Source organism: Pristiophorus japonicus, chromosome 18 (genome assembly GCF_044704955.1).
Source record: "Pristiophorus japonicus isolate sPriJap1 chromosome 18, sPriJap1.hap1, whole genome shotgun sequence".
NCBI lineage: Eukaryota > Metazoa > Chordata > Chondrichthyes > Pristiophoridae > Pristiophorus > Pristiophorus japonicus.
The window spans coordinates 22,993,149-23,281,506 of record NC_091994.1 but is presented as its reverse complement, the minus strand read 5'-3'; the positions used below and the strand labels follow the sequence as shown (position 1 = coordinate 23,281,506).

At 43.5% G+C, this 288,358-nt stretch overlaps 3 protein-coding genes, 1 long non-coding RNA gene and 2 pseudogenes across 11 annotated transcripts in view; 1 reads left to right on the top strand and 5 right to left on the bottom strand.

The window, feature by feature from the left end:
- Positions 1 to 6,823, bottom strand: part of rexo1 (REX1, RNA exonuclease 1 homolog) — a 113,648-nt gene extending 106,825 nt beyond the window's left edge. For both annotated transcript variants that reach the window (XM_070859761.1, XM_070859762.1), the window contains exon 1: positions 6,474 to 6,823. In XM_070859761.1, coding sequence (XP_070715862.1) covers positions 6,474 to 6,627 — 154 coding nt within the window. In that variant the 5' untranslated portion in view covers positions 6,628 to 6,823. The remainder of the gene's footprint in view (positions 1 to 6,473) is intronic.
- Positions 6,824 to 30,640: 23,817 nt separating this feature from the next.
- LOC139229161 (small ribosomal subunit protein uS8-like) lies at positions 30,641 to 31,032 on the bottom strand (annotated as a pseudogene).
- A 30,550-nt stretch (positions 31,033 to 61,582) lies between these two features.
- Positions 61,583 to 117,576, top strand: LOC139228597 (uncharacterized). Its single transcript, XR_011587585.1, has 3 exons — positions 61,583 to 61,612; positions 64,682 to 64,782; positions 117,360 to 117,576. It is a non-coding gene; the product is annotated as an uncharacterized lncRNA (long non-coding RNA).
- On the bottom strand, positions 84,909 to 182,780 carry LOC139228596 (GRAM domain-containing protein 2B). 7 transcript variants are annotated; one of them, XM_070859756.1, is made up of 13 exons: positions 182,707 to 182,780; positions 115,044 to 115,190; positions 112,733 to 112,811; positions 111,386 to 111,461; positions 110,974 to 111,074; positions 109,440 to 109,538; positions 107,862 to 107,933; positions 107,602 to 107,676; positions 106,659 to 106,749; positions 102,744 to 102,836; positions 100,188 to 100,287; positions 98,815 to 98,922; positions 84,909 to 89,654 (listed from the first exon to the last, which is right to left on the bottom strand). In XM_070859756.1, exons 1-13 carry the CDS (start codon positions 182,766 to 182,768, stop codon positions 89,639 to 89,641), a joined length of 1,119 nt encoding a protein of 372 aa, XP_070715857.1. In that variant the 5' UTR covers positions 182,769 to 182,780; the 3' UTR covers positions 84,909 to 89,638. The 7 variants fall into 7 exon arrangements, with proteins under 7 accessions (XP_070715857.1, XP_070715855.1, XP_070715858.1 ...); XM_070859754.1 differs by lacking the exon at positions 182,707 to 182,780 and adding an exon at positions 122,750 to 122,976; XM_070859757.1 differs by lacking the exon at positions 182,707 to 182,780 and adding an exon at positions 121,816 to 121,916.
- A 1,640-nt stretch (positions 182,781 to 184,420) lies between these two features.
- On the bottom strand, positions 184,421 to 184,585 carry LOC139229470 (U2 spliceosomal RNA; annotated as a pseudogene).
- Positions 184,586 to 219,886: 35,301 nt separating this feature from the next.
- LOC139229160 (major facilitator superfamily domain-containing protein 12-like) lies at positions 219,887 to 288,319 on the bottom strand. Its single transcript, XM_070860822.1, has 10 exons — positions 287,722 to 288,319; positions 266,110 to 266,320; positions 259,734 to 259,860; positions 249,063 to 249,254; positions 244,298 to 244,390; positions 243,370 to 243,462; positions 239,688 to 239,855; positions 234,457 to 234,551; positions 232,536 to 232,666; positions 219,887 to 221,064 (listed from the first exon to the last, which is right to left on the bottom strand). The coding sequence occupies exons 1-10, from the start codon at positions 287,987 to 287,989 to the stop codon at positions 220,988 to 220,990; spliced, it is 1,455 nt and encodes a 484-aa protein (XP_070716923.1). The 5' UTR covers positions 287,990 to 288,319; the 3' UTR covers positions 219,887 to 220,987.
- Positions 288,320 to 288,358: the final 39 nt, after the last annotated feature.

Genomic DNA, 288,358 nt, shown 5'->3' with positions numbered 1-288,358 from the left:
AGAGACCATAATCCGGGACGAAATTGTCACTTGGAAATGAATGGATTAATAAATATCAGCCAACATGAATTTGTTAAAGGCAAACCACGTCTGACAAATTTGATTGAATGCTTTCAAGGAAATACTGGAGAGGGTTGATGAAGGTAGTGTAGCTGATGTATATATGGCGTTTTGATAAGTGTGAAACATAATAGACGTTAGCAAAATTGAAGCTCATGGGATTAAAGGGGCAATTCAAATTGGCTAAGAGACAGAAAGCAGAGTATAGTGGTGAATGGTTATGTTTCAGATTGGATAGAAGTAAACAGTGGTGTCCCCTTGGGATGGTATTAGGACCATTGCTCTTTGATATATATTAATTAACCAGACTTGAGTATAGGGGACATCATTTCAAAGTTTGCTGATGACACAAAACTTCTAAATGTAGTTAACAGTGAAGAGGGTAGCAGCAGACTTCAGGGGGGACAAAGACTGAAAGGGGCAGACAGATGGCAGATGAAATTTAATGCAGAGAAGTATGAAGAGATGCAATATAAACTAAATGGTACAATTTTAAAGGGGGTGCAGGAACAGAGAGACCTGGGGTTCACATATACAAATCTTTGAAGGTAGCAGCTCATGTTGATAAGGCTGTTAAAAAAGCATACGGGATCCCGGGCTTTATAAACAGAGGCAGAGCACAAAAGCAAGAAAGTCATGTGAAACCTTTTTAAAAATCACAGATTGGGCCTCAATAGTGTGTCCAATTCTGGACATAGCACTTTAGGAAGGATGTCACGGCCTTGGAGAGAGTGCAAAGGAGATTTACTGGAACGGTACCAGAGATAAAAGATGAAAGCAGTGACAGGATCGGTCCAAGTCAGCATGGATTTATAAAAGGGAAATCATACATGACAAATCTTCTAGAATTTTTTGAGGATGTAACTAGTAGAGTGGACAGGGGAGAACCAGTGGATGTGGTGTATTTGGACTTTCAAAATGCTTTTGACAAGGTCCCACACAAGAGATTAGTGTGCAAAATTAAAGCACATGGTATTGACGTGGATAGAGAACTGGTTGGCAGACAGGAAGCAAAGAGTAGGAATAAACAGATCCTTTTCAGAATGGCAGGCAGTGACTAGTGGGGTGCCGCAAGGTTCAGTGCTGGGACCCCAGCTATTTACAAAAACATTAATGATTTAGACAAAGAAATTGAATGCAATATCTCCAAGTTTGCAGATGACATTAAACTGGGTGGCGGTGTGAGCTGTGAGGAGGATGCTAAGAGGCTGCAGGGTGACTTGGACAGGTTAGGTGAGTGGGCAAATGCATGGCAGATGCAGTATAATGTAGATAAATGTGAGGTTATCCACTTTGGTGGCAAAAACAGGGAGGCAGAATATTATCCGAATGGTGACAGATTAGTAAAAGGGGAGGTACAACGAGACCTGGATGTCATGGTACATTAGTCATTGAAATTTGGCATGCAGGTACAGCAGGCGGTGAAGGCAGCAAATGGCATGTAGGCCTTCATAGCTAGGGGATTTGAGTATAGGAGCAGGGAGGTCTTGCTGCAGTTGCACAGGGCCTTGGTGAGGCCACACCTTGAATATTGTGTACAGGTTTGGTCTCCTAATCTGAGGAAGGACATTCTTGCTATTGAGAGAGTGCAACGAAGGTTCATCAGACTGATTCCCAGGATGGCAGGAATGACATACGAAGAAAGACTGGATCGACTAGGCTTATACTCACTGGAATTTAGAAGAATGAGAGGAGATCTCAGAAACATAAAATTCTGATGGGATTGGACAGGTTAGATGCAGAAGAATGTTCCCGATGTTGGGGAAGTCCAAAACCAGGGGTCACAGTCTAAGTATAAGGGGTAAGTCATTTAGGACCGAGATGAGGAGAAACTTCTTCACTCAGAATCGTGAACCTGTGGAATTCTCCACCACAGAAAGTTGTTGAGGCCAGTTCAAAGGATATATTCAAAAGGGAGTTAGATGTGGCCCTTATGGCTACAGGGATCAAAGGGTATGGAGAGAAAGCAGGAATGGGGTACTAAAGTTGCATGATCAGCCATGATCATATTGAATGATGGTGCAGGCTCGATGGGCCGAAATGGCCTACTCCTGCACCTATTTTCTATGTTTCAGTTTATGTGGAGACAGTAAAGAAGCTGGGATTGTTCTTCGAGCAGAGAAGTTATGAGGCGATTTAATAAAAGGTGTGCAAAATGATGAGGTTTTGATAAGAGTACATAGGGAGAAACCATTTCCACTGGCTGGAAAATCAGTAAGCAAAGGATACAGATAAGATAAATGACAACAACAACTTGTATTTATATAGCACCTTTAACATAGTAAAACATCCCAAGGCACTTCACGACAGTGTTACAAGAAAAAACAAAAAAATTTGACACCGAGCCACACAAGAAGAAATTACGGCAGATGACCAAAAGCTTGGTCAAAGAGGTAGATTTTAAAGAGAGGTAGAGAGGCGGTGAGGTTTAGAGAGGGCATTCCAGAGCTTAAGGCCCAGGCAGCTGAAGGCACAGCCACCAATGGTTGAGCAGTTATAATCAGGGATGCTCAAGAGGGCAGAATTTGAGGAGCGCAGTCATCTCAGGAGGTTGTGAGGCTGAAGGAGATTACAGAGATAGGGAGGGGCGAAGCCATGGAGGGAATTGTAAACAAGGATGAGAATTTTGAAATCGAGGCATTGCTTAACCAGGAGCCAATGTAGGTCAGCGAGCACAGGGGTGATGGGTGAGCGGGACTTGATGCGAGTTAGGACATGGGCTGCCGAGTTTTGGATGACCCCAAGTTTATGTAGGGTAGAATGTGGGAGGCCAGCTAGGAGTACGCTGGAATAGTCAAGCCTAGCGATAACAAAGGCGTGGATGAGGGTGTCAGCAGAAAATGAGCTGATGCAGGTGAGAATGTGTAAAAGGGTTGCGAAAGTGGTAGATGACTAGAGAAGATGGCAAAAGGATGGAGATAGGGAATCATGGGAAAATAGCTAAAGAAATGGTCAAGATACAGACAACTGCAGAATCAACAGAAAAAAAAGGGGTTACCAAGAGTCGAAGTTGAGGTTAGACACGGGTTATGAGAAAGCCCAAGGCAGCACAAAGAAAGAAAGCAATTCTAGATAGGAAGGGAAAAGTAATAGCTTCTACTGATAAGGAGGAAGAGAAACTAATTGGGTTCTTTACTGATAAGGGAAGACAGTGTAGCAAAGCTATAACTAACCTACCTGACACCAGCCCTAATTGGGAGACTTTCTTGCCTGCCATTGGACATACTCGGGGGGGGGGGGGGGGGGGGGGGAAGACAGAAAGGGATTGGATAGACCAAGTGCTAATCAAATGTGTTCTGTTTTGAAAATGTATATCTACTGTGCTTTTCGCGCTGAAAAGGGGCTTGTCCAGGGGAAGGTAAACAGGCTCTGATTGAGAGTGTTCCTTTGTCTTGACAAGTCCCGGCCGGAGAATCTTCAATAAAGGTCTTTTACTGAAAAGGCAAGAGGTGTTCGCGTCAGTGTATTCGCTGAAACAGATTGAGGGAAAAAGAATCCGTATCAACACAGGGACAAAAGAACCAGGGGGAAATTGAAGAGAATGTTTTTTAAGCAGTGATTTATGATCTGGAATGTACTACCTGAAAGGGTGATGGAAGCAGATTTAATCATTAGCTTTCAAAAGGGAACTGGATATATACTTGAAAAAGGAAAAAAATTGCAGGGCTACAGAGAAAGAGTAGAGGATTGGGACTAAATGGATAGCTCTGTCGAAGTGACAGTGCAGGCACAATGGGCCAAATAACCTCTTTCTGTGCTGTATGATTCTATGAAGTGCATAAATAAAATGACTAAGATATTAAACAAATTCTGCAACATTCTACAACATTCAGATTCTGGCAATTTTGTGATCAAACACAGTTACTGTTTGTATTGCCAAATCTAGGTCAATTTAGCATGCAGGTTTTATTACAGGTGTTGCGATGTGTAACAGCTATTGTTACACATCGCAACACAAAGTACAGTTTCAGAAGGTCGTAGCCAAAGGAAGAAATTGCATTTATAGAGCGTCTTTTACAACCTCAAGACGTCCCCAAGCACTTCACAGCCAACGAAGCACAACAAGCTCCCACAAATAATAATAAAATTAATGACCAGACAATCTATTTTGGTGGTGGTTCAGAGATAAATATTGGCCAGGAGAATAGTGCCATTGGATGTTTCACATCCACCTGAAAAAGGGCAAACGGTGTCTCAGCTGAACATCGAATCTGAAAGACAGCACACTGCACTGAAGTGTCAGCCTATCTTAGGAGTTCGAGACTCTAGAATGGGGCTTGAACCCACAACCTTCTGACAGATGCAAGGGTGCTATCATTGAGCAATAACTGATAATTAACTAAGGCTTTCCCATTTCCTCTAAATTTTGACAAAATATTTTTTCATTTATTTCTCCTTGGAGTCCTTCAGTTCCAAGTACACACTTCAAATAAATGGAGGGGACCACTCTAATGTACCTTCACTGTTTACCATACCACAAGGTCACTGTGCTCAGCAGAGGACAAATGTCAGACAACGTGCCACAATTACATCCAGTGAGACAAGATACAATGCTCAGAAAATGGCAAAAAAAAATCGGAAGCAAAACATGTAATACAGGACTTCAGCGTCAGGTATTCCAGTGACTAACAGAAGAAAAATCTGAATTTAGCTTCAAGATAGAGAAATCATCAGACCCTCAATAGGCTAACCAAGAATAGCCAGCACAGATTTATTAATGGAAAGATTGCATTTGACAAAGTTAATAAAATTTCTTGAAGAAGTGACCAATTGGATAAGAGAATATAAGTAAATGTACTGCATTTGGATTTTCAGAGGCATTCCACAAGATGTCTAAGACTTGCTACAAAAATTCAGGAGTATGGTATATCAGGAAATGTAGCAAATAAATAAATGGACAGGAAATTTAGGGTCAAGAGGCTGCTTGGATTGGAAAGGTTGGAAGTGCCAAATCCTATGGATCAATATTACATTCACTTTTGTTCAAGATGACATTAGATGATTTAGATTGAAGCATTGGGAGCATAACATTTGCCAATGACACAAAAGTTTGGGAAAAGGCAAACAATAAGGTGGATTGTAAAATACTTCAGGAGGACATCAACAAATTAGAATGGGCAGACTGGTGGCAGATACAACTGAATGTGGAGAACTGAGAGAAATGTATTTATGGCAGGAAAGGAATGGCATTTATATAGCATCTTTCACAACCACCAAACATCTGAAAAGCACTTTACAGCTAATGAAGTACTTTTGGAGTGTAGTCACTGTTGTAATGTGGGAATGAGAATATACACGCAATTGAAAGATGCAGAAGGAAGTGAAGGAACAGAGACATAGCGATTCAAATACATAATTTCTTGAAATTGCAAGTAGGGGTAGATAAAGCTATAAAATATGCCATTAGCATTTATAAATAGGAGCAGAGAGTCACAGGCAGGAATTGAGGCAAAGCTCCTTACATTTTTTGAAGAGAAAAATAAATATTTGAAGCAAAGGAAGATTCAAGGCTATGGGGAGAGAAAAGGGCAATGGGGTTTGTTTTGAAATTCTGTGGCAAAGAGCTGAATAGTCCCCTTCTGAGCTCCAAACTTCTATGGCTGCAATATATTCAGGAAAGTGCATATATTTCCACTCGCTCTTTTCATTATTACTGCATGAAAATTTTAACCAAGCTTACTGTGTTGCATATCAAAGATAATATTTTCTTTAAACTTTGTCTAAATGTATTAATATTAATGCACCAATAACTGTAGATCAGTTCTCCAAGTGTTGCAAGAAAGCAGCGGACCACTGCTCACTTCTCAGATTCAAAACCCCAGTATCCCTTGTGAAGCACAATGCTGATCATACCAACTGTTTAGATCTCTACTGATTGATAAACTAAAATGTTAACCATGACAAAACCTTCACTATAAATGCACATTTGAAGTCAAGTTACACTCATACTTAATGTATTTTTGTTAGCAATGTGTCACATCTTTTTAATCCACTAATCAAAAGTCAGTTACACAAAACGTTAACAAAAACACAGGGATCTTATTCAATAAACCGTGACCTTTTATACACCTTATAATATCTACTCGTTGGACCAGTTGGCTGCATAGAAGCTCGCTGCCCTTGACACCTTAAGTATTGAAGCTATGACTAAACACAACCCAAACATGCACAAGGATGAAGGCCCTCCCACTTCGCCAGAAGAGAAATTCAGTTGCACGTTCTAATTTGAACACACACATACACAAAGTCACCCCACTCCCTCCCTCCCTCCCTCAAATAAAATGACCAGGCCATTGATAAGGTGACCAAGGGAGGAAGGTACACTGGAGACCCTAGGCAACCTAGGTCGACAGGACTTAATCCTCATTATTATAAACCACACCCTCCTCCTCCTCCTCCTCCTCACGACTCACCTCGGTCAGCTGTTAGAGGCTGTCCGTGGGCCGGCGGCTTCTCCCTCGGCTTCTGGCTGCGGTGCCTGAAGTGACAGTAGGGCCGGTTACACGAGCCGCCACCGCCGTAAAACGGACACTCGATGCTGCGGAAAAACTCGGTGGAACGCAGCATTCTGCACTCGGGCCCCGGCCTCGGCAACAAGGCATAATCCCCGAGAGAATAATGTGGGGAGGGGGGATAGGGGACAAAATAATAATAAAAGTACAATGGCGAGATGGAGGGGGACCACAAACCACAGCCTTCACTCCCCCGGGCTGACTTCCCTCTCTCCCCGCTCAGCGGCCGCCGCCATCTTGGCTCTTTAACTGGGCCCCTCTGACGTCAGGGAGCAGTCTCCTGCCACAAACACACATGACACACAGTGAAGGGAATGGCAAGCCAAGCCAGCAAATAAAGTCACATTCTTCTCTACAATCTGCAACTTTGTTCTTTTTCTTCTTTAAAAATGGATTTGTAATTGTCCTTCTGCATTCATACAATCCACAAAGCTGCCCCTGTCAACATCAAAGGGGATGTCACACAGGATGAAGAAATAAAAAACTTGCACTTATATAGCGCCTTTCACCACCATCGGGCGTCTCAACGCACTTTGCAGCCAATCAAGTACTTTTGGAGTGTAGTCACTGTTGTAATATGGGAAACGCGGCAGCCCACTGGCGCACAGCAAACTTCCACAAACAGCAATGTGATAATGACCAGATAATCTGTTTTTGCCATGTTGATTGAGGGATAAATATTGGCCAGGACACTGGGGATAACTCCCTTGCTCTTCTTCGAAGTAGTGCCATGGGATCTTTTACGTCCACCTGAGAGAGCAGATAGGGCTTCGGTTTAACGTCTCATCCGAGAAACTAAATATACAGCACAGCAACTGACCAACCAACCAATATTGCCGTTTATGCTCCATTCGAGCCTTCTCTCATTCCTCATCTAAATCTATCAACATAACCCTCTATTCCCTTCTCCCTCATATGCTTGTCTAGCCTCCCCTTAAATGCATCTATACTGTTTGCTTCAAACACTCTCTGTGGTAGCAAGTTCCACATTCTCACCACTCTTTGGGTAAAGAAGTTTCTTCTGAATTCCCTATTGGATTTCATGGTGACTATCTTATATTGATGGCCTCTAGTTATGCTTTTCCCCACAAATGGAAACATTCCCTCTCTATCTGGGCCACAGGCCACACAACACAATAAGCAAATGCTGGAAATCTGAAATAATAACAGAAAAGGCTGGATATACTCAGCAGGTCAGGCAGCATCTATGGAGAAAGAAACAGAGTTAACGTTTCAGGTCAGTGACCTGCTGAGTATTTCCAGCATTTTCTGTTTATAACAGGCCATTCGGCCCAATCAGTCAATTTTCCCCTCCTTACACTAGGGGTGCTAAGATGAATTGTAATGCACCATTGCTGACACAGCTACCTTAGGCTAACAGCACCTTACAACCCCACAATATCCAATAACAAGAAAATGAAGAGCAGCAAGATCATAAGAACACAAGAACACAAGAACACAGCAAAGAATGACTAAGAAAGCAATAAAGAAAGGAAAGATAGATTACGAAAGTAAACTTGCGCAAAACATAAAAACAGATAGTAAAAGCTTTTACCGATATATAAAATGGAAAAGAGTGACTAAAGTAAATGTTGGTCCCTTAGAAGATGAGAAGGGGGATTTAATAATGGGAAATGTGGAAATGGCTGAGACCTTAAACAATTATTTTGCTTCGGTCTTCACAGTGGAAGACACAAAAACCATGCCAAAAATTGCTGGTCACAGGAATGTGGGAAGGGAGGACCTTGAGACAATCACTGTCACTAGGGAGGTAGTGCTGGACAGGCTAATGGGACTCAAGGTAGACAAGTCCCCTGGTCCTGATGAAATGCATCCCAGGGTATTAAAAGAGATGGCGGCAGTTATAGCAGATGCATTCGTTATAATCTACCAAAATTCTCTGGACTCTGGGGAGGTACCAGTGGATTGGAAAGCAGCTAATGTAACGCCTCTGTTTAAAAAAGGGGGCAGACAAAAGGCAGGTAACTATAGGCCGGTTAGTTTAATATCTGTAGTGGGGAAAATGCTTGAAGCTATCATTAAGGAAGAGATAGCGGGACATCTAGATAGGAATAGTGTAATCAAGCAGACGCAACATGGATTCATGAAGGGGAAATCATGTTGAACTAATTTACTGGAATTCTTTGAGGATATAACGAGCATGGTGGATAGAGATGTATCGATGGATGTGGTGTATTTAGATTTCCAAAAGGCATTTGATAAGGTGCCACACAAAAGGTTACTGCAGAAGATAAAGGTACGCGGAGTCAGAGGAACTGTATTAGCATTGATCGAGAATTGGCTGGCTAACAGAAAACAGAGAGTCGGGATAAATGGGTCCTTTTCGGGTTGGAAATCGGTGGTTAGTGGTGTGCCACAGGGATCGGTGCTGGGACCACAACTGTTTACAATATACAAAGATGACCTGGAAGAGGGGACAGAGTGTAGTGTAACAAAATTTGCAGATGACACAAAGATTAGTGGGAAAGCGGGTTGTGTAGAGGACACAGAGAGGCTGCAAAGAGATTTAGATAGATTAAGCGAATGGGCTAAGGTTTGGCAGATGGAATACAATGTAAGAAAATGTGAGGTCATCCACATTGGAAAAAAAACAGTAAAAGGGAATATTATTGGAATGGGGAGAAATTACGACATGCTGCGGTGCAGAGGGACCTGGGGGTCCTTGTGCATGAATCCCAAAAAGTTAGTTTGCAGGTGCAGCAGGTAATCAGGAAGGCGAATGGAATGTTGGCCTTCATTGCGAGAGGGATGGAATACAAAAGCAGGGAGGTCCTGCTGCAACTGTGCAAGGTATTGGTGAGGCCGCACCTGGAGTACAGTTTTGGTCACCTTACTTAAGGAAGGATATACTAGCCTTGGAGGGGGTACAGAGACGATTCACTAGGCTGATTCCGGAGATGAGGGGGTTACCTTGTGATGATAGATTGAGTAGACTGGGTCTTTACTCGTTGGAGTTCAGAAGGATGAGGGGTGATCTTATAGAAACATTTAAAATAATGAAAGGGATAGACAAGATAGAGGCAGAGAGGTTGTTTCCACTGGTCGGGGAGACTAGAACTAAGGGGCACAGCCTCAAAATACGGGGGAGCCAATTTAAAACCGAGTTGAGAAGGAATTTCTTCTCCCAGAGGGTTGTGAATCTGTGGAATTCTCTGCCCAAGGAAGCAGTTGATGCTAGCTCATTGAATGTATTCAAATCACAGATAGATAGATTTTTAACCAATAAGGGAATTAAGGGTTATGGGGAGCGGGCGGGTAAGTGGAGCTGAGTCCACGGCCAGATCAGCCATGATCTTTTTGAATGGCGGAGCAGGCTCGAGGGGCTAGATGGCCTACTCCTGTTCCTAATTCTTATGTTCTTATGTAAGAGCATAAGAAATAGGAGCAGGAGTAGACATGGCTTATCTGATCATGGACTGAGCTCCATTTTCCTGCCCGCTCCCCATAATCCTTTATTCCGTTGTCACTCAAAAATCTGTCTATCTCCGTCTTAAATATATTCAATGACCCAGTCTCCACAGCTCTCCAGGGCAGAGAATTCCATAGATTCACAACCCTCTGAGAGAAGAAATTCCTCCTCATCTCAGTTTTAAATGGGCGGCCCCTTATTCTAAGACTATATCCTCTAGTTTTAGTTTCCCCTATGAGAGGAAATATCCTCTCTGCATCCACCTTGTCGAGCCCCCTCATTATCTTATATGTTTCAATAAGATCACCTCTAATTCTTCTGAACTCCAATGAGTATAGGCCCAACCTACTCAACCTATCTTCATAAGTCAACCCCCTCATCTTGGAATCAACCTAGTGAACCTTCTCTGAACAGTCTCCAATGCAAGTATATCCTTCCTTAAATACGGAGACCAAAACTGTAGACTCCTCACCAATACCCTGTACTGTTGTAGCAGGATATCTCTTCTTTTATACTCTAGCCCCCTTGCAATAAAGGCCAACATTCCATTTGCCTTCCTGATTACTTGCTGTATCTGCATACTTATTTTTTGTGTTTCATGTACAAAGACTCCGAAGTCCCTCTATACTGCAGCGCTTTGCAATTTTTCTCCATTTAAATTATAATTTGCTTCTCTATTTTTTCTGCCAAAGTGGATAACCTCTCATTTTCCCACATTATACTCCATCTGCCAAATCTTTGGCCACTCACTTAGCCTGTCTATATCCCTTTGCAGATTTTTTGTGTCCTCCTCACAATTTTCTTTCCCACACATCTTTGTATCATCAGCAAACTTGGCTACATTACACTTGGCCCCTTCATCCAAGTCATTAATATAGATTGTAAGTAGTTGAGGACCCAGTACCGATCCCTGCGGCACCCTAGTTACTGTTTGCCAACCGGAAAATGACCCATTTATCCTGACTCTCTGTTTTCTGTTAGTTAGCCAATCCTCTGTCCATGCTAATATATTACCCCTAACCCCGTGAACTTTTATCTTATACAGTAAACTTTTATGTGGCACCTTATCGAATGCCTTTTGGAAATCCAACTACACCACATCCACTGGTTCCCCCTTATTCACCCTGCTCATTACATCCTCAAAGAATTCCAACAAATTTGTCAAACATGATTTCCCTTTCATAAAACCATGCTGACTCTGCTTGATTGAATTGTGCTTTTCCAAATGTCCCGCTACTGCTTCCTTAATAATGGACTCCAGCATTTTCCCAACAACAGATGTTAGGCTAACTGGTCTATAGTTTCCTGCTTTTTGTCTGCCTTCTTTTTTAATGGGAATGTCATCACCTGCAAGTTAGCATCCAAGTAATATACCATCCTATCATGTTGTCGTCATCATCAATGAGCATTCCATTGTGGGAGCACCATCACCACAGAGAGTTACCAAATCTGGTCAGACATATTCCTTGAGGTTTCATCACATGACCTCCTACCAACCCAATAAACCAATAATTTTTCCTCAACTCCAAGATTTTTATAACTAATAAATAAAATTGTTGAAAGTAACTGAAGTAAACACACAATTTTATTTCACGTTCTTGTGGTTTTTCTCTCGGGTTGCTCAGTGCCGTGTCCTGGAGATTAACCTTTAATTCCTGGAGACTCCAGGAGGATTGGCAACCCTATCACCACAGGGATTGCAGCAGTTCAAGGACAAGGCCCACTGTCATCTTCCTAAGGCAGCTCAGGATAAGCAATGAATTCAATATTGCCAGCACTCCCAGAACCAAACGGGAATAAAAAACTAAGATCAGCTGATTCATTTCCAGTCCTGGAAGTTGCTGGTATGTGAAGAAATACTGCACCAGGAAGTGGCCCTATCTATTTGGCCAGCAGGGAATCTAAATGTAACATATTCCTTTTTAAAAAGAGATCTTCATGGATCGGCACTTTGTTGCAAATGCACTTTTCTTTTGTAAATTTTAAATGAGAAAGTGCAAAATAAATGTGAATTTGCAACATTAGTAAAAGCAGCAATTCTCATAAACATCTGATATTGCTTTCTTGAAACTAAATTATTGCCAGACTGGTAGGTCATGGGAACGTGGGAACATAGGAACAATAGGTCATTCAGCTCCTTGACCCTGTTCCATCATGCAATGAGATCATGGCTGATCTGTATCTTAACTCCATCTACCTGCCTTGATTTCATAGCCACTAGTACCCTAGCCTAATACAAATCCATCAATCTCAGACTTTAAATTTTCAATTGACCTAGCTTTTTGGGGGAGAGATTACCAGATTTCCACTACCCTTTGTGTGAAGAAGTGCTTTTGGACATCACCCCTGAATAGCCGAGCTCTAATTTTAAGGTTATTCCCCCAGGTCATCGAAGTCTTGGAGGAGCAAGAGTCTCTCACAAATGTTCTTGTTCTTACAAACAGTTTGTTTCTCTCTCTCTTCATACGTTCACATAATATATGCACCCAGTCTCACAATCACTGGCAACCAGCATTTCTCTTTTTAGAGGGAAGAGGAGGGAAAGGACCAAATATAAAAGCTTTCTAGTACATAATTTAAAAAGAAAGGGCACCTACCTTCAAAAGGGATATTCTTATAATATCCTTCCTTGAATATGTTTGCATATTTCCAAAAGCACATAATTTTACAACCACTGACATAATTTTTCCTGGCAACAGGTCTCTATATTAGGAAGGATTAAATAAAGTGAGTTTTTTGTCTTTTGTCTTCCTTTTCTTCAGAGAAAGTAAGCAGTTTAAATGGATTTGCTAAAAGAAATGTTTAATCATTTTATCAAGTATTTTATTTCATTTATTTCCATTTACTAACTAACATTACAACCCTGGTAAATAACAAAAACAATATAAAATATAGAAAGCTATGAGGGTTGAAGTTTTTTTTTTAAATCTCACATATTTTAGCAGGTCAGTGATGTAAATGAGCTGGCTTATTGCTTTCAAGCATGTTTGAACAGGCAGAGAAGAGGGTAAATAATAGTTTATGTTTGCTGGTGAGAGAGAGAGCCCTTCTCTGACTATGCTTAATGATATTTTAAATTGTACAGCAGTTTCCTGAGTCATGTTCCTGTGCCAATCACGTAGCTGATTTATTTGTTACTAAACTTTAGGTGAACGTGTAAGACTACACAACACTCACTTGATTCTGATTGGCGATAGAGCTTATATTTACACTCAGTCTGCTCTTTGAGTTGAATTTTGCCTAGCTCACACAACTCATCACAATAAAAAAATCAAAATTAGCCTCCCTTTCAGGCACGTGATTAAGAATGTCTAAATTATCACAATATATCATGTTTCAGAGGTAAATTTCTCTTACCACTATAAAAATAAAATAAACGTGAGTACTTTAACTTAGATTCATTAAACTAACAACTATTAGGATATTACAGAAAAAGTTATAGTTTCACATCAGTGTAAAAGAACAGCTGGTTCCTGTTTAATATAAAACTATATTACTGGTCAGGAACTTACACTCAGTTACTAGAATGCAATACAGTAAAATGGCTGATGATCCATGTATTACATTAGCCTGCAAGCATAGCTTATGATTTGAGACTTTTTATGAATAACATCTTATTTAATTTAGATTGAATCACAAACTAAAAGAGAAAATGGTTAACTGTATAAACTAATACAAAAGTAAAATATTGTGTGGATGCTGGAATCGGGAATAAAAACAGAAAATGCTAGAAATCTCAGCAGGTCAGGCAGCATCTGTGGAGAGGAAGCAGAGTTAACATTTCGGGTTGACGGCCCTTCGTCATAACTGGAAAATGTTCGGAAAGAACAGATTTTTAACAAGCACTGAAAAGGGGAGGGGAAGAAAGAACAAAAGGGAAGGTCTGTGATAGGTTGGAAGACAGGAGAGATCAGAGCGACAAAAGGGATGATGGCCCAAATTCAAATGGTAATGCCAGGAGCTAGAAAAACATTAGTCAAGATAGGGTGTATCGACTGTATAAACTAAACTGATATCCAGTCCAGCATGTAGAGTAGCATCACAAAGCATGATAAAATTGTAGCAAATTTATCCAGTGAATAGCTAGAATGTACAGACCAGGAAAGCCCCCAGTTCAATCTCTCATCTGTGCTGAGGTTAGGTGATTCCAGCTGGGGTGGCTCAGAAAACCTAGATTAGAGAGGGGGAAATCGGCTAGTGTTCCGGCTCCTGATTGCTTGCTAGAAACTTCTGGTGCAAGTGTACACATACGTTGGATGAGGATAGCATTAAACGATGATGTCTCCTGCAGTCGAATTGCTGACCAATATTCACTGTCAAAGTTCATACATAAAACCATGCTTGATTAAAAGCAGTAGTAACAGAAGCCTAGGAACAAGCTTGCCTTTCCCTCTCAGCTGGAGGAGCCTGAAGAATTTTTAGTCCTCCTTAGATATGCATGTTGTGCAGGGAGACTGGATGGTACCCAATATAACATTTCTGTTTAAGAAGTAAGAGGGGAATAAACCAGGTAACTATAGATCAGTTGGTCCTATGTCAGTTATGAGAAAATTCTTAGAATCCATAATTCAAGATCAAATTAGTCAGCACTTACAGCTTCATGAAATAATCAAAGACAGTCAGCATAGATCTGTTAAAGGCAAGTTATGTTTGATAAATCTCATTGAAGAAGTGACTGATTATATAAGTACAGTCGATGTACCATATATGGATTTTTAGAAGGTATTCAATAAGGATACTGGTTATAACAATTCAGGTTTACGATGTAAGGGGAAATGTAACAGCATGGATGGAAACAAAGGGTTAGGTTGAATAGTGATGGCTCAGATTGGAGATGAATTGGAAGTGGTCGGGGTCAGTGCTGGGCACACTTTTGTCCTCGATAGATATAGATGATTTGGATTTGGGCATAAGGAACAGAATATCAGAACTTGTTGATAATACTTAGGGATCAATTTTCCCCAGTTATCCGCACTGTTTTTTTGGTATGCGCCACTTTTTTTGGCGTAAATTAAAATATCCAAGTTTCCCCAAAGTTTCTGTGCCAGCGTAACTCAGTTAGTTACGATTTTTTTAGGTTAGTATTTTTTTGCATTATAGGGGGCATAACCTGATGTTTGTGCCAGTTTTTCACATTTATGCAACTTACATTTTTCCTAGGATGGTATATGTGATCACTCCCAAAAAACCTTCTGTGCACTTAAGAAAACCCAGCGCACGCTAAAAAATTGGCGCAGAAAGACGCCATTGTTTTTATACGAAGTTTTGGAGGGAGTCAAGTAGACAAAGAATATGCATCATGAAGCTTAATTTTTTTCAAACTCAAATGGAGAAAATAGAAGTCTAATGCAAGTGTTTAATTTTGGATTTTTTTTCAAAGTGCCACGCCACCACTGAACGTCTCCTCACCAGGCGGAGAGTCGGAGCATCGGCCGGCAGAATCACTCCCTCGCCCGGACACAGGGGCTCAGGGCTCGGCTTCAGAAGAAGCTTGGGAGTGTGGGGGTGGGGGGGGGTGGTGTGTGGAAGCCGAACTGAAGGGATGAGAAGCCTTACACTATACAGCAGCTTCAAAAGAAGCCCGGGGGTGGGGGGGAGGGGAGGGCGGGTGGGGGTGTGTTTGCCGAGCCGCTGTGTCCGGGCGAGGGAGCGATTCCACCGGCCGACCCTCGAGCCCGGTGAAGAGACGTTCGGTCGGTGGTGGGGTGGTAATTTGAAAAAAATCTAAAATTAAAGAATTGCATTAGACTTCATTGCCCCCAAATGTTCTCCTTGAATGTCTAGCAACCTGTTCAAAGCAAGCCTATTGCGTATACGCAGACGAGGGTGTGGTCCATACTAGGGCGTCAACCTAGGGGAAAGAGAGAGGAGAGAACCTTCAACTCCTTGTCCTGCTGTTTTGAGCTTCTTGCAAAAGTACAATTTAATTATGGGGCGGTCATCAGGAACTTTATGTAGTCATTCTTCCGGGCATATAGTGCAGCAGTCACCTGCCGAATACAGATATGTGTTGCATGTTGAGAAATGGGGCACACATCCCCAGTTGTGGCCTGGAATGATCCAGATGCATAAAATAAAAATGCAGCTGTAACCTTCACTTCAATTGTCAAAGCAGTCCTCCTGACGTTTCTAGGTTGCAGGTCTGCTTTTAGTACCTCACAGATCTCAGTTACAACTTCTTTGCGAAAACGCAGCCTTCTCACACAGTCTGCAACACTCAGGTGCAGGTCTGACCACCTGTCTCGATATACCCAATGTGGGTAAGGCCTCCTGCCCATCATCCTACGTGCTCTGAGGTTCCTCATGCGATGACGTTGAATCAATCATCTTGTCTGCAGCACCATCATGCAGAAGGCTTGTGCTGTGTATGCAATAACTCAATAGGCTGAATTCTATAAACTCCAAACAGGTACAAACCTGGCTCTACTTTATTAGGGTCCAAAGTGATTACATTACAAGATGGCTGGCCTTTTATATGCACAGCCCAATGACCTCCGACAGTGGCGCCACCTAGTGGCTAGTAAACCCAATCATACATACATGACAGCTTGCACGAGGTATGGCATTATCAATATTGCCCCCATAATTAAATTATACTTTTGCAAGAAGCTCAAAACAGCAGGACAAGGAGTTGAAGGTTCTCTCCTCTCTCTCTCCCCAAGGTTGATGCCCTAGTGTGGACCACACCCTGGTCTGCATATACGCAATAGGCTTGTTTAGAATGGGAAGAGTAGAATTATGAAGGAAACCCAGAATTTCCCAGACATGGCCCAAGATGTAGGGAGGGAGGGCAGATGACTCAATTGCTTCAGCCCACAGCAATTTAAAATGAAACTTAGAATGGGACAAAAACCCTGTGGAACTGGGTTCCACCACAAATTCCAGCTCCCATTAAACAATTTGCTCATTCTATGAATCAGGATTTCAGGGCCCATGGGCTAGATTTTACACATTTGTACAGATCACCCAAAAATGGGTGTTATTTCCGGCATGGGCAGTAAAAATGGGTTTTCAGATCGCTGGCTTGTCGCCCATTCTCAAAGCCCTTCGTCTCCATTTTTGAAATTGGGCGTTACCGCGAGCGATATGAAATGGGCGGTAGCGCTAAATCTCTCCGATCTTCTGCCATAAAGTGTCGCCATCTTTAGCAACGGCATGGCAACGCTCTATTCCCGCGATTCAGGACGTCAAGGGCCATCATGACATGCGCAAAAGAGGAGACAGAGAGAGAGGGAACTGAGAGGGACTGAAGGCATGTATGGCTGTGGTGTGTGCTTGTTTGACTGTTGTGGGAGGCACGAGGGAGATTCACCAGCAGCAAAAAGCCTACTAAGCACCAAGAACATAGTTTGCACTGAGTTTTTGTCCAACAAATAATATATAACATGGAAGGGATGGAGGAGACCCTGGAGCTGATAATCAGGAACACTGGTGGCAGAGGGCTCCCAGTGGTCCCGGAGCGCGGCACTGCATCCCAAGGTAGCCGCATCTCCATTGCCAACGACACATGAGAGCCAGGAGCAACATCTTGCTTCTGGCTGAGAGCACGTTCCCACCTCGGGACCGTCCTCTCCCGTATCCGTCCAAGCAGCACTTCAGCCGTCATCCCCTCCCCCCCCAATGAAGCATTGCCTGAGGAGCTCCTTGGCCAGGCGGTTTGGAGTCAGGAGGGGAAGGGGTAGAGGTGGGGAGGAGAAGCCGGGGGGAGTGGGGGTGGGGGGGGGGGGGTGGTGAAGGGTTGGTTTTTCAGAAATACTGATGATTTCACACAAATGTTCAGTTTAAATGTTTATAATTTATCAAAACCTTGTTACGCATTGGCTCAGATAGCTGCACCATTATACGCTGATGATTCCTTAACATCAAAGGGTATAATTACACTTAACTTCAATCAATTTAAACTTTAACTGGCACCAAGGTGATGACCACTATTGATGTATGACCTGCACACCCAGCAGTGTGTTAGCTTCGTAAATACCACCAACGTTCTTTCAAGCAAAGTGCTCATTGATGAGCTCCTGATGTAAGAGTCTTGCAGCTATCATGCCACCATGGGCCCTTTCATGCGGTCTTCAGGAAGGCAGAGGCATGGCTTCAGCGTCAGCCTGATTGTCTGGGCCGATGTCAGCGTCCACCTCCTCATCCTCCTCTTCCTCTCTCGGGTGAGGTGGACTGTCAGATGCTTCAGGCAATTCTTGTCCCCTCCTGATAGCCAAGTTGTGCAGCTTGGAGCACACCACCACAAATTGAGCTACCTGCTCAGGGTAGTATTGGAGCTCGCCTCCTGAGTGGTCCAGGCATCTAAAGCACTGCTTAAACACTCGAATGATTTTCTCCACGATATTGTGAATGGCTCTGTGGCTCTCATTGTATCGCCTCTCAGCTTCGGTGTGGGTATCACGCAGGGGGATCATCAGCCAGGTGACGAGGCCATATCCTTTGTCACCAAGCATCTAGCATTGACCTTGTGGCTGATTGTTAAACAAGTCAGATGCAGTGCTCTCATGCAGGATGTGAGCATCATGGATGCTGCTCAGAAATTTAGCATTCACTGCGATAATAATTTGCTGCTGGTCGACAACTAGTTGCACATTAAGGGAGTGGAGAGAAAGACGGCAAATGTTGCCAGCTGAGGCCTGAAAAGAACCCAACGTGTAGAACAACAGTGCCACGGTGACTTTGACCTCGACGGACAGTGCAGTACTGATGGTGCTGGCAGGCTGCAGATCTCCCCTTATGAGCCGGCATACCTCAGTGATAACCTCTTTGTGGAAGCGCAGTCTCCGAAGGCAAGTGGTATCGGGCAAGTTGAGGTAAGACTGCTTCTCCCTGTACTTGCGGGAGGTGTAACATCTGGTCCTCCTCATCAGTCTGGCACATCTTACATTGGGCACATAATGCTGTGGAGCGTACCTTCTGCTATCTCGAGTCTGCAGCATGTAATTGGTCATCAAGAGAGGGTGAGAAAGGACAGGCCCCATTGCAATAGCTATCTGTTTTCCACCGATTGGTCACAAAGAATGAATGTCCCGACGAAGACACCTATTAAATTCCAATCGTTCACAGTATGATAAAGATGTTTGTTCAGATGTTCACATCACCTCCAAAGACCTTCAGAGTACATCCGATCTCCTCTGAGGTTGATGAAGAGCAGCCTTTTAAATGATGCGACATGTGATTTAGAACATGGCGTCCATAACCCTGTGATTAGTTCCGGTTAGTTCCACTTTTTCCGGGCATTATTTTGGGCGAACGATATTGTGGGCGAAATGCTTGCAAGGTGGCGCAAGTGACACTGGGTGATCTCCTGGGTGTTAGTTTCGGCAAATGTGATCTTTACGACAAAATTAAATGGGTGTGTGGTATTATTGAATGTAGGCGTTAATTTCGTGCGGAAACTAACGCTGGGCGATATCATGGGCGTTGATTTTGCCCATTCTGATGATTCCGCCCGCAAAAAATGGGCGGGCGGCATTCTGTTTTCCCGGCATTACACACACGGGGGAAGTAACGCCCGACGATAAGCGTCCGAAAAATGCGCGTCAGTTTCCATTTTGTGGCTAAATGGGCGATATATGGGCATTATACGTCATTTCAGCGGTAAAATGGACGTTAAGTTGGCATTAAGCATGCAAAAAAAGTGGAAAATCTAGTCCCATATTTTTAACAACTAACAACTCACCTTAAGGTGGAGTTGAGAAGCTATACAGTCAAGACTAGGAAATAAATTGTACACTGCTCCAACAGATAAGAACGTTCTGAAGTTCTGTTCTTATCAAGTCAAAGAGAAACATAGTGAACTATCAAATTATCAGGTTGACCTTGGTCGGCCAATTAAAATTTAACATCACAGGTCCCTGACCCGTGTCTGTGCAGCATGACTGATACTTAAAAGTTGATAAATGAATCATCTTGGATGATCAACAAGAAATAGATAGGAAAAGGGGTCTAACTGAAATTATCTGTATCAAAGATTGAGCCTTTCACACCCAGAGCATTAAATTAAATGAAGCTACAGAAGAGTGAAGGGAGTAAAAAGAAGCCAGGAGATGTTGTGTGAAAGCTAATAGAGGTCAGATTAGCTTACATTGCTGAGAAAATGTTAACAGCGAGAATTCAAAAGTTTAAAAAGTTTTGTTAACCACAGGCAAATGTTTAGATGTGTATATAATAGTTCAAGTCTCTGGAAGAAACAACAGTTTACACTGTTACATATGTACACAAAACGGCTAGGCTAGATCTATCCTGAAAAGAAACAAATGGCAGAACAAGCGATATCACAGCTACTGATGGAGTTCAACCCCATGGAGTGATGACAGGGAGGCAGTTCTGTCCAACTCTGTTACAGCCAACTTGGAAAAACAAGTTTGTATAAAGTCCAAGAATAATATTGTCAGAGCTTGTAGCTCATCAGCCAAATGCTGAAATAGACTGTAAATTGACTTGGAAATACTCGTGCAAAGCTGCAAACCTGTCAGCGGTGTAACAAAACACCTTATCAAACTACATAATCTTGTACACTGACTGTACTCCAATGTTGTGTTAAGTAGAGCCCAGCTGAAGCTGAGTTATTATGTTACATTTAAACTGTGCTTTGAGTCTGTAACTATAAAATCTCTGTTATTAATACTTACTCAAATGTTTTATGTACTCCTTAATGTTTTATTTTACAGTGGTATTAATTCTGTTATCATACATGTTGTAACGTATTTGCTTCATGGGTTCTTTGCTTAAGAATTCATAGCAACACATTGCTATTAAGAACTAGTTCGTTTATTAGCAAAGGTTAAACAATCACACTACACATTACCAGTTCATCCACCAGCTCACAACCACCTGCCTTGTCGTGATCCCCTGAACCCAACTGGCTGGGGTTTTATTGAGTCTTGTGAACATCACATGACTGGCTAAGCCACTCCCAACTCAACAGCTCTACAACTATTTTGATATAACTTTATAAATCAAGTGCCCCCTTTTGGTAAGGGCACTAAAACCTACACATTTACAAATCAACTGGGAACTTTGCCAAATTAAATTAAAATACTTTTCCCGGAGATGATGATGCACTCCAGTCTCTCCGGTGCCCAACTCTCGCGGAAGGCTGCGAGCATACCGGTGGACGACGCATACTCCATCTCCAGGGACACCCTGGCGCGAGCTAAATCGTGGAAGAGAGGCAAGCAGTCAGGCTGAACGACTCCCTCGACTGCCCGCTGTCTGGACCGGTTAATGGCCACCTTGGCCAGGCTCAGGAGTAGTCCTACAGGGAGGCCCTCCGACCTGCCCGCTCCCCTCCGCATCAGATGCCCAAAGATGAGGAGCGTGGGACTGAAGTGCAGCCTGAATTTGCTTCATGGGTTCTCAAGGAAATCGAGGAGCAGCTCTTTCAAATAATGGGAGAGGGGCTGTAATCTCACACGCTAAACATACACATGGAACACAGACTCTTCCAGACTGCAGAAAATGCCGGCGGCCTGGGAGTCCGTAAACCGACTTAAAACTTATTGCACGGGACTGCTCCGTGCAACACCCTCCAGGTCAAGACCCCAATAGATAAAAGGAGGACTCCTGCGTAGAGGGCCCTCCATTGGGGACTCCCGCCTCCTCCGGGACAGCAAGATGGTGCGCCAAGGTGTGTCCCGACGGCAGACGAGTCAACAGCTCTACAAACCTGTGAGCATACTCACTGGTGCATACATTACACATATGTTCATGCATATTTGCATCTGATTTCAGTCATGTGGAGAGACTAGAGGTGTACAACATTGTGAAGTGTTTTGATAGAGGAGATAAGGAGAAACTATTTCTATTAGCACAAAGGTTGATAACCAGAGGACACAGAATATTGGTAATTGGCAAAGGAACCAGAGGGGTGCTGAGTTTTTTTTAATGCAGCAAGTTATTATGATCTGGAATGCACTGCCTGAAAGGTTGGTGGAAGCAGATTCAATAGTAACTTTCAAAAAGGAATTAGTTACATGCCTGAAAAAGAAAAATTCGCAGGGCAATGGGAAAAGAGCAGGGGAGAGGGAATAATTTGATAGCTCTTTCGGAGAGCCGGCACAGGTATGATGGGCTGAATGGCCTCCTTCTCAGTGCATGATTTTACGATTCTTCTGTGACTTCATTTTAGATGACTCTAGCTAGAGAGAGGTTAACTACTTCAGTCAATCATGTACTGTATACCTTAAGTAATGAACTTGGTTTATGTAATTGTCAATGTACTTTATTTAATATAATACAGCCAGAGGCGAGCTACAACTTTAGGTATCAATTCACCCTTCGACTCAGATGGTAAATTTCAGCCAAATTCACTTATATGGACTTCAGGTGAGAAGGGTTAAAGATTTGTCTGATATCTTTGATTATTATTCCTCACATGGTTAACTTATTTACCAGCCACTGCTTTATTAAATAGTACAGGTAGGTAAAGCCATAATAAAAGCCAATTTTGAGTTTTATAAATAGGGGCATTTTTTAAGTACTACGAGAACAAAGAGGTCATAAATTTGTACAAGGCAATGGTTAGCCCACAGCAGTTTTGAGCACCTTATTATACAAAAGACGCTAAAGCTATAGAGAGTGTGCAGTGTAAATTTATCAGGATGTTATCAGGGATGAGAACAAATGCTCAAGACTGTCAAAAGTGCAAAGTTCCCCATGAGAAACCTATTGTATTTATGTTTCCTGGAGAAAGAAGAGGAGGAGCGAAGGCGAGGTGCTCAGCAGACCAGGTTGTATAACTGGCACATTTAGCACATCACCAACTGCCCTCCAAGTCGCATTTTTACTTAGAAGGAAGTATAATGGGGACCAAGATCTGTGCATATGGTTATCTGCTGCAGATGTTTCTGGAGTTACCATCGGCTCTGGGGTGGATACAGAGAGGATATTTCCACTCATCGGGGAAACTAAAACTAGGGGGCATAGTCTCAGAATAAGAGTCTGCCTGTTTAAAACTGAGATGAGGAGGAATTTCTTCTCTCAGAGCGTTGAAAATCTGTAGAATTCTCTGCTCTAGAGAGCTGTGGAGGCTGGGTCAGTGAATATATTTAAGGCGGAGATAGTCAGATTTTTGAGCGATAAGGGAGTAAGGGGTTATGGGAAGCGGGCAGGAAAGTGGAGCTGAGACTGTGATCAGATCAGCCATGACCTTATTAAATGGCCTACTACTGCTCCTATTTCTTATGTTCTTATGTTCTTATGGATGGGCTGCAGAGCATTGAATGTTTCCATCATCTATATGCAATTGTGGCTTTTGAACTCCTACACAATGTCTTTCAGATGTTACAGTGTCTATTGACTGTTTCATGATTCGGTGACCAAAAAGCAATCTTCTTTCAAAGATGATCCTCTGCCGAAATTCCATTCCCACCATCTTTAGTTCATCCTCATGACTCCCATTACCACAAAACAATCTGAAGGACTGCATCCCTTGTCTTCTCAACTGTGGGAGGATACTAGCTGGACCTTCAGACTACCTCCTCCTCGGTCTCTTCAATTACTTTTCCTGTTCATATCTGCCTTATTAGCCACTGGGAGCACCCTCAGCACAGTCAATAAGCAAATCCCCCAAAGTGGATGAAGCTTAGCTGGTACTTGGGTGGGGTTGTCTACTGTAAAATGCTTGGGACACCTGGGCTGGTGCCCTGCTATTACCTTTATTGCACTTCTAGAGAAAGGTGAACACGAGAGTCCTGACCAAGAGAGCCCTATACAGCCAGCGCCTCACAGCCAATCTGGCGTGCCTTGATGACCCTGAGGTGCTGAATCCCCATAGCGCTTGGTCTGCCCTCCTGGCCTCTATAACCAATGCCTGTGAAGAGACACTTGGTCACTCAACCAGAAAATATCAGGACTGGTTTGATGAAAATGATCAGGAGATCGAAGAACTAATTGATCTCAAGTGCAAAGCATTTCTGAGCCTCGAACAACAACCCAACTCGGGAGCTGCAAAACAACATTACAGACGGCTCAAGGCTCAGGTCCAACAAAAAACCCAGGACCTAAAGAACAGGTGGTGGATGGAGAAAGCACAGGAGATACAACAACTGGCCGACAGCCACGATATGTGAGGTTTCTTCGCTGCAGTCAAGGCCACCTACGGTCCAAACTCCCAAGGCCCCACCCCACTCCTGGTCAAGAATGGGGAAACACTCATCAAGGCCACCGAGGCTGTCAGGGCCCGATGGAAAGAGCACTTTGAAGATCTCCTCAGTCGAGACTCTGCCTTTGACTCGAGTGTTCTCGACTCCATCCCGCAGCATGCAGCCCGGCACCAACTCAGTGAAACTCCAACGTTGCACGAGGTAGGCAAAGCCATAAAACAGCTTAAGAATAACAAGGCTACGGGTGCGGATAGAATCCCTGCTGAGGCGCTAAAATATAGCGGAGAGGCGCTGTTGGCGCGGATACATGACCTCATCTCTCTCATCTGGAGGGAGGAGAGCATGCTGGGAGATCTCAGAGATGCAGTGATTGTGACCATTTTTTTTAAAAGTGGAGAAGTCCGACTGCGGCAACTACAGAGGAATCTCCCTGCTATCAGCCACTGGGAAAGTTGTCGCTCGAGTTCTCCTCATTCGTCTTCTCCCTGTGGCCGAGGAGTTCCTCCCGGAATCACAATGCGGATTTCGTCCCCTACGGGGCACAACAGACATGATCTTTGCAGCGCAACAGTTGCAGGAAAAATGCAGGGAGCAGCGCCAGCCTTTATACATGGCCTTTTTCAATCTTACAAAGGCCTTTGACACTGTCAACCGTGAGGGTCTATGGAGCGTCCTCCTTCGTTTCAGATGCCTCCTGTCATGTATTTCACCATCTTGCATGACTATAAGTATGTAACTGCAACTCATGCATACTGTACCTGTACCCTTGTAATGCACACCCTGACCACAGGGAGTGAGCTCCTCACCTGGGCTTCCAGGTAGAAAAGGGGAGGTCCAACCCAGGATCAGCACTCTTCAGTCCTGGAAATAAAGTGAAGGTCACAGAGTGACCGTGTCTGATATATCCATGCCTCGTATGAGTTTGTAACAAGGTACAGAGACACTACACCCCCTAAAGTTTGTCAACATCCTTCGCCTGGTTCATGATGACATGCAGACCGGGATCCATTACAGGCCCAATCCACGTCCGGACCGGGGTCAAACGGGGCTGCGTTATCGCTCCAACCCTCTTCTCAATCTTCCTCGCCACCATGCTCCACCTCACAATCAACAAGCTCCTCGCTGGAGTGGAACTAAACTACAGAACCAGTGGGAAGCTGTTTAACCTACGCCGCCTCCAGGCCAGGTCCAAGATCACCCCAACCTCTGTCGTTGAGCTGCAGTATGCGGACGACGCCTGCGTCTGTGCACATTCAGAGGCTGAACTCCAGGATATAGACAATGTATTCACTGAGGCATATGAAAGCATGGGCCTTATGCTTAACATCCGTAAGACAAAGGTCCTCCACCAGCCTGTCACCGCCGCATAGCACTGCCCTCCAATCATCAAGATCCACGGCGCGGCCCTGGACAATGTGGACCATTTCCCATATCTCGGGAGCCTCTTATCAACAAAGGCAGACATTGATGCGGAGATTCAGCATCGCCTCCAGTACGCCAGCGCAGCCTTTGGCCGTCTGAGGAAAAGAGTGTTTGAAGACCAGGCCCTCAAATCTACCACCAAACTCATGGTCTACAGGGCTGTAGTAATACCCGCCTTCCTGTATGGATCAGAGACATGGACGATGTACAGAAGACACCTCAAGTCGCAGGAGATATATCACCAACGATGTCTCCGCAAGATCCTGCAAATCCCCTGGGAGGACAGGCGCACCAACATCAGTGTCCTCGACCAGGCTAACATCCTCAGTATTAAAGCACTGACCATACTCGATCAGCTCCGCTGGGCAGGCCACATAGTACACATGCCAGATACGAGACTCCCTAAGCAAATGCTTTATGCGGAGCTTCTTCATGGTAAACGAGCCAAAGGAGAACATCGGAAACGTTATAAGGACACCCTCAAAGCCTCCCTGGTAAAGTGCGACATCACCACTGACACCTGGGAGACCCTGGCTGCAGACCGCCCTAAGTGGAGAAAGTTCATCCGGGAGGGCGTTGAGCTCTTCAAGTCTCAACGCAAAGAGCACGAAGAGGCCAAGCGCAGACAACGGAAGGAGTGCGTGGCAAACCAGCCCCACTGACCCCTTCCCTCGACGAATGTCTGTCCCACCTGTAACAGGATCTGTGGCTGTCATATCGGACTGTTCAGCCATCAAAGAACTCACTTTGGGAGTGGAAGCAAGTCCTCCTCGATTCCGAGGGACTGCCTATGATGATGACTTCTAGAGAAAGGTGAACAGGAGAGTCCTGACTATTGGAGGTGTGTGAGTCTGTGTGTGTGAGTCTGTGTGTGTTAGTCTGTGTGCGTGAGTCTGTGTCTGTGAGTCTGTGTGTGTGCGTCTGTGTGTGTTAGTCTGTGTGTTAGTCTGTGTGTGTGTCTGTGTGTGTGTCTGTGTGTGTGGCGTGAATTGGCTAGAGTAGACTGGCAGATGATACCTAAAGGGTTGACGGTGGATAGGCAATGGCAAACATTTAAAGATCACATGGATGAACTTCAGCAATTGTACATCCCTGTCTGGAGTAAAAATAAAATGGGGAAAGTGGCTCAACCGTGGTTAACAAGGAAAATTAAGGATAGTGTTAAATCCAAGGAAGAGGCAAATAAATTGGCCAGAAAAAGCAGCAAACCTGAGGACTGGGAGAAATTTAGAATTCAGCAGAGGAAGACAAAGGGTTTAATAAAGAGGGGGAAAATAGAGTACGAGAAGAAGCTTGCCAGGAACATAAAAACTGACTGCAAAAGCTTCTACAGATATGTGAAGAGAAAAAGATTAGTGAAGACAAATGTAGGTCCCTTGCAGTCGGATTCAGGTGACTTTTTAATGTGGAATGAAGAAATGGCAGACCAATTGAACAAATATTTTGGTTCTGTCTTCACAAAGGAAAACACAAATAACCTTCCAAAAGTACTAGGGGACCGAGGGTCTAGTGAGAAGGAGGAACTGAGGGATATCGTTATTAGGCGGGAAATTGTGTTGGAGAAATTGATGGGATTGAAGGCCGATAAATCCCCGGGGCCTGATAGGCTGCATCCCAGAATCCTTAAGGAAGTGACCCTAGAAATAGTGGATGCATTGGTGATCATTTCCCAACAGTCTATCGACTCGGGATCAGTTCCTATGCACTAGGGGGTAGCTAATGTAACACCACTTTTTAAAAGGGGAGCGAGAGAGAAAGCGGGCAATTATAGACTGGTTAGCCTGACATCAGTAGTGGGGGAAATGTTGAAATCAATTATTAAGGATGAAAGAGCAGCGGATTTGGAAAGCAGTGACAGGATCAGTCCAAGTCAGCATAGATTTATGCTAAGATCATGCGTAACTGACCTGACAGGGGAGTAACCATGACCCCAAAGTGGTTCTCCCTGGATCAGGAAGGTGGTTCTCCTATGCTTTTTGGAAATAGGAGGTGGGTGGGGTGGCTTGACCCATCCACCTCCACGGAGGTGTGTGGGGGGCCTGACCCATCCACCTCCATGGCACGAACCTGGTATTGCAGTACTTCCAGGAACGGTGCAGTGGCTCTAGGCCTTTTGGCTAAGAGCATTGGCGCAGAGTGATCCTTGATGTGTGCAAGGTGACCTCTGGCGTTTGCGATTTGACAAAGAATTGGAAAGATTGGCTACGAATTTAAAAAAAAATAGATTTATGAAAGGGAAATCATGCTTGACAAATCTAGAATTTTTTGAAGATGTAACTAGTAGAGTGGACAAGGGAGACCCAGTGGATGTGGTGTATTTGGACTTTCAAAAGGCTTTTGACAAGGTCCCACACAAGAGATTGGTGTGCAAAATCAAAGCACATGGTATTGGGGGTAATATACTGACGTGGATAGAGAACTGGTTGGCAGACAGGAAGCAGAGAGTCGGGATAAACGGGTCCTTTTCAGAATGGCAGGCAGTGACTAGTGGAGTGCCGCAGGGCTCAGTGCTGGAACCCCAGCACTTTACAATATACATCAATGATTTGGATGAAGGAATTGAGTGTAATATCTCCAAGTTTGCAGATGACACTAAACTGGGTGGCGGTGTGAGCTGTGAGGGGGATGCTAAGAGGCTGCAGGGTGACTTAGACAAGTTAGGTGAGTGGGAAAATGCATGGCAGATGCAGTATAATGTGGATAAATGTGAGGTTATCCACTTTGGGGGCAAAAATGTGAAGACAGAATATTATCTGAATAGTGGCAGATTAGGAAAAGGGGAGGTGCAACGAGACCTGGGTGTCATGGTTCATCGGTCATTGAAAGTTGGCATACAGGTGCAGTAGGTGGTAAAGAAGGCAAATGGTATGTTGGCCTTCATAGCTAGGAGATTTGAGTATAGGAGCAGGGAGGTCTTACTGCAGTTGTACAGGGCCTTGGTGAGGCCTCACTTGGAATAGTGTGTTCAGTTTTGGTCTCCTAATCTGAGGAAGGACATTCTTGCTATTGAGGGAGTGCAGCGAAGGTTCACCAGACTGATTCCCAGGATGGCCGGACTGACATATGAGGAGAGACTGGATCAACTGGGCCTTTATACATTGGAGTTTAGAAGGATGAGGGGGGATCTCACAGAAACATGCAAGATTCTGACGGGACGGGACAGGTTAGATGCGGGTAGATTGTTCCCGATGTTGGGGAAGTCCAGAACCAGGGAACACAGTCTTAGGATAAGGGGTAGGCCATTTAGGACTGAAATGAGGAGAAACTTCTTCACTCAGAGAGTTGTTAACCTGTGGAATTCCCTGCCGCAGAGAGTTGTTGATGCCAGTTCATTGGATATATTCAAGAGGGAGTTAGATATGGCCCTTACACCAAAGGGATCAAGGGGTATAGAAACATAGACATAGAAACATAGAAAATAGGTGCAGGAGTAGGCCATTCGACCCTTCGAGCCTGCACCGCCATTCAATGAGTTCATGGCTGAACATGCAACTTCAGTACCCCATTCCTGCTTTGTCGCCATACCCCTTGATCCCCTTAGTAGTAAGGACTACATCTAACTCCTTTTTGAATATATTTAGTGAATTGGCCTCAACAACTTTTTGTGGTAGAGAATTCCACAGGTTCACCACTCTCTGGGTGAAGACGTTTCTCCTCATCTCGGTCCTAAATGGCTTACCCCTTATCCTTAGACTGTGACTCCTGGTTCTTCCTGCATCTAACCTGTCTAAACCCATCAGAATTTTAAATGTTTCTATGAGATCCCCTCTCATTCTTCTGAACTCCAGTGAATACAAGCCCAGTTGATCCAGACTTTCTTGATATGTCAGTCCTGCCATCTCGGGAATCAGTCTGGTGAACCTTCGCTGCACTCCCTTAATAGCAAGAATGTCCTTCCTCAAGTTGGGAGACCAAAACTGTACACAATACTCCAGGTGTGGCCTCACCAAAGCCCTGTACAACTGTAGCAACACCTCCCTGCCCCTGTACTCAAATCTCCTCGCTATGAAGGCCAACATGCCATTTGCTTTCTTAACTGCCTGCTGTACCTGCATGCCAACCTTCAATGACTGATGTACCATGACACCCAGGTCTTGTTGCACCTCCCCTTTTCCTAATCTGTCACCATTCAGATAATAGCCTGTCTCTCTGTTTTTACCACCAAAGTGGATAACCTCACATTTATCCACATTATACTTCATCTGCCATGCATTTGCCCACTCACCTAACCTATCCAAGTCACCCTGCAGCGTCATAGCATCCTCCTCGCAGCTCACACTGCCACCCAACTTAGTGTCATCCGCAAATTTGGAGATACTACATTTAATCCCCTCGTCTAAATCATTAATGTACAGTGTAAATAGCTGCGGTCCCAGCACAGAACCTTGCGGTACCCCACTAGTCACTGTTTGCCATTCTGAAAAGTACCCATTTACTCCTACTCTTTGCTTCCTGTCTGCCAACCAGTTCTCAATCCACGTCAGCACACTACCCCCAATCCCATGTGCTTTAACTTTGCACATTAATCTCTTGTGTGGGACCTTGTCGAAAGCCTTCTGAAAGTCCAAATACACCACATCAACTGGTTCTCCCTTGTCCACTCTACTGGAAACATCCTCAAAAAATAGAGAGAAAGCAGGAAAGGGGTACTGAGGGAATGATCAGCCATGATCTTATTGAATGGTGGTGCAGGCTTGAAGGGCCGACTGGCCTACTCCTGCACCTATTTTCTATATTTCTATGTTTCTATGTCTGCGCTTGCTTGGCTGGCAGCTGTTGCCCTCCTGTGTTGCCATACACAAGGTTTCTCAATGCTTATGCAGCGTGCAGAATGAGGGAGCAATGCTTTCTGACCAACCAGGGGGCTGGGGTTGGCACGGATATGGCGCAGAAGTGGTCAACAATGAATCACATGAAAATGCATTCCATTAGAATTTGGTATACCTTCTTGTGCTTGAGGGCATGTATTGGTGTCAGTGAGTGAATGAGTTGATAAAGTAAGAATTCGGAGGATGATAAAAAATGATACTAGCCCTCAGCTTGGGCGTGGACCCATCGATGGTTGGGGAGCAGGACAGGAGGATGTGGCTGGTGAAGTTTTGGATGAATTGAGTTTGAATGTTTTATTATAGGCTGGTTTCACATTTTAGAAAAAGAATCCTAGGATTTTTCCTGCTGTATGTTTTCGCTTGGCCTCTTCATGGTCGTTAGAACGAGGTACCCAAACTGACGGGGTTTTGCCACCTTTCGAGTTCCTTTACTTGAACTTCAAATCTGGGGCTAATGACACCGCACTTGTTCAGTCTGCCTGTGAGATTAACAACAATTTTCCCACCCTGTGGTCATCGATAATCTCAAATTCTCCAATGTAGCCATGCTTCATCATTACAGTCAGGAATCTCACAATCACTTTGGAGCATGGCCAGATGAGAACTTGACGTTTTCCGCGTTTCTCGGCATTGTTGATGCTTGTAAGGGCAAGAACGTTCATGCGCACCATAATGCCAGTTCGTCAATATGGGGGAGAAAAAAACCTCTGCCACAATTCCACTTCCATCATCTTTATTTCATCCTTCTGAATCCCATTGCCATAAAACAATCTGAAAGAAATATTTTTAAAAGTTAGCAAATTACTGCATTCTCATTCTGAACAATCTGCTGTGTTTTAGGCATATATCAATTTGCACTATTGTATTTTTTGCATCATTAGGAATATCACTACTTTTCCATTATTCAGTATATTTTTTTCTCTCGGCTATTTTCTACACCATTTTCTTACCTGAGTGTCCTCCTTGCTCAAGGTATTGATTCCTCAATGGGATACAGTTCCATGGGCATCTGGAGCATTCTGGTACTTTGTCCCATTGGCTATCATTCATGTGTGAGTCTTGACGGCCAGTGCTGGCATACTATTTGACTGCAGGATGCATCACACCCAATTCCGATCCTGTCCTCATCTAGCGTCCACACATGCACACTTCCAGCAAAGATCAATGTTACTAATCAGAAGTAGGAAGCCTGGCTAATTTTGCCCTCCCGAAGCTGAGGCCATTTGTAATGTCATGCTGTCGCCCGGGTAAGATCAGGTAATACGATAAAAAACAGCAATCAAAGCTGGAATCTTCCTTGGCAGGCTGATGCTCTCACTGGTCAAACTCACTGAGCCATGAAGACAGCTCATTCAATATATTGTATTTTGGGAGGAACTACATCATCGCAACCACTCTGGACTCTATTAATGCACTGTATGACTTTATGGCTTAGAAATGAGTCCAGGCTCGTTTCCAGCTAAATGTATAGCATATTTATTTAATTGTCTATAATGGGGCATAACAGGTGCAATTCAAAGAATGCTTCATGCACAGAAAAAGAGTCAAAACCTGAACTGAATAGTGAAAGCGGGCAACCAACACATCTGTGCAGATGCACGCATTCACACCCACTCTGCTGCACAGAAATCAACCACTTCCTCTGAGAGGTTGACAAGTCTGTCATCTACCCCATTAATTTGTGCCATTCTCTGTTTCAGAGTATCACGAGCACCCCTCCAGCGTATTATTAAGTCATTTATTTCCCTCTTGATGTCAGAGCAAACTTTTATGTGGTGGACATGTTTTCAAGGCTAGGTTGATTTCCAGAATTTTGCTCCTAGAGCAAAAGATTTGGCATCCTTCTTTGTAACTTTGGTATACTTCAATCATAGGATTTCCAAATTCTATTTGCCAAAATAAGTTTTTTTTCCTGCTTGAGGGCTGTTGCTTTCTTCGCCAGCCAATTGATTTGACTTGTGTTCCTGAGTCCTAGCATTAAGGGTACATGCTAAAGCATAAATACCTTGTAACATCATTTGAAGCCTATTTAAATTTTACGCAAGATTTGCAATTGTAAAAATACTTTGATGCAAAGTGCACTGAACCCAGAATAGAATAGCAAAAACACACCATAATGCGGTTGCAACATGCATCAACAATTAAACAGCTGTCTTATAGAAATTGGTTCTTAAAAATAGTAAAGATGGGTTTTGCAAATGTGCCAACATTTTCCAAAAAGTTGCAAATCGCAGCAATGGAGCGCAAACTGGTTACAATGTTAGGCATTGTGTCACAACAAGGTGATGCAAAGAGGATGTTCCCACTGGTGGGGGAGACTAGAACTAGAGGGCATTATCTTAGAATAAGCGGCCGCCCATTTAGAACTGAGATGAGGAGAAATTTCTTCTCTCAGAGGGTTGTGAATCTGTGGAATTCGCTGCCTCAGAGAACTGTGGAAGCTGGGACATTGAATAAATTTAAGACAGAGATAGACAGTTTCTTAAACGATAAGGGGATAAGGGGTTATGGGGAGCATGCGGGGAAGTGGAGCTGAGTCCATGATCAGATCAGCCATGATTTTATTGAATGGCGGAGCAGGCTCGAGGGGCCGTATGGCTTACTCCTGCTCCTATTTCTTATGTTCTTATGTTCTTCTGTAATGCTCAACAGGTTGAATGCCCGAGTGTTTGTTTTAAAAATAGATCAATATAATTTCATCAAAGTTCATTAAATTCTCTCCCTCTAATCGTCATTTTCATATATAAAAGAAAGACTTGGATTTATATAGCGCCTTTCATGACACCGGACATCTCAAAGCACTTTACAGCCAATGAAGTACTTTTGGAGTGTAGTCACTGTTGTAATGTAGGAAACACAGTAGTCAATTTTCACACAGCAAGCTCCTACAATGTGATAATTACCAGATAATCTGTTGTTTTGTTATGTTGATTAAGGGATAAATATTGGCCAGAAAACCAGGGATAATTTCCCTGCTCTTCTTCGAAATAGTGCCATGGAATCTTTTATGTCCACTTGAGAGAGTAGACGGGGCTTCGGTTTAACGTCTCATCCCAAAGACAGCACCTCCGACAGTGCAGCGCTCCTCCAAGACTACACTGGACTGTCCGCCTAGATTTTTTTTGTGCTCAAAACTTGAACCCACTACCTTCTGACTCAGAGGTGAGCGTGCTACCCACTGAGCCACAGCTGAAAATACCAAAACATTCTCAATATTATTGCCAGTCCCTCCCAACAATGGTCCTGAGTTTTTTGTAATTTTTTTACATTTCCGTCGGTATGCTTGAAGGGGAAACATTTACAAGACTACAAGGAAAGGGCAGGGCAATGAAATTAATTGGATACCTCTTTCAAAGAGCAGACACAGGCATGATGGACCAAATGGTCTCTTTCTGTGCAGTTTCATTCTCTGATTCTATGCTTCTGGCATGAGGCTAAGAGCAGAAGGAATCATTAATTTTATAATATTATAATCCATAGATCTACTTGCGAGAATGCTGTAAAGATTTTGCCATTAAGTGATGATACCAGTCTTTCTGCCCATATATTTGTCTTCCATTTATGATGGTTTTCTCACAATTTGAATCCTCTTAAGATGTCTTTCTTTATTCATCCCCCCTTCTTAAAATTTGGAAGAACTCAAAGAGGAAGTAAAGTCTAGTCTCATTAAACCTTCCTTTGCCCATCTCAGTGCACATCAGTGTCACTTCTCTTTTCCCCCCCGCCTTCTATCTTCACTCTCACACCTTAAGTGGGAACATAGATAAATGTGAGGTGATGCACTTCGGTCAGAAAAATAGAAACATCACCTACACCTTAGAAAATAAGAAACTAAATGGGGTGAAAGAGCAAAGGGATCTAGTGATGCAGGTGAACAAATCATTAAAAGTAGCATCACAGGTCACCAAAGAAAAACTTGCATTTATATAGCGCCTTTCTTGTCCACCAGTCATCTCCAAGCACTTTACAACCAATGAAGTACTTTTGGAGTGTAGTGACTGTGGTAATGTGGGAAATACAGCAACCAATTTGTGCACAGCAAGCTCCCACAAACAGCAATGTGATAATGATCCAGATAATCTGTTTTTGTTATGTTGATTAAGGGATAAATATTGGCCAGTACATCAGGGATAATTCCACTGCACTTCTTCTAAATAGTGCCATGGGATCTTTTACATCCACTTGAGAGAGTAGACAGGACATCAGTTTAACGTTTCACTGAAAGACAGTGCAGCACTCCCTCAGAACTGCACTGGAGTATCAGCCTAGACCTTTTGTGCTTAAGTCCCTGGAGTGGGAGTTGAACCCACAACCTTCTGACTCAGAGGCAAGTGTGCTAACCACTGAGCCACAGCTGACACTGTCATTAAAAATGGTAACAAAACATTGGGATTCATTTCTTGGGGTATAGAACTTAAAAGTAATAAAGTTATGTTAAATTTGTAAAGGATCCTGGTCAGGCCATACTGCACACAGTTCTGGTCTCCATACTATAAAAAAAGGACATAGAAGCACTAGAGAAAGTGCAGAAAAGATTTACAAGGATGGTACCAGAACCGACTATTAGAGCTATCAGGAAAGATTGAACAGTTTGGGGCTTTTTTCTTTAGAAAAGAGTTAGAGGTGACCTGATAGTGATCTTTAAAATTATGAATGGGATAGACACAGTAGATGTGGAGAGAATGTTTCCACTTGTGGGAGAATTCAAACCTAGGGCCCATAACTACAAGATAGTTACTAATAAATCCAATAGGGAAATGAGGAAAAATGTCTTTACTGAGAGAGTAGTGAGAACGTGGAACTCGCTGTCACAGGAAGTGGTTGAGGCAAATAGCTTAGATACTTTCAAAAGGAAACTAGATGAGTACATGAGAGAAAAGGGGATAGAAAGATAGGCTGAAATGCTGAGAATAGGCAGGTACAATGGGAGGAGACTCGTGTGGAGCATAAAGACCAGCACAGACTAGTTGGGCCAAATGGCCTGTTTCTGTACTGTATATTCTATGTCTATGTAACCTATGTATTCAAGTTTTTTTTTCAAAAATATACTTTATTCATATAAAATTTTCACAATACCTTGGAAAATAGTTCGGTACCTTGCGGTCAGCAATTCCATACAATTAGTTTGGATGCTGACAGCAGTTCCATACAATGCACTAGGTTGCATTTCATTTCAAGATACAGTTTAGTACAATCCGTAAATCACGTTACATGTAGTACTGTGCAAATAAGGGTATTACATGGAGCAGAAGAGAACAGGTTTACATTACATTCCAGGATACATTTCAATACCGATGACGAATCACGTTACATGTAGCACTATGCAGATGAAAGCAGTACACGGAACGGATGGGAATACATTTACATTTCTTTACAAGTTACTAAACAGTGCAGAGACTTTCATTATACATGGCACAACATGGAGTGTTTTTCAGTACATGGTGCTCTATGTATACAAGCAGATTAAAATGTACAGCCCGAGGGGGGTCTGATTCCATCCCCTGGGTTTACCGTGGCAGAAGGGCCTTAAACTGTGGCTCTTCCCCATCGTGCTTTGCGGCGACTGCACCAACCTTTAGTGTGTCCCTCAGCACGTACTCCTGGACCTTGGATTGCGCCAGTCTGCAACACTCGGCCGTGGACATCTCCTTGCTCTGGAAGACCAGCTTCCCTTCGCTGCCTCCTCCTTGCACTATGCCTCCTTGTGCTGGTGCCGCCCCTCCTTTTTTCAGCCTAATATATGTGGTGCACCTTTTCAGTCTCCAGGTTAAATACTTCAAACTGGTATGCACAGACCTTATCCTCCCTGTCTACGCACTTCAACTTCATGTTGCCAGACATGTCAAATCTAATTCTCTGTCAATGTCTTTTGCAGATTTTACTCCTTATAACTGCTACTTGCTTCTGATAATTTAAATATTAGACTGGCTGCTTAATCTGCAAATCACATTTATCCTATCACTGTCACTATTTGTTACAGTTTGAGTTTCTTCCCAGTATAAAGGTGTTTTCATAAGGTGTCTAAGCCTTCTATGATCTGAAATCGGCATCCTTATACATATCACGTAAGGTTAGGATACTCAGCTTTAGTAAGCACTGCACATCACGTGAGGTGTCCACAAGATGGAAAGTAGCACATTAACAGACCAATGCACATAGGTTAAAACTACTTGCTGAGACTTATTTACAGGTTAATTAATAGTCCATGAGGGGTTAAAATGCCCTTTTTAGACCATGGTTCTTACAAAGGCTCACGTGCAGCAGTATTAGTGGATGAAACAGTCCTTTGTAGACAACCATAATCCAATGTTGTATGTTGATGACATGGATTTCCAATTTATTCAGAGTTCAAATCTTTTGTCAGAACTAAAACTATGGGAGAATTGTGCAGCCCAAGGGATGCTGAAGTCAATTGTCCAACTGTCAATTATCCATGATTAAGGACATGTGATAGTAATAATTATTGCATAGAATACCAAAGGACAGGTGATTACATGTCTCTTAGGGTTTGAGTATCTGTTAATTCACTGTTAAGTAACTTGTAAAGAAATGTAAATGTATTCCCATCCGTTCCGTGTACTGCTTTCATCTGCATAGTGCTACATGTAATGTGATTCGTCATCGGTATTGAAATGTATCCTGGAATGTTAAGTAAACCTGTTCTCATCTGCTCCATGTAATACCCTTATTTGCACAGTACTACATGTAACGTGATTTACGGATTGTACTAAACTGTATCTTGAAATGAAATGCACGCTAGTGCATTGTATGGAACTGCTGTCCAAACGAATTGTATGGAATTGCTGACCGCAAAGTACTGAACTATTTTCCAATGTATGTGAAAATTTTATATGAATAAAGTATATTTTGGGGGGAAAAAAATCAATTAAATTAGCAAATGTAATTACAATTTAATTAGCAGCTAAGAAAAAGCCCCTATACCCTGTCTAATTTCCAGGTCAGTCAATGCAGTCTGGTCCTTTCGATCAGAGGCATCCAACCTATAGCTACACGTGTTCCCTGAGACTTGGGAATCTGGGCCACAATATCTAAGAGATGTATTTTTGCACATACAATTCTCACTTGCTGCTTTGTCCTGTTGAATTAGTGGATAAGACAGAACACTAAGATATGTTGTACCTGCAGCTTGAATATATGCAGATTAATAAGACCATTAATTTATGCTTTACAAGTGGCCCACGAGGCCCCATGGTATGCATCTAGGTGGCCCATGAAGACAAAGAGCCTGGACACTCCCATTGTACCTGCAACTTGTCTCCAGGCCTCATGTAGCAATTGGGAAACTTTTTTGACACCAGCTATTTAAAAATGTTATGAAATAAAATCAGGAATCTCCCTATTTTGTCATATCAGTTTCCCAATAGTGTTCCCTCACTTGGTATTACCTTGCAAAAGCAGTTTGGAGCAGTGCTGCATTACCAAGTCACATTACGAAACAAAGCGAGACACTGCAAGGTGTGAAGAGTAAAAGACAGCCTTGTCTTTGGGAAAGTGCCTCAGGTAGTGCCGATGCAGGTGGAACCTCCCTAATCAGGCACCCTCGGGACCTGGTCTGTGCCGAATCGCCATCAGATGCAGCTGCCTGGGGCATGTGGGCATCTGTTAAAGTCAAGCTCTGTTTAAAAAGAAGCACAGGTTGGACTTCCCGTATCCGGGACTCCCTTATCCGGCACCACCCCTCGTCCGTCATGATTCTAGTGGCCAGGGGTGCATGCGCAGAATGCAGCCGACCTCCACCCTGACTTTGGGGCCCGCCGACACTCGGCCCGCTGGGGCCGCACCGACATCCGACCCACTGGGGTTGCACCTACACCCGACCCGCTGAGACTGCACTGACACCCAGCCCGCTGGGACCGCACCGACACCCAGCCCGCTGGGGCCGCACCGACACGGCCCGCTGGGGCCGCACCGACACCCAGCCCGCTAGGACCGCACCGACACCCAGCCCGCTGGGGCCGCACCGACACGGCCCGCTGGGGCCGCACCGACACCCAGCCCGCTAGGGTCGCACCGACACTCGGCCCGCTGGGACCGCACCGACACCCGGCCCGCTGGGGCCGCACCGACACTCGGTCCACTGGGGCTGCACCGACACCCGGCCCGCTAGGGTCGCACCGACACTCGGCCCGCTGGGACCGCACCGACACCCAGCCCGCTGGGGCCGCACCGACACTCGGCCCGCTGGGACCGCACCGACACCCGGCCCGCTGGGACCGCACCGACACTCGGCCCGCTGAGACTGCACTGACACCCAGCCCGCTGGGACCGCACCGACACTCGGCCCGCTGAGACTGCACTGACACCCAGCCCGCTGGGACCGCACCGACACTCGGCCCGCTGGGGTCGCACCGACACCCAGCCCGCTGGGACCGCACCGACACTCGGCCCGCTAGGGTCGCACCGACACTCGGCCCACTGGGGTCGCACCGACACCCGGCCCGCTGGGGCTGCACCGACACTCGGCCCGCTGGGGCCACACCGACACCCAGCCCACTGGGGCCACACCGACACCCAGCCCACTGGGGCCACACCGACACCCAGCCCACTGGGGTTGCACCGACACTCGGCCCGCTGGGGCCGCACCGACACTCGGTCCACTGGGGCCGCACCGACACTCGGTCCACTGGGGCCGCACCGACACTCAGTCCACTGGGGTTGCACCGACACTCGGCCCGCTGGGGCCGCACCGACACTCGGTCCACTGGGGCCGCACCGACACTCAGTCCACTGGGGTTGCACCGACACTCGGTCCACTGGGGCCGCACCGACACTCAGTCCACTGGGGCCGCACCGACACTCGGCCCACTGGGGCCGCACCGACACTCGGTCCACTGGGGCCGCACCGACACTCAGTCCACTGGGGTTGCACCGACACTCGGTCCACTGGGGCCGCACCGACACTCGGTCCACTGGGGTTGCACCGACACTCGGTCCACTGGGGCCGCACCGACACTCAGTCCACTGGGGCCGCACCGACACTCGGCCCACTGGGGTTGCACCGACACTCGGCCCGCTGGGGCCGCACCGACACTCGGTCCACTGGGGCCGCACCGACACTCGGTCCACTGGGGCCGCACCGACACTCGGTCCACTGGGGCCGCACCGACACTCGGTCCACTGGGGTTGCACCGACACCGGACCCACTGGGGTTGCACCGACACCCGACCCACTGGGGTTGCACCGACACCCGACCCACTGGGGCCGCACCGACACCCGGCCCACTGGGGTTGCACCGACACCCGACCCACTGGGGCCGCACCGACACTCGGTCCACTGGGGTTGCACCGACACCCAGCCCACTGAGGCCGCACCGACACCCGGCCCACCAAGGGCCCGCCAACACTTTGGGCCTGCCCGGGGCGCCAACTCCCTCCCCCACCTCGGGCCGCTGACTTCCCTTTATCCGGCAAAATCCCTTATTCAGCACAGGGTAGGATAAGGGAAGTTCAACCTGCAATAACATTGCTGTTCCTTCATTGTTGCTGGACCGAAATCCTGGAACTCTTTACCGAACAGCATTGTGGGAGTGCATTCAACACACGGTCTGCAGCGGTTCAAGAAGAGGGCCCATCACCTTCTCAAAGGCAACAACAATAACAACTTGCATTTATGGCAACTAGGAATGGGCAAGAAATGTGGGTCTAGCTAGCGATGCCCGCATCCAGAGAATTAAAAAAAATCTATTCAGCGGTGAGTAAAGCCTGTTAGAATCTGGATTTCTTCACAACATAGTAGCGTGTGGTGCAAAATAATAAACTTGTGTTCCCCTTTGAGCTATTTTAAGCTCTTGTAATCACACTGCCTGTTTGTCATGCCCAATGAGATAATAGAGAAGCATTTGTCAACTGCTTAGTTCAACATTGAAGATCCTAATTAAGTATTTTTATACCCAGCTGTTGAATACATGCAAGACCCTTTTTTGTCCAATTAATAGAGATCTTCAATTATGCCCTTACCCAAAGGATTACAGTCCTCTGGTGAACCTTAATTGTAAGAGAACAGTTGGAACAGCCAACTCCTCACCTAATAAGGCACTTCTATATGAAGGTTCTGAATCCCAGAAGGTGCCACTCTTGTAATAGAACACATAACAACCTAACTGAGGTGCTTGATTTCCAAAGTAGCATCTCATGAAAAACTACTGAGGCAGTAAACAATGGAGCAGATGTATTTAACATCTCTGCACTAACATCTCAATCCCTATGCAGTTCAAAATCTAATCTGATAAAAGCCAGGGTAGAATCTCTGCCTGGGGGCTCCTCGAACTCCCCGAACTCCCCCACCCACCTCTCTCCATAGCTTCAGCAAGAATGAATGACGAGACTGTTTTTGATTAAAGTGTACAAGATTAATGACAAACAATAAAGAACAAGGGTTTCCATTCCTGATTGTGTGTGTAGGACTCTGGGATGGAGGTAAAGGACTGAGCTACTGAGCTTCAGTTACAACGCAGAGCACCACCACATCACCCAAACATGAACACGTTAGAAAATATACTGCCGTTGATTTAAAGAAAAAAGGTATGGTGTGAAAGTAATGAATGATATTGACATGAACACGAGAACTGGTTCAGAGGAATTCATTAACCCTAGATTAGCAACAGTAAGTGCTTTAGTGATTGGATTATTTCAACCATTATGTAAGATTAAGATTTAACAGGGAAAATAATGGAAAATATAGTTAGGTGGAGAGACTTCAGTAAGAGGAAGGATTTTCCAAATGTGAGCCATGTTTCTATTACTACCAGGATGTCAATAGATTCACCCAATATGAGAAGATGGTTATAAAGGCCCTTGCTCACAAGGGAGCAAAGATTTGGATGGAGGTGGCAGAAAGAATAAATGCTGTCTCACCTATGGCGCACCAAATCTGGAAGCAGGTGAGGAAGGAAATTTGCTGCACTTAGGAATCTTGCCAAGGCAAATGTGCTCACGATTTGCTTACTCTCCAAACGTTGCCTTACAATACATCTTAACAGCACTTCGCTGTAAGTTTAGGGCAGCGACACAGAGGTAGAATTTATAGGTCTCGGGCAGCTGTTCAGGTGCTTTCCAACTGCACAGTGCAAGGAGTCACTTAAGCACAAATCTTTAAATGTGGTTATGTAAATAGCACAGAGCACATTTAATGGTAACCGATAGCAATGATACAGCTTTACAGGGAAGCTAGATAAGCACAGGATGGAGAAAGGAATAGAAGGTTCTTCTGATAGGGTTAGATGAAGAGGGGTGGGAGGAGGTTCATGTGGAGCATAAGCATAGATCAGTTGGGCTGAATGGCCTGTTACTGTGCTGTAGACTCGATGTAACGCGATGTAAGTCAGCAATTGCTACGGCACTGCCTCCTGCCTTGCCCCACTAAACCCTCTGGGTTTCCCTTCTTTACCCAACTTTCCTTTCCCCTTTCCCAGGGTTGGGAGGAGTTACAGTCCACCTTCCCACACCCCATCCCTCAATTATGACCAACAGTTACTGCACCAACATTATTGTGCAAATACCTTCATCGGATTCCATCTATATTTTACAGCCCAAACTGTCATGTATCTTACATTATTATATATAACTGTATCCTAACATGCTATACGTGACTGTAATAAGATATGACCTGTAACCACCAGCATACCTTACCACCAGGGGTGCACTTGCAAGAGAGAGGTATATAAGGAGAGGTCTCAGGCAAGTGCAGCATTCCAGAGCTGTGAAATAAAGGTGCAGGTCCAGAGTGACCTTGACTTCACTACAATGCCTCGTGTGAATCTGTACTGAGGGGACAGGACTTTACACAAACGATATATAATTATCGTTGAAGTTATCTAATATCATAATTTATTAGTATACTTATCTTTCCATCTCCTGTTTTCAGCCCATTAAATTATTCCTACATTACAACAGTGACTACACTTCAAAAGATTGGCTGTAAAGCGCTTTGGGACATCCGGTGGTCGTGAAAGGCGCTAAGTAAATGCCACTCTTTCTTTCTTATATTCAGAATTGCAGCTGCAGCAATTAAATGTGTTCAAGTAATTCTGAGAACATCCACCACTGTTTTGAAGATATTTGTGGATATCTGTGCCATACATGTACATGCGTTGAAATATAACAGTTACCAAACATGCTACTCCTTCCAGGTAGCTGTTACTTGTAGTTATTTGTCGGATCAAAATTCGACTGAACGGAGTTCGATAATGAATAATTGTGTCACAGCGCCCCCAGGTGGCATTATTAGTAAACACAATGAATAATGTTACTGTTGCTAATTCCAATGGGTGGCTGAACACTTAACTGTTTGACATTCTTTTGCTAGTTATTTTAACCCCCACGGCACCCAGGTTAGGAAGGGGCAAAGCAGCTCGGGTTCGTTCCAATCCTGATTGTTTGCTGGTACACAGAGAGGGCAGAAAATTGTGGGAAAACCCCTAAAAATGTAAGACTTAAAAAAAATTATAGCCTAGAGGAAGGAAAAAAATGTATGAGTATTCTTTACGGAGTAACCATTTGTACTAAGTCTCCCTTCTGCACATACGTCTGGTAAAAGCGAGAGTTAGGACAAATATCACTGACTCCGCCCTCCCCACCCCCCCAGCGCAATTCCTACGCACCCTTTCCTGCGCATGCGTCCAACAGCACGTTGCCTCCGATCTATCCAGCAGCAGCCCCAAGGCCTGAGCAGCCGAACGCATCCTCTGAGCCCCCCATAGTGCCGAGTCCCGAGCGGGCTCCAAGCCCCCCGCAGCGCCTGCTTTGGGGGGGTGTGGGGAGAGAGAGAGAGTGGGGCGGCGAGAGAGAGCTTGGCAGGAGCTAGAGAGAGAGAGCTTGGGAGAGGGAGGAGAGAGAGCCTGGGCAGAGAGAGAGAGAGAGAGAGAATCTGGGGGCGGAGAGAGGGAGAGAGAGAGCCTGGGGCAGGAGTGAGAGAGAGAGAGGGAGAGCGAGCCTGGGGGGAGGGGAGGGGAGAGACAGAGCCTGTGGGGGGAGGAGAGAGAGAGAGTCTGGGGGGAGAGAGAAAGAGAGAGAGAGAGAGAGTCTGGGGGGGCGGTGGGGGAGGGGATGGGGAGAGAGAAAGCCAGGGAGAGAGAGCGCCTTGGGGGGGGGGGGGGGGCAGGGAGAAAGAGAGAGAGCTTGGGGGAAGAGAGAGAGCTTGGCGGGAAACAAAGAGAGAGAGCTTATTGGGGTGGGGGGGAGATCTTGGGGGAGGGAGGAAAGAGATCCTGGGTGGAGAGAGAGAGAACCTGGGAGAAGGGGGGGGGGCGGAAGAGAGAGAGCCTGGTGGGGGGGGGGGGGCAGAGAGAGATCCGAGGAGAGAGAAGAGAGAGACTTTGGGGGGAGGGTGCAGGGAGAGAGAGAGAGAGAGCTTGGGGGGGGGGGGGGGGGTGGGGTGGGATCGGAGGGGAGAGGGAACTCAGAGAAAACAAATCACATTCTTCCAACCCCCTGGTGCGTGCAAGCTCGGTGTGTGTGTTACAAGGGACATCGTTGGAGTGGATGAAATCCAAAAGTCACGACACTCACTATTCACTTCATACCCAATAAACCTATTAACAATCCGCACGCAATGCCCCATCTAATACCCTCATTTAGGTAAAGGACTTCGACTGAGGGAGGGATGCACTTGCGCTGGGGTAAGGGACTTCAGCTGGAACTTGGTGGCTTTTGGGGAGATCTATCCTCTGTGGCTTCTGAAGTCAAAATGGATCGAATTACAAATTGGAATGTCAGTCAGAACTTGGGCTGGGTGGTTCCATTTACACATTCCAGAGGAACTTCAGGGTGTGGCTTATCCTCCAAGGGGACCAATCAGCAATAAGTTATGTGAAAATGGAGAGCCAATCAGAAAAACTGCTGGCTTTCAGTTAGTACAAATAGACGCAGCCTATTCTTTATCTGGCAGTGCATTGATTCGGGTACTCCAACAATCCAGCTCCCATCTCAATAAAGTGATAGCTAATATCACTACTTATGAAGTAACACCTAATACAGTTACAGTGTAGATGGAGGATGTTATCTGGCCATTTTTACTGGAGATTGTGGCCATGAATCAAAACACAAAATCCTTAAGATGACAATCTGTAATGGTTTTGCATATCGCAATGGAGATGAAAGCTATTTGCAGCACAAATGCAAAACAGGGAGAAGACTGAAGTGCTTCTGCACTGAGGTTATTGTATGGATTGGTCGTCAATATCTACCCAAGACGATGCATCCTTTATGAAGTGGAGCTTCCACCATTTGTTCATTAACAAGTAGAGAATTCAGAGGAAACTCTGCCAATAAGGAGGAGAAACTTGTCCTGCTTTTGTCCAGAATTCAGAAGACAACCGACAATGAGAAATGAGTGTGCAATCTCAGCAATGGCAAGAACAAATAGATCTCCACCTATTAAGCCTATTCACAAGGGAAGAGGCTTCTGTATGAATGTCTTGGTACAGTCCTATAGAAAACCAGCAGCAAAAAACATGAAGAAAGAGCGCCAGCAAATGCTGGTGACTGATCAACACAATGAGAGCTTTGAGAGTGAGGGTGCAGCTGTTGGCATCAAGTGCCAGGACCACTTTGGTAACCTATAGGCATAGAAATTAGCCATTCAGCCCCTCGGGCCTGTTCCACCATTCAATTAGTTAATGGCTGATCTGTATCTCAACTCCATTTACCCCCTTACATCCTGTGAGCTGGAAGATTTTTCCAACTCAAACATCTTGTAGAAAACGACAGACAAGTCTACTATTGATATGGATAAAAGTTAAGGGCTCACTGGTTCTGTGATATGGGTGGATGGCACTACGTGCATCCAAGGATCGTTCCTGCCAGATTACAGATGCACATTTTGCCAATTGTTCTTAATCAATTCAATACAAATGGACAAAGGACGAAGATTTTACACGAATGCTGAACTTGATAAAGGCCGTGACTCTGATAGGTATATCTAAACATTCTAGTAGCAATTCTTTCAACTTTATCAGCAAAAATGAGCTGCTTACGTATATACAGAAACCTATCAAGGCTGAGTCAACAAAACTGCTACAGAAGGAAAGTCAGAAAGAAAGATCTTATCTGATTATCTGAATCCAGGCATGAGCTTTGAACAAATGAAGGTGGTACATTTGAATTAATTCAAACATGCTTAAACATGCCTTCAGCTTGTTGCCTTTCAAAACTGCAAAGGATAATGAGGACATAAATGTTTGCACAAACATAAAACGGGCACTTTAAACAGAAACTATGACTGTCCTGCATAGACTTCTGATTCAAATCTTCCATCAGGATTTGTCCCTCAGGTGCTTTAGGCCATAGTCAAGTGCATACAAGAAAATTATGAATGAGAATGAGCACTGTGCACTATTTCAAAGTTGCTGAAATTTTACGGGCTGAACGTTAGAAATGTACTGATATTCCAAAACTTATCGTCTTTGATTGCTTCTGTTGACGGTTCATTGGGCAGAACATTGATTACCACAGTATCAGCTATGGCTCAGTGGGTAGCACACTCACCTCTGAGTCAGAAGTTTATGGGTTCAAGTCCCATTCCAGAATCCTGAGCACATAAATCCAGGCTGACACTCCAATGCAGTGCAGAGGGGAGGGAGCTCTGCACTGTCGGAGGTGCCGTCTTTCAGATGAGACATTAAACCGAGACCCTGTCTGCTCTCTTAAGTGGATGTAAAAGATCCCATGGCACTATTTCGAAGAAGAGCAGGGGAGTTACCCCCGGTGTCCTGGCCAATATTTATCCCTCAATCAACATAACAAAAAAAATGATTATCTGGTCATTATCACATTGTTGTTTGTGGGAGCTTGCTGTACGCAAGTTGGCTGCCACGTTTCCCACGTTACAACCGTGACTGCACTTCAAAAATACTTCATTGGCTGTAGAGCGCTTTGAGATGTCCGGTGGTCATGAAAGATGCTATATAAATAAGTACAAGGCATTGTGGCAACACCCTCGCTCCAAGCATTGGCACCTGCTTGACTATATCATAGTTCGAGCAAGGGATCGCAAGGACGTGGGCATCACCCGTGCCATGACAGGAGCCGATGACTGCTGGACGGACCATCGCCCAATCCGTTCCGTCATCAATATTAATATAGAAACATAGAAACATAGAAAATAGGTGCAGGAGTAGGCCATTCGGCCCTTCGAGCCTGCACCGCCATTCAATGAGTTCATGGCTGAACATGCAACCTCAGTACCCCATTCCTGCTTTCTCGCCATACCCCTTGATTCCCCCTAGTAATAGATCCCCCCTAGTAATGGCCCCAAAGCGACGACGGCAACAGAAGCAAATGCAGCAGAAAAATCAACACCAGGGCACTCAAAGACCCAGCTAAGAGAGCCCTATGTAGCCAGCACCTCACTGCTAACCTGGTGACCCTTGATGACCCTGAGATGCAGAGTGCCCACAGCGCTTGGTCTGCCCTCCAGGCCACCATAACCAGCTCCTGTGAAGAGACGCTCGATCACTCAACCAGGAAACACCACGATTGGTTTGATGAGAATGACCAGGAGATCCAAGAGCTAATAAATCGCAAGCACAAGACATTTCTGAACCTAAAACAACAACCAACTTGGGAGCAGTAAAGCAGCTTTACATATAAAAATTCCAAGTATTTTTTTTACCATAAGGCAGATGGCCTTGGACAACTTATGCATGTTACTCTGTATTCGGTTATGTAATGAAGATTTTAATCCAGACAGAAAAAGATTCTCAGAACAATCAGGGAACGCTGCCATGTTGGCCCACTGTCAAACAGACTCTGGGATTGCAGATGACCACGTGGAAAACTTGTTCTTGAAATGTTGGTACATTCTTTTCTTCAAGACTGTTTGATAAATTACACATTGTAGCATTTGCTATGTTGTGGAATTTAGCCAAATATGGAAACGCATATTCATCTTACTTCTTAGAATCCCTTGGTTTGAACCTTGTCAGCCTGCTAGTATACCTTAATGAAAGGAGAAAGGAGATTGCCAAGCCTTGTAATTTAGCACTTTGTTTGGTTGCCTCATTTATTTGGTCAGGGAGCGGGGAGGGCGGACCCTAAACTACGAGGAACTGTTGAAGGAGATATCCGATCACATTCCCTAACAATATCAAGTTGTGTATATATATAATAGATCTTAAGTTCTTCCTCGAGTCATGTTTTCGCGCTTACGTTAAAAACAATCAAAAGGACATTCCCAACCTTTGCAGAGGGTTAAATGGCGACACATGTTATTCCGTTGTCCTGGAATCTGCAATCAATGAACAAACTCACCCGACCACTGACATAGATCCTTCTCCATCTGTCAAGCGGAGATGCTTCAAAGATAGTTCTATGGATCAAATCGCTGAAGTAATTCTGCACCACCTTTAAAATGAATGTATTTTATGTATTAACCTAAAATTCTTTTGCAACGAGGTAGTTATTTTTGGATCATAAAACAGCAGTAGAGCCTTACTGCTGTATTACCAAGAGTGCTGACACTGAAAATTGAAAAAATATCTTGATCCTCTGGGTCCAGGCCCCTTCTCTGGCTTGGTGCTCCTATCTCCATTCTCAGTGGGGCCCGTTTGCACCCTTCTGGAGGCCGGTATGCCTCATCTGACTAGTGGCCTTGAAATATCTGGGTTCCACTAGGGCTGGGGAAGTGGGAATTATCAGCTTAGGGCGACACCACTCCCAGCCCCCAGCCCCCAGCCTCACCCCTCTGCATTCAGTGAGCTTCTTTGGAACGGACAAAGGCTCCACTTGTAACAAGGCCACTGGAATCTCTTGCTTAAGGCCAGGACACAGTGTCCCCAGATCCCGTTGGAATTTCTGTTCCACTGGACTCCCAGTCCTATATTTATCCCTCTGGTGTTTGCAACAGTCCTGTTGAACTCTCCGAAAATGAAAAGAGTCAATGTTAATAAACATAAGTACTTTAGACAGCAGTTTGAGGAAATAGGATCTTACACAACCAGAGTTCATAGACCTAAGCATTCGAGGTCCCAAGTCCAGAGACAACATATAGATTACACTGTTGAAGAAAGATAAATCGACCAGTATGGACTCAAAGGAATGCCACTTTAATCTGGAGTGTGTGAGTTTGTTGTTATTTGTGTACAAGTAAACCGAGTTACCAACTACAAGCAAGTTGTTTTTTTGTCTTATAATTAAAATTGGTTCCTTATAATTCCTTAACATGTCCAATGAGATCATTGGCATATAAAAGTGAAACCTTGCAATAAGATGTATCACTCAGATTGGTCAGTTGAATAGTTGAGGAAGTAGATGTATAAAAGGTGGTGTTCGTAACACCCAAATAAATTGGATAATTTGAGGGGGAGAAATTACAGGAGTTCAGAGAAACTTGGATAAATTTGGAGAAAAGATCACAAGGTTAAATAAAGGGTTAGCATGTGATACGGATTAAGCTGAGAAAGCAAGATTGAGACTTCAAGTTTAGCAAGTCTAGCAAGATATAGATAGTCATTTAAAGTGTGTCACCTGTTGTATGTGTTATGTATTAATGCTTGAGAGTCACCAGACACCAGAGGGCGCCGCGGATGGAGGTCATCAGGCTGTATGCATGTGGCATGTGTGCTTGGTCACCTGTATATAAGCTGGGTGTCTTTGTCACGCAGGCACTCTCGGGCTGGAATAAAAATGGATCAGGTTGTATCTGAGTGAGGTTACTGTAACCAGACTCTTGAGTCATTACAATTGGCGATGAGGTAATTTAAGAACCTTCGCATGCACAATGGGCACGGTTGGAATCCTGGAGAGATTAGTGGAGGGCGAGGATTGGGTGGATTTTGTCGACCGCCTGGATCAGTATTTTGTGGCCAATGGCATGGAGGCAGAGGCCTAGGCAGTTAAGCACAGGGCAGTTCTCCTCACCGTTTGTGATCCAAAAATTTATGGCCTCATGAAGAATCTTCTCTCGCCTGTACGTCCAGCGGAAAAAAGGTATGAGGGATTGTGTACGTTGGTGGGTAACCATCTGAAGCCACAAGAGGGGATCATCATATCACGCTACCGTTCCTACACGCATGGTCGTGCTGAGGGCCAGGTCGTGTCAGGATTTGTTGCCAACCTGCGACGCCTTGCTGAGCCGTGTAAGTTCGGGAACATGCTGGAAGACATGCTGCGTGATGTCTTTGTGATAGGCATCAGTCATGATGCGATCCTCTGGAAGCTGTTGGCTGCAAAGACGCTGGATTTGAAAAAGGCCATCACAACTGCCCAGGCACGCATGACGAAGGGTGAGAATTTGAGGCAGATATCATCGACGAGTCGGAGTTCCACGGCAAGTACTGTAAACAAGATGACGTCGTTTTCGGGCGGAGCTGCTTACGCGAAACCTGCCGCCTCTCAGAGCCCGCCAACTGGTTAGAACCAGATTTCACCCTGTTGGCGTTGTGGGGGCAATCATCGGCCTCATCAGTGTCGGTTTAGACAATACTCATGCAATGGATGTTCGAAAATGGGACAGCTTCACAGGATGTGTCCACAACAGAGCAAGCGTGGTGCGGCTCACCGTGTGGTTGATGAGGACCAGTTCAGTGATGGCCTGGATACGCAACCCGAGGAAGAAGAGAATGGACTGTATTTGTTCCTGAGCAAGAGCCAGCCGATAGTCGTTAATGTGAAGCTGAATGGCGTGCCTGTATCAATGGAGCTGGACACGGGTGCAAGCCAGTCGATAATGAGCCAAAGGACATTCGACAAGCTGTGGGACACTCAGGCTGCAAAACCGAAGCTGAGTCCAGTCAATGCCAGGTTGCCTACTTACACTAAGGAACTCATACCGGTGCTTGGCAGTGTAGCAATTGAGATGTCATATGACGGTGTGGTTCATGAGCTACCATTATGGATCGTCCCAGGTAATGGTCCAATGCTGCTCGGCAGGAATTGGCTCGAGAAAATCAAGCTGAACTGGAATTATATCAAGATATTGTCCTCGGTGGATGATACTTCGTGTGCTCAAGTATTGAAAAAGTTTCCTTCTTTGTTTGAACCGGGCATTGGTAATTTTACGGGAGCCAAGGTGCAGATTCACCTGGACTCCAATGCAAGGCCTGTCTATCACAAAGCTCGATCTGTTTTGTACATGATGAGGGAGAAGGTTGAAATTGAGCTTGACAGACTCCAGCGTGAAGGGATCATATCACCGGTCGAGTTTAACGAGTGGGCTAGTCCCATTGTTCCTGTGTTGAAGAGTGATGGCACTGTCAGGATTTGTGGAGACTACAAGTTTACGATTAACCGATTTTCGAAACAGGATCCGTATCCGTTACCGAGGGTTGATGACCTGTTCGTCATGCTAGCTGGTGGAAAGTCGTTCACGAAACTGGATCTGACGTCGGCCTATATGACCCAGGAGCTTGTTGACACTTCGAAGAAACTCACCTGCATCAACACCCATAAAGGACTGTTCATCTACAACAGGTGTCCTTTTGGGATTCGTTCGGCTGCAGCAATATTTCAGAGGAAGATGGAGAGTTTACTGAAGTCTGTTCCTAGAACTGTCGTGTTTCAAGATGACATTCTTGTCACAGGTCGTGACACTGCTGAACATCTGAACAATTTTGAAGAAGTCCTACAGCGTCTAGACAAAGTGGGACTCAGGCTGAAACGCTTGAAGTGTGTAATCATGGCACCTGAAGTCGAATTCCTTGGGAGGAAGATTGCTGCTGATGGCATCAGGCCCACTGATCGAAAACCGAGGCCATCAAAAATGCACCCAGGCCTTAGAATGTGACGGAGCTGTGTTCGTTCCTTGGGCTACTCAACTACTTTGGTAATTTCTTACCCAGATTGAGCACTTTACTAGAGCCATTGCATCTGTTACTAAGAAAAGGCGACAATTGGGTTTGGGGTGCAGCTCAAGATAGTGCCTTTGAGAAAGCCAAGAATCTGGCATGTTCAAACAAGTTGCTTGTTCATTATGATCCATGTAAGCGCCTTGTATTGGCCTATGATGCTTCATCATATGGGGTTGGCTGCGTACTCCAAAAAGCAAATGAATCGGGCAAGCTACAGCCTGTTGCGTATGCTTCGAGAAGTCTGTCTAAAGCGGAAAGAGATAACAGTCTGGTAGAGAAAGAAGCTTTGGCCTGTGTGTATGGGGTAAAAAAAATGCATCAGTACCTGTTTGGTCTTCGTTTTGAACTAGAAATGGATCACAAGCCACTTATTTCATTGTTTGCGGAAAACAAAGGTATTAATACCAATGCATTGTCCCACATTCAAAGGTGTGTGCTGACATTTTCTGCCTATGATTACGTCATCCGTCATAGACCTGGTACCAAGAATTGTGCCGATGCACTGAGCAGTTCGGGAAATCGAGGCCCTGATAAAAGGGCGCGGAGTTCGGGAGGAGGAGCGGCAGTTTGGGAGATCGAGGCCGCAGGTAAAACAAAGAAGTAAAAAGAAATCAAAGTGTGATGTCACAGCCAAGAGATTAAGTGATTGGCTGGTTGATTGGTGAGTAGTTTTTCTTTTTTCTTTTTCTTTTTTGTATCAGTAAGAAACCTTTGGCATTGTTGCCAAATTAAGTTAATTTAAGGGTTAAGTCATGGCAGGAGAGCCCAGACCCATGTCATGCTCCCCCAGTGCTATGTGGGAAATCAGGGACAGTGTCTCTGACTACTATGCGTGCGGGAAGTGTATCCAGCTGCAGCTCCTGACAGACCGCATTGCGGCAGTGGAGCTGCGCATGGATTCACTCTGGAGCATCCGCGATGCTGAAGATGTCGTGAATAGCACGGTTAGTGAGTGGGTCACACCGCAGGTAAAGGTTACAAAGGCAGATAGGGAATGGGCGACCATCAGGCAGAGCAGGAGTAGGAAGGTAGTGCAGGGGTCTCCTGCGGTCATCTCCCTCCAAAACAGATACACCACTTTAGATACTGTTGGGGGAGATGGCTCATCAGGGGAAGGCAGCAGCAGCCAAGTTCATGGCACCATGGGTGGCTCTGCTGCATAGGAGAGCAAGAAAAAGAGTGGGAGAGCTATAGTGGTCAGGGATTCTATTGTAAGGGGAATAGATAGGCATTTCTGCGGCTGCAATCAAGACTCCAGGATGGTATGTTGCCTCGCTGGTGCAAGGGTCAAAGATGTCTCGGAGCAGCTGCAGGGCATTCTGGAGGGGGAAGATGAACAGCCAGTTGTCGTGATGCATATAGGTACCAATGATATAGTTTAAAAATGGGATGAGGTCCTACAAGCTGAATTTAGGGAGCTAGGAGTTAAATTAAAAAGTAGGACCTCAAAGGTAGTAATCTCAGGATTGCTACCAGTGCCACGTGCTAGACAGAGTAGAAATAGCAGGATAGTTAAGATGAATATGGGGCTTGAGGAATGGTGCAAGGGGGAGGGATTCAAATTCCTGGGACATTGGAACCGGTTCTGGGGGAGGTGGAACCAGTACAAACCAGACGGTCGGCATCTGGGCAAAATCGGAACTGATGTCTGAGGGGGAGTGTTTGCTAGTGCTGTTGGGGAGGGTTTAAACTAATATGGCAGGGGGATGGGAATCTATGCAGGGAGAGAGAGGGAAGTAAAATGGGGGCAGAAGCAAAAGGTAGAAAGGAGATAAGGAAAAGTGGAGGGCAGAGAAATCAAAGGCAAAAATCAAAAAGGGCCACATTACAACATAACTCTAAAAGGACAAAGAGTGTTACAAAAACAAGCCTGAAGGCTCTGTGTCTCAATGCGAGGAGCATTCGTAATATGGTGTATGAAGTAACTGTGCAGATAGCTGTTAACGGATATGATGTAATTGGGATTATGGAGACATGGCTCCAGGGTGACCAAGGCTGGGAACTCAACATCCAGGAAGGATAGACAGAAAGGAAAAGGAGATGGGGTAGCGTTACTGGTTAATGCAATAGTAAGGAAGGACATTAGCTTGGATGATGTGGAATCTGTATGAGTAGAGCTGCGAAACACCAAAGGGCAGAAAAAGCTAGTGGGAGTTGTGTACAGACCACCAAACAGTAGTAGTGAGGTTGGGGATGGCATCAAACAGGAAATTAGGGATGCGTACAATAAAGGTACAGCAGTTATCATGGGTGACTTTAATCTACATATAGATTGGGCTAACCAAACTGGTAGCAATACGGTGGAAGAGGATTTCCTGGAGTGTATAAGTGTGTAAGGGATAGTTTTCCATACCAATATGTCAAGGAACCAACTAAAGAGCTGGCCATCCTAGACTGGCTGTTGTGCAATGAGAAAGGATTAATTAGCAATCTTGTTGTGCGAGGCCCCTTGGGGAAGAGTGACCATAATATGGTAGAATTCTTCATTAAGATGGAGAGTGATACAGTTAATTCAGAGACTAGCGTCCTGAACTTAAAGAAAGGTAACTTCGATGCAATAAGATGTGAATTGGCTAGGATAGATTGGTGAATGATACTTAAAGGGTTGACAGTGAATAGACAATGACAGACATTTAAAGTTCACATAGATGAACTTCAGCAATTGTACATCCCTGTCTGATGTAAAAGTAAAACGGGAAAGGTGGCTCAACCATGGCTAACAAGGGAAATTAGGGATAGTGTTAAATCCAAGGAAGAGGCATATAAATTGGCCAGAAAAAGTAGCAAACCTGAGAACTGGGAGAAATTTAGAATTCAGTAGAGGAGGACAAAGGGTTTAATTAGGAGGGGGAAAATAGAATATGAGAGTTAGCTTGCCGGGAACATAAAAACTGACTGCAAAAGCTTCTCTAGATATGTGAAGAGAAAAAGATTAGTGAAGACAAATGTAGGTCCCTTGCAGTCAGAATCAGGTGAATTTATAATGGGGAACAAAGAAATTGCAGGCCAATTGAACAAATACTTTGGTTCTGTCTTCACTAAGGAAGACACAAATAACCTTCCGGAAATACTAGGGGACCGAGGGTCTAGCGAGAAGGGGGAACTGAAGAAAATCCTTATTAGTCAGGAAATTGTGTTCAGGAAATTGATGGGATTGAAGGCCGATAAATCTCCAGGGCCTGATAGTCTGCATTCCAGAGTACTTAAGGAAGTGGCCCTAGAAATAGTGGATGCATTGGTGGTCATTTTCCAACATTCTATAGACTCTGGATCAGTTCCTATGGATTGAAGGGTAGCTAATGTAACCCCACTTTAAAAAAAAGGAGGGACAGAGAAAACAGGGAATTATAGACCTGTTAGCCTGACATCGGTCTTGGGGAAAATGTTGGAATCAATTATTAAAGATGTAATAGCAGCGCATTTGGAAAGCAATGACAGGATCGGACCAAGTCAGTATGGATTTATGAAAGGGAAATCATGCTTGACAAATCTTCTAGAATTCTTTGAGGATGTAACTAGTAGAGTGGACAAGGGAGAACCAGTAGATGTGGTGTATTTGGACTTTCAAAAGGCTTTTGACAAGGTCCCACACAAGAGATTAGTGTGCAAAATTAAAGCACATGGTATTGGGGGTAATGTATTGACATGGATAGAAAACTGGTTGGCAGACAGGAAGCAAAGAGTCGGGATAAACGGGTCCTTTTCAGAAAGGCAGGCAGTGACTAGTGGGGTACTGCAAGGTTCAGCTATTTACAATATACATTAATGATTTAGACAAAGGAATTGAATGTAATATCTCCAAGTTTGCAGATGACACTAAGCTGGGTAGCAGTGTGAGCTGTGAGGAGGATGCTAAGAGGCTGCAGGGTGACTTGGACAGGTTAGATGAGTGGGCAAATGCATAGCAGATGCAGTATAATGCAGTTAAATGTGAGGTTATCCACCTTGGTGGCAAAAACAGGAAGGCAGAATATTATCTGAATGGTGACAGATTAGGAAAAGGGGAGGTGCAACGAGACCTGGGTGTCATAGTACATCATTCATTGAAAGTTGGCATGCAGGTACAGCAGGCAGTGAAGAAGGCAAGTGGCATGTTGGCCTTCATAGCGAGACGATTTGAGTATAGGAGCAGGGAGGTCTTACTCCAGTTTTACAGGGCTTTGGTGAGGCCACACCTTGAATATTGTGTACAGTTTTGGTCTTCTAATCTGAGGAAGGATATTCTTGCTATTGAGGGAGTGCAGCAAAGATTCACCAGACTGATTCCCGGGATGGCAGGACTGACATATAAAGAAAGACTGGATTGACTAGGCTTATATTCACTGGAATTTAGAAGAATGAGAGGGGATTTCATAGAACCATATACAATTCTGACGATATTGGACAGGTTAAATGCAGGAAGAATGTTCCTGATATTGGGGAAGTCCAGAACCAGGGGTCACAGTCTAAGGATAAGGGGTAAGCCATTTAGGACCGAGATGAGAAGAAACTTCTTCACTCAGAGAAATGTGAACCTGTGGAATCCTCGACCACCGAAAGTTATTGAGACCAGTTCGTTAGATATATTCAAAAGGGAGTTAGATGTGGCCCTTATTGCTAAAGGGAACAAGGGGTATGGAGAGATAGCAGGAATGGGGTACTGAAGTTGCATGATCAGTCATGATCATATTGAATGGTGGTGCAGGCTCGAAGGGCCGAATGGCCTACTCCTGCACCTATTTTCTATGTTTCTATGTCTGCCCTTACCCACAACTGAGATGGAGATGCCACAACCTGCAGATCTACTGTTAGTAATGGATGCTTTTTGGAGTGAAGGAACCCCTGTCACTGCTCAACAATGTTTGGATCTGGACCAGCCATGACCCTATTTTATCGGTTGTGAAACGGTGTGTACTCAGTGGTGATTGGTCTGCCATACCTATGGAGATGCGTGAGGAGACCAAACCTTACAACTGTCGCAAGGATGAGCTGTCCATTCAGTCAGACTGTTTACTGTAGGGTAATCGTGTAATCATGCCTAAGAAAGGTAGAGAAAAATTTGTATGTGAACTTCATAACACTCATCCTGGTATTGTCATGATGAAGTCCATTGCTAGGTTTCATGTATGGTGGCCTGGAATTGACTCTGATCTGGAATCATGCGTGCATCAGTGCAATACTTGCATGCAGCTAAGTAAAGTACCAGCGGAATCTCCGCTGAGTCTTTGTTCATGGTCATCCAAACCATGGTTGAGGATCCACATTGATTTTGCGGGCCCGTTCCTAGGAAAGATGTTTTTTGTCATAGTAGATGCATATTCTAAGTGGATAGAATGTGTAATTATGTCATCCAGCACATCTACAGCTACCACTGAGAGCCTTCGTATCATGTTTGCCACTTATGGTTTGCCTGACATTGTTGTGAGCGACAACGGTTCTTGCTTCACAAGACTTGAGTTCCAGGAGTTCATGAAACTCTGGCATCAGACATGTGAGATCAGCTCCATTCAAGCCTGCTTCTAATGGTCAAGCAGAGCGTGCTGTTCAAACGATCAAGCAAAGTATGAAACGTGTAACTCAGGGCTCACTGCAGAGACGGTTGTCATGTATATTGCTCAGTTACAGGTCACGACCTCATACGCTTACTGGGTTTCCTCCTGCTGAACTACTGATGAAGAGAAATCTCAAGACCAGGCTTTCTCTTGTTCATCCTGATTTGAATGATCATGTTGAAAAAAGACGTCAAAGTCAGCAATGGTGTCATGATCGTGTTGCTGTGTCACGTGACATCTCGGTCAACGATCTGGTTTATATATTGAACTATGGTCAAGGTCCAAAGTGAATCACCGGCACTGTTACAGCCAAGGAGGGTAACAGAGTGTTTATTGTCGTGTTCAAGAATGGGCTAAAATGCAGGAAACACCTTGACCAGGTTAAACTGCGGCACACAGATGAACTGGAACCGAGTGAGGAAGATGCAGTCAGTGACCAACCAACCATTGTTCACTCATCAGAGGACTCTGTTGACATTACTGACTCTGATCCTTCAGTCTCTGATGTGGTCATGACCACTCCCATCAGATTGGCTACTCAGCCCTCTGTCTCAACGGACTTAGAACGCTCGTCCAGAGCCAAAATTGAACTGAGACGATCAACTCGTGAGAGGAAAGCCCCAGACCGTCTTAATTTGTAAAAAAACTATTGTTAAGATTTTAAAAGGGGGATGTTGTTATGTATTTTAACATTTTTGTTGCCAATTTAAGTGTATCTAAGGGTTAAGTCATGGCAGGAGAGCTCGGTCGGGTGTTATGCTCCTCCTGTACCATGTGGGAACTCAGGGACGACTCCAGTGTCCCTGACGACTATGTGTGCAGGAAGTGTATCCACCTCCAGCTCCTGACGGTCCGCGTTGCGGAGTTGGAGCTGAGGGTGGATTCACTCTGGAGCATCCACGATGCTGAGAATGACGTGAGTATCACGTGTAGCGAGTTGGTCGTACCACAGGGAAAGGGTCCACAGCCAGATAGGGAATGGAAGACCAACAGGAAGAGCAGTGCAAGGAAGGTAGTGCAGGAGTCCCCTGTGGTCATCCCCCTGCAAAACAGATACACTGCTTTGGGTACTGTTGAGGGGGATGACTCATCAGGGGAGGGCAGCAGCAGCCAAGTTCATGGCACCGTGGCTGGCTCTGTTGCACAGGAGGGCAGGAAAAAGAGTGGGAGAGCGATAGTGATAGGGGATTCAATCATAAAGGGAATTGATAGGCGTTTCTGCGGCCGCAACCGAGACTCCAGGATGGTATGTTGCCTCCCTGGTGCAAGGGTCAAGGATGTCTCGGAGCGGGTGCAGGACATTCTAAAAAGGGAAGGAGATCAGCCAGTTGTCGTGGTGCACATTGGTACCAACGACATAGGTAAAAAAAAAGGGATGAGGTCCTGCGAAACGAATTTAAGGAGCTAGGAGATAAATTAAAAAGTAGGACCTCAAAAGTAGTAATCTCAGGATTGCTACCAGTGCCACGTGATAGTCAGAGTAGGAATCACAGGATAGCGCAGATGAATACGTGGCTTGAGCAGTGGTGCAGCAGGGAGGGATTCAAATTCCTGGGGCATTGGGACCGGTTCTGGGGGAGGTGGGACCAGTACAAACCGGACGGTCTGCACCTGGGCAGGACCGGAACCAATGTCCGAGGGGGAGTGTTTGCTAGTGCTGTTGGGGAGGAGTTAAACTAATATGGCAGGGGGATGGGAACCAATGCAGGGAGACAGAGGGAAACAAAAAGGAGGCAAAAGCAAAAGACAGAAAGGAGATGAGTAAAAGTGGAGGGCAGAGAAACCCAAGGCAAAGAACAAAAAGGGCCATTGTACAGCAAAATTCTAAAAGGACAAAGGGTGTTAAAAAAACAAGCCTGAAGGCTTTGTGTCTTAATGCAAGGAATATCCGCAATAAGGTGGATGAATTAACTGTGCAATAGATGTTAACAAATATGATGTGATTGGGATTACGGAGACGTGGCTCCAGGATGATCAGGGCTGGGAACTCAACATCCAGAGGTATTCAACATTCAGGAAAGATAGAATAAAAGGAAAAGGAGGTGGGGTAGCATTGCTGGTTAAGGAGGAAATTAAGTCAATGGTTCGGAAGGACATTAGCTTGGATGATGTGGAATCTATATGGGTCGAGCTGCAGAACACCAAAGGGCAAAAAACGTTAGTGGGAGTTGTGTACAGACCTCCAAACAGTAGTAGTGATGTTGGGGAGGGCATCAAACATGAAATTAAGGGTGCGTGCAATAAAGGTGCAGCAGTTATAATGGGTAACTTTAATATGCACATAGATTGGGCTAACCAAACTGGAAGCAATACGGTGGAGGAGGATTTCCTGGAGTGCATAAGGGATGGTTTTCTAGACCAATACGTCGAGGAACCAACTAGGGGGGAGGCCATCTTAGACTGGGTGTTGTGTAATGAGAGAGGATTAATTAGCAATTTCGTTGTGCGAGGCCCCTTGGGGAAGAGTGACCATAATATGGTGGAATTCTGCATTAGGATGGAGAATGAAACAGTTAATTCAGAAACCATGGTCCAGAACTTAAAGAAGGGTAACTTTGAAGGTATGAGGCGTGAATTGGCTAGGATAGATTGGCGAATGATACTGAAGGGGTTGACTGTGGATGGGCAATGGCAGACATTTAGAGACCGCATGGATGAACTACAACAATTGTACATTCCTGTCTGGTGTAAAAATAAAAAAGAGAAGGTGGCTCAACCATGGCTATCAAGGGAAATCAGGGATAGTATTAAAGCCAAGGAAGTGGCATACAAATTGGCCAGAAATAGCAGCGAATCCGGGGACTGGGAGAAATTTAGAGCTCAGCAGAGGAGGACAAAGGGTTTTATTAGGGCAGGGAAAATGGAGTACGAGAAGAAGCTTGCAGGGAACATTAAGACGGATTGCAAAAGTTTCTATAGATATGTAAAGAGAAAAAGGTTAGTAAAGACAAACGTAGGTCCCCTGCAGTCAGAATCAGGGGAAGTCATAACGGGGAACAAAGAAATGGCGGACCAATTGAACAAGTACTTTGGTTCGGTATTCACTAAGGAGGACACAAACAACCTTCCGGATATAAAAGGGGTCGGAGGGGCTAGTAAGGAGGAGGAACTGAGGGAAATCCTTATTAGTCGGGAAATTGTGTTGGGGAAATTGATGGGATTGAAGGCCGATAAATCCCCAGGGCCTGATGGACTGCATCCCAGAGTACTTAAGGAGGTGGCCTTGGAAATAGTGAATGCATTGACAGTCATTTTCCAACATCCCATTGACTCGGGATCAGTTCCTATGGAGTGGAGGGTAGCCAAAGTAACCCCACTTTTTAAAAAAGGAGGGAGCGAGATAACAGGGAATTATAGACCGGTCAGTCTGACATCGGTAGTGGATAAAATGATGGAATCAATTATTAAGGATGTCATAGCAGTGCATTTGGAAAGAGGTGATATGATAGGTCCAAGTCAGCATGGATTTGTGAAAGGCAAATCATGCTTGACAAATCTTCTGAAATTTTTTGAGGATGTTTCCAGTAGAGTGGACAAGGGAGAACCAGTTGATGTGGTATATTTGGACTTTCAGAAGGCTTTCGACAAGGTCCCACACAAATGATTAATGTGCAAAGTTAAAGCACATGGGATTGGGGGTAGTGTGCTGACATGGATTGAGAACTGGTTGTCAGACAGGAAGCAAAGAGTAGGAGTAAATGGGGACTTTTCAGAATGGCAGGCAGTGACTAGTGGGGTACCACAAGGTTCTGTGCTGGGGCCCCAGCTGTTTACACTGTACATTAATGATTTAGACGAGGGGATTAAATGTAGTATCTCCAAATTTGCGGATGACACTAAGTTGGGTGGCAGTGTGAGCTGCGAGGAGGATGCTATGAGGCTGCAGAGCGACTTGGATAGGTTAGGTGAGTGGGCAAATGCATGGCAGATGAAGTATAATGTGGATAAATGTGAGGTTATCCACTTTGGTGGTAAAAACAGAGAGACAGATTATTATCTGAATGGTGACAGATTAGGAAAAGGGGAGGTGCAAAGAGACCTGGGTGTCATGGTACATCAGTCATTGAAGGTTGGCATGCAGGTACAGCAGGCAGTTAAGAAAGCAAATGGCATGTTGGCCTTCATAGCGAGGGGATTTGAGTACAGGGGCAGGGAGGTGTTGCTACAGTTGTACAGGGCCTTGGTGAGGGCACACCTGGAGTATTGTGTACAGTTTTGGTCTCCTAACCTGAGGAAGGACATTCTTGCTATTGAGGGAGTGCAGCGAAGGTTCACCAGACTGATTCCCGGGATGGCGGGACTGACCTATCAAGAAAGACTAGATCAACTGGGCTTGTATTCACTGGAGTTCAGAAGAATGAGAGGGGACCTCATAGAAACGTTTAAAATTATGACGGGGTTAGACAGGTTAGATGCAGGAAGAATGTTCCCAATGTTGGGGAAGTCCAGAACCAGGGGACACAGTCTAAGGATAAGAGGTAAGCCATTTAGGACCGAGATGAGGAGAAATTTCTTCACCCAGAGAGTGGTGAACCTGTGGAATTCTCTACCACAGAAAGTTGTTGAGGCCAATTCACTAAATATATTCAAAAAGGAGTTAGATGAAGTCCTTGCTACTAGGGGGATCAAGGGGTATGGTGAGAAAGCAGGAATGGGGTACTGAAGTTGCATGTTCAGCCATGAACTAATTGAATGGCGGTGCAGGCTAGAAGGGCCGAATGGCCTACTCCTGCACCTATTTTCTATGTTTCTATGTTTCTATGTATTAATGCTTGGGGGTCACCAGACACCAGAGGGCGCCGTGTCCGGAGGTCATCGGGCTGTACGCATGTGGCATGTGTGCTTGTATATAAGCTGGGTGTCTTTGTCACGCCTGTACTCTCGGGCTGGAATAAAGATGGATCAGGTTGCACCTGAGTGAGTTTACAGTAACCAGAGTCTTGAATCATTACAATATGCAATAATTTAGCTTTCTTGAATACAAGGAAACAGAAATTGAAACTAGCTATAGTCAAGATATTTGTGGTCGGAAGCTTCCTGCGGGCGAATGCCTCCGAACTGCAATAAAAGTACGAATCTACCTGATGGCCCAGCACAAAGACCCGGGGTCCTGGGCCTGCAGGCGTACGCCTGCATAAAGGCCCACTTATCCCAGGGGCGCATGCAGTTCGCAAACATCCCTAGGATCACATGGGCCAGCACAATCAATGAGAAAGGTGTTCCCCGTTATGCTCATGGGGATTCCATTTACGTACGAAATCCCCATAAACTTAATAGGAATCACCTAAGAAACACAAATTTCACACAACTTAAATAAAAAAATGAATCATTACATGTTAAAAATTAATTAAATGCAATGTAATTAAACATTTAAAGCAAAAATTTATTTTTTGAAAAATAAATGTAAACATTTTTAAAGTGTCCAAAATAACCTGAACTAATTTAAATTTTTTTTTTAAAGTTTAAATGATTTAAAAAACATGTAATTTCATATTTCTCGAAACCCTTACACTGGTAAAAGAAGGCATGTGGTGGGCAGTATTTGGGCAAAAAGCCCAACTCTTCACCGGCGAATGGCCATTTCCCGGGGATTGGTATGAGCTGTGAAGCTGAAACTTGACAGATCGCAAGTTCCGGGTTTTCGTGCATGCGTATTGCATGTAGAAATCCGGAACTTGCGAGGCACTTACAGCTACCTCCGCTGTGCTTTCACTAACACAGGACCCGAAAAATCCAGGCCAATAACAGATGTGCAAATTTGGATGTGCCCATGTATAGACGGAGATTCATCACACTGATGTCCCCAGAGTGAATACGAGTGACCAGTGAGAGGCCAAACAGTCAACCCTACCAAACCAACTTGGATCAATGAGGTTCTATGAGGCTAAGGAATCATGGGAGCAAAATTGCCCGGCGAGATTGGAGATGGTAACTTGCTGAGGCCGGGACTTCCTGCCCCCATCCGACCAGTGAATTGGCCTTACCGTCCCTCAAAGGAAATGCAGCGCAATCTCGTGCGCTCCACTTCCTTTAGGGGTGGGATTAGCGGTGCTAATGGGACGAGTAGTGCAGCACTATGCGGATGCTCCTCATAGCGCTGACGCACTTCAACGCCCTGCCCCTTTGCTTCCCCTCCACAAGACCACCAGGGCAGCGTGGGACCAGGCCTGCAGCCAGGCACCCAATATGGAGTGCCAGGTTGCACGATGGCGGCCCGGACCACATGTAAATACAGTTAGGGAAGCCAACCCGACAGTCGGCAAAAAAAGTAAGATGGCGGCATGCGACGCTGGTGACCTCCCCTTTAACTTCCGCCCCGCGAACGAAAGCTCGTGCCAGCCTCGCGGGCTGCAGGGCAATTTCCCCCGCGGGTCGGTAAGGGGTCTACGCAGAGTTGAGGGCTCGCCGCGCACGCGATGGCGTTATCACCGGTTGCGTGCCGACCTGGGGCGCTACCTACGGGCCACTGCACCGCCATGGCAGTGCCTCCGCAAACTCCCAGGCAAGTTCCCGGGAGCTGGTAGTGCCCCCACCACCACCCCAACCCCCCCAGCCACAGATGTTAGGCTAACTGGTCTGTAGTTTCCTGCTTTTTGTCTGCCTCCTTTTTTAAATGGGGGCGTTACATTTGCGGTTTTGCAATCTGCTGGGACATCCCCAGTATCCATGGAATTTTGGTAAATTACAACCAATGCATCCACGATCCCTGACGCTATTTTTCCAGACCCGAGGATGCAAGACCCGGCAAAACTCCCCTTCTCCCCCCCCCCCCCATACATTCTTTCTCTCCCCACCCCCCATACACTCTTTCTCTCCCCACCCCCCATACACTCTTTCTCTCCCCGCCCCCTCCCCAAATGCTCCTCCTCCCCACATTCCCCAATCAAAACTCTCAAGCACAACCAATAAATAAAAAATAGAACCGAAGTCCTACCTCATCCGGGAACTCAACGGGCTGGCCGGGGATAGGATGCGGCGAGATCGGACGTCCCTTGGCCGGGGCTAGGGGCTGCGAGCATCGGGTCCTGCTCACAGCCCACAGGACGCACTGGGAGAGCAGGAGCATGCGCACAGCCCTCAGTGAGCATGCGCGCAGGTGCCGGCAGTGCTTTCTGTGCTGGCCTGTTGCTCCGTCCCCCTCTTAAGTCTGCACGCCACACCATGACTCCGGGGACTCCGAAGAACAGCCAGGATGGGGCCCCTTTTTTCTGGCGCCCTTTCCAGCGCGCTTCAGATCAGTGCGCCGAAAAAACGGCTTGGGCAATGTTGGGCCCATAATCACTAGTGTACCATGTGTCCTAAAAGGGGTATTTGGTCTGTGTAACTGTTAATATATTTTGGACTGGTTAATAGATAACAGTTCAAGCATGCTAAATTTTAGACATCACATGAATCCTACACATGCACATTAAACCTCCAGGCGATTCTTTTCTTTAATGACGAGTTAAGATAAAGGGGTTAAAGAATTGTCTGGCGCCCTTTGATTAATGTTCTTTACTAGGCTTATGTGTTACGGATCACAATGTTCTTGCTCAACCCATTCAACCAAAGGGTCAGGAATGTGGCCCTGAGCATTGTCAGTGGCAGACTGATCCGTCAAGTATTGGTTGACAGGACTTTCTGTTAAAAGCAGCCCTTGAGTCCTTACATAAACAGTCCTATGGTCCTCGCTGTATGCCATTCGCCACATACCAACATGCTGGGCAGAATCCCCTGCCTTCGCTACCAGTCCTACATGCTTACCCCCAACATTCATATGTTCCTTCTGGCAAAAAATACATCGGAAAGATTCAAAAGAAGGTGCAATCAGTTTATTTGCCTACTCCACATGTATGTCCCTTCATCAAAGTTTGCTTCCCCAAATGCTTGCCCTTGGTGAGAGTATAGGGTGTGGTAGGTATGGTGCAGATCATGAATAGGATACAGCAATATAAAGGTAAGTTTGTTTTAGTCACTTTCCAACCTGCTTTCTTCTGTTTTCCCCAGTGCTACCTCAGTGGGAAGAGCAACTGTGATGTCACACTGATGTTCTTCAATAGAGGCCCCAGGATGTAACCAAGGCCTCATTAGCAGAATACACAATGTTGGTGAGTAAAACAGCATCTGTGCTTGCAGTATTTGTCCTTGGCAGCTCTTCAACAGGTGGCCCTGGAGTTGCCATTTACTCAAAGCTGCTCTGCAGGTTCTCCAAACCCCCTTGCATGTCCTCGCAGATGTCAGAGCATCTGTCATATGTTCTGTGTCATTCTTTGCAAGGAGCTCTGACAATTCTCAGAGGACTGCACAAAGTGCTCCTGCTGATTAATCAATTCAGCTTGGTCTGTGACCTCTGTAAGGTATGAATCTCTGTGACCCATAGAAGTTGATAGGGAATTGGCCTGGAACGTGCCCCTGAAAATGAAATGATGGGTGGATGCAGTCAGTCAGACTCTTGTCCACCCTGTACGTAACTAGAACCTGCAGGTGATGTCGTGGATGTGGGAGGAGAGGGCACAATTGCATGAATTGCACTTCAGTTTACCTCTGAGCAATTGACTTTGTTTTTGGAGTGAGGGGAGGATGATGGCGGGGTGGGGGTGGGGAGGAAAATTCCTCTGTACTTTAAACTGTGAATTCAATTCCACGTGCTGAGGAGGAAGGGCCACACAGCTCTCAGAATATTTTCAATGCAGTTCTTTTATCTGATAAGTAAGTTCATGATAGAACTTCGATCTGGCATCAATTTTTTTCTTGGTGGGTTGGGGGGGAGGAGGGCGGCAGGGGAAGGGGATTCCAATCACAGTTAGTCAGGCATTCAACTTTCTTAGTAAGGTACAGCAGGTGGTGAAGAAGGCAAATGGCATATTGGTCTTCATAGCGAGAGGATTTGAGTATAGGAGCAGGGAGGTCTTACTGCAGTTGTACAAGGCCTTGGTGAGGCCACACCTTGAATAGTGTGTACAGTTTTGGTCTCCTAATCTGAGGAAGGACATTTTTGCTATTGAGGGAGTGCAGCAAAGGTTCACCAGGCTGATTCCCGGGGTGGCAGGACTGACATATGAAGAAAGACTGAATCGACTAGGCTTATATTCACTGGAATTTAGAAGAATGAGAGGGGATCTCATAGAAACATATAAAATTCTGACAGGATTGGACAGGTTAGATGTAGGTAGAATGTTCCCGATGTTGGGGAAGTCCAGAACCAGGGGTCACAGTCTTAGGATAAGCGGTAAGCCATTTAGGCTCGAGATGAGGAGAAGCTTCTTCACTCAGAGAATTGTAAACCTGTGGAATTCTCTACCACAGAAAGTTGTTGAGGCCAGTCCGTTAGATATATTCAAAAGGGAGTTAGAACATAAGAACATAAGAATTTGGAACAGAAGTAGGCCATCTAGCCCCTCGAGCCTGCTCCGCCATTCAACAAGATCATGGCTGATCTGGCCGTGGACTCAGCTCCACTTACCCGCCCGCTCCCCATAACCCTTAATTCCCTTATTGGTTAAAAATCTATCTATCTGTGATTTGAATACATTCAATGAGCTAGCCTCAACTGTTTCCCTGGGCAGAGAATTCCACAGATTCACAACCCTCTGGGAGAAGAAATTCCTTCTCAACTCGGTTTTAAATTGGCTCCCCCGTATTTTGAGGCTGTGCCCCCTAGTTCTAGTCTCCCCGACCAGTGGAAACAACCTCTCTGCCTCTATCTTGTCTATCCCTTTCATTATTTTAAATGTTTCTATAAGATCACCCCTCATCCTTCTGAACTCCAACGAGTAAAGACCCAGTCTACTCAATCTATCATCATAAGGTAACCCCCTCATCTCCGGAATCAGCCTAGTGAATCATCTCTGTACCCCCTCCAAAGCTAGTATATCCTTCCTTAAGTAAGGTGACCAAAACTGCACGCAGTACTCCAGGTACGGCCTCACCAAAACCCTGTACAGTTGCAGCAGGACCTCCCTGCTTTTGTACTCCATCCCTCTCGCAATGAAGGCCAATATTCCATTCGCCTTCCTGATTACCTGCTGCGCCTGCAAACTAACTTTTTGGGATTCATGCACAAGGACCCCCAGGTCCCTCTGCACCGCAGCATGTTGTAATTTCTCCCCATTCAAATAATATTCCCTTTTACTGTTTTTTTTCCCAAGGTGGATGACCTCACATTTTCCGACATTGCATCTACTCTGTCAAGCCCTGTAACAATTTTATGTTTCATAGAATGTTCCAAAGGCTCATAGAAACCTGAATCTGGGGAAAAATTGAAGAAAGCAGGTTGAGAAATGGCTAAAACAAACTTACCTTTATAATACTGTCCCTTTCACGATCTCCACCACACCTACCACTGGCTAACAAATCTGGACACCCATTTCAAATGGGTATCATTTATTTTGGACATCTTACATACTGGAATATCAAGAAATGCATGCAGGAATGGACATTTCTCCCCCACCCAATATATATTTAAATGAAACACCCAATTGTTTGAGGCAATCATTTCCATTGCCAATGTTCCTACCCACTGGAAATTACATCAATGCACAAAGTTTCTGATTTTCCACTGGGGCAGGGTGGGACTTCTGGCACTTTCTCCCCTCCCTATCTCTCTCATCTCCTTCAGCCCCACAATCCCCCGAGATGTCTGCGCTCCTCTAATTCTGCCCTCTTGAGTATCCCTGATTATAATTACTCAACCATTGGTGGCTGTGCCTTTGTTGCCTAGGCCCCAAGCTCTGGAAATCCCTGCCTAATCCTCTCCACCTCTCTACCTTTCTTTCTTCCTTCAAGACGTTCCTTAAAACCTGCCTCTTTGACCAAGGGTTTTGGTCACTTGCCCTATTTTCTCCTTATGTGGCTCGGTGTCAAAAATGTTTTTTTTGTCTCATAATACCCCTGTGAAGCGCCTTGGGATGTTTCACATGTTAAAGGCGCTATATAAATACAAGTTGTTGCTGTATCTGGTGTCAGCTGTGTGAGTATATCCTGGCAACCAGGCAGTAAGATGAGGAAAACCTAGGCTGCTGCCTATGTTGACTGACTGCACACTGCCAGTTCATGGGAGACTGAGATTCTAATACCTCACTGAACTGAAGATACAACCCAGTACACTTGCGGGACAGATAGGTAAGCTATTTACACCTCTTGCATGTTTCATCATTTCTGTTGAATTGCTGTTAAATTGTATCATTTAACAGAATATAATTGAAGTGTGTGCGATGACTGAAATTGATTATGACCATTTAGGCTTTTCCAATAGTTCAATACTGACCTAATTTAAAAAAAACATCTTGCATAATTTACTGATCCTTTGCTTTTTTCTTACTTTTTTTAACCCACATTGTTTCACCATTATTATGATTTTCCTTGTCCCACTACACTCAAGAGGGTAAGTTCACCAATTCAACACTCCTAAGGAGGCTAGGTGGTGAATTGGCAGTGGACTAGCCATACTATCTACCACCCCACCCTGCTCCCTTTGGACGTAGCTCCCTGCTGGAAGTGCAGGAGGAGTGTAAGAACCAAAGCTGTAAGAGTGACACTTTCAACAGGTGAAACCTTCTCCCACTACTACAGATGCTGAGCTGAAAATAAAAATGGTAGCCATATTCCCGGCAAGCTTACCGATCAGCTAAACATTACGGTTGGGATTTTCTGCATCAGCACTCCTGAAACACAAGAGAAACACATACGGGGAAATTCCACACCCCCAGCCCTTGCTTTTCCACTACTGATTCTAATGGTCAGAAAGCCACAGATGGGTGCGGAATTTTCCCATCCGTGCTTCCAGCATATGCCAGGAACACTGAAGTGGAAAGTCCCTGCCTACTTCTTAGTATAAGTAAGTGGAATTAAAAAAAGTTCTGGACCTATTAGCTGTAATGCATTTGCTTCATGGGTTTTTGCTTTCATAGCAACACATTGCTCTTAAGAACTAGTTGGTTTATTAACAAAGATTTAACAATCATAATACACATTACCAGTTCATCCACTAGGCTCACAACTGCATACCTCATCGTGGATGACCGAGACCCAACTGACTGGAGTTTTATTGAGTCCTGTGAACATCACATGACTAGCTAAGTTACTTACAATGCAACAGCTCTACAACTATTTTAAATATAACTTTAAATCAAGTGCCCCCTTTTGTAAGGGCACCAAAATCCACAAATTAACAAGCAAACATTAAAGGAAACCTTGTCAAATCAAATTAAAATTCAGTTCCCTGTTGAAATGATGCACTCCAGTCCCTCTGGTGCCCACCTCTCATGGAAGGCCGCGAGCGTACCGGTGGACATCGGGTGCTCCATCTCCAGGGGCACCCTGGCGCGAATGTAGCCGCGGAAGAGAGGCAAGCAGTCAGGCTGAACAACCCCCTTGACCGCCCGCTGCCTGGGCCTGGTAATGACCTCCTTGGCCAGGCCCAGGTGCAGTTCTACGAGGAGGCCTTCTGACCTGCCCGCTCCCCTCCGTACTGGGTGCCCAAAGGTCAGGAGCGGGTACTGAAGTGCAGGCAGAAATCGAGGAGCCACCCCTTCAAATAATGAAAAAGGGGGCTGCACCCTCACACATTGTACATAAACGTGGAACACTGACTCCACCAGACTGCAGAGAATGCAGGCGGCCTGGGAATCCGTGAACCGACTTAAAAACTATTTGCACGGGACTGCTCCGTGCAACACCCTCCAGGCCAAGTCCCCAATAGATAAAGGGAGGAGCAACAACTCTACAACTATTTTAAGGTAACATTCAATCAAGTACCCCCTTTTAGTAAGGGTACTAGAAACCACAAATTTCCAAGTAAAACTTTAAAGGAAACTTAAATCAAATAAAAATTTGGTTGCTGGGGGTAATGATGCACTCCAGTCCCTTTGGTGCCCACCTCTCGCGCAAGGCCGCGAGCGTACTGGTGGACACTGTGTGCTCCATCTCCAGGGACATCCTGACACGGACGTAGCCGCGGAAGAGCGGCAGGCAGTCGGGCTGAACGACCTCCTCGATCGTCCGCTGCCCGGACCGGTTAATGGCCACCTTGGCTACGCCCAGGAGCAGTCCTACCAGGAGGCCCTCGACCTGTCCACTCCCCTCTGTATCGGGGTACCCAATGATCAGAAGCGTGGGACAGAAGTCGAGGAGCAGCCCCTTCAAATAATGGAAGAAGGGCTGCAACCTCACACATTGTACATAAACGTGGAACATGGACTCCTCCAGACTGCTGAAAATGCAGGCGGCCTGGAAGTCCAAGAACCGATTTGAAAACTTATTGCACGGGACTGCCCCATGCAACACCCTCCAGGCCAAGTCCCCAATAACTAAAGGGAGGAGCAACAGCTCTAACCTGTAATGTGATTGGGATTACGGAGATGTGGCTCCAGGATGATCAGGGCTGGGAACTCAACATCCAGGGGTATTCAACATTCAGGAAGGATAGAATAAAAGGAAAAGGAGGTGGGGTAGCATTGCTGGTTAAAGAGGAGATTAATGCAATAGTTAGGAAAGACATTAGCTTGGATGATGTGGAATCTATATGGGTAGAGCTGCAGAACACTAAAGGGCAAAAATCGTTAGTGGGAGTTGTGTACAGACCTCCAAACAGTAGTAGTGATGTTGGGGAGGGCATCAAACAGGAAATTAGGAGTGCATGCAATAAAGGTGCAGCAGTTATAATGGGTGACTTTAATATGCACATAGATTGGGCTAACCAAACTGGAAGCAATACGGTGGAGGAGGATTTCCTGGAATGCATAAGGGATGGTTTTCTAGACCAATATGTCGAGGAACCAACTAGGGGGGAGGCCATCTTAGACTGGGTGTTGTGTAATGAGAGAGGATTAATTAGCAATCTCATTGTGCGAGGCCCCTTGGGGAAGAGTGACCATAATATGGTGGAATTCTGCATTAGGATGGAGAATGAAACAGTTAATTCAGAGACCATGGTCCAGAACTTAAAGAAGGGTAACTTTGAAGGTATGAGGCATGAATTGGCTAAGATAGATTGGCTAATGATACTTAAGGGGTTGACTGTGATTGGGCAATGGCAGACATTTAGAGACCGCATGGATGAATTACAACAATTGTATGTTCCTGTCTGGCGTAAAAATAAAAAAGGGAAGGTGGCTCAACCGTGGCTATCTAGGGAAATCAGGGATAGTATTAAAGCCAAGGAAATGGCATACAAATTGGCCAGAAATAGCAGCGAACCTGGGGACTGGGAGAAATTTAGAACTCAGCAGAGGAGGACAAAGGGTTTGATTAGGGCAGGGAAAATGGAGTACGAGAAGAAGCTTGCAGGGAACATTAAGGCGGATTGCAAAAGTTTCTATAGGTATGTAAAGAGAAAAAGGTTAGTAAAGACAAACGTAGGTCCTCTGCAGTCAGAATCAGGGGAAGTCATAACAGGGAACAAAGAAATGGCAGAACAATTGAACAAGTACTTTGGTTCAGTATTCACTAAGGAGGACACAAACAACCTTCCGGATATAAAAGTGGTCAGAGGGTCTATTAAGGAGGAGGAACTGAGGGAAATCTTTATTAGTCGGGAAATTGTGTTGGGGAAATTGATGGGATTGAAGGCCGATAAATCCTCAGGGCCTGATGGACTGCATCCCAGAGTACTTAAGGAGGTGGCCTTGGAAATAGCGGATGCATTGACAGTCATTTTCCAACATTCCATTGACTCTGGATCAGTTCCTATCGAGTGGAGGGTAGCCAATGTAACCCCACTTTTTAAAAAAGGAGGGAGAGAGAAAGCAGGGAATTATAGACCGGTCAGCCTGACCTCAGTAGTGGGTAAAATGATGGAATCAATTATTAAGGATGTCATAGCAGCGCATTTGGAAAATGGTGACATGATAGGTCCAAGTCAGCATGGATTTGTGAAAGGGAGATCATGCTTGACAAATCTTCTGGAATTTTTTGAGGATGTTTCCAATAAAGTGGACAAAGGAGTACCAGTTGATGTGGTATATTTGGACTTTCAGAAGGCTTTCGACAAGGTCCCACACAGGAGATTAATGTGCAAAGTTAAAGCACATGGGATTGGGGGTAGTGTGCTGACGTGGATTGAGAACTGGTTGTCAGACAGGAAGCAAAGAGTAGGAGTAAATGGGTACTTTTCGGAATGGCAGGCAGTGACTAGTGGGGTACCGCAGGGTTCTGTGTTGGGGCCCCAGCTGTTTACATTGTACATTAATGATTTAGACGAGGGGATTAAATGTAGTATCTCCAAATTTGCGGATGACACTAAGTTGGGTGGCAGTGTGAGCTGCGAGGAGGATGCTATGAGGCTACAGAGTGACTTGGATAGGTTAGGTGAGTGGGCAAATGCGTGGCAGATGAAGTATAATGTGGATAAATGTGCGGTTATCCACTTTGGTGGTAAAAACAGAGAGATAGACTATTATCTGAATGGTGACAGATTAGGAAAAGGGAAGGTGCAACGAGACCTGGGTGTCATGGTACATCAGTCATTGAAGGTTGGCATGCAGGTACAGCAGGCGGTTAAGAAAGCAAATGGCATGTTGGCCTTCATAGCGAGGGGATTTGAGTACAGGGGCAGGGAGGTGTTGCTACAGTTGTACAGGGCCTTGGTGAGGCCACACCTGGAGTATTGTGTACAGTTTTGGTCTCCTAACTTGAGGAAGGACATTCTTGCTATTGAGGGAGTGCAGCGAAGATTCACCAGACTGATTCCCGGGATGGTGGGACTGACCTATCAAGAAAGACTGGATCAACTGGGCTTGTATTCACTGGAGTTCAGAAGAGTGAGAGGGGACCTCATAGAAACGTTTAAAATTCTGACGGGTTTGGACAGGTTGGATGCAGGAAGAATGTTCCCAATGTTGGGGAAGTCCAGAACCAGGGGTCACAGTCTAAGGATAAGGGGTAAGCCATTTAGGACCGAGATAAGGAGAAACTTCTTCACCCAGAGAGTGGTGAACCTGTGGAATTCTCTACCACAGGAAGTAGTTGAGGCCAATTCACTAAATATATTCAAAAGGGAGTTAGATGAAGTCCTTACTACTCGGGGGATCAAGGGGTATGGCGTGAAAGCAGGAAGTGGGTACTGAAGTTTCATGTTCAGCCATGAACTCATTGAATGGCGGTGCAGGCTAGAAGGGCTGGATGGCCTGCTCCTGCACCTATTTTCTATGTTTTTCTATGTAAGCATACTCACAGGTGCATACATTACATTAGCCTTTAATTCCCAATTAACTAGACATTTAATTATAGTTGAAGGAATATCAGTGCCGCTTCTCCATCCCTATTTCACCTTTCGCACTTGTTTTATGGTTTACAGATTCTAAAGGGATAAAATCCCTTATCCCAGTAACAAACTAATGGGAGACATCTTGTTTCTGTAATTAATTGGAATGAATTCTTTGGAAGAGATAGGCCCAAATTCTCCCCCACTCCCCTACCCCCTTTCCACGTGGGCACAAGTCAGGTGCTGCACCTAACCTGACCTGATCTGAACCCTCTTGTATTTATGTGGCTTTGAAACGTGTCATTTCTTGAAATGCAAATTCTTTGGCGGGTCATTAATGATGGAGCAAAATGGGCGCGCTCCTGCTTTTTGCTTAAAAAGCAGTTTTACCCCTGAAATGCACCTTCGCCAGTGCCTCTATATCCATTTTTTATAAATTGGGGACGAGAACTGTGCTCAGTGCTCTAAGTGTGATCTAACCAAGGTTCAATACAGGTTTAACATAACTGCTAGCCCTCTAGAAATGAATCCCGTGCTGTGTTTGCTTTTCTTATGGCTTTATAACCCGTGTCGCTATTTTTAGGGATTTGTGTATCTGTACCCCTAAATCCCTTTGTTCTCTACCCCATTCAAACTCTTATTTTCCAAAGCTTATATGGCTTCCTTTATCAATGTTCCCATTAAGCTGCGTGGCCGCGCAGGCTGTTCAGCGGCTTTTAAATGGAAAAACTGCGCATGCACGGAAATTTGAATGGTCCGCGCAGCCCGTTAAAGGGACCGTGCACCCAAAAAAAAAATTTGTGGGAACATTGCTCCTTATTCTTCCTACCAAAATGCACATTTATCTATATTGTCATTAATTTGCCAATTGCATGCCCATTCTGCAAACTTATTGGCCCTGAAATTCCAGTTGGTGGCTTCCTTCGGACCAACGCCTCCAACCCAAAGTTTTTTTGGCGAAAGTACCTGGTGGTCTCGGAGGTACCTTCGATTCCAGTCGGTGGCCTTCTTTTCCCGCACATTGCAGCGTAGCCCCGTCTTCGAGGTACGGACCGAGAAGCTGGAGTCATGTGGGCCTGGACAACCAATCACGGCACAGTATTCTCATCGCTAGTAATGGGAACTCCGATTTTACGAGTTCTGATTACTATCAATGAGAATAACCCCCTAAAACACCCAAACACAACATAATAAATAAAAAAAAACTCCTCACATATTTTAAATTAATCGATATTAAAGTTAATTAAATGTTTTTTTAAATGTGTTTTAATAGGCTTTAAAATAAACTTAATGGACAGGATTTTTACTCTAAAAATGTGTGTTTAAATTTAATTTTTGTGTGTTTTAAAACTCTAGCGCCGGTAAAAGTAGGCTATGCGCCTGCTTTTACCAGGTGTAAAATTTTGAAGGACATTCGCTGGACAAGAGATGGGCAAATAGCCCAATCTCATCCGCGCGAATGTCCTGGCTGTGGGGATGCGGAAAATCTGCCAAGTGAAAATTTGACAGATTGGAAAAGCCGATTTTTGGCGCATGCGCATTGTGCTCCGAAAACCGGCTTTTGCGAGGCCTCGCCGGGTCCGTATACACTCCGTACCGACCCGGCAAGGCCGGGATTTTACACCCATTAATGTCTTCTTGTATTTTGCCGCATTCCTCCTCAGTATTAACTGTACCCTTCAATTTGGTGTCACCTGCAAATTTTAAAATTAGACTTCTAATTCCTGAGTCCAAATTATTTATGTAATTGGTGAGTGACAATGGTCCCAGTACCGATCCTTGTGGAACAACACTTCCCACCTTCTGCAAGTCTGCGTAACTACCCTTAACCCCGACATTCTTTTTTTAAATGAGCTTACTACCCATTCTGCTATTTGTCCTCTGACTCCACATGCTTTGTCATGTGGTGTCGACTATGTGGTGCTTTATTGCAAATTCAAATATATTACATGTACTGCATTATCCTGGTCTACTCTTTCTGTTACTTCTTCAAAGAATTCTATAAGGTTGGCCAAGAGGACTACTCTATTATATTTTCGGTTTCTAAATGTTTTTCTATTACATCTTTAAGTAAAGATTCCATTATCTTTCTTACCACCAACATTAAGGTAACTGGTCTATCAGCTCCCCTTGGATTTGCTTTAACTCCCTTGTTAAATATAGGAATCACAGTAGCTGTCCACCCGTCATCTGGCACTATTCCCCTTTCTAATTCATTTTTATGTATATGTAATAGTACCTCAGTTATCTGTTCCCCAATTTTTAATATGCGCAAATGAAAATCCATCCACATCCATCCTCTCTAAATTTGATTAGTTTATTAACCATCTCACCCTTTCTATCTTAACTGTCTCTATCTTTTTTGATCTCCACTTCTAATGTCATGTACTGATGCCAATTTTTTGTCACAAGGCCAGTTTAAAGTTGGCTGGCCTGTAATTTGGAGATTTGAAATCAATCAGAAAGACCAAGTTTTCCATAGCAAAATGTATAAGGGCTGCACATGTGAAACAGGATCCATTTTGTGCATATTTGATCTGTGCATCCTGAGCAAGACCAAATCCATTTATTTTTAGCTGCCAACTCAGTTTTCCACTGGGCAGATAGTGGTCACTCTAGGTATAGCAGGGTCAATTTGAAACCTACCCCCAGACATGTGGGAGATGGTTGAGGATGGGATGTCTTGGATGGCAGGGCAGGGGGGAAAAGAGATTATAGTGGTAAAAATATGAACCCCGACCCCAACCCACTGCAAACATGCCTACTTATGGTTTTATTGCGACCCTGGAGAGGCGGGTCAGTAATTTAAATATGTTAATGAGATGGCATTCCTCAGATTTTGGCAGCCGTTTAAATTTAATGTCTGCCGGCCGGGTTTCCCAGGGCCCTGGAAACCCGGCAGCTGAAAGGAGTCTGGAGCTGCCAGATTCAACAGGCAACTGATTTTCCAGCACTGCTTGTGGGCCAGGAGATGCAGGAGTGCTCCCCCCCCCCCCGCCCCCACAAGCAAACGAGATCGGCCAACCCACCCCGGGATCCCTTCTCCCCCCGACCAGATCTCTTCCCCCCCAGTGCAGCCCTGCCATCCGCCTTCCCAGTATTTGCAGGTTTACTGGCCTCTGACATGCACCCTGTTCTGTACGTAAATAAACAGACTAACTGAATCAGGAATAAAGTAATTTAACTGTGTCCTTTATAGCAACACCCAAAATGGTGTCCCAAAACAAGCATGAACCAGAATGTTTACAGCAACTGTGAATAGCTCCCGCAGGGTCCTAATGCCTGTCCAGTGTCTTGTAACAAGCAGAGTATGAACACAACATATTTCCCCCTTTTGTAAACACTGTCTATGAACAGACAAAGTCCTTGAGATAGCCAGGCCATGTTCTGATATGCTGAGACCGGCGTGGAACTTGCGGTATTTGATCGAGGGTTTCAGTTGGGAAACAGAACGGTGCCTCTGTTCCATCCTGCTGATCTGTTGGCCTGTGTGTTGGGATCAGTCTCGGAGCATTCCATCGAGTTCCATCATTGAGCTCGTAGGTGTGAGGGCTGAACTTTCGCCTGATCTGTTTTCGAAGGGAAAATGAAGATGCGAGCTTAACTACGGTTTGGGCGCTTAACTCTGACCCAATCTCCGTTCTTCAGTTGGGGCTTTGAAGCGCATTGTTTTGTGTCAAGTGTATGACTTCACTTTTCGTTGGCGTTCCGAAATCTGGGATGCGAGTGTGGTTATCGTCACGCTAGGTTTGGCTGGAGACTTGAGAATGTCCAGTAGCCAGCGAAGATTCCGCCCAATCTTGAGCTCAGCGGGTGTCTTCCCCGTTAGCGAGTGCTTTGTCAAACGGTATGTGCGGAGAATGGTTTGAACCACTTCGTCAAATGTTTGGCCTGCTGCGAGGTTGGCTTTCAAACCCTCTTTCATGACGCGGTTAAAACACTCAACACCTCCATTGCTTTGAGGATTGTACCGAGCGGTAAGGCGATGTTCGCTAGCATGATGAGTGAGGAAATCTGCAAACTGGTCAGATACAAACTGTGGTCCATTGTCAGTGATTATGACCTCTGGGAGGCCCCACTTCGTGAACATACGCTGCAGAATAGTGACGATCATTGATGAGGTCACTGAACTTCTTGTAGCGATTTTTGGCCATGCAGGTCACGAAGTCTGTGGAATGTTTTCAGCTCTTCCGGAATTTGCTTAGGCCACTCAGTCTGGAGGAAGTGGCTCACGTGCTGGAGCGTAGCATCACGCTGTGATTCGGTTTTGAGTTCGTCGCAGGAGACAAGGTTTCTGATGGACTGAGTGAAGATCAATGTAACATATGTGTTGTCATCTGTGAACAAGTCAGCACCAGAGTCTGAAGCAGGTGTCGAGTGGCTGAGCATGTCAGCTACGTGGTTGCGACTACCAGCGATATACTGTACATCAAAGTTAAACTGATGAAGGTGATCAGACCATCAGCTGACTCGTAGTGGTCTGTGCCCAGATCCAGTTGTAGCGGTAGCATAGTTAGCGCTTGGTGATCCGTATGGAGGGTAAATTTCCTGCCATAGAGGTAGATGTGCCAGTGTTCACAAGCGTAGATGCAAGTGAGTGCTTCGCGTTCCCCTGTAGAGTATTTACGTTCTGCAGACGAGAGGGTGCGAGAGGCGAAGGTTACTGGGTGTTCCAGGCCATCAATCCATTGTGAAGGCACAGCACCCATGGCGACATACATAGTGGCATTCGGATCAAAGTGCCTGAGGATAGGAGGGGATGTGATTTTCTCCTTAAGCGTGGTGAATGCCTGAACCTGGGAATCTGTCCATTCCCAAGAGATGTCCTTGCGCAGCAACTTACGAAGTGGTTCGGTAATGTACGCGTAGTGCGGGACGAACTTCAGTTAGAAGTTGCAAATGTCGAGGAATGATGAAAGTTCTTTGACGTTAGTAACCTCCTGCATTCACTGGATTGCGCCAATGTTGCGGCGGCTTGACACCTTGTGCTGTGACTCTGTAGCCAGAATGTTTATTTCTCCAACAGCGAATGTACACTTATCAGCGTTAAGTGTAATGTTATGTGTAGCAGTCTAGCCATAACTGCGTGAAATCGCTGGTCATTTTCTTCCATTGTCCGTCCGTGGACGACAATATCGTCAAGCAGATTGAGTGCTCCCTCTATGCCTGCTAGCATAGTAGTGACAATCTTCTGAAATGCACTTGGTGCAGAAGATAGTCTGCAGGGCATGCGCCGATACTGATACAGGCCATCATAGAAACATAGAAACATAGAAACATAGAAAATAGGTGCAGGAGTAGGCCATTCGGCCCTTCTAGCCTGCACCGCCATTCAATGAGTTCATGGCTGAACATTCAACTTCAGTACCCCATTCCTGCTTTCTCGCCATACCCCTTGATCCCCCTAGCAGTAAGGACCTCATCTAACTCCTTTTTGAATATATTTAGTGAATTGGCCTCAACAACTTTCTGTGGTAGAGAATTCCACAGGTTCACCACTCTCTGGGTGAAGAAGTTCCTCCGCATCTCGGTCCTAAATGGCTTACCCCTTATCCTTAGACTGTGACCCCTGGTTCTGGACTTCCCCAACATTGGGAACATTCTTCCTGCATCTAACCTGTCTAACCCCGTCAGAATTTTATATGTTTCTATGAGGTCCCCTCTCATTCTTCTGAACTCCAGTGAATACAAGCCCAGTTGATCCAGTCTTTCTTGATAGGTCAGTCCCGCCATCCCGGGAATCAGTCTGGTGAACCTTCGCTGCACTCCCTCAATAGCAAGAATGTCCTTCCTCAGGTTAGGAGACCAAAACTGTACACAATACTCCAGGTGTGGCCTCACCAATGCCCTGTACAACTGTAGCAACACCTCCCTGCCCCTGTACTCAAATCCCCTTGCTATGAAGGCCAACATGCCATTTGCTTTCTTAACCGCCTGCTGCACCTGCATGCCAACCTTCAATGACTGATGTACCATGACACCCAGGTCTCTTTGCACCTCCCCTTTTCCTAATCTGTCACCATTCAGATAATAGTCTGTCTCTCTGTTTTTACCACCAAAGTGGATAACCTCACATTTATCCACATTATACTTCATCTGCCATGCATTTGCCCACTCACCTAACCTATCCAAGTCGCTCTGCAGCCTCACAGCATCCTCCTCGCAGCTCACACTGCCACCCAACTTAGTGTCATCCGCAAATTTGGAGATACTACATTTAATCCCCTCATCTAAATCATTAATGTACAGTGTAAACAGCTGGGGCCCCAGCACAGAACCTTGCGGTACCCCACTAGTCACTGCCTGCCATTCTGAAAAGTACCCATTTACTCCTACTCTTTGCTTCCTGTCTGACAACCAGTTCTCAATCCATGTCAGTACACTACCCCCAATCCCATGTGCTCTAACTTTGCACATCAATCTCTTGTGTGGGACCTTGTCGAACGCCTTCTGAAAGTCCAAATATACCACATCAACTGGTTCTCCCTTATCCACTCTACTGGAAACATCCTCAAAAAATTCCAGAAGATTTGTCAAGCATGATTTCCCTTTCACAAATCCATGCTGACTTGGACCTATCATGTCACCTCTTTCCAAATGCACTGCTATGACATCCTTAATAATTGATTCCATCATTTTACCCACTACCGATGTCAGGCTGACCGGTCTATAATTCCCTGTTTTCTCTCTCCCTCCTTTTTTAAAAAGTGGGGTTACATTGGCTACCCTCCACTCCATAGGAACTGATCCAGAGTCAATGGAATGTTGGAAAATGACTGTCAACGCATCCACTATTTCCAAGGCCACCTCCTTAAGTACTCTGGGATGCAGTCCATCAGGCCCTGGGGATTTATCGGCCTTCAATCCCATCAATTTCCCCAACACAATTTCCCGGCTAATAAGGATTTCCCTCAGTTCCTCCTCCTTACTAGACCCCCCGACCCCTTTTATAACCGGAAGGTTGTTCGTGTCCTCCTTCGTGAATACCGAACCAAAGTACTTGTTCAATTGGTCCGCCATTTCTTTGTTCCCCGTTATGACTTCCCCTGATTCTGACTGCAGGGGACCTACATTTGTCTTTACTAACCTTTTTCTCTTTACATATCTATAGAAACTTTTGCAATCCGTCTTAATGTTCCCTGCAAGCTTCTTCTCATACTCCATTTTCCCTGCCCTAATCAAACCCTTTGTCCTCCTCTGCTGAGTTCTAAATTTCTCCCAGTCCCCAGGTTCGCTGCTATTTCTGGCCAATTTGTATGCCACTTCCTTGGCTTTAATACTATCCCTGATTTCCCTTGATAGCCACGGTTGAGCCACCTTCCCTTTTTTATTTCTATGCCAGACAGGAATGTACAATTGTTGTAGTTCATCCATGCGGTCTCTAAATGTCTGCCATTGAATCATGAGGTTGTGAATGCCGTGAGCGGTTTGCTGTCCTCCACTCGGGGTATTTGCAGGTAACTGCGGCGCATGTCGAGTTTCATAAAAACGAGCCGTGGAATTCTGAAGACAGTTTGTTGATGGTAGGAAGAGGATACTTGTCGGCGATGATGGTCTTGTTGACGTCTTTCAGGTCAGTGCATAGGCGGATCTCCCCATTTTTATGCCAAGCAATGACCAAGTTCGAGATCCAGGGTGAGGAGTCGATGCTCTCAACGACTCCCTGAGTCACGTTAATTCTGCGGATACTTGGTCGCGAACCGCGAATGGGAGACGGCGATGTCGCTGCGTAACTGGTTTGACGGAATGGTCAACGTGGGGACGATGGCAGAATTTTGTTGTCACTCCAAACCCTGTGAAGATTGAGGGATACTCCTTGTCAAAGTCCACCGTCTACACAGGTGTGCCAGTTGGGTCGTAAACTTTGAACCCAAGCTTGTCAAAAAAATCAACACCCATGAGGCTTCGTCCCTTCGCAACATGAAAGGAAAAGTTCTCCAATGTTATGTTCTTGTAGGTTATCGGGACAGATATGACCCCAAGTACCTCAATTTTGGAGTCGGAGTACGCATGTAGAATGGAAGTTGCAGGCTGCAGTTGACAGTGAGTGAAGTGGGTTTTGTACACAGCCTCGCTCAATATGGAGACTTTGGCTCTAAGGTCAATGAGGAGGCAGATGGGCGTGCCGTCAACGTTTACATCACAGTCCTTGAATTTGCCCGAACCAATGTGCGAAATGTCACCAACGGTGTAAACCAAACTGGGTTTATCACTATTGGAGTTGTCCACATGTCGAATATGCTGCGATGAACGACAGACACTAGCAAGATGGTTCATTTTACCACATGCAGAGCATTTCTTCCCACGTGCAGGGCAGTTAGGACTCTTTGCTGAAAGTGATTTGTCGTTAAAGCAGTGGAAGTTAGGCCCGCGATCCGTAGTGGGTGGCTTATTACTCACCCTGGGTCTCTGCTGTGATTTCCACTTTGGACGAACACCTTGCACATGGGCTGTAGCTGAAGTCTGCTGCAAAGGGGGAGCAGGGGATTTGATCGCTTTTGAATCGGGAAAGCTCGGATTCGATTTAGATGGCCAAATTAGTTGCTTTGTCCAATGTTAATTTGTCATCCTCCATTAGCAAACGTTCTCAAATGCGGCGGATCGTTGTTTTTTCAATAATTTGACCCCTGATCATTTCTCTGTGAGTGCTCCAAAGTTACACGTAGCGGCCAGTTCAGTTAATGAAATGATAAACTGTTTGATTGGATCACCATTCCCTTGCCCCCTTTGAAAAATTTGTCTCTCTCCATCATGATACTTTTCTTTGGCCCAAAATATTTCTCTAGGGCGCTTGCCACTTTGTCGTAGGACTCCGTGTCTTTGATTTGTCCAAAAATGCATTGGCCTTCGGTGGCAGTGGATCAATATTGCACAGCAGCAAGCTGGTGTTACATTGTTTCTGTCTAACCCACTCGTTGTGATGTACGAAGAAAACCTTTTATCCATCTCGGCCACAGGATTGGAGGGTCCCCAGGTGAGGAGAAGAAAGGCAGTGGGGGGGGAGCGGGGGGGCGGTTAGGGAGGTTAATTTGATTCCATCCTCATCACCAAATTATGTTGTGTACGTAAGTAAACAGACTAACTGAACCAGGAGGAAAGTAACTTAACTGTGTCCTTTATAGCAATACCCAAAATGGTGTCCCAAAACCAGCATGAACCAGAATGCTTACAGCAACTGTGAATAGCTCCCGCAGGGTCCTAATGGCTGTATAGTGTCCTGTTACAAACAAATAGAGTATGAACACAACACACCCCAGCTCCCTCCCCGTAAATAATCAGGGCCAACATGTCTATGGAGTTGTTATACAGATTGCAGCCAATGGGCATTCCAGCATTGTCTGAAATTCAGAGCAACCTTACTCGTGCATAGGTGCCTTACATGCCAATCTAGAAAAGCTGATTTTAAAACATTGACAAATCAAATAACAGTTAAGAATTTATTGTTTTATTGTTCATTTTTTAAGTTTACAAAAGGCCATTTCACAGAAATGGGATGTAAATTAGTGCAGATTTGATACAATAATTACAACACATTCGTTATAAACCTACACAAGAGCATATTCTTAAATCAAAAAATAGTGTTATAATGCAATATTTATTAAAATATGGACACTGTTTACTGTGCTATCATAAAAACATAAATATAATAGGGGCAATTTTCACGTTGGGAAACAAGCCAGTTTTACAAAGTGCAAATTACCTCCAACATCTCTCAGGACAGTTATTGGAATGATCAGAATACAGAGTTTGCATTACATGTTTGAAACTAGGTCAAATCAGTTAGGGGGAAATTTGAAAGTACTGTTCAATGTTTAATCTATTTTGAGTCAGTTTGGCCAGTAAAAACCACAAACAGCTGATGCAAATGGTCTGGATGGCCTTATTGTTTGGAGAACGATTTTGCACGATGACTCACATAAGGCCAGAAATATACCTCAGCCTTCACACAGAAGCTAGTCCTTAGGTCATCAGATTATTGCTAATCTGGAGTGGGAAATTGTGCCTATTACTCCTGAACATGGAACCTTCTACGTGTTGTCTTCTTTAGACTTGGCGTCCTTTTGAATCTCTAGCACATAAATTATTAAGAGTGTTCAAATCAGCCTGTGGAGATTTATTGGTTGTGGTGAGGACAATCCATGAACATAAGCACAATGTGGCCCTTCTGCAAACTCACTGAGGTAGCAAAGCATCTTAGTTGTGTTTTTAGAAAGCATGAGATGAATTTATAGTCACAAATTTTCACATTTGTGTATTTTTGTAAAAAGATTATTATGTCACGAGTCAGCTCATGGTAGTACTTTTTTCTTCTCACAAAACGTAATGCTGAGGCACTTCCAAAAGTCTACACAATATATTTTTCTTGCTTCTTGTTTATCCGTGGGAAGATGTAGAAAGATTAAATGATGTGTGGGAGTAAGTTAAATGGCTATAACACGAGAGGTTTAGATGACATCACCTCTGTGGAACGAAAATAATCTACAGCAATCTTTGACACCATGTTACTCCCCTAAACACCATCCCAGGCTTAGTTTCATTTTGGTAAAATGAAAACTTTGAATTCAGAAAACCTGTAATAAAAACTGAAAGTGTACAGCAAGTCAGCCTGCCTCTTGAGAAAGGTAGGTTAAAGTCATCATCAGAAGCTGAGTCCCTACTAAAATGTGAACCGATCCTTTTCTCTCAGATAAAGATTAACCTGCTGTATATTTCCACTAATTCCTGTTTTTAATACCTTGGCTTTGCACTACAGGTACAACGTCTCAAATCCGCCAACCTCGGGACCGAGACCGTGCCGATTTTATGATTTCGGACAAGAAAATCAAGACCGTACGTACGCTACTGAGACAGACAATGTACTAATGGTGGCGTGGGTCAGGTCGGGTCGGGCCGGGTCAAGGCTCATTCGCCAAGGCTCGGACCAATCGCACGCCATTTAAAACATAGCGGCGAAACCGATAACTAGTCCGGCCTGCCGGTTTTTGGACCATAATCCCGGATTTTATTTAACAGATTATCAAATGGGATTTTCTCAAAAATGTCCAGCTTCCGGACAATTCCGATTTTCGGACAGCTGGATTTGAGGCGTTGTACTTGTACGTTACAGCTTTCTGCTTGGGTTCTGTGACAGATTTAGATCTTGTATTGACAAAATGTTTTGATTATCATGATAGTGGGCAATCATGTGTCCTTGGTGTGACGGGGACTACTTGGACTTGGGGCAAAATGTTCAACTACTGCGGGCACAGAAAGTTGGTGGCAGCACATCAACAGCCACTTTACTCTCCAGCTGAAGTTGTAGGTTCATCCCTATGGCTATTCTATTGTCACCTCACAGGAAGAGGGGACCTACCATGCACCCATTTTACAGTGTTATTAACTGAGTATCATTATATATACACATACAATGGCCCAAAATTTGCGATCAGCGCCGAAGCAAAGGCATTTGCCACTGGCTCCGAAGTAAGCTTCGCAGAATGATCTCACGATCTCGGTGTTGAGATGTTCGAGTTGTCCAACGTGTAATTCAAATCAACGGAGCTTAGTGAGGATCCCCTAGTGCGAGCTGCTGTGATGTCAACAAGCTGGCTAAGCAGCCAATCAAAACGCAGAATTCTCACAGACTGCAAACAAGGAAGTGAGTGAGCTCTTAAAATTCTAACTTTTTAAAAAGTGTAAGAGAGTAAAAAACAAAGATTGGGTCTCTCGCATGGGAAAAAGAAAACGCTGAAATAAAGGTGAACAAAGTTTCAAAGGAGGATTGACGGCGAACGCTGCCAGTTCGCAGTCATCCATACAGCAAATTCCGGGTCATTCACTTCAGATTCATAGCTAGTGAATCTCCAGTGGCTTTACCCAGGGAAAGTCAGAATAAAGCAAACTTCCCTCAATAGCGCATTACTAATGCTGTGGATACTGATATGCGGATATCTGCAGCTTCTGGAGCTTATAAAGCTCCATCTGGTGGTAGAAGTGCAGAGTCACTGGCACGACTGTGTGCCAGAGAATAGTGATGCCTAAATAGGGAGTGTGCAATGTAAATAGCAAATTTAATATAGTATAGATTTATGGTACAACATAATGCACTTTAAAAAAAATAAATAAAAAATCCTGAATGGTGCTCTTAACTCACAAAAAAAGTTACATTATTTGTGATCATATTCCTGATTAAATACATTACTGCATATAAATACACTCATGCAGGAAGTGTTGGAGAAAAGTAACAGTTTCTTGTTTACATCTTTGCTGCAGTTTTTTGCTTCCAGTTACCACAGCTATTCACTTTTTTGCACTTCGTTCTATTTTCAGGAACAGCACTGCAAAGATACTGTCAAAACACGATCACTTCATATTGGAATAAAACTAATCCAGCTCTCATTACTGAAAACTGATTCTACTACCAAGCAAATATCCTTCTGCAGTCATTTACTTTAAGCTTCATGACCAACATACAGAATGCCTAGTGCTTACATATAAAAAGTAAAGCAAGAATTTAGCTCAGTAGGCTTGAATTTAAATAAAAGCTTTGAATGCTACCTCCGTACTTTGAATGCTACCAAGTTCATGGCACCGTGGCTGGCTCTGTTGCACAAGAGGGCAGGAAAAAGAGTGGGAGAGCGATAGTGATAGGGGATTCAATCATAAAGGGAATAGATAGGCGTTTCTGCGGCCGCAACTGAGACTCCAGGATGGTATGTTGCCTCCCTGGTGCAAGGGTCAAGGATGTCTCCAAGCGAGTGCAGGACATTCTAAAAAGGGAGGGAGAACAGCCAGTTGTCGTGGTGCACATTGGTACCAACGACATAGGTTAAAAAAAGGGATGAGGTCCTACGAGACGAATTTAAGGAGCTAGGAGCGAAATTAAAAAGTAGGACCTCAAAAGTAGTAATCTCGGGATTGCTACCAGTGCCACGTGCTAGTCAGAGTAGGAATTGCAGGATAGCACAGATGAATACGTGGCTTGAGCAGTGGTGCAACAGGGAGGGATTCAAATTCGTGGGGCATTGGAACAGGTTCTGGGGGAGGTGGGACCAGTACAAATTGGACGGTCTGCACTTAGTCAGGACCAGAACCAATGTTCTAGGGGGAGTGTTTGCTAGTGCTGTTGGGGAGGAGTTAAACTAATATGGCAGAGAGATGGGAACCAATACAGGGAGACAGAGGGAAACAAAAAGGAGACAAAAACAAAAGACAGAAAAGAGATGAGTAAAAGTGGAGGGCAGAGAAACCAAAGGCAAGAATCAAAAAGGGTCACTGAATATAAAAGAGCTGCAGGAGGGGTCAAAACTAAAAATCATGGTTTAAAAACTAGGATGAAAACACTACCTAAATGCACGCAGCATTCGAAATAAAGTAAATGAGCTGACGGCACAAATCATTACAAATGGGTATGATTTGGTGGCCATTACAGAAACATGGTTGCAGGGTGGCCAAGACTGGGAATTAAATATACAGGGGTATCTGACGATTCAGAAAGAGAGGCAAGAAGGGAAAGGAGGTGGGGTAGCTCTGTTAATAAAAGATGATATCAGGGCAGTTGTGAGGGATGATATTGGCTCCAATGAACAAAATGTTGAATCATTGTGGGTGGAGATTAGAGATAGTAAGGGGAAAAAGTCACTGGTCGGCGTAGTTTATAGGCCCCCAAATAATAACTTTACGGTGGGGCAGGTAATAATCAAGGGAATAATGGAGGCATGTGAAAAAGGAACGGCAGTAGTCATGGGGGATTTTAACCTACATATCGATTGGTCAAATCAAATCGCACGGGGTAGCCTGGAGGAGGAATTCATAGAATGCATACGGGATTGTTTCTTAGAACAGTATGTAACAGAGCCTACAAGGGAGCAAGCCATTTTGGATCTGGTCCTGTGTAATGAGACAGGAAAAATAAACGATCTCCTAGTAAAAGATCCTCTCGGAATGAGTGATCATAATATGGTTGAATTTGTAATACAGATTGAGGATGAGGAAGTTGTGTCAGAAACGAGCGTACTATGCTGAAACAAAGGGGACTACAGTGGGATGAGGGCAGAGTTGGCTAAAGTAGACTGGAAAGAAGGACTAAACGGTGGCACAATTGAGGAGCAGTGGAGAACTTTTAAGGAGCTCTTTCATAGTGCGCAACAAAAATATATTCCAGTGAAAAAGAAGGGCGGCAAGAGAAGGGATAACCAGCCGTGGATAACCAAGGAAAGTATCAAATCAAAGACCAATGTGTATAAGGTGGCCAAGGTTAGTGGGAAACTAGAGGATTAGGAATATTTTAAGCAACAGCAAAGAATGACTAAAAAAGCAATAAAGAAAGGGAAGATAGATTATGAAGGTAAACTTGTGCAAAACATAAAAACAGATAGTAAAAGCTTTTACAGATATATAAAACGGAAAAGAGTGACTAAAGTAAATGTTGGTCCCTTAGATGATGAAAAGGGGGATTTAATAATGGGAAATGTGGAAATGGCTGAGACCTTAAACAATTATTTTGCTTCCGTCTTCACAGTGGAAGACACAAAAACCATGCCAAAATTTGCAGGCCACAGGAATGTGGGAAGGGAGGACCTTGAGACAATCACTATCACTAGGGGGGTAGTGCTGGACAGGCTAATGGGACTGAAGGTAGAAAAGTCCCCTGGTCCTGATGAAATGCATCCCAGGGTATTAAAAGAGATGGCAGAAGTTATAGCAGATGCATTCGTTATAATCTACCAAAATTCTCTGGACTCTGGGGAGGTACCAGCGGATTGGAAAGCAGCTAATGTAACGCCTCTGTTTAAAAAAGGGGGCAGGCAAAAGGCAGGTAACTATAGGCCGGTTAGTTTAACATCTGTAGTGGGGAAAATGCTTGAAACTATCATTAAGGAAGAAATAGTGGGACATCTAGGTAGGAATAGTGCAATCAAGCAGACGCAGCATGGATTCATGAAAGGGAAATCATGTTTAACTAACTTACTGGAATTCTTTGAGGATATAACGAGCATGGTGGATAGAGGTGTACCGATGGATGTGGTGTATTTAGATTTCCAAAAGGCATTTGATAAGGTGCCACACAAAAGGTTACTGCAGAAGATAGAGGTACGTGGAGTCAGAGGAAATGTATTAGCATGGATAGAGAATTGGCTGGCGAACAGAAAGCAGAGAGTCGGGATAAATGGGTCCTTTTCCGGTTGGAAATCAGTGGTTAGTGTTGTGCCACAGGGATCAGTGCTGGGACCACAACTGTTTACAATATACATAGATGACCTAGAAGAGGGGACAGAGTGTAGTGCAACAAAATTTGCAGATGACACTAAGATTAGTGGGAAAGCGGGTTCTGTAGAGGACTCAGAGAGGCTGCAAGGAGATTTGGATAGGTTAAGCGAATGGGCTAAGGTTTGGCAGATGGAATACAATGTCGGAAAGTGTGAGGTCATCTACCTTGGAAAAAAAACGGTAAAAGGGAATATTATTTGAATGGGAGAAATTACAACATGCTGTGGTGCAGAGGGACCTGGGGGTCCTTGTGCATGAATCCCAAAAAGTTAGTTTGCAAGTGCAGCAGGTAATCAGGAAGGCGAATGGAATGTTGGCCTTCATTGCGAGAGGGATGGAGTACAAAAGCAGGGAGGTCTTGCTGCAACTGTATAAGGTATTGGTAAGGCCGCACCTGGAGTACTGCGTGCAGTTTTGGTCACCTTACTTAAGGAAGGATATACTGGCTTTGGAAGGGGTACAGAGACGATTCACTAGGCTGATTCCAGAAATGAGGGGGTTACCTTATGATGATAGATTGAGTAGACTGGGTCTTTACTCGTTGGAGTTCAGAAGGATGAGGGGTGATCTTATAGAAACATTTAGAATCATGAAAGGGATAGACAAGATAGAGGCAGAGAGGTTGTTTCCACTGGTAGGGGAGATTAGAACTAGGGGGCACAGCCTCAAAATACGGAGGAGCCAATTTAAAACCGAGTTGAGAAAGAATTTCTTCTCCCAGAGGGTTGTGAATCTGTGGAATTCTCTGCCCAAGGAAGCAGTTGAGGCTAGGTCATTGAATGTTTTCAAGTCAAAGATAGATAGATTTTTAACCAATAAGGGAATTAAGGGTTACGGGGAGCGGGCGGGTAAGTGGAGTTGAGTCCACGACCAGATCAGCCATGATCTTATTGAATGGCGGAGCAGGCTCGAGGGGCGAGATGGCCTACTCCTGTTCCTAATTCTTATGTTCTTATGTACTGCACCTTGACTAGTTGTGTAAGGCATAGGTCTGTCCTCAACTGCACTAACTGCATTGCATACAGTTATTATACAACAGCACGTCTAATCGTTTTTCACAGCATGACATTTTCAGGGTTGTGATTGGGAACTTCCCCCTCGAAAGGTTCAAGGTTCACAGTTATCTTCAGTAGTTCATAGTAGATCATCTTATAGTTAGCTGCTGGTCACCTGAGCAGCAAAACATGCTGACATCAGCCACCAATCCCATCAGGCAGGCTGGCGTATCTGAAAATTGTCACACCTTTTCTATTTTGCTTGAACCAGTGAACGGCATTTGCCACAAAATAATCGTCAATTTCTGACAAGCGCAAGGGGAGCCACCAGTAAAATGTTTGGGCTTAGAATATTCTTTTTTGACAGTCCACGAAAACCAGAATGTCCAGCGGTGCCCAGCGGTGGAGAAGCACTTGATGTGAACTGGTGGACATTGCGTGATCCTGCACCAGGGTCACCCGGGCACGTAAGAATCCTCGGACACGTGGATGGTTCTGTTCACAGTTCTTGCTCCATCTTCACATTTTTTTGTATCTACAATAAACACAAAGAAAGATACATGATAGTGGCCACTAAATATGGCATCCAATACTGGATCTCTTTAACCCGTTGATAAGCACCATAAGCTGTACATGGTACAGTACCTTAAAATATTTTTACAAAGCAAACGATACACCCTTTGAAGCTCTTTTCACAAAAAATATTTTTAGTGAGAAGAGCTTCAAAGGGTTTGTCATTTGCTTTTTAAAAATATTTTTTGAGATTATATTCCTGGTTAAAGACAATACTGCATATAAATTCACTCATGTAGGAAGCACTGGAGAAAAGCAATAGATGCTTGTTGATATCTTTGCTACAGAGTCTTTTGCTTCCAGTTATCACAGCTAGTCATTTTTTTCTGCTTCGTTCTATTTTCAGATAGAGCACTGCACAGATTGTACTGCCAAAACACGATCACTTCATAATGAAATAAAACTGAACCAGCTCTCATTACAGCAAACAAATTCCATCTACCAACCAATACCGCTCTGCAGTCATTTATTTTAAGCTTCATGAGATAGTCAGAGAACACCTAGTGCTTAAAAGTTATTTTTTTTTAGCACAGTAGGTAACAATTTAAATAAAAGCTTAGAATGCTATGTCCTGCTTTGTATTGCAGTGTGTGTGTGTGTGTCTGTCTGTGTGTATCATTATATATGTGTGTGATCAATATAACTGAATATAAAAGATTTCAATCTGCTCTGGATAGGGTTTTTAAAATTAACATTACAAAGAGTAAAAGGGGATGGGAAAGGAGAATTTCTATTACTGGGCTTCTAATTATGTAATGTTATATATTCTCAATACACTATTGGGACAGAATTTGCTATAGCAGGGCAGCTAACAGTGTTTGCCAATAGTTAGACTTGGCTCTGCACCCTTCAGCTCAAAAAATGTCTGTCCACAAAAGTTGCTAAAAGTGTAAGCTGATAACAGCGCAGCGAGGGAAACAGGGCATCTGGGACCTGAGTGAGCAGGTCAAGCATCAGGGTGTCTCCTTAACCAATCAGATTCAACGATTGGGATATAAACACAGGAAGGACTGAGCAGGAGGGTGAATTAAAGGGGATGAATTCAATGTCAAGTCTGGTACAGAAAGAGAAATAAAGATTGGATTAAGAGAAAGGAAAAAGAGAGAAAGGAAAAGTAAGAAAAAAAGATTTAAATTTAAAACGTAACATTTTTAAAATCTCCCCGAAAATTCAAAAACTGAAAGAATGGGACGCTACCCTTGTAAAGTTCATTTTCAGTGTCAGAGCGGTTTTTTGGCAGTAATTAACACTTGTCACGTTGTTAAAAGGGTACATGGGCTACTAATTACTAGCCCAAAATATCTACGGCGGGTTTAGGTTGTAACTACCGCACAAATACAGCAACTTCATGACATTCCATGCTTGGCAATTGTGAAGCAGACAGCCAAATGCCAGTTTCACAAAGCCAACGACAGAGTGGTACAACTCAGACAGCAATGTTGATATTCACATTTAACCATACATCTGCTCCTCGCCTGAACTCCATTTGCACATTCAAAAATGGTGAGCCCCATTAGCCTCACCGTTATTTTGACAGCAAATTCCACCCGGTTACCTTTTCACCTGCATCACGCCACCTTTCTCAAAAGAACATTTTACTCTACTTCACACAACTCAAGGGTGTCAGTCTAAGCTCAGTGGTAGCACTCCTGCCTCACCTCCGAGTTAAATAGTTGTGGTTTCAAGCCCTACTCCAGAGACTTGAGCATAAAAATCCAGGTTGATGCTCCGCTGCAGTACTGAGGGAGCGCTGCACTGTTGGAGGTGGCATCTTTTGAATGAGGCATTAAACTGAGGCCCCGTCTGCCCTTTCAGGTGGATGTAAAAGATTCCATAGCAGAATAGGGAGTTTGGGGGGGTGGTTCTGGTGACCTGGCCAACATGTAATATATGCACCTGTAAGCACGCTCACAGGCTTGTGGAGCTGTTGCACTTAGCCCATCACGAGATTCAATAAAATTCAATAAAACCCCAGTTATTTCAGTTCAGGCTCTCCACGATGAGGCATGCAGTTGTGAACCTGGTGGATGAACTGGTAGCATTCAGCTTGATTGTAAAAACTTTGCCCCAGCCCACATTTAGCAAATGTGTAGCTATGTATTCTTAAGCAAAGAATCCATGAAACAAATACACTGCAATCCCCCAACCAACAGATGATGTATTCATTAATCTAGTTGTTGTACATCCCCACCAACAGCTGGGAGTCCCTCCAAAGACCACCCTAAGTGGAGGAGGTGCATTCGGGAGGGCGCTGAGCACCTCGAGTCTCATCACCAAGAGCATGTAGAAACCAGGCACAGGCAGCGGAAGGAGTGTGCGGCAAACCAGTCCCACCCACCCTTTCCTTCAACGACTGTCTGTCCCACCCGTGACTGAGACTGTAATTCCCATATAGGATTGTTCAGTCACTTAAGAAGTCATTTTTAGAGTGGAAGCAAGACTTGCTCGATTTCGAGGGACCGCTGATAATGATTATGTTGTTTTCCAGGACCTGTGCACAAATCGGCTGCCGTGTTTCCCTACATAACAGCGGCCACACTGCCAAAACAAAAGTACTTCATTGGCTTAGAAGCATTTTGGGACATCCTGAGGTTATGAAAGGTGCTATATAAAGACAATTTTTTTCTTAGTTATTTAATTCAAATTATCTGATAATTCAACTTTTTTTTTTAAAAAAAGAACTAAATTCCTACTTTCCTATGTTATCTACACAGTCCACTTCAGATTAATGGATAAATCCAAAAAAGTTAGAGCAAGATACATCTTTGAATTAAGAGTTGGTTTATGAATTATACTTCGAGTGGACTGACCTGATAACTTATGAGTTAATCAATACCATGACTGGGCTACAAGCAGTTAGTGTGGTTTGGATGCAGTGCACTTACCAATTAAGGAACTATCATGTGTTGTGGGCTTAAACCATTCATGTTTTGAATATAATATTAATATTCCAAGGAAAAAGTTTCCTGTAATTGTCAGAAGATTCTGGGTTCAAGCCCCACTCCAGAGAGGTAAGCACAAAACCTAGGGTTACACTTCAGTCCAATACTGAGGGAGTGCTGCACTGTTGGAGGTGCCGTCTTTTGGATGAGGCGATAAACCTTTCAGGTGGATGGAAACGATTCCATGGTACCAAACTAAATTTTACATAGAATTCATACCATATATGGTGTAACTATCAGAAAAAGAAATGGTGAGATTGTAGTACTACTGTACTATAAAAACTATTTTTGGTTATGCCAGCTTGAGCTTTGTTTTTTTGGAACAAGGCCATCAGAATCGTTCAACTGAATTGCTGTTTTTCTGAAGGCACAAAGTACGTCAATTACAGGAAAATGAAACGATATTTGATCTAACAATAGGAGCTTATTTTACCTGCCTGTGTAAAGAGGAATAAGGACATAAAAGCCTCAAACCTAATTATCTTAACTTTTGCAATGAGAGATTTTCATTGCTTTATAAGTACTCTCGTTACAGTTAAGTGTTTAATGTACAGACCCTAAGAACAACTAAGTATTTTATCAGCCTTTTTGCCTGTATGCTGATTTCTTTCAGCAAGAAGAGAGAGTTGGTTCTATATATCAGCTAAAGTGACTTTGGACTTATAAGATAATCATGGATGAGAAATTTCATTTGGCCCATCTTAATTCGCCCATCTAGAAAGTCACTAAGGTACCCTCCTTGCAGGCAATTCTCGATTATCCGCACATGGATTCAACGGGAAGCCATTGTAGCGGGATTTAAAATTTCGGCCCGGGATGGCATCGGGTTTTAACTTTATAATGTCAATCGCTCGAACGGAGAAATCGTTTACTCGGCATAGCCCAATCCCCGAAGGACCCGGATAATTGAGAGTTGCCTGTAGTTTTTAAATGATTCCATTGCTTTTGCCTCTATCTGCAAGTCCATTCTGGACTTTGATCACTCTTTTTGTGGAGAAGAATTTCATGGTATCAGTTTCAAGTTTGTCCCCTTGTCCTACTCCTACAATTTAATAATCTGCATTTACTATTAACATATCCTTAACTATCATAAATCTCTAAGATCACCTCTCAAATGCTTCGTTTTATGGCTGAAAAGCCCAAGAGGGTGAAATTGCCCCTTTTTATAGCCCCGTTAGCACCTCCTGGGAGTGCAGTGAAGTTTTTGCCTAGGGGAAATTGTCCCAGAGGTTTGGGAGGTGCTGTCCCGGCAGCACCACGCCCTGACCCGCGTTTAGCACCTCACGCCGCACGCAATCAGCAATGACGCCATCGCCGTGCGCGCCGACCCCTTAATGCCCTGCGGGGGAAATTGCTCTGCGGGTTGCGAAGCTGGTGGACATCCGCTCCCGGGGCGCTGTTTAAAGGGGAGGCCTGCAGTACCCTGAGCCGCCAGCTTTGTTGGCCGGTTGACTCTTGGGTCGACCAGACTATGGCGGCCCTAGCGGGGACTGGGTTGCCATCGTGCAGTCCGGCACTTCATCTTGGGTGCCAGGCTGCTGGCCTGGTCTCACGCTGCCCAGGTGGCCCAGTGGCAGTCACCAAAGGGCCGTGCAGAGTGCACAGAGGCCCTCCCCTTTATTGGAAGGGGAGGGGCGTTATAGTGAGTCAGCGATTGCGGAGCATCCACATAGTTCCGGACTCAGCATCACACTATCTCCCCAGGAGCGCCCTTCAAAGGCAGAGACAGCGTTCCCCTTCCTTTGAGGGGCGTAAGGTCCAATTGCACGTTGGGGGCGGGACTTCCAGGCTGGGCAATAAAGGTTCTGGCTCTGGAAGGTTACCGCCCCTAATCGGGGCAATTTCAGACCTTAAGTTTCTCTAGTCTTGCTTCATAACTCAGACATTTGGCTCTATGCATCAGCCTTGTGACTCTTCGTACTGCCTCTTGTGCTTAGTGACCAGAAATGGACACAGTATTATGATGCAGTCTGCCCAAAGTACTGTACAGTTTGATCACAACTTCTTCGAACTTATTGTTTTGCTTATGTAGCTCAACATTCTATTAGTTTGGTTGATTGCTGCACCTCGTGGTTGGACATGTTGAATGTCAAGTCTACTAAAATTCTTAAATCTCTATGAACGTCATCCTAAGCTATTTCAACACCATTCATGTTGTTTGTGTGCTGCCTATTTCTCCTTCCTGCTTGTAGCATTTCACAATTTTCTGCCCAAATTCCAGCATCCATTGTTCTGCCCTCTTGCATATTTTGTTCAACTCATTCTGTAAATTCTCAGCAACGCCTCTGATTCCACTGCCTCCTCTAGTTCGGTATCATCTGCAAATCGAACCAGTTTGCATTGAGTTTCTGTGCAAATTAGAAACAGGAGTGGTCCCGACACTGAGCTGTGGAGCACCCACTCAGTGCTCCCCGCTGCACCCCAACCCTGACATAACTTTATGTTGTCAACTTCTTCGCCATTGCCAAGGTTAACCCCGAATCCCCACAGCGTTGAGTTTAACAAATAGCCTTTTGTGTGGCCTTTCTCCTTGTGTAATTAACAAAATGGTATCTCAAGATTTCTGAAATTATGCAATTGTAATGGACTAGAATTGAAAGTGATCACATAAAAATTGGGAAAATGAGTGTTTGGGCACTCCACAAATCAGTATCCGGCTTGGGCTTTAATGTCGATTAATCGGATTCCTTACAAAGCTTCTGCCTGTCATCAGTGTAATGTAAGTGCAAAGGAGTGCCCAAAAAATAATTCCCCACAGAGCTAAAGTTAAACGAGAATATTTCCTAACATATTTATGCAAATAAATTTTGCCCATCATTCGGGGCTGTTTTTTTGGCATACGATGCTTCTTTTTGGAGCAGACTAAATCTGCAAGTTTAGCCAAAGTTTCTGTGCCGCTCTAAAGTAGGTACGTCCGATTTTTTTAGTTCCCAATTTTTTGACGTCACTGGGGGCGGAGCCTGCCGGGTGCGCCACTTCTGGTCATTTAAGTGAGTTTGGCCAAGCACGATTTTTTTCTAAAACGGCGCACTACACCCTTCTGAAAAACCTTCCCTACACTTAAGGAAATCGGAGCAGAGAAGAGAAAATCGACAGAGAGAAGACACCATTGTTTCAGCGAGCTGAATACACAGCAGGTGGGCGGGATCCTTTCGGCCTGGGATGGCAGCGGCGTCAGTTTCCATTTCCAGCCCAGCCTCAGCCCTTCGTCAGCAGTTTCCAGCCTTAGTCCTTGGTCAGTTTCTGTTCCCAGCCTCACCCCTTCAGAGTGTCCCTCATTACTCTGGCAACATCAGTTTTTGGCACAGGCCTTAAGCTCCACCCACAGAGTTTAAAGCCAATGTGCGTTGCGCAAAATTCAAGTTAATGCCGGCGAAACTGGGAATTTTTTTCTGGCGCAGTTGGGCCACAAAAAAAAAAATCGGACGTACCTCTTCAACTGCACCAAAAATCGCCCATGTGGAAAATTGAGCCCAAAAAGCAATGGGGGTAGTATTCCCGACGTTCTGCAGCATTACAAGAGGATGGTAAATAATCGGATATGAAGAATTATTATTGCTTCTATTGGATGCGTAGGTTCTTTGCCATACTGCATTGAGCAATAGATCCTTCTAGGAGCAGCCTGGACTGTTTCAGCTGCACAAATGCTCCATGCAGCTGACAAGATGGCACAGGGCTTTTAAAAGGCCCGGTTTTAGTTGACATAGAAACATAGAAAATAGGTGCAGGAGTAGGCCATTCGGCCCTTCTAGCCTGCACCGCCATTCAATGAGTTCATGGCTGAACATGCAACTTCAGTACCCCATTCCTGCTTTCTCGCCATACCCCTTGATCCCCCTAGTAGTGAGGACTTCATCTAACTCCTTTTTGAATATATTTAGTGAATTGGCCTCAACAACTTTCTGTGGTAGAGAATTCCACAGGTTCACCACTCTCTGGGTGAAGAAGTTTCTCCTCATCTCGGTCCTAAATGGCTTATCCCTTATCCCTAGACTGTGACCCCTGGTTCTGGACTTCCCCAACATTGGGAACATTCTTCCTGCATCTAACCTGTCTGAACCCATCAGAATTTTAAACGTTTCTATGAGGTCCCCTCTCATTGTTCTGAACTCCAGTGAATACAAGCCCAGTTGATCCAGTCTTTCTTGAAAGGTCAGTCCCGGGAATCAGTCTGGTGAACCTTCGCTGCACTCCCTCAATAGCAAGAATGTCCTTCCTCAAGTTAGGAGACCAAAACTGTACATAATACTCCAGGTGCGGCCTCACCAAGGCCCTGTACAACTGTAGCAACACCTCCCTGCCCCTGTACTCAAATCCCCTCGCTATGAAGGCCAACATGCCATTTGCTTTCTTAACCGCCTGCTGTACCTGCATGCCAACCTTCAATGGCTGATGTACCATGACACCCAGGTCTCGTTGCACCTCCCCTTTTCCTAATCTGTCACCATTCAGATAATAGTCTGTCTCTCTGTTTTTACCACCAAAGTGGATAACCTCACATTTATCCACATTATACTTCATCTGCCATGCATTTGCCCACTCACCTAACCTATCCAAGTCACTCTGCAGCCTCATAGCATCCTCCTCGCAGCTCACACCGCCACCAAACTTAGTGTCATCCGCAAATTTGGAGGTACTACATTTAATCCCCTCGTCTAAATCATTAATGTACAGTGTAAACAGCTGGGGTCCCAGCACAGAACCTTGCGGCACCCCACTAGTCACTGCCTGCCATTCTGAAAAGTACCCATTTACTCCTACTCTTTGCTTCCTGTCTCCCAACCAGTTCTCAATCCATGTCAGCACACTACCCCCAATCCCATGTGCTTTAACTTTGCACATTAATCTCTTGTGTGAGACCTTGTCAAAAGCCTTCTGAAAGTCCAAATATACCACATCAACTGGTTCTCCCTTGTCCACTCTACTGGAAACATCCTCAAAAAATTCCAGAAGATTTGTCAAGCATGATTTCCCTTTCACAAATCCATGCTGACTTGGACCTATCATGTCACCTCTTTCCAAATGCGTTGCTATGACATCCTTAATAATTGATTCCATCATTTTACCCACTACTGAAGTCAGGCTGACCAGTCTATAATTCCCTGTTTTCTCTCTCCCTCCTTTTTTAAAAAGTGGGGTTACATCGGCTACCCTCCACTCGACAGGAACTGATCCAGTGTCAATGGAATGTTGGAAAATGACTGTCAATGCATCCGCTATTTCCAAGGCCACCTCCTTAAGTACTCTGGGATGCAGTCCATCAGGCCCTGGGGATTGATCGGCCTTCAATCCCATCAATTTCCCCAACACAATTTCCCAACTAATAAGGAATTCCCTCAGTTCCTCCTCCTTACTAGACCCTCTGACCCCTTTGTTCAATTGGTCTGCCATTTCTTTGTTCCCCATTATGACTTCCCCGGATTCTGACAGCAGGGGACCTACGTTTGTCTTTACTAACCTTTTTCTCTTTACATATCTATAGAAACTTTTGCAATCCGTCTTAATGTTCCCTGCAAGCTTCTTCTCGTACTCAATTTTCCCTGCCCTAATCAACCCCTTTGTCCTCCTCTGCTGAGCTCTAAATTTCTCCCAGTCCCCGGGTTCGCTGCTATTTCTGGCCAATTTGTATGCCACTTCCTTGGCTTTAATACTATCACTGATTTCCCTTGATAGCCACGGTTGAGCCACCTTCCCTTTTTTATTTTTACACCAGACAGGAATGTACAATTGTTGTAATTCATCCATACGGTCTCTAAATGTCTGCCATTGCCCATCCACAGTCAACCCCTTAAATATCATTCGCCAATCTATCCTAGCCAATTCACGCCTCATACCTTCAAAGTTACCCTTCTTTAAGTTCTGGACCATGGTCTCTGAATTAACTGTTTCATTCTCCATCCTAATGCAGAATTCCACCATATTATGGTCACTCTTCCCCAAGGGGCCTCGCACAACGAGATTGCTAATTAATCCTCTCTCATTACACAACACCCAGTCTAAGATGGCCTCCCCCCTAGTTGGTTCCTCGACATATTGGTCTAGAAAACCATCCCTTATGCACTCCAGGAAATCCTCCTCCAGCGTATTGCTTCCAGTTTGGTTAGCCCAATCTATGTACATATTAAAGTCACCCATTATAACTGCTGCACCTTTATTGCATTGACCAGTTAGTGCACTTACTGGCTGTGCGTATGGAGATCTGGTAAGGCTCCCATTGACATCAGCTGCTCCTCGAGAGCCACGATTCTGAAGCCAAGGTATCCGGAAGAAATCAGCAACAGAAGCACTCTGCAATTGAAAAATAAAACAGAGTAAAGGATCGGCATTGAAAGTGGACGGATTCCTGATAACTTGCAGATCATTTATTGAAACAATTTGCAGCCAAAACATCACAAATCATTAATCCTCTTTTCAAAGTGTCATTCCACATCAGAGGCATCGAACACATTGCTATTTGCACAATATATTCTGTAGTAATAGTAATTGTCATGTATCCTACATGGCTACTGTTGGTACTATCACAAGGTGTGCCACCAGAGGGCACAGCAGTTGGAGACTCGTAGGTTACCTGTATAGGTGTGCCTGACCTAACATAAAAGGCAGGCCACCAATTGTGATCCTCACTCTGGAGTTAGCAAATAAAGGACTACGGTCATTACAGTTCAAGTACAATAACTGCCTCGTGAAGTCATTACTAGTGCATCGAAGGACACTACAGTAACAGATGACACGTAATGATTTCCTGTCTATAGCTTGATGTCACAGTTTAGATAATGGTTATAAAACACTTAATGTTTGTCTATGCTCTATCACATCACCTGTACCTGTAAATTACTTCCACACATTCAGTCTTAATTTATTACCCCCTGAAAAAATGTTAGGTCAATTTAGAAATATGAGGCTAGTTTCTGTCTGTCAGGTAGTCAACTGACCACCCGGGAGTGCCAATGGGAGCCTGGTCTGTTTTAAGAGCCAGGTCTCATTACCATACTCCTTATTGACTAGAGCCAGAAAACGGGCACCTCAGAGTAGCCCACCAGCTGATGGACAGCACAATATTGGGCATCCCAGTCTGAAAAAAGGTTTGGTGGGGTGGTGGGAGGAGGGGGGGGGAAACACTCTGTGCAGGAGTACCCAAGATAATTTTTATACAGATCGGAGGAACACTCCTGCTCCCCCTGACTCCACAGAAATAAATAAAAATTTACCCTTGAGCCCCTTATTGATGGAACTGCCAATTCTATCCTAAAATGAAAATTGGGGCCCTGTATATGTCATAGGACCCCAAATTGCATACTAAAAGGGCCTACCACCTGAAACAGGCGGGCGTTTCGGCTGCCCACGGTAGGACCCTTTTGAAGATGGCAGCTGCTGGAGCATCTGCCATTTTGGGGCAGCTCCTCCATTTATGCTGGGAAGCCCAAATTAATATCTAAATCAAAGATTCTACTGGTTTTTATCTTTGTGATAACTACCCTATGAAAACTGTAGGATCACTTACACTTTACAAAGCCTATTAAGTGGTTCTAATTACTAAGATGTACAATACGTACAGCAGGACATAGATGATGATGAGTGTGTTAAAGGTGGTCGATTCATGAAATGTAGCAAACGATTTCACTTTCTTAGACATTTTCCTGAACCAGGAGTCACCTACAAGGGGAAAACAAAAATACAGCACAAAATGTGAAGGTTACTGCGAGCAAGGGCACCTAAAATAACATCAATCTTCACAAAGTAGCAATTTACCTAATTTTTTTGATAAACTTCCATTACAACAGTTTTGGTTGGAAACAGGGTTTTCGTTTGAAAATAGTGCTTCTTCCAAAAAATAAATGAACACTTAGAGGAAACCAATTTAATTCTCTTGGTGCTCAAAGGCGAGATATGTTTTAAAATCATTCAAAAAATGGAACATCCTCATTGCAATTCTGCCACATATAGCGAGAGCTTGTTTATAATGTATCGAACGCGGTATTTTTCTTCTTCTGCAGTGTGTGATGCAGCTCTGTAACAATACCCAATGGCTTCATACAGTGAAGAGTCACCATTTTGATTTGGAGCCCTATCAGAGTTCAGATTTTACTAACCTAGCTTGCTTATCCCTCGTGCAAACATGAGCTGTTGAAAATTCCCAAACAAGGCGTGAAACTGAGAGTTTACAATGTTTAGCTGTATGCAGCTGAATGATGAGACAACATAGTGTTAAGCATTGTATCTGGGGACTCTTTCATGAGGATCATTCTTCAAACATAAGAACATAAGAAATAGGGGCAGGAGTAGGCCATTCGGCTCCTTGAGCCTGCTATGCCATTCAACAAGATCATGGCTGATCTTCTACCTCAACTCCACCTTCCTGCACTATCCCCATATCCTTTAGTTCTCAAAAATTTATCGATCTCTGTCTTGAATATACTCAACTGAGCTTCCACAGCCCTCTGGGGTCGAGAATTCCAAAAATTCACAACCCTCTGTGTTATGTATGTAAACATTGTAACTGTGTAAGACTTGCCACCAGAGGGCGCAACTATTGGAGGCCCAAGGGTCACCTGCACACCTCGTGCAAGGGAGTATAAAAGGTTGTCTGCCATGCTGCTTAGGCACTCTGGAGTTGTATTAAAAAGACTAAGGTCACATCAGTTTTAGCTCACAGTACTCAGTCTTGTGGAGTTCTTCCATACTTAACACTCTGAACGAAGAAATTTCTCCTCATCTCAGTCCCAAATGGCCAACCCCTTATTCTGAGACTGTGACCCTGTGTTACCAGCGAGTTATTGAAGTTTTTTCACACACATTTTTTTCCTTGCTCAAAATGTAAATTTTTTTAACCCCTTGTTACACTTTCTCTTGCACTCGATTAGGATTTCCTCACAGAGAACACAACCTGCTCCCAAATCCTTTGTAACTGCAAGCAGGAGTGAAAGTGTGCCCAGCTGGATCTGCTCCTCTGGTTTTTTTCTTCATCGATCCTTGTGCAAAAACGCCCCTCTTGTTTGGTACCTTTGTTTGCCATGTGAGGAAGCTTCGGCATGAGGTTGCATGCTACTAATCTGTGATTCAGCATAGTAGGACATCAATGTGTGGTGCGACCCAGTATATATAACCCCACAAAAAGCCAATATGCAGCAGAGCAGTCCTGGGCCGATGTTTGTCCCTCAATCAACATTATATTTGTTTTCATTGTCTGATCGTTATCACATTGCTGTTTTGGGGGCTTGCTGTGCGCGGGTGGGCTGCCGCGTTTCTTACATTGCAACAGCGACTACATAGGTTTATATGTAACCATCAGGGCTGCTGACCGAGGGCCGTGTGGCTCTTTGTTGGCCGGCGCGGACACGATGGGCCGAAATGGCCTCCTTCTGCGCTGCACTGCCTATGATGATGAAATTTCTGTTTCTCTAAGTATGGGCAGTCTGATAATTAAACCTATATTTTTTTTTTTTGTTTCTTTAAAACAGCTTGCATGCTGAAGTTAACAAATAGAAATGATTATACTTTTGGGTTAAAAATGTTAGACAGGATTAACCAAAAGAAGGTCACGTTGTGGGTGGGAATTGTAACAGTGGCAGAGAGCACATTGTCACTGAAGGAAAAAGATGGTCTCTCAGGCAGAGATGGGATGTCATTTATCCCTGAACTGTCCAACATCCCAGTATACCTCGTGTTTTCTTTCACTCATAATGCCAGCTCATTTTATAGCAGTTTCTGTGCTGAAGTAATGCAGTAACATACATGAACCACTTATCCAGGTTCTTTAATTTATTTGAATTGAGGGGATGTGGTTGTTTGGATCAGTGGTACCTCACCGCAGATGACAATCAATTGACTTTAGCAGACTTTTCATACATTTTAAATGCATTGCACAGCTATTTCTCTCCAAAGCTGTTTGGAAATCATTCAGTTACTGTGTTGAATTATTTTCTCAGTCTCCTTAGGGTTCCACAGCTCATGCATCACTACGATTAAAAGAATGGGCAGGTGACTTGCTGCCAAGCTTCTGCCTACACCCACACATCAGTATGTGTGCTCACTTCATCCTGAATGCATTATAACAAGCAGGAGCGTCATTTTGCTACCGTTGTGCCAGCTATGCGGTAAGTGATCCTTACCACTGTAGTGTGAAGTTTCCTCATCGGGCTGACCTTCCTGTTCTTTGTTCTCTTTACACAGAAGAGTTCCATTTCTTGTTGCACCAGCAGCATCTGTGGGCGGCACATAATGAAAAGTTACATGGTCAGCGAGCGCTGATACGCGAGAGGCATTTCACTATAAAACCAGATAAGCATCAAAGTAACTGTTAAAAAAAACACACACAGAAAATGCTGGAAACACTCAGGTAGTCAGGCAGCGTCTGTAAAGAAAAGAAAAAACTTGCATTTATATAGCGCCTTTCATGACCACTCAATGTCTCCGAGCACTTTACAGCTAATGAAGTACTTTTGGAGTGCAGTCACTGTTGTAATGTCGGCAACGTGGCCGCCAATTTGTGCACAGCAAGCTCCCACAAACAGCACTGTGATAATGACCAGATAATCTGTTTTTTTTTGTTATGTTGATTGAGGGATAAATATTGGCCAGGACACCGGGGATAACTCCCCTGCTCTTCTTCGAAATAGTGCCATGGGGTCTTTTACGTCCACTTAAAAGAGCAGACAGGGCTTCGGTTTAACGTCTCATCCGAAAGGCGGCACCTCCGACAGTGCAGCACTCCCTCAGCACCGCACTGGAGTGGAACTTGAACCCACAACCTACTGACTCAGAGGCGAGAGTGCTACCCACTGAGCCACAGCCGACACTGGAGAAAGGAGAATATGAAAGTTTCAAGCATAGCCCATCAGCAGAAAGCAGGAGTCGGCTGGAGTGAGCGTGCATTTATCGAGTCCATAGTGATCACCAGGTTTGTGAATTGATTTCATAAACAATGACAATACTATTCCTAGTTTAAATAAAAATCTTGTGTGGAAAAGCACTATCAATGAGACACCCTCAACTGCAGACTCTCCCACAGAGCTTTATCGTGAGGAGACTTTTACATTCAGTAGTCCCTCAAGTGGAAGATTCCTCTAAAGAACAAGCGAGACCGGCATGTCATTACATGAAATGAAACAGATATGATCCATGAATGTCAGTGAATTGTGAAATTCAGTTTTATCCCCTAATTTTACTGTTATTTTCGGCCTTAGTTTTTAAGTCTCTGGCGTCTATCATTAACCTTAAATAGGAAGGCAGATATGAACACATAACCTTCTGACTTCACTGGGTGGGAGGTAATCTGGCAGAGCCGATTGTCCGTCCAATTTTAATTCCAATGAATTACCAAGTGATGAAGTCAAGAATTTACTCCACAATATCTGCAATATTCTCCAATTGTCTTGGAATGAAAAAGAATCCAATAAAATCTCCAATATATAAATGACGGAGTGACCAGATTTGAAATTTGTTCCACTGGATCCAAAATGTATCAGGCGCAGATCTCATAGGATAAAGAAAACAAGGGACTGGTTTTCCCCCCCATCTGGTGCAAGTCATATCTAAAGGGTTAAGAACTGGTGCTAATTCTGCCTGAGTGGTAATGTGCAAATAGCACTCAAATTTCCTGGGTCAGCTCATTTGATTCATTATTTACAGATCCAGCTGCAGAGCAGATCATGTGTAAAGTGCACATTAGAGGTGGGAGGGGAAATTTGTAAATAAATGAAATTTAAAGGGACAGAGACAAACGGAAGTGTCACAATGGGGGGGGACAAATATTCTGAAAGCGTTTAGAAAAAAACTCAAGCAACATACGTTGTCAATGCTTAAAAGGCAGGAGATTACGAAGTGACGGCCAAAAATGGAGAGAAAAATACGGTTGGAATCTTGGCAGGAGCGGCTAATCATGCTTTGCTGTCAGATAGTTGCCCTGCCACACCTTCATTCATACAGTACCATGTAACACATGAAGTGCTAAGTTTAGCGTGCTTCCAAAGAACCAGTTAGTCAGGTCTTCATGCTTATCATTTTTCAGGTGCCATCTTTCAGATGAGACGTTAAACCAAGGCCCCGTCTGCTCTATCAAGTGGATGTAAAAGATCCCATGGTACTATTTCGAAGAAGAGCAGGGGAGCAAGCCCTGGTGTCCTGGCCAATATTTATCCATCAGTCAACATCACAAAAAAACCCAGATTATCTAATCATTATCGCATTGCTGTTTGTGGGAGCTTGCTGTGTGCAAATTGGCAGCCGTGTTTCCTACATTACAACAGTGACTACGCTCCAAAAGTGCTTCATTGGCTGTAAAGCGCTTTGAGACATCCGGTGGTCGTGAAAGGCGCTATATAATTGCAAGTCTTTCTTTTTTTTTTTAAGGGTGCAGCTGACAAGATCTGTGCCAATCCGATGGTCCACGTCAAGAGCATGTGACTGCTGACCCAGACTCTGAAGACAGTTCCCTACCAATGTGGCCAGGCATCTGCAACAATCCCTGCGAATACAGGAGGAATCTTGGCAGGAGCGGCAAACAATGCTTTGCTGTCTGATAATCACCCTGCCATGCCTTCATTCATACAATACCATGTAACGCATGAAGTGTTAGGTTTAAGGTTAGTCAGGTCTTTACGGTTATCAGTGCCATTTTGCCTGCTGCCACAGCCAGCCTGGAGTTGGAACCCCTGCATGCACCAATTGCCTGGCAAAGAGAGGTGTGACCACCTCTGTCTGCAGACACAGGTTGGCCGATATTAGCAGATGGACACAGAGCACCTCTTGCACATCCCAAAATGTCTGCCATCCTTTCGGTGGTCCTCCATTTCTCCCCAGCACCTCACACCTCAGGGGAGTCCTATTAGGAAACCCATTGATGGCTGAGATCGTGCTGAAGAAAAGAAACACAATTGGTACAAAGGCTCATGACAACCCTTATGCATTTACAACTTGCATTTAAATAGTGCCTGTAATGTAGTAAAACGTCTCAAGGTGCTGCACTGAAGCGATTCTCGAACAAAATTTGACACCAAGCCACATAAAGCTATATTACAACAGGTGAGGTCAAAAAGATAGGATTTAAGGAGTGTCTTAAAGGAGACAGAGAGTCGGAGAGATTTAGGGAGGGACTTCTAGAGCTTAAGGCCTTGGCAGCTAAACATTAAACAAAGACCGCAAACTTACTGATCCAATAGCGTAATCTTTCTAGATTATGAAAGTAGTAAACAATTTATTGCCACACTATAATGGAGTTTACAATACAATAAATACAACTAAGAGCCGATGTTACAAATGCATGCTCCCACCGGAGAGCCTCACCCACTGGAATGACATTTTGGGAAATGGTGGGCATGCTGCCATTAAAATGAATGGATGAAGAATTACGGGAAGCGTGTGCAATTTCCTGATTTGCATTCCCAGCAGGCAAGGCTCCCCACTGGGAGTGTGCACTCTCAATTTATCAATTCATCAAAACCAGATGTTTCACACCTCCACATGATGCCATTTCTGAAACCATGGCTCTGAAGCGTAAGCCATTTTTCCTGTTTCCGTACAAGTGCCCTCAACCCCTCGCACAGAAGTGTCAAGTTCGGAGTTCTTTGAACTGGAAGCTGGCTAGCTCAAGCAAAAGAAGGACTGGACTTCTGATCAGATGGCCCTGTCTTCCAGTTCTAGTGTCGCCACTCGCTACTGGTTTGCTTCAATAGCTGGACTGACTGATGACTATTGCACAGAAAAATGAGAATCAGGGAGGGGCTGGGAAAAGAATGGTATTGACGTGAACATTTCCCACTGCTCTAAAGCGGCGTCAAAAGTGGGAGACATGACTGCAGCCGAGACATGCTGCCCATTCTGGCTGAAGGAGGCTGGGTGGTGATAATTGGATACATAAAATTGCATTAAAACATTACATCACACAAGGAAGCTCTCCTGTTACAGCTACCAAGCTCTCCAGATCATACAGTGCTTTACAGAGATAATCTACTTCACCAAATCTTCATCCGTTTTGGATAAATAATTCTTTGGTCGCTGCATTACTAATACATTTTAAGCTTGCTAACCTGTGCTTGGTATTGGCTCTGGGGAAGCTTGCTGGCAATCGATGGTGTCCAGATCTTGGCTCTGTTGTTCCAAGCTGGAATGACTCAACTCCTGGAAAAGGAAATGTCTGTATTATAGGTAATATAGAGAGTATGTGGTGTCAGCTGCGGCTCAGTGGGTCTGAGTCAGAAGGTTCAAGTCCCACTCCAGAGCTCATAAATCTAGGCTGACCCTCAACACTGCACTGGAGTGGGTGCTGCACTGTCGGAGGTGCCGTCTTTTGGATGAGACGTTAAACCGAGGCCCCATCTGCCCTCTCAGGTGAACGTAAAAAATCCCACTGTACTATTTCAAAAAGGAGTTAGATGAGGTCCTTACTACTAGGGGGATCAAGGGGTATGGCGAGAAAGCAGGAATGGGGTACTGAAGTTGAATGTTCAGCCATGAACTCATTGAATGGCGGTGCAGGCTAGAAGGGCCGAATGGCCTACTCCTGCACCTATTTTCTATGTTTCTATGTTTCTAAAAGCAGGGGAGTTCTCCCCGGTGACTTGGCCAATATTTATCCCTCAATCAACATAACAAAAAAGATTATCTGGTCATTATCACATTGCTGTTGTGGGAGCTTGCTGTGCGCAAATTGGCTGCCGCGTTTCCCACATTACAACAGTGACTACAATCCAAAAGTACTTCACTGGCTATAAAGCGCTTTGAGACGTATGGTGATCGTGAAAGGCGCTATGTAAATGCAAGTCTTTCTTTCTTCTAATGATCAGCCTAGTATTATTAATTGGAATTTAATATTTGAATCTGGCTTTACTGTCAATCTTAAACTGCAGGACGAGATTGCAAAATTGTAGAACAAAGCCAATAATTGCATTTGGGTACTTTACATCATACTACGAGTGGGAACCAGGGTTACTGAAATAATTTTAATTAAGTAGATGCACTAAAGTTTCTTACCAGTGATTTTTTGGATTCAGTACTGAAGCTGCTTTCAAGTGATGAAACCCGAGGGCTATTAGTGGGACTTCCATTCTGAAAAGCACATTTCATAATTAACATTAAATTTATAAAATACAATGCAATTCAGTTGTTAGGTCTTGCTGCAGTGCTGACATGACAATGGAAATGACACAGTGTAAACACATGCACAGTAGGTCTCCGAAACAAAAGCTTGATTTTTATATTTATAATAAATCAGTGGTGATTGAAAAAGCTACCTCGAGATGGGTACAAATGGCCTTCAGGATTTTAAAAGTCATGTCTCTTGATCGCAATGATCCAAACAGGTGCTGCAAGAAGTCAAAACAAAATTAGTTTTCAGGAAACAATCGTTTGCTATACCAACTTTAACGTTGATTTAAATAAAACTGCTTGAATGATGCAATCTGCAACTTGAAACAGATTTCAGTCATAAAATGTTCTAAATAAACAAGGCAATGACCAAAACATGGTTTTGTCAGTGTTATAATACTCTCTCCCATTCTATAGATATGAGTTGTTAATTCTGTATCATTGATCATTTTGAGAATTTGAATTCAGTTTACATAAAAAGCTGGTATCAGTAAATATGACCATGAAGCTGTCAGATTATCATTAAAAATTCAGCTGGTTCATTAATGACCTTTAGAGAAGGCAACCTGCCATTCTTACCTGGTCTGGCCTTTATGTGACTGCAGTCACACAACAATGTGGCCGACTGTTAACTACCCTGTGAAGTGGCCAAGCATGCCACTCAGTTGTAACAAACTGCCAACAGCACTGTGGGAGCATCTTCATCACACGGACTGCAGCTGTTCGAGAAGACGGCTCTCCTCTCCACCACCTTCTCCGGGATCTCTGAATGGGCAATAAATGCCGGCCTTGCCAGCGACACCCACTTCCCGAGAATCAATATTAAAATGAAATGACATCTCACTCTGACTTCAGACCAGACCCCGACCTCAGACTGAGGCGGCAGTATTGGTGTGAAGCAAACTATTTCTCACTAATGCTACTGCTGTGGTGTAAAGGCACCGTCAAAATGTTAGAAATGCACAATTAATTCATCTATTTCAAAATTCTCATCCTTGTTTAAAAATCCCTCCATGACCTCCTCCCTCCCTATCTCTGTAATCTCCTCCAGCCCCACAACTCCACCCCCCAACCCCCCCCCACTCCCACCGAGATGTCTGCGCTCCTCTAATTCTGCCCTCTTGAGCATCCCTGATTATAATCGCTCAACCATCGGTGGCCGTGCTTTCTGTTGTCTAGGCCCTAAGCTCTGGAATTCTCCGCCTCTCTACCTCTCTTTCCTCCTTCAAGACGCTTCTTAAAACCTACTTCTTTCCTGTCTTATTTTCTCTTTATGTGGATCGGTGTCAAATTGTGTGTCTCATGATACTCCTGTGAAGCGCCTTGGGATGTTTCACTACGTTATAAGGTGCTATATAATTACAAGTTGTTGTTATATCCAAAACAGAAATACAGGTTAATATCTCACTGTTCTTTTCATCAGAACCGGAAACATTTTGCTGTCTTTCTCTTTCAGATGCAGACAGGTTTTAATTCAGATTTCGAGCATGTGCAGATTTTTTTTTTTAAACCCATAAATCAACAGACTTCTGAGCTAGGAGAAATGACCAAAAGAAACTTATCTCAAGCTCACCTTTATACAAGAATAAAGTTTGATATTTAAACATCATCTTCAAAGAAGATTCTGTAGAGAGTTGGGAAATTTCTTTCAAACTTTGTTCTTTTCAACATTACTCCCTCCGCTCAAAGAAGTATGAATGAATGGAATCAGAAATGAAACTTGCCTTCTCTCCTTCCGTGGTCTTGATACACAGGGCATTGGGGACAAGAAAGGCTGTGTTTTGCTTCTTCAACACAGCCACTGACTGGACAGGAACAACAAGCTGAACATAGACACAGAAGGAGAAACAATGAGCCTTATTCTGCTACTTTACCCACTTTACATAAGAACATAAGAAATAGGAGCAGGAGTAGGTCATTTGGCCCCTCGAGCCTGCTCTGCCATTCAATAAAGTCATGGCTGATCTGATCATGGACTCAGCTCCACTTCCCTGCCCGCTCCCCATAACCCTTTACTCCCTTAGCGCTCAAAAATCTGTCAATCTCCGCCTTAAATATATTCAATGACCCGGCCTCCACAGCTCTCTGGGACAGAGAATTCCATAGATTTACAAACCACTGAGAGAAGAAATTCCTCCTCATCTCAGTTTTAAATGGGCAGCCCCTTATTCTGAGACTATGTCTCCTTGTTTTAGTTTCCCCTATGAGTGGAAATATCCTCTCTGCATCCACCTTGTCGAGCCCCCTCGGTATCTTATATGTTTTAATAAGATCACCTCTCATTCTTCTGAACTCCAATGTGTATAGGCCCAACCTATCCTCATAAGTCAACCCCCTCATCTCCAGAATCAACCTAGTGAACCTTCTCTGAACAGCCTCCAATGCAAATATATCCTTCCTTAAATACAGAGACCAAAACTTTATGTCATTCTTCATCAGATGTAGTTCTTCTTTAGCACACTATCGTGCTTCTATGTATCCTTCCTTCAAAGGAGGAGTGAACAAAGGGATCAGGGAATCTCATTCACTAATTCAGCAAATGCCGATGGAGTAGAAACTTCCCCTTCTCCCACAAAAGTTGAATGCTCTTGTCCCATGAGGCATCGCTCTTAAAGCCTAACTCTCGCCTCCGAGTCGGAAAGTTGTGGGTTCAAGTCCCGCTCCAGGGATTTGAGCAAAAAAATAATCTAGGCTGACACTCCAGTGCTGTGCTGAGGGAGTGCTGCACTGTCGGAGGTGCCGTCTCTCGGATGAAACATTAAACCGAGGCCTCATCTGCTCTCTCAAGTGGACATAAAAGATCCCATGGCACTATTTCAAAGAAGAGCAGGGGAGTTATCCCCGGCGTCCTGGCCAATATTTATCCCTCAATCAACATAACAAAAAAAAAATTATCTGGTCATGATCACATTGCTGTTTGTGGGAGCTTACTTTGTGCAAATTGGCTGCTACGGTTTCTACATTACAACAGTGACTACACTCCAAAAGTACTTCATTGGCTGCAAAGCGCTTTGAAATGTTAGGTGGACGTGAAAGACGCTATATAAATCCAAGTCTTTCTTTTTTTACTAAGAATGAAGATAGGTTAAATAGGTTGGGCCTATACAGAATGAGAGGTGATCTTACTAAAATACAAATAGATATCAGATCCAACTGATGTTGCAACCATGATCAAGATATTTGTTCCCCATTGCTATGGCCATAATTTATTTCAGGGCACTGTATAGTAAAACATTTTGCTTTTAAAAACATTCATACCTTGGTTTCTTTTAAAATACTGCTGTAGAAACAAATATAGTTATCCGACACATACATCTTGCCATGGTATGGAACTTCCTTATGCAAGGCGCATTTGAAACCTATTGGGAAATAGAGTCTGGTTACATAATGAAACAAGTTAAAGACCTTCAGAATCTCGAGTGCAAAGATCATCGATGCTACATCTTGATCGGAGAACATTATATTTAATTTCATCTCAATTTTAATAACGTCCATATTAGTACAATTCAAATACAAACAGTTCAAGAAAAAATCTTTCCATTTCCCATTATCGGAAATGATCTTCCTACAAAGCTAGCAGACAGATATTACAGAACATTAACAACAGCATGCTGACACATAGTCACCTTGGAATCCCCTGCCTCTATCCACCCCTGATATAGAAACTTACTGTCAATCACATTCTCATTTTCATTCTCAGCAATGTCTTTAAACTGTTTGTGGAACGTGGCATTTGACTTCATAATCTAAAAAAAAAACACAATCTTAGTTAGATCAGAGATTATTTTATTTGACGTGTCCCAGAACCAGATGTTTAGAAGTACTATGCGTAACTATTGTAAATTGTGGATAAGACGTAGTTGGCTGCGAATTTGGTGCAAAAACTCTAATCTGGGTGGGCAGGGGCAGAAATGGGGGTGACACCATGTACTTTTCCCTATTTCCGCCAGTTAGGATTTCATGACATTTAGGGGCAGCCAGATAATACTCCGGCCCACATATGGCCAGATGTATTATGAGGCCCAGCAAGATTTACCTCCATTTGTGCCCCAGCTATGCTGTTTGCAGGGAATGCAGAGCAATCAATTGCAGAATGGAAACTGGCCTATTTTAACATGGGTGCTTAAAACATTGTTTTAAATGTTTTTTTAATTGATCATGTGGTACAGCCAATGTCTTACACCGGGACAAGATACTTCAGCGGGTTCCCAACGCCCTCCTGAGGTGGGCGCTCCAGTGGCACGGTAAATGGTGCTGGCACACACCTCAAATATGTAAATAACTTTCATCCCATGAAAGTGGGACACGTCCAGAGCACATCCATGCAGCAGGCAGAGGCTCCAGCCTCAAATGGACTCCAATTTCTGCCCCTTGAATTTAAAATGGTAAATTGCAAAAGGTTGTCTCAAAAGATTTATCCATTGACAAAGCTGAAATAAATAATGTTTAACATCCGGGCTCTGGAGATGCAGTTGGGCATGCAAACGGAGATTAAAGATTTGTTTTGTAACTCCTCAGATGCTACACTATATGTGATGGGCTGAATGGCCTCCTATGGTGCTGTATGATTCGATGATCAGATGAATGAAACTAACTTATGAAAAGAACTGCAGATACCATCAAAGATGCAGCCAAAATTAAAATTTTCTTAGATGAGAAATATATACAGAAATCCCATGTAAGGTTTCCACAGATATTTAATTTATATACTATTAGATTCTACTTAGAATATGACGTTGGCAATTTTCAACAGGCCTGTCACCCAGAAGGAGGTTTGACTTCGTTAACAGAGGTGGATTTGCCTGATATTCTTCGAGCAAAATGATTTTATGTCGATATCTCGCACTTACAGATCCATTTCTGACTGTAAATAACCAAGGGCATTCTCTATCTTTCTGTGCATTTGTGGCTTTCTCTCGGTAACTCTGTGTATCTGTGACTAGTCTCGTGTTCCATTATTTTAGAAGTACAGTACGTGATAGTATGGAACACAGTGTAATATGAATTAGTTCCTTACTGAAGCAGAGGATGATCTTTTTCTTCCAACGTTTGGTTCGTCTTCATTTTTTAAACCAGCTAAATCTATGGCTTGTGACCTGAATAAAGCAATAATTGCATCACATCAGCAGACAGTCTGCATTTCTAAATTCAACATCCCCACACGTTGCTAGCACTGAGCTACGCTTAAAAGGAAACGCGAATTAGAGTGCGTTAGGACACGGTAACCCCTAATCCTATGACCTGGGCTGCATCTTCCACCCTCCAAGATATAGTTCAGGACCTGGAATATTAGGTCCTTCATTGAAACACCTGTGAACTCATTCCTTTTTGGCATGGAAGCAAGTCATCCTCGCTTCAAAGGACTGCCTATGATGATGATGATGATGAAGATGATGATGCAGTGTGTAGAATTTACGCCCAACATCAGCTTAACTTCTATAGAGACTGACACTGACACAGCAGAACTTGACTCCTAAGTATTGACTGGGTTCCTTAAAAAGCAAATATAATGGTAGGGTTTGGAGAGGATTGAGGAAAGAGACTCATAACTATGGAAGGTACAGTCATCCAGAACATTTGAATGCACCCATGTATGCTATAGGCCAACTTCATTGGCAACCGATTTTGTGCAAAAATCAGAAGAAAAAAATATTGCTGTTAACTAGGTTGAAATGCAAGTCTTTATCTCTCAGAAAACTGCAGACATATAAAATATATTTTTCTCATTACAGCACTGTATTTATTATATTAGTGCTTTGCCACCAAAAATAATATTTGTCACAAAGTGTTTTGACCAGTGTACACTGAAGACTATTTTCGTGGCTTTATTCCATTTTAAAATGTTCAGAATGAGGGTTTTGGGCTCGGCTTAGTTCCTGGAGAGTTCTATTCAAATTGAATCAGCAAATGGTGCAGCACAGAAGCAGACCATTTCAGCCCATTGTACCGCTATCCAATTAGTCCCACTCAACTGCTCTTTCGCCATAGCCCTGCAATTTTTTCCTTTTCAAGTGTATCTCAAATTCCCTTTTGAAAGTTACTATTGATCTGCTTCCATCATCCTTTTAGACAGCACATTCCAGATCATATCAATTTGCTGCCTTATTGGCTCCAGTGCACTCTATCATATACATTTGAAATATGATTTTTCCAACTACTTCGTGACATACACAACAACAACTTGTATTTATATAATGACTTTAACGTCGTGAAACGTCCCAAGGCGCTTCACACGAGATAAAAAAATTTGACTCCGAGCTGCAAAAGTAGAAATTAGGGCAGGTGACCAAAAGCTTGGTCAAAGAGGGAGGTTTTAAGGAGTGCCTTGAAGAAGGAAAGAGAGGTAGAGAGGCGGAGAGATTTAGGCAGGGAGTTCCAGAGCTTAGGGCCCAGGCAACAGAAGGCATGGCCACCAATGGCTGAGCGATTGTAATCAGGGATGCTCCAGAGGGCAGAATTAGAGGAGCGCAGACATCTCGGGGGGTTGGGGGGGGGGGGGGGATGACAGAGATAGGGAGGGGCGAGGCCAAGAAGAGATTTGAAAATAAGGATGAGAATTTTGAAATCGAGGCGTTGCTTAACCGGAAGCCAATGTAAGCAAGCACAGGGATGATGAGTGAGTGTGACTTGGTGAGGGTTAGGACTCGGGCAGCTGAGTTTTGGATCACCTCTAGTTTGCGTAGGGGAGAATGTGGGAGGCCAGCCTGGAGTGCATTGGAATAGTCAAGACTAGAGGTAACAAAGATATGGATGAGGGTTTCAGCAGCGAATGAGCTGAGGCAAGGGCGATGTTATGGAGGTGGAAATAGGCGGTCTTAGTTATGATTATAAACGTTTGTTATTACAATGGAATTACTACATCTCCAATCATGTCGTTGCAAAAAATAAAATGGTAAAATGTCCTGCAATGTGTTTAGCTTGTTCACAAAGAGAAGTCCTACATATTTATACTGGATCAGTTAAAAGCATTTAAACTATTTTGCAGACAACAACTACTTATATTTATATAGTGCTATTAAAGTAATAAAATGTCCCAAGGCGCTTCACAGGAGCGTTATCAAAAAATATTGACACCGAACCACATAAGGAGATGTTGGGCCAGATGACCAACAGCTTGGTCAAAGAGGTAGGTTTTAAGGAGCATCTTAAAGGAGGAAAAAGTGGCGAGGCAGAGAAATTTATTAATTAATTTAAAAAAAGACAACAAATTATTAGTCTTATATTTCTTACAAAAATTCACAAAATGTGCAAATTAAGCAATATTCACTTTGTAATGTTTAAAAAAAAAAAGAGATATACACAGAGGCAAGTGAAGCCCTGCACGTTACCTTGTGAGTGGCGGCACTTTCTCCTTCTGCGGGATCTCAGGCAATGTGGAGTTGGTTTCCAAGCTGAATACCTTAGATTGTGCCTGCAACAACTTTTTGCTCTTCTTCGGTTTATCCGCCATCAGTCCAATCTCATTTGGACAGTTGCTGTAAAATGACAAAACCTCAAATCAATAAATACAGACAACTGTCTCCAGAGATTTACCAACAGTACACCCCCAGTCTGTGGCAGGTTTGTAAAACAAATATGTAACAAATAAGCAAGAGCAGTTGGTTGGGTACATAATGGTGCAATAGCGTAGTCATTTTGATCTTTGCCTTCGCTGTTCCATGGGGCCCTTTCCTAGACCCGCCATGAAGTTTGCTCTCTAACATTCACTAAACTTCGCTGGAATGGAAAGACAATCGTTATCTTTACAGCTCTTTGTGGAAGGAGGATGTGTCTTTGTAAATTAATGCTTAAGGTCCCCAGCCCGAGTTTATATCAGAAACACATAGTAGCCTAGGACAAATAACCGATAATCTCTAATCATCGCACTCACATTCATAGTAAGACATGTCAGTAAAAGGCAGAATCTTTAAGAGGTATTTAGAACGAAGGCGGCTTAATTAGATGTACGTTCTGCCCTCCTGAAAAGAAGGCTAGCACCCGGGATTTATCATTCTGGCACCTCACTACTTACCACAGTCGTCAGTCAAGGATGGGAAACTCAAAAAACAAATAATAGTAAAACATCTTTGACTACAGCAGTTAGGAGGTTAAGGTTATCCCCTGCAAGTTCCATAAACTAATCTGACGTTTTTATAATTGTATTCAACCATTTGTAGCAATTTCTAACTGAACATGTTTTAAGAAGCACAGGCACGTTAAAACATTACAGATTTGATTCAAACATTACACACGCTAACCAAAAGGGTTAACCACTTCCTGCTAAAGTTTGCCCAAATAGATGAGGATTAGAAGAGTGACATTGCGACTTGTACTTCACTTTGTTTGTGGCAGATGCTAACAAACAGTGGCTGGGAAATTCAACAATGACTAAAAACGGGCAGGGGCATTGTGACGCGAGATATGTTGGCGCCCCTTCAAAAAATGCGGCAGGATGTCAACTTTGTGCTGGCTGCTAATTATCAGGATTGTAGCGTACAGCCTAGCACTGACAGGCTGTGCACTCAACAGGAGGCCAACATTCGCGCTGCAGGAGTGAGGCTGGCTTTACTTAAAGCTAGCTTGCTCCTCTGAAAGGCAGTCTGCAGCTCTTAAGGACGAGCTGCCTTCTGCAGATTTTTTTTTTATTGCTTCAGCACTAGGCAGTCTGCTCCTCTTAAAGGCAGTCTGCACAGCTCTTAAAGATGAGCTGCCTTCTGCAGATAAAAAAAATAAAATTGCTTCAGCACTAGGCAGTCTGCACTCTTAAAGGTGAGCTGCCATCTGCTGATCAAAAATGGTTAAAGTGCTTCAGCGCTAACACAAATGGTTCAACAGGCCAGGGAAAGGACACCCAAGGTCTGAGACATAGCATTCGAGCTTTGTGTGGGGGGTGTAATACTGGAAGAGAAGGTCCTCTACCCACAGGGGCTCAGCGCGCTCTCCGGAAAGAGGACTGTGGGACAGATCCCCAAGGCGGTCACTGCCAGTAGAGTCACCCCCACCACCTGGCTGCAGTGCCCAAAGAAGCTTCATCACCACAGACAAGTGGTCAAGGTCAGTGAATGCATCTTCAAAAACCGTCTCCTACCACCTGCGCCACTAGCCGCACAAACGGCTCATGCACGACCTGCCAATCCCATCACTCACCTACCAACAACCTCTATCAAACACGAGGCACAGCTCACATTCCTAGCTTCACTTCACCCCCTTGGAGGAGACGGTGCTGGTCATTCTTGGCAGGGGCATGGCTGAGCCCTTGGCCAGCGGCAGGGCTGAAAGAATACAAGATGCCAGTATCCTCCTACGTTATCCTGCTTCTCACATTGCATTTCCCCCTCATCCCACAATCTCTTCTGATTTACAAGCTGCACATGGTGTTATGTTCAGAGTAACTCCACAAGACTGTATACTTTAAGCTCAAACTGATGTGACCTTAGTCTCTTTAATAAACTCCAGAGTGCCAAAGCAGCATGGCAGACAACCTTTTATACTTGCTTGCATGAGGTGTGCAGGTGACCCTTGGGCCTCCAACAGTTGCGCCCTCTGCTGGCAAGTCTTACACAGTTACAATGTTTACATACATAACACATGGGGTAAGCAAGCAGCTCTTGTCCTTCCCCACCACCCCTCACCACAACCCTACACTTGTGCCTTTATCATTTCAGACACCCAAGAAATCCAGCCTGCCCAGCCAGTGGGTCAAGAAGAGGGAGGAAAGTGAAAAAAGAAGAAACACTGTCATGCGATTTCACACTCCCAGCCATCAGCTCCTCGAGGTCGTCTTGCAAGGCCATCTGCAGTGTCCCCCACTGAAAGTCAGCAGCCTTCCACCAGCCTTGCTGCAGCCGCTGGGGTAGCACTACTGGGGTAACAGCACTAGGACAGGCAAAGTCATATGCAAGACAGTCACTAAGGGAATGCACAAGGTTGATTGGTTGATTTTTGGATGTAATATTGGATGCATATATGGAAAAAGTTGAATTGGAAAATTTGCTTTGTGGTGGCTTTTATTTCAACATTGTGGGCAAGAGGACACTGTGATAGTCAGTAACAGAGGGAAGGTAAGGTGTAGGACAATTGGTGTTCACTGGCACCGCAGTTGGATGATTCGCTCCCAGATATCCCGGCCAGGAAGGGCCAGTCTGGGTTGCCTCCTTCCTTCCGCTTCCTCCTCTTGCTGCGAGCATCTTGTCCCCTTCGCTGCCTCTGCTCCATCCCAATGTCGTGCTGCAGCCCAAAGGGGACTGCAACTAGAACCCCCAGGCCTGGGAGCAGGAGGTATTCTCAGAGGCCTTCCTTTAAAACCCAAGCATTGCAAATGTCCAGCAGAACTCCCTGCACACTTTAACAATTTTTAAAATGTCTGGCACCAAGTCACTACTCCGGTGGTGTCGCATTGGAGGAGTGAAGGGGCGAAGGGGTTGTGACACAGGAGCGGCACAGTGTATAACAACAGCGGGGTCAGGGCCCAGGGATGGCGCAGCAGAGCTTGGCCTCCAGTCGTCTTGGTTAATGCTTGCCACTGGACCACAGTCTTGCTCTGTCAAGCCCGTGTGGTGGCTGGTGTGCAATGGCCACTCCACATTAAAAGAATTCACGCACAGACATCTTCCACCCTTCAAGACGTAGCTCGGGATCGAGAATGTCAGGTCCCTCATTGAAACATCTGTGAACTCATCTTCTTTTGGTGTGGAAGCGGGTCATCCTTGACACGAGGGACGGCCTAATACTATACTATACTCCAATAAAATGTAAATAAACCAGGATAAAAGCAAAAATCTAAATTTACCTGAAAGTTGTGCATGTCCCCTTAAGAAGCTCTGGCAGCGGCTCTGTTCTATTGCTGCATGCACGTCCTGCCGTGCGTGGTTTGGAGAGGGCGTTATTAAGAACCACGATGTCTAAAATCCTAGATTGTGCATCAATTCAGCGCTGCACCCCAGTTGACGTCACAATCTGAAGTAACCGCAGGCAACGGCAGCGCTGCCAACCTGCTCAAAATGGCCACCTCCCCGTTCTGCACCAGAAGCGGGCGGAAGCAAGGGGGCCGCCATTTTTTTTTCCCCAAACCGGCCTTAACGGCCGGAGGCAACAGTTCCAATTTCCCAGCCAGTATATTTTCCTTTTTTGGGTATATGTCAACCGATGGTCCAAGAAATTGGCCTCCTTAGCGCCTCCAGTTATCATCTCCGGGGTGCGATGATGGGGCGCTAAACAGGTACCGACTCCCGCCATATTCAGTGGGAGGTTGCAGTCTGATCGCTATCTCTCAGAGATTGTGACGTTATCACCGTGTCCATCGCCCCGGACCTGAACTTGTGTTCCACCCCCTGCTGCATTGCCGGGCGATAACACCAGCAGCCGCGGGAGGTGTCCATCAGGAAGCCGGGCGCTTCGAGCTGGCCGAGGCAAGTTAAAAAAAAATTTAACCGCTCTCTTTCAGATTTGTTGCTGCTCTTCTTTACCCGCGATCGATCAGCCCGGCACTCTCCTTCAGTGCATCGGGCGGCTGCTGTCGGAGAGAAGGTAAGTTTTTATTTTGCAGAGCCTGCAGCGATGGCCCTTCCCTTTAAGGGAGGGAAGGAGCCTCTCAATGCGGCAGCGCTGCACGGCCCAGTGTGTAACGCTGCTGAACTCACCGCCCCGCCTGCTGCCTCTTGCGCTCCAGGAAGGAAATGGAGCGCCTGATTTAGCGCTCCATTTTTTTCCTGGAACGCTACCCCTGAATTTGTTTTTTTAAAGTAGGAAAAGAGAAGTGTATTGCGCTAATTGTTTCTACTTTTAAAAATTATTGAATTTCTCCCCTCCCCATGGTCTCTTAATCACTGGCATCACGCATGGGGTGCATGCATCAGTGCCTGGTATAGATTCTGTTTTCCCCCATGCACAAATGATGCTACCTACTAGACGGGAAAAAAAACCTCTTTGGCACAAGACATATCTCATTGCTGACCTACACTAGCTCCCCTCCCGCACCATCACCGCACCACCTGCGCATTAAGTCATCTTCAAATCCCTTCACTGCGATATGTGTGCACACTAGGTCCGTGCAGCAGAGCTGGTCTCCGGTCGTCTTGGTTAACCCTTGCCACTGGACCAAGACCTAGCTCTGTCAAGCCCGTGCGGTGGCTGGTGTGCAAAAAAAAAAAATCCACGCACAGGCATCTTCCACCCTTCAGGATGTAGTTCGGGACATGGAATATCAAGTCCTTCATTGAAACACCTGTGAACTCATCCCTTTTTGGTGTGGAAGCAAGTCATCCTTGATACGAGGGATCGCCTCAGAAGACTAGTCTTGATTAAAAAGTCAAAGCTGCTGCCAAAAAAATTCAGAGGGGAAATTGCAATCTTATACCAAACACCCGTCTGAATAGATTCTTTCTGAACAAATGAATCAGGAGTGGTATTTAGAGCGATTAGTCACCTCCTTTGGCCGAGGCCACAGGGTACAGTCAGCGTTAAGAGGAGAAAATGAAACTTGAAAAATGTTCCGGTTTTGTTACTAACTGATTGAAGCAGCTCAGATATCAGTCTGCAGTCAGGAGCAATCAATAGCTCACGTTAAGTAATGTCGACCTGAGCTAAGTGCGATTGTTTTCTTTTATTTTTTTTGTGTGATTTATATTGCGGTGACATGAGCTATGTAGTGGGAATATTTTTGGTGTTTTGCCCCCCCCCCACCAGGCCTCTGTTATGGCGCTCTGAGGCCAGCTCTTTAGCTCGGGATTTTCCCTTGCTCAGCCGGCCTAGCACCCTAAAAGTGGCATGCAACACCTCCCTTAGTGCCCCGCTCCAAACGCCGGGCCCAGCTGATGAATTTTGTGCAGCGGGCGCAAATCTTTTGCCGGTGCAAAATGTACCGCTCCGCCCGGGACACCGACCCAACTGAGGCATGACCGAATTTTCACCCCTTAATGTACTACTATGACATTCCTTTCTCTGAAGATTTAAGGGGGCGACCTACCGTTAAAATAGCAGTCAAAGGAATGTCATGGAACATGTTAAGCATTTATACCCAAGAATCACAAACAGAAATTTCTGGGCATCAATTGCCAAATGGCAAGATTTCATTTTATCTGCTTAAAGTAGCTTTTAGCATCATATTTATCGATAGGAAACAATCAATCAATCAAGCATGATACACTGAATGGTACTCTTCAAATGGACAAAAGAGCAACTAATTTGGAAATCCCAGAAAGTCAAAAAATGTATCCACAGACTTAACTTATGTTGAAAAATACTGCCAAACTATTTTTCAATTCAAAACTTTGCAGTAAACCATCGACTGCGTAAAAAGAGGGTTATGTGACGATTTCTTCTACATTGTTCACAAGTGAAATACTTGTTGACAAAAAAATATCTGGGAGCTCCGTGCAAACAGCTATGCTTATTCAGAGCAGGATTCAAATCATAAAATTTACTTTCGAAAAAAAGTCTTGATCCTTGAAACAATGAACAACTGGCTTCTCGTTGTTGCAAGTGCCTTATGCTCACTTTCACTGTTCATTTGGAAGCGATGTTGACACGAAGAAGCAAAGCTCAACCATGGGTACTTTTACATATCCGTGTTCGCTAAACAAACAGGACTATATCCCCAAAAAAAGTTCAGACAGGGTATTTAACAAGCAGCTTAAAAAGAACTTAAACCAACAAAAGCTATTTTGCATAACCAAGAATGGTCACAGGGCAGGATAGACTGTGGAGCAAATCGATGGAGACAGTGGCTGAGGCAATAAATGTAAAAGACTTACAGAAGTTGGCATCTCAAGATAGAAATGTTTTTAAATGAAGAAAGACTTGCATTTATGTAGTACCTTTTATGACCTCAGGATGACCCAAAGCTCTTTACATCCAATGAAATAATTCCCTGTTGTAATGCAGGAAACGTGGCAGCCAATGTGCGCACAGCAAGGTCCTACAAACAGCAACGTGATCATGAAGAGAAAGTCTGGTATCTTAAAGTGTTGATTGAGGGCACCGGACAGAACCCCTCTGCTTTTTCCGAAAAGTAACGTAGAAGAAAGTAACGTAAATTAGATAAGGAGGGAGTAACAAGGATATAGCCATTGAGGGATTCAAGTTTTGTCATAAACCGCAAGAGCAGCATGTAAACCTACTTACACATATACTTCACACAGGTGTCACTGGTCAGTGGTCAAGAAAGAAGAAAGGACTTGCATTTATATAGCGCCTTTCACGACCACCGGATGCCTCAAAGCGCTTTGCAGCCAATGAAGTACTTTTGAAGTGTAGACATTGTTGTAATGTGGGAAATGCGGCAGCCAATTTGCGCACAAGCAAGCGCCCACAAACAGCAATGTGATAATGATCAGATAATCTGTTTCGATGTTGATGGAGGGATAAATATTGGCCAGGACACCGGGAATAGCTCCCCTGCTATTCTTCAAAATAGTGCCATGGGATCTTTTACTTCCACCCGAGAGAGCAGGCAGGGCCTCGGTTTGTCGTCTCATCCAAAAAGACTGCACCTCCGACAGTGCAGCACTCCCTCGGCATTGCACTGGTGGATCAGCCTAGGTTTATGTGCTCAAGTCCCTGGAGGGGACTTGAACCCCCAACCTTCTGACTCAGAGGTGAGTGTGCTACTCACTGAGCCACAGGCAGATCTCCTGGCTAATTTTTCCCACGTTAACCTGGGAGGCTAGGCCAGTTGTAGCCCCCTTATTGCTGCCCTGGGTGAGGACCGAGCAAACCACAGACCGCCTGCCTGGTGGCAGGTTAAAATTGCTGAGCCACCACAGGAATGAGAGTGGATGGCATTGCTGACAATTTTTTTAAAGAATCACTGGGAAGCAGTCAAGTACTTTTGGATAGTAATAGCATAACCAAGAACATGCAACATAGTTTATTACGCTGCAAATATCTGGTTTATATTAGCAACTTGGGGAAAATGGTCTTGCTTACATTATAGGGCAAAGAGTTACAATCCCGTTAAATACATCTGTAACAATAAACATTAATACTGCTAGAACAGACTATAGCACTTTGTAAACCACAATACATCTCAAAATCTTTATAAACAGGTGGGTTTTACCTCAGAAGCTCTGGCAGATGGACCTTTTTCCCGATTAACTTCATACACTTGCCTGCAGAAGGGAAGCTCTCTTTTAACATAGCTACAGAAGTTATTTGGAATGCCTTTGATCAGGGTCGGCAGAGCGAATTGGAGTGTTCTGTTCATCCGCCAGAGAAAAGCTTATATAAGAGCCTACTGTCATAAGTCACGCAACATCAACCTGCTTTACACTAGTCCAATCAGGTTAGAGGCACAATGGATCAAGGTCTGTCAAATTGTACCCTCCTCCCCACTTGAAAACTGGCCAGACAGGATTCTCTCCACAAAATAATTTACAGTAACTCCTTGCTGAATGATGTCTGGGGCTATATGAACTTTGAAACTGGTTGACAAAGTACAATTAAAGTCCTGTCAAAGCAGAAGGCATGCAAACCATTTTACTTTAAAAAAAAAATCCACTTTAATAAATGAAGTTCAGTTAAACTAGTTCTAAAAGAAGCTATTAAGAAAGGAAAAATACATCTCAACACTAAATTCATTACCGTACAGGCCCGGTCATGTAAAATTCCAAAAGGCTGAAAGATTAATTTTGTGAAAGGGAAAGCGTAAAACAATTATGCTGCAAAAATTAATACTTTGAAAACTGAACAATTTCTAATTTAAATTAAATTGAAGAGAAATAATGTTTGTGCTTGCATGTTTGAAAGGGATTCTTCGCATAGTAGTCACTCTGCCAGTTCACGACAAGGCGGCTTAGTAAGGGACTAGGTCTGATGAACTTCTACAACAACAACAACTTGTATTTAGATAGCATCTTTAATGTAGTGAAACGTCCCAAGGCGCTTCACAGGAGTATTATGCGACAAAAATGACACTGAGCCGCATAAGTAGAAATTAGAGCAGGTGACCAAAAGCTTGGTCAAAGAGATGGTTTAAAGAGCATCCTAAAGGAGGGAAGAGAGGTAGAGAGGCGGAGAGGCTTAGACAGGGCATTCCAAAGCTTGGGGCCTAGGCAACAGAAGGCACGGCCACTAATGGTTGAGCGATTATAATCAGGGATGCTCAAGAGGGCAGAATTAGGCGAGCGCAGACATCTCGGGGGGGTTGTGGGGCTGGAGGAGATTACAGAGATAGGGAGGGGTGAAGCCATGGAGGGATTTGAAAATAAGGATGAGAATTTTGAAATTTAATGAAGAATGCACACCCAGTACATCGAAACCCCTCTTTTCTCTTTACAGATGCTGATGGATCTGCTGTGTAATTGCAGCAGTTGCAGTTTTTAAATTTATATAAATAGCGATTAGGGTATCACGTAAATGAGACTAGTGGATCTCCCATGGCCCTGCTGACAGTGAGGCAGGAATAGCAACATAGAAACAGAAGGAGGCCATTCAGGCCCACAAGCCTTTTCCACCATTCACTTCGATCATGGTTGATCTTTATCTCAGATCTATTCACCCACCTTTTCCCCGTATTCCCTTGGTGTTTCTAAAACAAGGGACCCCCAAATAGCAACTAGAAGTCACAATTACGCTCAGCATTCATCGAGAGAAAAGCCATCAGACTAAACAATTCATTTGCGGGTCAGAAGGAAAATACAGTCTTCTGTGGTCTCCACGCATCCCACTTCCAACAACTCATCAAATCAGGACCGGTAGTTTGAACAAGTTGTGTTAACTTGTGTAAACGATCCCACAGCACTATCCGAAGAAGGTAGGGAATTCTCCTGGTGTCCTGGTCAATATTTATCCTTCAACCAGCACCACTAAAAGAGTTTAATTGGTCATTTATCTCATTGCTTATTGTGGGAGCTTGCTGTGCACAAATTGACTGCTGCATTTCCTACATGACAACAGTGACTGCATTTCAAAAGTACTTCATTAGCTCTGATGCTTTGGAATAGCTCGAGGTCATGAAAGGCACCATATAAATGCAAGTTGATAAGTGTAATGGCTCCTATTTGTTATGTGATTGGTTGAACTGAATTGATATCATATGGTTTCCGATCATAAAATCAAGCAGAACTTTTTTTTTCCCCCAAATGTAATTCTTGGGATGTGGGTACTGCTAGCAGGCTGGTATTTATTCCTCGGTAACTGATGGTGGGCCAGTTGACCCAGAGTAGGTGTTGGTGGGCTTTCTTCTTGAACCGCTGCAATTCATGTGCTGAACATGTGCCCACAGTGCTGTTAGGGAGAGAGTTCCAGGATTTTGACCCAGCGACGACGGAGGAACAGCATTACATGTCCAAATCAGGGCCATTGGCAGGAAACTTGGAGGCACCTGCTGCCCATACTTCTAGGTGATGGAGGTCAATAATGGCACTACTGTTAATAATGCTAGTTGACCTCCTGTGGTGTTGCTTGTGTGTAGTCTGGGTTCTGGAGCATGATTGCGATGTTTAACAGCTAAAATAGAACTATGATTGACACCAGAGGAACCACGCAAGGAATTGTGTTTTCTCCACTATCAAAATAATAAACATTAGGCCAGTTATATTTACAAGTACAGTTGATTGAGGTAGAACTGCCTGTCTGTGATCTAAACTAAAATTTTTTTCAATATGCAGATAAAGTTGTTAAACTAGAGGCACCAATCATTGTGATACTCTGTGATTCACAAAGTCCTGCCGATTCCAGAATGATGGAAATAAATATAAAACCTGCAGGATTCTGCACGTGGGGAAGGGGGTCACCTAAAGTTCAAGGGTTCCGGCAGGGGAGGAAAGTGTTTCAGGTTTACAATATCTTGTGAAGAAATACTTCCTGCCATCACCCCTGAACGGCATAGCTCTAATTTTAAGGGTTTGCCCCATGTTCTTGAATTCCCCCACTGGAGGAAAGTTTCTTACCATCTACCTTATCAAATCCTTTAATCATCTTAAACTCTTCAATTAGACCTTCCCTTAATCTTCTGTACTCCAGGGAGCAGAAGCACAAGCTATGCAACCTGTCCTCATAACTTAGCCCTTTTAGCTGCTGCTTTCTGCCTGTTCAGGTCGGGCAGCTGACTGGCAGCCTGCACAGGAGCTCCTAAAGTTAAAAGATGCTGAGCTTGGAAATTGGGTCAGCAAGTGAAATCCATTCGATTGGTGATTTGCTACAGACCACAATAAGACTGACTTGTCACTTTATGATGTGATTGACAGGATAAGCAAGAAAAGGCATAGGTGACTTCCATTGGACAATGTTAATTAGGAGCGATGAAGTGGACGGAGAACTCGGCCCTTCGTCAGCTTATTACACGCCTGCCTCTGAACTGAGTACATCAGGGAGTTAATGGAAGGCTGTTCTCCCCTAGATATACACACCGACCGAGAAAGAGCACTAACTGACAGAGACCGCTATACACTGACCGAGAGGGAGCGATAAACTGAGCCAGAGAGACAGAGTTAAATTCCAACGGAGGTGCCTTTACCCAGTCAACCGCAGAGGCCAGACTCATTAAATGAAAGGACAGCTGCTTAATTTGCAAGCATTGCTTTGTTGATCCAGTGAAATTTTGCACCTGTGGGCTGTCAGTTGGTTAATTAGACATTATAACATTTTATTGCAACATTAAGGTACTGAGTGTCATGATTTTCGACCCATTCGATACAAGGCAGCTGCAGCTGGGAGGTCCTCTGTTTACAACTAGGACATGTTTCTTCTCATTTCTGCCATGTCCAGGTAACTCAAATTCCTGGTGTCCATTCACATGTGCATCATGGCTGCTGATCAGAACCTTCTCTCCCACCTTCCTATTTCCCCAGTAATGCTACCTTTCATTTCTCCTCTTGGGTACTTTGCCCCCGCACCAATCTTTCACGATTCCTCTACTTTCTTATTCTCCTGTTGCCGTCTCGGGCTTAATTCCCCTTTGGATAAACCCAGACTCTTCCCATGATCTTGGGCTGAACCACACTGCTCACAATCTCAGTGTCTTATTTGACAGCCAAGCTGACCTGACACCATATGCCTCCATCACAAAGAATTCTCATTTCCACCTCCCTAACATCCCTTCTGCTCATCTACCCTCATGAGTGTCTTTTGCCACCTCCAGGCTCGACTATTTCAATGTTCTCCTGGCTGGTCTCCCATCCTACTCTCTACATAAACTTCAGCTCATCAAAATTGCTACTCTCATCCTATCCCACATCACCCCTGTCCTTGATGACCCACACCAACTCCCAGTCCCCCAATTTAAAATTCTCATTCTAATGTTTAAATCTCTTCAAGGCCCAACACTTCCCTATCGCTACAACTGCCACTAGGCCTATAACCCCCGCCTCCCTCCAAACTCTTAACTCCTCTGATTCTGGTCTTTTATCCTTCCTCCCCCGACCTACACACCAACATTATGCTGCTGTGAAGCGCTTTGGGACATTTATTTGACGTTAATGGCACTGTATAAATGCAAACCATTGTTGTGCACAATCATTTTAAACGAAGCAGCCCAGTTGGATACCGATGGGATGGAATCCACCGCCTGGTTTCCACTCAACGCCAATGGAAAGTTAAATTAGGACAGGATGCAAAATGGCGGCTGATCCCATCCCATTGGAAGATTAGGTTAAATTTATCCCCGTTGCTGTTTTTGAGTATCCCAGACACTATTCTAGATTAGAAATAGTTGAAGTGTGCAATAATAATGTAAATTAGCAGATTAGGAAAATGATGTGAGCAAATAGGAAAATAGGATTAAACTTAGTTTCCCATGAGCCACCGACATAGATTTGCTGGCACTGTTTGTGTACTGGAATATTCCATCATACAATGCATAGAACCAAACCCTAGAATGCCACATTAGGAGTATGATGGGCAAGCTTGACCATTTCGACTGGGAGCAGCAATTGTGGATACAGTTTCTGAAAAGGAACATCCTTCAGAACGATTATGTGGGTCTTTACATTGAACAAGAACGTGAAGTTATACAGCAGCTTCAGTGTAGAAAACAATCCCTCGATGCTTCACAAGGGCAGGAAGAAGTCAGTTGGAGATTTGAGGAAAGTGACCGTAAACATGGTCAAAGTCGTGATTTTTGAAGATCAGGGAGAGAGCGAAAGAGGAAAGAACTTGCATTTATATAGCGCCAGCCATATTCTCAAGACCAATGTTCCCTGTAAATGTGTGTGTGTGTGGCCGGTATCTTGGAGGGAAGAGCTTGTGAGCGGCCTGTGTGGTACCTTCCCCATTGCTGTGTGGCCGCCCATACACGCAGCCAGAGGGAACATTGCTCGAGGCATCCCAAAGCGCCTCACAGCCAATGAGGTACTTTTGAAATGTAGTCACTGCTGTAATGTAGGGAAATAACTAGCGCTATGTTGCCTCACCTAAATGAGTCAATGTAGCACTAGTTATGTGAGCTGGTTATTCTGCACGCCATGTCAAAAACAGCTGTTACCCACCTTTTTTTGTTTGTGACTAACAGAATGGAAACCATTTTGTTGGACCAGAGAATAGGGGAATCCAAAACAAGGGGGCATAATCTTTGAGCTCAACTATGTAAAAGTGAAATCAGGAAGCGCTTTTTCCTCAAAGGGTAATGGTAATCTGGAATGTTCTTTCCCAAAAGGCTGGAGATGTTTGTTCAATTGAAATATCAAGACTGAGATCGATAGATTTTTGTTATGGAAGGGTACCAAGGGATTATGCTGCATAGGTCGGTAAATGGAGTTGAGGTACAAATGGCGGAACAGGCTTGAAAGGCTAAATGGCCTACTCCTGTTCCTATGATCAGATAATCTGTTTATTCGTGATATTGATTGAAGGATAATTGTTAGCCAGGAACCGGCAGAACAATCCTGCTTTTTCCAAGAGAGCAAATGGATCTTTTACATACAAGTGAAATGGCAGATGGGGCTTCAGCTGAGCACAATCAATCAGATGGTGTATGCTGGGTTGTAGAGTAGGAAGAAGTTACTGGGATAAAATGGAATGTGGACATGGAAAGTTTTTCAAAACAATAACTAACATTTCAAAATCAAAAGTTACAATACATAAAGTATTGGAAGGATTTTTGGTGTTTGTCAGGAAGGAACTCTAAACCAAGGGAACCACTGGAGTTGAAAATGAGGATGAATAGGAGATAGTAAAAGATAAAGAGACTTGCATTTATATTACGCCTTTCACGACCACCGGGCGTCTCAAAGCGCTTTACAACCAATGAAGTACTTTTGGAGTGTAGTCACAGTTGTAATGTGGGAAACGCAGCAGCCAATTATAACCCTTTTCCCCACCTATCACACATTCTTGTGTATTTGGGGTGGGCCCATAATAAACCCACTCACAAATTAACATAGAAACATAGAAAATAGGTGCAGGAGTAGGCCATTTGGCCCTTCGAGCCTGCACCGCCATTCAATGAGTTCATGGCTGAACATGCAACTTCAGTACCCCATTCCTGCTTTCTCGCCATACCCCTTGATCCCCCTAGTAGTAAGGACTACATCTAACTCCTTTTTGAATATATTTAGTGAATTGGCCTCAACAACTTTCTGTGGTAGAGAATTCCACAGGTTCACCACTCTCTGGGTGAAGAAGTTTCTCCTCATCTCGGTCCTAAATGGCTTACCCCTTATCCTTAGACTGTGATCCCTGGTTCTGGACTTCACCAACATTGGGAACATTCTTCCTGCATCTAACCTGTCTAAACCCATCAGAATTTTAAACGTTTCTATGAGATCCCCTCTCATTCTTCTGAACTCCAGTGAATACAAGCCCAGTTGATCCAGTCTTTCTTGATAGGTCAGTCCCGCCATCCCAGGAATCAGTCTGGTGAACCTTCGCTGCACACCCTCAATAGTAAGAATGTCCTTCCTCAAGTTAGGAGACCAAAACTGTACACAATACTCCAGGTGTGGCCTCACCAAGGCCCTGTACAACTGTAGCAACACCTCCCTGCCCCTGTACTCAAATCCCCTCGCTATGAAGGCCAACATGCCATTTGCTTTCTTAACCGCCTGCTGTACCTGCATGCCAACCTTCAATGACTGATGTACCATGACACCCAGGTCTCGTTGCACCTCCCCTTTTCCTAATCTGTCACCATTCAGATAATAGTCTGCCTCTCTGTTTTTACCACCAAAGTGGATAACCTCACATTTATCCACATTATACTTCATCTGTCATGCATTTGCCCACTCACCTAACCTATCCAAGTCACTGCAGCCTCATAGCATCTTCCTCACAGCTCACACTGCCACCCAACTTAGTGTCATCCGCAAATTTGGAGATACTACATTTAATCCCCTCGTCCAAATCATTAATGTACAATGTAATCAGCTAGGGCCCCAGCACATAACCTTGCGGAACCCCACTAGTCACTGCCTGCCATTCTGAAAAGTACCCATTTACTCCTACTCTTTGCTTCCTGTCTGACAACCAGTTCTCAATCCATGTCAGCACACTACCCCCAATCCCATGTGCTTTAAATTTGCACATTAATCTCTTGTGTGGGACCTTGTCGAAAGCCTTCTGAAAGTCCAAATATACCACATCAACTGGTTCTCCCTTGTCCACTCTACTGGAAACATCCTCAAAAAATTCCAGAAGATTTGTCAAGCATGATTTCCCTTTCACAAATCCATGTTGACTTGGACCTATCATGTCACCTCTTTCCAAATGCGCTGCTATGACATCTTTAATAATTGATTCCATCATTTTACCCACTACCGATGTCAGGCTGACCGGTCTATAATTCCCTGTTTTCTCTCTCCCTCCTTTTTTAAAAAGTGGACTTACATTGGATCAGTTCCTATGAAGTGGAGGGTAGCCAGAGTCTATGGAATGTTGGAAAATGACTGTCAATGCATCCGCTATTTCCAAGGCCACCTCCTTAAGTACTCTGGGATGCAGTCCATCAGGCCCTGGGGATTTATCGGCCTTCAATCCCATCAATTTCCCCAACATAATTTCTCGACTAATAAGGATTTCCCTCAGTTCCTCCTTCTTACTAGATCCTCTGACCCCTTTTATATCCGGAAGGTTGTTTGTGTCCTCCTTAGTGAATACCAAACCAAAGTACTTGTTCAATTGGTCTGCCATTTCTTTGATCCCCGTTATGACTTCCCCTGATTCTGACTGCAGGGGACCTACATTTGTCTTTACTAACCTTTTTCTCTTTACATATCTATAGAAATTACATTATGCCTGTGCGTACCCAGCCTCCAGTGTTGCTGAGGGACTGGGAGAGGGGATTTAAACTTTAAAGGTCAGTCCCCCAAAAGCTCCACTTAAAATTGCATCCCACACCTCCTCCAGTTTGCAAATGCTTTCAATCACAGTTGTTAAAATGTATGAAGTGGACATTCTATTTCCCCAGGCTCTAATAACATGAAATAAAAAGGTGGAGGATGTATGATGCCAGGTCTCCAGCCTCTACATGTAGGCCCTATAAAATATTTCTACAATGTCCCTAGAGGGAAACTTGTGTCAGTAATATTCATCACATTGTCATGTAAATGAGGCAGGGGAAAGCATTCACACCCTTCCTGCCTCATTTACCTCAAGTTTTGCTGGTGAGCACACAGAGGAAGCAGGCCTAAAAATCTTGCTCTCAGCCCTTTGACCTTTTTTTAATTTTACTGACATCAGGCATCAGTTGGAGGCCCTTTAACAGTTGTTGGATGGCAGCCCGAAGGCTCTGACCACGGCAGCCATAACCACCTCTCGGGTCTGTGTGAGAAATCATGGATTGGAAGAAAGAGTAGTCTGTTCGGGGTTTCTTAACTCAGCAATTTGCCCAAGTTGAGGACACAGAAGATTCCAGTCATGGCAGGATGAGAGTTGTACAGAGAGCAGAGTAGCGAGGTCAGAACAGAAAAACGGCCTTCAAGGCATAACGAAACCGATGGGTAACTAAACGGAAGGTCGCAAGGAGCCGTGGAATAAACAACTGTCTATGAGGGGGCAACAAGGCATCTAGAACAGAGATAAGGAAGATGACCTCATGGAAATGGGAGGGGACTATCATAGGTTCTCACTCCTCCTGTAATTGGACAACTGAATGGGTAAAAATGATCGACGCGATGTAACCACTGGCCCATCTAAATAAGGTATATAAACAGGCAGACTGTGGACAGAGTTTCCTTCGAGGTGGACCTCACGCTGACTTCGGCCCAACACCTCCACCAGCCCGGGAAACGACCGCTGCCACAGGCTGCAGAGACCACCGTTCTGCATCAACGACCATCCATCTATCTGTTCTGCTCCGGGGCCATAAATCGTTCTCATCGGTCATGGGTTGTATGTCTACTATATCTCTCAATCACATGTTGTATCTTATCATGCTTATAACCGCCGCTTCTTAAGAACACACTTTCGAATTTTCAAAATCTTTGGATAATGTGTGTGTGACCTGTGATCCTAATCTTGCAGCCTCAACAGTGGCCAACTTTCTTACCTCACTTCCAGGTGAACCTGGAAACAGCAAGTCATCTATAGAAAGTTTGATCCACATAAATTGCAGATTTCGAAATGATATCCCATAACTGATGCAATAACATTTACTGTTTATGACTCACTAGGAGTGGCAATCATTCATTTTGACATCCATCATTCTATGTTAGAAATTGACAGACATTTTCAGATGTGTTTTGTAATATTCATTTGAACAGAAATATTACTCGACTATTTCCTCTACATCAAGACCTTTGAATATTTATATATAAATGATTGGCATATTCCATTTACTTGGGCTCCATGGGTAGCATATCCTGCCAACAACTATAGAGTCTATCAAAGCAATGTAAAGCGCCAAGCAATATTAGCAACGGTGTTGTGTAACATGAAGAAGTGTTTAACGGTTTCAAAACAGATGCACATTTCCATATGGACAAAATGTTCTTTAACGTTCCATACATGTGCTTATGGTACATTGTTGAGGGTCTTTGCGGCCCTATACAATATCGTCAATACCTTCACCGGGGCTTACGAGAGCATGGGTCTTACACTAAACATCCTTAAGACAAAGGTCCTCGACCAACCTGCCCCCACCACACAGCACTACCCCCCCCAATTGTCAAAATCCCACGACGAGGCCTTGGACAACGTGGACCATTTTCCATACCTCGGGAGTCAACAAGGGCAGACATCGATGACTAGGTCCAACACCGTCTTCAGTGTGCCAGTGCTGTGTTTGGTCACTTGGAGAGTGTTTGAAGACCAGGACCTCAAACTCGGTCAACAGAGCAGTGGTGATACCCGCCCTCCTATATGGCTCAGAGGCATGGACTATGTACAGCAGACACCTAAAAACACTGAAGTACCACCAATGCTGCCTCTGCAAAATCCTGCAAATCCATTGGCAGGATAGGTGCACCAACATCAGTGTTCTCACTCAGGCCAACATCCCCAGCATCGAAGCACTGACCACGCGCGATCAGCTCTGCTGGATAGGCCACATCGTCCGCATGCCTGACACGAAACTCCCAAAACAAGCGCTCTTCTCGAAGCTCCGACACAGCAAGCGAGCTCCAGGTGGGCAGAGGAAATGCTTCAAGGACACCCTCAAAGTCTCCTTGAAAAAATGTAACATCCCCACCTGGGAATCCCTGGCCCAAGACCGCCCAAAGTGAAGGAAAAGCATTCGAGAAGGCGCTGAGCACCAAGTTTCTTTGTCGAAAGCAAGCTGAAGCCAAGCATCGAGAGCGGAAGGAGCGTGCAGCAACCGAGGCACCCCACATACCCATTCCTTCAACCACCGTTTGACAGAGACTGTAGATCCTGCATCGGACTCTTCAGTCACCTGAGAACTCACTTTTAGTGTGGAAGCAAGTCATCCTCGACTCCGAGGGACTGCCTATGTTACAATGGCCTAGAAATTCCTCTGGGGGTCTTCCCACGGGCAATTGCCTCCTCGCTGGATATTTTTTAACTAATTTACCTGGTGGTCTAGGAGGCGCCCTGATTTCCGATGGGGAGGCCTTCTCCTCCCGCGCTGCAAAGCGTGCTTCCATGCAGAGGGTCCCGACGCAGAAGGTGCAGTCATGTGTGACTGCTCAGCCAATCAGGTAAGTATTTCACAGGTTCCCATTAATAGCACTGAGACGCGCGTATCTACGAGTTCTCAGTGCTATTAATGGGAACAAAAGCAATCGCACAAAATTTAAAAAAACAGACCACACATATTTAAAATTAATTGAAATTAAAGTTATGTCTTAAAAATAAAATTTTCCTGATTTTTAAAAATGTTTTTTTAATTATTGTTAAAAAATAAACTTACTAGTGGGGAGGGTTTTTAAGAATAAAATGTGTTTTTATAACTATTTTAAAATGATTTTATTTTTAAACACTTGCGTCTGTAAAAGTAGGCTATACGCCTGCTTTTTTAGGCGCAAGATTTTTGAGGAAATTTGCTGGGCAAGATATCCGTAAATATCTCAAATCTTGCCCTGCAAATGTCCTCGCTCCTGATCTGCGGATGATCAGTCAAGCCAGAAACTTGACAGATCAGAAAAGTCGGTTTTCAGCGCATGCGCATTGCACGCTGAAAACCGGCTTTTCCGATGCCTTCCCGGGTCCGTAGAAACTTCGTACGGACTCGGGACATCGGAATTCCAGCACCAATATCATCATCATCACAGATCGAGGATGACTTGCTTCCAAGTCAAAAAGTTCACAGGTGTTTCAAGGAAGGACCTAAAATTCCAGGTCACGAACTAAATCTTGAAGGGTGGAAGATGCCTGTGCATGGATTGTTAAAAAAAATGTGTGTTGGCCATTGCACACCAGCTACCACACGGGCTTGACAGAGCTAGGTCTTGGTCCGGTAGCAAGGATTAACCAAGACGACCGGAGACCTGCTCTGCTGCACGGACCTAGTGCGCACACATATCGCGGTGTGGGCTGGCCCATGCTGCCCCTGGGCCCTCGCCGCTCCTGGGCCCCGATCACATCCCTCTACAATCGCTTGTCGCTCCTTCGCCCCTCCTGCTGTACCTGCCCAATCACCGACCTGGACCTTGGTGACGTCCCTTTTCACTACCGTTGCTCTCCTGCTCCAGCACGTGCTGCTCCCTGGAGTGGTATGCCGCCACACTGCTCCTTCCGCTCCCCGGCCTGTTCTCATGATGCTTGCAGGCCGGGGGCCGCTCAGCCTGCTGGGCCAGGCCGCCACACTGCTCCTTCAGCTCCCTGGCCTGCTCTGATGAACTATACCCCAGCAAGAGCTGGCATTTGTATCACTCATAACGGAATACATGCTGTAACATTCGTTTAACATTTTGACTGAAATGCTTTTATTGCCCAAGTTATGGAAAAAAACATACCCTCCACTCAATCTAAATTCAGGAGAGGAAAAGATGAGGGAGGGGTCAGGGGACAGACAGTGCACAAGCCTGACATGTGCCTCCCTTTCACTTGGGGCATGCTGAGTGTTACGCTCATAATAAATGGTTGGACTGAGTACTGAATGCTATGAGCAAGTGTGACCTTAGCTCCTTTATTAAGGTTCCAGAGTGCAAGTACCTCGTGGGTGACCTGCTTATATACTGTGCTCCCAAGGGATGCTGGGATCCCTTGGGACTCCAACAGCGAGGCCCTCTGGTGGTCAGGTGTGATGCAGGTTACAAGGGGTTAAATACATAACACTGAGCATGCAAGGTCAGTTGCAAAATCGCTGATACAGGTACTGCAATTCCAATCTGCCTATTAAAATACGCAAGATACAGAAGTTGTAATTTTAACTCTATGCACACCCTGCCTCCATGTCTTTGTCAACATTTATCCTTTACACACCCATTCCAAATTTCTAGCCTTGGTGTATTCAGTATTTGATTTTTCTCACCGGATCAAGTTATTGGGAATCCAAGGCTGCGGATTTCCTGAGGGTTTTCGGTGAACGAGGGAACTAATTGGGTTGGGCGAGGGCAGAACCCAGCAATGCTTAATCTCCATCTGTTCGACCTGCACCAGCGATCTCTTTAGGTAGTGCAGAAACCAGACGTCAAAAGGAAAAGAGACCGACGGAATAGCATCACCCATCGGAATTCCCACCAGTCCTGCCTCTGATACTCCCAATGCACCAGATGCCTGTATGAGGCAGGTCTACAGTCAAAAAGAAAGAAAAAGATTTGCATTTATAAAGCGCCTTTCACGACCACCGGACGTCTCAAAGCGCTTTACTACCAAAGAAGTACTATGAGTGTAGTCACTGTTGTAATGTGGGAAAAGCGGCAGCCAATTTGTGCACAGCAAGCTCCCACATAATGAGCAGATAATCTGTTTTTGTTATGCTGATTGAAGGATAAATATTGGCCAGGACACCGGGGATAATTCGCCTGCTCTTCTTTGAAATAGTGCCATGGGATCTTTTACGTCCACCTGAGAGAGACGGAGCCTGTGTTTGTCTCAGCCAAAAGTGCTGTAATCAGGCGAATGGGAGGCCCAGCAAAGTGGGAAAAGCAAGCTTTCCGGACAGCAGCTGGTCTCAGGGCAAGGCGTCTGCTGCAAGAAAAGTGGCCTATCTTGGGAAAAAAGGCCCATTTTTCATCCAAGCATTGTTCTTCAGCTGAACTTGCTGAGACTGAGGTACAGCACTTAGCAATTGCCATAGGTGACCCAGCTGCGCCAATACTGCCATGAGCACCCATCCACCTTATTCTTATTACGTGCCCATCCAACGGGGGTCAGGTGTGCAAGTGCCCAGTGTATTCCTGATCTGCCATTCCTTACAGAGCGGAATGGGATTACGGACTTTAGGCTGCCAGCAGACTTGTTATCGAGAAATTTCCCCAAGTGTCCTATGCCCTATCAAATGATTTCCGAACCCCTTTAGCCTCATACTAAACTTGGGGAAGCTGTATTTTAATCCGTTCCAAAGAGAGAGAGGGGAAGCGCCAAATTAGTAGCTTAAGCTTTCAGCAGAGGCATTCTCCCCGCACCGTGACCACTCCCAGCACAGGCATTTTATAGTATTTTGTTTTCGGGAAGTCAATGCCTGGAATTTCCTGCTCACGGCGGCTGCTGTAACTTTGCTGGGAGAGCGACGGGAACCCCATGGCGAAGCAGGAGCCTTGTCGAGTCCATCAGCCAGAGAATGGCACAGGAAACAACTGTACCTCCTCACAGGGGAATGCGTGACCGACTTTAGCCCATAGTCAAAGATGGTGGGGTTTGGGGTATTTAGCTCCTTGCATTGCTGGTTACCGCTGGAGAGTGCGTTATGTTGAAGGTACAATATTATGCGGGAACATTGTAGGAGGCAGGTGTATTAACGCAAATGTTTTCCTGTAGCTGTAACTCTGGGTCTGGGAATAGGTTGTTTGTACAGGAGCCTTGAGCTCAGCTACTGGCACAAACTGTAAAATTATATTTCTCAGTTTCGTTTCCAAAGCCAGATTTAAGGAACTGAAGTCAGAAGGCCATGAAACACACCCTCTTTTCTTTCTACACAACCTGTAGAACAACAATCCAGAACCAATTGATGCAATCAGTTAATTGAAATGAAGTTTATTTCAGGGATCAATGTTACAATTTGTTTTTTTGTGCAGTTTGCTGACCTGAGAACTCAGCTAAACTGACTGAGAACCAGAGATGATGCAACCTGAACCAAGCAACATTGTGGATGGTTGCCCACAATAGCAGGCGCTGTATTTAAGTCGATGCCACAAGTGTGACCGTCTAGTCAGTGAGAAATTTATAAGGGAAACATGGGAAGATGCTTTAGCCAATAATTATATACTGTCTCACTAGCCTGATCATGCAACCTGTCATTAGTCTGTTGAATGTGCTTGTAAACCGCATAACGTTCTTGTATAATTCTTGAGGTTTGCCACTGATCACCTTGCAGCACTAATTTAATTGCCAAGAAATTGCTTTCAATTTAATGAAACCCTAATCTAAAACAATAAATGATAATGGAAAGGGATTAAACAGTAAGATTGTAATTGAGAGATATGGGGCAGAAATGAGAGAGCAACAGGCACATCAGTCACCTGTTACATGCAGCGCCTGATATCAGTTCTACTAAGTCTTTGGAGCTGAATATTGGGCCGGGGTTGCGTATTACAAGCGGCCGATGCCATACCACCAGTTTTGCACTAATGCCCAAGCCAAATTTCTACCCCTGTATTTCTGGATTATCCTGACTGCTTAGGATTGGGGACGAGGGGAATTGCTGTACTTTTGACTCACGTGGTGGCTAAGCTCATCAAGGGTGCTCCCATTTTTGATGTAGTCTCCGAGTGTGACACTGGATTCCACCCCCCACCCCACCACACATGATTGGTTCCCAGTTTTTCCCTGCAGTTTTATTCAAAAGTAGTTTGTTTGGAGTGTAAAGTTTGGGAAGCAAGAACAATCCCCTGTCTGTCTCACTTGTTGTGAGGATCAAAGATAGTTAATGGTGAAGATGCTGTAGTGATCCCATGCCCCTCTTCCCACTCCAATTTTCTCCTTCCCTCACCTAAAGACACAGATGGGCAGGGGGGTGTGATTGAAGTGATGGATACTGTAATATATGCACCCGAGGATGCCAACCAGTTTGTAGAGCTGTTGAGTTGTGAGTGGCTTAGCGTGATGTTTGCAAGACTCAATAAAACCCCAACCAGTTGGGTTCAGGGGATCCACGATGAGGCAGGTGGTTGTGAGCATAGTGGATGAACTAGTAATGTGTAGTGTGATTATTAAACCTTTGCTATTAAGAACCAGTTGGTTTATTAGCAATGTGTTGCTATGAATTCTTAAGCAAAAAACCCATGAAGCAAACACATTACAGGTACCCTTGTTATCTTGCCTAATAGGTGTCCTTACAGGAGCTTGAGTGAATATCGGTTGTCTGTATGTGCAGGTACAGAACATGAATAGTGACCAAGAGCAGAAACTCTCCCTTTTCCCCTGGTTGCTGGGACCGACCGGTTTATGAATGCCCAATAGCCCTAGCCGAGAGTAGATTACCACAAAAACAGAATCAGACCTGAAATCTTGTCCATATGGCCAACATGTTACCTGATGGTGCACTTACCCATGAAGCCAACAGGTAAGTGAGTGACTTTTTAAGTTCTATACGGGAAGTACTGAAGTATTTTTTCTCAACAAATACTTTAAGTGCACAAACATCTTTGTGTATTTCTTTGTTTGAAGTTTCAAATGACATGACAGAGACGGGACCAATGTTTTCGTGAGTGGTTTGGATAGTGCGGTTGGGAGGGCTTTAAACTAGCTTGGCAGGGGGAATGGGAACCCAGGAGAGGGCTCTGAACTAGTTAGAGTGAGTGAGAGCTCAGATGAACAGAACTCCAAGAAAGAATGCCAAAGGCAGGAGGCAACAGAGCAGAGTAGCACTAGGGTAAGTGTAAACCACAAGGTGATAGGAAGGGACAATATGTATGAATATAAAGGGGCTGCAGGAGGGGTCAAAACTATAAAATCATGGTTTAAAAACTAGTATTAAAACACTTTACCTAAACGCACGTAGCATTCGAAATAAAGTAAATGAGTCGACGGCACAAATCATTACAAATGGGTATGATTTGGTGGACATTACTCAAACGTGGTTGCAGGGTGGCCAAAACTGGGAATTAAACATACAGTGGTATCTGACAATTCGGAAAGATAGACAAGAAGGGAAAGGAGGTGGGGTAGCTCTGTTAATAAAGGATGATATCAGGGCAGTTGTGAGAGACAATATTGGCTCTAATGAACAAAATGTTGAATCATTGTGGGTGAAGATTATAGATAGTAAGGGGAAAAAGTCACTGGTGGGCGTAGTTTATAGGCCCGCAAATAATAACTTCACGGTGGGGCGGACAATAATCAAGGGAATAATGGAGGCATGTGAAAAAGGAACGGCAGTAATCATGGGGGATTTTAACCTATATATCGATTAGTCAAATCAAAATCGCACGGGGTAGCCTGGAGGAGGAATTCATAGAATGCATACGGGATTGTTTCTTAGAACAGTATGTTACAGAAGCTAAAAGGGAGCAAGCTATCTTAGATCTGGTCCTATGTAATGAGACAGGAATAATAAACGATCTCCCAGTAAAAGATCCTCTCGGAATGAGTGATCACAGTATGGTTGAATTTGTAATACAGATTGAGGGTGAGGAAGTAGTGTCTCAAACGAGCGTACTATGCTTAAACAAAGGGGACTACAGTGGGATGAGGGCAGAGTTGGCTAAAGTAGACTGGGAACAGAGACTAAACGGTGGCACAATTGAGGAACAGTGGAGGACTTTTAAGGAGCTCTTTCATAGTGCTCAACAAAAATATATTCCTGTGGAAAAAGAAGGGCGGTAAGAGAAGGGATAACCAGCCATGGATAACCAAGGAAATAAAGGAGAGTATCAAATTAAAAACCATGCGTATAAGGTGGCCAAGGTTAGTGGGAAACTAGAAGATTGGGAAAATTTTAAACGACAGCAAAGAATGACTAAGAAAGCAATAAAGAAAGGAAAGATAGATTATGAAAGTAAACTTGCGCAAAATATAAAAACAGATAGTAAAAGCTTTTACTGATATATAAAATGGAAAAGAGTGACTAAAGCAAATGTTGGTCCCTTAGAAGATGAGAAGGAGGATTTAATAATGGAAAATGTGGAAATGGCTGAGACCTTAAACAATAATTTTGCTTCAGTCTTCACAGTGGAAGACACAAAAACCATGCCAAAAATTGCTGGTCACGGGAATGTGGAAAGGAAGGATCTTGAGACAATCACTATCACTAGGGGGGGGTAGTGCTGGACAGGCTAATGGGACTGAAGGTAGACAAGTCCCCTGGTCCTGATGAAATGCATCCCAGGGTATTAAAAGAAATGGCGGAAGTTATAGCAGATGCATTCGTTATAATCTACCAAAATTCTCTGGACTCTGGGGAGGTACCATCGGATTGGAAAGCAGCTAATGTAACGCCTCTGTTTAAAAAAGGGGGCAGACAAAAAGCAGGTTAGTTTAACATCTGTAGTGGGGAAAATGCTTGAAGCTATCATTAAGGAAGAAATAGCGGGACATCTCGATAGAAATGGTGCAATCAAGCAGACGCAACATGGATTCATGAAGGGGAAATCATGTTTAACTAATTTACTGGAATTCTTTGAGGATATAACGAGCATGGTGGATAGAGGTGTACCGATGGATGTGGTGTATTTGGATTTCCAAAAGGCATTCGATAAGGTGCCACACACACACAAACGGTTACTGCAGAAGATAAAAGGTACGCGGAGTCAGAGGAAATGTATTAGCATGGATAGAGAATTGGTTAACTAACAGAAAGCAGAGAGTCGGGATAAATGGGTCCTTTTCAGGTTGCAAATCGGTGGTTAGTGGTGTGCCACAGGGATCGGTGCTGGGACCACAACTGTTTACAATATGCATAGACGACCTGGAAGAGGGGACAGAGTGTAGTGTAACAAAATTTGCAGATGACACAAAGATTAGTGGGAAAGCGGGTTGTGTAGAGGACACAGAGAGGCTGCAAAGAAATTTAGATAGGTTAAGTGAATGGGTTAAGGTTTGGCAGATGGAATACAATGACAGAAAATGTGAGGTCATCCACCTTGGAAAAAAAAACAGTAAAAGGGAATATTATTTGAATGGGGAGCAATTACAACATGCTGCGGTGCAGAGGGACCTGGGGGTCCTTGTGCATGAATCCCAAAAAGTTAGTTTGCAGGTGCAGCAGGTAATCAGGAAGGCGAATGGAATGTTGGCCTTCATTGCGAGAGGGATGGAGTACAAAAGCAGGGAGGTCCTGCTGCAACTGTACAGGATATTGGTGTGGCTGCACCTGGAGTACTGCGTGCAGTTTTTGTCACCTTACTTATGAAAGGATATACTGGCTTTGGAAGGGGTACAGAGACGATTCACGAGGCTGATTCTGGAGATGAGGTGGTTACCTTATGATGATAGATTGAGTAGACTGGGTCTTTACTCGGAGTTCAGAAGGATGAGGGGTGATCTTATAGAAACATTTAAAATAATAAAAGGGATAGACAAGATAGAGGCAGAGAGATTGTTTCCACTGGTCGGGGAGACTAGAACCAAGGGGTACAGCCTCAAAATACGGAGTAGCCAATTTAAAACCGAGTTGAGAAGGAATTTCTTCTCCCAGAGGGTTGTGTATCTGTGGAGTTCTCTGCCCAAGGAAGCAGTTGAGGCTAGCTCATTGAATGCATTCAAATCACAGATCGATAGATTTTTAACCAATAAGGCAATTAAGGATTACGGGGAGCGGGTGGGTAAGTGGAGCTGAGTCCACGGCCAGATCAGCCATGATCTTGTTGAATGGCGGAGCAGGCTCGAGGGGCTAGATGGCCTACTCCTGTTCCTAATTCTTATGTTCTTATGTTCTTATGACTCACTGAACCCCTGGACAAATAACTTTTTAATAGTTTATCTCAGCCATCAATTACATGTCCAATAAATTGAGGTATTTCTGCTTTCTGGTGCAATGGCACCCCCATTTTACACACTATTGGCTGCCAGTATTTTTATTTGCAGCTTAATCTCCTTTCCATTTCACAAAGTTGAATGATCACATACTTGTTTTAGCCAATAGGTTATTGTTTCTTTCCAGACTAAATGGCTACTTTACAATGTTTTCCTGTAAAGTCATAATCCACAAATGTGACAGCACATTGGATGGAATGAATACAATGCCCAAAACTGTACTCAGAACAGACTCCGTATCGAGGAGTAAAGTGCCCTTGAACTGCTGCCTCCAAATAATTAATACTGAAGACTTTTAGTACTTTTGGGTTTGGCATCAGTTTATTGCTGCCGTATTTTGAAACGTGCTTATAATGGAAATCACATCAATATACATATTTCTCAAATGTCCCACTTGATTGATATACCATAATATTAAACAAGGTTGCTGAGAAAAACAGCAAGGAAATGCAGTACTCCCAAAGAAAACAAAATGACTAATTCACCAGTTGGACAAAAATCAGTCCGAAACACGGGCTTGAATTCACTCTTTCAAAAGATTGCAGGTTGCAAGCCATGCCAATTATGCAAACTACATTTGGGAGAGAAAAGAATGTGAAAGTAAATGTCATTTCCTCAAACTCTGACCATTTCCCTTCTCATCCCTAACTGCAGTATTTTTCTCTCCAATGTGGAAAATGTTTCAAAATTAAAAATTTAACTTCATTAAATTTAAAGAGTTCAATAAACATTTGTTGGTATCGCATGTTAATCATTTCATCCCCCCGCCCCCATTTGCTCTCAGGATGTGGGAGATGCATTTATTGCCCACTCCTAGTGAAAGAAGGAACTTGCTTGTATATAGTGCATTTTATAACCTCGGCACATCCCAAAGTGCATCACCAGTTTGCCACCTCATTCTAAGGCATGTGGCACTGTGGAAATTCACTGGGAAAACCTTACTGTATGGTCGATAGCAATATTTCAAAAACGTAAAAATCAGTCATCTCCAACCCACGTGTGCAACAGCATTGTTAAATTTCAAGAAAATGTGCCGTAAAATGCAGATTCATTGCAGTTATTGCAGATTAGCTTATGAATTGCACTATATAGTTCATTGTCGAGAGATTGTGACAAAATTCACCCCCGTCCGAAATGGGTCGCACCTACCGATCCTGAAGTGTTTTCCCCGCCGTGTCAGACGAGGTTGCCTCCTTCGCGAAATTCAGCTCTTTGGCCTTTTTTTGTTATTTTTTTTAAAAAAGCGGACGGAAGTCAGTCATAATGATGGCGGAGGCGGGGGGGGGGAGGGGGGGGGGAAGTGGGGTGGTAAGCAGCAGATCGCCAACAAGAGGGCCGGAAGTGGAGACGGGACGGAGTCACCGCTGCTGTCAATCATCAGCGGAGCGGTGATGATGTCATTCCGCGTGTGCGTCACCACGTCTCTCCCCTCCACTTAAAAGGAAGGGCCGCTGCGAGCTCTGCGATTAGTTTAGTTAGGTCCACCAGTGAGGGTGTGCCAGGCTGCCTGTTGGCGGCCCGGCCGAAACCAGGGGCATATTTGGCTGGCCGATCTGGAAGTCGACCGGCAAAAAAAACAACATGGCAGCCGCGGCAGCGGGCTCTCGCCTTTAATGGCTGCCGCGCAGCCAAGTCCTACACACAGACAACGAGGTGCACTGATGGAAAAAGCTGTCGGGGGCACTGCTCGGCAGATTGTGAATTTTTGAAGCTGAATTTGGCTGGAGGTGCGGGAGATCAGCGGTGCGCCCTTTGATGACGCACCTAGGACAGCAGCAGGGCGGAAGTGGGAACCGCCGGAAAATCCATCAAGATGAATTTCACTAGTGGCCATTCCACTGGAGTCCACTGCTTGGCCGCCGTTTTCTGGCGGTAAGAGGCCTTTATGGGAGGCTGAATTTCAGCCCCTAACTCTGGATAACTAACACACACACACACACAAAGTAACTGCAATTTTTTTTAAATGACCATTAGAAACCAGGTTATAAAAAAAAAACCTTTGTTGGAGAGGAGCTATTATTTCTCCTTGACCACTTCCCTGCCATAGTATCCCCCAGAGAAGTAATCAAAAGGCCAGAGAGCAGTTCCTGGGCCACTGACCATCTGACTTTATAGCCAGCCGTTAAGAGATGGCCATCCAATTTCTGGCTCAATCTTTAGGGAAATGGCGGGCCTCTGCTAAGCATCTTCCCCCATGGTGACATGGTTCAGATAGGTAACTCTAAGAATGCCTCCAACCAGAGTTGGCAACCCTATGTGGGACTGGAGACACATGTAGGCTAGGCCGGGCAAGGACAGCAATTTTCCTTCCCTAGAAAAAAAACATCAGTGAACCAGTTGAATTTTTAGGACAATCCAACAACTTCATGGTCACTTTTACCGATACCAGTTTATAAAAAACAAAATTCAAATTCTCAAACTGCTATGATGGGATCTGAACTCTAATTTTCTGGATTACTACCCCAGGTCACTGGATTACTAGTCCAGTAACATAACCACTATTTATGACTGCAGACAATACCAAATGAAAGCATAAACAGCACAAAAGAAGGGCATTCGGTCCATCAGGTCTGTGCCGGTCGAAAAAGAGCTACCCAGCCCAATCCCACTTTCCAGCTCCTGGTCCATAGTCTTACAGGTTACAGGACTTCAAGCGCATATCCAGTACGTTGAGGGTTTCTGCCTCAACTACCTTTTCTAGGCAGTGAGTTCCAGACCCCCGCTACACTCTGGGTGAAAACATTTCTCCTCCACTCGCCTTTAATCCTTCGACAATTACTTTTAATCTATGCCCCCTGGTTATTGACCTCTGCTAAGGGAAATAGGTACTTTCTAGCCACTAGGGTCTTCAATTTTATACTCCTCAATTAAGTCTCCCCTCAGCCTCCTCTGTTCTAAAGAAAACAACCCCACTCTTTCCTCATAGCTAGAATTCTCCAGTCCTGGCAACATCCTCAAATTACCTCTGTACCCTCTCTAGTGCAATCACATCTGTCCTGTAATGTGATGACCAGAACTGTACGCCGTATGCTAGCTGTGGCCGAACTAGTGTTTTATACACTTCTAGCATAACCTCTCTGCTCTTATATTCTATGCCTCGGCAAATAACGGAAAGTATTCTGTATGCCTTCTTAACCACCTTCTCCACCTGTCCTGCTCCCTTCAGGGATCAGTGGACAAGCACTCCAATGTCCCCCTGTTCCTCTACATTTCTCAGTATCCTGCCATTTATTGCCCTTACCTTGTTAGCGTTCCCCAAATGCATTACCGCACTTCTTCGCATTGAATTCTATTTCATAAATAGAATGATTTGTAAGAACTTGCAAATCTATTCTGCCTTTAAAGCACTTTGAGATTTTCAACGTTCAAGAATGAACTTGCATTTATATAACCTCAAGCTTCACAGCTAATTACTTACTTTTGTTATGTAGCAACTGCAGCAGCCAATTTGCACACACACACACACACACACACGCACACACATTAAATAAACAACCAATTAATCTGCTTTGGTGGTGTTGGTTGGGGAATAAATGTTGTCCAGAACGACAAGAACTCCCCACTCTTCGTGAAGGAAGTGCCATAGAATCTTTTACTGAACAGGCAGATTGGACCTCAGTTTAACGTCTCGTCCAAAAGAAGAAACCTCCAACAACACACTCCCTCAGTACTGTACTGCGGGGTCAGCTTAGATTTTGTGCTGAAGTCCGAAAGTGGGACTGAAACCAAGACCTTCTGACTCAGCAGCAAATGCTACCTCTGAACCATGATTATAGGTTGGGGGGTGTTGGTTGGAGGAATGGGAGAATGCATGTTGACCCATGGTGTGAACATTGAGGGGTGATCAAAAGCTAGGTCAAAAAGATGGATTTTGAGAAGTATTGAAGTTGGAGGAGATGTGGACAGGCTTGTGATTTGGGAGGAAATTTCAGAGAATAAGATTGATGACTGAAGACTGCCACTAATGGTGAGATGGAAAAGAAGATGTACAAAAGGCTAGGGTCAAAATACAGAGGTTTGTGGTAGAAGGTTGCAGAGGTAGGGTGGGATAAGGCCATGGAAGGATTTGAAGACAAGGATGGGGATTGTAAATGAATTGAGTTGAGGAACAATCAGCTCGGATGGGAGGAATGAAGAGCAATCTGCATAGGATACAGGCTGCTGAGCTTTGAACAAGTTGGGGTTTATGGAAGATGCTGGATGTGAAGCGGACAAGGAGCCCATCTAGAGACAATATAATTGTGGATGAGTGTTTCAGCAGCATTGTGGGCGAGGTACAGGCAAAGGTTGGCACTATTGCAGAGGCAGAAACAAATAGTCTTGGTGATGGCTGGAATGTGGCGTTTGAGCTCATCTCTGGGTCAAATGGTTTGCATGGTCCTTTCGACCTGAGAAAATTGCCAGGGAGGAGATGCAGTCAGTAGCAAAGGAATGGAGAATCTGAAAACAATGGATTCAACCTTCCTAATGTAAATCGGAAGACATTTTTGACTCCATGTCAGACAGGCAATCCGACAATACTGAAGTCAGTCATGGGGTCGAGGGATCTGGTGGTGTGTTAGAGTTGGGTTCATTGGTTTACACATGGAAGCTGGCTCTTTATCTGCAGATGATAGCACCAAGGATCAGTATGCAAATGAGGAAGAGAAGGGGGCCATTGCTGGAGTGATGGTGTGGAGCTAGAAGAGAGTCGTTGCTGGAGATGTGTTGGCTTTTGTTCGGACAGGCAAGAGTGAAACCACATGAGGACAATGGAGGAGAGGCGATGGAGGAGGATGATGTGGTCAACTTCATCAAATGTTGCAGATAGATTAAGGTCGGTCAAGGAAGGATATGTAAGTCAGGGGATGTATGTGTGATTTTGACCAGGATGGTCTTGGTACTGTGAGCAAGGAGAACACCAACCTCGAGGGATCATAGAGATATTGGAGATAGATTGGCATGAATGTGGGAGGTGACTACTCATTCAAGAATCTTGGGGAAGAAATAATGTTGAGGGATGGGGCAGTTGTCAGAGAGGACAGAAGGGTTCTTGATGCAAAATGCGACTTGAAAAGTTCAATTAAATAGAATGCTAGATTATGCATGATGTGCAGAAAGAAAAGCGAAACAGTTTCCTGGTTACTAATGCTCATACTTTTGAACCTGCATTGTAAACGTTTTGAATCTGTATAGCTCAGGAAGCTGTAAAAAGTACAAGAGGTCATCAAAGGTTTGAATCTCACAGGTGTCTCGGGTATGCACAAGTGAAAAGCGATTGCCATTTGGCCCAGGATCACTAACCTCATCAAGCTGATGCAAATGAGCCAACTCTGCCATTTACCATGCACCTGGTGAACAGAATTGTTGCAAAAAAATGAACTCCGCGAACTTCTCCCATTTTTCAGACCAGCAAACAATGATATAGTATTTACAGCACAGAAACAGACCATCGGCCCAACAGATCCATACTCCACATGAGCCTCCTCCCATCCTCCATCTAACCCCATCAACAGATCCTTTCATTCCTTTCTCCCTCGTGTTTGCCTAACTTCCCCTTTAATGCATCTATGCTAGTCGCCTCAACTACTCCTTGTGATAGCAAGTTCCACAAATTAGTCTCATCTTATATTGCCACATGCTACTGGAGCAATCCAATTAGAATCAAAGGCAATTTTAGTTCACAACAGTTCCTTTCACTCACAATGTTATTTTTTTCAAATGAAAAACTAGCCACATGGAGGTTCCTCCAATGGCTCAGTGGAAAAAGGTATTACTGAGGTACACAAACCATCTTTGCCATTCCTTGGTCTGTGTGTGAAGTGAGCAGGCTTGAACCAGAGCAGCGGTGGAGACATTACAATTGGCCACAGTATTGCCAGAATTCCTGCATTACCATCCAGTATCACAGAATCATACAACAGAGAGCGGCCATTCGGCCCATTTGTCTGTGCTGGCTCTTTGAATGAGCTATCTAATTAGTCCCCATCCCCTGCTCTTTCCTATAGCCAATTTCTCCTTTTCAAGTATTTATCCAATTCCCTTTTGAAAGTTACTATTGAATCTGCTTCCATCAACCCTGTCAGGCAGTGCATTCCAGATCATAAAAGTTCTTATTATCCCGCCCTGGATTTGGGGGAATTATCTTCAGTGTCCTCTGGTTACCGACTCTCCTGCCAGTGGAAACAGTTTCTCCCTGTCTACTTGATCAAAACCCCACAATTTTGAACAACTCTATTAAATCTCCCCTTAACCTTGGGTGGGTCTTGATGACAAGTCCAAGCGTGGAGGTCAACGGAGGATACTGTTTGAAGATAGACTGCCCGAGTCAAATAGGCTGCTGTAACTCATTGTCGAGGCTCACCTATAAACAATATACTCAAGCAAGATACCAAATAGCTGATGGCACCTGAGGAAACATACCTCAGCATAGGTTATGATTTTCACGAGGGGGTGGGGGGAGCAAACAGGAGCAGACTCTTATTTCCAAAATCTCAGCATAATGTTTATTCTGAGCTCCTTAAAAATGGATTGTGGGATTTTAATCCATACCAGTAATGTCAGCTATATTCTGGGAGACTAGACCCAGTCTGCTTCCTGACCCCATCTCCTGCTTTTGTTTCCAATGCTCAATGAAAGTAAGTGGTGATAGGGTGGTTTTCAGGTCTACAACTAATTCAAAACTAATTTCTTCTTACAACAGCTGTTCTATTTGACCAACACTTATCTTCAGACAGGTAAAACATACAAAAGTGATAAAGAAGCTGCCACATTATTTGCAGTTTTATATGGTGTTGAAACCTCAACAGCAAGTCTCCAGTGGGAATGTATATTTTACTCATAATAGGAGCTGGAGTCGGCCATTTGGCCCTTCGAGCCTGCTTCACCATTCATTATCATGGCTAATCTTTGACCTCAACTCCATCTTGAAGCCTTGTTGCACCACAACCTTTCGAAAGTCTTTTTGCCCATGATGGACTGGCTCGCGTCCGTGTCCTGCTCCATTGACACCGGGAGTCCATTTGGTTCAACATTCAGCATTATCGGGGGACAATTCGTGGTGAATGTGTGCACCCCATGTACCTCTGCCTCCTCTATCTGAGGCTCTGGTTCGTCATGATCCTCCATGGATCTGTCCTCCTCTGCAACATGGTGGTTTGCAGGTTTAACAGGCTTAGCAGCTCACCTGCACACTCTGAGGTGTCCCATTGTTCCACAACCCTTGCAAACGTACTCTTTGAATCGACATGAATGGAAACAATGATCATCCCTGCAGCGCCAACAAAGTGTTAATGGCCTTGCATTCATCACCCTTGATGGTGGACTCAGACATCTGCGGACGTGTAGCTGCAGGTATGTGACCTGCCCTGTACGTTACAATTCGAAAAAACATCACTTTGTTCACAGTACTTGTAGCAGCACTTGTGTTCTGAGATTTGCTTCGTATTGTCACTGGTGGCAATGAACGCCTGGGCTATCGCTATGGCCTTACTCAAGGTTGGGATCTCTACAGTCAAAAGTTTGCGAAGTATGGTTTCGTGGCCAATGCCAAGTACGAAAAGGTCTGAGCATGTGCTCCAAATGTCCTTCAAATTAACAATGTCCTGCAAGGCGTCTTAGCTCGGTGACATAACTCGCCACTTCCTGGCCTTTAGACCTTTTGTAGATCCGTTACCTCGCCATCAGAACGCTTTCCTTCAGGTTCAAATGCTCTAGGACCAATGTGCACAAATCATCGTACGATTTCTCTGTGAGTTTCGCTGGAGTGAGCAGATTCTTCATGAGGCCATACGTTGGTGCCCCACAGACGGTAAGAGGATCGCCCTTCATTTGGCAGCGCTCTCTTCCCCATCTAGCTCGTTGTCCACGAAGTATTGGTCGAGTCGCTAGACAAAAGTTTCCCAATCATCTCCCTCCAAAAAATTCTTCAGGATGCCCACTGTTCTCTGCATCTTTGGGTTCACTATCTGTATCTCGTCGCCAGTTGTTGTGTATGGAGAAAGAGTCAGACTGAACACGGAGCTCAAAGTAAAGTGTGACCTTAGTCTTTTATTGCAGGTCTCCAGAGTGCCTCTCTAACCTGTAAAGCCTCCTTAGATACCTGTGCTCCCAAGGGATTAGGGGATCCTTTGGGACTCCAGGGGATGAGCCTCTGGTGGCTGTACAGAGTAAATACAAGTCCACATATATAACAGTATCGACCTCTGTCTTGAATATGTTCAATGACCAAGCATCCACAACTTTCAGGGGTAGAGAATTCCAAAGATTCACATCCCTTTGAGCGAAGAAATTTCTGCTTATCTCAGTCCTAAATGGCCGACCCCTTATCCTGAGACTGTGACCCCGTGTTCTAGATTCCCCAGCCAGGGGAAACATCGTAGTATTAACCCCGTCAAGCCCCTTAAGAATTTTACATGTTTCAATATATTTTCTGTTGTTATTGTTCATAGCGTTGAAAGGAAAATCAGAGGCAACCATCTTCTGGCAATTTTAGCACTATTCCAAGTTTTCTGCTCTTTGAAAAGGAATTTAATTAAATGTTTGCCATTCAATAATTCCAACAAGAGCTTGTTAATGGTTCACAATACTGTTTGTTGCTGCTTTTCTTTGGGTTCAAACACCACCTGAGGACTTGAACACATGATCTAGGCAGAGGGATGGGATGTTACACAAAGCGTGGCTGGTCAGGTAGGTGTTAAAGTTCCTATGGCACGCATTTGAAAATGAGCAGGGACTTCTCCCCGTGTGCTCAACAACATTCCTCTCAACCAGCACCAGCACAAAAACAGATCAGTTGACAACTGATGGTAGGAACCAGCGTAAAACAGCTGGTGCATATGACTACACAACCTGACTACACTTCAAAAGTAATTGTAATGTAATAAAGCCAGTTATATAAATACAGGGGTTTTCAAAAAGTCAGAATTAACCAGATTTTCTAGCATTAAAACTATTGCCAAAGTGGTAAACGATCGCTCCCAGCGGGAAAAAAAACATATCAGAATGTCAGTGTTAATAACTCAGGGAATTAATCATCAGGCACAAAAGCAGAGAACATTCCCAAGTCAATAAACTTGGAAATTCATGAACAGGTGCTTGGTGTTTAAAAAAAACAATTTCCCGTTTAGATGGTGAATAACCATAATAGCCCCAGTAAGGAACAATGTAGAACACAGTACAAGTGAAGAATCTACACAGGCTGGTAATACAAAGAGTGTGTAAGCCCCATTTGAACTGGATGATTCTAGTTAGACCTCAAAAATATTACTAATTGTTGGTCTGCGAAGATACTTTTGTTATTTACATTGAATATACTCAAGATTTAACAAAAGGAAAACAGAGGTAATCTGGTTAATTGTAGCCCAGGTAATCTGATATAGGTAGTCTCAAATCAAGAATAAAATTACCACATTTTTAGATAAAGAAAAAATAAATAATTTCAAAAAATAAATGATTGTCTTTGACGAAGTAGTAGAATTCTTTGAGAAGGTGATGGACATGGTAGATGAGAGTGGATATAGAATGTATAAACACTGGAAAGTCTTCTCTGGTAATCTCAGGTGCCATGCCTGAGATTACCAGAGAAGAGTAATTAGGGGGTGGGGGAATAGCAAACTGGATTAAAAATTGCTTAGAAAGAAGAAAACACAAGAGTAGGAGTTAAGGACAGTTTACAGAGTGGTTGGAAATAAGTAGTGGTGTGCCACAGGGTTCAATTCCGGGGTCACCTGTTTACTGTGTATATCAATCCAAGAGGGAGTGATATCAACATGTGCAGAGGCTGGAAAATTAGAAAATAGGTGCAGGAATAGGCCATTCGGCCCTTTGAGCCTGCACCACCATTCAATATGATCATGGCTGATCATTCACCTCAGTACCCCTTTCCTGCTTTCTCTCCATACCCCTTGATCCCTTTAGCCATAAGGGCCACATCGAGCTCCCTTTTGAATATATCTAATGAACTGGCCTCAACAACTATCTGTGGTAGAGAATTCCACAGGTTCACAATTCTCTGAGTGAAGGTGTTTCTCCTCATCTCGGTCCTAAATGGCTTACTCCTTATCCTTAGGCTGCGACCCCTAGTTCTGGACTTCTCAAACATTGGGAACATTCTTCCTGCATCTAACCTGTCCAATCCCGTCAGAATTTTATATATTTCTATGAGATCCCCTCTCATTCTTCTAAATTCCAGTGAATATAAGCCTAGTCAATCCAGTCTTTCTTCATAGGTCAGTCCTGCCATCCCAGGAATCAGTCTGGTGAACCTTCGCTGCATTCCCTCAATAGCAAGAATGTCCTTCCTCAGATTAGGAGACCAAAATTGTACACAATGTTCAAGGTGTGGCCTCACCAAGGCCCTGTACAACTGCAGTAAGACCTCCCTGCTCCTATACTCACATCCTCTCGCTATGAAAGGAATTCAGGCTACTAAAATAGGAAGCATAGTTAATTCTTTAGAAAACCAAAGAGAAGCTGCAAAGGGATATTGACAAGATGGGAGAATGGGCTAAGAATTGGTAGGTCTAATTCAGTGTTGATAAGTGAGATGATACATTCTGGTTTAAAGAAACAGCAGTCATTATACTGTGCACAGAGCTTGGTGCTGTGATGGAGCAGAAGCTAACAGGACATCAAGGGCTGCACCTCAAGTTGATAAGGCTATTAAAAAAAAATAGAATGCTAGGTTTTATCACAAGATGCATAAAATATAAACAGGTACTTCGAGCCGGTATAAAACCTTAAGACTTCAGTTAGAGTAATTGGGCTCCAAACAATAAGGTGGCTTTTGAGGCTTTAATGGGACTACATGCAGATGTATTGGGGTGCTGCCTGGTATGAGGAAATACAAATACAAAAAGACTTGAACTATTTGGAGCCTTTTTCCCCATGGAGAACAGTGTAGATTACGGGGTGATATAATCAAAGTGTTTAAAATTATGAAAGTATGGGACAGGGTAGATAGAAAGAAACGGTTTCTAATAGTTGCGGGATCTAGGATGAGGAAGAACAGATACAAGAGGAAATGCAAGAGATTTAGAGCAGAGAGCAAGAGAAACTTCTTTACACAGAATTCTGAAGCTGTGGCATTCATTTCCAGGGTTAATAGCCTAGGCAGAAATGACGACAACATTCAAGATTTGCCTGCAGAGAGCAAGTGTTGCCATGGACTTATGTCGAATAGTACTATGCATTTCAAGTCTCATAACTAAGCCCATTTCACATAGGCTGGCATAATCCATTTAATGGAAATTTTGACTCAATTTTTTTTCCTGGCCACTCCTTTCTGGCATGCTCACCCAGTGTTGTGCAATATGTTAGCCACTAACTATATTTGAATAATTGGGAATCCAGATGTGGAAAATTTGCGATTGGTAACTGTAAATTGAGTAATAGATGCTTTTCCATAGATTTGTCACATGGGTTCAATACTCATGACATATGCATGACCTGGGGGTGTATGCATACAAATGTTTCAAGGTGGCAGAACAAGTTGAGCAGGCCATTAAAAAAAAGCATATGGAATCCTTGGCTTTATTAATAGAGGAAGAGTGTACAAAAACAAGGAAATTATGCTAAACCTTTAAAAAAAACATTGGTTAAGCCTCAGCTGGAATATTGTGTTCAATTCTGGACAGCACACTTTAGGACAGATGTCAAAACCTTAGAGAGGATGCAGAAGAGATTCACTAGAATGGTACACATCCACATTATTCGCATGCCAGACACAAGACTCCCAAAACAAGCGCTCTACTCGGAACTCCTTCACGGCAAACGAGCCAAAGGTAGGCAGAGAAAACGTTACAAGGACACCCTCAAAGCCTCCTTGATAAACTGCAACATCCCCACTGACACCTGGGAGTCCCTGGCCAAAGACCGCCCTAAGCGAAGGAAGTGCATCTGGGCTGAGCATCTCGAGTCTCATCAGTGAGAGCATGCAGAAATCAAGCGCAGGCAGTGGAAAAAGCATGCGGCAAACAAGTCCCACCCACCCTTTCCCTCAACGACTATCTGTCCCACCTGTGACAGGGACTGTGGCTCTCGTATTGGATTATTCAGCCACCTACGGACTCATTTTTAAGAGTGGAAGCAAGTCTTCCTCGATTCCGATGGACTGCCTGATGATGACCAGGGCTGAGGGACTTCAGTTATGTGGAGAGACAGGAAAAGCTGGGGTTCTGCTTAGAGCAGAGACAGGCAAGAGAAGATTTGACAGAAGTGTTCAAAATCATGAATGGTTTTGATGAATAAATAGGGAGAAATTGTTTCCAGTGGCAGAAGGGTCGGTAACAAGAGGACACAGATTTAAAGGCGATTGGCAAAAGGAGGAAAATGTGTTTTTTTTTATAAACACAGCGAGTTTGTGTGATGTGGAATGCACTGCCTGGGTTTTGGAAGCAGATTCAAGAGTAGCACTTGAAAATTGGATAAATACGTGAAGGCAAATGTTTACAGAGCTATAGGGAAAGAGCCGGGGAGTGGGACTAATTGGATATCTACCAGAGAGTCGAGACAAGCCTGATGTGCTGTATCATTCTATGATTCTTCGAGATCTTTAACCAGTTATGCATTTCTTGGTAAAATGGTAAGGCAAAAAGCAGAGTGAGAGTGCGTTTATTGATCATTGAGTGCTTTACCTCCTTGCTTAGTGAACGGTGGTGCAGGTTTGTAAATAAATATACATGCAAAAGTACATTTAGCTGTATTGTGCAAGTATACTCAAGACATATTCAAGTAAATTAGCGCACTTGCCTAAAATGGTGTCGCTGTGGCCATACCTGTGGTTAGTCAACAATTTCTATTGGGCAACACTGCTAGCCCAAAATGAACACCACCATTAAAAGCACAGTTTGTAGGAAACTTAAACATCAAATTGTTGTAAAAATATGCTTCACAATATGAATTAGAATACATTGTGGACTATTAACAAAAGACAGTTGGTGCCGTACCAAGGTTGGGTCACAGAGTTCCGATCACCTTTTCCAAAGAAATAGAAACAAAAAGTAAAAATTGTTTTCCACCTGAACATTCAGGTTGAACAACATTCAAAAAAAGATACACAAAATACCAACGAGGTTCATTCATACCAGAGTTACACAACCCTGACGTAAACATTTTATGCACAATTAGTTTTTTATAAACTATGACATTGGATTAACTATTGTAGGTTTTGCTCATTCTGTAAAAGGCAACATCAGAGGGTTAAGCTGTAGCAACAATTTGCTTTGGATGGGACAACTGTCGAAGACACTGGCCTTAATTGTTTGAAGTGGCGCAGGATCTCCACCAGACCTACCAAAAGGCTGTTGCAGCTTGTCCTGCTTTTAAAAAATAACAAAGCTTAACAGGGTAGATAAAGGGGAGCCAGTGGATGTGGTGTATTTGGATTTCCAGAAGGCATTCAATAAGGTGCTGCATAAAAGGTTACTGAACAAGATGAAAGTTCATCGGGTTGGGGGTAATACATTACCATGGATAGAGGATTGGTTAACTAACAGAACACAGAGCGTCAGGATAAATGGGTCATTTTCCAGTTGGCAAACAGTAACTAGTGGGGTGCCGCAGGGATCGGTACTGGGGCCTCAACTATTTACAATCTATATTAACGACTTGGATGAAGCGACTGAATGCAATATAACCAAGTTTGCTGATGATACAAAAATGGGTGGGAAAACAAATTGTGAGGAGGACACAAAAAATCTGCAAAGGGATATAGTCAGGCTCAGTGAGTGGGCAAAAATTTGGCAGATGGAGTATAATGTTGGAAAATGTGAGATTATGCACTTTGGCAGAAAAAAAATGGAAGAGCAAGTTATTATTTAAATAGAGAAAAATTGCTAAGTGCTGTAGCACAGAGGGACCTGGGGGTCCTGGTGCATGAAACACAAAACGTGAGTATGCAGGTACAGCAAATAATCAGGAAGGCAAATGGAATATTGGCCTTTATTGCAAGGGGGATAGAGTATAAAAGCAGAGAAGTCCTGCTACAACTGTACAGGGTATCGGTGGGGTCACACCTGGAGTACTGTGTACAGTTTTGGTCTCCGTATTTAAAGGAAGGATATATTTGCATCGGAGGCTGTTCAGAGAAGGTTCACAAGGTTGATTCCAGTGATGAGGAGGTTGACTTATGAAGATAGGTCGAGGAGGTTGACTTATGAAGATAGGTCGAGTAGGTTAGGCCTAAACATTGGAGTTCAGAAGAATAAGAGGTGATCTTATCAAAACATATAAGATAACGAGGGGGCTTGACAAGGTAGCTGCAGAGAGGATATTTCCACAGGGGAAACTAAAATTAGGGGACATAGTCTCAGATAAGGGGCCGCCCATTTAAAACGGAGATGGAGGAGGAATTTCTTCTCAGAGGGTTGTAAATCTATGGAATTCTCTGCCCCAGAGTGCGGTGGAGGCTGGGTCATTGAAAATATTTATGACAGAGATACAGATTTTTGAGTGTTAAGGGAATAAAGGGTTATGGGGAGCAGGCAGGGAAGTGGAGCTGAGTCCATGAATAGATCAGCCATGATCATATTAAATGGCAGAGCAGGCTCGAGGGGCCAGGTGGCCTACTCCTGCTCCTATTTCTTATGTTCTTAATGGAGACCAACTCCAAGTGAATCTGGAGAACTTTAAAAAAAATAAAAACAGCAGCAAATCTCAACAAGCCATTCTTTACATGGCCTTGGCAGATGTAATGCGAGACCAGGACTTCCTCAGCCAAGAGGCAAACTAGGCCCGGACTTCCTCAGGAAAGAAAGAAGGAAAGAAGGAAAGATGATTAAGCAACTCCGCCAATATGTCACAACAGCCACAGAAAAAAAAAATCCATGCTTCCTGCCTCCTCCTCTTTAGACTGTTACAGCATTCGAAAAACACCTCAAAACCAGTGTGTTGCTCGGTCTGTGAATAGTAAAGATAAAACAGACAGAATGCTGCAAGTCAGTCAGGATAAGAGAAGGATTGAGCACAGAAGAGAATAGTCAGAAATTATTTTCATTGTTTTAAAGTCTAGTAACGACAACATTGTGGGGAAGAGTGATGTGTTCTTTATTTTGTATTATTACATAAAGATGCTGATTGAATTAATTAAAAACTGGTGTTCTGCATAAGAACATAAAAATTAGGAGCCAGAGTAGGCCATTCGGCCCCTTGAGCTTGATCTGCCATTCAATGAGAGCATGGTTGATCTTCTACCTCAACTCCACTTTCCTGCACTATCTCCATAATCCCTTGATTCCCAAAATATATCAACCTCTGTCTTGAATATACTCAAAGACTGAGCCTCCACAGCCCTCTGGGGTAGAGAAATCCAGAGATTCACCACCCTCTGAGTGAAGAAGTTTCTCCTCATCTCAATCCTAAAATGGCCGACTCCTTATTCTGAGACTGTGACCCCAGGTTCTAGACTCCTCACTTTACTATGATGTAAAACAGCTTATCAACCAGAGATTTAAACTTGTCTGTACAGTTCTTCCTGCTTAGGACAAGGAAAATGATTGACATCAGCTACCAATCAACCTCATCTTATCAAGTGTTTGTTTAGTCCACCTTCAGATTGAACAAGTACGTGTGAGAAAGACAAAAGTATCTAGTTCAGATCACAAAGGGATATTACCAATATGCCCTTGGGTTACACCATCATACAAGTAGAGATTGAGCATAGGGAGTCGAGTCCTATCAAAGTACTGTGATAGTGCTCAGGCCGTTTAAGGGAGTGATTAATGCTCTTGAATTCGAGAAGGTATCGACAACAGGCCCAAATTTGTAACATTTAACACTTCAAAGGATCAACATTCTGCAAACATACAAAGCAAGCAAAGTTATATTTGAAGAATGAAATACATTAAAATGGAGCTATATTTATGGCACCAATCAACCCAAATAGACCACAGTTTGCTGATAACCATTTCCCTTGTATTAAGCAACACAAACTGTACAGACAAGATATTTGAATCACTTATAGATAATTAAAGTTGCTTCAAAATCCCCAGTAAGTCTACAGGGCACTACAACAATCCAACCACAAGAGCACCAATAGCAGGTATACCAGGAAATTAAGTGATAAATAAATTTGAATTTTGATTTAGGTTCAAGACTTGCAAGTGATCGGTATAACCTCTCAGTTCTGGTATCAGTCAATTAAATATTTCTTGCACCTTCTCCAGTGCCTCTATGTCCTTTTTTATAATATGGAGACCAAAACTGTCCACAGTACTCTGTGGTCTTACCAAGGATTATGCTGTATGCAGGATTTTGCCATGTGTAAAATGAATGTTTTTGCCTACATGATAACAGTTATTGCACTTCAAAGTATTTCATGGTTTGTGAAGCACAGACATTTCAGAAAAAGGTATTACAGGGTGAATGTTCCTTTCCCCATGGAAAAATGACTTGCAGGTGACATCACTAAGCTACTCCACAATCAATATAAATTGCACATAAAATTAACAATACACAGCCTACATGGCGAAGAGTCATGGGAGAGAAACCATCGCTACTAAATTATTAGGTCAACCACTTGAGGAATCTAAATTTTACACCACAGCCTCTCAGTAAAAATAGCAGGCGCACAATCATATATATATGTTTTATGAACATAGGAACACAAATAAGCCATCTCAGCCTCTTTTGCCATTCAATTAGATAATGGATGATATGTATTTTTATTCCATCTACCCACCTTGGTTCCGTCATCTTTAATACCCTTGTCTAACAAAAATCCATCTCCATTTTGACATTTTCAATTGACCGAGCCCAACAGCTTTTTGGGGGAGGGAGTTCCAGATTTCCACTACCCTTCGTGTGAAGAAGTATTTTCTGACATCACTCCTGAATGATCTGGCTCCAATTTTAAAAAGGCAATGTCCCCTTGTTCCACCTGAGGAAATCACTTCTCCCTACCTACTCAATCAAATCCTTTAATCATCTTAAACACCTCAATTAGATCACCCATCGCAATACAAGCCTAGTCTATGACGCACTCTGAACTTTCTTTTAAAAACAGTCAGTGAAAATATTCAAGTTTGTTTTACTATATAAATAGATTGGTAAAAGGATGTTGCCTTTTCAGTGTGGTTCGTTCTGAAGTAGTCTATTTAGGACGTCAGAAGGGGACATATGGCTTTGAGATTGCTCCCTTGCAATACGTATGCTTCTATGCTTTTAAAAAGTCTTGGAAACAAGTCTTACCTTTTTGTCACAGTCTCATTTATTCTTCTCTTCAACAGCAAGAACCAGGAGCTCCGTTGTGATTTGTTCAGTGCAGAACAGCAGAACCACACTTACTGAGGGCTTGCGTGGCACAGAACAGCTAACAACCTAAACAGTTCAAAAGTCACACCTGCTGCACACAGTACCTCACAGATAGCAAATTTCAATAACGCATTGCTCAGCAAAAAGCTTATCAATGACGGGGTGTCATTTATTCCATCATTAGGTTTAAAAGCCCTTTCTCCAAGACTTGCTATACCAACATCAGATATTCAGGAAGGATCATTAAATCATGATGGTCCTCACAGCCCCATTGAAATCTTTGGACTTTCTCGGCAGTCTGTGACAACATTTATTGCCTAATTTACCACTCAAAATTAAAGTTTGGCAGATCAGGCATCGAAACAGTGTACTCTAGCATGTAAATAAATATATAAAATATCTGATTTTGTAATTGAACACTCATGTATCATGACATCGGGTGAGGAAACTTTTAATATTGCAATATTCATAATATTACAGGCAGTTTTGAAAATGTGTCTCACTGCTTTCTATGTTATAAAGAAATTATAAAAGTGGATACCAAAATAGAGTTGCAATCATTAATTGACACGTAGTAGTGTGAATATAATGTGTGCCAAAGTATACAGATAAGCATTTGCAAAGTTTTGGACTTTAAGCGAGTTCGAATGGTCACAGTAAATCAAGGCACTAAAAATGATGCAAGTGCTTCTGACCATCTTTGGGGGTGGGGCAAAAATCAAAAAAAGAGTCACGTACAGAAATGTCTGCAGCCTGGAATGCCCAGCTCTCCCAACTGAAAATAGAGGGGGGGGAAAGTTATACAAACATTACATTTTCCGTTCTCAAATTTTCACCCAATGTTTTGCCATCGAGTCCATAAATCTCAGTCAGTAGAAGCCTGAGTGAGCAAGTCAGTCATGTTGTTGGAGGAAATAGATGACTTAAGTCAACCGTTCACCTTGTAGGCAATACTTCACCAATGTTACCTCCACCAACTGGTTCACTACTGTTCTTTAGGGAGGGAAATGAACGGTCCTTACCCAGTCTGACTTTGAGAGAGAGAGAGAGAGAGAAAAAAAAGAGAGAGAGAGAAAGAGAAAGAGAGAGAGAAAGAGAGAGAGAGAGAAAGAGAAAGAGAAAGAGAGAGAAGAGAAAGAGAGAGAGAAAGAGAAAGAGAGAGAGAAAGAGAGAGAGAAGAGAGAAGAGAAGAGAGAGAGAAAGAGAGAGAGAGAGAGAGAGAAAGAGAGAGAGAAAGAGAGAGAGAAAGAGAGAGAGAAAGAGAGAGAGAAAGAGAGAGAGAAAGAGAGAGGAAAGAGAGAGAGAAAAAGAGAGAGAAAAGAGAGAAAGAGAGAGAAGAGAGAGAAAAAGAGAGAGAAAAAGAGAGAGAAAAAGAGAGAGAAAAAGAGAGAGAGAAAAAGAGAGAGAAAAAAAAGAGAGAGAGAAAGAGAGAGAAAAAGAGAGAGAAAAAGAGAGAAGAAAAAGAGAGAGAAAAAGAGAGAGAGAAAGAAGAGAGAGAGAAAAAAGAGAGGAGAAAAGAGAGAGAGAAAAGAGGAGAAGAGAAGAGAGAGAGAAAGAGGAGAAAGAAGAGAGAGAGAAGAGGAGAAGAGAGAGAGAAAGAGAGAAAGAGAGAGAGAAAAGAGGAGAAGAAGAGAGAAAAGAGAGAGAAGAGAAGAGAGAGAGAAGAGAGAAGAGAGAGAGAAAAGAGGAGGAAGAGAGAGAGAAAAGAGGAGAAGAGAGAGAGAAAAGAGGAGAAGAGAGAGAGAAAAGGAGAGAAAGAGAGAGAGAGAGAGAAAAGAAGAGAGAGAGAGAGAGAGAGAAAGAGAGAGAGAGAGAGAGAGAGAGAGAGAGAGAAGAGAGAGAGAGAGAGAGAGAGAGAGAGAGAGAGAGAGAAAAGGAGAGAGAGAGAGAGAGAAAAGGGAGAGAGAGAGAAAGAGAGAGAGAAGAGAGAGAAAGAGAGAGAGAGAGAGAAGAGAGAAAAGGGAGAGAGAGAGAGAGAGAGAGAGAAAGAGAGAGAGAGAGAGAGAGAGAGAAAAGAAGAGAGAGAGAGAGAGAGAGAGGAGAGAGAGAGAGAGAGAGAAAGAGAGAGAGACACAATAGTACACCACATGACTCAACTGCCCTGCCCTGAAGTGGCCTAAGCAAGCCACTCAGTTGCATCAAGCACTGCAAAGATGAGCACCTTCAGCACACGGACTGAAGTGTTTTAAGGAGGCGGCCCACCACCATCTTCTCTAAGGACAGGCGATAAATAGCGGTCTTGCCAGCGATGGCCACATCCCATGAATTTAAAAAAAAAACATAACTGAGACTAAGAATGGAGACAACCGGGCACAGCTGTTAGACCAGAGGTGAAGCGAGAATCACTGTTTCACTAGGCCATAATATTTATTTAATTATATCAGCCTGTGGCTCAGTGGGTAGCAGTCTCGCCTCGGAGTCAGAAGGTTGTGGATTCACAGTCCCACTCCAGAGGCTTGAGCACAAAAATCTAGGCTGACACATCAGTGCAGTATTGAGGGAGTGCTGCACTGTCTTTCAGATGAGAGTTAAACCGAGGCCCCGTATACCCTCTCAGGAGGGCGTAAAAGATCCCATGGCACTATTTCGAAGACGAGCAGGGGAGTTATCCCCGGTGTCCTGGACAATATTTATCCCTCAATCAACATAACAAAAACAGATTATCTGGCTATTATCACACTGCTGTTTGTCGGAGCTTGCTGTGTGCAAATTGGCTGTCATGTTTCCTACATTACAACACTTCAAAAGTATTTTATTGGCTGTAAAGTACTTTGTGACATCCTGGAGATGTGAAAGGCGCTATATGAATGCAAGTCTTTCTTTCGTACATGTCTACTTGCTCAATCGTTCAGCTAAAGGTGGCTAAGCAGATGCAACAACTCTTGAAGTGGAAATAAAAGTGGTAAAGCTGGATGGTATTGAAAATTAGAGAGCAAGTATTAGAAAGCAAGGCTCCTGCAGTATCGAAACTGATTAATTGGACCACAGTCAAGGAATGGTACCTGATCGAGAGAGGCAAATCACTTAAAAAAAAAAAAGGATAGCATGGTAACCAATTATGCCTCGATGAATAGTGATGGGACACAGCTTCAGGCCCCCCACTTCACATCACAATTGGGAAATATAGATTGGAGACCAAAAAGGAAGTGAGAAACAAAAGGGAAAGCGATTCCATTTTCAGATAGTCAATTACTAGAGATGGCAAGTGTTTAGTCCAGCTGTGGCTCAGTGGGTAGCACACTCACCTCGGAGTCAGAAGGTTGGGTTCAAGTCCCAATCCAGGAACATGAGCACATAAATCTAGGCTGACACTGCAGTGCAGTGCTGAGGGAGTGCTGCACTTTCAGAGGAGACGTTAAACCAAGGCCCCATCTGCCCTCTCAGGTGAACGTAAAAGATCCCATGGCACTATTTCGAAGAAGAGCAGGGGTGTTATCCCCAGTATCCTGACTAATATTTATCCCTCAATCAACATAACAAACACAGATTATCTGGTTATTATCACATCGCTGTTTGTGGGAGTTTGCTGTGCGCAAGTGGGCACATTACAATAGTGACTATACTCCAAAAAGTACTTCATTGGCTGTAAAGCGTTTCAAGACATCCGGTGTTCATGAAAGGCACTGTATAAATGCAAGTCTTTCTTTCTTTAGCTCTATTATGAATCCCAGGTACATATTTTAATACAACACATTTTAACAAGAATGTCACTGGCGAGTTTGGTTTTATTTTTCTTCTATTGCCCCAACTGGTCTGACTATGAGAGGAGAAAAGGTGGCTTAGGCAGATGACACAGATATCAACATTAGAAAGCACATGCATTCCAATGGGATCTTCTTGGCCAGCAATGTAGTTTCCTCATTTGATTGCTGAAGTGAAAAACAGAAGGAGGAATCCTGTGGGCATTTGAATTTCCTGGCTAGGATATGTCCTGATCAGAAATAATGTCACTCACTAACATGAAGTCAACAGAGCAGCGGTAGGCTGAGTAGGTCCTGAAATTGAAAATCCTGAATGAGGGGAGCAAAAACATTACAAAATAATTTTTTAATTAAGTATAAAAAGGGGAAAGGGGGAGGGGAGGGGATGTACTTCAACTGGAAGTACCTTCTGCTCCTCTCTACCCTACTTTAGAATTAATTTAAAATTAAATACCAAAGACCCACTGAGTTACCTTCCCCTTTAAAAATTCAGACAGTCAAGATTATGAACATACATTGGAAACATTAACTGGTTTCTCTACTTTCTGACAGTCCAATTACAATAGAAATTGACATATTCTTCGCATCACATAGCTTTTTTGTATTTAAAAATCTTGCAATTATAAAGAAAAGAAAGCTTGTGTGTCAGCAATTCGACTTAACTGCAGGAGAGCAGTCACAATCGGGAGAACAGTAAAAAAAAATAAATGAGGTTTTAAAAATGCTATTAAATATATTCACAAGCCAAAATGTGTTCTGCTGGGGAAGGGAAAGAAAAAAAATACAAAACTACAAATAACTGCTTGGTCTTTCAGCTCAATGTCTCAGCAGTGAAATTGTGGTAATTGCAAATTGTATATCCTGTGAATTTTGAATATCGATTATTGAGCCATGTCCAATTTCCATATATTTTTTTTAAAACTCAGGATGCTCTCGTCAGAGAAAATATACCAATTTACCAGACAAACTAAGCGACATCCTCCGCATGTCAGCTGTCTCCTTGGCCCCAAGTTTCCACATGATTTGCTCCTGATTTTTTTTAGGAGCAACTGGTGTAGAACGGAGTATCTTAGAAATCAGAATTCTCCACATTTAGTTTTCTGCAGTTCTAGTCAGGTAGAACAGTTTCACTTTGGAACAGAATTTATTTTTCAAAAGGGGGCGTGTCCGGCCACTGACGCCTGATTTGAAAGTTTCCACAGTGAAAATGTTCTCCAAACTAACTTAGAATGGAGCAAGTGAAGATTTTTGTACACTTGAAAAAACCTTGTCTACACTTTAAAAAAATCAGGCGCAGGTTACAAATTAGGCATAGGGAACGAGGTGGGGGGGGGGGGGGGGAGGGGGGGGGGAAGGGAAGTCATAAAATTCTAGAATCAATCCTTTGTTATACTTATACAAATATTATACAAATAAATCCAACCTGAATAAAAATTTATAAGCAAAGAAAAGATTAAATAAACCATGTTCCTACCTGTGTGAAAGTGCTTCAGGCAGGCCTTTCAGGCAGCGGTGTGGCGTCAGTGTCTCAACGGCAGGGGCAGGCAGCAAGCAGCCTTCGAGCTAAGCTGCGGTGCTTGAGGCAGGCCTTCATTCCCCGCGATGATGCAGCACCCGGACGGACTTGAGGCCATTCGGCCATGGGATTGCAGCGGCATCAGTGGCTGGTCGGGAGCAGCAGCCTTCGAGCTGAGGGGGACTGACTGAGGCCATTTGGACAGGGAGAGGCAGCCACATCGACATCTTTATATTTAAATTTGCAGAATGGGTGCACCACATATTATGCAATGGTTTGCTTCCTCATGCAAGAAATTCTTTGTTCTTGGTGGAAGTTGATCCACTGCAAAGTTGAATTGGCACTTTTATTTCTCCAAACACACAGTCCTTAATTTGCAGGCACCGGTTCTGCAAGTTTAGCAGTGAAAAGCTGAACTCACTGATTTCAGCAGGTGATTTATTCAGCAGTGCTGCTAAAAGCACTCCCTCACACACAGAAATATCAAGAAAATTAAAATGCAAGCCTTTGCAGGGGTCCAAGAAACAAATCTTCACTTTTTCTGCAGCACTTTTAAAAATGGCCGAGTGCCAATGTTTACTTCAGACTGCGCGTGCGTGAACGCTCCAACGCGCACGCGCAGGGTTGCCGGCACCAAGAAGCCTCATTTCAATTGTACCCGCCCCCTCCTACTTACAAAATCGGCACGAGTGGTAGGCTCCGCCCCCTGTGCACCGCGCCAAGCAGACATCGAGCTCCAAGGAGCTTGAGAATACAGGCGCCCAGCTCTGAGGTGCGCCTTTTTCGCCGCGTGTGGAAACTTGGGGCCCTTGTGTGGTATTAGGAGTGGTGGGGGTGGGGGGGGGGGGGGGCGGGGGAGAAATAGGGGAAGAATTTGTTTTATAGATTGCAGTTTCCTTTTGGCTGCAACATCAAATGGAGTTGATATTATTGATTATAAACCCAGAGTATATGTAACATTTTAAAAACAGGGGCTTATCCCTAGCAATGGAAAATATTTACAGTACAAATACTGTAATATCAGTTTACATCAATAAGATGCCGTTAGTGCACAAGTATTGTTTCGAAGAATGACCATAGACCAACAGTCAGCCTTAAGAATTGAAATAAACAGTCCACAAATTGCGGAACCAAAATACTACAAGCAAATCATATGCAAATTAAAAAATCCAATTCATTGAATGCATGCAAGTCTGTGGTCGGTAATCAAATCTATTTTTACTAAAGAAAACAGCAAAGTTACATGTATAAAACCAGCTGGTACTAGGCAACACTTAAGTTGTACCTATAGGGAACGTGTCATTCTCAACCATTTATCCATATGAAGCAGATGTCCTGCGACTGAAAACAAGGCTCAGAAACCACTATGACAGTGGTTCTACAATATTGCCTGTAGGATCGGTGGAAACTGCCTTGTTTAGATTGCGAGACAGATTTCCCACTGGAACAAAAGAAGCAAAAGTCTCACACTAGCTTCTACATATCCAGTTGTTATTAAGCCACAACTTGGAACTTGTTTTCTGGCTGTCAGCCCTTACCTAAATGACTATGGACCATAAATATCAGCAAATAAAGAATTACACTTCCTGGCATATGGTCAGCCTGCCAGCCCTTACCTAAAATCAGAAAATCATTACAGCACAGTGGGAAACGTAGCAACAGGAAGCAAGGTTTTGCAAATGGAAATTGCATGAAGTCATAACATTTTTAATAGATTGTAGATTCTGTACATGGTCCAGTGTAGCCCCATTCAGCTTCACCTACCTCCCACCAGATCAGCGATCGTGATGTGTAACAGTGAGTGCCAGTCACTGCTGCTGGCAGTGTCTGGGAAATGTCATCAGCCTGCAAGGCCCTCAAAACTGTCACCAAGCTCATGGTCTACAGGGCTGTAGTAATACCACTCTCCTGTATGGCTCAGAGACATGGACCATGTAAAGTAGACACCTCAAATTGCTGGAGAAATACCACCAACGATGTCTCCGCAAGATCCTACAAATCCCCCGGAAGACAGACGCACCAACATAGCATCCTCGACCAGGCCAACATCCCCAGCATTGAAGCACTGACCACACTTGATCAGCTCCGCTGGGCAGGCCACATTGTTCGTATGCCTGACACGAGACTCCCAAATCAAGCGCTCTACTCGGAACTCCTTCACGGCAAGCGAGCCAAAGGTGGGCAGCGGAAACGTTACAAAGACACCCTCAAGGCTTCCTTGATAAAGTGCAACATCCCCACTGACACCTGGGAGTCCCTGGCCAAAGGCCACCCTAAGTGGAGGAAGTGCATCTGGGAGGGCGCTGAGCACCTCGAGTCTCATCGCCGAGAGCATGCAGAAATCAAGCGCAGGCAGCGGAAAGAGCGTGCGGCAAACCTGTCCCACCCACCCTTTCCCTCAACGTCTGTCTGTCCCACCTGTAACAGGGACTGTGGTTCTCGTATTGGACTGTTCAGCCACCTAAGGACTCTGACTGGAAGCAAGTCTTCCTCGATTCTGAGGGATTGCCTATGATGATGGGTGAGAATTGACTGCGACTCCGCTCATCAACAACAAAGTCTTTTCACACATTTTAAAGTGTGTTTTATTTGGCAGAGTTGATGGAAGAATTGCAATGTCAATGCTGCTCATTAATAACACAATCAACATAAGAACATAAGAAATAGGAGCAGGAATAGGCTATTTGGCCCCTCGAGTCTGCTCCACCATTTAATATCATGGCTGATCTGATCATGGACTCAGTTCCACTTCTCTGCCCGTAACTCATAACCCTTTATTCCCTTAACACTCAAAAATCTGCCTATCTCCACCATAAATATATTCAATGACCCAGCCTCCACAGCTCTCTGGGGCAAAGACTTCCATAGATTTACAACCCTCAGAAGAAATTCCTCCTCATCTCAATCAAAACATTTGTTTCCTTTAAGAGAACGGTCTTTAAAATGTCAGTTGTGGGCGAACTTCTAGAATCCATAATTGGAGATAAAATTACTAAGCATTTCAAAATATATGGGGTCATTAAGTACATCAAGTTCAACAGAGTTGTTAAAGGAAAAACCGATTTGACAATTTAAAAGGGGATTTTTTTTTGTGGCAGCGCATCATTGGAGATATAAAAGAAATACAGTAAATCATAGAATGGATACAGTACAGAAGGAGACCATTTGGGCCCATCGAGCCTGTGCCAGCTCTCTGCCCACTCCCCCGCCCTTTCCCCATAGCACAGCAATTTTTTTCCTTCAGGTACTTATCCAATTCCCTTTTGAAAGCCACAATTGAATCTGCCTCCACCACCCTTTCAGGCAGTGCATTCCAGATCCTAACCACTCGCTGCGTAAAAAAAGTTTTTCCTCATGTCGCCTTTGGTTCTTCTGCCAATCACCTTAAAATCTGTGTCCTCTGGCTCTTGACCCTTCCACCAATGGGAACAGTTTATCTATCTACTCTCTCTAGACCCCTCATGATTTTGAATACCTCCATCAAATTTCCTCTGCTCCAAGGAGAACAGCCCTAGTCTCTCCAGTCTATTCACGTAACTGAAGTCCCTCATCCCTAAAACCATCTCGTAAATCTTTTCTGCACTCTCTCTAAAGACCTTCACATCCTTCCAAAAGTGCAGTGTGCAGAATTGGACACAATACTCCAGTTGTGGCCAAAGTGTTTTATAAAAGGTTCTTCATAACTTCCATGCTTTTGTTCTCTATGCCTCTATTTATAATGCCTAGGATCCCGCATGCTTTTTAAAAAAGAAACGCTTTCTCAACCTGCCCTGCCACCCTCAATGATTTATTAACATAGACCGCCCCCCCCACCAAGTCTCTCTTCTTGCACCTACTTTAGAATTGTACCTTTTAATTTATTTTGCCTCTCCTCGTCCTTCCTACCAAAATGCATCACTTTGCACTTTTCTGCGTTAAACGTCATCTCCCACGTGTCCGCCCATTCCACCAGCCTGTCTATGTCCTCTTGTAGTCTATCCTTATCCTCCTCACTGTTCATTATACTTCCAAGTTTTGTGTCGTCCGCAAATTTTGAAATAGTACCCTGTACACTCAAGTCCAACTCATTAATATATGTATCAAGAAAATCAGTTATCCTAGTACCAACCCCCGAGGACCACCACTGTATACCTTCTCCAGCCTGAAAAAGAACCGTTCACCACTACTCTGGTTCCTATCACTTACCCAATTTCATATCCATGCTGCCACTGTCCGTTTTATTCCGTGGGCTTCAACTTTGTTGGCAAGCCTATTACGTGGAACTTTATCAAATGCCTTTTGGAGGTTCATATACACCACATCAACCACATTGCCCTCATAAAAAAACTCAAATCAAGTTAGTTAAACACGATTTGCCTTTAACAAATCTGTGCTGGCATCCCTTAATTAATCCATACTTGTCCAAGTGACTGTTAGTCCAGGACAAAATTATCGTTTCCAAAAGCTTCCTCACCACCGAAGATAAACTGACTAGCCTGTAATTGCCAGGTTTATCCTTGCACCCTTTTTTGAACAAGGGTGTAACAGTTGCAATTTTCTAGTCCTCTGGCACCACTCCCATATACAAGGAGGATTGGAAGATCATGGCTAGTTCCTCTGCAATTTCCACCTTTACTTGCCTCAACATCCTAGGATGCATTCCATCCAGTTCTGGTGACATATCTACTTTAAGCACAGCCAGCCTTTCTAGTATTTCCTCTATCAATTTTTATCCCATCCAATATCTCAACTACCTCCTCTTTCACTATGACTTTGGCAGCATCTTCTTCCTTGGTAAAGACAGATGCAAAACACTCATTTAGTACCTCAGCTTCCATGCGCAACACTCCTTTTCGGTCCCTACCCTCCTATTACTACCCGTTTATTTATTTTTATATATATATGCCTAAAGACGACTTTTGGATTTCCTTTTATGTTAGCTGCCAATCTATTCTCATTTTCTCTTTGCCCCTCTTATTTCCTTTTTCAGTTCCCCTCTGAGCTTTCTGTATTCAGCCTTGTTCTCACTGGTATTCTCTACTGGACATCTGTCATATGCCCCTTTTTTCTGCTTTATCTTACTCTCTCTCTCTCTTTTGTCATCCAGGGAGCTCTGGGTTTAATTGACTTACCTTTCTCCCTCATGGGAATGCCCCTTGACTGTACCCAAACCATCTCTTTATAGACTGTCCATTGTTCAATTACATTTTTGAGTGACAATCTGATTCCTGTTTACCCGGGCCAGGTCCATTCTCAACCCACTGCCATTGGCCCTCCTCCAATTAATTATTTTGACTCTAGATTGCTCTTTTTCCTTTTCCATAGCTAACCTAAACCTGGATACCATGATCACCATTCCCCAAGTGTTCCCCTACTGAAACTTGATTCACCTGACCCACCTCATTACCCAGAACCAGATGCAGCAATGCCTCCTTCCTCGTTGGGCTGGAAACGTACTGATCAAGAAAGTTCTCCTGAACACACTTCAGACATTCTTCTCCCTCTCTGCCCTTTACACTATTACTATCCCAGTCTAAATTGGGATAATTGAAGCCCATTATCTTGCACCCCTCTAATTTCCCTGGAAATTTGCTCCTCTACATCCTCATGACTATGGCCCATAAATATCAGCAAGTAAAGAATTTATCTTACCAACATCTTGGAAAAAGTAGCAAGATTCAGGGGTAATCCCTACTCATTGTACTCTCGCTTACTGGAATACATCCCAGAGTACTTAAGGAAGTGGCCCTAGAAATAGTGGATGCATTGGGGATCATTTTCCAACAGTCTATCGACTCTGGATCAGTTCCTAAGGACTGTAATGTAACACCAATTTTTAAAAAAGGAGGGAGAGGAAGCAAGTAATTATAGATCGGTTAGCCTGACATCAGTAGAGGGGAAAATGCTGTGGAATCAATCATTAAGGATGAAATAGCAGCACATTTGGAAAGCAGTGACAGGATTGGTCCAAGTCAGCATGGATTTATGAAAGGGAAATCATACTTGCCGAATCTTCTGGAACTTTTTGAGGATGTAACTAGCAGAGTGGACAAAGGAGAATCAGTGGATGTGGTGTATTTTGACTTTCAAAAGGCTTTTGACAAGGTCCCGCACAAGAGATTGGTGTGCAAAATCAAAGCACATAGTATTGGGGGTAATGTACTGACGTGGATAGAGAACTGGTTGGCAGACAGGAAGCAGAGAGTCGGGATAAACGGGTCCTTTTCAAAATGGAAGGCAGTGACTAGTGGAGTGCCGCAGGGCTCAGTGCTGGGACCCCAGCTCTTTACAATATCCATTAACGATTTGAATGAAGGAATTGAGTGTAACATCTCCAAGTTCGCAGATGACACTAAACTGGATGGCGGTGTGAGCTGTGAGGGGGACGCTAAGAGGCTGCAGGGTGACTTGGACAGGTTAGGTGAGTGGGCAAATGCATGGCAGATGCAGTATAATGTGGCTAAATGTGAGGTTATCCATTTTGGGGGCAAAAACACAAAGGCAGAATATTATCTGAATGGTGGCAGATTAGGAAAAGGGGAGGTGCAACGAGACCTGGGTGTCATGGTTCATCAGTCATTGAAGGTTGGCATGCAGGTACAGCAGGCAGTGAAGAAGGCAAATGGTATGTTGGCCTTCATAGCTAGGAGATTTGAGTATAGGAGCAGGGAGGTCTTACTGCAGTTGTACAGGGCCTTGGTGAGGCCTCACCTGGAATATTGTGTTCAGTTTTGTTCTCCTAATCTGAGGAAGGACGTTCTTGCTATTGAGGGAGTGCAGCGAAGATTCACCAGACTGATTCCAGGAATGGCTGGACTATCATATGAGGAGCGACTGGATCAACTGGGCCTTTTATTCACTGGAGTTTAGAAGGATGAGAGGGGATCTCATAGAAACATATACAATTTTGACGGGACTGGACAGGTTAGATGCAGGAAGAATGTTCCCGATGTTGGGGAAGTCCAGAACCAGGGGACACAGTCTTAGGATAAGGGGTAGGCCATTTAGGACTGAGATGAGGAGAAACTTCTTCACTCAGATTTGTTAACCTGTGGAATTCCCTGCCGCAGAGTGTTGTTGATGCCAGTTCATTGGATATATTCAAGAGGGAGTTAGACATGGCTCTTACGGCTAAGGGGATCAAGAGGTATGGAGAGAAAGCAGGAAAGGAGTACTGAGGGAATAATCAGCCATGATCTTATTGAATGGCGGTGCAGGTCCAAAGGGCTGAATGGCCTACTCCTGCACCTATTTTCTATGTTTCTATGTTAAATCTCTATCTCCGTCAGAACCTTGCTGTCTCTTGCTGTTTTATCACCACTGCTCTGATCATTGCACCTCTGAACTCTCTCTCTTTGGTTGCCTGAAGAGAATGCAAGAAAAAACTGATCAGTGACTGATGCTCCTAATCTTAGCTGTAGCCTCCAATCCCTCTCTCCATTATAACCTTTCTTGACTTGTCTGTGTCATAGATGCTACAGTGATCAGTTCTCTGGGCACTCTCCTCGTGTTCCCTCTAACATGCTTCCAAGCTCTGTCGTGTTCTTCCTCCTTGTGTTGAAGTCGAGAGACAGCACACCATCTTCTCCAACTTGCTCTTCCCCAAGACTTTAAAACCTCTCTTTTTTTTCTTTGTCAGACAACCTGTTGGCTTTTAACACCAAGCTTGGTGTCACCTGAACACTATTTCTTGATTTGCCGATTCTTCTCCTGCCTTGACCTCCCCTCTATGTTTTGCAATTATCATTTTTTTTTTAAATCAGAGGAAAAATCATAGATGGGAAAAGGCCATTCGGCCCTTCAAAGCTCATCTCGCGTATGGTTAATCATGTAACTGGTCATACTCTGCTGGTTCAATACTATAGAGAAAACAACATATTGAGAAAAGGTATAAATTAGAACATGAACAAAAAAACGAAACCATGGAGTAGGGGAAAGAAATCGAGACAATTCATGGGGTAGAGGAAATGCTCTTTCCACTTCTATTGTACATCCCCAGGATCTATCAGACAAGTTTTGAGTATTGTGACCTAATTTTGCTTGGCACTGAAGCTAAAGTTCTTGGGCTTTAAATCCAGAGTGAGGGTCCAACCTGCCTCGAGTGCAGCAGAATCAACTGTTTTCTTTGGAACAAAGGAGGCTGAGGGGAGACCTTTTTAGAGGTGTATAAAATTATGAGGGGCCTGGATAAAGTGGATAGGAAGGACCTGTTTCCCTTGGCAGAGGGGTCAACAACCAGGGGGGCATAAATTTAAAGTAATTGGGTGTAGGTTTAGAGGAGAAATTCCTTCACCCAGAGGGTAGTGGGGGTCTGGAACTCACTGCCTGAAAGGGTGGTAGAAGCAGTAACCCTCACCACATTTAAAAAAAAATACATGGATGTGCACTTAAAGTGCCGTATACAGGGCTATGGGCCAAGAGCTGGAAAATGGGATTAGGCTGGATAGCTCTTTGCCGGCGCGGACACGATGGGCCAAAATGGCCTCTTTCCGTGCTGTAAATTTCTATGATTGGATTCCCTCCTCCAGGTCGGGTCTGCACTCTGGACTTGTCCTGTCGTTGCGGTGTTCATTTTCTCTAGTGAGCTATACCCATAGTCGCTGCCTTTCATAAAACCAGTCTTATTAAGCTTAAAAACAAGATACCATGCTCTTGAAGTTATTTATAACAAAACTAAACCCCTCTACTAGGAAACTGAAGCTATGGTTTCAGTCAGAGTTTCAAGGTTAAAGATATTTCAATAAACTCCAAGGCAAGGATGAGGTCTAATCACCGATATTGACGTATATTTAGGTTTCCTGTGGTTTGTACAGCTGCAGCTGAGTGAGGGTTTCCCAGAGTGTGAACTGGGCTGAGAGGAGAAGGGGATTTCAGATCATTGTACCTTTTCATTAACTGAAATAACAAAATATTCTATTGATAGAGTTCTAGTTAAAGCAATAGCATCCATCAAATGTATATAATGGGGTAGAATATTTTAACTAGCCAGCTAGTTGGAGCAGAGATTTCAAGCTCAACTCAAAGAAAAATAAAAGTCACCAGGTTACAAGTAACACTGATCTATTTATTCGTCCAGTTTGAATTTCTCTGCTTTATGTATCCGGTCTTGTTGAGCTGTTCCTGCTTCACTGATATTTGAAAATTGTACGTGTTAGGACAATTTCCTTTAGCTAACGTCAACTAACTCTTTTTGTAAAGAGCAAAATTGGTTCAGGTGAGATTACATAATGTTTACAGCACAGAGACAAGCCATTCGGCCCCAGGTCCATGTCGGTGTATATGCTCCACATGAGATGTCAGTAACAAGTAACAAAATTCTTTATCCCAGTGCTGGTGTGTTCTTTATTTATAGAATTGTTAAAACCACTCTCTTTGCTCCACTTCTGTATAGGACTGGTTGTTAAGTGTAGAGGAAAAGTCACTAATAAACTTCTGTATATTTGTTACTCTTTCTTGGGCAGCCAGAGATGTTTATTTTATGCTTATCGGAATACAAATGCATGTTGACTGAGGCACGAGGGATTGCACAGGCTGAAAAGCAATCAAAGGGTTCAGATGATCTCATAACCCAGGAAACCCATAGTTGGGGATGAGCAATAAATGCTGGCTTTGCCAGCGATGCCCACTTACCAGGAACAAATAAAAGAAAAAAAATCCAAAGCTCAAGCAATCGCTGCTGCTTATCTGAACCCAAAAGTGTGATAATGTTTAATAGCTAGTTTTCAAAGAATGTTTAAGTATGAACTCTATGTGGATGTCAACAAGAAAGTAGGTCTGGATTTGTTGCCAACTTACTGGAGCCTATGGACGGATGGAGGGACAGACGGGTGGGTGGGGGATGATGCAGTGGGGCAACAAAATTAATTGGAAGGATACCAGCTTGCCATCAATTGACCTGAAGCAGGTGAGATGTCTGGGTCCCATAAGGATTTTTTTGGTTCCTGCATTGTGGTGAATATTTCACTATGTACACTGTGGGTGATGGTCATTAGTACAAGTGGTGATGCAATTAATTGCATTGTAAGCCTTGAGATGGAAGTAAATGGGGACATCACCACAGAGAGATATCCGCTTTATTCTCTCCCTGCTTAACAAGCCAGTTTTTGCAAGGTATGTTGCTTTTGGATGTGGTTCCTTGATGCAGTTATAAATTGTTTTGCAAAAATTAAAGCATCTCTCATCTCTCTTCCTGCTCCTAGCCTGTCACCATCACCATCCACTCTGGTGGGAAAACACTCTCCTTGCTCCCTCACTGATACACTTTCAACTCTCTCTTCTCTGGCCTACCACCCGCCCCATAATACTTTTCACATTGTTAACCTTCTCCATGATGAACCTCGTCCTCAAGCCTCTTTTCTCTAACTCCTCTACTCTTCTCGCCTCTGTTGTTCAACTCCATAGGAATAAAACCATGTGAGGGAATTCCTATCTCCAACCACAGCCAGCGCAACTCTGGCTTATCTTCCTGCCCCCATACCATTAACTCTGGAGGCACTCCATGATCTATCTTTGTCTTCCTCCATTTCCTCATCTACATACCATTTATGTTTTTGGGTTTTAAATATTCTCCTTGCATTCAGCATCACAGTTCACTTCTGTAAGCACACCTTGTGTCACTATGAATCAGAGTATGCCTTTATCTTACTAGACCTCCTCAAATTCAATGAATCACCAGACAATCTTATTTAGCATTAAACAAGTAAATGGACGCTATGCAGATCAACCATATACTTGCAGTACATACGAATTGTATTACACTCCTCAAAATGTCTCATTAGTTTCTCCTGGGCTAAACCTCGACATATAATTGATCCTTGAAATGGAATTGTTCACTTTTTCCATGGCAAACACTACTATGGAGCTTGTATCTGCGCTGGCTTCAGACTGACTGGACTAGGAGAAAGACAAACAGAAAATGCTGCAAATCTCAGGAGGTCAGGCAGTGCCTCTGGAGAGCAATGTCAATGTTTTGCATTCATTTATTGCATTGCAATTCTGCCTGCTTTCCTGCAGCTCTGTCTTACTATATGTATAGTATTTCCCATCATGCTCCTCCAGTAACCAACCTAAGCTAAAAGAGATCAGCCTGGCTTCTCTGCCAGCTGCCAATGGCTCCTAGGAAATACAGATACCCACTGATTTTCATCAGGCTAATGAGGATGGATTCGCATACATTTCCAATCATGTATATGTCCTGAAACGAAAGTGGGGGAACCAACCCCTCCATTCTGCTGGAAGGATGTTTATAGTTCCCTTCCTTTTAATCTATCTCGAATCTTCACCTCTCTACGTATATACATATATTTTTTTTAAAGTGTTTTTTGTGCTACTTGGCCATTAATACCCATACAGAGGGGGACTAATGGGATTTGAAAAATGGTTTCACACACGATCGACTGAAGATTTTTTTTAAAAAAGGAAAGCCTTTGAACTGAAAGCCATGGCTCAGTGGGTAGCACACTCGCCTCTGAGCCACAAGGTTGTGGGTTCAAGTCCCGCTCCAGAGTCTTGAGCACACAAATCTAGGCCGACATTCCAGTACAGTGCTGAGGGAGTGCTGCACTGGCAGAGATGCCGTCATTCAGATGAGACGTTTAACCAAGGCCCCATCTGCCTCCTCGGGTGGATGTAAAAGATCCCATGGCATTATTTTGAAGAGCAGGGAAGTTTTCTCCAGTGTCCTGTCAACATCACTCAAATAAAAATGACTTGGTTATTATCATATATTGCTGTCTGTGGGACCTTATGTGCAAATTGGCTGCTGTGTTTCCTACATTACATCAGTGACTACACTTTTTTTTTTTAAAGTACCTAATTGGCTGTGAAGTGCTTTTGGTACATCCTGAGTTTGTGAAAGGTGTTATATAAATGCAAGTCTTTTTTGAAATAGTGCAAATTTGAAAAAAAATCCAATCTAACTTACTCATATTTTTATTATTGATATTTAACTCCATTTGGTTGAAATATTTAAACACAAGTTACTTTTTGGCATTTTTATTTTTAAATTTCAAATGGACAAGACCCCCTTGTGGTAAGCATGAAAAACACAATTTCAGTAGTTTTCCTGGAAACTCCACCTAGGACTTCCAGTATTATAAAGCATCACTCTACCGGTAAATGTCAAAAGGCAGGTGGGAATAATAGCTAGCATATCTTTATCAATTTGATATCATTTTATAATTGGGCTTTGTTTGCCAGGTTCCTGTCTTGTTCAATAGCTTACAAAGGTCTGAGAACTGACCTTGAAACTGTCACGATATGTATTGTGAAAGTAGATATGAACTGACTTTAGTATGCCTCAAATTGCCAATGACACCACCCATTGTCACTTGACAGTAGTGCAGGACCTGTTCTAACTTGCACTACTTGCCTTTTGCTGATAATTGAAGCTGATGCTTTTCCAAAAATGTTAGATTCAAGCTTTTGAGTGCTAAATGCTTTCCATTTGCTTTCTGTTTATAGTTTAAGGTCTGTGCTTAAGAGTAGGGATCAATTTATGTCCCATGATAAATTGTGATAGAAGTAGGATGAACAAGCTACTAATTTCAAAACTCTGTTTTATTGTGATGTGGACAGTTTGTATTGGGCCTTGGATTTTATAAACCATCATTGACTGTATGTGATGTGATCAGATCCTTTATCGTTGTATTGCACCTGCAAGTTGGTCTCAAACTGGTATGCAGTGGATATACAAGGGACCTTCAGTTTTTCATTTTCAACAAGTGATTTCAGCTCTCATTTATCCTGCCGCTATTAAAGTGGTCAATTGTATGGCTCTTCAGAGTGTGGGGAAAACTAAAGAAAATTTTAAAGAATCTGTGGGGAAAATGTAGCTGTTTACAGGAAAAATGGTTTCACAAGATGGGAGCCCTGAGCATAAGATACTAAAAATTTCTTCAGGGCTGCAGTATTCCTCCAGCAACACAACCATGTAAGCTCCATGTTAGCCATCTGAGGGCACTCAAACTCACCCAGACATTGGACCCATTAGTTTCAATTGATTGCTTTCAGGACACAGCAAGCAGTGTGCATTAAGTGGTTGCTTTGCAATGAAAATGTATTTGCTTGGGAATAGTTTAAAGTGGCACGACGCATACCAGACAGTAATTTGTATTCTCTTCATTATATGGAAAACAAGTTCACAGACACAAGCAAAGGAAGTATTCTTTCCAACCATGCAGTCACCAAATTTGAAGTGAATAACCACATCTCATAAATAGATGCTAAATAAATTGGACTTCATCAGTTGATTTGTGACAGAATTCCTCTCCATCATATTTGCATCCTTTTAATCTGCATGAACTAACCTGCTTATATCTACATTATTTCGGTCTTTTAGAATTTAAAAAACCTGGACCATGTGACTTTTCAATCTTTTTCCAATGAGAAATTAAATTCTTTAAGATTCATCCCAGATGATTCATGTTCTTCAGAAAGATTTCTCCAATCCATCAATATCCTTTTGAAGGCAAGGTAGCCAAAATGCACGCAAATATAGCCTTTCTAATAAATTGTTAAAATAGCCTGTTTCTGTAGCATCACACTGACTGGATCATTTCATTGAGTTATTGATCGTTTTCCTTTTCCATCTCTGCCAAAAATAAACTCAATCGAATCATTCTATGTATCCAACACCAGATGCATTTCAAATGCTAGCCTCCTGTTTCTCGCCTGAAAAATAGGTGACCAGTAATTGAAAATCTGAGGGGATGGGGGGGCCGCTGTGGCTGACCCTTGGTGCCCAAGGCTCATCTACAAATCATCTTGGCATGCTTTCAATTTTTGGTGGGCCTCCATTTTAAAAATTGCGGCCTTCTGTAGTCCCCCGCAAAGCCCAAACTGTCAGCTGGTTCAGCGTGGGTCGACCAGAACTGGGCACAGTACTTAATGTGTGGCCTGACCAGAGCAATTTGATTATGACTCTTCTTGACTTGTAGAATTTTACGGTATCGACTATGTAGTTCAGCATTGTGTTGGTTTTGGTGAAGGTGTTGCTCTGCTATGGTTGGACAGGTTGGGTGTTGAGCCCATTAAAACTCTAAGGTATCTTGCAATTTCATCAGCTATTTCAACACCATTAATGGAGTGGGTATTTTGGCCATTTATTTAAATGCTGTCAACCTGTTGCGCTAGTCGCCTAGCTACATAACTTGTGATCATCATGTAAATGCATTCAAATTTGATATTGATGAATCACCTTAGGCTTTTGCTGCAATGATGAATTGAATGGAAAAACTACTTTCTCTCCTTGGGTGTCATTAAGTGTAGTTAAGGTGTGGAATGAATCTATGCACAATTTAACAAACCTTGTGAAGGTAAACATCTCATGCTTGATTTTGAAAATTCAAGTAACACACACAACACTTCTACTTTTGTAGTAACACCCTGATCTCGATGTTTTATACAAGTTAGTGCCAGATTAATTGCCGAATGTTTTAAAATTATATTAAATGTTTTGACGCAATTGCAAAGCTAATTAATATTGGCTTCATTGATCAGCGTGGATTCCAAGATGATGTTGTTTAAGTTTACTGTACAGATTTTGAGGCCAGTTGTTTTACCGAATTCTTGACTTTACCAATAAATACCGAATCTAGGTTGGCACTAAACCAACATTCATCTGTCAAACATGATGAACTAACTAGCATAACAGGAATATCCAAAATCCACCTACTGTTTCATGAAAGGGATATTCATACAGAAACTTTTACATTAATGGGAGTGGGAGGTGGCTTTTGCTGGCCTCCACTCAGAAGGTCCTGGCAGTTTTTCAGTACCAATTTAAGATGGCATGTAGGGCACTGTTGGATGAAATAAAAGAAGTTGAATTGTAGGTTATTAATCAGCACAGCTGGGCAACATGCCATCTGAAAGTATTCTCAACTATGCACATAACATAATTGCAGGCCGTACTTGGCAATCTGCTAAGTAAAGAAACTTGGGTCAAACAAACCCTTCTGTTTCATACACAGTGACGTAAATTCAATTACAGCCTGCAAAATGCTACACATTACTAAATCAAAAGGTGTTTTTGAATTGCAGCGGTGATTTAAAGCGAACACTGGTCGGTAGGCACAGCGCTGCCATGTATACATTCCCACCTATTCTCCAGCTGGGACTGGGGCAGAAGCACAGCTGGCGATTTCTGCCAGCTCAAGACTTCCATAAAGAAATGGGTCTCTACTGCTGCCAGAGCAAAGTAAGGCTGATTGTATTTCGAACTGCAGTTGATGACAAGGAGACTGCACACTTTCTGTCTGTTGCAGTTTTGTGTTTTAAGAAACAGGCAAGGAAAGACATCAGGATTGAACCTTCTGCAGATTTCAACAACTTGCACTGTCAACTCCACCCAGCCCATTCAGTCTGCGTAGGGACACAATTGGAAATGTAATGATTCCCTGACCAGCAATCCGACTCGAGTTGTGATGGTAAAAGCAGTGAACCCTAACTACTAGACCACCAGCAAATATTTACCGAGACGCACATTACAATTTGTAACATCCATTCTTCATTAGAACCTGGGTGTAAAATTTCCGTGGGATTCTCTCCATCTCTCGCTGTAACTTCAGAGGAAGATTGGCAGAAACCCCCAGAAGAATGATGTAAACTCCTGTTTATACTTTCTCTCTGGTTTCCACTGATTTCCAATCTTGGATACAGTGGAGGATTGTGTGGAATCTCCCAAGTACATGAGAAAGAGATGCTCCTGTCTAATTATACCAACTAAACTATTTTGCAAGTTGCCAGTTTAAAACTTCTTCAAGCCTGCTCTTCTAAAACTTGGTAACCGCCTACAAGTTTTCTGTAAGGTAAAACCTTAGTGGAGCTGGGTATTCAGAAAAAAAGCTATTGCTGGTAGTAGCTCTGGTGTCTCAACTTCAGAAACTAACACTGGTGCCTCTGGAAGCTCTGTGACCCAGTTATAGAGACATTTTGCCAGCATCTTCGGCAACATTATGAACTGATTATTGACCAGCTAAGTGATTCAGGCTGTCCATATTAGGCCCCAGGGATTTATCAGCCTTCAATCCCATCAATTTCCCTAACACAATTTCCCGCCTAATAAGAATATCCTTCAGTTCCTCCTTCTCACTAGACCCACTGTCCCCTCGTACATTCAGAAGGATATTTGTGTCTTCCTTTGTGAAGACAGAACCAAAGTATTTGTTCAATTGGTCTGCCATTTCTTTGTTCCCCATTATAAATTCACCAGAATCCGGCTGCAAGGGACCTACATTTGTCTTCACTAATCTTTTTCTTTTCACATTTATAGAAGCTTTTGCAGTCAGATTTTATGTTCCCTGCAAGCTTCCTTTCGTACCCTATTTTCCCTCTCTTAATTAAACCCTTAGTCCTCCTCCGTCAAATTCTAAATTTCTCCCAGTCCTCAGGTTTGTTACTTTTTCTAGCCAATTTATATGCCTCTTCCTTGGTTTTAACACTATCCTTAATTTCCCTTGTTAACCAAGGTTGCGCCACCTTCCCAGTTTTATTTTTTACTCCAGACAAGGTTGTACAATCGCTGAAGTTCATCCATGTGATCTTTAAAATGTTTGCCATTGCTTATCCACCATCAACCCTTTAAGTATCCTTTGCTAGTGTATTCTAGCCAATTCACATCTCATACTGTCGAAGTTACCTTTCCTTAAGTTCAGGACCCTAGTTTCCGAATTAACTGTCACTCTCCATCTTAATAAAGAATTCTACCATATTATGGTCACTCTTCCCCAAGGGGCCTCGCACAACAAGATTGCTAATTAGTCCCTTCTCATTACACATCACCCAGTCTAGGATGGCCAGCTCTCTAGTTGGTTCCTCGACATATTAGTCGAGAAAACCATCCCTAATACACTCCAGGAAATCCTCCTCCACCGCATTGCTACCAGTTTGGTTAGCCCAATCAATATGTAGATTAAAGTCACCCATGATAACTGCTGTACCTTTATTGCACACATCCCTTATTTCTTGTTTGATGCTGTCCCCAACCTCACTACTACTGTTTGGTGGTCTGTACACAACTCCCACTAACGTTTCCTGCCCTTTGGTATTCCGCAGCTCCACCCATACCGATTCCACATCATCCAAGCTAATGTCCCTCCTTACTATTGCATTAATTTCCTCTTTAACCAGCAACGCCACACCGCCTCCTTTTCCTCTCTGCCTATCCTTCCCAAATGTTGAATACTCCTGGATGTGGAGTTCCCAGCCTTGGTCACCCTGGAGCCATGTCTCCATGATGCCAATTACTGCTGTCTGCGCAGTTCATTCGTCCACCTTATTCTGAATACTCCTCGCATTGAGGCACAGTGCCTTCAGGCTTGTCTTTTTAAACACACTTTGCCCCTTTCGAATTTTGCTGTAATGTGGCCCTTTTTATTTTTTGCCTTGGGTTTCTCTGCCCTCCACTTTTACTATTCTCCTTTCTATCTTTTGCTTCTGCCTCCATTTTATTTCCCTCTGTCTCCCTGCATAGGTTCCCATCCCCCTGCCATGTTAGTTTAACTCCTCCACAACAGCACTCGCAAACACTTCCCCGAGGACATTGGTTCCGGTCCTGCCCAGGTGCAGACCGTCTGGTTTGGGACTTATGATCAGTGAAGGATTACTCATCAGACAAACTTTTTCTTACTCACTATTATAATGTTAAAGCGAAATGCAACGTTATGACATTAGCTGGGCTCAGACAGCCTGGCACTGTGGATGACGAGCAATAAAGCTGGAAGGTGAGGGGGCACCACTGAGTTTGTGGTCCTCCCCTCCCCTCAGGAAGGTAGACAAGTTGTATCAAGTTCGGTTGTAATGTCCAAGTGCATAATACATCATCATCATCATAATAGGCAGTCCCTCGGAATCGAGGAAGACTTGCTTCCACTCCCAAAGTGAGTTCTCTGATGGCTGAACAGTCCAACACGAGAGTCCAATACATAGCGCTAAGCGCAAGTGAAGTTATATAGTCTCAATTATTGGGTTAAAATTGATGAACAATTCCCCAGCTCTACCATTTATGCGCTGACATTATAAACTCGGATGTACCTCTGAATCGGGTGAAACTATGAAAGATGTACTGCATGGTCACACACTGACAAGTTTATCAAATCGCCCATGAAGTTGTCCAATCAATCATTTAAGACTAACCAAACCTTTACACATCTTACCTAAAGGATAAGGAACGCTCCACCTTACCTTTTGCTCTGATGCCGTTTCCAGAAGCCTGCTTTAAGCGAGTGCTTGGTGCTGTCTAACATCACTCACCTACAATAGCTGGTTGATGTATAAGCGGCTCGCTTTCCGGCCGGCTTCTCGCTATTTGTGGGCGGGAAACCTTGAAGGAGTTTGACCAATGAAGGGATCGGGATCCTTGACACAAACCCGGACCATGCAAATTTCAGGTCGGTTACAGGTGCTGTCACTCACCTGGCCTGGCCCAGCCCCAACTATTAACCACATGGGAAAGACTGTGGTGCTTTAACCAAACCAGCACTAAAACCAACTATACAATCGACTTAATATGCAATTTTTTTTCCGACAAAAGCAAAATATTGCAGGATGCTGGAAATGTGAAATAAACAGAAAATACAGCTGCGGAGAGAGAAAAACAGGGTTAACGTTTCAGGTGGCTGAGCGTTTGCAGCATTTGCTGGTTTGGGCTCTCCAGTAACGGGTCCAGTTGTAGACTTTGCACTGTTAAAACCAGTAAATGCAGCAATTTCTTGAAGCTCTCATCATCATCATAAGCACTCCCTCGAAATCGAGGAAGACTTGCTTCCACTCAAAGAGAGTTCTTAGGTGACTGTACAGTCCAATACGGGAATTACAGTCTCTGTCACAGGTGGGACAGACAGTGGTTGAAGGAAAGGGTGGGTGGGGAGTCTGGTTTGCCACACACTCCTTTCACTGCCTGCGCTTGTTTTCTGCATGCTCTTGGCCACGAGACTCGAAGTGCTCAGCGCCCTCCCCGATGCTCTTCCTCCACTTAGGGCGTCCTTTGGCCTCTATGAGGTTGATGGCGAGCTCCCGCTTTGGCAAGGCTAACGGCTTGAATCTTCCAACTAATTGTGGGGATTTGTAACGACCTGGTATCTCTGCCTCGACACAAATTGCTGGGTTATTTGCAAAATAACTGCATGTACAAAATAAAATGTGCCTTTATTTTCCCAGTAAATTCTGGGCTATTACCACCATAGAACTATAAAGAATACAGCACAGAAGGAGGCCATTGTGAAAATGGCAGCTCTTTGCTGGAGCAAAACGGGAGCGCTGCACTGTCAGAGGTTCCGTCTTTCGGATGAGGCGTTAAACCAAGTCTGCCCTCTCAGGTGGACGTAAAAGATCCCATGGTACTATTTTGAAGAGAAGGGAAGTTATACCCGGTGTCCTGACCAATATTTATCCCTCAATCAGCATCAATGAAAAACAGATTATTTTGTCATTATCACATTGCTGTTTGTGGGACCTTGCTATGTGCAAATTGGCTGCTGCTTTTCCTACATTACAACAGTGACTGCACTTCAAAAATACTTCATTGGCTGTAAAGCGCATTGGGACGTCCAGTGGTCGTGAAAGGCGCTGTATAAATGCAAGTCTTTCTTTTTCAAACTCAAACTAATCCTGCTCACACACTCTCCCCATAGCCCTGCATCTTGTGCTGCTTCAAATATTTAGACAATTTGCCCTTAAAAGATGCAATGGTCCCTCCCACAACCATTCCATAGCAAAGCCCTTCATGATTTCAGCTAGCACCACTGTCTTAAATCTCTCTTCTGAACTAAACTTGCATTTATACAGCGTCTTTAATGGATTTTTTTGATTTTTTTATCCAATTTCGTTCCAGATCAACTCTAACGCCAAAGATCACTTTGCGCCAATGTGTTTGATCTTAGGCCAAAAGGCCGAGAGGCGAAGTTGCACCGTTCCTGGAAATATTGCAATACCAGGTCGGTGCATGGAGTGGACGGGGCATGCCCCTGATCCAGCTCCCTGTCCAAAAATCTATTCAATATCATGTCCCCATAGGGGATATTAAACTGATAAGACAGCATCTTTAATGGATTCCCAAAGTGCTTCAGAGGCATGTTTAAAATAAAATGGCCGTCAATTCAAAGGAGACATTAGATGGGGTAACCAAAAGCTTAGGTGGGTCCAGGTGGCTGAAAACATGGCTGCCACTGGTGGGGCAGAGGTGGGAGAACATGACACACAAGAGGCCAGAGTTAGAGGAATGGAGGGTTGGTGAGGTTGTAAGGCTGGAGGTTTGAGAGTTAGGGAGGTGGTGAGGCCATGAAGGAATTTAAATATAATTCAAATTTCCATCCCTTGCATCATCCTGATAAATCTCTGCTGCGCGCACTCTTATGGTTTTAAAGTCCTCTCTATAATGGAACATCAAAACTGGACACACTTCAATTATGGTATAACTCATTTTATCAGGACTTCTTTACTTGATCTTGCTATTTATAAAACCCAAAATGTCATTAGCGTTTTTAACTGCGCTCTCAGGAAACAGTTTTCTCTGCTCAGACCTATACCGTATCAACAACTTCAGTTAGTAAGTCGATTTCCATTCTAATGGGCTAATGAGATCAATATAATTACGTATTATCTTATTTGAAACTTTGTTATATAATTGGAATTACAATTTAAGAACCACATTTCCCTATTTAACAAAAGCTAAAATTTATTACTACAATATATACAAATCAACAGCTGTATTACATTAGCACACTTCGTCATTCTGATTAGTCACTCTTTTCTTATACTTAAGTTTATGAAACAAGCCTGTGAGATTCATCTTATTGAAAGCCTCCTGAAAATTAATATACACTACATTTTGAGGAAGGAGGCGTTGCTGGATCTAGTGTTGGAGAATGAGCTGGGTCAAGTAGAGCAAGTGTCAGTAGGGGAACACTTAGGGAACAGTGATCACAGTCATCATCATAGGCGGTCCCTCAAACGAGGATGACTTGCTGCCACATAAGTTCACAGATGTTTCAATGAAGGACCCGATGTTCCAGGTCCTGAACTCCAATTGAGGGGGTGGAAGATGCCTATGCATGGATTTATTTAACGTGTGTATCATAAGGATTAGACCAGCTGTGGAAAAAGACAGAGCATTCTAGAGTAAAAATACATAATTGGAGGAAAGTCAATTTCAGTGGGTTGAGAACAGATCTGGTAAATTGGAATCAAAGATTGGCAGACAAAACTGTAATCAAACAATGAGCTGCCATTAAAGGGGAGATGGTTCAGGTACAGTTGAGGTACTTTCCCACGAGGGCGAAAGGTAGGGCAACCAAAGCCAGAGCTCCCTAGATAACGAAAGAGATAGAGAGCAAGATGAAGCATATTCTCAGGTTGAGAATACCAGTGAGAACCAGGCTGAATATAAAAAGTTCAGACGGGAAGTGAAAAAGGAAATAAGAGGGGTAGAGAGATTATAATAATAGATTGGCAGCTAACATAAAAGAAAATCCCAAAAAGTCTTCTAGAGGCATATAAATAGTCAATGGGTAGTAAGAGAAGGGGTGGAGCCAATTAGGGACCAAAATGGAGACCTACACACGGAAGCAGAGGTACTAAATAAGTATTTTTGCATCTGCCTTTACCAAGGAAGAAGATACTGCCAAAGTCAGTGAAAGAGGAGGTAGTTGAGATATTGGATGGGATAATAAATTGATGAGGAGGAGGTACTAGAAAGGCTGGCTGTACTTAAAGTAGATGCGTCACCCAGACCGAATGGGGTGCATCCTAGGACGCTGACGGAAGTAAAGGTGGAAATGGCAGAGATACTGGCCATAATCTTCCAATCCTCCTTGAATACAGGGCTGGTGTCAGAGGACTGGAGAACTGCAAATGTTACACCCTAGTTCAAAAATGGGTGCAAGGATAATCCCAGCAGTTAACTTAACCTTGGTGGTGGGGAAGCTTTTGGAAACGATAATCCAGAACAAAATTAAGTCACTTGGACAAGTATGGATTAATTAAGGGAAGCCAGCACTGATTTGTTGAAGGCAAATAGTGTTTAACTAACTTGATTTAGTTTTTTGATGAGCGCAATGTGGTTGATGTGGTGTACATGGACTTGCAAAAGGCATTTGATAAAGTTCCACATAATAGGCTTGACAGCAAAGTTGAAGTCGACGGAATATAAGGGACAGTGGCAGCATGGATATGAAATGGCTAGGTGACAGGAAACAGGGTAGTGGTGAACGGTTGTTTATCAAACTGGAAGGCGTACAGTGGTGTTCCCCAAGGGTTGGTACTAGGACCACTGCTTTTATTGATATATATTAATGACTTAGATTTGGGTGTACAGGGTACAATTTCAAAATTTGCAGATGACACAAAACTTGGAAGTATAGTGAACAGTGAGGAAGATAGTGATAGACTTCAAGAAGACAGACAGGCTGGTGGAATGGGCGGACATGTGGCAGATGAAATTTAATGCAGAAAAGTGCAAAGTGATACATTTTGGTAGGAAGAGCAATATAAACTAATGGGTACAATTCTAAAGAGGGTGCAGGAACAGAGATATCAAGGTGGCAGCGCAGGTTGAGGAAGTGATTAAAAAAGCAAATGGGTCCTGGGGTTCATAGAGTACAAAAGCAAGGAAGTTATGAAGAACCATTATAAAACTGGTTTGCCCTCAACTGGAGTATTGTTTCCAATTCTGGAACACCGCACTTTAGGAAGAATGTGAAGGCCTTAGACAGGATACAGAAAAAATGTACAATGATTCCAGGGATGAGGGACTTCAGTTACGTGGATAGACTGGAGAAGCTGGGCTTCTTCTCCTTAGTGCAGAAAAGGTTGAGGGGAGATTTGATAGAGGTGTTCAAAATCATGAGGGGTCTAGAGAGAGTAGAGAGAGAGAGAAACTGTTCCCATTGGCAGGAAGGTCAAGAACCAGGGGACACAGATTTAAGGCGATTGGCAGAAGAACCAAAGGCGACATGAGGAAAAACATTTTTTAAGCAGCGAGTGGTTAGGCTCTGGAATTAACTTCCTGAAAAAGGTGGTGGGGGCAGACTCAATCGTGGCTTTCTAAAAAGGGAATTGGATAAGTACCTGAAAGAAAAAAATTTGCAGGACTACAGGGAAAGGGTCGGGGAGTGGGGCTTGCTGAAACATAGAAAATAGGTGCAGGAGTAGGCCATTCGGCCCTTCGAACCTGCACCACCATTCAATAAGATCATGGCTGATCATTCACCTCAGTACCCCTTTCCTGCTTTCTCTCCATACCCCTTGATCCCTTTAGCCATAAGGGCCATATCTAACTCCCTCTTGAATATAGCCAATGAGCTGACATTAACAACTCTCTGCAGTAGGGAATTCCACAGGTTAACAACTCTGAGTGAAGAAGTTTCTTCTCATCTCAGTCCTCAATGGCTTAGCCCTTATCCTTAGACTGTGACCCCTGGTTCTGGACTTCCCCAACATTGGGAACATTCTTCCTGCATCTAACCTGTCCAGTCCCTTGCTCTTGCAGAGAGCAGGCACGGACTCAATGGGCCAAATGGCCTCCTTCTGTGCTGTAACCATTCTATGATTCTGTTGTATGATTTACTGCATTCCTTTTACATCTCCAATGACTCGCTTCAATAAAACAAACCCTTTAAAACTTGTCAAACAGGTTTTTCCTTTAACAAATCTGTGCTGGCTGTACTTGATGATCCCATATATTTTGAAATGCTTAGTAATTTTATCTCAAATTATGGATTCTAGAAGTTTGTCCTCAACTGACATTTTAAATTTTAAACATTTTCTTAAAGGAAACAAAATGGTATGTTTTGATTGTTTTATTAATAAGCAGCATTAATATTGCAATTCTTCCATCAACTCTACCAAATAAAATACATTTTAAAATATGTGAAAAAGCTGTGTCATTGACGAGCAGACTCACAGTAAATTCTCACCCACTTGCAGGCTGATGACATTTCCCAGGCCGCCAGCAACAGTGACTGGTACTCACTGTTACACATCACGCTCGCTGATCTGGTGGGAGGCAGGTGAAGCTGAATGGGGCTACACTGGACCACGTTCAGAATCCACAATCTATCAAAAATGTTGTGTCTTCATGCAATTCCTGTCTGCAAAATCTTACTTCCTGTTGCCACATTTTTATCAACCATTATAATTTCTTATGTCGCTGCCTATGTAAATGTGTCACATTGTAATGACACCCTCGGAAGTTAGGGTCCTGAACTTAAGGAAAGGTAACTTCGACGGTATGAGGCGTGAATTGGCTAGAATAGACTGGCAAACGATACTAAAAGGGTTGACGGTGGATAAGCAATGGCAAACATTTAAAGATCACATGGATGAACTTCAGCAAATGTACATCCCTGTCTGGAGTAAAAATAAAACTGGAAGGTGGTTCAACCATGGCTAACAAAGGAAATTAAGGATAGTGTTAAAGCCAAGGAAGAGGCATATAAATTGGCTAGAAAAAGCAACAAACCTGAGGACTGGGAGAAATTTAGAATTCAACAGAGGAAGACTAAGGGTTTAATTAATAGGGGGAAAATAGAGTACGAGAGGAAGCTTGCAGGGAATATAAAAACTGACTGCAAAAGCTTCTATAAATATGTGAAGAGAAAAAGATTAGTAAAGACAAATGAAGGTCCCTTGCAGTCAGATTCAGGTGAAATTATAATGGGGAACAAAGAAATGGCAGACCAATTGAACCAATACTTCAGTTCTGTCTTCACGAAGGAAGATACAAATAACCTTCCGAAGGTACGAGGGGACCAAGGGTCCAGTGAGAAGGAGGAACTGAAGGATATCCTTATTAGGCGGGAAATTGTGTTAGGGAAATTGATGGGATTGAAGGCCGATAAATCCCCGGGGCGTGATAATCTGCATCCCAGAGTGCTCAAGGAAGTGGCCCTAGAAATAGTGGATGCATTGGTGATCATTTTCCAATAGTCTATCGACTCTGAATCAGTTCAAATGGACTGGAGGGTAGCTAATGTAACACCACTTTTTAAAAAAGGAGGGAGAGAGAAAACGGGTAATTATAGACCGGTTAGCTTGACATCAGTAGTGGGGAAAATGTTGGAATCGATCATGAAGGACGAAATAGCAGCGCATTTGGAAAGCAGTGACAGGATCGGGCCAAGTCAGCATGGATTTATGAAAGGGAAATCATGCTTAACGAACCTTCTGGAATTTTTTGAGGATGTAACTAGCAGAGTGGACAAGGGAGAACCAGTGGATGTGGTGTATTTGGACTTCCAGAAGGCTTTTGACAAGGTCCCGCACAAGAGATCGGTGTGCAAAATCAAAGCACATGATATTGGGTGTAATATACTGACGTGGATAGAGAACTGGTTGACAGACAGGAAGCAGAGAGTCGGGATAAACGGGTCCTTTTCAAAATGGCAGGCAGTGACTAGTGGAGTGCCGCAGGGCTCAGTGCTGGGACCCCAGCTCTTTACAATATACATTAACGATTTAGATGAAGGAATTGAGTGTAATATCTCCAAGTTTGCAGATGACACTAAACTGGGTGACGGTGTGAGCTGTGAGGAGGACGCTAAGAGGCTGCAGGGTGACTTGGATTGGTTAGGTGAGTGGGCAAATGCATGGCAGATGCAGTATAATGTGGATAAATGTGAGGTTATCCATTTTGGGGGCAAAAACACAAAGGCAGAATATTATCTGAATGGCGGCAGACTAGGAAAAGGGGAGGTGCAACGAGACCTGGGTGTCATGGTTCATCAGTCACAAAGTGGGCACGCAGGTACAGCAGGCGGTAAAGGCGGCAAATGGTATGTTGACCTTCATAGCGAGGGGATTTGAATATAGAAGCGGGGATGTCTTACTGCAGTTGTACAGGGCCTTGGTGAGGCCTCACCTGGAATATTGTGTTCAGTTTTGGTCTCCTAATCTGAGGAAGGACGTTCTTGGTATTGAGGGAGTGCAGTGAAGGTTCACCAGGCTGATTCCAGGGATGGCTGGGCTGTCATATGAGGAGAAACTGGATCAACTGGGCCTTTATTCATGAGTTTCGAAGGATTAGATGGGATCTCATAGAAACATATAAGATTCTGACGGGACTGGACAGGTTAGATGTGAGAAGAATGTTCCCGATGTTGAGGAAGTCCAGAACCAGGGGACATAGTCTTAGGATAAGGGGTAGGCCATTTAGGACTGAGATAAGGAGAAACTTCTTCACTCAGAGTTGTAAACCTGTGGAATTCCCTACCGCAGAGAGTTGTTGATGCCAGTTCACTGGATATATTCATGAGGGAGTTAGATATGGCTCTTATGGTTAAGGGGATCAAGGGGTATGGAGAAAAAGCAGGAAAGGGGTACTGAACGAATGATCAGCCAAGATCTTATTGAATGGCGGTGCAGGCTCGAAGGGCCGAATGGCCTACTCCTGCATCTACTTTTCTATGTTTCTATGTCGTGATGGTGGTGCTGTAGCCTCAGTTTCTGGTCTTGCAGCTTCTCAGCCTGTTCTGCAGAGAAACCTCTGCTGCACCCAGCTTTTTACTCTGCTTTCCAAATTAGTTTTACTATTTAACTATAAAATATAAAATGAAAGTGGTACATAAAAACCAAAACTAAATTTAAAATGGGAACTGAGCTATAGTCCCCACCACTTACACCATTCTCAACTTATCATCTATATCAGCACCATTTAAAACTTATCACACTGGCTATTTCAGGCAGTTTAATCTCCTGTACATATCGATTTAGTAACAAACTTCTTGCTTTTCCTTATAATCGCAGCAAAGCAACCCTTTTACATTTTCTAAAGTTACATTGATAGAGGTTCCTGCAAGGATTGGTGCTTGGGCCCCAGCTATTCACAATCTATAGCAATGATTGGGATGACCAAATGTAATATATCCAAGTTTGCTGATGGTACAAAGCTAAGTGGGAATGCAAGTTGCGAGTAAGATGCAAAGAGGGGATATAAACAGGTTAACTGAGCGGTCAAGAACATGGCAAATTGAATATAATGGGGAGAAGTGTGAAGTTATCCAATTTGATCGGAAAAATAGAAAAGCAGGAAAAATAGGAAAGCAGAGTATTTTTTCAAATTGTGACGATTGGGAAATGTTGGTGTTCAGAGGGACCTGGGTGTCCTGGTACACGAATCATTGAAAGTTAACATGCAGATACAGCAAGCAATTAAGAAAACAAATAGCATGTTGGCCTTTATTACAAGAGGATTTGAGTACAAGAGTAAAGACATCTTACTGCAATTGTGTAGGGCCCTGGCGAGACCACAACAGAGTATTGTGAAAAGTGTTGGTCCCTTGCCCAAGGAAGGATGTACTTGCCATAGATGGAGTGCAATGAAGGTTCACCAGACTGATTCCTGGGATGGGAGGATTATCCTATGAGGAAAGATTGAGTAGACTAGACCTATATTCTCTAGAGTTTAGAAGAGTAAGAGGTGATCTCATTGAAACATACAAAATTCTTACAGGGCTTGACAAGGTAGATGCAAGGAGGATGTTTCACCTGGCTGGGGAGTCTAGAATCAGGGGTCACAGTCTCAGAATAATGGGTCGGTCATTTAGGACTGAGGAGGAGAAATTTCTTCACTCAGTGGGTGGTGAATCTTTGGAATTCTCTACCCCAAAGGACTGTGGAGACTCAGTCGTGGAGTACATTCAAACAGAGATCGATAGATTTTTGGCTATTAATAGAATCAAGGGATATGGAGATAGTGCAAACAAGTGGAGTGAAGGTAGAAGATCAGCCATGAATGGCCTACTCCTGCTCCTATTTCTTATGTTCATTCAAAGATCCTCAGTATGATGGATGCAAGTCCTGCAGCCTGGGGCTGCTTTTGTTTAATAGTGTGCGAGAAGGTCATTAGGTACAGGCAGAAACCAGAGCTTCACATTATGGCATGGGTAGCCCAGTTTTGCCCAACGCTGAAATGAAACCTGTGTGGGGGGCCTCAGATGACAGTGTCCTGGATCAGACAGCGGGGCTCTGCTGTACTGTTTTACCCTCAGTGTCTGGGGCTAATGTTTCATTCAGCCAACCTTTGATGGTTTTACTGTTCATCGCTTACAGCGGACGAATTGAGTCAACACCCCGCTACGTGGCGGGGACCGTACAGCAATGTGCTCTGGTCCCATTATCCCCTACCCTCTAATGCTACTTCACCTGAAGCCTATAGTTGGTCTTCACTGCCAAGGGAGGAGAACTAATAATTCTAATTGAAAAATAGAATACAGAGCAAATAAAAGGGCCTCCAAATGGTATAAATTTCTCTTAAAATAAGGCTTAAAAAAAAGGTAGTTTAATTTAGATATAAAAATTTACATTTAAGAACATAAGAGATAAGAACATAACATAATAGGAGCAGGAGTAGGCCATACGGCCCCTCGAGCCTGCTCCGCCATTCCCTGCCTGCTTCTCATAACCCCTTATCGTTTAAGAAACTGTCTATTTCTGTCTTAAATTTATTCAATGTCCCAGCTTCCACAGCTCTCTCAGGCAGCGAATTCCACAGATTTACAACCCTCGGAAGAATTTCCTCCTCATCAGTTTTAAATGGGCGGCCCCTTATTCTAAGGTTATGCCTCCTAGTTCTCGTCTCCCCTCTCAGTGGAGACATCCTCTTTGCATCCATCTCATCAAGCTCCTTCATAATCTTATATGTTTCGATAAGATCACCTCTCATTCTTCTGAACTCCAATGAGTAGAGGCCCAAGCTATTCAACCTTTTCTCATAAGTCAACCCCCTCATCCCCGGAATCAACCTAATGAACCTTCTCTGAACTGCCTCTAAAGCAAGTATATCCTTTCGTAAATATGGAAACCAAAACTGTACGCAGTATTCCAGGTGTTGCCTCACCAATACCCTGTATAGCTGTAGCTAGACTTCCCTGCTTTTATACTCCATCCCCTTTGCAATAAAAGGCCAAGATTCTATTGGCCTTCCTGATCACTTGCTATACCTGCATACTATCCTTTTGTGTTTCATGCACAAGTACCCCCAGGTCCCACTGTACTGCAGCACTTTACAATCTTTCTCCATTTAAATAACTTGTTCTGATTTTTTTCTGCCAAAGTACATGACCTCACACTTTCCATTATACTCCATCTGCCAAATTTTTGCCCACTCACTTAGCCTGTCTGTGTCCTTTTGCAGATTATGTGTGTCCTCCTCACACATTGCTTTTCCTCCCATCTTTGTATCGTCAGCAAACTTGGCTATGTTACACTCAGTTCCTTCTTCCAAGTTGTTAATATAAATTGTAAAGAGTTGGGGTCCCAGCACTGATCCCTGTGGCACCCCACTAGTTACTGATTGCCAACCAGAGAATGAACCATTTATCCCGACTCTCTGTTAGTTAGCCAATCCTCTATCCATGCTAATATATTACCCCCAACCCCATGAACTTTTATCTTTTGCAGTAACCTTTTATGTGGCACCTTGTCAAATGCCTTCTGGAAGTCCAAATACACCACATCCACTGGTTCACCTTTATCCACCCTGTTTGTTACATCCTCAAAGAATTCCAGTAACTTTGTCAAACATGACTTCCCCTTCATAAAACCATGCTGATTTTGCCTGACTGAATTTTGCTTTTCCAAATGTCCTGTTACTTTAATAATGGACTCCAACATTTTCCCAACCACAGATGTTAGGCTAACTGGTCTATAGTTTCCTGCTTTTTGTCTGCCTCCTTTTAAAAAAAAATAGGGGCGTTACATTTGCAGTATTTCAATCTGCTGGGACCTCTCCAGAATCCAGGGAATTTTGGTAAATTATAACCAATGCATCCACAATCCCTGCCGTTACTTCTCTTAAGACCCTAGGATGTATGCCAGGGGATTTATCTGCCTTTAGTCCCATTATCTTACTGAGTACTACCTCTTTAGTGATTGTGTTAAGTTCCTCCCCCCCCCCCCCGCCCCTATAGCCTCTTGACTATCCATTGTTGTAAAGACTGATACAAAATATTTGTTCAGAATTTCTGCCATCTCCATTTTCCCTATTACTAATAGAAACAGGAGTCAGCCATTTCGCCCCTCGAGCCTGCTCGGTCATTCAATAAGATCATGGCTGATCTGATTTTGGCCTCAACTCCACTTTCCTGCCTGTTCCCCATATCCCTGGACTCTCCTGTAGTTCAAAAGTCTGTCTATCTCCATCTTGAATATATTCAACGACTCTACCCCAGAGAACTGTGGTTGTGAATTCCAAAAATTCACAACCCTAAGAAAATCCTCCTCATCTCTGACTTAAATGGGCGACCCCTTACTGTTTGCACAGTTAAGGAGACCAGAATTCAAAGACAAGACACAAGAAGGACTAAATCGTGCATTTAGTTAACACATTCAGGCACCAAGTACCCTTTACGAATGATTCAGTGTCTTGAGGCACTTATGCTACAAATATGTCCCTTTTCAACAAATCTTTCTTTGTTTCAAGAATTCAAATGGTTTTACATTCATGGAGTAAACGATTTGTTCAATCAGTTGCTCAGAGCAGTGCTAGGGCAGGTATGGTAACATTACAGGGCAACTGGACATGCGCTTACACCCACCATTCTCCATATGGTGAAAATGACAGCTAATTAAATGCTGTGTGGAACAGGGTGGCTTCCGGAGCTATTTCAAGGTCATAAGGTTGTGCAAAGGCAGCAATTAATCTAGGATGTAGGTGGGATGCAAGATTAGATCCATATTCTGATAGTGCACTTTTAATTACCTATAAGAATAGTTGCAGCATTTATAGATGTATCTGAAAAATAGGTTGGGTCGAGTCCAAATTACAGAGGGTTGTATATGGTCTATGAAAGAGAGAGGCTTCTTGGATCAAATATTATGGACGAGCTCCTGAAGTCAGCAGAGCCAGCTGGGAAAAAGTAGTAAAAAAAAACAGAGCGAGCTATTGCTGCCTACTATTGTTAATTTCCTGGCACCGGATCAAAAGGTAAGTGTACTCCGAGAAGCTCCAGTAACTCAAAATTGGGAAAATGAAAGTGATCATTTGTCTAGTGGCAGAAATGGATATGGGTATCCAAGATCCTTGCCCTGAATTGTCAGAAGTTCTGCGATCTTCGGTGGAAATCACCCACGGTAAGATCCATCCGATCTGGGACCAGATCCACCTTTGCCAGAGGACTGCCCTGCCAAGCGCCTTCCATTCACTGGATCAGAAGGCGTGCGGCAGGGTGGACCACGATTATTTATTCGGGACCCTGTGGGCTTTTGGATTTGGGTAATTTTCCATCGCATGCATCCAACTTCTGGACGCTGCCGCAGTGTGTCCAATTAAAGTCAACGGGCCTTTGACGGTGCTCTTTCACTTTGGTAGAGGAGCGAGTCATGAATTCTCCATGTTCGGCCAATTATATACAACTAGCGTAGAGCTTTTCCTATGCCTCTTGTAAAAAAGATTGTTGGATCTGCACGAGCTGAGCTGGAGGTCGTCGTTTCACGTAATGCCGAAGAATTTTTTTTTTTAAACCACCACAACCTGCTCACTAAATCAACAAAGTCAATCTCTAACCATTTGACCAAACTTGCAGATGGAGGAGTTGGAGACTAATGATGTCTCAAATGCCATTCATAAAAACAGCAACAAATCACAGATGGCGAACTTTAAAAAAAAATTAAAGGCAATCATTTCCTGGTTTTTTTCCTAATCTTGAAGATGTGGCCTCTTCTCAACAGCAGGAGTCAGCAATTTACATGCAGCTGCCAATACATAGAAATGTCCCTCCAGAATTACTAAAACGTGCATTTATATAGTGCCTTTAACATAGAAAAATAAATCCCAGGATCTTGCAGAGGTGTAATGACAAACATCAACTCGGTGGAGATTCTAGAAGTGGTGACCAAAGGCTTGGTCAAATAAGTGGGTTTTAAGGAGGGTTTTAAAAAAGAAGAAAAGGGGAATGGCGAGGCAGAGAGATTCACGGAGGGAATTCCAGAGTGTGGGCCTAGATGGATGAAGGCACGGCTGCTAATTGTGTGGCTAAGGGTGGAGGAAATGTACAAGAGGCCAGAGTTGGTGGAATGCAGAGTCCTTGGAGGTTGTAAGCTTGGAGGTTAGAGATGAGAAAGGGCAAGGCCATGGAGGGATTTAAACAGACAGATGTGTATTTTAAATGCGAGGCATTGGAGGACCGGAAGCTAATGTAGGTCAGCGAGCACAGGGGTGAAGAGCAACTGAGATTTGATGCAGGATAGGATATGGGTCAATGTTTGGATGAGCTGATGTTTATGGAGGATGGAGGACCGGTCAGGAGAGCATTGGAAGAGTCAAGTCTTGAGGTGACAAGGCAGTTGTTATATATGTAAACTTGTATTTACTCTGTACAGCCACCAAAGGGCTCATTCCCTGGAGTCCCAAGGGATCCCAAAATCTCTTGGGAGCACAGGTATTTAAGGAGGCTTCACAGGTTGGAGGTGCACTCTGGAGACCTGCAATAAAAGACTATAGTCACACTTTACTTTGAGCTCAGTGTTCAGTCTGACTCTTTCTCCATACACAACAGCATTAATGAGGGTTTCAGTGGCAGATGCACCGGGGAGGAGGTGGGGAATATTACAGAAGTAAATCTAGGTGGTGTTTGTGATGATTTCAGGATATGCCCAATTAGATAACTTCCCGCTAGTGAGTAGTTAAGCACTGATCTTAAAAAGCAGAGTTCATTTAAAATAGTACCATTTTGGTCACAAAATATTACAACTGCCGGAGTAATACCACAGGATATTAAACATATTACATCATACTTCTAGAATATCCCCCCCCTCCCCAAGTTTTCTTCCACGAAATACAAGACACTGTCAGTAGCCTTCTGTGAACAAGGGAGCTTCCAGGTTTGGTTTCGAGATGATTTTATAAAGAAAACATTTTTAAATGTATCTCTCCAAATGCATAAAGGTCAAGATCAAAGTGCAAATTTCAAAATATTCTGCAATGCATGGACAGCTATGACCAGAAGGTGAGGCAGAATGATAATGGTGATGGCAGAAGCCTCGTGGTCAGCAGGCAGGCACATGAACCAAAGTCGAATCTCGACACTGGAGGCAGACGTGGGAGGGTTTGAAAAGTATGTAGGCAACAGTGACACCTATCTTTGTAGAGGGCTTAAATCAGAAGTAAAATCAAAGAATAGCAGAACAGATGTAACTGACAGTAAAAACCGTGAAAGGGGAAAAAAGTGTTACAGGAAGCGCGTGCAGTTGCACAACTTTAACACATTAATCACGGGATCTGCAGTTGTGTGGCTGATGGGAAGTCTGAAGAAATGTGCCGAAAATTCCATCCTCACCGGGTGCGTACGATGTCCGCACAGACCCGGCGAGGCCTCGCAAGCGTCAGTTTTCGGGGCGAGATGCACGTGCCGAAAATTGGCTTTTGCGATCGGTCAAGATTTCTCTCGACAGTTCCTCCGCATCCCCGGGAGAAGGACATTTGCGCGGGAGAGATTGGGCTATTTGCCCAACTCATGCCCAGCGAATGTCGTTCAAACTTTTACGCCTGGTAAAAGCAGGCACATGGTTTACTTTTGCCAGAGTAAGAGTTTTAAAAAATAAAAATTAAACATCATTGTTAAAAACCTTGTCCATTAAGGCAAGTTTATTTTTTAATCCTATTAAAACATTTAAAAAATTCCCCAAAATATTTTTTCTTCCAAAACATTCGATTTCAATTAATTTTAAATGAGTTTAAAAAAAAATGATGCTGTGGTTCTTGTTTTAGTAGGGTTTTCTCGTTGAGAGTAACGGGATCTCGCACAAATGAAGATTCCATTTTTATCAATGAGAATACTACCCAGTGATTGGTGGTCCAGGCCCACGTGACTCCAGCATTTCCCTATGTACAGGAAAGTCACCTCCCCACACGCTGCTCCTCAAATGAAGGCCTCCGACCGCAATGGAAGGCACCTCCGTGACCTTTGCAAAAACTTTTGGCTTGGCGGCGTTCATCCGAAGGAAGCTTCTGTAAGGGGAAACTGGAAGGCTTCTCCTCCCACGAGCGGGCCCCCTGATATGGATGGTCGACACTCGCCCCAACCCGCGTAGCAGTTCTCGAAGTTAGCAGAGACGGATGGCAAGGTACAACGATCTTTAATTATGAACACCTCTCATCACAGCCACCTGTGAGTGGAGATGCTCCCCGAACAACACAATCATACAACTTTTATATATTTCAGAAATCCCTCCGTTCCCTGGTGTGACCGCCCTCGATCTCTAATTGGACTACCTTATCAATAATACTTTGGATTGACAGACCCAAAGGCAGCCTCAGACCCTACTAAGTTGACTTCAGCAGGTTAGAATTTGCTGATTCTCCTTGGTGCCCGTGAGTCTGCCTCGAGCCTCTTCGCAAGGTCTTATCAATGTCTGTTTAGGTTCTCAATTCGTATCCTGTCGGAATATAATCTAATGTCCTGCTACATATTGAATTAATAACTTCTGGAGCCTTGGTACTGGAATGTACAAGGCCAAAAAGAGGCCTTTTACCTCCTTATGGGTCGGTGCAGGAACCAGCATTTTAACCCTTGTCCCGCTGGTATCCCTAATGCCAAATTTTTCTCTTACACCTCCGACCGCAATGTTCCCCCCCAATGTTTTATTCAGATTTACATGTGGCGTGGTGCAGGCGACAGAAAGCGAGTGTATTTCATAGATCATAGAAATTTACGGCACAGAAGGAGGCCATTCGGCCCATTGTGTCTGTGCCGTCCACAAGAGCTATCCAGCCTAATCCCACTTTCCAGCTCTTGGTCCACAGCCTTACAGGTTACGGCACTTCAAGTGTATATGGAAGTATTTTTTAAATGCGAGGAGGGTTTCTGCCTCAATCACCCTTTCAGGCAGTGAGTTCTAGAACCCCTCCCCCCCTGGCTGAAAATATTTGTCTAAACCTCCTACCACTTACTTTAAATCTATGCCCCCTGATTATTGAACCCTCTGCTAAGGGGAATAGATCCTTCCTATCCACTATCGAGGCCCCTCATTATTTTTATACACCTCAATTAGATCTCTCCTCGGTTCCAAAGAAAACAAACCCAGCCTATCCACTCTTTCCTCATAACTAAAATTCTCCAGTCCAGGTAGCATCCTCGTAAATCTCATCTGTACCCTCTAGTGCAACCACATATTTCCTTAATGTGGTGACCAGTACTGTATGCAGTACCCCAGTTGTGGCCTAATGTTTTATAGAGCTCTAGCATAAGCTCCCTGCTCTTGTAATCTGTGCCTCAGCTAATAAAGGTAGGTATTCAATATGCCTTCTTAACCACCTTATCTACCAGTCCTGCTACCTCCAGGAACCTGTGGACATGCACTCCAAGGTCCCTCTGTTCCTCTACACTTCTCAGCATCCTACCATTTATTGTGTATACCCTCTTGTGGTTCTCATGCTGTTCCCAAATTTATTTAATACCAATTTACATGAATAATGTGATTGAGGACTGTTGCAATCAAAGCTGTATGGAATGGATTTAGTGGGCATTTATTTAGTTTATCCATCTGTAACACTTACTCCCATCAAAGCCCAATTGTATTGAGAGCAATTTATTTAATTCATTGTGCACGCTCCCCCTAAAGACCCATTGCACTGTTGAGCAGATCTACTGAATGTGTTAATGGCTGGGTAGCGTGTTTCCTCGGGAACCTGATCAAAGACATGGAGGGCAGAGTTACTTATTTAATTCTTGGCTGCTGCACTCCCAATATATTTCAGCAGTTTTTGGGGAAGACAGACTGATTTATTAACCCAATTCTTGACTGGCGCGCTTCCCCGGAAACCTGCTTGTTTTTTTTTTTAAAAGCCGCATTTATTCATTTCATTCACCCTGAAGCCTGATGGAATGGTTACAGGCAGCAATTATTGACTTAATTGCCAGCTGCACCATTCCCCCACGTGCAATTACAATTGTTGTAAATTGATAAGCTTCATTATACTCATGTTTTGAAACAATAGCAATGTTATATATTTTTACATACACAATTGCCACTCGGGGCAAGGAAGAAGGGGAGGGGTCAGAGGATATTTGGGCTGGAAACCCGGAAGTATGGGTTTCTTGGATATCCTGCAGAAATGAACTACAGGACATCTTACATTTTTTTTTTCCCCCAACAGGTTTTCCGCACATCAGCCAGCCATACAGACGGGCTGGATGACTGTCGGATGGGCAAGCAGGGGATCACAGGCAAGTCCGACATCGCTCGGGAGGTTTGCGGAGGTCCAATGATGATGTCTGTACTGTACCTATGAATGACTCCATGAGGCAATGTGTTGTACTCAAATCTGCAGTGACCATGGTCCTTTATTCCAAACTCCAAAATGAGGCAGCTGCATGGTGGCTCCCCTTTTATACAGGGTCCTGCCACCAGGGCAGGAAACTCTGATCTCCACCAGTTGCACCCTCTACTGGTGCCAGCACATATATACACAGTGTAAACCTTATTGATAGTACATCAGGTAAACAAGTCTCCATCTTATGCAACTATACAGTGACTACACAGTAAGTATATCTATAGTCTGCATAAATAGCACCAATCATGTGGAGGTAAGCTGGTTAAGCCTGGGGGGGGGGAAGCACTCCTTGTTGCCCACAAGCAGTGCAATAAAAGGCAATTACCTCATGGATCCAGCTCTTCTCGCCTCCTTTTCCCTGCCAGGATTCCGGAGAATCCCAGGCTCCATGAGCTATTAAGAACGCATGCAGCCTCCTTAAAAGATTTCAGTGACCGACTCTCCTCCTGAGAGTGGGATGGTCACCCCGCCCTCTGACCTGCCTCCATTAAAACCAGAGGCGGGTGCATTGGAGGTGGGTTTGCGAATGTTTTAAATTTTTGCCTTCCTGCCTGCCCCCAACCTACCTGTCCTTGGGGAGGGTTAAAATTCCCCCCAATATGGCATCTGAATTTCTTGCCCAATGTCATTCAAAAAATAAAAGACAGCCATTTAATATGGGAGCCAGAACGTCTGTCACCTCGGAATGACTCTACAAATCCTATTTTTTTTTAAAAAAGAAAACAAGGCAGGGTTATGATCATTGGCTTCAGCAACAATTAAACTCTCAGTTCACCTAGTGTTTACTTAACAGCAATTAGACTATCAAATTTGGAGTCTAGCATGTTTGTCACATTTATACATTTTTATAAAGTGTAAAGCAATCTGCGTTTTAAAATGCCAGATATTTCATTCGCTTTTGGTTCTGATCTAAGGCTTTGAACTTTAAATGATCTCGAATTCACAAACAGCTACCATTATGTGGATTCCAACAGAGAGTACTTGAATAGTGGGTTTGAGAGAGCCAGTCAAGTTAGCAGCTAAGCACCACAGCAAATAGTCCAGGTCATCAGTTGGCCGTGCTATGGCAACCTGCTCATTCATTTACTTCCAATGGCAGGTTACAAACTCCACCAGTTTGTAGATGTAATAGCCCTTGCTGTTTATGAAAACATTTCAAATTAAAAAAAGATGTGTTATATATACAGACTATAGATATACTCTGTGTAGTCACTGTATAGTTGCATAAGATGGAGATGTATTGTCAATAAGGTTTACGCTGTATGTACTATGCTGGCACCACTAGAGGGTGCAACTGGTGGAGACCAGGTTTTCCTGCCCTGGTGGCAGGGGTTATATAAAAGGGGAGCCACCATACGGCTGCCTCACTCTGAAGTTACGAATAAAGGACCACGGTCACTACAGTTTGAATACAACACATTGACTTGTGGAGCCATTCTTAAATGGACATAAGATGGATTTAAGCACTAAGCAAAATACTGCAGATGCTCGAAATCTGAAACAATGACAGAAAATTCTGGCAACAAGTGTACAGACCAGTTGATGTCTCAGGTTTAGACCTGGTCAAAAATGGAAGATACTGATTAACAGCTTTAAAAAAAAAAAAGGGACCGATTCTGAGGAGGCTTGACAGGGTCGATGCAGAAACGATGTTTCCTCTCGTGGGAGAGTCTAGAACTAGGGGGCATAGTCTCAGAATAAGGGATCACCCATTTAAAATGGAAAAGAGGAGGAATTTCCTCTGAGGGTCGTGAATCTTTGGAATTCTCTACCCCAGAGAGCAGTGGAGGCTGGGTCATTGAATATAGTTAAGTTGGAGATAGTCAGATTTTTGAGCGATAAGGGAGTAAAGGGTTATGGGGAGCGGGCAGGCAAGTGGACCTGAGTCCGAGTTCATAATTGGATCAGCCACGATCTTATTAAATAGCGGAGCAGGCTCGAGGAGCCAGATGGCCTACTACTGCTCCCATTTCTTATGTTCTTATGACAGTGCAAAGAAATAGAATGACCTGTAACGTGTATAAGTGGTAAACAGGCAACAGGAGTCACAATGAGGGAAATTTAAAAAGTCATACATGAGACAGGGAACATGTGAATAGCTTAATGATTTACAAAAATGGAGGCAGACAGAAAGCGAAACATGAAAAACTGGCAGAAAAAAGTGAAAAAGTAATAAAGCAGGTGTCGACCAAGGATGCAGTTGATCTTTGTTCCGATAAAGGGACCCACCCCAAGCATCAATCCATCCCATCCGGGAAATATCACTACACCCATCCTGCATTGCCTACATTACAGCCAGATAAAGCAGGAGAAATTACTCAACTCTGCTTACCTGGCCACTGGACTTCAACTAAATCTACAAGCTTTCTGATAATTCTCTTAATACCAAACTTGGCACATTATTAACTGTAAGCCACGGGTGTCTCAGTGCAAGAAAACTTGCAAAGCAATGACCACAGGCAGGCGAGACGGCTTGCCACCGATTTCCCCTGTCATTCGTCTTCAGAAACAGATTGATGCTTAAATTAGATAACTATTTACAAGCACAAGGTCTTGATAGCAAACCCTTGTAAAAGCTGCTTGTGAAAGTATGACGAGTAATGGTCGGCAGTATTTCACAAATGTGGCATATTGCTGGCATCGTGCCATAACCATCTTGCAACCGCCTCGGATTTACACACAATTCAATTAGACAGATTAGATATTGAAGTCGTTACCAAAAATATTAAACATATTGCAACTTGTGTGTTAAAATGAAAATTTTAATAAATCAGCACAAACAGAAAGTTTGAGGAAAGGAGATCAACGTTCTCTAAACGGACCCCTTTGGATAGTGTCACCACTCCACTCCAAGGAAACATAGGTAGGGCTGTGTGGAGCAAACCATTGAGAAAGTTTTAAAAACTGAAACAGTACACAAAATCTTACTTTTTAATGTTCCATATCGTTTGAGTGTACAGTGTTAGTTCAGGATGATGTGCTTGAGCTGCAAGAAGCCAATGAAAGTAGGCAAGGCCAGGAAGTATGGGGTTTAGCTTAAACAGGAGTGATTGGGGCATATCTAAAAGGATGGTCAGAGGAGCGGTGTAGTTGGACCATCAAGGATGCTACTCAGCGCCGAGCTTGCGGCCAACATCTTGCTATAGGCTACTAGGCCCATATAGCAGTGCCTGGTCTCGTGTCATCTTGGACCCCCTTGCCACTGGACCAAGACCTTGCTCAGCTAAGCTGGTAGCTGGTGTGCAACGACCATCCCACATTAAAAGAACTCACGCACAGGCATCTTCCACTCCGTTACAGGGACTGTGGTTCTCGTATTGGACTGTTCAGCCACCCAAGAACTCACATTTAGAGTGGAAGCAAGTCTTCCTCGATTCCGAGGGACTACCTATGATGATGATGATGGAGCTGATTAGGATCCAAAATAGAGATCTAGTGGTGGAGACAGCAGGCATGGCTGAGTACTTTGCATCGGTGTTTACCAAGGAAGAGAACTTTGCCAAAGCTATGGTAAATGAGGAGGATGCTGGGATACTGGATTTAAAAAAAAAAAATAGATAAAGGGGAGGTACTAGACAAGTTGGTGGTAATTCAAGTGGATAAGTCACCCATTTTGGATAAGATGCATCCTAAGTTGCTGAGGGAAGTAAGGGGAGAAATTGCAGAGGTGCTGGTCACAATCTTCCAATCCTCCCTAGGTACAAGGTTGGGGTGCCAAAGGACTGGAGGATTGTAAATGTTGCACCCTTGCTCAAAAAAGGGGATAAGGATAAACCTGGCCATTACAGGCCAGTCAGTTTAACATAGTGAGCGGGAAAAACAATAATCCGAGAGAAAATTAAAAGCCACTTGGAAAAGCATGGACTAATAAAGGAGATTTGTTGAGGGCAAATAGTGTTTGACTTTTTGATGAAGTAACAGAGAGGGTGGATGAGGATAGTACAGTTGGTGTGTATATGGGTTCAAAAGGCATTTGATAAAGTACCACATAGCAGGTTTATTAGCAAAATCGAAGCCCATGGGATAAAAGGGGCAGCAGCAAAATAGGTACAAAATTGGCTAAGGGATAGAAAATCATCATCATCATCGGCAGTGTCTCGGAGTCGAGGATGACTTGCTTCTACTCTTTAAAAAAAAAAAGGGAGTGCTCAGGTGACTGAAGAGTCCGATGTGGAACCTACAGTCTCGGTCACAGGTGGGGCAGACAGTGGTCGAAGGAAAGGGCGGGTGGGGAGCCTGCGTTGGTGAAAACAGAGTTGTGGTGAATGGCTGTTTTTCAGACTGGAGGGAGTTATACAGTAGCGTTCCCCAGGTAGAGTACTAGGACCACTGCTGTTTTTGAGATACATTATTGATTTGTACTTGGGTGTAGAGGGCACAATTTCGAAAGCTGCAGATGACAAAACATGGAAGTGTAATAAACAAACAAAGTGAGGAAGATAGTAATAGACTTCAAGAAGACAAGACAGGCTGGTGGAATGGGCAGACACACAGCAGATGAAATTCAACGTAGAGAAGTGTGGGGCGATACAGTTTAGTAGGAAGAATGAGTGGAAACCATACACACTAAATGGTATAATTTTTAAAGGGGGTGCTTGTGCATAAATTTTTGAAGGTGACAGGACATGTCAACAACGCAGTTGATAAAACATGAGACACCCGGAGCTTTATAAATAGACGCAGAGAGTACAAAAGCCTGGAAGTTATGCTCAACAACAACTTACATAGCATCTTGAACGCAGTGAAGCATCCCAAGGTGTTTCACAGGAGTATTATAAGACAAAAAATTACACTTCAAGCCACATAATGAGAAATTAGGACAGGTGACCAAAAGCTTGGTCAAATAGGTAGGTATTAAGGAGTGTCTTAAAAAGGAGGAAAGGGAGGCAAAAAAAGGTTTAGGCCGGGAATTCCAGAGCTTAGAGTTAAGGCAAAAGAAGGTACGGGCATCAATGGTTGAGCGATTATAATCAGGGATGTACAAGGCGGCAGAATTAGAAGAACGCAGATATCTCAGGATGTGATTGTGCGACTGAGGAGATTACAGGGATGGGGGGGGGGGGGGGAGGGGGGCGAGGCCATGGAGCGATTTGAAAACAGGATGAGAATTTTGAAATTGGGGCATTGCTTAACTGGAAGCCAAAGTAAGTCAGCGAGCACAAGGGTGATGGGTGAGCGGGACTTGGTGCGAATTAGGACACGGGCGGTAGAATGTAGGAGGCCAGCCAGGTGTGCGTTGGTAACAAAGGCATGGATGAGGGTTTCAGCAACGGCTGAGCGGAGGCAAATTATGCTGCAGATGTGATCAAAAGCTCATTTCAGATCAAATATGGCACCAAGGTTGCGAACAGTCTGGTTCAGCATCAGACAGAAGTTTTGGAGTGGGATGGAGTCAGTGGCTAGGGAATGGAGTTTGTGGCGGGGACCGAAAACAATGGCTTCGGTCTTCCCAATATTTAATTGGAGAAAATTTCTGCTCATCCAGAACTAGATTCGACAAATCAAATTGGTCAGGGTAGCCTTGTGGAAGAGTTCGAGTGCATAAGGGACGGGTTCCATGAGCAGTATGTAATAGAACCAACCAGGGGGCACGCTATCCTACATAAGAACATAATTAGGAACAGGAGTAGGCCATCTAGCCCCTCGAGCCTGCTCCGCCATTCAACAAGATCATGGCTGATCTGGCCATGGACTCAGCTCCACTTACCCACCCGCTCCCAGTAACCCTCAATTCCCTGATTGAATGTATTCAAATCACAGATTTTTAACCAATGAGCTAGCCTCAACTGCTTCCTTGGACAGATTCACAACCCTCTGGGAGAAGAAATTCCTTCTCAACTCGGTTTTAAATTGGCTCCCCCGTATTTTGAGGCGGTGCCCCCTAGTTCCAGTCTCCCCGACCAGTGGAAACAACCTCTCTGCCTCTATCTTTTATTTTTATTTTAAATGTTTCTATAAGATCACCCCTCATCCTTCTGAACTCCAACGAGTAAAGACCCAGTCTACTCAATCTATCATCATCAGGTAACCCCCTCATCTCCGGAATCAGCCTCGTGAATAGTTTCTGTACTCCCTCCAAAGCTAGTATATCCTTCCTTAAGTAAGGTGACAAAAACTGCACACAGTACTCCAGGTGCGGCCTCACCAATACCCTGTACAGTTGCAGCAGGACCTTCCTGCTTTTGTACTCCATCCCTCACGCAATGAAGGCCAACATTCCATTTGCCTTCCTGATTACCTGCTGCACCTACAAACTAACTTTTTGGGATTCATGCACAAGGACCCCCAGGTCCCTCTGCACCGCAGCATGTTGTAATTTCTCCCCATTCAAATAATATTTCCTTTTACTGTTTCCCCCCCCCCCCCCCCCACAAGGTGGATCACTTCACACTTTCCGACATTGTATTCCATCTGCCAAACCTTAGCCCATTCGCTTAACCTATCTAAATCTCTTTGCAGCCTCGGTGTCCTCTACACAACCCGCTTTCCCACTAATCTGTCTCATCTGCAAATTTTGTTACACTACACTCTGTCCCCTCTTCCAGGTCATCTATGTATATTGTAAACAGTTGTGGTCCCAGCACCGATCCCTGTGGCACACCACTAACCACCGATTTCCAACCCGAAAAGGACCCATTTATCCCGACTCTCTGCTTTCTGTTAGCCAGCCAATTCTCTATCCATGCAAATACATTTCCTCTGACTCCACATACCTTTATCTTCTGCAGTAACCTTTTGTGTGGCACCTTATCAAATGCCTTATGGAACTCTAAATACACCACATCCATCGGTACACCTCTATCCACCATGCTCGTTATATCCTCAAAGAATTCCAGTAAATTAGTTACACATGATTTCCCCTTCATGAATCCATGTTGCGTCTGCTTGATTGCACTATTCCTATCTAGATGTCCCGCTATTTCTTCCTTAATGATAGCTTCAAGCATTTTCCCCACTACAGATGTTAAACTAACCAGCCTATAGTTACCTGCCTTTTTTTTTTAAAAACAGAGGCGTTACATTAGCTGCTTTCCAATCCGCTAGTACCTCCCCAGAGTCCAGAGAATTTTGGTAGATTATAACGAATGCATCTGCTATAATTTCCGCCATCTCTTTTAATACCCTGAGATGCATTTCATCAGGACCAGGGGACTTGTCTACCTTCAGTCCCATTAGCCTGTCCAGCACTACCCCCGCTAGTGATCGTGATTGTCTCAAGTTCCTCCCTTCCCACATTCCTGTGACCAGCAATTTTTGGCATGGTTTTTGTGTCTTCCACTGTGAAGACCGAAGCAAAATAATTGTTTAAGGTCTCAGCCATTTCCACATTTCCCATTATTAAAGCCCCCTTCTCATCTTCTAAGGGACCAACATTTACTTTAGTCACTCTTCCGTTTTATATATCTGTAAAAGCTTTCACTATCTGCTTTTATGTTTTGCGCACGTTTACTTTCGTAATCTATCTTTCCTTTCTTTATTGCTTTCTTAGTCATTCTTTGCTGTCGTTTAAAATTTTCCCAATCTTCTAGTTTCCCACTAACCTTGGCCACCTTATACGCATTGGTTTTTCATTTGATACTCCTTTATTTCCTTGGTTATCCCTTCTCTTACCGCCCTCCTTTTTCACTGGAATATATTTTTGTTGAGCGCTATGAAAGAGCTCCTTAAAAGTCCTCCACTGTTCCTCAAATTGTGCCACCATTTAGTCTGTGTTCCCAGTCTACTTTAGCCAACTCTGCCCTCATCCCACTGTAGTCCCCTTTGTTTAAGCATAGTATGCTCGTTTGAGACACTACTTCCTTGCCCTCAATCTGTATTACAAATTCAACCATACTGTGATCACTCATTCCCAGAGGATCTTTTACTAGGAGATCATTTATTATTCCTGTCTCATTACACAGGACCAGATCTAAAATTGCTTGCTCCCTTATAGGTTCTGTAACATACTTTTCTAAGAAACAATCCCGTATGCATTCTATGAATTCCTCCTCAAGGCTACCCCGTGCGATTTGATTTGACCACTCGATATGTAGGTTAATATCCCCCATGATTACTGCTGTTCTTTTTTCACATGCCTCCATTATTCCCTTGATTATTGCCCGCCCCACCGTGAAGTTATTATTTGGGGGCCTATAAACTACGCCCACCAGTGACTTTTTCCCCTTACTATCTCTAATCTCTACCCACAATGATTCAACGTTTTGTTCATTAGAGCCAATATCTCCTCTCACAACTGCCCTGATATCTTCCTTTATTAACAGAGCTACCCCACCTCCTTTCCCTTCTTGTCTATCTTTCCAAATTGTCAGATACCCCTGCATGTTTAATTTCCAGTCTTGGCCACCCTGCAACCGCGTTTCTGTAATGGCCACCAAATCATACCCATTTGTAATGATTTGTGCCGTCAACTCATTTACTTTATTTTGAATGCTGCGTGTGTTTAGGTAGAGTGTTTTAATACTAGTTTTTAAACCATGATTTTTAGTTTTGACCCCTTCTGCAGCCCCTTTATATTCATACATATTGTCCCTTCCTATTACCTTGTGGTTTACACTTACCCCAGTGCTACTCTGCTCTGTTGCCTCCTGCCTTTTACATTCTTTCTTGGGATCCTGTTCATCTGAGCTCTCACCCACTCTAACGAGCTCAGAGCCCTCTCCTGGGTTCCGAATACTCCTTGCATTGAGGCACCGAGCTTTCATGCTTGCCTTTTTATTACACTTTGACCCTTTAGAATTTTGCTGTACAGTGGCCCTTTGTTTTTTGCCTTGGGTTTCTCTGCCCTCCACTTTTACTCATCTCCTTTCTGTCTTTTGCTTTTGTCTCCGTCTCCCTGCATTGGTTCACATCCCCCTGCCATTAGTTTAACTCCTCCCCAACAGCACTAGCAAACACTCTTTTTAGGACATTGGTTCCGGTCCTGCCCAGGTGCAGACCGTCCGGTTTGTACTGGTCCCACCTCCCCCAGAACCGGTTCCAATGCCCCAGGAATTTGAATCCCTCCCTGCTGCACCACTGCTCAAGCCACATATTCATCTGAGCTATCCTGCGATTCCTACTCTGACTAGCACGTGGCAATGGTAGCAATCCCGAGATTACTACTTTTGAGGTCCTAAATTTTAATTTAGCTCCTAGCTCCTTAAATTTGTCTCGTAGGATCTCATGCTTTTTTTTTTTAAAAACTATATCGTTGGTACCAATGTGCACCACGACAACTGGCTGTTCACCCTCCCTTTTCAGAATGTCCTGCACCCGCACCGAGACATCCTTGACCCTTGCACCAGGGAGGCAACATACCATCCTGGAGTCTTGGTTGCGGCCGCAGAAATGCCTATCTATTCCCCTTACAATTGAATCTCCTATCACTCGCTCTCCCACTCTTTTTCCTGCCCTCCTGTGCAGCAGAGCCAGCCACGGTGCCATGAACTTGGCTGTTGCTGCCCTCCCCTGATGAGTCATCCCCCTCAACAGTACTCAAAGCAGTGTATCTGTTTTGCAGGGGGATGACCACAGGGGACCCCTGCACTACCTTCCTTGCACTGCTCTTCCTGCTGGTCTTCCATTCCCTATCTGGCTGTAGACCCTTCGCCTGCGGTAAGACCAATTTGCTATACGTGCTACTCATGTCATTCTCAGCATCGTGGATGCTCCAGAGTAAATCCTAGATCTGGTCCTGTGTAATGAGACAGGATTAATAAATAATCTCCTAGCAAAGGATCCCCTTGGAATGAGTGATCATAGCATGATTGAGTTTCCAATCCAGATGGAGGGTGAGAAAGTTGGATCTCTAACCTGCGTACTAAGCTTAAATAAAGGAGACTATGAAGGTATGAAGGCAGAGTTGGCTAAAGTGGACTGGGAAAACAGATTAAAGTGATGGGACAGTTGATGAACAGTGGTGTACATTGAGATATAATTCACAACAAGAAAAATATATTCCAGTAAAGAGGAAAGGGTGCAAGAGAAAAGAAAGCCATCCGTGGCTATATAAAGAACAGTATCCGATTAAAATCAAGGGTATACAAAGTGGCCAAAACTAGTGGGAGGACAGAAGATTGGGAAGCTTTTAAAAGCCAGCAAAGAAGGACTAAAAAAAAAATTGATTAAGAAAGGAAAGATAGACTATGAAGGTAAACTAGCACAAAATATAAAAAACAGATAAGAGTTTCTATAGGTATATAAAAAGAAAAAAAAAAGGGTAGCTAAAGTAGATGTTGGTCCCTTAGAGGAAGAGACCAGAGAATTAGTACTGAGGAACATGGAGATGGCAGAAACTCTATAAACAAGTATTTTGTATCAATTTTTACAGTAGAGGAAACAAACAATATTCCGACAGCAGATAGTCAAGGGGCTATGGGGGTGGGGGGGGGGGGGGGGTGGAGTGGAGGAGGAACTTAATACAATCACCTAAAGAGATGGTGCTCAGTAAGATAATGGGTCTAAAAGGCAGATAAATCCCCTGGACCCAATGGCTTGCATCCTAGGGTCTTCCGAGTAGCAGCAGGGATTGTGGATGCATTGGTTGTAATTTACCAAAATTTCCTGGATTCTGGAGAGGTCCCAGCAGATTAGAAAACTGCAAATGTAATGCCCCTATTCAAAAAAGGAGGCAGACAAAAAGCAGGAAACTATAGACCAGTTAGCCTAACGTCTGCGGTTGGGAAAATGTTGAAGTCCATTATTAAAGAAGCAGTAGCAGGACATTTGGAAAAGCAAAATTTGGTCAGGCATTGTCAACATGGATTTATGAAGGGGAAGTCATGTTTGACAAATTTACTGGAATTCTTTGAGGATGTAACGAACAGGGTGGATAAAGAGGAACGAGTGGATGTGGTGTATTTGGATTTCTAGAAGGCATTTGACAAGGTACCACACTAAAAGGTTACTGCAAAAGATAACATTTCATGGGGTTGGGGGTAATATATTAGCATGGATAGAAGATTGGCTGACAAACAGAACAGAGAGTCGGGATAAATGGTTCATTCTCTGGTTGGCAATTAGTAACAAGTGGGGTGCCGCAGGGATCAGTGCTGGGACCTCAACTATTTACAATCTATATTAACGACTTGGAAGAGGGGACTGAGTGTAACGTAGCCAAGTTTACTGATGATACAAAGATTGGAGGAAGGGCAATGTGTGAGGAGGACATAAAAAGGCTGCAGGAGGACATAGACAGGCTAAGTGAGTGGGCAAGAATTTGGCAGATGGAGTATAATGTTGGAAAGTGTGAGGTCATGCACTTTGGCAGAAAAAAAATCAAAGAGCAAGTTGGTATTTAAATGGAGAAAGATTGCAAAGTGCTGCAGTACAGCAGGACCTTGGGGTATTTTTGCACAAAACACAAAAGGATAGTATGCAGGTACAGCAAGTGATCAGGAAGGCCAATGGAATCTTGGCCTTTATTGCAAAGGGGATGGAGTATAAAAGCAGGGAAGTCTTATTACAGCTGTACAGAGTGTTGGTGAGGCCACACCTGGAATACTGCATGCAGTTTTGGCTTCCATATTTACGAAAGGATATACTTGCTTTGGAGGCAGTTCAGAGAAGGTTCACTAGGTTGATTTCGGGGATGAGGGGATTGACTTATGAGGAAAAGTTGAGTAGGTTGGGCCTCTACTCATTAGAATTCAGAAGAATGAGAGGTGATCTTATAGAAAAGTATAAGATTATGAGGGAGCTTGACAAGGTGGATGCAGAGAAGATGTTTCCGCTGATGGGGGAGGTTAGAACTAGATGGCACGATCTTAGAATAAGGGGCTGCCCATTTAGAACTGAGATGAGGAGAAATTTCTTCTCCCAGACGGTTGTGATCTGTGGAATTCGCTGCCTCAGAGCTGTGGAAGCTGGGACATTCGATAAATTTATCAAATATAGAGTTTCTTGAGTGATGGACGCGGGGGGGGGTGACGTGGATGAGGGGCTGGCAGGGAAGTGGAGCTGAGTCCATGATGGATAAATGGCGGACGAATTGAACAAGTACTTTGGTTCGGTATTCATTAAGGAGGACACTAACAACATTCCGGATATAAGAAGGGTCAGAGGGTCTAGTAAGGAGGAGGAACTGAGGGAAATCCTTTAGTCGGGAAATTGTGTTGGGGAAATTGATGGGATTGAAGGCCGATAAATCTCCAGGGCCTGATGGACCGCATCCCAGAGTACTTAAGGGGGTGGCCTTGGAAATAGCGGATGCATTGACAGTCATTTTCCAACATTCCATTGACTCTGGATCAGTTCCTATCGAGTGGAGGGTAGCCAATGTAACCCCACTTTTTAAAAAAGAGGGAGAGAGAAAACAGGAAATTATAGACCGGTCAGCCTGACATCGGTAGTGGGTAAGATGATGGAATCAATTATTAAGGATGTCATAGCAGCGCATTTGGAAAGAGGTGACATGATAGGTCCAAGTCAGCATGGATTTGTGAAAGGGAAATCATGCTTGACAAATCTTCTGGAATTTTTTGAGGATGTTTCCAGTAGAGTGGACAAGGGAGAACCATTTGATGTGGTATATTTGGACTTGCAGAAGGCTTTCGACAAGGTTCCACACAAGAGATTAATGTGCAAAGTTAAAGCACATGGGATTGGGGGTAGTGTGCTGACATGGATTGAGAACTGGTTGTCAGACAGGAAGCAAAGAGTAGGAGTAAATGGGTACTTTTCAGAATGGCAGGCGGTGAGTAGTGGGGTACCGCAATGTTCTGTGCTGGGGCCCCAGCTGTTTACACTGTACATTAATGATTTAGACGAGGGGATTAAATGTAGTATCTCCAAATTTGCGGATGACACTAAGTTAGGTGGCAGTGTGAGCTGCGAGGAGGATGCTATGAGGCCGCAGAGTGACTTGGATAGGTTAGGTGAGTGGGCAAATGCATGGCAGATGAAGTATAATGTGGATAAATGTGAGGTTGTCCACTTTGGTGGTAAAAAGAGAGAGACAGACTATTATCTGAATGGTGACAGATTAGGAAAAGGGGAGGTGCAACGAGACCTGGGTGTCATGGTACATCAGTCATTGAAGGTTGGCATGCAGGTACAGCAGGCGGTTAAGAAAGCAAATGGCATGTTAGCCTTCATAGCGAGGGGATTTGATTACAGGGGCAGGGAGGTGTTGCTACAGTTGTACAGGGCTTTGGTGAGGCCACACCTGGAGTATTGTGTACAGTTTTGGTCTCCTAACCTGAGGAAGGACATGGTTATTGAGGGAGTGCAGCAAAGGTTCACCAGACTGATTCCCGGGATGGCGGGACTGACCTATCAAGAAAGACTAAATCAACTGGGCTTGTATTCACTGGAGTTCAGAAGAATGAGAGGGGACCTTATAGAAACGTTTAAAATTCTGATGGGTTCAGACAGGTTAGATGCAGGAAGAATGTTCACAATGTTGGGGAAGTCCAGAACCAGGGTTCACAGTCTAAGGATAAGGGGTAAGCCATTTAGGACCGAGATGAGGAGAAACTTCTTCACCCAGAGAGTGGTGAACCTGTGGAATTCTCTACCACAAAAAGTTGTTGAGGCCAATTCACTAAATATATTCAAAAAGGAGTTAGATGTAGTCCTTACTACTAGGGGGATCAAGGGGTATGGCAAGAAAGCAGGAATGGGGTACTGAAGTTGCATGTTCAGCCATGAGCTCATTGAATGGCGGTGCAGGCTAGAAGGGCTGAATGGCCTACTCCTGCACCTATTTTCTATGTTTCTATGATCAGATCAGCCATGATCTTATTGAATGGCAGAGCAGGCTCGAGGGGCCCGATGGCCTACTCCTGCTCTTATTCTTACGTTCTTATGTAGACGTCGTACAAGTAGTCTGACAATTTAGAAACCACGGAAGGCTCGCGAGAAGTTGTAGTGAGGTCGAGTTGGGTGTCGTCAGCGTACATGTGTAAACAGACACTGTTTTTGGATGATATCGCCAATGGGCAACATGTAGATGAGAAATAGGAGGGGCCAAGGATGGATCCTTGGGGGACACCAGAGGCAACGATGCAGGAGTGGGAAGAGAAGCTGTTGCAGGTGATTCTCTGACTACGATTAAATAGATAAGAATGGAACCATTCCCATCCAGCTGGACGATGGTGGAGAGGCATTGGAGAGGATGGTGGTCAACCGTGTCAAATGCTGCAGACAAGTTAAGAAGGATGAGGAGAAATAGTTTGCCTTTATCACAGTCACAAAGGATGTAATTTGTGACTTAGCCATTTCAGTACTGTGGCAGGCACGGAAACCAGAATGGAGGGATTCAAACATGGAGTTGTGAGAAAGATGGGCAGAGATTAGGGAGACGACAACATGTTCAAAAGACATTGGAGCGGAAAGGGAGGTTGGAGATGGGGCAGTAGTTTGCAAGGACGGAGGGGTCGATGGGTGTCCGCGTCCCCCCACCCCTCCGAGAAGAGCGGCAATGACGGCAGATTTAAGGGAAGGGGGGGGGGGGGAAACCAGAAACCTATATAAGATACTAATTTGACCCCAACTGGAGTTTTGTGTCCAATTCTGGGCATTGTACCTTTGGAATGACAGGAAGGTTTTGGAGAGGGTGCAGAAGAAAATGATTGCAAGGATGAGGGATTACAGTTACATTGATTGACTACAGAAGCCGGGGTTGTTCTCCTTGGAGCAGAGAATGCCAAGAAGAGATTTGAAAGGTGTTTAAAATCATGAAGAGCTTAGTTGGAGAAAGTAAAGAGAAACGGTTTCCAATGCAACGAGTGGTTACAGATTCAATAATAGCCTTCAAGAAAGGAATTAGATAAATACTTGGAGAAAAAAATTGCAGGGATGTTTGGAAAGAGCAGGGAGTGGGACTAACTGGATTGCTCTGTGAAAGAGCTGGCGCAGACTCGAATGGTCTATGATTCTATGTACTAAAAATGTTCACATTCATTTGACTATACAGACGTTTAATTTACTTCATTTTAGCTGTTCAGTACTAGGAGTAGTTTAAATGTGGTGCGGTGCCTCAACAATTTTTTAAAAATCAATTGGGAAGTATAAAATTAAACAGTTTAACACAAGTTGCAATATACTAAATATTTTTAGTGACTGCTTTAATATCTAATCTGTTTAAGTGAAATATGTGCAAATCAGAGTGCGATCAAGATGCTGATGGAACGATGCCAGCAATACTACAATTACTAGTCATACTTTCGCAATTAGTTTTTACAAGTGTTTGCTTTCAAGATCTTGCACTTGTAAATAGTTACCCAAGTTCAGTTTGAGCTGATAAAACAAACGTTCATTAAATGGCCACATGATTATTCTGGATCTTCAGGAATTAATTTCCGGGACACTGCTGCAAGATGAAGGCCAAGGCAAAGAATGCCAGTATTAACCAAAAGGTTTGGAGGAGTGTACCTGTGAAAGGGTGGAGGGAGGGGATTGAGTGGCATACAGCATCTATTCTACATCCAAACCCCTGCCTCAGTTTGCAGAGAGAGATTGTTAAGGTTATTTTTGGCAAGTGATAGTTTAACTGGGCTGTTGAAAATCCAAATGTTAATTTATAAAGAGGAAAAACAAAGTAATACACAAATTGTGGAATATAAAATTAACCATTGTGCAAATAATTACCATAAAATTCAATATTTACTACAGGAAGCAATCCCTGGACCCCCACCAGAAATGCACCAAGTCTGTGTCTTTGCATTCCCTCTTCAGATTTCTACATACTTGTGTTTCCTCCCCCGCCACACACAATTGGTAGAATGTTGGGTATACCTAGTTAAAACGTAATGACTTGTTTACACGTCGTACACTTAAAATCAAGGCTGTTTGAGGGTTTTTTTTTTAAATAAAGTGATTGGCATGTACAATGAGACATGTAAAATCCATCTCCACTTCCCTTGCTAGTCATTCATTTTCCCCATAAGCACCAATTGGTGAACAAAATGGATCTGCTACCATCAATTGATAAGGTGGCTCAAGCACTTCAACATCAGCGGATCCAAAATTTCCCACCTTCAGCAATTTTATTTACATCCTACTTTGAGTCAACATTCATTCAGAGATTAAACCAACACTGCGTCAGGATCGGTTTAAATTATATTAAGCCTGAAAGTTTGCAATACATCTAAAATGTCAAGCCAACAATGGTGCTTTCTTCACATTGAATTTTGAATCAACCCTGGTACAGGAAACACAAAAGACAGACCTCGTCACAGGCTTTTTGGATTGTACTTGAAGCATCTCGTAATGACAACTCGCAGCTCAAACAATTTCAGCACCCATTTCAGTCAGAATTTAGCTGTGGCTAATTGAAGTATTACTTCCATGAATATTTGATGGTTGAATAAAACATTAGACACTCCGGGCTCAAAAATATAAAGCCACAAATCTTGGTCTGCACCAAGAGTAATCAGGCCACTGCAATCACATTTACAGTCAGCCGGTTAAGTCAACTGATGCAGATCTCTTGTGCTCCATGGGACCCCAAGGAGCAGAGATTTAAATCCAGTGATTTTAATTGTCCCGCTCTTCTATGGCATCTCTCACACTGCCACAGAAGCGCGGGCAATTCCTCAAAAGCTTCACATCCAACTGGTCCCTTGCAGTCGGATTCAGGTGAATTTATAATGGGGAACAAAGAAATGGCAGACCAATTGAACAAATACTTTGGTTCTGTCTTCACGAAGGAAGACACAAATAACCTTCCAGAAGTACTAGGGGACAGAGGGTCTAGAGAGAAGGAGGAACTGAAGGATATCCATATTAGGCGGGAAATTGTGTTAGGGAAATTGATGGGATTGAAGGCTGATAAATCCCCGGGGCCCGATAGGCTGCATCCTAGAGTACTTAAGGAAGTGGCCCTAGAAATAGTGGATGCATTGGTGATCATTTTCCAACAGTCTATCAACTCTGGATCAGTTCCTATGGACTGGAGGGCAGCTAATGTAACACCACTTTTTTAAAAAAGGGAGGGAAAAGAGAAAACGGGTAATTATAGACCGGTTTAGTCTGACATCAGTAGTGGGGAAAATGTTGGAATCAATTATTAAAAGGATGAAATAGCAGCGCATTTGTAAAGCAGTGACAGGATCAGTCCAAGTCAACATGGATTTATAAAAGGGAAATCATGCTGGACAAATCTTCTGGAATTTTGTGAGGATGTAACTAGTCGAGTGGACAAGGGAGAACCAGTGGATGTGGTGTATTTGGACTTTCAAAAAGGCTTTTGACAAGCTCCCACACAAAAGAGATTGGTGTGCAAAATCAAAGCACATGGTATTCAGGGTAATATACTGATGCAGATTGAGAACTGGTTGGCAGACAGGAAGCAGAAAGTCAGGATAAACGGGTCGTTTTCAGAATGGCAGGCAGTGACTAGTGGAGTGCTGCAGGGCTCAGTGCTGGGACCCCAGCTTTTTACAATATACATCAATGATTTGGATGAAAGAATTGAGTGTAATATCTCCAAGTTTGCAGATGACACTAAACTGGGTGGCAGTGTGAAATGTGAGGGGAACGCTAGGAGGCTGCAGGGTGACTTGGACAGGTTAGATGAGTGGGCAAATGCATGGCAGATGCAGTATAATGTGGATAAATGTGAGATTATCCACTTTGAGGGCAAAAACACAAAGGCAGAATATTATCTGAATGGCAGAAGATTAGAAAATGGGAGGTGCAACGAGACCTGGGTGTCATGGTTCATCAGTCATTGAAAGTTGGCATACAGGTACAGCAGGCAGTTAAGAAAGCAAATGGCATGTTGGCCTTCATAGCTAAGGGATTTGAGTATAGGAGCAGGGAGGTCTTACTGCAGTTGTACAGGCCCTTGGTGAGGCCTCACCTGGAATACTGTGTTCAGGTTTGGTCTCCTAATCTGAGGAAGGACATTCTTGCTATTGAGAGAGTGCAGCGAAGGTTCACCAGACTGATTCCCGGGATGGCAAGACTGACCTATGAGGAGAGACTGGATCAACTGGGCCTTTATACATTGGAGTTTAGAAGGACGAGAAGGGATCTCATAGAAACACAAGATTCTGACGGGACTGGACAGGTTAGATGCGGGTTGAATGTTCCCGATGTTGGGGAAGTCCAGAACCAGGGGACACAGTCTTTGGATAAGTGGTAGAACATTTAGGACTGAGATGAGGAGAAACTTCTTCACTCAGAGTTGTTAACCTGTGGAATTCCCTGCCGCAGAGTGTTGTTGATGGCAGTTCATTGGATATATTCAAGAGGGAGTTAGATATGGCCCTTACGGCTAAGGGGATCAAGGGGTATAGAGAGAAAGCAGGAAAGGGGTATTGAGGGAATGATCAGCCATGATCTTACTGAATGGTGGTGCAGGTTCGAAGGGCTGAATGGCCTACTCCTGCACGTATTTTCTAGGTTTCTGTTTCTTGGAAGATCAAAGAGCAAATGCTAGGCCTAGCTCATCTCCATTTAGAATGCAATGCAATGGCCAAGCGTTAACGTACTCGTAGGGCTCTGCTAATGCCATTAATAGGCTAGGAGTAGCAAAAGCTTTTTTTAATATTGGGATAGTGGCTGGCAGCTCCTGATGCACTGGACTTGCACAGCCAAGAATAGCAGAAAATTTGCCAAGGACACAGCTGGGAGATTCAGTTTTAAAATAAGTCTCCCCAGCCTAGTGGTTTAAAAAAAAATTGTATATACACAATCCTTGGAATCAAGTGCAGCACTCAAGAATCTTCTTGGTCACTTTGTTTTTAATTTAAATATTTTAAATTTATTTATTTTAATGCCACGATTACTTCTGTAGTGCTCTCTGGTCTGGGCTGGAATCAAATTCATGTCCCAGAGGGGAAAGGACACATTCAAACCAAATACATTCTACTGTGTCATTTCATTATGCATAGCAAAGTATTGGATTTAGGTCATTGGAAAAGAAAAGAGCCGTCATACTATAGCACAGTTGAAATCGAAATTGGAAGGACAAAGTTGATATTGGCAAAAGCCTAGTGCTATTGGACTTCATGAGGAGAAAAACTAGGTCAGGTCAGTCGTGTTGACACTTGCCCACAATTACATCAAACATGACTTGTTCATTGCCAGGCCCTATATTCTTTTTTCAAGAAGCCCTTTTTCATTAAATGCTTAGCAAATACCATTGTGTAATTAATGCAAATCTGTTCGTTTATTAGTTAAGAGGTCGGCCAATATAAACATTGTATTTTAAAGTCACCAGTCCACATTAATCATATTATTGTGAATATAAAACAGTTACATACACAAACAAAATTTGTTCTTGGTCCAAAAGTCTAGTATATATGTACTCATCCATACAGATGTAGTCCTGTCAAAGAGCATTAAAAATTGTGGAGGATTCATTACGTACTTAACAGAGGCATAACGAAGGTCAAGATATACATTATTCAAGGAGTTTCTTATTTTGACTGAGGATTAATAATCGCATACATGACACCAGAGTGCACCAATACTCCTTCACTGTTAACATTGTTTAAAAAAAAGTGCAGCTATAAAAGGCTTATCCCATAAATTGGGTAGTTTAATGGTACCAAAGTAGTATTTTACATCTGGTGACTGACCTTGGGAGTTCTGTTGATCATCTTGTGTGACTATGGGGTGTGAAATGGATGGTCCACTTCAGAGATATTTGGATGGTCAAAAATAGAGATTTCAGACCATGTTTCATTGGTGTTTGTGCAAAGTAAATTTCCCCTTTTCACTGATTTCTGTAGTCTAAATCACGATGTGTAGCTTCTGCTGTGCAAAGTGAACTCACCCATATGCTTATGCACTTACTCCACCTTAAAAGCAGATTTTGGAATATGCTGCTCATACGCAAGAAGAGATGACCTAAACCGTGAGTTCCCCCAATAAAAGTGCATGAAGCCACTGCCAGTTCACTGATGGGTAAAAGTGCAAAAGGCATTAAAATATGACCAGAATACGCAATTCCAAATCGTTATTACTGCTCTAAATTCTATAATCATGTGGTTTACCTTTTACACAGAAATCGACAGACTTTTACCATTCAAACATTTCTACATTCAAAATGGTCATGAGCGCACTTAAAATCAACCCTGCACTGGTGCACACTGAATGGTTCCCACAGCTGACTGAAGGAGGTAGATTCAAAACCAGCACCAAAACATGAAATATCAGCCTAAAGCAATGAACTTCAACAATGTTGAGGTGTGTTGTACAAGGTTATTGGTGTCTCATTCTTGTGCATTCGTATATATTTTAGTGTGTGGCACACAGGTAGGTCCATCAGTTAATTGCTCCATAGTCACTGGAATCAGTGCTCTTCTCAGTTGAAGATGATCCTATTAATCCAGTATCATAACCTACAGGTGCAACAAAAAAAAGACACCAGTTAGCAAATAAATCAAAAATACAACCTACTAACAAGTTTAAAATTGAAAATGGGAGCAAGACTGGAAGTGGTGTATTTCACTCTAATTCCTGGCACAAGAGCTTGGTGGAGCCTAAGTGCTCATTACAAACTAGCAAATAAACTGCACCTGATTTTCGCTTCATTAAAATTTGTAAAAAATCTGAGCTCAACCAAAAACAAAGCCACATGGATTGAACCAGTCAAGTTTGCAAAAGGTCTTTGTAAAAATAACCGAGCAGAGTGTGTGGCCTGAAGTTTGAGGGTTGAAGCTTGCACCAAGGCCCACTAGACTTTCTAGCCTCTTAAAATTATTTTAAAGGAGTACCACTAACGAGGGAGGAACGAGTGTTAGTGTGTAGCACTGGCTCACTGGTTATATTAAAAAGACTAAACAATATTTGCTTAAAGCCACAGGAAAATGGATCTGACACCAATGTCCCTCACTCAACACATTATTAAAGCCGTTAAGAGACCAATCTTCTGGCAGACTTTCCATCACGTTTAACATCAAGACAGACCATAAGCACTTTAAGATGGTATCTTGTGTTCCATCATGAAAATGGCAAACTGTTAATGAAATTCTGGTTTTGTTTTTAACAATTGAGATATATCTGTAGTCGTCAAGAGCCAGAATCCCTACTCCTAAAAGGATAACAAGATGCTTAAATGTACTAAAGGAACTAATGTACTATTACAGTTTAATATAGGACAGCAAAACAAAGGCATATGAAGCCAAAGTGGATTCATATCGGATTGCTTAATCCCAAGGGGCACTCATTTCCATTTTAGGCATTAAGAACATTTTTGCACAATAATTTGGATCTCTGCAATACACAAGATTAAATGGGCAGCTCTTACAATCCCCATTTCCTATAGGATTCGTTAATGCATTTCAGTATAGTCTTGAGGTCTTGTAGCTCCATCACCTCGAATGATATTACACACTGGAAGACCATAGCTCCCCCCCCTTCAGGTCTACCTCTGCTACAACAGAGACTGGACAAATCATTCTAATTGAAAACAGATCCTTATGAAGAAATCCAAAGAAAGATTGACAGACCAAGCAGACAGGGGCCTAAACTTGGACGGCTGACTCAGCACAGCATCATCATAAGCGGTCCTTCGAACACGGATGACTTGCTTCCACACCAAAAGGGATGAGTTCACTGAAGGACCAGATATTCCAGTCCTGAACTCCAGGGGTGGAAGATGCCTGTGCGTGGATTTAAAAAAAAAAAACAACGTGTGGTGGCCGTTGCACATCAGCCACCACACGGGCTTGACAGAGCTAGGTCTTGGTCCAGTGGCAAGAGTAAACCAGGATGACTGGAGACCTGCTCTGCTCAGCACAACCACCCTGGCATACCCCACCACCAATCACCTCCCAAGACCACATAAATTACTTCAACCCATGTCAATCCCAGTGCAAAGACAACCATGTCAAGAAATCTTAATGTATTCCTGTATTCCTCCTGCAAGCAACACCAATTCTATAATGACTTCATAAATATGTATACTCTTGAAAATATAGTATCCAACAGCTGCCCAGTTAACTCTGCGTACTGTAGAGACCCATGTTATCGTGCAAGAATATTCTTGCGGTTTAATGGGAAAAAGAACGAATAGATCATTGAACGTACTTGAACGAGGGCAAGCTCAGTTAATTCTGTGGTTGGTTCTCCACGATGGACGGAATGGATTAGATTAAAACCTAACTACGCAGATGACATGAGCAGTGAGCCAGACAAAGAAAACCCAAATTCTGTAACACATGAGAATCTGCTCTACGAATGTGAACTACACACAAGACATTAAAAAAATTATTATGCATTACCAATCTGCTTCTACTCTAGTTGGTCTTCAACTGAAATATAGAATAGACCTGGGAAAGGAATTCGTAGCGAGAAGTGCACTGTCCTATTTAAATTTGCAATGTTTAAAGAATTTAGATGCCAACATTGATCATTTGTAATTAACAAAAATACAGTTTTTCTTTGGATTTCTTAAAAATATATATTCTTTTCCATCTCCCTCTGATCTACCAGACCTCTAAGTTACCTAGCTACCAGATCAAGATAAGAAAAAAAAAAGTTGCAGCTGCAGGGCAGAACCAGTAATCGTCTGGTAAATACTTGCCCTCTAGGGGAAGAACAGTGCAAATGTCAGAGACTGGATTTGGAACCTGGAGTGCAATCATAAAGCATTGAAACCACAAAGCCACTTCTCAAGTGGCTGCTTTCAGACTGTTCACTTTAAAATTAGAATCACTCTCGCATCCAAAATACACAGTTGGAACAAGAAAGTTTATATATAAAGAAAAAAGAGAGAGAGAGAGAGAGAGAGAGAGAGAGAGAGAGGGGGGGGGGGAAGGGAGAGAGAATTAATTTTTTTTTTAAAGTTTGAATTGTAGAAAATGATTCAGAAAGAGAAAAAAACAAACAGGACAAGGTCAGATGAAGTGCTTCTTTTTTTTAAAAAAAAGTATTTCTATGCATCATGGTGTTTTAGGTTCTTAGTTTAATGGTTCCAGGTTAGCAATAAATTGATTGCAAATGTTACTGTAATCATTTACTGTAGCATTGCAGCTCATTGCCAAAATAAAACCGGTGGCGACAGGCATGTTTCCCTGAACTCTGGCAGTCTAAGAATGAAAGAAAATGATCCAATTATCAGCAATGTAATGAAATACATCTGAAAACCAGATGACCAAATCACCAACACAAAAGCTTAACAGCTGGAATTGGTGAGCCTCTTGATTATGTTCCTTCCGGGTTTAAAGATTGTTTTAAAAACACCTCTGCTCCTGGTACACATGCTGTGCTCTCCCATACATTCAGTGTTAGGGGAGATTAATGAAGGTGAACTGGTTTAAAATCTAATCTGACGATTGGCTTCAAATCGTTCAAAACAGTTCAGAAGTGGGAAAGTGACTGCATTCTTGCTTTGAATGCGTGGCTCGAGATTCATTTTAAAAATGTCCATTCGAACTGCTGTAATGTACAATAAAAAAACATTTTACATGAATCAGATTAGTAGCTTTTCACACTCCACAAATAAAATGGCAGTTAATCTCAATTTCCCATTAAATCAATCTTTTCTTTTTAATCAAATTGATTTTTAAAAAATATTCTACTTCGAGTCTTCAATTTTACTTATGAAATAAATTATGCAGATTTTAATAGGACTATTAAACAGCAATATGTTTCATGGTAAATGTGCATTTTTAAAAAAAAAAGTATTTACACATTTTAAGAGTTGGTTCAGGAGGTGAATTTTAGTACATTATTTAACAAAGTACTTGTAGATAGTTCAGATAAGCTTTAAAAAAAATTGACGTGTCTGGATTAAACTGTATTTTTCATTGCACTGTTACATTGTACGTATAGAATTGATGGTATGTACAGACCAAAACTAATGTAATAGCTGAAGTCAGCTTATTTAAAATTTGCATCAAAGTGGCATTACACAATATAGGAAACCTCATCACATTGTCCTAAAATGTAACAGATATGCATTAATGCTGTAAATTTATGTAAAGGATATTGCTAGGAGATTGTTTCACAATATTTAATAAGGTCAAAAAAACAGAATTATTTTGCTATATTGATACATATCTGCACGAGATTTTACTACTCTTCACATTAAATATTTAGCAGCAATTTTAAAACTAGTTATATATTCATATAAACAGTAAATCCTTAGAAACTGCAAACAATTGGCCAGAATACACCATCTTTGGATCAATTGCAATTTTATAACTAGTTATATATTAATATAAACTATTTAATATCTAATTATATATTCATATAAACAGTAAATTCTTACAAAACTGCAACCATTTGGATGACATACCCTATTTTTGGATCAAATGCAATGGGAATAAAGTGACAACTTGCTAAAATTAAATGGGTGCTTTATTATTTGAACTGAAATGGATCAGGAGAAATGCCAAAGGTTAGCATGAGTCACGTATATAGTTAAATGGCCACTATTCATGGCTATAACTGAAGAGTGTCCAGTCAGTGAACACCGGGCCAATTGCAATAACTGGATGTGAAAATATTGAGGGCAGTTGGTAGTGAAAATGGACTAAAAGCATAGTTAGTCAATTATTAAAGGTCTATCCATTCCAAGTTTTTAATGCCAATACAAGATGCCATTTTTTTTATTAAATGGAGAGTAGACACCGCTATATAACATTATACATGTTTAATGACAAAAAAAGCAATAATTTTAGCTTTATACATCCTTTTCATTAACTATTCAGGCTAACTGTGACTCCAAAACAGAGAGCTTTTCTTCACAATCCGCCTTGCAGTTGGAATATTATTGCCTCTGGCAACGTGCTAGTATATTTTAAAGTGACATAAATGATAAGTGAGGTTCATTGAATTTCAAAACCATGTTGTTCCCAGAATAACCTGAGCAAGGCAAGGCGGAAAGGATTGGCATTTATCCACAACATATTTCACTATCTCAGGATGTCGCAAAGCATTTAACAATGAACTACTGTTTTGTCACTTATGTTGACACACTCAGCACACAATTTGCACACAGCAAGGTCCCACAAACTGCCATGAGATACGTGGGCAGATATAATCAGGTTTTATTAGTGATACTGGTTGAGCGATAAATATCGGCTAGGATACCAGGAGAAATCTGCTCTTCTTGCAGAGGATAGATAGGTAGTGGTCACGTTACTGGACTAATAATCTAGAGACGGGAGTTCAAATCCCACAACGGCAGGTAGGATTAAATTAATCTGGAATTTTTTTTTTTTTTTTAAAAAGCTAGCATGATACTACTGGATTGTCGGAAAAACCCAACTGGTTCACTAATGCCCTTTAGGGAAGGGACTCCAGACCCACAGCGATGTGGTTAACTCCTAACTGCCCTCTGAAATGGCCCAGCAAGCCATTCAGTTGTATCAAACCACTACAAGTGTCAGCACTGAGAGAGTACCTTTACCACACGGACTGCAGCAGTTCAAGAAGGCAGCTTGCCAGCGATGCCCACATCCTGGGAACGAATAAATGTTAAAAATGGGGCCTTGCTTTAACATCTCATCTGAAAGTTAGCGCCTCTGACAATGCAACGTTCCTTTAACTGAGTAAAGTGTCAGTAAGTTGAGATCACCAAGTTAAACAGGCAAATAAAACAGAACAGCTGTTGTTCCGAGCTCTTGTAGAACAGTTGACTGGGATTTGCAGACCTCCTGGATGTAACAATCTTCCTAACCTACCAACATTTCGCTCAGCTATGGGACTGAAATGGCATTATAAATACTGCACAGAAGGTAGCTACTCAACCCATCGTGCCTGTACCAACTCTTTGAAAGAGCTATACATTCCACCCTGCCCTTTCCCCAAAGCCCTGCTAATTTCTCCCCTTCAAGTATTTATCGAATTCCCTTTTGAAAGTTAATATTGAATCTGCTTCCACCATCTGATCATAAATCGCTGCGTTAAAAAAAATTCTCATCTCACCTCTCGTCCTTTTGCCAATTACCTTAAATCGGTGTCTTCTGGTCACTGACCCTGCTGCAACTCAAAACAGTTTCTCCTGATTTACTCTATCAAAACCGTTCCTGATTTTGAACGTCCCTATCAAATCTCCCCTTAACCTTCTCGGCTCATCGTTTCTCCATGTAACTGAAGTCTCGCATCCTTCGTACCATTCTAGGAAATCTCTCTGCACCTTCTCGAAGGCCTGGACATCCTTCCTAAATTGTGGTACCCAAAATTGGACACAATACTCCAGCTGGGGCCTAACCAATGATTTATAAAGGTTTAGTATAACTGTCTTGCTTTTGTACTCTATGCCTCCGTTTATAAAACCAAGTATCCCAAATAATTTTTATCCCCCACTATCATTCATTACTCTCTGCTTTTGGTCTTAGTCAATTTCACATCCACGCTGCCACTGCCCCTTTAATCCCATGGGCTTTAATTTTGGAGTGTATTATGTGGTACTTTATCAAATGCCTTTTGAAAGTCCATGTACAGAACATCAACAGTAATAACTTCATCAACCCTCTCAGTTACTTCAAAAGAACGCCATCAAATTAGTTAAACACAATTTGCCTTTAATAAATCCACGCAAATTTTTCCAAGTAACAATTAATTTTGTCTCAGATTATTGTCTCAATGTTGCCCCACCACTGACATTAGGCTGACTGGCCTGTAGTTGCTGGGTTTATCCCTCCTTTTTTGAACAGGGGTGTAACATTTGCAATTCTCCAGTCCTCTGGCAGCGCTCCCATAGAGTAGATGGAGAAGATAATTAAATCTGGGAGGTGCGCAGTCAGCCGTGGAAGCTTTGCTCTACAAACAAACAAACACAGACTCAACAGCAGTCATCTAGCCTAATCAGACAGATAGAATGGAGACATCCTGAGAGTCCATAGGAATATATTAAAGGGAAATTGCCTACTAATGGGTCATCCCTATAAAGCACACATTACTCTTATCCACTTCTCACTACGAGTGAATTGGGACTCAGTAATAGAGTACACAGCTAAGTAGCGTAGAGTGTCAGCTTTAGAATAGCAGCCCTGGCTCGATGGTAGCACTCTTGCCTCAGAGTCCAGAAGTCCTGGGTTCAACCCCACTCTCGAGACTTGAGCATATAATCTAGACTGACACTTGAGGGAGATGCTGTCTTTTGGATGAGACATTAAACCAAGGTCTGCCCCCCAGGTAGGCACAAAATATCCAAGATCATTATTTGAAGATGAGCAGAGGAAGTTCTCCCAGTGGTCTCAACCAACATTAACAGATGATCAGATCATTCATCTTATTGCTGTGCACAAATTGGCATTACAAGGGATGAGCAGTAATTCATTGGCTGTGAAGCAATTTGGGACTTGCGGACTTATAAATGCAAGTTCTTTCTTTGATTAAAATTGGAGCTGCAGTGGATATCAACATGAAGATTAGTGCTTCCAGTATAATTTAACTATTTTTATTTCTCATTTTAAAAATAATGAATTTGGATCAGCAAGTTAAAAATTTAAGAGCAGATATGATGGGTTAGGTTTATCTTGGAGCTTGTGGTTTTTTTTTTCTTGTTTAGGAAATGCTACGAGTTGTTTCATGTTGTAAATTTCAGTCTCCTATTTAAGTGTAGGTACTGGTATTCCAATTCTGGCTTTCAAGATTTTTACCATCTTCTTTGCGCCCTGAAATACAGATAGTGGAAACTTTTTTTTGGTCACGAGAAATGGGACAAAAACCACACCAATTGCAGCATAATTTAAACGCACTCTCATCAGCCATGCCAACAAACAGGGCAGAAATAGAAGCTCAGCGGCCGGTTTAGTCTAAAGCCAACAGCTCTGCAATCAAGACAGCCATTTTCCTCAAGGAAATACTTTGAGTCTTTTCACACATGCATTGACATGACCCAACAGAAAATGAAACACTTCCCACTGGATAGCCAGTGACCTATCGTAAGCACTTTCACTGAGCCAGGAATCATGCAGAACAGCAATGCTGGGTTAATATTATGTTGCCTTCACCACCCAAATGCCAGCTGTCAAAAAAGCAACTTAATATGCACAACACTTGTCGGCACTTTCATTTTCTGGTTTCTCAAAAAATGCAGGAGAGATTAATTCCTTCCCTTTATATGCTTTAATGCTAGGCAGCCAGATCTAACCTGTGATTTTTGGATTTGAAAAAACAAAAGCTGTACATGTGAGGGAGGGAGTGTAAAAACTGAAGTGCTGGACTGGCGATGCTCATTCAGCTGCACATTTAAAGCACAACAGACCAGGAACATTTTAGGAACATTATGGATCTAAAGATTATCTTGGATTAGCATTTCTAGATGTTAGGCGGGACTGAAAGGTGCTGGAATTCTGAGCTTGAAAGCATGTTCTAATCTTGTATGGCACCAATTGTTGTGAAACCAATTTTCAGAGCTTCCCAACTAATCGCATTGCAGCATTACGAAGCTAGCAACCTAAAACACACCGTCATTTGTCCTTCCAGTTTGGATGAGTTGGATCTACAGCAGCTTTTATTAAATCATCCTTTAAGCACTAAAGTCAGACACAATCTATATAATTAAAAGTTTTGCATCTAATACTTGGGAAAGTGTCTATCCCACATGCAAAGTGTGGGGCAAGAAAATCCTGACAGGCCAATGAACATCCAGCAAAACGCTGCCTATAAACCAACGAGCACCACAAAACCAAGTCGCTTAAAATACTGCTTTCAGTGGCCATCTTAATTCTTGGCTGACCTTTGGACCCATTTCCAAAAAAAAACATAAAGCACTTCTAACCTACAAAATACATATATATCACACACCAAAAATTAAATCTATTCATAAAGTTGCATTTGCACAACGGCCTGCCTCCTTCTCTGGACCTGGGACCTCTGTTCTGCTCTATTCCCAGAGTTTGCATTGTATATTTAGGGCCCCCTGGGAGGCTGATGTGGTATCCAATGGACATGGGGCAGGGTTTTACAAACTGGAAGTTCCGGTATGCTCTGAATTAAAAAACATTTGGGGTGGGTTTAGTCACCAGGATTAAAAACAGATCAAAGACTCTCAGGATTTGTAAGGCCCATTATGTTCAGCTTGAAAAAGGAACCTCTTATCACTACAGACATGTGCTTAAAACCCAGGAAAATGATAAAGGTGCTTTTTAAATTCAAGTTAACATCCCAAGGTGCGTCAAAGTAGTATTGTGTGATAAAAATTTGACACTGAGCCGCACAAGTACAATTCAGCACAGGTGACCAAAAGCTTGGTCAAAGAGGTATGTTTTAAAGGAGCCTCTTGAAAGAGGAAAGAGAGGCGGAGAGGTTTAGGCAGGGAGTTCCAGAGCTTAGGGCCTAGGCAAAAGGCACAGCCACCAATGGTTGAGTGATTATAATCAGGGATGCTGAGGAGGGCAGAATTAGAGAAACACAGACATCTCCTGGGGAGCGGGGGGTTGTGGGCAGGAGCAGATTAGAGATAGGGAGGGGCGAGGTCATGGAGGGATTAGAAAATAAGGATAAGCATTTTGAAATCGAGGCATTGCTTAACCGGAAGCCAATGTAGGTCAGCGAGCACAGGCGTGATGGGCGAGCGGGACTTGGAGAGAGTTAGGACATGGGCAGCTGAGTTTTGTATCACCTCTAGTTTACATCGGGCAGAATGTGAGGCCAGCCAGGAGTGTGTTGGAATAGTAAAATCTAGAAGTAACAAAGGCATGGATGAGGGCTTCAACAACAGATGAGCTGAGGCCAGGGCGTAGATGGGCGATGTTCCGGAGGTGCAGATATGTGGTCGAAAGCTCAGGGTCAAATGTGACACCAAGGTGGCAAAGTCTGGTTCAGCTTCAGACAGGTGTTGGGGAGAGGGATGGAGTTAGTGGCTAGGGAACAGAGTTTGTGCGGTGGGGACTGAAAACAATGGCTTCGGTCTTCCCAATATTCAATTGGAGAAAATTTCTGCTTATCCAGAACTGGATGTCGGACAAGCAATCTGACAATTTAGAGACTGTGGAGAGGTTGAGAGAAGTGGTAGTGAGGTAAAGCTGGGTGCCATCAGCATACATGTGGAAACTGATGTGTTTCCGAATGATGTCGCTAAGGGGCAACATGTAGATGAGAAATAGGAGGGGGCCAAAGATAGATTCTTGGGGGACACTAGAGGTAATGATGCAGGGGTGGGAAGAGAAGCCATTGCAGGTGATTCTCTGGCTATGATGAGATAGATAAGAATGGAACCAGGCGAGTGCTGTCCCACCCAGCTGGACAACGGTGAAGAGGCATTGGAGAAGGATAGAGTGGTTAACCGTCAAAGGCTGCAGTTAAGTCAAGAAGGAGGAGGAGAGATAGTTTGCCTTTATCACAGTCACAAAGGATGTTGTTGGTGACTTTGACAAGAGCCATTTTGGTACTGTGGCAGGCGCGGAAACCGGATTGGAGGGATTTGAACATGGAATTGCAGGAAAGATTTGGAAGACGACAACACATTCAAGGACTTGAGAGGAAAGGGAGGTTGGAGATGGGGTGATAGTTTGCAAGGACAGGAGGGATAGAGGGTTTTTTTTTTTTTTTTGAGGGGGGGGGGGGAAAAAAAAAAAAAAAAAAAATGAGATGATGACAGCAGATTTGAGGGAGTCGGACAGTACCCGAGGAGAGAAAACAGTTAACAATGTCAGCTAACATAGGGAGCCAGAAAAAGGAAGTTGGGTGGGAATAGGGTCAAGGGAGCAGGAAGTGGGTCTCATGGACAGGATGAGCTCGAAAAGGTCATGAGGGGAGATCGGAGAGAAACTGGAGGAAGAGGAGAGATCAGGGATAGGGCAGGGGGCTTCCTTAGAGGAAGTTTGGGCCGGTGGGCTGGGGAAGGAAGGGAAGAGGCAGAGGCAGCCAAACGGATGATCCACGAGTTTCTCACACCTTATTGTCGGAGACGAGGGGTTTAAAAAGACAGTTAGGAGTGGAGAATAGAAGCCGGGGTTTATCTTTACATTTCAGAATGATTCTGGAATAGTGAGCGATTTTGGCAGATGAGAGCAGGACCCAATAATGCTTGACGTGGTTCAGCCAGATCTGGTGGTGAATGGCTAAACCAGTTATCTGCCATATCCATTCAAATCTACTTCCCTTGGACTGGAGCGCGAAAATCAGGGCTGTACCAGGGGGAACAGCCAGGGTGCAAGAGGGTAATTGTTTTAACAGGGACTAGGGCATCAAATGTGGTGATGAGGGTGTGACTGAGCAGATCGGTAGCTGCAGAGATGGCCTGGTGAATGGAGGGCCACAGGCTGGACAGTTGGGAGTTGATAAGTGCAGTTGTAAGAGTCGGGAGATTTCCCCCCCCCCCCCCCCCAGGGCAGACACAGGAGGATGTGGGTGGAGAGCGATACGAGGAAGTGGTCAGAGGTGCTCTTATCTGCGATTACATTAAAGGCAGAGATCAGTTTTTGCATAAAGTGCAATTTTTGGAATATATCAATGGCAACTTCAATACAATTTAAAAAAAATCTGTATACAAGGTGTTTTATTGTCATAAAACGGTCTAAACCTGTTGGGTGTTATGCAGAACTGAACCTGACCATTCTACTCAGCCTCAAAGCCTCCACTCCGACTTCAATTCCTGGAACAGTTCCACACTCCGCCTCACTAAGAACTCCATCCATCCAACACACGTCACAGGCTCTGCTGCTACCAGTTACAATGTAAACACTCCCACTTGCTAAATAACAAGCCCCACTCCATTCCCACTTCAAGTCAGGCCTCTCATCCTTCTCCAGCTCCCACTTCATCGGACTGCAAGGCCTCCAGTGACTGGTTTGCATTCCCCGCTAACTGCTCCTCTTGCTGGTGATGAATACTGCGAGCACCTCAATGACAAGATCGACTGGAATGCAACAAGCTGCTGAAAACACTTGAAACGGAAGTTATTACTTACGGGCCCTAATCTTGATTGGCCAAATTCGGGTAGCTCCTAAAGAAACCAGTGCTGCACAAGCGATGCAACCAGTCACCAGCGCCATCACCAAGTGGTAGAACGGGCTGCATTGTGCACAGCAGCTTTGGGTCCTAGATGGAGAGAAACAAAGAGGAAAATCTTATCACAAGCACACAAAACAATAAGGCAGAATTTTCTCCACCCTGGGCAATCCTCAGGTGCAGAGCAGAGGGAAAAGGGACAAGACTTGGAACAGCAGATCTGTGTCCCCTGTGAGTCTTGCCAAGATTTCCTGGGGTTATCCCAGGAAGTGCATCTGGAACAGGCACAGGCCCAGATTAGTTATTGTCTTGAGGTGGGAATCAGTGGGGGGGGCTGGGGGAGGTGCAGGGGCAATGAGGTCCCCACAGTCTCATATCAATTTCCTTCAACGTTGCCTGTACTGGGGTGCCCGGTAATACAGGACACTACTGTCCCTCCTCCAGACCCCAGCTGACTGGAGGCTCCGTGGGGTTCTGGGGGCAAGATGAAGATGACAGAATGGAAAATATGCAGTCTATTATTGTTCCTTTACCAGCTTTCCTCCCCATTCTCCAAAACCAAGGATCTTTGGGCACAAATGTGGCATTCTGACTGCCCATCTCCACTTGCAAATAAAGGCCCTGCTCATGGGGATCGAAGCAGCAGGAGCAGGTCAAGGAGCCTCGTGTTCTGCAGCCAAGGGGTATGCCATTGCCTGGAGTTCTCACGAGACATGCAGATGTGTTGTGGGAGGTAAAGTCCAGGCAAATAGTGTCAGCAGCTGTGGCTCAATGGGTAGCTTGCTCACCTCTGAGTCAGAAGGTTGTGGGTTCAAGTCCCACTTCAGGGAATTGAGCACAAAAAAAAAAAGAGGCTGACACTCCAGTGCAGTAGAGGGAGTGCTGCACTGTCGGAGGTGCCGTCTTTCAGGCGAGACGTTAAACAGAGGCGCCGTCTGCTCTCTCAGGTGGATGTAAAAGATCCCATGGCACTATTTCGAAGAAGAGCAGGGGAGTTATCCCTGGTGTTCTGGCCAATATTTATCCCTCAATCAACATCACTAAAAAACTGATCATCACATTGCTGTTTGCGGGAGCTTGCTTGTGCATTTCCCACATTACAACAGTGGCTACACTCCAAAAAGTACTTCATTGGCTGTAAAGCGCTTTGAGACGTCCGGTGGTCGTGAAAGGCGCTATATAAATCCAAGTCTTTTTTTCTTTCGATTACCTCTCCACCATGGCAGCACATCAGAGATGCACTGTGCCGACATCCAGACAAATAAATCAGTCTTAAACAAAAAAGCACTGAGACGATGTGCACCCTTGTTGCACAAGAACAGAATTGTTTACAGCCCAGCATTCCTTCCTCAGATAGAGATAATGCCAAAAGAGCATGTAATTCCATAATGGTAATTTAAAAAAATCAAGTGCCATTGTACACAGCTATTTAATTTATTTATTGATACCAGTGTTCTCAGCTTTGTGTGTTATATATTCTTTAAATGAGCCAAAAAAAAAATTAAATCACAATGTTTAAAAGAGGATCACTTAAGTCTGACATGGTCAAATGTTTCCAGAGGATGTTAAGTTAAGCTCGGTATTGATGCTGAATGACTCTCTCTACTTCCTCCAAACAAAATTTACAATTGACATCAGCTATCAATGAAATAAATTCTCTCGAGGTCCAGTTTAAAGCATCGAGTTGCCCTTCGCCCCTTAGCAATTAATATTCATTTGAAATCCATTAAAAGAGTGAAAGAGCCAAAGGTTCTTTCTGAACCACTGAGGTTCAAAGTACATGATAATTAGCACTGACAGCTACCGATTGCAAATAACATCTGGGTGACCGAGCTAGTCACCAAGCTGAAGAACCCGGAAGTTGAAATGAAAGCACTTACTTGCAGGGGTGAAGACTCTGGATAATGATCACTCCAATGCCATTGGCTACCTTATCTGTGAAACTCATGGAACCATAGACAAAGGCCCCACTTTGCTGGAAAAAAAAATTAAAAGTTTAAGCCACTATTCAGCTCATCTTGGAGAATTTCAAGTCCCACCAATGGGGAATGGCATCACATGGTATAGCAATAAGAAATCCTACGAAAAGGCCCAGGTTTGATCCCCAAGCTGATTACGCTCTCAGCAAATGACGGCGAGGAGAGAAAAATCAGCGGGATTCCTGCTACAGATTACCACCCACCCAGTGAGCCCTGCTGGAAAGTGTGGGCGCCAGGAGAGCAGAATCAGGCTCGGCTGTCGAACATTCTGCCTGTAAGCAGCAGTTAGTCACCTTGGTAACAAACAGGGCATGCTGAAGTCAACAGGGATAATAATATTAGGTGGGGTGCAAAACCAGTGTCCCACCAGAAACTGTGGGTTTCCCACCTGTAGAGTTTGGTTAAAATGACCCCTTTTGTTAGGTGACTAACTGGTGCTTACAGGCAAAATGTTATGAACCAAGATCGAGAGCAGGCACAACACAGCTCTTTCGAATAATAAAAATGGTATAGATAAGTACAAGAGGGAGGAGATCAGCAAGCCATTTAAATTGGACAGCAACCACAGACCTCAAATGAGCACAATGATAAAATTCATGAAACACTGCAAGTGAGAAGACTTTTCTCTACAGAATAATGAGCACATACAACAGACCATCAGAAAAAGTCGTTCATTCGGGATCAATTGACATCTTTTAGGAAGTGGATCAATACGATTCAAGCAAGGCGACTGAGGGTTCGAGATATAAAACTATGTTATTCACATCGGGGTTTGGAAGAGGAGAGAGATCTTGGATGGTGGTCTTGTGTGGGGGTGGAATTTCTGGGCCCAAGTTTGCCCCCGGGGTTAGCCGACTTTAAGAACAGAAACGGCGCCTGCTATTTACCTTTGTATTCTCCCCGCAGTCCGGTCGATCCAGGCCCTTGGCGCTAGAGTGCGCGCGCATGTGCAGTAGCTCCTCGCAGCCCGAATCTCTGCAGGCTGTGTGGGAGGGGCCCGAAGCACGGCGCTCCTAGCCCTGGCCGAATGGGCTCTCCCGATGCTGCGTTCACGTGAGCAGGCCTCCAATGGCCCGGGCAGCATTATTGCAGTGGCTGTGCTTGTGTGGGCGCACGCTTTGATTTAAAGTATCTTGAATATTTTATAACAAGATTGGGATCTTTACAGCATAACTTGCCGAAGGCATTATTGTCAACCAGCAAGTCAAAGGCAGGAGATGCGCGGCAACAGGGTTAATGTGCGTATGGGGCACATGAAGCACGGGGATGGCTTCATGCAGCATGTGAAAGCGAAGGAACAGGCCAAGAGGGGGCGAGGCAGATGGGGACCTGGCTCGAGCTCAATTACCAAGTTGGCTGAGGCCAGAAAAGCAAACTTTGAACGAACCAAGACAACCAACCAACAGCTGCTGGCACCAATCCAATATCGGTTCGTGGCATTATTTTGTTAACCAAATCGAATACATTTCGTGGGTGTGTGTCTCTCTCTCTCGCTCTCAAAAAATCCCTCCCCCCCCCCACCTTGCGCCTTCCCTCCCTGCCCCCCCCTCCGTTCTCCCTCCCCTATCCCAGGCCGAAAGGACTCCTGCACGGCCAGCCACTGCTGAGTTTAGTTGAAGGTAGAATTTACTTCAGTTCTTTATTTGTTAATTTAATTATTTACTTCAGTTCCTTTTTTTAAAAAAATTGAATGCTTATTACTTTGTGCTTTGTTTGGTGCTTGGTGGTGCTTTAAAATGTAGTTACTTGCGCCGATTCCTTAACTGTAAGTAAGGTTTTTCAATGTGGACAGAAGTGGCAACATACACTGGCCTAAGTTAGTTTGGAGAAACTATTTGCTGGCCAAACTTGCTTAAATGGCCAAAACAGGCACAAGTGGCTGGGAACGCCCCCTTTTGAAAAAAAAAAACCCAACTAACTCACTTACACGGACACAAATTAAATGGCCAGAATTGCAGCTAAAAAGATAGTCCAGAAAAATGAAGTCGCTCCAAAAAAAAAGAGCAACTCCTGGGAAATTTGGGCCCTAGTGTGTAATCAACAGTCATACAAGGATTGTGGAAGGAGCAGGCTTGATGGAGCCAATAGCTTTCTGGTGTTCTATATTCTAGATTTCATGTGATTGTGAAGTACCCCATTTTAAAAGGAAATACAAAAGTCAGGAACTACTTTTACACGTCAATGCTATTATTTGGAGAGAGCACAACATGCCAGTCTCCCTCTGTTGCATTTGGTGACGGGTACAATCCCGGGATCTATAAAAAAAAAGTGTGCTGGGCTCTGCTGTGCACCCAGCGCACAATAAGAACATAATAGGAGCAGGAGTAGGCCATCCAGCCCAGAGCCTGCTCCACCATTTAATACGATCATGGCTGATCCGATCATGGACTCAGCTCCACTTCCCTGCCCGCTCACCATAAACCCCTTATCGGTTAAGAAACTGTCTATCTCCATCGTAAATTTATTCAATGACCCAGCTTCCACAGCTCTGAGGCAGCAAATTCCACAGATTCACGACCCTCAGAAGAAATTCCTCCTCATCAGTTTTAAATGGGCGGCCCCTTATTCTAGTCTAGTCTTCCCCATCAGTGGAATATAAGTTGGATAGTTCGTCCTGCTCCAGAGGTCTACTCAGTACGGAGACTCACTGGAGGATATAGATCCATCTATTCTTTCACCGAGGCCAAATTAAGTGGAGAATCCTCACAATTACAGATTAGCAGACGTGAACGCTTTACTCTATTACAGGTAAAAAATTCCAGGATTGAATCCTCACATTTACTCCGATGGAATAGCCAACCTAAACCCAATACCAGATTTGTAGTGTACATTGCAGCCACTTCCCTGTAGCTTGTGTTCTAAGAAATGCCACCAGTAATATGGGCACTGCTCATTCGTCAACTGCACGCCTCTTTAAGTGCCGTATATTTAAAGTGGATTTGTTTTCTACTTTTTTTTCCCCTCCTCTTCCCCAAGTTAGCATGAAGACAAACCCATTTTATATTTCCCTCCAAAAGACATTAATGGGAAACTGGGCCTCATGGTGGATTAGCACTCCACTTTCACCCCTTGACTTTTATTTAAATTCAACCCACACAAGATTGGAAAGTTCTCTCCTTAATTTGCTGCTTGTAAAGATGTTGCATGCAACAGGTCTGGGTGGTATTAACTGCCCCATGAGCGACGATGTACTAACAGTTCCTACTGGACGCCTGTCCACACCACAAATCTGCCCACAGCTTATTCGGAAGGAAATGAAAGTGCCGCAGTGGTGTATATGGGGCCATTCTCCTGTTAGGACAGAGTAGAAGGAATGTTATTCTGTCTTTGATGTGGCCATATAGAGATCAATGTTCCTTTTCCCAGCAGCAACATCATTCTTTTGATAGGCTACAAGATGCAGGAAGAGAGAAATGGATTTAAAAAAAAAAAATAAAGCTAAGGCTCCCTCGCCTGATCACAGTTGCTGTTAAAAAAATACACATGTGGAGATATCAGGCGAGGAGAGGATTGGCCTTAGCTAAATTAAACATAAAAAGTCCAGGAAGTAGTGAAGATGCTGGTCTCTGAGCAAATCAGAGTGATAAATCAAGCTGTGACTCAGTGGGTAGCAATCTTGCCTCGGAGTCAGAAATTTGTGGGTTCAAGTCCCACTCCAGGGACTGGAGCACAAAAATCTAGGCTGACACTCCAGTGCAGTGCTGAGGGAGTGCTGCACTGTCAGAGGTTCCGCCATTCGGATGAAACATTAAACCGAGGCCCCGTCTGCCCTCTCAGGTAGACGTAAAAGATCCCTTTGCTCTATTTCGAAGAAGAAGAGCGGGGGGAGTTATCCCTGGTGTCCTGGCCAATATTTATCCCTCAATCAACATAACAAAAATCAGATGATCTGGTCATTATCACATTGCTGTTTATGGGAGCTTGTTCTGCAAATGCCGCGTTGCCTACATTACAACAGTGACTACACTTCATTGGCTGTACAGGGTAGAGAGAAACTGTTCCCATTGGCAGATGGGTCGAGAACTAGAAGACACAGATTTAAGAGGATTGGCAAAAGAACCAAAGGCGACACAAGAAAAAACTCTCATGCAGCGAGTGGTTAAGATCTGAAAGGTGGAGGCAGACTCAATTTTATCTTTGAAAAGGGAGTTGAATAAATATCGGACGGAAAACAATTTGCAGGACTATGGGGAAAGAGACTAGCAGAGTGTCGGCATGGGCTCGATGGCCAAACGGCCACCGCCCGTGCTGTAACCATTCTATGACAGCGCTTTGGGACGTCCGGTGGTCGTGAAATGCAAGTCTTTCTTTGGAGGTGGAAAATGCTGCTAATGCTCCTCTCTTAATCTGAGGAAGGACGTTCTTGCTATTGAGGGAGTGGAGCGAAGGTTCACCACACTGATTCCCGGGATGGCAGGACTGATATGAGGAGAGACGGGATCGACTGGGCCTGTATTCACTGGAGTTTAGAAGGATGAGAGGGGATCTCATAGAAACATATAAAATTCTGACAGGACTGGACAGGTTAGATGCAGGAAGAATGTTCCCGATGTTGTGGAAGTCCAGAACCAGAGGACACAGTCCAAGGATAAGGGTTAAGCCATTTAGGACTGAGATGAGGAGAAACTTCTTCACTCAGAGTTGCTAACCTGTGGAATTCCCTGCCGCAGAGTCGTTGATGCCAGTTCATTGGATATATTCAAGAGGGAGTTAGTTAGATATGGCCCTTATGGCTAAAGGGATCATGGGGTATGGAGAGAAAGCAGGAAAAGGGTACTAAGGTGAATGATCAGCCATGATTTTATTGAATGATGGTGCAGGCTCGAAGGGCTGAACGGCCTACTCCTGCATCTATTTTCTATGTTTCTAGGCTCTTAAGAATGATCACTTGCAGGGAACCAGAAGACTGCCGGTGTCTACAGAACCCCAGAAAGCGTCAGAACATTCAGGAGTGGAGGGGAGAAAACAGAGAACCATCACTCTGATCCCGACAGTCTATTTTCCCCAGACAGCGTGTGCTTCCCGCAGAATACTGCTTTTTTGTACGATGAGAAGCAGCTTTGTCGCCTCGCCCTAAACAATTGAGCCCATACAGGCTTCAAAGCTTTTAACCGAGCTTTCTAATGTCTTACAGTGTTTTCTCCTATGAGATCGGCAGTCATGGAAAGCGAGGTCACCAAGATCGTGGCGGAGCCTGCACCAAGAAGTACTGCTGCACCAAATATGCTCTTCCCGATCTCAAAAAACCAGACCCAATAAGCGAATCCCAGGATCATCACAAGTCCAAAAAAGTAGGTCATCTAAGGAAAGGAGAAATAGAAAAGTTAGTTACCAGTTGCCGGGAAAAGGGACAGCAAAAAAAAAAAAAAATTTTATAAACAAACAGATGCTCATCCCCTCTCTTTCAGCTGGAAAGGTGAGCTCAAAACAGAAAAGTTGTCCTCTGCAACTTTTACATGCCATTGCTGCATTACACAGAAACTACAACACAGAAACAGGCAGTTTTGGCCCAACCAATCCACATTGCTGTTAATCTCTCTTTCTCCTCCCCTCCCCTCCCCCACAGTAGTCCTAATCTCCTCCACTGGTCCTATTCCCAGATCTCTTTATGCCCCTCTTTCCTTCTTTTGGTTCACTTAAGCTGAACTGAACCAGACAATTGTGGAGCAAAGTAAACAGGAAAAGCTACAAAGGCCCAAAACTAGAAACCCCCCCAGAAAGGTTATTCCATCTTTCGCTTAGCATTCCAGGTGGCCTTCTGTACAGCTCCTGAACAAATCGGTTTTATTATGCGTGGCAAGGAGGATGCATACAAGGGCAAAGATGTATAGCTTGATGAATATCTGTTGGGTCACATCTTGACATCGCAACTAGATCAAGGTTCAAACAAACAAAAAGTGAGATACTAAGGCCCTCAGAGAATAAAGTTCAAGAGCTTCTAAAGACTATCACTGTCATGTATGCAAACTTTTTGTATTCACTATTTAACTATGTACAATGTACCACCGGAGGGCGCTGCTGTTGAAGGTCCAGGGGTTTCCTGCCCTGGTGTGCAGGGGCATATAAAAAGGCAGCCAGCCATGCTGCCCTTCACTTTGCAGTCGTATTAAATGGACTGAAGTCACACAGCTCTTACTCACAGTATAAGGCCTCGGAGTTATTCGATGGTAATTACAGACATAATAATTACATCAAATATACAAACTTCCTATAGAAACCCACACTGCTGATGGTCAACATTCATTCTGGCTTTCCTTCATCAACTTTCCACAGAATTTTTCTTCAAGTAAAATAGTTTTTTTTTTTAAATAGCATGTAACAATACGATTCAGTGGAGCATTGTGGGTTTACTGCAGAACTTATTGATAACAAGGATCCCGTCTCCACTGTTTCTGATGGCCGAGAGCACGTCGCTAAGGCATCAGTTTCTGAATAACTAATCAGGTTCAATAATTTACAGTTTATGGGTAAACGGCCGAGAGCTCCCCTTTCAGCATCTCCAGCTTTCCGAGCTGAACCAATTCGATTGTTTATTCTTCCAAACTGCACCTATTTTATGGAATCCAATCAAATGGGTCAAAGCTGAAGGACTTGGACACATTTTGCTGGCTGTGATTCACTCAGCTAGCCTCAGATAATATGGAGTCAGCTCCTGGATATTTAACATTTTGTGGTTTTTGTCATGTCATTTCCACCCACTCCACAAGCAACACGAGCAAAATGACTCAAGTTACAGTCATCTAACTACGAGAAGTTGGTGTTTATCACTTGGCACATTTTTAAACATAAATTGGATGTGGTATAAAGAGGATCATGTGTTTTAAAATTGGGGCAATTAGCAGAGCCATTTAATGTTCCGAAGCTAGGTCGTGTTAGCAACAGCTTTGCTCACACCAGGAAATAATTAGCTGCCTTTTAGCCCAGGAGCAATTTAGCTTTATGTTCACAAGAGCATTCAAGCCACTGCACGTTTCAACACAGCCATAAAAGTACTGCATTTTCCTTACTTGCCAAGTTGCTCGCTGAAGTGTATACAATTATTAGAAAGAAAGAAAAAGGGTGAAGTTAGGAAGTATATAAACCTCTATATATTAGAAGCTTGCTCATTTTGAATGCCCTCTCAAACAAACAGTGGTGAAAGTAGAATTCACAATAGCTTTTTAAAAAGTAAATGGATAAATATTTAAAAAGATGGGGGGAAGTTATTATGTGGCTGCTACTTGACATGGGTGTAATTGATCAGATGGTCTGGAGTTGTGGACAGGACAACTTTCTGTTTGAGCTCCTGGACTGTAAAATTCTGTTATGGCTTTTAAAATCTCATCTTGGTGTTTTACAATCCAATTTTTAGATCAAGATTTTTCCCAAAGTACACTGAAAAGTATAAAAGTTTATGCCTACAATGAAGTCATTTCTAAATGTATATATTTTAAAATTCACAACAGAAATTCTTGGTGTACCTGACAACATTGTTTCCTGTCACTTGGCCAATCATAGGCAGTCCCTCAAAATTAAGGAAGACTTGCTTCCACTCTTTAAAAAAAAAAAAAGTGAGTTCTTAGGTGACTGAACAGTCCAATACAGGAATTACAGTCTCTGTCACAGGTAGGACAGGCAGTCGTTGAAGAACAGGAAACAAAGAGTAGTGGTGAACAGTTGTTTTTCAGACTGGAGGAATGTATTCAGTGGTGTTCCCCAGGGGAACGTTCTAGGACCATTGCTTTTCTTGATATACAACAATGATTTGGATGTTGGTTTACAGCGCACAATTTCAAAATTTGCAGATGACAAAACTTGGAAGTATACTGAACAGCGAGGAGGATAGCGATAGACTTCAGGAAGACAGACAGGCTCATGAAATGGGCAGATATGGCAGATGAAATTTAACAGAAAAGGTGTGAAGTGATGCATGTTGTTAGAAAGAAATGAGGAGAAGACATAAACTAAGTGGTACAATCCTAATGGGGGTGCACGAACAAAGGGACCTGGGGCCACGTGTGCATAAATCGTTGATGGTGGCAGGGCAGGTTGAGAAAGCCGTTAAAAAGGCTTACGGGATCCTGGGCTTCATAAATAAATAGAGGCAGAATGTACAAGTGTGGAAGTTATGAACCACCTATATAAAACACTGGTTTGGCCCCAACTGGAATAGTGTCCAATTCTGGGCAGCACACTTTAGGAAGGATGTGAAGGCTTTAGAAAAGATTGAGAATGTTTCCAGGGATGAGGGATTTCAGTTACGTGAATAGACTGGGGAAGCTGGGGTTGTTCTCCTTGGAGCAGAGAAGATGGAGAGGAGGTTTGATCGAGGTGTTCAAAATCATGAGGCATCTGAACAGAGTAAGGAAAAAAAAAAACTGTTCCCATTGGCAGATGGGTCGAGGACCAGAGGAGACAGATTTAAGTGATTGGCAAAAGAACCAAAGGCAACACGGGGAGAGTTTAAAAATAAAAACTCAGCTAGTGGTTAGGATCTGGAATGCACAATCTGAAAAGGGTGATGGAGGCAAACTCAATTTTATCTTTCAAAAGGGAGTTGGATAAGTATCTGAAGGAAACAAATTTGCAGGGCTACAGGGAAAGGGCAGGGGAGTAGGCCTAGCTGAGAGTTGGCATGGGCTCGATGGGCCGAATGGTCACAGCACGCAAGAAGACCATTCTCGGATTCTATTCTATAACCAAATAAAGTGAATACAAATTTGTGGAAAAGGCGGCATTAAATACATTTTTACAAAACGAACTGTTTTCCTTGTGAGGACGTTTGGAGTAGGATATTCACATTTCTAACCATTTCCAAAAACTAACAGCACTCACATTCCTTCCGATATATTTATTCACAGGTTTCATGAGGAATGAGGACAAAAACCCACTGATGTACATCACTAGAGGAATCATGGCAATGTAGTTCTGTAAAGAAGAGAATTTAAACAGTCTGTGCATTCAATAAGACCAACATTTTATTAATATGCTGCAAACAAACAATCCTTGGAGACCAGCAGATCTACTAGAAACAGTGGCTATGGTCAAATTGCACCAGAAGATCGATTGGAAACAGTGGCTATGGTCAAGGTGCACCAGCAGATCTACTGGAAGCACTGGCAATTGTCAAAGCGCACAAGTCTGACGCCTCACCAAGTCCCTCTCGCTTCCACTGGTGGAAGATGCTGGGAAGTGAACAATAACCAAGATTTTATACATTGTTCAAATGTTTGACATGGTTCTGAAGGCCCGCGATATTGCCAGGCACATGTTTTACTCTGCAACTCCTCACTGAAAGCATGATCAAAGATGGGTCTTCACAGACAGCCAGCAAGTGAAGATATGGGAATTCCCAGTGGGAAGGAGGGGCAAGACCTTCACCACCAGGCTGCCAGTACCAAGTGGGTTTCAATAAATCAAAAAGATAAAACAATTTTGACACTGTAATTGATGCTTTCCTGAAGGGCAAGATCCCACAAACAGCAAATGAGATAAATCACTAACTAAGCAATTTTGGGTGAGGGAGGAGCACTGGCAGGGACAAAGCTAAAACATCCTGCTCCACTGATTTAAACAGCCCGTGCTCTCTCAGATATACAGTCACGGAACCATCCACCAACACATGTATCCAGGTCAGTCAGACAGTCAGTAACATTATTTTAATGCCACTTTGTTGAGCTAAGCAAATACTACTTTGCACATTACAGATCTCAGAGAAACCATCTGCTCAGGACATTTTTCAAATAAACAGGCATTTGCTCACCTTTGGTAGTTTCAGAGTGTAGGTTATATACATGGCAATGTAGGTCTGCGAGAGGTTAATGATCAGCCGGGTGCACATATACAGAAAGGCCACCTGTCAAAACAAGAGAGTCTTGTAAAAGAAAAAGACTACAAGAGATTGATCATCAACACATCACATGTTCACTTTAGTAAACAAAAGTCAGACTATTAGTAATCCGGGTACAATTGAGAACACCAGAGTCCATTTTTCCCTTTTTAAAAAAAAAATTGTACACAACTGGATTGTCTCAACAAAACGTTGATGTTTTCCCAGTGGTAAGCCAGAGAGTGGGACTGAATGGAGTCTGATCGGTGATGCCAAATGTTGAAGATTCTGCTCATACAATTAAAATAGATTCTCATCAAACAACAAGGGGAGACACCGGTGCCATTCAGAAAAGTTTTGAACCCATCACAAGTTACAGCTTAGTACCCGTGAGGGGAAATTTGTATTCATTGAATTGACATCACCAGCCTGTACAGAACTTTGATTTTATTACCTGGAAATGCTTTTAGTTTGTATAAAGTTTTGATAGGAACAGTAGCCAGTTGCAGGAATTTCCAAAAAAAATGTTACCTGGAGTAGGGAATGTCACAAGGCTGATTGGGTTTTACTGGGCTAAAAAGGAAGGGGATTGCAGGGCAAGCATACATGGATTGGCTTGTGCTGGTGATCAGAGTTGAACCGACTGAAAATGACTGCCAATTTGTGAAAGAGAAAACCAAACCCTTCTCTGCTTCCCCCTTCCAAACAAAATGTTACAGCAAAAATGTCCTTGTGCTTTTTTTTTTAAAAAAAAGAGAAGTTAAAAGACTAGTCGTCTCGAATATTTCATCCTCCTATCGCGAATACAAACTATAACCCGAAGTGGGTGCTCGGACAATTGAAATGCTCAGGACAAAGATCGACAGATCCATGTTGGGTAAGGGTATCAAAGGATATGGAGCAAAGGTCAGTGACAGATCTGCTGCGATTTCATCAAATGGTGGAACAGGCTCGAGGAGCTGAATAGCCTACTCCTGTTTCTACGTTCTACGGTTTGCTGTAGTCTTTAAACAGGGGCTACGGAGTGTTTTGGGCTTGGATTTAATATACTTTAGGTTGGGTAGACACTCTGTAGTTTGGTGCAAAGTCTCAATCTGTCCGGTGGTGCTCCAAGGGAGGACATGTGGAGAAATTTGTTTTCTTTAAAATACAAATAGAGAGATGAATCCCATCAGTTTCTCCTCAGTTGCCTTTGATGTGATCAGGTCAAGCAGCAGGACCCTCTGCTGAGTGCGTGAAGCTAATACAGCTCTTCAACCAAACAGTAAGTCATCATCCAGTTTTCCTCACCTATTTGTTCTCCCCAGTGAGAGAACCTGGCCTTCACCCAGCACTCTCTCAAGTCGAGATACTTTGATCAGGAACTCCAGGAGAGAACATAGCCCTGCTCTGCAGGGTGCATGGAGTCGGCCATTTTGATTCAGTGCACACCTTGGGAGTATGACACACACTGTACTCCAGTTCCTCACCGACCTTCTGCAGCTGCTGCTAACTGACCTACATACCTTTATTCACTGTATTTAAGTAGGAATGCAAATTATTTGAATTGTTCTCCCACAATCAAATGAACTTGATTTGAATTTGGTTGCATTCTGAGCAGACATTTAACTTTCATCCTTGCTGTGAGCAAATTTTTCTTGAAATTCAGTTCTAAACTCTTCCTCAATCTGATCAATTTGTGCTTCTGAAGGGGACAAAATCTCAAACGTTTAAATAATTTGAATATACAAGGATCTACTTTTCATTCTAGTAGAATTGGCAAAACATAAAAATTCCTGCTGAAACATAGAGCACAAGAAACAGGAGCAGGAGTAGGCCATACGCCTCTCGAGCCTGCTCCGCCATGCAATATCATGGCTGATCTTCTACCTTAACTCCACTTTCCCACCCTATCCCTGGATTCCCTTGGAGTCCAAAAATCTATCCATCGTAGTCTTAAATAAACTCAATGGCTAAGCATCCACAGACCTCTAGGGTAGAGAATTCTATGGATTCACAACCCCAAGTGAAGAAATTTCTCCTCAACTCAGCCCTAAATGGACGGCCCATTATCCAGAGTCCGTGCCCCACTGGTTCTAGACTTTCCAGCCAAAACATCTACTCTTTAAAGCCCTCCAAACATTTTAAACATTTCAATGAGATCACCTCATTCTTCTAAACGCCAGAGAGTATAGGCCCAATCTACTCGATCTCTCCTCAAAGAACAACCCTCTCATTCCAGGAATCAATCTAGTGAACCTTCTTTGCACCCCCTCGAAGACAATGACATCCTTCCTTGCACAAGACCAAAACTGTACATAGTACTCCAAGCTGTGGTTTCACCAAAGCCTTATAATTGCAGGAAGACTTCTTGCTCTTATACGCCAACACCCTTACAATAGCAACCTGCATTTATATAGCGCCTTTAATGTAGTAAACCATCCGAAGGCTTTTCCCAGGAGCTTTATCAAACAAAATTTGACACCGAGCCACATGAGTGATATTAGGTCAGGATTGGTCAAAGGGGTAGGTTTTAAAGAACCTCTTGAAGGCAGAAAGAGGGGTAGAGAGATTTAGGGATAGAATGAGAGATTAGGGCCAAGGGGCAGAAGGCACAGCCACCAATGGTGGAGCAATTAAAAATTGGGGATGCACAAGAGGCCAGAATTGGAGGCTTGTAGGGCGGGAGGAGGTTACAAAGATCGGGAGGGATTTGAAAACAAGGATGAGAATCAAAAAAAATAAATAAAGGTGTTACTAAACCGGGAGCCAATGTAGGTCAATGAGCACAGGGGTTATGGGTGAATGGCATGGATGAGCTCAGGCAGGGGCAGAGTCAGGCAATGTTAGTGCAGATATGTGGTTGGAAGCTCAAGGTCAAATATGACACCAAGGTTGCGAACAGTCTGGTTCAGCCTCAGACAGTTGCCAGGGAAAGGGATGGAGTCGGTGGCTGGGGAACAGAGTTTGTAGCGGGGACCAAAGACAGAGGGCTGTAAATTTCGGTTGGAGGCTTCCTGCAGGTGAATACTTCCGAACCGCAAGTAAACTCCGCACCTACCTGGTGCTTCCGTATCTTCGAAGACTCGCGCTCCTGGACCTGCTTAACGGCCCACGTATCCCAGGAGTGCAGGTGGTTCGCAAGTGTCCCTGGGATCACGTGGGCCATCCCAACCAATCAGAGGGCGATTCCGTTTACATACAGAATCCCCATGAGCATAATAATAAACCCCTAAAAAACACACTTCCAGAACACAAATAAAAATAAACTACATGGTCAAAATTTATTAAAATACAATTTAAACATTTAATACAAAAATTTGATTTGAAAAATTTAAACATTTTTCAGGGGGCCAATAAGTAACCTAAATTAATTTTAAAGGTTTTTATATGGTTAAATCATTTTTTATTATTTTGATTTATTTAAATCCTTATGCTGGTAAAAGGCAGCCGTACGCCTGCTTTTACCAGGCGCAAGGGTTTTATGGGCATTCACTGGACAAATAGCCCAACTCTGCGCCAGTGAATGTCCATTTCCTGCTGATGGGTACGATTATACGATGTCGAGCAGAATCCTGACAGATTGCAAGAGCCAGTTTTTTGCGCATGCGACATTTACGACAGAACGCAAATACCGGAGCCACTATTTAGTTGGAGGAAATTTCTGCTCATTCAGTACTAGATATTGGACAGGCAGTCTGACAAATTAGAGACAGTGGATGGGTCGAGAGAGAGGTGGTGGTGAGGTAGAGCTGGGCTTCGTCAGTGTACATGTGGAACCTGATGTCATGTCTTTGGAAGATGTCCTGAGGGGCAGCATGTAGATGAGAACTAGGAGGGGGGCTCCAGAGGTAACTATGCATGAGCAGGAAGAGAAGCCATTGCAGGTGATTCTCTTGAAAGAATGGAACTAGGTGAGTGAAGTCCCACCCAGCTGGACTTCAGGAGAGGCATTGAAAGAGAATGGTGTGGTCAACCGTGTCAAAGGCTGCAGATTGGTTGAGGAGAGATAGTTTACTATGGGCACAGTCCCATAGGATGTCATTTGTAACTTTGATAAAGGCGAACATGCCATTTGCTTTCCTAATTGCTTGTTATACTTGCATGTTAACTTTCGGAATGTTAACACTGAACCACAGCTCAATAATTATTCGTGCCCAACAATTAAAACAAAAACAGAATAAGCATACGCGACAGAGAACCTTGGACGTTCACAGCACAAAAAGGCCATTTGCTATAACAATCCCACTGCCAACCCTCTTCCCAATAGCCTTGTATCTTCCTCCTCTTCCACTATTATCCAATTTTTTTCTTCAAAAAGGAGCTATAGCAGTGAGAATGTGAAAGTTGCTGCCACATGGAATGATTGAAGCAGATAGCATGGACACTTTAAGGGGATGCTTGATGCATACATGAGGGAGAAGGGGCAGATAAATGGAGGCAGGGTGGGAAGAGGTAATCAGTGAGAGGAGGCCCGTGGAGTATAAACACGGGCGTGGACCAGTTGGGTTGAACAGCCGGTTTCCGTGCTGTAGATTCTATGTAATTCTAGCAGTGACCCTTGGGATCAGCATTGTCAGACCTTCTCCAATTCAAGCGACATCCATCAATCCCAATCCTTTGTTTCTGGTCCATTAACTAACTTTTTATCCATGCTGTTACATTCCAGTTATACCTTTCTTCAAGGAAAAGCAGTCTGCAACACCACAGGATAACTTACATGATAGAAAGCCGTTTCCTTCAGCCAATGTTTCCACAGCAGCAGCGGCCGGCTGGGGCATTTTTTGGAATCATCAATGAGTGGTGTCCGTTCAGCAACGTGTTCCTCCTCAGTGATTTGCTTCTCCTGTGTTCCAATATGGAACAGCATTGAAGAGATGAAGCCAATCCCAACAATAATAAGAGCCAGTGTCTGCAAACAAGTAACAAAGAAAGGTTTAAATAAGAAACATAAGAAATAGGAGCAGGAGTAGGCCATTTGGCCCCTCGATCCTGCTCCGCCATTCAATAAGATCATGGCTGATCTGATCATGGACTCAGCTCCACTTCCCTGCCCACTCCCCATAACCCTTTACTCCCTTGTCGCTCAAAAATCTGACTATCTCCATCTTAAATATATTCAGTGACCCAGCCTCCACAGCTCTCTGGGGCAGAGAATTCCATAGATTTGCAACCCTCCGAGAGAAGAAATTCTTCCTCATTTCAGTTTTAAATGGGCGATCCTTTATTCTAAAACTATATCCCCTAGTTTTAGTTTCCCTTATGAGTGGAAATATCCTCCCTGCATCCACCTTGTTGAACCCCCTCATTAGCTTATGTTTCAATAGATCATCTCATTCTTCTGAACGCCAATGTGTATAGGCCCAACTTACTCAAACTATCCTCATAAGACAACCCCCTCATCTCCAGAATCAACCTAGTGAACCTTCTCTGAACAGTCTCCAATGCAAGTATATCCTTCCTTAAATACAGAGACCAAAACTGTACGCAGTACTCTAGATGTGGCTTCACCAATACCCTGTACAGTTGTAGCAGGACCTCTCAGCTTTTATACTCTATCCCCCTTGCAAAGGCCAAAATTCCATTTGCCTTCCTGATTACTTGCTGTAACTGCAGATAGCCACCAGAAAGAATCCCTCAGCCAACAACATACCTGTGTCTGCTGAAAATTCAAATAGAACACAGAAACAGAAATCCATAGAAAGAACGTGAAGGGCTAAAATAAAAAGTTTACTAAAAATGTTAACTGATATTTGAAAATTCAGGAAAAAAAGACATCTATTTTCTTCATCAAAGTTTGATCCTGGAATCCACCATCTCCATTCATATGGAAGAGCTGTGGCAATCCAACTATTTTTCCAGATGGAGACAAGAGCACAATTGAAGTGTTTTAACATCAAAACCTAGCTTAAATAAGTTGCGGCCTTTTTTTTTTTGCATCACTTTTTGGTTTAACATTGAGCACTGAGGCTTAGGGAGGTCACAGAGCTAGATGTTACAAGGAAGCCGAGTTAATAAGTGCGGTGAATGGCTACTCTGTTGTTGCTTGGGCTCCCTCAACACTGGGTTGAGCAATTTTTCCTCAACCTAACTCCACTGATGAGATCCACGGCATTCACCATTAGTGCAAAGTGTAAGAGGAGATAATTGAACAAACTGTTCATGGGACTGAAGAGGGTTTTCAAAAAAGAAAGTGTATTTGGAGAATGAGGTTGTGCGGTTTCTCAAGTTGTGACTAAAAGAAAGAAAACATGGGCAGATTTTCAACGGAAAACACAAATTGCAAACCTCCCCATTTAAAGGCGGCCAAAGCGAGAGTAATCTTATTTGAATCACAGCACAGTTCAAGGTGCTAGTTCACTCCTTAGTATTTGGACCACCAATGCCCAGGAAAATCATTTCCGTGGAGATTGTGGTTGGGGGCAGGCTGTGGGTGGTGGTGACGGGCACAGTGGGTAAGACATGTGCCTATCATCTCAGGCAACATGTTTATATCCAGACCTGACTGGGGAGATTAAAAAGTCTCGTTTGCTGGTTGTGTGTGCTAGTCGAGTTCAGCAGTCTCAGTATCGTTCCTAGTGAGCTGGAGCCACCATGCAAAACTGTCCCTAATACACAACTAATTGATAATTGGAGAAAAGCTACAGGGCAACTGTGTCGGCAACAGTTGAGAGCGAGAGCGAGAGTTGTCTGGTGTATAACCATATGACCTGTGACTGCTCATCACAAGGTGTCTGGAACAAGAGTACTCTCCATTTTCAAAGCACTGGTGGCCTCAAACCAAGAGTACAAACAAATCACAAAACACACATCAGACCTTTGAACAATGGTCAAACTGTAAAGGTGATCAGTCTCTCGAAATGGCCATGAAGCAATCTTTCTAATGTGTTTGTCAGCAATTCTGAATGGAGGAACAGGAAAGCAGGAGGAGTACAGTGCCCTAATTTCAACTTCAGAAGAACTATTGCAACAATATGGTACTTTCCGTTTGACACAAGTTCCTGAAGCTCATCACCACTGGGGCTTTTCTCATGGTGGGAAGTGCATAGAGCGCAAGATTTTTAATACAATACGGATAGATTACGCAAAGGAAAAAATTCTCCTTGGCCTTTCCAGCCTTGAAAGGAGAAAGGAGAAAAAGACTTGCATTTATATAGTGCCTTTCATGACCACCGGACATCTCAAAACGCTTTACAGCCAATTAAGTACTTTGAGTGTAGTCACTGTTATAATGTGGGAAACACAGCATACTATGTGTCCACAGCAAGTTCCCACAAACAGCAATGTGATAATGACCAGATAATCTGTTTGTGATGTTGATTAAGGGATAAAAATTGGCCAGGACACCAGGGATAACTCCCCTGCTCTTCGAAATTGTGCCATGCGACTCAACGTCCACCCGAGAGCACAAACGGGACCTTGGTTTAATGTCTCATCCGAAAGACAGCACCTCCGACAGTGCAGCACTCCCTCAGCACTGCACTGAAGTATCAACCTAGATTTGTGTGCACGAGTCCCTGGACTGGGACTTGAACCCACGACCTTCTGACTCAGGTGAGTGGGCTACCCACTGGGCCACCGGCTGACACTGTGTTGAAACGGAAATACAAATCTGGAATCATTTTAGAAACAGAAATTGCTGCGATGGGCAAGGGAGTACAAACGATCGGTATGACCTTGATGGATGGGCCAAGGTGAGACAAATGGCCTTCGTAATCTGTATCTTGAGCCTTATAGCACTAAATAAAATGAAGGTTAAATACTGTATTTAATGAATAATTGTCATTGTTTTTGCAAATCTTTTCTAAGTCACAATAACAAGGTCAGTCTTGTGGTGTGACAAGATAACTTATATCTGGAGTGAAACTGTCAAGTTTGCAGAAATGTTTTACAATATTGTTTTTGTCAGAGAACAGAATGCTCTCCGATAATTGCAAGGACAGTGAGGCGCATGCAGGTGCTATTGTGAGCAACCGACCCAGTGTTACAGAAGGACCAGACACGACGTGAACATGCTGAGCTCCAACCAACCATTAATGATATCAGGATTGGGAACGTGATGATCACACGTTGTTAAAAAAAGGTATAAAAAAAAATAGCTGAGACTTTTGATTGACGACAGAGAAGAAAAGGGACCAGAGGAGCAGGCCCAGCAGTCTCGAGTCAGCGCGCTCCATCGTCCTTGGTTGTACGGGAAGTAAAGCCTGTGTTTTAACCAGTTAATTACTGTTCAAGTTTGTTTAATGCATGCTGTGCGTCTAATAAACTGTTTTGGTTTACTAAACGACTATCCTGATCATCACCATTTATGCCAGTCGAATCGGAGTGAACAAGGGCAGTTAAATCTGCGTACAAATTGGTGCCCGCCGCGGCAGGACTGGCTTGTGACGACTTTGGGTCACTCGTTGAGATATTCCAGGATCTCGAAGTTACGAGCGAGAAGAAACCGGAAACGGGAGTGCGGAGACTCGCTGAGACCTGCCAGTAATTCAAAGACACATTGCAAGACTTGGGGATTGGTAGGATGGCATCGAAGGATGTAGCATCAGTGCACAAGAAGAAGTTAGAGAAGTTGACCGCAAGTGACGTGTAGGACTTGTTAGTGACGTGCCTCACCAACAGAGAGGACGGCATTTTCAGAAGTAATTGCATTTATTCAGGAACGGGTAAACAAGGAAAAATGTTTTTAAAAACAGACAAGGCCAGAAACCTTTTGGCCTACAGACCACATTACTGTGCTCAGAGACGATGAGTTATTTAAAGAAAAGGAACAAGAGATTAAACAAGAGATTAAACAACAGTTGCATGACTAATTCTCAGAAAGACCAGGAAGTTGATAAACTGAGCTGACAGGTCCGTGCATTAAAGTTGGGTGCTAAAGTGTCACTGTGCTGTTGCAACTACACAGAGTGTATATACCCTTGGAAGAGGCACTGCAGGGCCTGCGAGAATTAAAATGCCAAAAAGTGGATGTTCAGTTGCAACAAGAAGTAGATGATGCGAGGGGCATTGAGGGAAGTGAATCAACAGCCTCGTGGGCAAGCAGATCATACCCAATGTCAACTTAAGATTCTAGAACTTACTGGGAAATTAGGGAAACAACAGGCGTTTGTCTCGGACGTTATGGTGGGTGTGCCGGTCGATCGGGGTGGAGGGTCGGTGGCCAAGTTGATTAGGGTCACTGGGGGAAGGAAGAGTTTAAAAACAAAAATAAGGACGGGTGGCCGGATGAAAAGGGGCCGCGTGCACCAGAGGGTCAACATGTGCCGGTGGTACTCTTTACAATAAGCACCCAGCCAAACACGGCGGGACACGCAGCAGGAACAGCACAATATTTTAAGACGGGGTCACCCAGAATCGGATGATGCGGACCTTAAATGCGTCCTTCTCGCCAGTTGCACGAGTTGCCCCCAGGACGGTTTGCCGGATTCCATCCACCAGGCTGAGACCACAGCAGCTCAGGCTTGTACATGTCTCCTCACAGCTTTGGGCATCAACGACTTAAATTTAGTTGGTCTGCTACACCAGATCAAACAAAAACCCGTCGAGTCCCCACCTCCTCAGCAGCAACAAAGCCTCTAGTTTAAATGCGGGAGCTGTTCTGGCTAAGACGCAACAGACCCAACAGGAGTCAAGAAGTTATCAAAAGGAAAAGTTTGCAGAGGAGGAGAAGTTTGAAAAGGAGTTGGAGGATAAACAGTCAGAGGTTAAAGCAGTGGAAGAAGCTTACTCAGAAGCATTTAAAAGTTTCTGAAGGAATGGGCAGTCTCCGAACTGATGAGGATTTGAAAGCTGCCATTAGGGCGGTACAGAAACAGGTTGTGAAACAAGGTGGGCAGACGGACCATGCAGAATCCAAAAAGGAAATTCAAAGAGTTGCAGGGTAAGGGATTCAGAGAAGCATTGTGTTTACTATGTCTTCATAGCCCGGGAAGGAACTACAGCGATAAGACTAGAGTTTATAAGACGGAAAAAAGAAACTTACATTTGTAATCGACACTTAAGCTACCAGATTTTGAGCAGAATAAAAAAACATTAGTTTCGCCTCACTACCACCCACTTAAGACGCTGAGATGAAGTATAACAGCCATTTATCGCCCGTTTTCCCCCAAAATGGAAACTAACATCCATTTAAATCGCCAGTTAGTTTCAGCATCAAGTTAACGCTGAGAATTAATTAAACCACCCGCCCATATTTTTATGGCAGCAACAATAATTTACTGAGTGAAAGGAACCTTAAGGGATGTTGGAAAAGTTTTGTATGGAAAATGTGTTTTTGTAATTAAACTTACCGGTTGTGAATGTGTGTTTGGTTGAAAGTCTGACTTTAAAAGAAAGTGTCCATTATGTTTGTTTTAGCTTCGCCCACTTTTGTGCGAAAGCTGTTTTAACCTTTTGTAGTGTTGTCCTGGATGTTAGAAGTTTTAAGAAAGTGTGAAAAAGTTGTTAAAATGTTCATTGTGTCTCCAGAAAAGACAAATGCAGGTGCAGATATAACTCACGCAGTTATGAAATGCAGAGGACGGTTTGTTCTGCAAAAGATAAGCTTCAGCTTTGAAGTAAGTTGCTATGGTGTCTGCTTAAAAAAAAAAATTTGAATTATAATGCACTGCCTTTTCAATTGTAAGCATATACCAGAGAATTGTGAACTTGTGGAATTCTCTACCACAGAAAGTTGTTGAGGTCAGTTCGTTAGATATATTCAAAAGGGAGTTAGATGTGGCCCTTATGGCTAAAGGGATCAAGGGGTATGGCGAGAAAGCAGGAATGGGGTACTGAAGTTGCATGATCAGCCATGATCATATTGAATGGTGGTGCAGGCTCGAAGGGCCGAATGGCCTACTCCTGCACCTATTTTCTAAGTTTCTATGAAAGTGTTTAAAAACAACAGTAGGAAGAAACAGGTTTTGGATGCAAAAAGAAAGGATAAAAGGGAAAGTTTAAAATAAAAAGATGCCATTTGGTTGTTTGGAAAAGTTTTACATTTATGTGAAGTGACATAATGTCAGACAAGGTTTTGCTCCGCCTTCTTATAAACTTAGAAAGAAGTTAACGCTTTCCACTGATGACAGGTATGTTCTTAATTCAGCGAGGAACCACGGATTGCTGAATGACATTTTAAAGATATCGGACATTATTAAACAAAAGTTTCTTAATTTTAAATGAATATTTGGGAAGGAATTTTAGGATTTGACGAATTAACCCATTGGGTTCGCAGGAAAGCCACAATGGATTTTCTGGGGTTTTTTTTAAAAACAGGGGACCATATATGAGTGCTGATGGTGCAAGATTACCAAGAGGGGTTCTTTGATATAGAAATGAGTTTAAGGTGTTAGAGCTTGAACTTTGCTGGAACAGTGCAGTATGAGCTCCAGTAATATTCAGAGTTTAACATCTGCAAACAGTGATGGATCTTGAATGTTGCAGCATGGTGACAAAATTTGACTCGTGTGTTATCTTCGAAGACAGATTGCTCCAGAGGGAAGATAAAGGACTTGCATCCAAACACATTGCAAATGAGTTTGTTAAATCACAAAGCCTGGACATAGCTTTTTTGTGAAATTAAAATTGATTAGATAAATTGATGAGTTGCTGCTCAAGCATTTGGGAAGGGAAATTTAAGGAGATAGTTTAATTTAAAACATTTTTTTTTAAATGTTCTCTATGTAGTTCCATTTAAACTGTGTTAACAAAAGTATTTGGAGGGAGACTGTTGTATTAAAGATAATTAACATCCCTCATCTTCAAGACCCAATACACAGGGCAACTTCTCATATGGCTTGGTGGTAGTCGACCAGTTTACTAAATGGATGGAGACGTTCCTGTGTTGATCCAACACCACGCTCACAGCAGCCAAGATTCTGTTGTGGCGTTCTGCAGATGGGGACTGCCATTACAGATGGACAGCGATCAGGGGTCACACTTTACAGGACATATTTCTCATCATCCAAGTCATCTGGAGCAGTAGAAAGAGGAAATTGAACCCTGAAGATCATGTTAAAGAGAGTTATATGCAGACCACCCCACTCACTCAATGGGCTAATGTTATCCATGTGCTTAATCGCTATACAATCAACACCTCACAAAGCAACGGTTATCTCACCATACCAAGCCATGACAGATAGGCTATTCAGAACCCCAGGCCACCCAACCCTAACCAGGACACGCCCCCTAACACAAGAGTCGTGTAGTTCTAAGTGGTTGGAACAAGTGGTGGAATACACCAACCAAATGAACCGGCTTCTGGCCCAGAATTAAGAAGCATTTTGACAAGAAAGTACAGCCTTTCGAATATCAGGTGGGAGATACCGTCATGGTCTTAAATTACAGAAAAAAGAACACCTTCGAGCCTAAAATGGAGGGACCCTACCCAATTGTGGACAGGCTGAATCCAGCAGTTTCTCGGATTTAATTCCCAGAGAAACAGGGGACAAAGGCAAGAAAGTGGCATCACATAAATCAGTTAAAAACGGTGAAAGAATGAATATTACACATTATCTTTTTTAGGTGCAACAAGGAGCTACGACGATTAACCAAAGACTAATGGCATTACTAATGATAATTGGTTTGGCCTGTCTCGCCATAACCATTACAGCTATATACAAAGGGAAAACCACAGCCACCAAGCTCGACCATTACGAGACTGTACCCAGTAAAACATGAATGCCACGAGGTGGGGAATCAGGGACTATTGGGGAACGGCTAGCCAACTCCCCAGTCTTATGAACTGAACCACACCTAATCCTCGGTTTAGAATGGAAAATATAGGAGTAGTACGAGCAAACGCCATCAGTCGGTTCCTGACAGCTGCGTTACCCACTGCGGGGCTAAGAGAATTGACCTGGTTGGAACCAAACATGCAGGGATGCATATACATGTCCAGATGATCTATACAACCAATCATGCACTGATGACATGCGGTCTTGACTGGAATCAACAGAGCTAGAATTGTACTATGGAGGTGATGGGCTCTTCGGATGTTAGGACAAAGATAGCCTGCAAAGGAAAAGGAGAATGCTGCTTTACCACTTTGCAGGACTATTCCCATCACGGGAAGAGCAGGAGTGTTATTACCTGAGGGACGGTCTGCTTTGTCCCCAAGACAGTTATAATTGGGATGAAAACCCTCATTGATGTAGGAACTCCCACGAAGGTAAACCTACAGGTTAGAGATGTATTGAAACAAGAGTTACGAGTATATCACAACACTTGGTTATGACATTCCCGAGCTGCCAGAGGCTCTCAAGGAATTGATGGCATGTGTCAATGTCACACAGCGTCATTATACTCTACAGCAGGAAAATAAGGAAGTGTCTGAAGAAATTTCAGAAGTAGGTGATGACATACCATGGTGGGACATTGGGACAAGATATCAAAATTTCTCCATGTATCCACATTTTCTCTCATGCTTTGATTATCCTACAAGTATTTGTACTAATATCATTATATGTCGCTTGAAAGCTATGGTTAAGGAGGTAAAAAACTAAGATGGTGATCGCTACCACTGTAAACTATCACCCTTCCGCCTATCAAAGTATGTTAAAAATATCGGCCCTAAACAAGAGAAGAATCATCGCTAAAAACCTCCTCCTCAAGCTGGGGACTGTAAAGGGTTAAAAGTTGTATTTAAAATGAATAATGGTCATTGTTTTTGTAAGTCTTTTCTTTTCGCAAGTCTTTTCTTTTCTAAGTCACAATAACAAGTTCAGTCTTGTGGTGTGACAAGACAGGTTATATCTGGGGTGAAACTGCCAAGTTTGCAGAAATGTTTTACAATATTGTTGTCAGAGAACAGAATGCTCACCGATAATCGCAAGGGCAGTTGAGGCGCATGCAGGTGCTATCGTGAGCAACCGACCCAGTGTTACAGAACGACCAGCCACCAACTGAACACGCTGAGCTCCAACCAACCGTTAATGATATCAGGATTGGGAACGTGGTGATCACGGGTTGTTTAAAAAAAGGTATATAAAAAAAAAAAAAAACAGACCGATCCCCGATTGTCTCCCATAGACAAAGAAAAGAGGGACCAGCCAAGCAGTCTCGAGTCAGCGCTCTGTCATCCTTGGGTTGTCCGGGAAGTAAAGCATGGTACTTTAACCAGTTAATTACTGTCAAAGTTTGTTTAATGCATGCTGTGTGTGTCTAATAAACTGTTCTTGTTTACTAAATGAGTATCCTGGTCATCACCATTTATGCCAGTTGAATCAGAGTGAACAGGGGCAGTTACATCGGTCTACAGATCAGGCCAGAGGTTAGAGAAATCCCCGCCTTCCACCAACTGCTGGAAAGATAAAGCAATTTATAACACTGGCATATCAGCAAAAAAAAAAGTTTGCCAACACAATTCTGCATTAAAGTTGTTGAGCAGTTTATCATTCAGACTAATACCGACCATTTTATCCTCTGTTTGCTGCGACAGTTAGAAAGGCCATTTTCACTAATCAAATCCAGTCACAGCTACAGTCTGCCTGTTTACTCTTCGCATTACTGCTTCCTTCTGTTTACTATTCAAACCATATGGTTGCTGGGAATGGGTGAAATTTCTCCCAGAGATCTCACAGCTTTCAGCAAACTTCCACTAACAGACTTTGAAAGCACTGCAGCTTTTTCACTCAAGGAAGACTGAAATTATGATTTAAAACTTGCATGTATATCTTGGTGATGAAAGTACAGAAAGAGGAAAAACTTTTAAAGTTATGCAAATACATTTGCCGAAACTTGATTATGCCCCCTTTAGTGAGGTGCAGTTTGGGGAAAGACTCCCCAGTGGCTCAGCATCCAATTGATCAAACACAAAGCCACACAGATTAGGGCAGTCGGATCGTTACAACTGGCCTCAACACCCACAGACTACAGAGCAGGAGCAGACACTTCAAAATTACCCTGTGGAAATATATCCCCGAGAGTGTGTGTGTTCACATCTCTCCATGGCCTTGCTCCTCCCCATCTCTGCAACCTGCTCCTGCCCGACAACCCTCAGGAGAAATCTGCGTTCCTCCATTTCTGGCCTCTGGCACATCCCCGATTTCCTTCGCTGCACCATCGGCAGCCACTCCTTCAGCTATCTAGGCCCCAAGCTCTGGAATTCCCTTCCTTAACCCTTTACGCTTCTCTCGCTCCTCCTTCGAGACGCTCCTTAAAACCTCTCTTTGACCAAGCTTTTGTTCACCGATCCCAATATCTCACGTGTGGCTCGGTATCAAATTGTGTCAGGTAGCGCTCCTTGGGATGTTTTACTATGTTAAAAAAGCTATATAAATTCAAGTTATTGTTGTTGTTGCGTCAATGTCCAGGGAAAGTGAAAACTTGAGAATGCGATGGGGGGGTGGGGTAAGACAGTCAAGAGTTGGATGAAAGAGAAAGCAACAGTGTTTAATTGGTTGCTTACCCTGAACAGCGGAATATCCTGTTTGCCAAGATTATTATTAGTGTCTGGATCCTCCGACCGTTGAAAGTGAAACAGCAGCCACGCAATCCCATATACTGCAATATTTGCTACAACAGTAAAAGCATACCTGGGGAGGGAAACAAACAGAATGGCTACAGATTAGAGGGTCATTGCAGAATCAAGACCCAGATTGTTCTCCCGCACTTTGAGCAACAGCCCTTTAGTTGAATATTCCTCCTGGTCACTGCCAGAGCGCTGCTGCAGCAGAGCAAAGGTGAGCAGTGTTCACAAGAAACCACCGCGAAACGTGCCAAGCAGCTGCGAGTGGAAATTATTCAAGCAGAGACAAAAAAGAAGAAACGCAGGTTCCAAATGTGTTTAATTCTAAAATGGTTGAAAAGCATTAGCAGCCATCTTTTTTAATTATTCTGTAAAGTCTGTCTAATGAATGCAAGATTATTTCAGATTTCCTGCTGTAAAGAAGCCTAAATATGATGCTTTTAAAAGGGAAGTGAGATAAGGAATAGAAGGATATGCTGATAGGGTTAGATGCAGAGGAGTGGGAGGAGACTTGTGTGGAGCATAAACACCGACATAGACCAGCTCGGCTGTACATTCAATGCACAGAGGCTGGGTATTCTGTGGTGAGCGTCTCACCTGACTCCCCAAAGCTTTTCCACCATCTACAAGGCACAAGTCAGGAGTGTGATAGAATACTCTTCACTTGCCGGGATGAGTGCAGCTCCAACAACATTTGAAGTTCAACACCATCCAGGACAAAGCAGCCCGCTTGATTGGCACCCCATCCACCACCTTAAACAATCACTCCCTCCACCACCGGCGCATCGTGGCTGCAGTGTGTAACATCTACAAGATGCACTGCAGCAACTCGCCAAGGCTTCTTCGGCAGCACCTCCCAAACCTGTGACTTCTACCACCTAGAAGGACAAGGGCACCAGGTCCCACCAGCTTCACGTTCCGCTCCAAGTCACACACCATCCTGACTTGAAAGTATATTGCCATTTGTTCATTGTCGCTGGGTCAAAATCCTGGAACTCCCTCCCCAACAGCACTATGGGAGAACCTTCACCACATGGACTGTAGCGGTTCAAGAAAGTGGCTCACTTTCTCAAGGGCAATAATTGCTGGTCTTGCCAGCGACACCCACAGCCCATGAACGAAAAAAAATTCTATGTAGCAGAGAAAAGTACTAGAACAGACTTAATTTGCACACAGATCAAGTTATTTTCATGTATGCAAATAAACAGTTTGCAGTCACATCTGTAACACACCAGTCAACTATATACACCAGGCAGACTCACCCTCCTCTCCCCAACATTAAGTGTTTTTGCAGTTGATAGTATGCAATATAGCTGGAGAGCTTTGGGAGAGGGCAGTTAGGATGACAGTGCTTCAGATTCAAATTCGATTACAAACCCCCCAAATTACAAGTTAGAAAGACAAACTGATTTTTTTTTCTGTAGTAAAGTTGATAATCAGAAAGTCTCGTGTGCTGTATACATTTAAGAAAATTCCACACTGCTTTCATTCAAATGAATGTTTATTCCAAAACCACAATATAGCACCACAAAAATCACTGGCAGTCAGCTACGATTACTAAATTCTCATGTCTGCACACACTTCACCCCCATTATAAATTCCTAGGTTCATATTTATAATGAAAATTTGTAATGTAATTACAACCTCTCAACAGGGGTGGCACTGTTGCTCCACTGCTTGTACTGCAGAGAAACCCCTCTATTTCCCAAATTGCCGTCAGTTTTGCTGCTTAACTATTTTTATCTAATTTATTTTTATTTATAAACAGAATATATGTCCTTCTCTTCAAGACAATTTTTTTAAAAAAAAGTTAACTGCTGACCACTTTTTAAAATGCAGGCAGTGCATAGTTACCACCACCATCACACACAGCAGCTTCTGCTCACCTGTAGACAGCGATTGCCCATAATCTGCAAATTCCATTAAAAGGATTTTTCAAAGTGGCAAATAAATTATCCCTAAAAATATTTAAATCCATAAAATAAAATGTGTCCCAGAGCCAATTTCAATATGCAGCGTGGGAAGTTTGCATTCAGAATACACTCAGCATCGAATCAGAACGCTAATGTTCTCCTCATGCTCCATCTCACCGCAGCTACGGGAAAGCTGTCCAATGGATCAGCAGCCATCATGGCACAACCTTTCCTCGAGCTCCTGAGATAGGAAAATCCTATCTACGGAATCTTCCACAAGGATGTCTGGGCCTCCGAGATTCCTGGTATTTCCCCAACTACCAAAGCAAAAATCCAAGAACTACGTTATTTTTACACTTTCGCAGCAACTGCCGGGTTAAAGAAATGGACCACTCGTTTCTAACTGCAACTTTGTGACCAGCATGCAAAATAGGATTGGGTTACCATTCAAGTGGCGGGGGGGGGGGGGGGGGGAGAGAGAAAGAGGAGGAGGGGGGAAACAAGTAAAAAGAAACATTGTAGTGGTAGGGGACAGTATCATTCGGGGGATAGATACTGTTCTCTGCAGCTGAGAGCGTGAGTCCCAAAGGCTGTGTTGCCTATCCGGTGTCAGGGTTAAGGACATCTCCTCTGGGTTGGAGAGGAACTTGGAGTGGGAAGGGAAAGATCCAGTTGTCGTGGTCCGCAGGGGTACCAATGACATTGGTAGGACAAACAAAGAGGTTCTGCAGAGGGATTATGAGCAGCTAGGGGCCAAATTAAAAAGCAGAACCACAAAAGGTAATAATCTCTGGATTACTACCGGAGCCACAAGCAAATTTGCATAGGGTAAATAAGATCAGAGAGTTATAAACACGTGGCTCAAAGACTGGAATGGGGGAAATGGGTTTTGGTTCGTAGGACTCTGGCATCAGTGCTGGGGTAAAAGGGAGCTGTTGCATTCGGACGGGTGAATCAAATAACTAATTAGTGAGGGGGAGGGTTCAGGTGAACAAAAATTTTTAAAAGTCAAAGAATAAGCAGAAGGCAATAGAGCAGGGTAGCACTGGGGTAATTAAAACCAGAGCATGCCAGGAAGGAGAAAGGAGACACAAAGGTGAATCAGAAAGTGGGGTCAAAGCAACAACAAAAAATGGTAAAATAATACATTTAAAAGCTCTTTATCTGAATGCATATAGCATTCGTAACAAAATAGATGAGTTGATGGAACAAATGGGTATGATCTGATAGCCATTAGAGACATGGTTGCAAGATGACCAAGACTGGAACTGAATATTCAGGGGTATTTGACAATTCGAAGGACAGACAGAAAGGAAAAGGGAGCGGGGTAGCACTGTTAATAAAGGATGGGATCAGTGCGTCAGAGAGAAATTATATTGGCTCAGAAGATCAAGATGTTGAATCAGTTTGGGTGGAGATAAGGAATAATAAAAGGAGAAAAAGTCATAGGGGGCCTATAGACTGTGCCCACCAAACAATAGCTACACTGTTGGACGGAGTATAAATCAAGAAATAATGGAGGCTTGTAAAAAAAAAAGGGACGACAATTATCATGGACAATTTTAACCTTCATCTTGATTGGACAAAGCAAATTGGCCAGCGTAGCCTAGAGAAAGAGTTCATAGAATGTATCCAGGATTGTTTCCTTGAACAGTACGTTGCGCAACCAACCAGGGAGCAGGCTATCTTAGATCTGGTACTGTGTAATGAGACAGGATTAATAAACGATCTCCTAATAAAAGGATCCTCTAAGAATGAGTGACTATAACATGGTTGAATTTCAAATTCAGTTGGAGGGCGAGAAAGTTGGATCTCAAACCAGTGTCCCAAGCTTAAATAAAAAAGGAAACTACAAAAGGCATGGGCAGAGTTGGCTAAAGTGGACTGGGAAAATAAGATTCAAGTATGGGAGGTTTGATGAGCAGTGGCAGACATTTAAGGAGATATTTCATAACTCGCAACAAAAATATATCCCAATATGAAGGAAAGACTAAGAAAAGAGAACCATCCATGGCTAACTAAGGAAATAAAGGATGGTATCAAATTGAAAACAAGGGCATACAATGTGGCCAGAGGATTGGAAAACTTAAAAGCCAGCAAAGAATGACTAAAAAAATATGATAGTGGGGGATAAATAGATTATGAAAGTAAACTAGCACGAAATATAAACAGATAGTAAGAGTTTCTATTAGGTACAGAAAAAGGAAAAAGTGGCTAAAGTAAGTGTTGGACCCCTAGAGGACGAGACTGGGGAATTAATAATGGAGAACAGGGAAATGGCAGAGACATTGAACAATTATTTTGTATCGGTCTTCACGGCAGAAGACACTAAAAACATTCCAATAGTGGATAATCAAGGGCTATAAAAGGAGGGAGGAACATAATACAATCATTAATGAAGTAGTACTCGGTAAAATAATGGGACTAAAGGCAGACAAGTATCCTGGACCTGATGGCTTACATCCTAGGGTCTTAAAAGTGGCTGCAGAGATAGTGGATGCATTGGTTGTAATCTACCAAAATTCCCTGGATTCTGGGGAGGTCCCAGCAGATTGGAAAACCGCAAATACAATGCCCCTATTTAAATAAAAAAAAAGGAGGCAGACAGAATGCAGGAAATTATAGACCAGTTAGCCCAACATCTGTCGTTAGGAAAATGCTGGGGTCCATTATTAAGGAAGCAGAAGCATCATCATCATCATAGGCAGTCCCTCGAACGAGGATGACTTGCTCCCACACCAAAAAGGGATGTTTCAATGAAGGATCAGATATTCCAGTCCTGAACTCCAGGGGTGGAAGATGCCAGTGCGTGGATTTTTTTTTTAAAAACGTATGGTGACCGTTGCACATCAGCCACCACACGGGCTTGACAGAGCTAGGCCTTTGTCCAGCGGCAAGGGTAAACCAGGATGACTGGAGACCTGCTCTGCTGCATGGACCTAGTGCAGAGACATATAGCAGTATCAGGATATTTGAAAAAGCATAATTCAATCAAGCAGAGTCAGCATGGTTATATGAAAAGGGAATCATGTTTGACAAATTTGTTGGCGTTCTTGGAGGATGTAACAAGCAGGTTGAATACGGGGGAAACCAGTGGATGTGGTGTATTTGGATTTCCAGAAAGCATTCGATAAGGTGCCACATAAAAAGGTTACTGCACAAATTCACGGGGTTGGGGGTAATATATTAGTTAGCCAATACTCTATCCAAAGCAACAGAAAACAGAGTCGGGATAAATGGATCATTTTCCGGTTGGCAAACAGTGACAAGTGGGGTGCCGCAAGGATCAGTGCTGGGGCCTCAACTATTTAGAATCTATATTAATGACTTGGATGAAGGGACAGAGTGTAATGTAACCAAACTTGCTGATGATACAAAGATGGATGGGAAAGCAAATTGTGAGGAGGACACACAAAATCTGAAAAAGAGATAGACAGGCTAAGTGAGTGGGCAAAAATTTGGCAGATGGACTATAATGTGGGAAAATGTGAGGTTATCCACTTTGGCAGAAAAAATAGAAAAGCAAATTATAATTTAAAATGGAGAAAAATTGCAAAGTGCTGCAGTACAGAGGGATCTGGGAGTCCTTGTGCATGAAACACAAAGTTAGTATGCAGGTACAGCAAGTAATCAGAGAGGCCGCCCATTTAAAACTGAGGAGGAGGATGCCTTTCTGGGGGTTGTAAATATTTGGAATTCTCTGTCCCAGAGAGCTGTGGATGCTGGATCATTGAATATATTTAAGGCAGAGCGAGAGAGCGCGCGAGTGAGAGCGAGCGAGATTTGAACAATAAGGGAATAAAGCGTTATGGGGAGCGGGCAGGGAAGTGGAGCCGAGTCCATGATCAAATCAGCCATGATCTTATTGAATGGCAGAGCAGGCTCAAGGGGCCACTGGCCTACTCCTGCTCCTATTTCTTATGTTCTTATGAATGTCAATCTTTGACTTTTGTTCAAATGGGAATTCAAAAGAAAGCAGGAAAAACTTGAATTTATATAGCACCTCACACGGCCACCAGATGCCTCAAAGCACTTTACAACCAATAAAGTACTTTGAGTGTAGTCACTGTTGTAATTTAGGAAATGCAGCAGCCAATTTGCACATAAGCAAGTTCCCACAAACAGGAATGTGATAATGACCAGATAATCTGTTTTTTTAATGATGTTGATTGAGGGATAAATATTGGCCAAGACACCAGGGATAATTCCCGTGCTCTTCTTCAAAATAGTGCCATGGGATCTTTTACGCTCCACCTGAGAGAGCAGACGAGGCCTCGGTTTAACCTGGAGTGGGACTTGAACCCACAACCTTCTGACTCCGAGCGAGAGTACTACCCACTGAGCCACAGCAGACACTGAGAATGCAAGTAGTAGTAGAAGAATGTAGCAAGAATTGTTTTTACCTAAAAGCAGTGAGTTCAACCCTCTCGTGGTTGTTGGCGACGAGCTCCGGTATCAAGGACAGGTGGGAGATCTGTATCGCAGCCCACCCAAACTGGAATATAATGATGAACGGAATGAAGTAAATGAGCTCAGCCCACTGTGGAAGGTCTTCACTGCTGCCCACTGGAGGGTTAAAAATGAACGGAAAGGATAGGATAACACTGATGCTCCCTGTTAAAATAAGAGAGAAGGTTAAAATAATTCTTATAAATGTAGCAACTTCCAAGAACATTGTACTGGAGTTTAGCTAAAAACAGGGCCACCAATGTTGCATTCCATTTTACCTGGACTACAAACACAGTATAGGAACACCCTTAAAATATGTATCACTTACATCTTCCAGCTGCATGCTATCTGCAGAGCTGGGAAGAGAATCGTATTCAAAATGTACTCACTGGATAGACATCTATCTCTTGATTCCAGGTATTGCTCATCAGAGGGAAGAACTGACATGGTTCAAACTAAATCGACATCTCCAAATGCCCATTTGATTCAGAGTAAAGGGAAGCAAGCTAGTGGGAAAAAAACAGCAAAGGAGAAGAAGTGGAACGGAGGGGTGAAGGGCAATTTATTAGCACTATAGCTGGCTTCCACTCCAAGAAGGGGCTTCATCTGGGCTGGGGCAAATACATCTTAAAGATGAGGGGCTAATTATATGTTTTAAATAGTTTATCTTTGCAAGAGGACGAGGAGTCCAAAGAATATAAGTGGTACAAAATATTCTTCCCCAACTCTTCACATTGTGACAATGCAGTGAGTCATCGTATGTGTGAAAAAGATAATTTCACTGCTGAACAACCCAATAATTCCAGTGAATTACTACGTACGAAAAAGGAAGTCCAAGTCATGAGACACATTCCAAAACATTTGCCCAAGAGCATTTACAGATTAGCTATTTCAACAGACCGGTCTTATGCACAACTTATGCATCCTGGAACACGGTGAACAATTATTTTCGGCTGGTTAAATTATAGCGTAAATCGGCTTATGAATACAGTCCACACAGAATTATAAACAAAACACAGTAAAATCATCAATTATAAAAAGCTCCTTTTGCACAGCTTTCTTGGTTTAAGCATAGACTACAGATTAGTCGAGGTTGCTGATGTCCCCAGTGGCAACCTAAAACTGCAATAAATATGATCAAAGTGCATGCAGGAACAGTATCCCCAAGTCACACGCCATCTTGACTTGGACATACATCACCGTTCCTTCATGGTCGATGGGTCAATATCCTGGAATTCCATACCAAGCACCATCACCACAAGAACTACACCGGTTCAAGGAGAAGGCCCATCTCCACCATCACAGGTCAACAAATGCACCATCGAGAATTTTTTTTTTATATATAAAATATATATATAATATATATGAATGGCAATTAAGACACATACATCAGGTCCAAGGCATGGGAACTAAGCTTAAAAGAAAATCAAAACAAAAAGTATAAGGAAGAGACAAAGGCAGTAAATGGGCTCAATTTCACCAAGGAGGCAAACAGCAGACACTAAGCAGTGATGAAAAACAGTCTTATGTCAAAGGCAATGTCTACCAAGTCAGCTGCATTATCAGATCACAGTCCATCCTAAATGGCGCAATCTCAGCAGGACTGAGATTCAGCCTCAATTCAGCCCCATCATGCCTGTGCCCGCTCTTTGCTGGAGCCCCCAAACCAATCCCATTGCCTGGATTTCTCTCTATGCCTTGTATCCTTTAGTTTCAATTATTTATCCAACTCTCCTTTGAAAGATGCAATCGCCTCCACCCCAACCACTTCCTACAGCACAGCATTCCAAGCTCCAGCAACACTTGCTGGGATTATTTATTTGAACCCCTTTGTCTCAGTTTTCCCCACACACCTCGGTCTTTGCATTAAATAGATATGGCTATTCCTGATTTCAAAAATATTAACACTTTTCCAGAACAAGCTACACCCGAAACCAGTTTGCTCATATCCCTCCTCACTGGTTAGTCACAGCAATGCTTTTGTGTGGTCAGCTAATTTGGAGATTGTGTTCCTGCAGCCAAGTCTGGATCATCTAGACACGTATGATATATGACAGATTTAAAGAGTATCTTTTGAAGAACTGATAGATTATAATACAGTAGATGTACATATAGATTTACAGAGGGTGCTCGATAAGGTATCTAACAACGGTTGTGTATTGGTTTCCATTTCATGCACCCGAGACATGCAATAATGCCAGTTTAAGACATGTACTACAGCAGCCGGGCAGTTACTGCAATGGAAAGCGGCTGGGAGTACAGCTCAGTTTAAGAGAATTTGTATGCACACATACATGAGTTAGAAAAAAAAAAAGAGAGAAAACTTGCATTTATATAGCGTCTGTCACAACCTCAGGACGTCCCAATGTGCTTTGCAGCCAATTATGTACTTTTTGAAGTGCAGTCACTGTCGCAATATAGGGAAAGAGGAAAAATGGGTAAAATTCCATAGTACATTCCAATTTATGGAGAGATAGGAGACTCTTTGGCAAGTCAACTGTATTACAACAATATCGCCCAATAGAAATCATGGACTACTTTAGCCACGTGCACTAATTTTAGTAGAAAATGCCTTGCATACAATATAGGTACATGTATTTCACTTGTACACTTACTCAACAAACATCTACCACCATTCAGTGCAAAACTGTGCAGTCTTTCTCCTTCACCAAAGTTTGGAATTCTACCACGAAATTATCAGACACATTACATCTTAGTGCAGCAGTTGCGAGTGGTAATTTGACTTCATCAGAGTGATTGCTGGTAATGTTGACTTGCACGAGACGTGCTGGACCATGCTCCTGCCTCAACCACAGCTCCTCCCACCCTCGCCTCCATACCACGCTCCTGGTGTTTCCAGTGCTGAAAAGTCCAGCATTTTCACCCATGTTACACACCATTTCAGTGGATAACCCAAGGAAGTAAACTACACATGATGATCATAAAACACTCACACTGCCTCCTGTCTTACCATTTTACCAACAAACACAAAAAAGTTTAAAGTATACATACATCTGTCGTGCGGATATGGGCATGGAGATCACATGTCCAAATGTGGTGCATCTTACTCAGTTTTTATTTGCTAATCAAAAATTAAAATTGGTTAAATGTGGCCATTGGACAACACTACTACAGGCATTTCTGGCAAAAATGGTGCGACAGTTCTGAATTCTTCACCCTTTTTCCTCTTCCATGAGAAAAAAAAAACTTGGCCAGAAAGAAAGACTTGCATTTATATAGCACCTTTTATGGCCACTGGACATCTCAAAGCACTTTGCAGCCAATGAAGTACTTTTGGAGTGTAGTCACTGTTGTAATGTAGGAAACGCAGCAGCCATCTTGCACACAGTAAATACCCGCAAACAGCAATGTGATAATGACCAGACAAATCGGTTTTTGTTATGTTGATTGAGGAATAAATATTGGCCATAAAACTGGGGATAACTCCCCTGCTCTTCTTCAGATAGTGCCATGGAATCTTTTACGTCCACCCGAGAGCAGATGGGACCTTGGTTTAACGTCTCACCCGAAAGACGGCACTTCCAACAGTGCAGCACTCCCTCAGCACTGCAGTGTCAGCCTTGATTTATTTGCTCAAGTTTCTGGAGTGGGACTTGAACCCACAATCTTCTGACTCAAAAGGCAATAGTGCTACACACTGAGCCACAGCTGACACTGACAGAAGCAACACAAGTCTGTGTTTTGGGTACAAATTAAAAATCAACTCTGCTTTCCAAAGCTGCTCCTAATGTTTTTTCAAAACATTCCAGCAAATGACCAACACCTCTTAAGATCGGGTATTCTTTAAGCTGTTTGGAGGTAAGTCATGCCCTGGCTGATCGAAATCAACAGTAATATTTCACTTCATGTGAAAGGGAAGTAAAATAGCCTGTACGTATTCTCATGACTCACTCAATTAGGCTAGCCTAATTGAGTTGAGTTTGACACTAATGTTTATTTAATTTAATGATCTAACTCAAGTATAATTGAGAAATAACAGAGGAACAGTTTTATGAGCATGTATACAGACACTAAATCTCAAACAATTCCACTTGCACCAAGGTTAAAAGAAAATGCAAAACTTGCCATTCATGATCTCAAGACGCTTCACTGCCAATCAAATTCATTTGAAGTTTAGTCACTGCTATAAATGTCAGAAATGCGGCAGACATTTTGCATACAGCAAGTTCCTATAAACAGCAATGTGATAGCCTGTTTCTAGTGATGGTGGTTGAGTGAGATCCCATTGTTCCTTGTGGGACCTTGCTGTGCACCAAGTGGCAATCATGTTTCCCTACATTACAGCAGTAAGAACACTTCAAAAATGACTTCATTGGCTGTAAAACACTTGTCGCGAGGTTGTGAAAGACGCTATATAAATGCAAGTTCGTTCCTTTTCCATTTCCCAGCCAGTCCCATGCTGAGTTGGCTACCCAAAGGCAGAGGAAAGGGGATTTAAAATGAGAGGGTGTTGCTTTGCACAGATCCTACACAATGATACATGTGTTACCCATGCCTGGTCATTCAGGAAGACATCTAGCACCTTGGTGCTGACAAAGAACACAGTCTTAAGTCAGTCTTTGGAGAGGTTTAAGGAATACATGTACTCAAGAATTGGAAATCCAGGCTAGATTTAATTTTAATAGCTGCCTTTTGTTATGCTCCCATATTCCACTAACCAGCAGGGCAGTGGGAGTCAAGCCCAACATGTAACAAGAGCTTTCTAAAATTAAAACGAAGTGACAAACATTTCTCATTAGCCATTTCAGAGTCATTTTAACTGCAGCTTCTGCAGATTTACTGCTTTACTCTCCAGTTGGTAAAAAAATTAACGATGAACAGCCACCAATCAGATCACTGGAAGCTCACAACTCCTTCCCATACACTCAGCACCAGTTGTGTGGTTTCCCCTCCATAAATCTTGGCAAGTTGTAAGGCAACAAACATTTTTGTGAAAAGTATAATGTAGCTGGCAGTGTGGGCTTCAGGTTTATAGTCACCCAATAGCTCTGCAGCTAAATGCAGTCCCGAGACTCCGGGTTCAATCTACAGTGTCTGCTACATTAGCTATTCTCAGCCAGTGCAATATAATTCACTGTTGTTGTTGTAGTACGAACAAGTATTTATATAACACCTTTAATATCAGGACACAGCAGACAGTGAAGGAAGGATGTTGAAAGAGAAAGGGGGTGCATGAACAGAGAGACCTGGGAGTATATGTGCACAAATTGTTAAGGTGGCAGGGCAGGTTGAGAAAGGTTAAAAAAGCATAGGGCATCTTGGGCTTCACAAATAGAGGCAGAGTACAAAAGCAAGGAAGTTGTAATGAACCTTAATAAAACACTGATTTGGCCTCAACTGGAGTATTGTGCACAATCTGGGCACCGCACTTTAAGAAGGATATGAAGACCTTTGAGAAGGTGCAGAAGAGATGTACAAGAATGGTTCCAGAGATGAGGGACTTCAGTTACGTGGATAGACTGGCGAAGCTGGGCTTCTCCTTAGAGCAGAGATGATTTATAGGAGATTTGATGTGTGTTCAAAATCATGAGGGGTCTAGACAGAGTAGAGAGAGAGAAACTGTTCCCATTGGTGGAAGGGTCGAGAACCAGGGGAGACAAATTTAAGGTGATTGGCAAAAGAACCAAAGGCGACATGAGGAAAAACCTTTTTACGCAGCGAGTGGTTAGGATCTGGAATGCACTGCCTGAAAGGGTGGTGGAGGCAGACTCAATCATGGCTTTCAAAAAGGGGAATGGGTTAAGTATCTGAAGGAAAAAAAATTGCAGGGCTATGGGGAAAGGGTAGGGGAGTGGGACTAGCTGATTGCTGTTGTAGAAAGCCGGCATGGGCTCGATGGGCTGAATGGCCTCCTTCTGTGCTGTAACCATTGCAGGATTCAATGACTGAAAGCATGGCCAACAGGTTTTGGGAGATTTTTTTTTTTAAAAAAAGGAAGGGAGGGGGGCAGCAATACGAGAACATTTAGAATATTCCACAAAAGAGCAGCAAGACTGGAGTGGGGGAGTCGGGTAAGAATATTCAGAAGTGAGATGTATATTCTCCCCGCTGGAGTGGAACTAAACTATAGAACCAATGGGAGCCTGTTCAACCTTCACCACCTCCAGACTAGATCCAAGGTGGTCCCATCCTCAGTCATTGAGCAACAGCACGCAGACAGCGCTTACGTCTGCGCACAGAGGCCGAACTCCAAGCCATTGTCAACATCTTCACCGAGGCGTACGAGAGCATGGGCCTTACACTAAACATCCGTAAGACAGAGGTCCTCCACACCTGACCCCGCCACACAGCAAAATCCACCGCACAGCATTGGACAACGTGGACCATTTTCCATACCTCGAGGGCCTACTATCAGCAAGGGCAAACATCGATGACTAGGTCTAATATCGCCTCCAGTGTGCCAGCGCAGTCTTCAGTCACCTGAGGAAGTGTTTTTGAAGACCAGGACCTCAAATCTGGCACCAAGCTGATAGTCTACAGGGCAGTAGTGATACCCACCCTCCTATATGGCTCAGAGACGTGGACTATATACAGCAGACATCTCAAAGCACTGGAGAAGTACCACCAGCGCTGCCTCCGCAAGATCCTGCAAATCCACTGGGAGGATAGATGCATCAATGTCAGTGTTCTCGCTCAGGCCAACATCCCCAGCATTGAAGCACTGACCACACTCGACCAGCTCTGTTGAGTGGGCCACATCGTCCACATGCCCAACACAAGACTCCCAAAGCAAGCGCTCTACTCTGAACTCCTACACAGCAAGCAAGCCCCAGGTGAGCAGAGGAAAAGTTTCAAGGACACCCTCAAAGCTCTTCTTGATAAAGTGCAACATCCCCAATGGCACTTGGGAATCTCTGGCCCAAGACCGCCCAAACTGGAGGAAGTGCACCCGGGAGGGCGCTGAGCACCAAGTCTCATCGCCGAGAGCATGCAGAAATCAAGCAGACAGCGGAAGGAGCGTGCAGCAAAACAGGCTCCCCACCCACCCTTTCCTTCAACCACTGTCTGCCCCACCTGTGACAGAGACTGTAATTCCCACACTGGACTGTACAGCCACCTGAGAACTCACTGAATGGAAGCAAGTCTTCCTCGATTTCGAGGGACTGCCGATGATGATGATGATCCAGGAGTTAGAGGAACAAAGGGTTTGGACTGGGATCCAAGGCAGAAGGAGGTTGCAGATGTAGGGCGAGGTGCAGTCAATGAAGGGATTTGTAGACTAGTGGTCAATTTTGTGCGTAGTAGGAAGCAGGGAGGCAGTGGTAGTTGGATGCCAAGGGTGATGCAAGATTTACTGCATAATAGGATGTGGTAAAATGGACATTGCTACCTTCCAAGGCCCACCAAAAGAGGAAGTTTCTGCAGGCACTTTCAGAGGGAGCAGAGCACCTAATGGTTGTTGCTATTGGAAATGAAGCAGCCACATGTTCTGGTCACCAGCTGATTAAAGTGAAGCGCTTCACTGAGCCACTCAAATAAAACCATACACTGACTTGGATGTGCTTTTCCTGCCAATGACGAGGGCACAGAAGGTAGAAACAAACAGTACGAGGGACACTTTCAATATCATGTGTGTATAAATGTGTTGTGACTGCTGTGAAATCCATACCATAATATAAAGTAGATCCATTTCTACAGCATCAGTATCCTGTGATAATACTAAAGAACTGTTCCTTAGTTACCAGAACCTTGTTTTTGAGCAACCTGTGCACAAATTTCTAACGTACAGTATGATTTTAGAAATAATAGCCCACCCAATGCGGGGTCTTGTGACATGGATACTTTAGATATTAAAGGTTATGGGATATTCAGAGGGTGTAAAGGACACTATATAAATCCAAGTTTTTTCTTCAGTAAGCGTTTCAATAAATTTCCAGTCAATAAAACAAAGAGCATGTCACAATCCAATCTCCTGCGTTCCTAGTTTTCGATTGCAAAAGGATTGCAACCCTATTTCAAAAGTGTTCCGGCTTAAATCTGTTTTTAAAAGGAAGATCAATTTAAATCAGATTTTAAAGACAGTTCGACTGTTGAAGACTGACAGACTATTTAAGAGAGTACATGAACAGTGGCATAATTCCTCCTAAATAGACAAGCACCAACAGCACATTTATTCTAGGTACAAGATCACACCAAGCGGCACATTGTGCAAGGTAATTGTTGGCACATGGTCAGGTTCCAGAATAGAAAGAATAAATGGATTTCTGGATCCCCAACATTTGTTCATCAGCCAAGAAATTCTAAAAGGAACCCAAAGAATAAGGCAAACTCAATTTTAAGTCAGCATTCCATCGGCTTTCATTTGGAAAGTCCTACGGACTCAACAATCCCAGCCTCCCCGGGTCTGTACCGAGTGTCTATGGACCCGGGAAGGCATTGCACAACGCGCATGCGCTGAAAACCGGCTTTTCCGATCTAGAAAGCTGGAGCTGGACAGATCCAACGCTTATCGGGAGCGAGGACATTGGCAAGGGCAAGATTGCGGGCTTTACCCATATCTTGTCCAGCAAATGTCCTCAAAACTCTTGCATAGCCTTTTACAGGCATAAGAGTTTTAAAACATACACAATTAAATTTAGTTTAAAAAAAAACACATTTTGTTTAAAAACCCTGCCCACTAAGGCAAGTTTATTTTTAACCCTAATTACAAAACTTGTGTATATATATATATATATATATATATATAATATATATATATATATATATTATATTAAAAAATATTTTTCTCTAACTTTAATTTCAATTATGTAAGGATTGTTTTTTATTTTTTATGATGGTGTTTAGTGTGTTTGTTTTTTTTTCTCTGAGTAGATAAGAGCTCTCATTGCTATTAATGAGAAAGCTGTGGAATACTGTACCTGATTGGCTGAGCAGTCACACACGACTGCACCTTCTGCATCCGAACCTGGAGGACGGGAGCGCGCTTCGCAGCTCGGGAAGAGAAGGCCTCCCCAACGGAATCAATGCTCCTCCGGTGAAGCGCTTTGAAACATTAAAAGGCGCTATATGAATGCAAGTTGATGATGATTTAAGTCCTGGGCAATACACAACTTTAAAATAGCAGAAATGTCCAGTTTGCAGACATTATAGAAACAAAGTTAGATCACAGGTTGGGTTATCCACAAGTGATCCCACACTGTTCATTATATTTCGACCCATCTCGGTTTAGAGAAACCATACACTGTGGGCAGAACAGAGAATTCTATATTCTACTTTCCTCATTTTTAAATCTTACATAGCACATAATTATCACTATTCTAATAAACATTTTCTGTGTGATAAATTTTCTTTTGATAGAGGACATTCTTTCAGAGGTTCTAGAGAGTGCCCTAGGCAGTCTCAATAAGTGTGGTCGGATGGGGGGGGGGGGGGGGGGGGCGGGGGTGCAGCGGTTCCCTAACACTGAAATCTTTGAAAACCAGCATGTTGGGTCTCATCGCTAATAGTGACATTTATCATAATGCTGCACCAAACAACCCGTTTAAAAGCTGGTAACATTCCCATTTTCATAAAACAGCCAACATATTTGGGGCGGTTTCTGTGGCAACACGTTGTGCAGAGGTGCTTATTAGAGATACGGCTGGATGGTCAGAAGTCTCAAGATATTATAATAGGAAATGTGATTCTACCAGTTTCAAGCAAAATATCTAAAAACAAAAGTTGAATCCACGTGAACATTAAAGGGATGGTTGGGGGGGGAAGTGGGGGAGATTTGCAAATGACAAGAGTTGGGACTGCAAAAACAACCAAGCAGTGTGGGCAATACCCCAACAGGGCGTATGGAATCGAATAAATCTAACCTAACCCATCTGAAACTAGAACAAAGTTCTCATCCCCTTACTGCTCCCCCAATTTATAAACTCTGCCATGGCCCAATATCCACCCCGCCCCCAAACACATTTACCAATACAAGGACAAGCTGCTGGCCGGTTTGCTGGCATATGCCCAAGCTGCTACAGAACTACTCACGCGGTCAAGTTCAAGCCCACACTTCCTGAAGGAATTTACAATGGACTTTAATTATACTAAACAGCCGACAAATGACACTTGTTCCAGGAAGTCCCCATGTAACTTCCCTGCTTTCACTGAAGGCTGTGCATGACATTTAGATCATCAGACATTTTGTGCCGAGGGGAACTTTGATGATGAATGAAGGGGAAATATGTTCTCATTTAAACCAGTTAAAAAAAAAGGTACCAATGTTCCTAAAGTAGACCTAAGATAAACAAAGCCAGCTTTGTAAAAACAAGATAACAAATGAGAGAAACACACAGTTAAAAGCTGACCCCTGTGCTTTGTCACCGAGGGACAGCATAAACAAAAAAAAAAACAGGAAGAAACAGATGAGAGAAACGACAAGTTAACATATCAAATGTAAAATCTTAGTCAGAAGGGAAGTGTGTGCACCAAAGTAGTATAGTATAAAGGGATTAGTTCACAGGTGTTTCAATGAGGATCCTGACATTTTAGGTCCCAAATTACATCTTGAAGGGTGGAAGATGCCTGGGCGTGGATTCTTTTAACGTGGGGTGACCGTTGCACACCAGCCACCACACGGGCTTGACAGAGCTAAGCCTTGATCCAGTGGCAAGGGTTAACCAAGACGACCGGAGACCAAGCTCTGCTGCATGGACCTAGTGCGCACACATGCTCCTACTATCCACAGATCGCAGTGTGGGCTGGCCCGTGCTGCCCCTGGGCCCCGATCTCTCACTGGTCCTCCGCCCCGATCAAAAATGGAGCAGTCAGAAACAGGACATCAGTTAGTTTCCTCTTATCTGGAGACATCAAATATCAACACTTAGTTGAAATATCAAAATATTAACTCCAGCTTAGTTGAAGGGTTATCAGCAGAAACAAACGCCAACTAACAGAATGAACACAGTTCAGTAGGACATTAACAATGACCTCTTATGCTGACTGACCGACACTGTATTTTCAGCTTTCTTCTCTTTATTTGCAGTAATAAATACAATTCTTTTAAATAAATACCCAATAATTTTAATACACTGCTTGCTTTCTGGCTACCCAATTTTTTCCTATTCTGTAAAGCTTAGTGATCACCTTATGTGCTGGTCGTACTATGCGCCTGGTTTTCTAAAACCTTTTAAAGCTTGAGAAGTGCGCCAAATGTATTTAGTCCTAGACTGTATGGGGCCAGGATGAACAGGAGGCAAAAGCTTTTAAAGCTGCACCACACGTGTTATATCGAGTGGAAGGAGGCAGGTTTTCATTGGTGATCACAGGTTTCTGTTCTTATGCTGACTGAGTCCTCGAGGATGGTGCATCACTGCGGAGTGGGTCAAGGCACTAATGGAACTAAAAAAAAGGGAGAGTCAGCACGGGGCATCCTCACACATCTGACTAACCAGTGTAAGTCTCAACAAGGGCAAGAGCATTGATAAAGCCCCAACAAATGGGCGTTCAGTGATATGAAAGTCTTGTGCAAGAGCAATTCTGAATTCACACACTTGCCAGAGTCAGTTCTGCACAATGTTGTCATATGGCAATTTGCAGTGCTCCTCTGCTCAAGGGGTGTGTTCTTGTTTGGAAATGGCTCCACAGATGCCAACAGCCCTCATAAAATCGCAAGTCAAGGCTTTACGCACAAGCCTAGACAGCGAGTGCCAGCAGGCCTCTCACGCGAGAGGGCCATTACAGCCAGAGAGCAGGAACTCGGACTGATTTCCTCTCACTTCCCTCTAGCTAAGTCGTCCCCTCGAGACCAACTTTAGCATCCCTATTGTTAACAATTAGCTCATTTGAGCAGAAGTATGACAAAACCCCACAAGAATCTTGAGATATGATTGTCTTTCAGATTAAGACAAGGCTGCTGTCTCATAAGTCACATCCATCCACTCCAATTGATAAGACGCCCCAAGACCAGCCAGCCCCCACAGCAGCAGACACAGCTGACTCAGTTAGAGGGCCGTGTCCTGACCAGCACAAGGAGATGCAGGCCATCTCAATCTAAAGTGGAGCCACCAACACCCACCAGCCAGCCGCCTTACCTTCTCCCATTGTCAAAGCACCTGGAAGACAGACTAGGATGTGTTCAAATCTCAATACATTCTTGCCAATGGACAGCAGGCATCAAGTAGCACACACACAGGAGATTCCTAGTATTGCCAAATTATTCAACATGTTGCAAATCTCTCGGAAAAACAAGCCCCGGTGCCTGTGTGCGCAATTACAATACATAGAATATACAGCACAGACACAGGCCATTTGGCCCAATGCCAGTGTTCCTGCTCCACACAAGCCTCCTCCCAAGAATCCCAGCCTGTTCAAGCTTTCCTGGTCTCAATACTGTAAATCTTGTTTGCACCTTCTCCAGTGCCTCTATATATTTTTTAATAACATGGAGACCAGAGCTGTGGACAGTAATGATCAGTTGGTGCACAGATGAATTTGAATGAAGACCATCACCAAACTTATCACATTCATTAAAAATCGGAAATATTTCAGATGCTACTAAAGCAAGGCGACAGATTTTTTTTTTTTTAAAAAAGGGAAACTGAAAAAGTATTTGCTGCATGTCTATTTTAACCCAATGTCTAGTCGAATGCCACGGTTTTAAAATTCTCATCCTGGTTTTCAAATCCCTCCATGGCCTCACCCCTCCCTATTTCTAATCTCCTCCAACCCCACAATCCTCCGAGATATCTGCACTCCTCCAATTCTGGTCTCTTGAGCAGCCCTGATTTTAAAATCGCTCCACCATTGGTGGCTGTGCCTTCAGCTGTCAAGGCCCCAAGCTCTGGAATTCCCCCCTTTAAGACACTCCTTAAAACCTACTTATTTGACCAAGCTTTTGGTCCTCTACCCTAATATCTCCTCATGTGGCTTGGTGTTAAATTTTGTTTGATAATGCACCTGTGAAGCACCTTGGGAGGTTTTACTACGTTAAAGGTGCTATAGAAATACAAGTTGTTGTTGTTGTTGTTGTCTAGGTTTGCTACTGTACGTGTACATTTCATAGCTTGAGCTCCTGACAAAGGAGGAAGGACGGCTGATTATGATCAGTGTTTCCTCAGTCCACTGCCGGGCAGCAGTTGGAGTTGGGTAGTGGGGAAATGAAGCAATTACCTGAAGTGCACAGCACAAAAATGGAACTTTTGCCATTAGGAGAACTCAGGAAAAGATTTAAAAATCAGAAAACAGCAGCAAGTTACAAGGCGGTAAATCTGTAAGGACCATGTTCAACAAGCAATAATCCTGTAGAAAGTGAAATAACTCTGTAGGTAAAGATTGCCATGTGACAAGTACAACAGTATCACAGGATCCTTTCAGCAATGGATTTTAGGAGGCTTTGTAACAGTACATGAATAGATCCCTTTCAATCATTTATCCAGAAATGCAAACATTCCAAATGCTTTAATGAGATTAGTTTACCAGTTATTTTAAAGATTTTGTAGGTCTCAATGGTGTGTGCTAATTCATAAACAGTACCACTGCTCAAAACATGAAAAGTAAAACCACTTACTTCCATGGTTAATGTTAACAAAACTATGTACAGATTGTAGTAAAAAGGGGCAACAGTGGATTGCATTTAACATTTGCTTTTTTTTTAAAAAAACAAATGCTTCAGATATCAATGAGCGAGCTGTCAGATAATATTTATAATTGAACTGAAAATACAGCATAGAAAACTACTGAAAAGCATCTTCTAAAAAGGCAAAGGAAATTACACAGGTTGAAACAGATAAGAACATAAGAATTAGGAGCAGGAGTAGGCCATTCGGCCCCTCGAGCCTGCTCCGCCATTCAATAAGATCATGGCTGATGATCTTACTCAACTCCACTTGCCTGCACTATCCCAAAGTCTCTTGATTCCCTTAATATCTAACACTCTATTGATCTCTGTCTTGAATATACTAACGACTGAGCTTCTGGGTGAATAAATTTCTCCTCATTTCAGTCCTAAATGGCCAACCCCTTATTCAGAGATTGTGACCCCTGGTTCTAGACTCCCCAGCCAGAGGAAACATCCTCCCTGCATCTACCCTGTAAGAATTTTGTTTGTTTCAATGAGATCACCTCTCATTCTTCTAACCGCTAGAGAATATAGGCCTAGTCTGTTCAATCTCTCCTCATAGGAGAATCCCCAATCCCAGGAATCAGTCTGGCGAACCTTCATTGCACTCCCTCTATGGTAAGTAGATCTTTCCTTAGGCAAGGAGATCAAAACTGTACACAATACTCCAAGTGTGGTCTCACCAGGGCCCTATATAACTGCAGTAAGACATCTTTACTCTTACACTCAAATCCTCTTGTAATAAAGGCCAACGTACCATTTGCTTTCTTAATTGCTTGCCATACCTGTGTGTTCACAAATCACTGAAAAAGTGTACAGGTCCCACTGAGCACCAGCATTTCCCAATTTCTCACTGTTTCAAAAACAAATACTCTGCTTTTCTATTTTTCCTACCAAAGTGGACAACTTCAGATTTCTCACCATTATATTCCATTTGCCCTGTTCCTGCCCACTCACTTAGCTTGTCTATATCCCCTTGAAGAAGTCTCTTTGCATCCTCCTCACAACTTATATTCCCACCTAGCTTTGTATCATTACCAAATCACTGATTATAGATTGTGTACAGTAGAGGCCCAATCACTTATCCTTGCTGTACCCACCTAGTTACAGTCTACCAAAGCCATTGCATTTTGTTCTGTATGATATCACCCTTTCCAGTTCTAAAATCTCAAAGATTGTTGTTAATCATTTAATTGTGCTCTCTGCTTTCAGCTCATTAGATTTCCTGTGAATTTGAATTTTTTTTTTAAACCCGAGAAACTAAATGAGCATCACATTGAAGTTGTGGGCAGGTTGGGGGAGGAGGAGAACGGTTCAGTTAAAATAATCACCATCTTTCTCATCTCACATTCTGATGATACTTGTTGGTGCTAGGGTACAGTACAGCACACAACAGTAGCAGTCTACACTGGTGGCCATTCTTAATGGATGAGACGGGACAATGAATACTGAGCTGGGGGGGGGGGGGGGGGGGGGGGGGGGGGGTGGAGAAGAGATGGGAAGTCGTAAGTCGTAGCTGAGCTGCGTATGTCTTCAGGGGAATAGTAGCACAGAGATTATGTTACTGGACTAGTAATGCAGAGGCCGGGACTAACGATCCAGAGACAGGAGTTCAAATCCCACCAGCGGGGAATTTATAAGCTAGTATCAGTAACGGTGACTATATAATGTCGTAAAAACTCTGGTTCGCTAATGTCCTTAGGGAAGGAAATCTACCATCCTATCTGCCGTCCTTACCTGGTCTGGCCTCTGACTCCAGACCCACAGTTGTGGTTATCTCTTAACTGCCCTCTGAAATGGTCGAGCAGGCCTCTCAGTTAAGGACAATTAGGAATGGTCAGCGACACCCACATCCTACATGAATATAAAAATCTACCAACGCCACATGTGCACATTCCAGTCAGGACACCCTAGCGCAAGAATTTGAAGGCAAATATGTTGCCAGCAGGGATCTTCCTATTCTAAATGCCTCAGTATCACACTAGATGATAGGTATACCCACTGGGTTATTGGGGAGCTGTATTTCTCGATAAATACCCTAACTTAAATTATATAAAAAAGTTTATTTAATTTTCAGCATATGCTTAGAAGCTGTTGTTAGGAAATTATATTAAAAAGCCAAGCTTGTCCAGCTTCCCCTTTACAGAAGTCCTCTTGCAAATTGCAATGATTCAAACTACACGCGAAACATCTAACTCGATCATGCGGTAACTTGAAATCACAATATAAACTTATGCAAATTTTGGTAAAATTTCCATTCCCATTACTCTTACAACTTCAAAAAAGTACAGATACTTCATTGGCTGTAAAGCACTGTGGGACATCCAGTGGTCGGGAAAGGCTCCTATTTAAATGCAAGTCTTTTTTTTTAATTCTGCATGGGTGAGAATATAATTTAGATAACACTAAAAATATTGCTTTGAGAAGTCATAAAATGTAAGGTTGTATTATCCAAGTGGCACATTTTGGGATTTTTGACTCTTTCCTTCACAGATTTTTTTTTTTTTAATATATAAAATGAATTTGCAAAGGTTTAGAAAGAAAGGCTGCAGGCATTGTAGAATTTGCATTGAAGCCAGACAAGACAGTTTGGAAAATATCACAAAAGCAAAATACTGTTTGGAAAATAATCACATTCTCAGTCTATTTCAAATTGGTACGAGAGTCTATTGTCTCATCACACGTCCATTACCCAGGAAAATCAAGGATGTTAAGCAAATCATCTCATCCCAATGTGGTGGCTAGCAAATCTCCACACCTAATGTATTGTGGACAGTGCATGAGGTATCTGAAGAAAATAGGATCCAAGGAGAAGCAGTAATCAGTTATGCTGACAGGCTGGCTGGTGAATCCCTACAATGAGAAGCGATCAGGCATACCATTCATCTACTTCCTAGTCAGAATTAATAGAAAAAGGAAAATCCATAGTTAGATGAAAGTTGGGTTTTGAACAAAGTTCTGCAACAGCTGGAAGCTAAAAGAAATGAAGGTGGTTAGATCTTGTCTAGATAGATATACCAGGTCAGCTCACCCACAGAAGGAACAGGGAGGGACCAGCCGTGCCCTAGAGAATATCCGAAGGCAGACCCGAAACTTGTAACAGGAAGCAAGTATAATGTATTTGCTTCATGGGCTCTTAAGAATTCATAGCAACACGTTGCTTTTAAGAACTAGTTGGTTTATTAACAAAGGTTTAGCAATCACACTACACATCAGTTCATCCACTAGGCTCACAACTGCATTCCTCATCATGGCAGACTGAGACCCAACTGACTGGGGTTTTATTGAGTCTTGTGAACATCACATGACTGGCTAACCCACTCACATGGCAATAGCTCTACAAACCTGTGAGCATACTCAGAGGTGCATACATTACAACAAGTTCATCTTATTTTAATCTGACTGCTTTCAGGTCTGTGAAACATGCTTCAAGTTCAATAATAGGTTCATTGAAGAGACATTCTGGATCAAACGCTATTTTATAGTGATTTGTTGATTTTATCCCGCAAAATACAAAGGCTCAGTAAGTATTTTAGATTGCTGGAATCCTTACCTTGTATCTTAGTCTTCTCTCCCTATCTCACACCATTATTCGGCTAGAATTTCCCAGTTCTCCCTTAGTGCTATTGGAAAGTGGGCAAGAATGGCTGGGGACCAAAGGTTCCAATCTTCCCTCCCCGGTAGAAGGCAAATGACTATCATGACTCCATCTGATGATTTGGAACTTGCACAAGAGGCACCTGCAGACATGAACCTCCATTCCAACATATTGTGGCACATGGTACTGAAATACCAATGTATTAGAACACTATAGAAAACAAAATCCTAAACAAAAATGTTCATTTTAACTGAACTTTCCAAGTCCAGTTTTAAATGAAATGCAATAGGTAATCTCTTCTATAAATCATGCCCATACACAATGCAACATCATGAATGTGCAATGAAAAATAAAACGAGGGAATGCAACTTTTCTTCACAAACCTAAATAAAAATGCCACTGGCAAAATATACAGTGGTGGAGGCTGGGGCTATGTGGAGGCCGTAGCTTTCCGTTTCCTCTCCATTATAAAGACGGCCTATTTCTCCCTATAACATCACCCATATCCACCCCGCCTCACCTTATCTGATGTTGAAACCCTCATCCATACAGTTGTTAACCTCGGTGCCTTGTAAGCAAAGAGAATCAAATTACCATATAAATAATCTTGCATGTGTGTTTCATTGACTGACCCACTGGTTTTGCTTTTAGTGCTACCCACCTCTGGATGGGGGAGGGACAGCATCTGTAAAGACATTTGTCCCAGTGATACTGTCACTCCATTGGCCCAACAAAAACAGAGCCATGGAGACTGGGCTAAATTATATATTTGACAGCCATCAAACAGCAAGATTATAGAGGAATCAGCACACTTTGCATATTGGGGATTCAACGATGCAGTCAGTTCTTGGGGCTTCTGATACCAGGTTGCTACAAGACAAGTCAGCAGTCGGTCATGGAGTCCATTAAACCTGATCTGCCATATTATTAGCCAGGTCAGCTTTATCTTTTTATTCCCGATGGCCTATCCTTTCTCCATATTGCTCAATACCCGTTTTTCCCCAAGTATCTGTCCTCCTTGAAATATCTGTGCTGGAAGAGTATAAATCATTTTAAAAACATATGCAAATCACTGTCACAATATCTTGAAATAGGTAGGTACGGTGGCATAATGGTTATGTTACTGGACTAGTAATCCAGAGATGAGGGTTCAAATCTCACACGGCAGTTGGGGAATTTAAATTCAATTAAAATAAATCTGGAATAAAAAGCTAGTGTCAGTAATGGTGACCAGTCGTAAAAACCCATCTGGTTCACTAATGTCCTTTAGGGATGGAAATCTGCCGTCCTTACCCGGTCTGGCCGATGTGTGACGTCAGATTCAGGTTGACTCTTAACTGCCTAGCAAGCCACTCAGTTGTGTTCAAGGGTAATTAAGGGTGGGCAATAAATGCTGGCCTTGCCAGCAATGCCCACATTCCCTGAATGAATAAAACAAGGCCAGTGCATCCCTCCCCCAGCCAAAGTCCCTTACCCTAGTGCAAGTACTGCCTCCCCCACGAATTAACCCATAGGCTAATAAGGCTGGAGCCTTAGGCCCTCAACTTTCAGCCCTAAAGCTTTGTCACAAGGTTAGTTAAGCAATATCTATAACTGCATAATTAGATCTTCAGGAGGTGCAAAATATCAGATCCTTATGGCTCAAAGTGTGCAAAAAATTCTGTGACAATCTTGAAACACGCATAAATATCAAAAAAATTCACCCAGAGAGTTATGTATGCAGTTCATAGGATAAATGCATAAATAACATCAGGTTTGATCATTGTGAATGCTTACAAAAGGATGAAGAAGAATTTTCATCTATCTTTTGAAAGTAATACCCCTACTAGAGGTAAAACATGAATATTATAAATTAAGTCTCAAAGATTATATTGAAATTATGCATTTGTTTTTTGGGGGGAGGGCAGCTGCGATAAGCACTTGTGACCCTTAGCTGCTTTCTTTTTCCTATACTCTTATGTTATTCTGACCTGTGTTCTCAAGCCAAGTAGTTTTTGTCAAGATAAGTCATCTCAATACTGTTTTCTTTGGGGAAAAACTGATTCAAATACTTTCTAACCTGGCTTTTCTAAATTTTGCAGTTCATGTAGCTGTGTGAGGATTAGGCTTTGCCATCCCCTCATTTTATCCAACTGGTCAATATTTGTCCTCATACCATCAGAATGACAACACACTATCTACTGTTAGATTATTCATATATGTGTGCCAAACTATTTTTTTAATAGTTTTTTTTTTAATGTCATTAAATTTTGATGATATTATTCACGACTTTGCCACAGCTAAGGCCAGGAATAAAGCAGTCTTTGTTTGAAGAGACGTATTCAGAGAATCGTGTGTTTGATATTGCAGTTTAAGCAAGAAAAATGTGCATAGGCTTTGATTTTTGTCATATGTTTGCCACAGTCAAGGCCAGGAGCTTACCAGCATTTTTTTGAAAATATGTATTCAGAGAATTGTGTGTTTGATATCACAGTTTAAAGCCAGGAAGAAACCATTCTCAGTTTGAATTGTATGCTGTTTTTTTATTTTTTATTTTACATAGCTTTGATTTTAGTTAGTTGTTAAATTTGGATAAATATACATTTATATTTGTTTGATGATTTTATGAATTGTATGCAATATATAGGCCCTTCCCTCACAGCCTTAATCCGGCCCTGCCTCCACTGCATCAGTTTTGTCGGACTACTTGTCAAACAACCAGTCCTGGATGAGCTGCAATTGCCTTTAATTAAGCATTGGGAAGAATGAAGCCCACCACAAACTCTGTTCCCTAGCCACCGATTCTATTGCCCTCCCTAGCCACAGTTTGAGGCTGAACCAGACTGATTGCAGCCTTACCATCCTACTTGAGCCCGAGCTGAGCTTCTGCCCACATATCCTCTCCATCAGATATCACCGACCTCCACGACAGCATGTCTCAGCCCTGCCCATCTATTACTGATACCCTCATCTATGCTTTTGTTACCTGCAGACTAGACTATTCCAATGCTCTCCTAGCCTCCCATCTTCCACTTTCCATAAACTTGAGCTCAACCAAAACACACATAGAATCATAGAAATTTACAGCACGGAGGAAGGCCATTTCGGCCCATCGTGTCCTCGCCAGCCAACAAAGAGCTTTCCCAGCCTAATCCCACTTTCCAGTTCTTGGTCTGTAGCCATATAGGTTACAGTACTTTAAAGTACCCATCCAAGTACTTTTTAAAATGTGGTGAGGGTTTCTGCCTCTACTACCTTTTCAGCCAGTGAGTTCCAGACTCCCACCACCCTCTGGGTGAAGAAATTTCCCCTCAAATCCCCTCTAAGCCTCCTACCAATTACTTTAAAACTATGCCCCCTGGTTGTTGACCCCTCTGCTAAGGGAAATAGATCCTTCCTATCCACTCTAACTAGGCCCCTCATAATGTTCTACACCTCAATAAAAGGTCCCCTCTCAACCTCCTCTGTTCCAAAGAAAACAAACCCAGTTTATCCAATCTTTCCTCATAACTAAAATTCTCCACTCCAGGCAACATCCTTGTAAATCTTCTCTGCACCCTCGCTTGCAATCACATCTTTCCTGTAATGTGGTGACCAGAACTGCACACAGTACTCTAGCTGTGGCCTAATCAGTGTTTTATACAGTTCAAGCATAACCTCCTTGCTCTTATATTCTATGTCTGGGCTAATAAAAGGCAAGTATTCCGTATGCCTTCTTAACAACCTTATCTACCTGGCCTGCTAGCTTCAGGGATCTGCAGACACACACTCCAAGGTCCCTTTGTTCCTCATGTTCAAATCCCTCCAAGGCCTCGCCCCCTTCCCATCTCTGTAACCTCCTCCAGCCATGGATATGTTCACTTTGGCCACCATGCCTTGGCCCTCATCCCTGGAATACTCTCCCTAAATCTCTCCATCTTGCTCTCTCCTCCTTTCAGGACCTCTTTGACCAAGATGCTAGTCGGTCTCCACTTTTGGCTCAGTGTCAATTTTTAATCCTGTTACATTCTTGTAAAGCTTTCCTACATTAGAGGCACTATATAAATACAAGTTGTTATGGTCTCATCACTACTCGATTCACCTCCTCCCCAGCTGGATTCAACCTTGGTGCTTTCATTGACATAAATGGAGCCTTGACCCTGCATCTAAATTCCTCAACCAAGCATTATTTTCAATGGTCATTGGGTCCATCAATTGGTTTAAAAACTCATTTTGAGAATGTTGACGGCGACAGTATAAATCACAGCCATTATCTACCCGCATGGAGGATCATTATGTAAACACTGAACCACCACCACCTTGTGTGGGTGGCTCCAGCACACAGGAGGGGAGGGCGATCGGATCGATTGGTTTAGCTTGACGAGCCCCATACACGTTTAAATACACACACGGTGCAATAACGAGAAAACAAAAACAGCTTTTTGCACTCACCAATAAGATGCCACGTCTTCCTCTTCCCGTATCGCCCGCAACCGCGAGTGCGATCCGACTCGAAGCCGATGAGTGGGGTGCAGAGCCCGTCCGCCACTTGCCCGATCAGCAGCAAGATACCGGCGTTGTAGTTGTTGATGCCCAGGACCGTGTGGTAGTACACCAAGAGATAAGTGAACCACATGGACGCGCACAAATCGTTCAGAAAGTGTCCAACCGCATAGGACAGGCGGACGCACAGCGGCAACGAAGGCAGCGCATCAGCCATGATACAAATACACTGAGATAAATAAAGCTCCTAATGAATGCAAAGAGTCAAAGCGCACACCGCCAAAGACCACAAACCCCCCAGCCCTCCCCCCTACTGACGCGGAAACTGACCACTTTCTGCGGCGAGTCGCTTTGCAAAACGAAACTAGCCAGCCCCTTTTAAAACCCAGCTAACAATTGGTTTTAGCGCAGGAGGGGTGGAAGCCTTAGAGCCGACCCAATAGCTAGAGAAGCAGGCTGTACAGACGGATCAGAGAGATACATTGCTCTTCCTGCCCCGGCTTCATAGTCCCTGTAACATTGCTGAGTGTTATTGCTGCGCTTCACGTGCCGCCGCAAATCCTGGCAATCAATAAATAATGAGCCG

Coding starts and splice junctions, on each gene's coding strand:
- LOC139228596 (XM_070859754.1), bottom strand. CDS start 122,829: ATGTTAAAAGAGAGCTTCCCTTCTGCAGGCAAGTGTATGAAGTTAATC. Junction 112,812..115,043: donor AAAGTGCCGCCACTCACAAG/GTAACGTGCAGG, acceptor TGCTTTATTCAG/GTCACAAGCCATAGATTTAG. Junction 102,837..106,658: donor AGAGCCAATACCAAGCACAG/GTTAGCAAGCTT, acceptor TGCCGCCCACAG/ATGCTGCTGGTGCAACAAGA.
- LOC139229160 (XM_070860822.1), bottom strand. CDS start 287,989: ATGGCTGATGCGCTGCCTTCGTTGCCGCTGTGCGTCCGCCTGTCCTAT. Junction 266,321..287,721: donor GAAGACGTGGCATCTTATTG/GTGAGTGCAAAA, acceptor TTATTTTAACAG/GGAGCATCAGTGTTATCCTA. Junction 244,391..249,062: donor AGGAAACGGCTTTCTATCAT/GTAAGTTATCCT, acceptor TTGTTTTGACAG/GTGGCCTTTCTGTATATGTG.